The sequence below is a fragment of the Bufo gargarizans genome, chromosome 1 (genome assembly GCF_014858855.1).
Source record: "Bufo gargarizans isolate SCDJY-AF-19 chromosome 1, ASM1485885v1, whole genome shotgun sequence".
Classification (NCBI taxonomy): domain Eukaryota; kingdom Metazoa; phylum Chordata; class Amphibia; order Anura; family Bufonidae; genus Bufo; species Bufo gargarizans.
In genome coordinates this window covers 590,802,252-591,058,634 of record NC_058080.1, presented here as the reverse complement: position 1 = coordinate 591,058,634, position 256,383 = coordinate 590,802,252, and the positions used below count along the sequence as shown (strand labels likewise).

Sequence of the window (256,383 nt, the reverse complement as noted above, 5' to 3'; positions counted from 1 at the left end):
GCCTCATGCACACTTCCCCAAAACTCTGATACCGGCCGCGTGCATCCCGTGCTCTCACGTCCTGCCCTATTGTAAAAATTACTATTTTTGCAGCAAAATGGCCAAGAGTAGGACATGTCGGTCCTGCAAAAAACTAAAACATACGGCCGCACGGATGTGGATAGCATATGGATGACATCTGTGTAGTGTCAGCATTTCTTGCGGCCCTGTAGAAATAATGGAAATATGTTCATGTGCATGAGGCCTAACTGTTGATCAGTGTGTGTTTTTTTTTTTTTTTGTTCTAACGCCACTTGTGCCCTCTCCTCACCTGTCTTTTCATATGACTTTATGTTGTCCCTTTCCTCTATTATTCCTGCCAGAAGTTTATGAAATAATGTGTAACTGGGTGTTGGGGTGTGTCCCTGCAGAGCCTGACGGTGATAGCGTTGATTAGACCGTTTTATACTGACCAGGGACACACCCCTAGTTAGTAGCACCCAGTTGCACATCTATTAATACACTCCTAATAGGAATAATAGAGAATCGGCACAACATCAAGTCGTAAGAATAGAGGCTTCAGAGTTGCCATTTCATGTGGAATATGGACATCTTACAAGTGATGACAGGTCCTCTTGAAGCTGTCCTTACATATAAGATTGACAGATACCATCATTTTTGGTTGGATCCACTAATGAGCTAATGTGTATGGGGAAAAATGAAGTAGACATGTTGGATGTTTTGCTAGCCAATTTATTTGTTTCTATCCCTTGATAGCAAAGCTTGCTGTACATACTAGATAAATTGTCCTAGCCAAGGGATGCCCAACCTGTAGCCCCCCAGCTGTTGCAAAACTACAACTCCCAGCATGCCTGGACAGCCTACAGCTATTAGGGCATTCTGGGAGTTGTGGTTTTGCAACAGCTGGAGGGCCGCAGGTTGAGCCTATCTCATGTGTTAGGGATCTCTTCCTGGAGAGTGTGAGGCCAGATAAAAGGAAAGCTAAGCAAAGAAAATCTGTGTATGTGTGTATATCCATAATATCCCAGCACTTTCTCCCTTCATCTCCTTCTTTCCTTTGGTCATATTTTGTCTCATATTTTAGTTTTCATTAAAACTAAGAAATATACAAAGAAATCTCCTAGGAGATCCGTCATTTGTCTCCCTCCCTGTCCTGTGTCTGTCTATAAGACCGCTGACTGCAGCAAGGGCCCCCTCCTCTGTCCAGTCTGCAGTAGGAGAAAAAGATTAAGCCCCACTCCTTTGGCCAAACCACTCTGGGGGAGATTTATTAAAACTGGTGTAAAGGAAAACTGGCTTGGTGCCCATAGCAATCAGATTCCACCTCACTTAGGAAAATGAAAGGATCAGTCTGATTGTTTGCCAGTTTTCCTTTACACCAGTATTAATAAACCTCCCCCTGTGTCCTCTGCGGGATGTCTACATATTTGTTTCATCGTGCAGAATATGCTGAGGGAAGCGATAATTCTCTTTTTTGTTTTTTCATTTTAAGGCGTAGTGTTCCTTTAATACCAGTCAGTGTCTAGCAGCCAGTTCTCGCCTCACACCTTTTTTTGAAATCTATATTGGGATGTCTTATCAAACCTCACGCTATTACTGCACACCTACCGATGCTGTCTATTTGGACATTAAAGACTTGGGAATGAAATAAGTGTAATTAATAAGTATAGTTAAAGGGGTTGTCCGCCTTTTCCTTACTGATGATCTATCCTTTGGATAGGGCAACAGCATTCTCAGTAGCGCCGTGGCCTTCTCACTGTTTCCCGCAGGCCAGTGATGTCATGACTATGTCAAGTGGCCTAGGAGCAGCTCAGCTACAGTACCAAGCACAGCCGCTATACAATGTACGGTGCTGTGTTTGGTGAACTGAGAGAGGGCTGTGGTGCTACTGACCCAGGTGTTGGACCCCCACCAATCCTGAGGATAGATCATCAATCAGAAAAAAGTGGACCACCCCTTTTAATAAAAACTCATCTGAAAAGTGCATCTCCATCGACTATGCTGTATGATTTACTTACTGTCTGTGGTGGTAAAGGAAATCCAAGAATAGCACATTATTAAAGGGTGGCCACAGCCACCGTATGTCGGCTGAACTCTCCAATTTTGGTGGTCACCGAACGACCATCAAATGTAAATTTAATATTCGTCCAACGAGGGGGGAGGGGGGGATGGATTAGGCATGTTGAATTTTGATATACTTGATCTTTTCTGATCAAGAGATGTGCCTGGCAGTGTCCTATTTCCCTCTCCTTACTGAGGACATGTTAGACATTGAGGGGATCGGGAGCAATAGCTAAAATGATTGAAAGAAATTATCTTTTCCTTTAGAGTTAATTGAATGTTCACACCCTTCTACATTCAGTAAATTGCACATTGTGTACTGGCCTCTGTTTCTTATGAGTAAATTGGTTCTCTACTCACTCGGCAACCATTTTTTATGGCAGAACCCACTGAAAGTGACTTTGTACCAGATTCTGTACTTGCCTTTTTTTCCAGGTAGGTGGAGATTTTGGAAATAGTAACCAATCCTTTTTAATCTTGAGATGCGGGTAATTTACTGCATCTACTTATCAACTTGCAGGATAACAGGCTGAACTTGATGGACAAATGTCTTTTCAGCCTTATAAACTGTTACTATATTACTTAGAAGGTGACTACTGGGTCTGGTGACAAATGTACTTCAGTGATGTTACTGGTTCCTCAGAGCAATGTCCTTTATAGACTCCGTATAGGGTCAATACACAATCTTAGTCTTGAACTTGAAACAGATTTCTTGCCTACTGATAAGATTATTCACTTTGAATGGAAATTCTCCTCGAAAGGATTGATTCCTAACCAGGTGTCCCCTATACTAAAGCTATTATATAATCAGTGAATATTTTTGACTTGCAGTTAGCAGTTGGTATTCATATAGCTCTAGGGTCAAAGTAGAGGCAGAAAATGACATGTTCACTCATTCATTGTTAATACTACTGTAGGAAAAGAGACCTTTCTGGTCGTTGTTCTCAATTCAAGCAGCTCTGTAATATCATAAGCTCAATCTAACACCTGGGACAATTTGGGGTTACTTCAAGCTCAATACTGGACGGAGTACTTGTTTGCTCTTATGTGTGTTGAACCGCAGTACTAAATAGTTTGTCATTGATAATTTGTACAAATCTCAGTTATTCAGCTACCACAATATAACCTTTTCTGTTCAATCCCAGGATAATATCTGTGCATCTGGAGAGCAGCATAGCCTTACTGGTCTGGTCTGCACTGACATTGAAAATGCTGCTAACAATCCAAGGCTGTTTGGTGTAGGACAATGCACAAGATATTGGGTTTTTAGTGTTGCATATCTCTCCATATTCATCAGCTGTAGTTTTGATCTTTGTGGGTCATGTAATTATGAGCTACATAGATCAACTAATGGTTTCGGGTGTTTTTTAGGACCACATTCTCCCAGTAAACATATAAGATATAGACATTGGCCATGGATTATTTATTTATTTTTGGCCAAGAAAAGTTGTTTGCTTAACATTCGAAAGAGCTGTTGGCCGCAATTGCGTTTGGCTAGATCATGGTAAATCTGCAATTTCCAGCATGACATGCTGAGAGTTGTACATCAACATGACTACAGCTGCTGGGGGTGTTTAATGTGCAGCAATCTTTCAACGCACTAATAAACCATCAGGGGTTTGAGAAGTCATGCAGCAAAGATCTGGTGGGCATTTCCATCAGGAAGATCCTTGCAGGTGATCAGGAGATGTTTCTCCTGGTTCAAGGATCCTTCTTTTGCCAACTGTACAACCCATGGCAGAATGGTGTGAGGGGTAAACGGTTGTCGTCTTATGTGGTATATGGTTTTACATATAGTTTTAGCCGTTTCATCAACTTCCCCTTTCTTCAAACTGATACCTTCCTGCCTACCACAAGTGCCTAGTGTATAATATTGGGATATACTGATAAGCTCAGTCTATTGCCATTCAAACCACTATCTAGTAAGTGACAGATGGGGGGGCCTCATGTATAAAAGTGGGGCAGATGATCACAGCAGCCATTGAACAACTACTTTTCACTTTACCTATCCTACTTTGTAAAAAAATAAAATAAAAAAAGAAGTTGTATTATGATTGGTTGTTCTGGACAACTGGTACTGTTTGTCTACACTAGTTTTTCACGCAGGACTCTTGGTATATAAGTTGTATAGTCATTAAATCTTCATTGGTTATTAAATGCATCATTTTGCAGGACCATAATAATACAATTTGTTATAATAGAACCACATTAACCAGAATAATTTTACTCAAATTTTGTAAAAAAGAAAAAAATCTTTATTTTTAAAGGGAGCAAAAGTTCATTATTTTTTTCTCTTTACTCAAATACTGACTTTTTTTTATTTGTATGTCCTTTGTCTCACCTTTTTGGTACTGCAGCTTTAACAGATATTGTGTAGCACTTAAAAGAACATTATGAGAAAACAACATATTTTGGGATATATCTTTTCCAATGAAATCTTCTACCAGTAATAATTTTTTTTTCTATTTTTAAAACTATTTGTAAAAAGCTGAAAACATCAAGAAGCATGTATATGTTCTATGTATTTGTGTGCCCTTTTTCATTTATGGAAATGTTCTCAGAATATTTATTTACTAATATATTTATCTTAAGACAAGTCTTACATTGAGTGTTATGGGGGTAATCAATGCATATATCTAACACACAAAAAAACTTGTTTTTGTATCTGTCCAGAAAATGCACATGGATGTAAAGTTTCTGACCAAATTATGATTAAGATAAAGAAATAATTTTAGTACTATACAGTTTTGTAACAAAGTGTACAAATGTCAAAAATACAGATTTACCAAGAAAGTTTGTAATTGTCTAGTCTTTTATTTTATAACCTGACACATTCCTGTCACTTGACACATGACCTGTTCACTTCTATGGCAGTTCCAAGACCGTCAGAGCAAGTACGCATGCTGGGAGTTGTAGTTCCACAACAGCTGGAGTGCCTACCCCCTGTGCTACAGTGAAGAGTGATTTACTAGAGAACACCTTTCTAGAGCCACTTCCAGAGTCCATTGCTCGTGCTCTACAGCCACAACTTCATCCATGGAAAAATAAAAAATAAAGTTGTGTGGCTCAGAACATGGCAACAAAAAGCTATACTTTTTTATTATTATTATTTTTAAAAGCAACGCATAGCAAGCATGATACGGACCTGTTGAATAAAGTAACAACATTTTTGCTTTACAGTGATAAGCAAATCCCCCAAAACGCCTGAATTGTTATTTTTTTTCCCCCATTCCACCCAAGTCCTCATATGGCTATGTCGATGAAAAAAAACAAAAATGTTGCCAGCAAAGCTGACCTGGTTCATAAAAGGTTAAACTCCAAATTTGTTTTTACCAACATATTTCTCCCACAAGCACCAGACAGAGCTACAGTATGGTCCAAAAATATGTAGATGTTAGGGCTATATGGCTTGCGTATCATGTTATGTGCTCTGAGAGTATAGCTATTTTTTTTTATTGTCTGGCCTAAAAAGGCTCTTTTACGCGAACGGATCCCGTGCGGGTAATCCGCTATGTGAAAGAGAGCCAAGCCCCTTTCCGGACAGCAGAGACACGGAGCATTAACATGACTGATAATGCTCCGTGCCTCTCTGTGACCTTTTTACTACAAAATCACAGTGAGATAAAGTTGTCACTTGATTTTGTAGTAAAAAGATCACAGAGAGGCACTGAGCATTATCAGTCATGTTAATGCTCCGTGTGTCTGCTGTCCGGAACGGGGCTTGGCTCTCTTTCACACAGCGGATCATCCGCACGGCATCCGCTTGTGTGAAAGAGCCCTAAGATTCTTTATCTACTTGGCCACAGATAGCCAACCTGCGGCTCTCCAGCTGTTGTAAATCTACAACTACCACCATGCCCTGCTGTAGGCTGATAGCTGTGGGCCAGGCATGCTCAACCTGCGACCCTCCAGATGTTGCAAAACCACAACTCCCATCATTCTCGGACAGCCTACAGCTATCTGCCTACAGGATGGCATGGTGGGAGTTGTAGTATTACAACAGCTGGAGGGCCGCAGGTGGAGCATACCTGCTGTAGGCAGTCTAGGCATGCTGGGAGTTGTAGTTTTGCAACAGCTGGAGAGCCTCAGGTTGGCCATCCCTGTACTAGGCACTCTCCATAAGGATAAATAAGACCCCACCGTTCCCTGGCAGAGGCATCTCAGTTAAGGCTACTTTCACACTTGCGTTCGGGGCTCCGCTTGTGAGTTCCGTTTGAAGGCTCTCACAAGCGGCCCCGAACGGATCCGTACAGCCCCAATGCATTCTGAGTGGATGCGGATCCGCTCAGAATGCATCAGTCTGGCACCGTTTGTCCTCCGCTCAGCAGGCAGACACCTGACCGCTGCTTGCAGAGTTCGGATGCCCGCCTGGCCGCGCGGAGGCAAACTGATCCGTCCAGACTTACAATGTAAGTCAATGGGGACGGATCCGTTTGAAATTGACACTATATGGCTCAATTTTCAAACGGATCCGTCCCCCATTGACTTTCAATAATATATATATATTTTTTTGTTCATGGTAATGCAAACGGATCCGTTCTGAACGGATCTAAGCGTTTGCATTATAGGAGCGGATCCATCTGTGCAGATACCAGACGGATCCGCTCCGAACGCAAGTGTGAAAGTAGCCTAAGCCAATTCTCTCTGCTCTGCAATGATGAGGGGCAATTGCCCAGAAACAGTTGTATGCAAATTAGGTGCTTGCAGTTTTGCTTTAAAGCCTGTTTAAAAGGTAGAACATTGACTTATAGCAGTGATGACTAACCTGCAGCACTCCAGCTGTGGTGAAACTACGACTCCCAGCATGCTCCATTCTATTTCTATGGAGTTCTCAGCCAAGCAAGGAGGCATCTTGGGAGTTGTAGTTTTAGCCATCACAGACTTATAGGATAGCTACCTTACATCTGGTGACATTAGAGGCTCTGTTATCTTTTCATTTATGAAATAAAGCTAATTTGCATATCCTGGGAAGCATTGTCTGCCTATAAGACCCCTTACGCCTTCTAGGTGTACTCCATAAGGAGAAATGGTACCCCCACCAAATTATATGTGTGGCAGGCACAGCACTATGAAGTGCCTTTTGAGCTGTGGCATTAGAAGAATTTTGATATCGCTGACTTTTAGTCTAACCAGACCGTCTATTACTCTGTAATTCCTCTAGCGCCGTTCTATGGAAACAGTAGGTTTAAAGAGCACACCAAATGCTTAAAATAACTTCTTGATGAACTTCAACTTTTCTACATATATAACACTGCCGCCTCCGCAGCAGATAGTCCATGTACATGACACGTGTTGAAAAGATATCACAAAATGGCGGTATGCATAAGATGGTGGTTCAACTGTTCAATCTTGTCATTCAACATAAAATGGTGGATATATTTCTCTCAAGTATCTGTACTCTCACTTTAAGTTATTTAAAGGGGTTGTCCAGGTTCAGAGCTGAACCTGGACAGCCCTCCATTTTCACCCCAGCAGCCCCCCTGACATGAGCATCGGAGCAGTTCATGCTCCGATGCTCTCCTTTGCCCTGCGCTAAATCGTGCAGGGCAAAGGCATTTTTCAGAGTTCCGGTGACGTACCGGGCTGACAGGAACCCCAGTGACATCACCGGCACTGATGGGTGGGATTTAGCGCTGCCCTAGCCAGTAAAACGGCTAGGGCAGAGCTAAAGCCCGCCCCTCAGAGCCGGTGAGGTCACCGAACACACTGCTGGGCGGAAGTTACCGCCCGGCAGTGTGTTATTGAAAACACAAGAGCCTGTGCCCTGCGCGATCTAGCGCAGGGCACTGGAGCGCATCGGAGCATGAGATGCTCCGATGCTAGGCTCAGGGGGGCTGCCGGGGTGAAAATAACGGTATGTCCGGGTTCAGCTCTGAACCCGGACAACCCCTTTAAGCGCTTTATGATCTCTCTGAGAGGTATATCTGAGGTCTAACGATTAGTTCACTTGCTGAATTTGGTTGCAATTTGCAGTATGCTGTTAGCAGTAACTATTTGCAGATTGGTTGATCTGGTATGGTTGTATGCAATTTGGATTGCAATATGGAATTTGGATTGTGAACTTTGTAGTTTGCAATTGGTGGAACTGTAAGTAAACACATATATAACTAGTTCAGTATACAGTTCTAATCACTATATTAACAGTTGGAACATTATTTCACTGTTTTAAATACCTATTTTGGCGTCTCTGCTTCCATAAAACACAGCTCTTAGTGGAGTGAATGTCTGTTCAGCGTCTCTCCTCTGGTGTAATGATTCTAGCAGCCCCTGCTAGGGGAATTTCCCACACAGACTGTGAGGTTGGCCTATGATTGGTCAAAACTCCTGCCCAGCAACAACAGTTTAACTCTATGCTTTCTGTTGTTTCTGCTGTGTCATTGAGCTTACCTTACATTATATAATGAATCTTAAAGGTATATTATCTTTTCTGATTCTGTGAACACAATATATATAACAGTTATATGACATCCAAACATGAAGTCACTGTAAATAACTCTGCTTTTGTCTTTAACACACAAACATAGGAACTGTTTTTAGGTTATTGGCAGCTGTAGCTGTATAAACATATAAGCTATATTAGCAACCTAGGACAGGTCTGAGCTGGCCAGCTACAATATGAACACAATAACCCCTTCAGGACCAGCAATGCTTTAGATTTTATCCTCCTCTCCATTCAAGAGCCATCACTCTTTTTCGTTTTCCATTGACAAAGCCAATTTAGGGCTTGATCTGTACGGGACGAGTTGGACTTTCAATGGCAATTCTGGTAAATTTTTGTAAGGCATACATTTTAGGAGCTTGTACATTTTCAGAGACAATACAAATGATTTAGTTTTTATTATTTTTATTTTGGGAGGTTTTTTTTGTTGGTATTTGCAATTTTTATTATTGATTTTTTTTTTTCTAATTTGTACTTTATTTTACTCCCCTTAAGGGTCTTGAACATTTGATTGCCAAATCACTAGTACTTGTATAATGTATGATCATGCTATGGCAACCACTCAGAACCCCACAATCACATTCTGGAGAAGAGACCATTGGGGGACAAAAGGAGCCTCTCACCCCTCTGTCTAGCTGCTCAGATGCCACAGTCATCTCTGATCCCTGCGGCTGTTAGCTGTGTAACACAACTGGCACCCACTGTGTATGGAGCTGACTGAGAAGCTTACACATATACAGTCGTGGCCAAAAGTTTTGAGACTTACACAAATATAAACTGCTTTTAGATCTTTGTTTCAGTTGTTTCTGTGATGTAGTGAAATATAATTACATGCACTTCATACGTTTCAAAGGCTTTTATCGAAAATTACATGACATTTATGCAAAGAGTCAGTATTTGCACTGTTGCCCCTTCTTTTTCAGGAATTCTGCAATTCGACTGGGTATGCTCTCAATCAACTTCTGGGACAATTCCTGACTGATAGCAACCCATTCTTTCATAATCACTTCTTGGAGTTTGTCAGAATTAGTGGTTTTTTGCTTGTCCACCCACCTCTTGAGGATTGACCACAAGTTCTCAATGGGATTAAGATCTGGGGAGTTTCCAGGCCACGGACCCAAAATGTCAATGTTTTGGTCCTCGAGCGACTTAGTTATCACTTTTGCCTTATGGCACGGTGCTCCATCGTGCTGGAAAATTGTTCTTCACCAAACTGTTGTTGGATTGTTGGAAGAAGTTGCTGTTGGAGGGTGTTTTGGTACCATTCTTTATTCATGGCTGTGTTTTTGGGCAAAATTGTGAGTGAGCCCACTCCCTTGGATGAGAAGCAACCCCACACATGAATGGTCTCAGGATGCTTTACTGTTGGCATGACACAGGACTGATGGTAGCGCTCACCTTTTCTTCTCTGGACAAGCCTTTTTCCTGATGCCCCAAACAATCGGAAAGAGGCTTCATCTGAGAATATGACTTTGCCCCAGTCCTCAGCAGTCCATTCACCATATTTTCTGCAGAAGATCAATCTGTCCCTGATGGTTTTTTTTGGAGAGAAGTGGCTTCTTTGCTGCCCTTTTTGACACCAGGCCATCTTCCAAAAGTCTTCGCCTCACTGTGCGTGCAGATGCGCTCACACCTGCCTGCTGCATTCCTGAGCAAGATCTGCACTGGTGGCACTCCGATCCCGCAACTGAGTCCTTTTTAGGAGACGATCCTGGTGCTTGCTGGACTTTCTTGGATGCCCTGAAGCCTTCTTAACAAAAATTGAACCTCTTTCCTTGAAGTTCTTGATGATCTTATAAATTGTTGATTGAGGTGCAATCTTAGTAGCCACAATATCCTTGCCTGTGAAGCCATTTTTATGCAACGCAATGATGGCTGCACGCGTTTCTTTGCAGGTCACAATGGTTAACAATGGAAGAACAATGATTTCAAGCATCACCCTCCTTTTAACAGGTCAAGTCTGCCATTTTAACCCAATCAGCCTGACATAATGATCTCCAGCCTTGTGCTCGTCAACATTCTCACCTGAGTTAACAAGACGATTACTGAAATGCAGGTCCTTTAATGACAGCAATGAAATGCAGTGGAAAGTTTTTTTGGGGATTAAGTTAATTTTCATGGCAAAGAAGGACTATGCAATTCATCTGATCACTCTTCATAACATATGTCCCTCACATATAATATATGGCAGACTTGGAAACTCTTGGACTCAACTAAGGGGCTTATTTCTGAGATTTACGTTATTCTTTCTTTTCCAGCCCCCTCCACAATATCTAGACATCCATACATGTCCAAGTGGGAGACATGTTTAGGGAGAGAAGTTTTTTCGGAAGAATGGAAGATAATATGGAAAAGGACAACGCTGATTTCTACTTGTGCCACACACAAGGAGAACTCCTATAAAATTCTAATGTTATGGTACCACACTGCTCAACTGCTAAGACATTTAAATCCTACCTTAAGAGACAGATGTTGGAGGTGTGGGTCGGGGTTGGGATCTCTCTTTCTTATTTTTTTTTGGGAGTGCCCCCTCATATTGCCATTTTGGACAGAAACGCAGGGACTTCTCTTACAGCTAACTGATATTAACTTTCCCTTAGATCCTTGCCTGTATTTGTTGAATATGCCTCCTGTAACCTTAAAAAAAGCATACCCTATTACTCATACCTGGTTCCTGGAGTACCCCATTAATTACATTTACATTTTTCCAGACAATTTTTTCACAACCAATAACAGCACAGTGTAACAGGTTTTTAACCACACCCACTTCATGTGCCACTGACCCACAGGCAGTTTCCACGGTTATCACCGCGGTGGGATAGTCTTTTGTGTCACCATGGACACATACCACCCCTAACCGGTGGGACTGGAGCCTCTCAGAGTCGACAAGACTGGTGTGTACTAGGGTCACCAGGCTCCCAGAGTACAGCAATGCCATTACAGGGTGTCCCTCGATTTTGACTTGACACACTTGCCTGTCGGTTCTACTGTCCACGTAAGCTGTACAGGCCGGTTTAGCGAAATAAGACATATGCCTTCCTAAGTCACATTCCATAGACTCACGAGCTAGTGGGCAGTTAGCTACAACATGGCCCAACCCTTGGCACCGCCAACAGACTATAGGGCCCCAGGATCTTGGTCCAGTGTGCCTTTTTGGACTTGGGGCCCTTACACCTTGGCCCTCTGCATGTGTACCACCCTCTTCCTTAGGCTACAGTCTCACCCCTTTAGAAAATGGAGCAATCTTACCCACAGACGGACCTCTCTTGCTCCTAGGCGCCACCACGGTAGGATATTGATCCTGGAGGTATTCCTCTGTAGCCGTGAATTGCTCCACCACGGACACAAGTTCATCCACACTTTTTGGGTCAGTGTATCCAATGCAGCATTGTATCTTCAGAGGCAGGGCCCTTATAAAACAGTCACAAATGACTTGCTCCACAATTTGAGCAAAAGTAAGTTCCTCTGGCTGCAACCATTTATTGGTGAGATGAAAGAGATCATACATTTGAGATCTAGCTGGCTTTTCATGATCATATACCCAGGCGTAGACCCTCTGTGCCCGGACCGCTAGGGTAACCCCCAGACAGGCTAGGATTTCAGCCTTCAATTTGGCATACACCTTAGCATCTTGTACCCTCAGGTAAAAGTAAGCTTTTTGGGGTTCGCTTGTTAGGAGGGGGGCCAGCACATCTGCCCACTTGTCGCCCGGAAGCCTTTCTCTCTCTGCAATCCTTTTAAAGGTGCCCAGGAAGGCTTCTATATCATCCTCCTTTGCCATCTTTCTCAGGGCATTCTGCACCAACTGCCGTGGTGCAGGCTGGGTTCCTTGCAATACTTCAGGTCTCTCCAACAAGGCTTGGATCTGCTGCTGTAGAGATTGGTTAACCTGCTGTTGTTCTTTGACCGAGGCTTGGTGCGCTTGAGCCAACAGACGATTAGTTTCACTTTGGGCTCACTATGGCCTCCTCATGCATCTCTCGATGAAGAGCATTGGCTTGTTCCTGAGTGGCCTGGTTCTACTGAAGGCTGACATTAGCCTGAACCAGCTGCTTAATTTGTTCCTCCGTGTATACCAGGAACCGATTACGCCAGGTGCGCTGTCTCTTTAAGAGTACTGTGGAAGAAAACCCAGCAATCGTCGTGCCTTGAATCGTCGTGCCTTGATAGCCAGCACTCACCCAATGCACGCTGCACGGGATAGGAGCAGTCTCCACTGGTAATGTAGAAGAAATCCCAGCATTCGTCGTGTCTTGATAGTATGTTGTTTTTTATTGCATCAAATCAATATGTCCTACACCCAGGACGCTTTTCGGCTAGCATGCCTTCATCAACAGGTGAAAAATAATCAGACAATACAGGTATATAAAGGAAATAATGTACCGCCTCTCATGACGTCTTGCCCATAAGGGCGGAACCAATTAATTATACAAATCCTGTGATTAACTCAGCAGTATATGGAAGCACAAGAAAAACAAATGAACCAAAATAAGTTAGACAAATATATCCAAATACCATATTATCAGGTGTGGGATCCCTCAATGGACCGTTGATGTCTGAAAAACATTCAAATACAATCATAAATCACATCTCAAATATGCATGATCGCATAGTCCCTATTCAGGCCCCTTGGATGCAAAGTGTCCAATGTATAGATCCAATAAGCTTCTCGATGTCGCAATAGCCTCTTAATGTCTCCACCTCTCCTTGGTCTTTTAATCTGTTCCAATATCTGAAATCTGAGTTGTGCTATGGTATGTTTGCACTGATCAAAATGAAACGGGGTGGGCAGCATAAGATTTTTTGTTCTAATTGTTGATTTATGTTTCCCAATGCGATCCCTTATTTTTTGTGTCGTCTCCCCTATAATCAGAGGTTCGATAATATTATACGTAAACATTGGCACTTGTTGGGGAAAGCATACCCCTCGATTGAGGAATTTAAAAATCCACCTCTGATATGTAACAAAAGATAGACTTGTGCATGCTGATTTAGGGAGTACGTTTAAACAACAGGTACTGACAACACAGTGCAAGGGCACGTTTCCATGTTTGCACTGCCTTCAGTGCTCCCATATTATTAAGGGCCCTACCAGTGGCGTAACTACCGGGAAAGCAGCTGCTTCGGGGCCCCGTCAGCGTGTGTGACAGTTTATTTTCAAGTTAGTTAAATATCTAGTGTGATCTAATTTTACTGTCTGCTAAAGTCTCCTGGTCTGGGATTTGAACCCACAACCTCCAATCTAGCAGTGTATCAGTGGCAAAGCATTTACCCTCACAGCCATAAAGGCTGCATTAAAAAAATATGAGACTTCTACTGTTATAGCTGACTAATTGTACATCTATACACATGACAGCTGCCCAAACACACCTAGCACTGCTATATCTCTATATGACAGCTGTCCCTGCACACTCAGCTCTGCTATATCTCTATATATGACAGCTGCCCCAGCAAACCCAGCTCTACTACATCTATACACATGACAGCTGCCGAAACACAGTCAGCTCTAATACATCTATACACATGACAGCTGCCCCCAACACACTCAGCCCTGCTATATCTCTATATATGACAGCTGCCCCAGCAAACCCAGCTCTACTACATCTATACACATGACAGCTGCCGAAACACAGTCAGCTCTTCTACATCTATACACATGACAGCTGCCCCCAACACACCCAGCACTGCTATATCTCTATATGACAGCTGTCCCAGCACACTCAGCTCTGCTATAGCTCTATATATGACAGCTGCCCCAGCAAACCCAGCTCTACTACATCTATACACATGACAGCTGCCGAAACACAGCCAGCTCTGCTACATCTATACACATGACAGCTGCCCCCAACACACCCAGCACTGCTATATCTCTATATGACAGCAGTCCCAGCACAATCAGCTCTGCTATATCTCTATATATGACCGCTGCCCCAGCAAACCCAGCTCTACTACATCTATACACATGACAGATGCCCAAACACACCCAGCTCTGCTACATCTATACACATGACAGCTGCACCAGCACACTCAGCTCTACTATATCTCTATATATGAGCAAACCCAGCTCTACTACATCTATACACATGACAGCTGCCGAAACACAGCCAGCTCTGCTACATCTATACACATGACAGCTGCCCCAGCACACTCAGCTCTGCTATATCTCTATAAATCTATCTACTGTATAGCAATACTTAGAGATATATAGATGAAGCAGAGCTGGGTGTGCTGGAGCAGCTATCATATATAGAGATATAGCAGAGCTGAGTGTGCTGGGGCAGCTGTCATATAGAGATATAGCAGTGCTGGGTGTGTTTGGGCAGCTGTCATGTGTATAGATGTAGCAGAGCTGGGTTTGCTGGGGCAGCTGTCATATATAGAGATATAGCAGAGCTGAGTGTGCTGGGACAGCTGTCATATAGAGATATAGCAGTGCTGGGTGTGTTTGGGCAGCTGTCATATGCATAGATGTAGCAGAGCTGGGTTTGCTGGGGCAGCTATCATATATAGAGATATAGCAGAGCTGAGTGTGCTGGAACAGCTGTCATATAGAGATATATCTGAGATACTGCTATATCTGTATATGACAGCTGTCTCAGCACATTCAGCTCTGCTATATCTCTATATATGAGCAGCTGTCATGTGTATAGATGTACACTTAGCCAATTATAACAGTAGAAGTCTCATATTTTTTCAGTCAGCAGCAAGGCAGCTGGTATGGTCTAGTGGTTAGCTGCTTTGCCTCTGAAGCAGAAGGTCGTGGGTTTGAATCCAAGCAGAATCTTTTCTGAAATACAAGCACTGACTCTATATATGGACATACAGGGCGGGACACAGGAAGAGGCTGCATCGCTGACATGGAGGTAAGTAGAAGTGTTTATTTTATTTTTTTTAATACCCGACTGTTACTGCCATGGGGGAGCGGGAGGCACCTGATACTGGCAGTGGCACCTGATACTGGCAGTGGCACCTGATACTGGCACATGGGGGGAGGGGGGGTTGGCACCTGATACTGGCACCTGGGGGGAGGGGGGTTGGCACCTGATACTGGCACATGGGGGGGAAGAGGCACCTGATACTGGCACATGGGGGGGAGAGGGGTTGGCACCTGATACTGGCATATGGGGGGGGAGGGAGAGTGGCACCTGATACTGGCACCTGGGGGGGGAGGGGGGGGGGTTGGCACCTGATACTGGCACATGGGGGGGAGAGAGGTTGGCACCTGATACTGGCATATGGGGGGGGGGAGGGAGAGAGGCACTTGATACTAGCACTTTTTTGTGGGGGGGGGAGATGGCACTATGATACTGGGACATGGGGGGGGAGAGGCACCTGATACTGGCACATGGGGGGGGAGGGGTTGGCACCTGATACTGGCATATGGGGGGGGAGGGAGAGAGGCACTTGATACTAGCACTTTTTTTGTGGGGGGGGGGAGATGGCACTATGATACTGGGACATGGGGGGGGGGAGAGGCACCTGATACTGGCACCTGGAGGGGAGAGGGGGGGTTGGCACTTGTTACTGGCACATGGGGGGGGGGGGGAAAGAGAGGAACCTGATACTGGCACATGGGGAGGGGGAGGGAGAGAGGCACTTGATATTGGCACTTTTTTGTGGGGGGGGGAGATGGCACTATGATACTGGGACATGGGGGGGAGGAGAGAGGCACTTGATACTGGCATGTGGGGGGGGGGGGGTTGGCACTATGATACTGGCACATGGGGGGGAGAGGCACTTAATACTGGCACTTTTTTGGGGGGGAGATGGCACTATGATAATGGGACATGGGGGGGAAGAGAGAGGCACTTGATACTGGCACATGGGGGGTTTGGCACTATGATACTGGCACATGGGGGGTGGGAAGGAGAGAGGCACTTGATACTGGCACATGGGGGGAGATGGCACTATGATACTGGGACATGTGGGGGGGCACTTGATACTGGCACATGATGGGGGGGCATCTATGGGGACACTTACTGGCACATTATTGGGGGGCATTATGGGGGACACTAGGCCGGCAGCCTATCAGAGGTCGGACACTGAGGGGCATCTACTGGGGCACTATATATGGGGCATTTTATACTGGTACATTATGGGGGGCACTAGCAGGAAGGGGGGAGAGGAGCACTATGGGGGAATTTACTGGGGGCACTATATAGGGGTATACATTATGGGGGCACTATGGGGACATTAGCTCAACTGGGGGCAATACAAGGGGGTATTTTTGCACTGTCACATTATAAGGAGAATTATTACTACTGGGTGGGCATAATGGTGGGCTTTATTACTCCCCCATGGTATGACCCCCTAGTAGCAGCACCAGCCTCTCCCTGCTCTGCTATCCCTCTGCCCCTTCTCCAAATACTTATTATGAAATCTTTCTCATTAGGATAAAACACAACATCAGCTCCGCCGAGTCCCCGGCCAAAGTGTGGAAGTGGCGTCCGAGATCCCCAAGAGTCAAGCCAAGTAACTGTAAGTGTTCATATGAAATATGTTTATGTTATACACATATAGCCTACACTGTGCCCCACAATTTACAGTATACCGCTACACTGTGCCCCACAATGTACAGTATACTGCTACAATGTGCCACACAATATACCATATACCGCCACACTGTGCCACACAATTTACAGTATACCGCTACACTGTGCCCCACAATATACAGTATACCTCTATATTGTGCCCCACAATGTACAGTATACTGCTACACTGTGCCCCACAATATACAGTATACCTCTACACTGTGCCACACAATATACAGTATACCTCTACACTGTGCCCCACAATATACAGTATACCGCTACACTGTGCCACACAATATACAGTATACCTCTACACTGTGCCCCACAATATACAGTATACCGCTACACTGTGCCACACAATATACAGTATACCTCTACACTGTGCCTCACAATATACCTCTACACTGTGCCACACAATATACAGTATACCTCTACACTGTGCCTCACAATATACAGTATACCTCTACACTGTGCCACACAATATACAGTATACCTCTACACTGTGCCACACAATATACAGTATACCTCTACACTGTGCCCCACAATATACAGTATACCTCTACACTGTGCCCCACAATATACAGTATACCACTACACTGTGCCCCACAATATACAGTATACCTCTACACTGTGCCCCACAATATACAGTATACCGCTACACTGTGCCACACAATATACAGTATACCTCTACACTGTGCCACACAATATACAGTATACCGCTACACTGTGCCACACAATATACAGTATACCTCTACACTGTGCCCCACAATATACAGTATACCGCTACACTGTGCCACACAATATACAGTATACCTCTACACTGTGCCACACAATATACAGTATACCTCTACACTGTGCCACACAATATACAGTATACTGCTACACTGTGCCCCACAATATACAGTATACCTCTACACTGTGCCCCACAATATACAGTATACCGCTACACTGTGCCACACAATATACAGTATACCTCTACACTGTGCCTCACAATATACCTCTACACTGTGCCACACAATATACAGTATACCTCTACACTGTGCCTCACAATATACAGTATACCTCTACACTGTGCCCCACAATATACAGTATACCTCTACACTGTGCCCCACAATATACAGTATACCTCTACACTGTGCCCCACAATATACAGTATACCTCTACACTGTGCCCCACAATATACAGTATACCGCTACACTGTGCCCCACAATATACAGTATACCGCTACACTGTGCCACACAATATACAGTATACCTCTACACTGTGCCACACAATATACAGTATACCGCTACACTGTGCCACACAATATACAGTATACCTCTACACTGTGCCCCACAATATACAGTATACCGCTACACTGTGCCACACAATATACAGTATACCTCTACACTGTGCCACACAATATACAGTATACCTCTACACTGTGCCACACAATATACAGTATACTGCTACACTGTGCCCCACAATATACAGTATACCTCTACACTGTGCCCCACAATGTACAGTATACCGCTACACTGTGCCACACAATATACAGTATACCGCTACACTGTGCCACACAATATACAGTATACCGCTACACTGTGCCCCAAAATATACAGTATACCTCTACACTGTGCCCCACAATATACAGTATACCGCTACACTGTGCCACACAATATACAGTATACCTCTACACTGTGCCACACAATATACAGTATACCTCTACACTGTGCCACACAATATACAGTATACTGCTACACTGTGCCCCACAATATACAGTATACCGCTACACTGTGCCCCACAATGTACAGTATACCGCTACACTGTGCCACACAATATACAGTATACCGCTACACTGTGCCACACAATATACAGTATACCGCTACACTGTGCCCCAAAATATACAGTATACCTCTACACTGTGCCACACAATATACAGTATACCGCTACACTGTGCCAAAGGAGTGGGGTTTACACAGGAGGAGGGAGATGCGAAGCGCGCTGAGGGGGGCCCTTACAAATATTTGCTGTGGGGCCCAGTCACTTCTAGTTACGCCCCTGGGCCCTACATTTTATCACCCTCATAATGGACGACCATGTCCCATAGAGGGTTTTTTCACTTGTGAATCTACTAATGTTGTTTATTTGATAAAATGTCCTTGTGGCCTACTATACATAGGGGGGACGACACAAACAATAAGGGATCTCATTGGAAAACATAAATCAACAATTAGAACAAAAAATCTTATGTTGCCCACCCCGTTTCATTTTGATCAGTGCAAACATACCATAGCACAACTCAGATTTCAGATACTGGAACAGATTAAAAGACCAAGGAGAGGTGGAGACATTAAGAGGCTATTGCGACATCGAGAAGCTTATTGGATCCATACATTGGACACTTTGCATCCAAGGGGCCTGAATAGGGACTATGAGATAATGCATATTTGAGATCTGATTTATTCACAAGATTTATGATTGTATTTGAATGTTTTTCAGACATCAACGGTCCATTGAGGGATCCCACACCTGATAATATGGTATTTGGATATATTTGTCTAACTTATTTTGGTTCATTTGTTTTTCTTGTGCTTCCATATACTGCTGAGTTATTCACAGGATTTGTATAATTAATTGGTTCCGCCCTTATGGGCAAGACTTCATGAGAGGCGGTACATTATTTCCTTTATATACCTGTATTGTCTGATTATTTTTCACCTGTTGATGAAGGCATGCTAGCCGAAACGCGTCCTGGGTGTAGGACATATCGATTTGATGCAATAAAAAACAACATACTATCAAGACACGACGAATACTGGGATTTCTTCTACATTACCAGTGGAGACTGCTCCTATCCCGTGCAGCGTGCATTGGGTGAGTGCTGGCTGATTCGATTTGTGGTTCTTTAAGAGTACTGTCTCTTTAAGGATATGCACGCATCCTCCACCATATGAGGACTTTTCTAGTTAGCTCACTGGTCCGAGCAAGTCCAATGCTATACAGACCCAGACAAACTTTAAGGTTTCAAAGCGCAGTCCTTTCCAGCATTTATTGTCAGCGTAAACAGGCAGCACATGTACAGGATGCACGGTTCAAAAAGAAAACATAACATACAGAAACTCCTGCTCGTCCAAGCACTAACTAGACAGTAACGTACCTGACTGTCCCAAATAACACAGAGTAACAGAAACCTGTACCTTCTGCTCACACAGAGCAACCACCCTGTTTCTCTCTCTCTCTCTCTCTCTCTCTCTCTCACATAATGCAGCCTGGCTCTTTTAAAGGGAACCTGTCACCCAAAAATCGCCTATTAAGCTGTTTACAGTACCTTATAGTGCTGTATACTCGGTTCTTGATGCACTTTTTGTTCGTTTTCCCGCATGTCTGCTCATTCAGAAATCGTAGTTATATTCAGCTGCTGCCCCGTGCTGCAAGTCAGGCTTGAAGTCACGGGGGCAGCGGCCTCGGCGTCTTACATGGCCCTCTCCCCGCCCCCTGCCTCTGTTACTGACAGCCGAACTCCGAATCCGGGACCGCGCTCAACGGCCGCATGCGCAGTAAAGGGCGGCAGGAGCGCGGTCCCGGCTGCCGCGCGTACTACGCGCCGTCTTACTTTCGCCGCACTGCGCATGCGCCCGACATCCTGTATCAAACGCGCCCGCGCCCGGCATCTGGGCGCGGGCGCGTTTGATACAGGATGTCGGGCGCATGCGCAGTGCGGCGAAAGTAAGACGGCACGTAGTACGCGCGGCAGCCGGGACCGCGCTCCTGCCGCCCTTTACTGCGCATGCGGCCGTTGAGCGCGGTCCCGGATTCGGAGTTCGGCTGTCAGTAACAGAGGCAGGGGGCGGGGAGAGGGCCATGTAAGACGCCGAGGCCGCTGCCCCCGTGACTTCAAGCCTGACTTGCAGCACGGGGCAGCAGCTGAATATAACTACGATTTCTGAATGAGCAGACATGCGGGAAAACGAACAAAAAGTGCATCAAGAACCGAGTATACAGCACTATAAGGTACTGTAAACAGCTTAATAGGCGATTTTTGGGTGACAGGTTCCCTTTAAGTAGGCCTCAGCCAAGCTGCATTAATCAAGTGGCTGCAGAGTAAGTTGTTCCAGGGCTAGGAACAGAGCCCCTCACAATGTATAGGTGAGAAATCTAGGTGGAATATATACGCCATTTAACACTTTACCTGCTGCTCCCTTACACCGTATATATACCACTTTGGAGATCATCTGTGTTTAGGTGATCTACTGTTTCCTCTCATAGTACATATGTCTAATATTCTGGATCCTGTACAGAAACGATATTACTCTTGTATGTTCAGTTTTTTTGACAAATACTTTAATAAACAGACAATTATATAAAAATATAAACTAACACCCTATCTAATGTACAAACTGAGGATCTTGGCAAATATATTTTGATCAAAAAATATCTGAGCCCATCCACCAACAGCCAGGTGACCTCAATACGGATGGGAACCTACCTGTAAACCTATCTCTATGCCTTTCATAGATTGCACATGGATAGATGGGGTGTTAGTTTATATATAGATTATATAATATATGTTTATAGAATGATGCTATACCTGACTTTCCCTTCATATAAGGCACAAGAAATATGAGTATTCAAACTGCAGACATTACAGTGATTCTCAGAGGTAGCATAATATAGCAGACAGGGCCATGCAAAACTTGCAGTGATCTGTTTCTCCACTAGATGGCAGTAATCGCTCAGTGGGTGGAAATAATCTAATATATTCTTAAAAGCAGTATTCCCTTCATTTGTTAATGATGCAATTTTTACAGAGTTAAATCTGTTTCTCAAGTTGTGAGTTATAGGCGGGTTAGGCTTAATTTTTTAATAGACAAAAAGCAAATATTTCAACGTTGTTTTAATTTAAAACTGACTCATGTTCCTTCTTTACTGTGATGTGCGTGAAGTCCCTATCATTCCCAGTTCAGCAAAAACCTAAAAGCCAGCATCATGCTATTCTATACTGGACACCAGTCCTTTGCACATGGCTCCTGTGGAAATGAAAACTCTGTCACTAACAGAAGTGAGTCTCTCTATGCAAGTCTATGGGAGCATCAGTACGTACTGCAGTGGAGACCTAAATGTTCATGGCAGGTTCCTTTTTAACAGTATCTAAAAAGTGTGTTTCTTTCTTTTTTTGGGAGGCAGGTATACCTTACATAAGTAAAGTGATATCAATATATGTTATACTCAGATCATGTATGACCAGTACTACCATATGGAAGCACGCCTTCTCATTTCATGAAATATTTTTTAATCTCTCTGCTCTTAGCTCCATAAACAATTGCACTTATGGCTGTAAGCCAGTCTTAGGGGTCTCGGTAAAATCCAAACCCCTGTGCTGGTCTAGACTATCCAATGTGCCATTGTCATTGGGCTTTCTCCCCCGTGTGTCATCTAACACTAGGTCCCAGCTCCTCTCAGGTTAAGTGCGTCTCTTTTCTGAGGTATAAACTCTCTTTTCACAACTGAGAAATGCGATCTTTTCTCTCTTGTTTAGGTACAAAACATGGGCCGGGGCAGAGAAGTCCCACAGTTCTCAGTATTACATGCATTTAACTCTTAATATTTGATTTAGTGGAATTTTAGAATGGTAACACAATGACATTGGATTTACTAGACTATGTCTCATTACTTTTATCACATGCTGTTCCCAGAGAATTACATACAGCAAGAAATGCTCATCTGAAAGTTTGCGGAATATAAGCAAAATAAAAAATACATGCTTTTTATATCCAGGCGGTGAGGACATTGTAATTAAAAAGTAAGTAAGGCAAGCTGAAAAGAGCTTTCAGAGATTAATGATGCAATCCACATATCCCCCATAACAGTGTCATCCACATATCCCCCATAACAGTGTCATCCACATATCCACCATAACAGTGCATATCCACAGATCCCCCCTAACAGTGTCAGCCACAGACACCCCCCATAACAGTGTCAGACACAGATACCCCCATAACAGTGTCAGACACAGATCCCCATAACAGTGTCAGACACAGATCCCCATAACAGTGTCAGACACAGATCCCCATAACAGTGTCAGCCACAGACACCCCCATAACAGTGTCAGACACAGATCCCCATAACAGTGTCAGACACAGATCCCCCCATAACAGTGTCAGACACAGATACCCCCCATAACAGTGCCATCCACATATCCACCATAACAGTGTCAGCCGCAGATACCCCCCATAACAGTGTCAGACACAGATACCCCCATAACAGTGTCAGACACAGATACCCCCATAACAGTGTCAGACACAGATACCCCCATAACAGTGTCAGACACAGATACCCCCATAACAGTGCCATCCACAGATGCCCCCATAACAGTGCCATCCACAGATGCCCCCATAACAGTGCCATCCACAGATCCCCCATAACAGTGTCATCCACAGATCCCCATAACAGTGCGTATCCACAGATCCCCCATAATAGTGTCTTCCACAGACCACCATTAGTTAAAAATCCACCAAAAGCACACCTTTTGTTTTTCTTATTTTCCTTCTCAAAAACCTAGGTGCATCTTATAGTGCGAGAAATACGGTAACTGCATGCTGAGCTTTGTAGCAATCTAAAATATCTTTTTAGGTGCATTTTTTTGTCAGTACATTCTGCCTGTACAGTTATATTTACCTGAGTTTTGCTTCAAGTCTTATTGAAAATACATAGGGGGAGATTTATCAAACTGGTGTAAAGTAGAACTGGCTTAGTTGCAGATAGCAACCAATCAGATTCCACCTTTCATTTTCCAAAGGAGCTGTGAAAAATGGAATCTGATTGGTTGCTATGGACACCTAGGCCCTTTCTTTGGAGCCCGTATTTTAGACAAATCTTGGACAAATCTTTAAAAAATAAAATGTATGATTGCAAATAACAGATCTGATTCATCCCTGATTATGGTGATCAAGAGATCTACAATAGCTCAGATTGTATCTTTCTTATTATAAATTTACAGGTGGCACCTAATGTAAGGAGGTAGAAGAGTGAGGACTGGATATTGTGCACAGTAATTGAACAGGTAGATAGAAAAATGTAATTTTCGCCTATATTTGACAGGTCCTATCTTTTCTACAATATACTTTTCAACCATTGCATACCTTCACATGTTGCATGCTCCAGTCTAAAATATATACAGTAGGGGGCTTCAACTATACAATACAGAATTGAAAATGGTTTTCCAGCACATCAAGATTTGGTGGAATGATTCAGAATGACTAAAAAACATACAACGATCCCCGGCGCTGATGCTCTGACCTGGACACAAATGAAATGCCTGCTCTGCCAATCACTGACTGACTGACTAAGGCCTCTTGCACACGACCGTGATTTGATTCCTAATCCGAGCCGCATTTTCTGCGGCTCAGGTGAGCACCCATTCACTTCAATGGGGCCGCAAAAGATGCGGACAGCACTCCGTGTGCTGTCCGCATCCGTTGCTCCGTTCTGTGGCCCTGCAAAAATGATAGATCATGTCCTATTCCATTCTGCGGACAAGAATAGGCATTTCTATAATGGACCTTCTGTTCCGTTCCGCAAATTGCGGAAGGCACAAGGGCGGCATCTGTGTTTTTCGGATCCGCAATTTGCCGACCGCAAAACACTGCACGTTCGTGTACAAGAGGCCTAAGGCATGTCACCACTGTGACCAGTGATTGGCTGAGAGGGTATTTCCAGGCATTTTCTGTGTGTTGAGTTGAAAGCAGGAAGTAACAGGAGCCCAAGCAGCGGCGAGAGGTGAAGGTTAAACTCCTTTAAGAATTGTCTGTGAGGGATGCTGGTTAGCATGTAAGGGAATTATATTTTGTAAAATGTCACATGGTTCTTGATAAAGGTTTCTAAATCTGTGAAATAGACCCAAACTCTTCACGAGGCTTGACTTGATAGATATAGCGTACATTGGTGATTGAACAACTACTGTCCATTTTAGAAAATCTTTTCATTGTCGCCTTCCAAGAGCTACAAGTTTTTTTTTAGTTTTTTTTTTGTGGGACAAGTTGTAGGTTTTAATGGTACTATTTTGAGGTACACATAACTTACTGGTTAGCTTAATTATTAACTATTATCTCTTTCTGAAGACGAGTTTTTATGTTCTAAATTTTGCAGTGTTCATTTTTCAACATAAATAACATGATAACTTTACTCTCTGTGTACAGTACGATTACAGCAATATCAAATATATATATATTTTTTTTATTTTTTACTACTTTTGCACAAAAAACTTAAAAAAAAAAATGTTTTTGTAATCTCCGCATCCCAAGACCCATAACTTTTAAATTTTTTCTTTCTATTGAACTGTGTGAGGGCTTGATTTTTTTGCGCGAGTACATAACACTTTCCATTATTTATTTTTTTGTTGGCAAATAAGCAAAAAACAGCAGTTTTGGCACCGCTTTTTTTTTTTTTTTTTTTTACAGCATTTACCATGCAGGATAAATTGTGTGATAATTGCTAGTTGCAAGTTGTTACGGACGCAATGACAGTATGGTTCAATTTGTGTTTATTGAAACCCATAATATGCAATAGATGCAATGAACAGTATAATCAAAAAACAAATAAGAGATCTATACCAGTCTGAAGTTGATGCAGCAGATTTATTATAATTCATGGCGAAACGACATGTGATATTTCAGTCCAGTAGTGACCTTTTTCAAACATTAAAGGGAACCTGTCACCTGAATTTTGGGTATAGAGCTGAGGACATGGATTGCTAGATGGCCGCTAGCACATCCTACAATACCCAGTCCCCATAGCTCTGTGTGCTTTTATTGTAGTAAAAATAAAAAGATTTGATACATATGCAAATTACCCTGAGATGAGTCAGAGCTTGAAAATATGACTCTTCTCCGGTCACACAAGTAAGATATGACTCTTTTATGTTAATTTGCATAAAAGGCGGGAAGTACAAAAAGGCATAATACTTATTGAATTTGTCTGCAAATGAAATTAAAAGTGTAATTTATATGTTTAAGGTAACACAATGAACATTTAGAAATGCTCAGTGAGGGTAGCATAGTAGAGGTGACAGGTTCCCTTTAAAGAGAACAGTGAAAAAAAGGTACATATAAGTGTGTAATACAAATGTAGAGTGAGAATTAATGGGTTAAACGGCCAAAATCAGTGCTTCTGTTGATCTGGGCCTTAAGAGCAGGAGCCTGGCTGTCATATGAGAGCCAAGCCCCTGCTCTCCACTGCATGAGAGACCTGTGCCTTGCTTATTGTAGGCCGCCATAAAAAAGTGGCTTCGAATAAAGCTCATTTATGACCGTCATACAAGCCCAAGCTCCTTTCCTTTCTGTGGCCAGCCTCTCCCTCACTGCTTTGATTGACAGGGCTAGGCAAAGCAGCAAGGGAGGGGCAGGCTCCAGAAATGATTGGAGCTTGCCTGCAACAAGAGCAATGGTGATGCTCTCGTTGCACCAAAGGCCTAATGTGAATATTAAGAAAAGTATCATACCTTGGGAAAGGAGCCTCATATTGACAAAAGAAAAACAGCATTTTAATCAGGTGAACTACAGCTATGTGTCTATGCAAACAGCTGGAAAGAGAGGTCGCTAGTGGCAACTGTGTATGGAGACCTAGTGGGAATGCTCCATGGGAAAATAATATGCCAGCTTTTGGAACTGGCTTCCTATGAGTCAAAGTCCAACCTCTGAACAGGCTTTGGGGCATTTTACCTTGTTAAGTCGCAAGGGTTGCTAAATTTGGGCTTTTGACACTTCCAAAGGGTTTCACTAGTGGGACAGTTCTTTCTCTCTGAAGATACCTCTTTGCAGAATTCCTTAATAGAGTACATATATACAAATGGGGTTTCTAAACTATAAATATTATATACTGGAAGTTCCCCAGTAATGTTTTTTCAATATCTTATTTCTGGCGACTGTATCCTGATAGTAAATGGGTTAATCCTCCACCTGACAATAGAGTTTAAATAAAGACATTCCTTCCTTCTATTTCCCCACCCACCCCTCTTAACAAAAGCTGGAAGGAGACAGTGGCCGAGCATTCCTTCTTTAATCATAGATACATTTCAAACACAAGTTCCATGTCTGAATGGCACCGGTAAGACAGCTGCAGAGCCGCAAATCCTCGTACCCAGCAGCACAGTGGACACAGCACCGCCAGCTTTGATGCTATTTCCAGTAACGTGTACATCCACTCCCTCGGAGACGGCTGGTAATAGGAGAGCACACCCAGCAAAGAAAGGAAATCATTCTAAAGTCTTCTCCGCCAAAAGATAAAAACAAGACAAGAAGCAGCTTGCCGAGTCATCTTTACATCGTGTCTCTATAGGATCTGTCAATCATAAATGTGAGGGGAGACAATTCTCAGCTGTGAATTTGCTTGACACTTGTAACCTGGGGCCCAAGGGCTCAGCCCTAGGATTCCACTGCTAACCAGACTTATACACAATATACTTTTATAAATCGTGTGCCTACATGTTATGGACAGCTTGTATATATTACACTGAAAATCATTGTATACTTGCTGTTAGAATTAAAACACACTTACTAACTCTTCCAGAATGCCCAGGAGGCTCCCAGTAAAAGGAAGTTCTGGCAAATCTCCTGGGTTCCTCTACTTCCTTAAGCTCCGGTGGTATCTGGCATCAAGATGTATGCAAATGCTGCTGCAAAGTTGAAACTGAAAAGCTCAGGGGCAGTATTGTTGTTTTTTTCTATTGCCCCAGAAAGAGTTAAAAGTTAATCAGTAAGTTATGTGTACCCCAAAATGATGCCGTTAAAAACGACATCTTGTCCCACAAAAAACATTGGCTACATCTGGCTCTTGGAAAGCAACAATGAAAAAAAAGAAAAAAAAATGCTCAGGTCTCTAAGGTCTCAATGCATATGGGGAAGGGGTTAAATTAGAGTTGCCTATCCTCCAACATCCTATAAGTCATAACAGGACACAACACGAACCCCTTTTCTCCTCCTTATATTTTATTACAGTTTTCCAAGGTAAATTGGAGGGCCAATACTAGAACGATAGAACCCCAAATAATCCTCATTTAAAATGTTCAAACAATAAAAGAAAGTCCCAGTCCTGTTGTGTGTGGCCATATAGTAGTCTTATCTGAAGCAAGCGGTACCATATAGCTTAGACGTATGAGTTAAGCAAATTGCTGGAGGGTATGGAGTTATGTGACCAGTAGTGTTGATCGAGCACCAAAGTGCTCGGGTGCTTGAGTAGAACATCTCGGGATGCTTGGGTGCTCTACCGAGCACCCGAGCACAATGGAAGTCAATGGGAGAACCCGAGCATTAAACCAGACACCCCCTGTTCTGAAGAGGGCAGGGTGTCTGGTTCACAGGAAAAGGTCAGAAATTGATGGAAACACCACTGGTTCGGGAACAGCATGGGGTGGATGTCTGGATGCATCTTGGACTCCCGGGTCGCTGCTGGGAACGATGTTGTCCGAGTAGTACGCCACTTTTACAGACTGACAATAATACGCACAAAACCGAAGATAAAATAGATTTTAGAGGAAAAATTGTTAGGAAACATTCTATCCTGTATATTTACTTGTATATAAAGTGCAAGTGCTGCCTAAAACATAAGGGGGCAAGGGCCTGCTGCTGAGCTGACCATCTAAAACATGATGGGTAAGGGTCTGCTGCTGATCTCACCATCTAAAACATTAGGGGTGAGGGTCTGCTGCTCATCTGACCAGCTAAAAAATTAGGGGTGAGGGTTTGCTGCTGATCTGACCATCTAAAACATTAGGGGTGAGAGTCTGCTGCTGATCTGACCATCTAAAACATTAAGGGTGAGGGTATGCTGCTCAGCTGACTATCTAAAACAATAGGGCTGAGGGCCTGCTGCTGATCTGACCATCTAAAACATTAGGGGTGAGGGTCTGCTGTTGAGCTGACTCTCTAAAACATTAGGGGCAAGGGCCTTCTGCTGGTCTGACCATATAAAACATTATGGGTGAGGGTCTGCTACTGAACTGACCCTCTAAAACATTAAGGGCGAGGACCTGCTGCTGATCTGACCATCTAAAACATTAGGGGCTAGGGCCTGCTGCTGAGCTGACCCTCTAAAAAATTAGGGGCGAGAGCCTGCTGCTGAGCTGGCCATCTAAAACATTATGGCTAAGTGCCTGCTGGTGACCCTCTACAACATTAGGGGCGAGTGCCTGCTGCTGATCTGACCATCTAAAACATTAGGGGCAAGTGCCTGCAGCTGATTTGACCATCTAAAACATTAGGGGCGAGGACCTGCTGGTGACCCTCTAAAACATTAGGGGTGAGGGTCTGCTGCTGAGTTGACCCTCTAAAACATTAGGGGCGAGGGGCTGCTGCTGAGCTGACCCTTTAAAACATTATGGCCGAGGGGCTACTGCTGATCTGGCATCTAAAACATTAGGGGCAAGGGCCTTCTGCTGATCTGACCATCTAAATCATTATGGGCGAGGGCCTGCTGGTGACCCTCTAAAACATTAGGGGTGAGGGTCTGCTGCTGAGCTGACCCTCTAAAACATTAGGGGTGAGGGCCTGCTGTTGATCTGACCATCTAAAACATTAGGGGCGAGGGCCTGCTGCTGATCTGACCATCTAAAACATTATGGGCGAGGGCCTGCTGTTGACCCTCTAAAACATTAGGGGTGAGGGTCTGCTGCTGAGCTGACCATCTGAAACATCAGGGGCGAGGGCCTGCTGCTTATCTGACCATCTAAAACATTAGGTGTGAGGGTCTGCTGCTGAGCTGACCCTCTAAAACATTATGGGCGAGGGCCTGCTGCTGATCTGACCATTTAAAACATTAGGGGCAAGGGCCTGCTGCTCACCTGACCATCTAAAACATTAAGGGTCAGGGCCTGCTGCTGATCTGACCATCTAAAACATTATGGGTGAGGGCTTGCTGGTGACCCTCTAAAATAATTGGGGTGAGGGTCTGCTGCTGATCTGACCCTCTAAAACATTAGGGGCGAGGACCTGCGGCTGATCTGACCATCTAAAACAGTTGGGGGGAGGGCCTGCTGCTGAGCTGACCATCTAAAACATTATAAGTGAGGGCCTGCTGGTGACCCCCATAAAACATTAGGGGTGAGATTCTGCTGCTGAGCTGACCCTCTAAAACATTAGGGGTAAGGGTCTGCTGCTGAGCTGACCCTCTAAAACATTGGGGGGAAAGGGTCTGCTGCTGAGCTGACCCTCTAAAACATTAGGGGCGAGGGCCTGCTGCTGAGATGACCATCTAAAACCATCTAAAACATTATGGGCAAGGGCCTGCTGCTGATTTAACCATCTAAAACATTATGGGCGAGGGCCTGCTGGTGACCTTCAAAAACATTAGGGATGAGGGTCTGCTGCTGAGCTGACCCTCTAAAACATTAGTGGTGAGGGCCTGCTGTTTATCTGTCCATCTAAAACATAAGGGGCGAGGGCCTGCTGCTGATCTGACCATTTAAAACATTATTGGCGAGGGCCTGCTGTTGACCCTCTAAAACAGACAGCCTCAAACTGCGGCCCTCCAGCTGTTGTAAAACTACAACTCCCTCAATGCCTTGCTGTAGGCTGATACCTGTAGGCTGGTCGGGCATGCTGGGAATTGTAGTTTTGCAACAGCTGGAGGGCCGCAGTTTGAGGATGCCTGCTCTAAAACATTAGGGGTGAGGGTCTGCTGCTGAGCTGACCCTCTAATACATTAGGGGCAAGGGCTTGCTGCTGATCTGACCATCCAAAACATTAGGGGCGAGGGTCTGCTGCTGAGCTGACCCTCTAATACATTAGGGGCGAGGGCCTGCTGCTGATCTGACCATCTAAAACATTAGGGGCGAGGGTCTGCTGCTGAGCTGACCCTCTAAAGCATTAGGGGCGAGTACCTGCTGCTGATCTGACTATCTAAAATATTAGGGGCGAGGGCCTGCTGCTGAGCTTACCATCTAAAATATTATGGACGAGGGCCTGCTGGTGACCCTTCAAAATATTAGGGGTGAACGTCTGATGCTGAGCTGACCCTCTAAATCATGAGGGGCGAGGGCCTGCTGCTGAGCTAACCATCCAAAACATTATGGGCGAGGGCCTGCTGGTGACCCTCTAAAACATTAGGGGTTAGGATCTGCTGCTGAGCTGACCCTCTAAAAATTAGGGGCAAGTGCCTGCAGCTGATTTGACCATCTAAAACATTAGGGGCGACGACCTGCTGGTGACCATCTAAAACATTAGGGGTGAGGGTCTGCTGCTGAGTTGACCCTCTAAAACATTAGGGGCGAGGGGCTGCTGCTGAGCTGACCCTTTAAAACATTATGGCCGTGGGGCTACTGCTGATCTGACCATCTAAAACATTAGGGGCGAGGGCCTGCTGCTGATCTGACCATCTAAATCATTATGAGCGTGGGCCTGCTGGTGACCCTCTAAAACATTAGGGGTGAGGACCTGCGGCTGATCTGACCATCTAAAACAGTAGGGGGGAGGGCCTGCTGCTGAGCTGACCATCTAAAACATTATAAGTGAGGGCCTGCTGGTGACCCCATAAAACATTAGGGGTGAGATTCTGCTGCTGAGCTGACCATCTAAAACATTAGGGGTAAGGGTCTGCTGCTGAGCTGACCCTCTAAAACATTAGGGGTAAGGGTCTGCTGCTGAGCTGACCATCTAAAACATTATGGGCAAGGGCCTGCTGCTGATTTAACCATCTAAAACATTATGGGCGAGGGCCTGCTGGTGACCTTCAAAAACATTAGGGATGAGGGTCTGCTGCTGAGCTGACCCTCTAAAACATTAGTGGTGAGGGCCTGCTGTTTATCTGTCCATCTAAAACATAAGGGGCGAGGGCCTGCTGCTGATCTGACCATTTAAAACATTTTGGGGCGAGGGCCTGCTGTTGACCCTCTAAAACAGACAGCCTCAAACTGCGGTCCTCCAGCTGTTGTAAAACTACAACTCCCTCAATGCCTTGCTGTAGGCTGATACCTGTAGGCTGGTCGGGCATGCTGGGAATTGTAGTTTTGCAACAGCTGGAGGGCCGCAGTTTGAGGATGCCTGCTCTAAAACATTAGGGGTGAGGGTCTGCTGCTGAGCTGACCCTCTAATACATTAGGGGCAAGGGCCTGCTGCTGATCTGACCATCCAAAACATTAGGGGCGAGGGTCTGCTGCTGAGTTGACCCTCTATTACATTAGGGGCGAGGGCCTGCTGCTGATCTGACCAGCTAAAACATTAGGGGCGAGGGTCTGCTGCTGAGTTGACCCTCTAAAACATTAGGAGTGGGGGCAGCCTAATAAGCATGTTGATATGATGGAGGAGGAGGACGAGAAAAGGAAGACTGAACCATATACCTTTTTTTGTGGTGGAAAGGGTGCATGGTAATACAGTGTATTCAATACAACATAAAGGCCACATTTAAAGTGCCTTTATGTTTAGCCGCTAAAGTGCCTTTTATGAGTCAACCTGTCAGCATTTCAGTTGACAGGCAGATGCGTTTATCAGTTATTATGCCCCAGCAGCACTAAATACCCACTCTGACAAAACGCTGGCGGCAGGGAAGGCCAGGACCTCCAAGGCGTAGAGTGCCAGTTCGTGCTACGTGTCCAGTTTGGACACCTAATAGTTGTAAGGCATAGATGGATCACTGAGAACGCTCACAGGGTCTGCTACGTACTCCTTCACCATCTTCCAAAACCTTTCCCTCCTTGTGACACTAGGCCGTGCATCAGGTTGAAGGTGCTGGCAGGGTGTCATGAAACTGTCCCAGGCCTTGGAGAGTGTTGCCCTGCCTCTGTTGGAACTGCTGTGTGTTCCCCTTGTTTCCCCTCCTTGGTTGCCCAAGGAACTACGTACTCTGCCGTCAGCGTAGTCAGCTGGAAATTTTAGGAGCAATTTTTCCACAAAGAGCGTCTGGTATCGCACCCTTTGCTAGCCCTCTCCACCACAGGGATGAGAGATGAGAAGTTCTCTTTGTAGCGGGGGTCGAGAAGGGTGAACATTGAACAACCAGTAATCGGTGTTGGCCAAAATGTGTATAACGCAAGGGTCACGGGAAAGGCAGCATAACATAAAGTCAGCCATGTGTGCCAGAGTCCCAACAGACAAGACTTTGATGTCCTCATCAGGAGGATAACTCTCAATATCCTCATCCTCTTCCCCCTCTTTGGCCCATTCACGCTGAACAGATGGAACAAACCTGCTATGGGTACTACCCTCTGTAGTGGAGGCAACCATCTCCTGCTCCTTCTCCTCATTATCCAATTCGCGCTGAGAAGACGAACTGAGGGTGGTCTGGCTATCACCCTGTGTACTGTCTTCCCCCATTTCTACCTCTTCCAGATGCAAAGCGTCTGCCTTCATTGTGAGCAGCGAGCATTTCAATAGACACAGAAGTGGGATGGTTACGCTGATAATAGCAGCATCGCCACTCACAATCTTTGTTGATTCCTCAAAGTTGCTTAAAACCTCATAGAGGTCAGACATCCATGCCCACTCATCGCTTGTGAAAAGTGAAAGCTTACTGGAAAGGCGACGACCATGTTGCAGCTGGTATCCCACTACTGCCCTCTGCTGCTCACAAAGCCTGGCCAACATGTGGATCGTGGAGTTCCAGCTCAACACAACTGTGAGCTGGCAATTGCAAGCGCTGCTGCAGCAATGCTAGACCGGCGGCAGCTGTAGATTAGGGTGCTTTGATGCTATGTGGCGAATCATGCTGGTGGTGGTGAGGTTTCTAGTGTTCACGCCCCTGCTCATTTTGGTACGGCACAGGTTTCAAATGACAATTCTTTTATCATCCGCACTTTCCTCCCTTGCGGAACACCTACCCCTTGGCAAGGGAGATTGCCGCAAGGGGGTGCTCCGGGGAACAGTTGCGGGCCTGTTTGGTGTGGCCTGCCTTCTCCCCTTTGCCACCTTACTGCCTCTTCCAGCCTGTTGCGGTGCTGCGGATCCCTCCCCCTCTGTACTGCTGTCCGCGCTTGGCTTGCCACTTTCCCAGGTTGGGTCAGTGATTTCATCGTCCCCCACATCCTCTTCCACTTCCTCACTTTGGTCATCCACCTGACTTGCTGACCTAACAAGAACCTCACTTATTGATAACTGTGTCTCATCATGAACATCTTGAGACTAATTGTGGTTGACTTATTGGCAACTGTGTCTCATCATCATCATCCACCTCGTGAAACACTAATTACCGTTCCCCACCGTCATCTTTTTCTGACTGTGGATTATTATTATTATTATTTATTATTTAAGCGCCATTCATTCCATAGCGCTGTACATATGATAAGCGGTGCACATACATAATACAGACAATTGCACTAATCATAAACAAAAGTGGATGCTCAACAGTTTGGGAATCAGTGCACGAGATCACCTCATGTCCCTCTTCAAGCGGGCTTGGCGAGAGGGCCAAATCATGGAACGGTGATGAAAAGAGCTCCTCGGGATATCCAAGTGTGGGATCACTTGTTTGCCAAAACTTCATGGTGGGAGGAAGGAGAATCAGGGTGAGGATTCTGTTGACCAGATTCTTAGCTACTGAGACTGGACTTTGTGGAAGACAGGGTGGTGCTTAACCGTCTGGAAGCATTATCTGCTGCAATCCAACCGACCACCTGGTCACACTGGTGTGACTTCGAGAGTGGTGTCCTGCACCTCCCTGCAAACTGGGACATGAAGCTAGGTATTGTGGATGAGTGTGTTTCTTGTGCTCTGGCAGCAGGCACAGTTTCACCACACCCAGGGGCATGGCCTCTGCGTGCACCATCAGCAGCACAGCCACTTACTGCTCACCTTGAGCATATTAAATGGTATATATGCTTGCAAGTATGTCACATGTACAGTAGCGCAGGTTTTGTTAGTGTATGCGCAAATAAATTAAACTGAATGTCACAGATATTTAGCATGCGCAAACGTTATACAGGAGTTGTAGTGCAGGTAATGTCGCTGTCACCAGCGGCAAAAAAATTGAACTAAATGTCACTGATATTTAGGATGTACAAACATTATACAGGAGATGTAGCGCAGGTAATGTCGCTGCCACCAGCGGCGAAAATATTAAATTGAATGTCACTGATATTTAGGATGTGCAAACGTTATACAGGAGATGTACCGCAAGTAATGTCGCTGTCAAAAGCGGCAAAAATATTAAACTGAATGTCACTGATATTTAGGATGTGCAAACGTTATACAGGAGATGTAGCGCAGGTAATGTCGCTGTCACTAGCGGTGAAAAAATGTAACTGAATGTTACTGATATTTAGGATGTGCAAACGTTATACAGGAGATGTAGCGCAGGTAATGTCGCTGTCACCAGTGGCAAAAAAATTTAACTGAATGTCACTGATATTTAGGATGCGCAAACGTTTTACGGGAGATGTAGCACAGGTAATGTCGTTGTCAGCAGCGGCCAAACAATTGCGCTGAATGTCACAGATATTTAGGATGCGCAAATGTAACATAACAGATGTAGCAGAGGTTGTGTCATTGTCAGCAGCGGCCAAACAATTGCACCCATCTTAGCGCTAATAATATTGCAGCCAGATAAAACAATAGTCCTTTAGACCTTTCAAGACTAAACCCTGCCTAAAAAAAAAATCCTTTCCCTACCCTATCTGTCCCTTTTGCTGCAGCTCTCCCCGACTAAGACTGAGCCAAAATACGTGTCATCGGGTGCTATATAGCACCTAATGACGCTTTCCGACCAGCCACTTACTATAATGCCAGTAACCAACATGGCTACGGCATTACAGTGAGGGCCAGTACTTCCCCGCAAGTTTATTGGCTGCATAGCAGCCAACAAACGTGCGGGGAGGAGACTCGGGCATCGTGCTCGAGCACACGCTGTGTTCGGCCGAACACCGCGGTGTGCCGAGCATCGCAATGCTCGAGTGAAAATGGTGTTCGGCCGAGCATGCTCGCCCAACACTAGCGACCAGGTAAGCTATAACATTCTACATTTGAGCTCATACGCAACAAAATACCCACAAAACTGAAACTCAATAAAGGGATCATTGGTGATTGCTGTATTTGGAAAGAAAATGCTTTTCATTGTTGGGAACAATTTTTATAACAAAGGTAGCTCCTAGTTTAAAAAAAGAAAACATTTCAATTCTTTCCCGTAATGGATTTCTTTTAGCAAAATTATGATCATAGTGAAAACAACAAGGAAAACATATGTGATCATGTGGTTTATACAGTATTTTCCTGCTCTTGCAGTGGACCAGGGCTGTGTGCTTGCAGCGTTCAATCCAGTCATCACGATCAATACATGTTGGTAGCTAAATTAGCTTCCAATAATATTGGCTTTAGTATCTCTATTGTATGTGAGCTGGGGGATTTATACTGCAAACCCCATTATAACAGATGGGAGGCTAATAACTCTGTGGAATATGCACAGTAAGTGTATGTGAAAAACACTGTAGGATTTTTTTTTTTATACCACCTGTGTTCCCAAAGCTGATCACACTCTTGAGGCTACTATTTGCCAGAAGACCTCTGATTGATTCTTTATCAATTATTCATATAAAGATCCAAACATCAGCATGCAAATAAACTGGCAAATCAGGAAAATTTATATTTTATTTTTAAAGAGAAAAAAAGTGGAAATTGATTGGCTGTATTTGGGCAATTATACCAACTACTTCAGCCAGTGACTGGCCAAAAATATCTATTGCAATTTCCGCATTTCAATATTGTAATTTTGTCAGTCAGGATTCCCAGTGCCCCTGTTACTGTTAATGGGATGTTAGTAGAGATGTGTGAATTTTTCTAATGCGTTTCGTTCTGAATCTAACAAATCAGTCAAAAAATTAAATTCGGGTGTGAAACCATTCTACCCCAATCAAAAGTGCTCCAATTGACCTGAAAATTGGTGTCTGACACTCTAATGTCTCCTAGGACTCTTTTATTTATTTTTATCTCAACCCCCTCTTTCAAGCTCTCTAATTCAAAGACAGCAATATTAAATAATGTCACAGTGACACTAACATACAGTCATGTGAAAAAATTAGGACACCCTTTGAAAGCATGTGGTTTTTTGTAACATTTTTAATAAAAGGTTATTTCATCTCCGTTTCAACAATACAGAGAGATTAAAGTAATCCAACTAAACAAAGAAAACTGAAGAAAAGTCTTTTCAAGATCTTCTGTAAATGTCATTCTACAAAAATGCTTATTCTAACTGAGGAAAAAGATAGGACACCCTTGCCCCTAATAGCGAGTGTTACCTCCTTTGGCTGAAATAACTGCAGTGAGACGGTTCTTGTAGCCATCTACCAGTCTTCGACATCGGTCTGAGGAAATTTTACCCCACTCCTCAATGCAGAACTTTTTCAGCTGTGAGATGTTTGAGGGGTTTCTTGCACGTACAGCCCTTTTCAAGTCACCCCACAGCATCTCAATGGGATTCAAATCTGGACTTTGACTTGGCCATTCCAGGACTCTCCATTTCTTCTTTTTCAGCCAATCTTTGGTTGATTTACTAGTATGTTTTGGGTCATTGTCATGTTGCATGGTCCAGTTCCGCTTCAGCTTTAATTTTCTAACTGATGGTCTCACATGTTCTTCAAGCACCTTCTGATACACAGTAGAATTCATTGTGGATTCTATGATGGTGAGCTGACCAGGTCCTGCTGCAGCAAAGCAGCCCCAAACCATGACACTTCCACCTCCATGCTTCACAGTTGGTATGAGGTTCTTTTCTTGGAATGCTGTGTTTGGTTTACGCCAAACATGTCCTCTGCTGTTGTGTCCAAATAATTCAATTTTGGACTCATCTGTCCAAAGAACATTATTCCAGAAGTCCTGGTCTTTGTCAACTTTATCTCTGGCAAATGTCAGTCTGGCCTCGATGTTTCTCTTGGAAAGCAAAGGTTTCCTCCTTGCACACCTCCCATGCAAGTTAAACTTGTACAGTCTCTTTCTGATTGTAGAGGCATGTACTTCTACATCAACAGTAGCCAGAGCCTGCTGTAGTTCTCGAGATGACACTTTAGGGTTTTTGGAGACCTCTTTTAGCATCTTGCGGTCTGCTCTTGGGGTGAACTTGCTGGGGCGACCAGTCCTGGGCATGTTGGCAGTTGTTTTGAAAGCCCTCCACTTGTAGACTATCTTCCGGACAGTGGAATGGCTGATTTCAAAATCTTTTGAGATCTTTTTAAATCCCTTCCCAGACTCATAGGCTGCTACAATCTTTTTTCTGAAGTCCTCTGACAGCTCTTTTGCTCTCACCATGGTGCTCACTCTCACTTCAACAGTCAGGAGCACACCAAACTAAATGTCTGAGGTTTAAATAGGGCAAGCCTCATTCAACATGCAGAGTAACAATCTACTAATTATGTGCACCTGGTGTGATATACCTGTGTGAGATCTGAGCCAATTTAAGAGGGAATACATGTGAGGGTGTCCTATCTTTTTCCTCAGTTAGAATAGGCATTTTTGTAGAATGACATTTACAGAAGATCTTGAAAAGACTTTTCTTCAGTTTTCTTTGTTTAGTTGGATTACTTTAATCTCTCTGTATTGTTGAAACGGAGATGAAATAACCTTTTATTAAAAATGTTACAAAAAACCACATGCTTTCAAAGGGTGTCCTAATTTTTTCACATGACTGTATGTAGCTAGGGGTAGACATATGATTTACGGTTCACCACCCCAAGGCAAAAACACACAGCAATATAATGTATAAAATAAATATTTTATTGTTCAAATATACAAAAAATGTTTAAAATTCAGTACTAGCTTCTTACATACCCAAGAAAAAAAGGACCACATATCCAGTGTTATTTGTCAATACATGAGACCCGTAGATGATTTTTCATTCTCTTTAGGCCTCATGCACACGACCGTTTTTTTTTGCGGTCCGCAAAAACGGGTTCCGTAGTTCTGTGATCTGTGTCCATTTTTTCCTTCCGTGGGTCTTCCTTGATTTTTGGAGGATCCACGGACATTAAAAAAAAGTCGTTTTGGTGTCCGCCTGGCCGTGCGGAGCCAAACGGATCCATTCTGACTTACAATGCAAGTCAATGGGGACAGATCCGTTTGACTTTGACACAATATGGTGCAATTGCAAACGGATCCGTCCCCCATGGACTTTCAATGTAAAGTCAGGAGTCCCTATTAACCGCCTCCGGACCACCTAATGCAGGATCCCGTTCCGGAGGCAGCAGTCCCAGGCACAGTCACGCATATATGCGTCATCTCGCGAGACGCGAGATGACGCGCTTAGCCGGCCCGCGCATGCGCATTGTGGGCCGGCAAAAGTTAGAGGGGGGTCACGTCATCAGCTTGCCAGCCAATGATCGTGGCTGGCAAGCTAATGATTTAAAAAAAAACGAATCAGAAGCCAGTTAACACATTATATTAGTAAATATGATGTGTTAAATGGCTTCTCTGCTCCTCTGCTGGTCCTTTTCGTCGGTTGGTCTCAGCAGAGGAGCAGGCATCACAGTGAGTAGCACCAAACACTACACCTTAACCCCAGATCACCCCCTATCACCCCAATTAACCCCTTGATCACCCCTTGATCGCCCCTGTCAATCACCTAGTGAAAGGACAAAAGTGATCGGTGTAAATTGTCACTTTTTTTTTTACTGGTATTGACTGATAGGTTTTAGAATAGTTTAGGCCCCTTGGTTAGGTAGTTTAGCGATTGTTTGGCGCCCAGCCCACCGCACCGCAGTCACTGATTCGCTGATTAGCGTATCGCTAATCAGCATTTGTACTTTTATAGTATATGTAAGTGATCAAAGCTGATCACAGTCATATCTATAATAGTATTAGTGTCACCTTAGCTCGCCCTCCACCCAAAACGCAGTGCTTGCCCGATCAGGCCTGATCGGTCGTCCATGCATGCTTTCACCCACGCCCGCCTCACTGCACAATCAGTTTCCAAGCGCTGCGGCGATAATGATATTTGATATTGATAATTGATATTTTTTATCAATCGCAGCGGCCTCAGGTACTTCGCTAGCCTCCTATTTGTAAGACAGGCTTGCTTTTTTTCTTGGGTAGTCTCAGGGAATACCCCTAAATTTAGTAGTCCAAATGTCAAACAGGGGGTATTCTTCTGAAGAGGCCTACAGGCTTCTGACCCAGTCGGATGAGGAATTGGAACCCTCATCTGATGAATCTAACGGGTCAGAATATGAACCTGTAGAAAGCAGTGGCAGTCTGACACAAAGTTCGGACGAGGAGGTTGAGGTCCCTGATACCACCAGGCGTACCCGGCCCTGTGTTGCTAGACCACAGGTTGCGCATGATCCGCTTCAAGGGCAGCAGAGTGGGGCTGGTGCTGTCGGATTACGTGGTGAGGCATACACCAGCAGCGCAGCCCTCCCTGGACCTAGTACCAGCATTGCCGTACAACATGGTGAAGTGGCGAGCACCAGAAGGGCAGTTGAAGCTGGTACGGTGGCACGTCCAATAGTTACCCCGTCGCAGCCACCACACAGACAGGCCCGTAGACCCCCTAGAGTCCCTGAGGTGCTGGCAAATCCTGATTGGCAGTCCCCAACTTCAGCCGCACCATTAGTTCCCCCTTTCACCGCCCAGTCTGGAGTTCGGGTTGAGACAGCTCAGATCGGTTCGGCCCTGGGATTTTTTGAGCTGTTCTTGACTGCGGAGCTCTTGGACTTAGTTGTGGCAGAAACAAATCGGTATGCCACTCAATTTATATCCGCCAACCTGGGAAGCTTTTATGCCCAGCCTTTCCGGTGGAAACCAGTCCAAGTTTCCGAATTAAAAAAATTTATGGGCCTTCTTCTCAATATGGGTCTAACCAAAAAGCATGAATTGCGGTCATATTGGTCCACAAACCCAATTAATCACATGCCCATGTTCTCTGCTGCCATGTCCAGGGCACGATTTGAGGCCATCCTGCGTTTCCTGCACTTTAGTGACAATAGCACCTTTCGTCCCAGAGGCCACCCAGCTTTTGACCGACTCCACAAAATTCGGCCCCTCATAGACCACTTCAACCAGAAATTTGCAGATTTGTATACCCCTGAGCAAAACATCTGCTTAGACGAGTCCCTAATGCATTTTACCGGGCGCCTTGGCTTCAAACAATACATCCCAAGCAAGCGTGCCCGGTATGGGGTCAAATTGTATAAGCTCTGTGAAAGGGCCACAGGCTATACCCACAAATTTCGGATCTATGAGGGTAAAGATCAGACCCTGGAGCCGGTCGGTTGCCCTGACTACCTGGGGAGCAGTGGGAAGACAGTCTGGGACTTGGTGTCACCCATATTTGGCAAGGGGTACCATCTTTATGTGGACAATTTCTACACAAGTGTGGCCCTCTTCAGGCATTTGTTCCTAGAACAGATTGGCTGCTGTGGCACCGCGCGAACTAGTCGCGCGGGCTTCCCCCAACGGCTCGTTACCACCCGTCTTGCAAGGGGGGAGAGGGCTGCCTTGTGTAACGAAGAACTGCTTGCGGTGAAATGGAGAGACAAGCGTGACGTTTACATGCTCTCCTCCATTCACGCAGACACGACAATCCAAATTGAGCAAGCAACCAGTGTCATTGAAAAGCCCCTCTGTGTCCAGGACTATAATTTGCTCATGGGAGGGGTGGACTTCAATGACCAGATGTTGTCTCCGTATTTAGTTTCCCAACGCACCAGACGCTGGTATAAGAAGGTGTCTGTATAGTTAATTCAATTGGCTGCATATAATAGTTTTGTTCTCTACAGTAAGGCTGGGAGAACAGGATCCTTCCTCAAATTTCAGGAAGAGATCATCAAGAACCTCCTGTATCCAGGAGGTTCCGTGGCCCCATCCACCAGTGTAGTTAGCCGTCTACACGAGTGACATTTCCCCAGTGTCGTTGCCGGTACCTCAACCCAACAGTCACCCCGAAAAAGATGTGTATGTAGCAGGAGCTATTTCTGTCCTGACTGCCCTGACCACCCTGCCCTATGCTTTGGAGAGTGTTTCCGGAAATACCACACACAGGTACACTTAGCATAGGGATTGCATCTCAGAGGACAGGCACACAGGGCTATTAGGGCCCAATCACACAGAGCTGCTGCAAACCTCTCCTTTCACCTGGGACAAAGTGCATAATGTACTTCGCCACATCTTTTGGCGATTTGCACTTTGCACATTGTCCCATGGGGAAGGAGAGGTTTGTCCTATAAAGGTAAAAAACAAAAAAAAATCACCAGTAAGCAAAAAATTTTACGTTCAGTTCAAAAAGTTAAATAAAGTTTACCGTATTTTTCGCCGTATAAGACGCACTTTTTTCCCCCCAAAAGTGGGTGGGAAATAGCAGTGCGTCTTATACGGCGAATGTAGCCGATTTTGCTTAGTTTTCAATGATACACCCGCCGCAATGCCGTGCGGCGGGTGTATCAGCTGTGAGGGAGGAGGGGCTGGGGGCGGCATCTGCATTTATAATGACAGCGGGGCCCGTGCAGTGACTGTATTCTACGTCACGCGCCTGCGCCGCCTGCTTCATTCATGAAGCAGGCGGCGTGGGCGCATGACGGATGACTCACACTGCCAGCGCCCGTCCTCCCGGCCTGCCTCCTGCCTCCTCTCTGCTCCGAACGGCGAGCGCTTCTAATTGTAAGTAATAGACGGCGCTCATCATCGCACATTATGCTTTTACATGCAGTGAACACAACAATTAACTACGGTATTAGGGATATGATTATACAGTGAGCGGGGCCCGTGTAGTAGAATACAGTCACTGCACGGGCCCCGCTGTCATTATAAATGCAGATGCGACCCCCACCCCCATTATAAAAGCAAATGCGACCCCCACACTTATGGAGGGGATCTGTGGATGACACATATCATAAGATGCTATATATGTGTAATCCACAGATACCCCCCATAACTGTCATACACAGATCCTCATAACAGTGCCATCCAGAGAGGATCCCCTATAAGTGTCACCCACAGATCCCCCATAACAGTGCATCACCCACAGACCACAATTAATTCAAAATATTTTTTTTCTTATTTTCCTCCCCAAAAACCTAGGTGCGTCTTATACGCCGGTGCGTCTTATACGGCGAAAAATACGGTATATGTTTTGTTCAAATGTTATTAGAAAGTTAATAAAATTTATTGCGTTGCGGCCTGTTTTTTTCTTTTTTTGTTTTGTTTGTTTTACCTTCCAGGTGGACCAACCGATCGACTAGCTGCAGCACTGATGTGCATTCTGACAGAAGCATTGCGCTGCTGTCAGATTACACAAAAGTCGGTGTATGCGGCGCTGCAAGACGAGATTTCTCCTCTGCAGTAAAAGATACGTTTGCCGAGGCATATGAGCTGAGGAGGCGGCGGTGTTCATATGCTTTGGCAAACACTTTGTATATATAAAAAAAAATTAAAAATCCCGGCAATGATTTATTCATCCACATCGATTGATGTGAATGGAGAAATCGGGTTTGCCAGGACATACGAGCTAAGTGGGTATGGATGTTGGGCGGAGCTCCTATGTCCTGGCAGACGCCTTTCCCCTCCTTTTTTTTTTCGCAGAGATTTTTTCATCCACATTGATCCTGGCTATGAGCTGTTTGCTGCGATTGGCCAGCAGTGCAGCAAGGGACACGCTTCCTACAAGAAATCAGTCAGAGGGAGCGCAGACATCGGAGCCTATACCGGGCGAACGGAGCGGCGCCCAGACTTACTAGTAAGTGCAGGGGGACCCCTGGGCGCCGCTCTGCCCACAGGTATAGTTAGTTTTTAGTTTGTAGAGTAGTGAAAGGTCCTCTTTTAAGTCCGTTACAATAATGGGCGCTAGAACAGTATGGGGGGTACCTGTGGATGACACTGTTATGGGGGGGTACCCGTGGATGACACTGTTATGGAGGGGTACCTGTGGACGACACTGTTATGGGGGGTACCTGTGGATGACACTGTTATGGGGGGTACCTGTGTATGACACTGTTATGGAGGTATCTGTGGATGACAATGTTATGGGGGGTACCTGTGGATGACACTGTTATGGGGGTATCTGTGGATGACACTGTTATGGGGCTGGTCTGTGGCTGACACTGTTATGGGGCTGGTCTGTGGCTGACACTGTTATGGGGCTGGTCTGTGGCTGACACTGTTATGGGGGTATCTGTGGATGACACATAGCATCTTATGCTATGTGTCATCCACAGATCCCCCCATAACAGTGTCGCTGTTTAGTGTGAATGTAATGGCAGCGGGGCCCGGTGCAGTCACTGTATTGCACCGGCCCCGCTCAGAGTAGTAATACTTTGAATAACTGTAATAATAATAACGATCTTCACTTCTTCACTTACTACATGGTGAGGCAGGAGGCCGGGCGGGCGGCCAGGCACTGGCAGCGTAACTCACTACATCAAGCGCCAGCGCCGCCTGCTTCATTCATGCAGAGGGCGGAGCAAGGGCGTCACTTAGTGAGTTACGCTACCAGTGCCTGGCCGCCCGCCCGGCCTCCTGCCTTACCATGTTGTAAGTGAGCGGGGCCGGTGCAATACAGTGACTGCCCCCCGCTGCCATTACAATAGGATGCTGCACATGTAGTGTCCGTGGAGTGTGTGCCGATGGAGTGGCGTCTGGCCGCACTGCGCGTGTGGGGAAGTGGCGCATGCGCAGTGCGGCATAATGAGTAAGATAGCCGGCTCTCAGTGTGGACGGCTCCCCGGGATCTTTGACGGCTGCGCTGTCCCGTGTGCTCCGGGCAGAGTAACTATGTAAGCCGCTGTGCCTGGCTCCCGGCGTCCTCCTCCCTGAGCGCTGCTGTCCCGCCGATGTGCCCCCGAGCCCGGCTCTGCGACCTGGATTGGCCTGTGTGTGTGTCCGTCCGCTGCGCATGCGCACTTCTATAATCGGCACACACGCACGGACACCAGCCCTGAGCACATACACAGGGCTTTTATTAGTATAGATGTTTCAACAGTGTTCCCTTATAATATATTCTTGCAACAGTGTAGCCAACCTGATAGGCATTATATGTGATAAGGGGTATGGTGTATTAGCTACATATGGGACAATTGGGTTTGGATTACAACGTGTAATATGTAATTGATATTAGGATTTACCATTACCTATTGTCTCTTGGTGATGCCATTTTTGGACTGGGAGTATCTTGGGGATACACCTTGTGGATCAGTATCTCCAACATTGCTGCTCATTTTTATATTTATTATTTTCTTTGATATGTAATTTATTTGTAATAATAAAGATATGTTAATTTACTAGTCATGTGTGTCCTGTTTTTGGTGATTGTTGATGTTGTGTAGCACACATTCAAACTTGGTAGGTTGTCTACTTCTTTTTGGTAGTGCAACACAATGTAGCTGCCCTGACTTTCTACCTAGTAATTTAATCTATCTAACTAAACATATCTTCTTCACAATCCCTACACTTTCCCTGAAAGACCCTAAGGCCCCTTGCAGATGAGCGATACGGATTAGGTCTGGATGCGTTCCGGATACGTTCAGTTAAAAATTTTGCCAGCAAGTTCATTTAGTTTTGCCTGCGATTGCGTTCAGTTGTTCAGTTTTCACGCGCATGATAAAAAAATGAAGGTTTAAAAACAACATCTCTTAGCAACCACTTCTATGGGGCCAGCGTTGCGTGAAAAATGCAGAATATAGAACATGCTGAGATTTTCACACAACGCACAAGTCATGCGTGAAAATCAACGCTCATGTACACAGACCCATTGAAATGAATGGGTCTGGATTCAGTGCGGATGCAATGCGTTCGCATCACACATTGCACCTGCGCGGAAAACGTGCTCATCTGAAAGGGGTCTAAAATGTCTGGCTTGCGAGTCTAGTTGTCTTTTAGAGACAGGTAGACACATCCTGGCTGAGCTAACAATGGTATCAGTGCCCCATAGCCTGCATAGAGCCTACTAGACCAGCCAATATTTCCTCTCTGATTGGCTGTGAGGTTGACCTGACTGCAAAGCATTTTGAGCAAGCCCAAGGGGGCCCTTCCCAGGTTTATGTGATCCTCTGTTTTCATCTTCCCTTCCCTGTTTCTCTCTCTAGTGCACTGAATTTTAAAAGCAAAACAGATGGAGCTGTTTTGAGCAATTCATCCAAAGAGAATTGCCCAAACTTTGGATATGTTTGGAAGAAGATTTTTTGTGAAATTTGTGATGAATCCTATTCTTTTAGAATTGATTTGCACATCTCTAATTGGTAGGTAAGTGGCAGTCTTGGAGCCCTACTATAAAAGCTAGGTCAACCCTATAAAGAGAAAGGTAAAGTTCTCATGTGGCACAAACCAAAAGGCTTTATTAAATGCCACCCAGTCTCTGCTTAATAATAAAGAACATCATGTCATATCAATACCAGGTCAAATGAGCATGAATTTTAGTTTTTTACTTATAAGTAAGGTAAGGAATGGAATGACCTATCAACTTCTCTCATCCCATGTAAAATATTTCTGCAGATTAAAAAGGGTATAAGTGTGTCAGGACAAGACCCTGTAAATAAGTACGGCATCATTTCTTGATGCACCACTCTTGAACTATATAAAGGCATTTTCTAGATGCCTGTAACTCGAAAGCACTGATGCTGTGAAGTGATCGTTGACATTCTGCGCTAGTGAAGGCTTACATTCTGTCAAAGGGTCTTAAGGTTCTCTTGGCAGAGTCTTAGGTCATTGACTGAAGTGCCCACTTCACAGACAACTTCTTGGGCCACCCTTTCTCACACTTGTGTACTTCTAACAATAACTTTGCAATGGAGGAATGAGTCACCTTAAGGTCTACTCCTGGAGTTGATATCACAATAATGGTAATATTTCCTTAGAAACACAACTTGATTGGACCAATTAGTAAAATATGGTCTTGAGCATTTTTGTGTATATTTTAAATTTGGTGGGTGGAATTTTTAGCCCAATGCCATAAATCTGCGTTATGTAGCTAAATGTTATGCAATGTATGCATATGTTACAATGCTGTTTGAAGCCAGAATCCATAGACTCTGGGCCATAGAGTCTAAGGAACTATGAGTTTTTCACCTTATGCCCCCTCCTCATAAGAAGTGATAAACTTTACCACAGGGAATCCCCAGGTTATGCTCAACCAGAGTAGTCTCAGATTGACAGCAGTGAGAGGCTAAAAAGTAGTCCAGAGTCAGGCATAGGTTGGCAACAGGTAGACAACAGGATAATCAGGGGCATAGAGAGAAGTCTAGAACGAGCCAAGAACCATAAAACAACAAGATCCAGGAACATGGAGAAGTATGTAACTGTATACAAGCTTCTGTCCCTAGAAAGGCCAAATGTCTAGCTACACAATCTCAGGCACACACAGATTAGGGTCATTTTCTTCCAAAGGCAATTCTTTTAGGGTTTAGAAACCACGGTGTCCATGGAAAGCAATGCAAATAGAGGACCTAGTACCTAGTGCTACTAGTGCATGCCTACACAAGGCCTTTTTATTTTACCCATACAGAAAGATGATTTCCCAATTAACTACATTTGCTCAGGAACCTTAAACTGCTCCATGTATGGTTTGGTTGAAAAGGCTTTAGAGAAGATACTTATGGTCTGTCAGCTAGGGACAAAGGGTTTAGAGTTTCTGAAACATATATGTTTAGAATTAAAGGGGGTTTCCAGGCTTCTGGTCTTGATGACAGACCCCTGCACCCCCAATGATCAGCTGTTCCCTGCAGCCCCCGCTGCTGGAACTAGCACTTTGAATGGAAAAAGAAGCACAGCTCCATTCAAAGTGTATTGTTTGTGCAGGGTTACTGCACAGCCATTAGGGTCACTTGAATGGGAGATGAGCTGCAGTAACCCTGCATGGCCACTACACTTTGAATGCAGCTGCACTTCTTGCTCCATTCAAGAGCTAGTAAAGATGCCGTAGGCAGCAGAGAACAGCTCATTGGTGGGATTCGGGGTTTTGGACCCTCACCTATCAGCTATTAATGAGATCCTCATCAGTATCAGGAGCCTAGATAACACTTATAAAATTTGATGATGGCCATATCTATTGTTCTGTACCTCGGTTTTACGCAATGCCAATTCTTGCAGTTTGGGCGTTTTACACATTGCCTAAAACAAACAGAATTGTGCATAGATTACATAAAAATGTATGCTCGGAGGAGAATATGCACGTGTGATAAAATGCAAAGAATAAATCTAAAGCTGTTTATGTAGAATGCAATTACATCCTACATATAGATAAGCTTTTAACACATGGGCAGGGTATAAGATATTCTTGATCCAAATCACTTGTTGTTCATCGGTTGCTCTTTTATTTACTTCTTATAAAAAGTGTTCATTTCAAGTCAAAGGACATATTACACCCAGCTGTCTATGTCCTCCCACGAGGCCTGCCTCCAGGAATGCACAGATGGGAGTGTTTACTATGGTCAGAGATGTAGACCCATACTAACACCACATTCTAGCTCTTGAAGAATTAATGAGGATGGAATAAGCAATTATAAATGAACAGATGAGCTGATGGGAGTCATAGAAGTGTTTATATGCTGGTAGAATTAGAGAGATGAAGAAGGTAGATATCAGATATGTAAGCTGTTGCCATTTATCTTCTACTTGGAGAATGATGTGTCCCATGTCATGCATGTCAACATCAAAGAGATAGATGGGAAGGTTAAAACAAGTGAAGAAAGATGAATGACCTCATGAGAATAACGAGGATACCTGCAAATGAATCTTCTAATCAAATAACATGCAACAGACCAGTTATTTCAAAATATAGTCAAGTTAATAGTAAATATGTATTAATTAGATACTTGTATTCAAAGTGTCAAAAGACAAAGTCCCCAGCACATACATTCTTCAAGCTTGCTACTTTGGCTCAGTTCACTTTAGTTTGCAGATCTGAGATTACTGATGGGAAATTTCAGAAAATATATGTACCACAAACATATCAACTAGTAGTAAACTGCTTTTATAACTTTCTGAAAGAGAGTCTATTAGTGGAGGAGAGATAACGTCCTTCATCTACTACATCAGCCATAACCAGCAAAGTTTAGCATTTTGCAAAATAGTTTTTGGGATTTACATGTGACAGGTTTTTTTTTCTTTGTGTTTACCTGTTCAGAACCTTATAGATAAAGATAACAGTTTTTGCTAGTAAGTAAACTGCTATACTTCGATGGCAACCCAATGAAAGCTATCAATGAACAGCATTTATAGCAAACAGGAGTTCCTTCACGTGCATTATTTGTGCTGTTATTTGGCTAAAGAAATGGCTCATGTAATCAGGGTTTTCTGTGCACTTTTTGTAGCACAGTATTTGTACTGTCATTTTCCTCAAAAATGGCTCATGTTATCAGGGTTTTCTGTGCACTTTTTGTGGCATTTTTGAGGAATTTTTGCCCATATGGTATGTTTTTTTGTACTTGAGTTTTAGAGAAAAGTATACCCCCTGTAATGTAGTGTGGTGAAAAAAACACCACACAAAAACCAAAATGTTCATACACATTGCATATGAGTTTTTTTTTTTACTCGCTTATATAGCTCTGGCATATTCCCCAGTGCTTTACAGACATTATAGTTGCCAGTATGTAAATACTTATACAGGTATTCAAGTATGTGAAAAATTTCAATTGGAAGATTTGAAAACTGTAGTGTAGAAATGCAAACACTTAGTAGTTTGTCAATTAAACCCATTTAGACTTTGGTGCCCCATCTTTATAAGATATTACTACACATACAATTTTATCACAGTATCAAGGACTCACTACATGTACACGCGTCTTGATTTTTTCAAGACCAGCAGCAAACAGTTGTGTGAGGAATAAATCGGTAAATTGTATGCATTATTGAAGCATGTGAAGGAACCATTGGACAAAAGCAAGTCCTTATTAGTATCTAGCAGATGATTGTTTGCACATTTTATATGATACTATTATCTTTGCCATATTTTACAGTTTCAGTAGAACCATGCAGCAGACCTTGTGATTTCAGGGAAGAGTCACATTGTGAGTTCTTTTTCATGGTAAGGTTAAAAGACTCTGTTTACTTCTTTTTAGCTACTGTACATTTCAATGCATATTATTGTTAGAAAGTACTTTAATAGCAAATCTATCTGTCATCATTTGTCATGTACTGTAATTCTAAAAGTTCCAAAATCACAAGAAGTATTGTTGGAACATGTCTCTTTGGTTTATAATAGTGGACTGGAACACCTTTACAGATACAGTGATACACCACAATCTTCATTAGAAAAAACTTTATGAAAGTATGAAAAACCTTTAGAGTCCTCTTAGTAGGCAATAATTTCATTGAGGTAGATTTATTAAACCTTTTTCATCACTTCTGTGGCATAAAAAAGTCACAATTATGGCAAAAGAGGGTTGGGGCTTATTTGGAAGGACAATAGCTCCTGTGGCTTGCTGGATTCAATATAATTTACACTAGAAACTGATGTAAATTATAGCTCAAATTTACGCTTTTTTATAAATTAGGTGCATTTCACTCCATTGCACAGAGGGTCAAGACACAGGTGTCTTGACAAATCTTTTGATAAACCTCTTCCATTATTTTCTATATAATAACTGTACAGCCTTAAAGAAACCTTAAAATGACAGATTATCCAATATACTAGTGTCACGGGTGAAGTTGCAGATAGCTGGAACTTATAAATAAAAGACAAACTGGCTTGATCCCAAACTAAGGAGCATATAGGTGAGCCCTATAAAACCCTAAGAGCTCTCCCTGACTGCTATGCACATGCAAGGGTCTCAATGGTAGACAATTGCATGCCCACGTACCTAAGACTGTGTGACACCTGAAAACCCTATAATAGTGAGGGGACACGACCACCGTCTCCCTGCACTTAATACGGATGGAGTCAGGGGCACCTAGAATCAAGCCAGCAAGGAAACACAATAAAGGAAAAGACTTATCTGAGAAAAAAGCAACAGCCTCCAGCAGTGAACACTTCATCCAGGAAGTAGTATAAACCGCAAAGTGAGGCAGTGTGGGAGGGAATATAAAGGAAGACAATTAGTCTAAATAAATGACACCTGGCAGAAGGAAAGGAGATGACAAAGTGAAACCAAAACAAATACCGTCATACAAGAGGTAGAGAAGAACGTCTGTCAGACCTTCTCACAGAACTGACGGTGACAACTAGATTATTGGAGAATAATATATGCAATTTACTAACATGGTAAAATATATTCTGAGATCATTCAAATCATCCTAAAATCTCAGATCCTGTGATTTTTAACTACTGAAGAAGGAACCCGTGCGGTTTTCAATCGCATTTGGTAACTGGAAACACAGCAGCATATACGCAGTGTGAATCTCTGCATCCAGATACAAACTTCGCAACCAAAGAGCAAAGCCAGCGTTACAAAGCGATCAACTCGCATGCGCCAGAAAACAGTGCCGGCACTAGCGTACATTCAAACAAGGTAACAAGCGCTCTGCAAGATAAATGAAACCTGAATACAGCCACGTATGTACCAACCACCATTGAACACAGCGACAGGTCCGGTAAGCAGCTAACAACATATTCTGCTTAATCATTTCGCATAACAACTGTGCCATTTGCTGAATGTGTCAGGCAGTGATGGCGAAATCACCTGACTGTCAATGCGCATTCTACATGAAGCAGTCAGCAGTTAACACCATATTCTAATATTTAAATAAAAGGACTGGGCACACCTAGGATATGGGATCAATCACTTTAATTAGTAAAATAATGTGTTAATTATTTGATATATAATAAAACAAAGTAATAAAAATCGTAAAATACCAATGCAATAAAAACTATAATATGACCTTAAATAAATAACTTTGTGTTAAACAAGGGCATTATAACATGAATAATCACAGCTACATGAAGTGAAGGCAGCGGCTAAAAGAGTCCAAGTAGCAGCAGAATTCATAAATTGGAAGGACAAAGTGCATTAGGTACAGTGGTGGCAATACTGGTATATCCACCTGTAGAGAATAATGGAATGTAATACTTTATAGCATGCACAGTACTAGTATATCCACCTGAAGAGAATAATACAATGTAATACTTTGTAGCATGCACAGTACTGGTGTATCCACCTGTGGAGAATAATATGTAATAGTTTGTAGCATGCACAGTCCTGAATTAGCCCCCGAATGTTCCGTAAGAAAGGGGTAATTTCAAGTGTTTTTTTGTGCGGGTGGTTTCTGCTGTCCAGTAGAGGCTTGCTCAGGTTCCTCCTTTCAGTTTGGAAGGTATCGTGTTTGTAGCGCTAAATGTTTGCTCCACGTGGATTAACTTGTGTGAGCGTGGGCGCTGTCTTACTCTCACCTTTCGAGCTGAAGCTTCTCACTTAGTTTCCGCGATGTTCTTTACTCAATCCAATGATGTGGTGCACTCACATATGTTCGGGGGTCTGACCAGACGCGTTTCGGGGTTGGAGTATCCCCTTCCCCCTTTTTTGGAGGATCAACACCTCTGTGCATCTTCTCCACTACTTGTATTTAACACCATATTCTGCTAAATTATTGTGCACAACAACGGTGCCATTTTCTGAATATATCAAACAGTGACGATAAAACCACCTGATTGTCGCTGTATATTTTGTATGGTACTATTTCAATGAGTGGTAACTATAAGACTCTATAATTGCTACATCCGGATACATCTAATGGCTATATTAGCCTCAGGTCAAACTAATTAAGAACACTATAGCAAGAAAGTTTGTATCAATAAGATACTTTACCAACTTCTCCTAATACTGCTGTGGAACGTATTTATTCCTGAATAGTGCGAGAGCTCCGCACTATATGTTCATAAGGGGATCGTGACTGTACACTATTTTATGCTTATTTTATATTTATGTTAATATTTTATTGTGTCTATATACAGATTATGGTATTTTATGTATATTTTATATAAATTTAGTAGGTAGTAATAAATGTGGATATATGATTGCGAAAGAACCGTCCATTTATTATTAATTTTACTGAGTAGCTAGGTGGTATAGCAGGCCAAGTCATATTCCAGTGAGCTCCCTTTCTTGATATTGTTAATTTTACAGCTAGAATTTAAACTGTGTTGAACCCCAGAATCCTGCACTAATTTATAGTAAAGGAGTTGTCTGGCCAAATAAAATAAAATAAAAAAAGGTTCAGAACAGTGTAAATGAATAAAATAAATCACAAATCAAAATTGCCAACAAATTATATCAGTAGCAATAAGTCAAAGCAACTAGTATTTTTTTCTTGAAGATGTTTTGCTAGGCATCTAATATGCTTTTTCAATTGCAATAACTCATACAAAGAATCACCAGCATTAAATGCTGGTGGCTAATGCTGGAGATTCTTTGCACAAGTTCAGTTAGTTTGACATTGCTACTCATATACCATGAGAACCTATACTGCCCAAAAAGTAGGCATCAGTCAATGAAGTGTCCAGAAAAAAGATCTTTTGATCTGGAGAAGATTTCACACAAACGTTCCCAGATCAGGCTTTAAAAGCAGATCAGACCCACAGCAAAACACAGGATGCAAAAAAAAAAGAAATTTTTTAAAGAATCCCACAGTTTCATTATGGACCTCCATTTGGATCCTGCCATTACTACACTGAAGTGTATAAGTCTACAAAACTACATGATTGCTTAAGACAATAACAAAGCATTTGAAAAACAGGTTTGAGGCCCTGGAAAATCAATAAAATTTATTCTGCAAAAATAATTTAAATAGTTTACAAACATTTGCCTAACGATTTCACAACAGAACCATGAGAACTCCCTTTATGAAAGCCTGGGGAAAAGATTCGTAGAATAACTTTACAAACCCAAGCTCACTTCTAGAAATGTAAAGCTCCATGAAGTCTTGATGGTCTCCAAAAGAGAAACAATATAAAATATTGTAATTTAATATCTTTTAATGATGTTATAAGGCGAGTTTTTGAAGACTCTGAGGTCCCTTCTTCAGACCAGGAATTAAAAAATCTCTAAAGAAACATGGATATACACAGGAAAGAACAGAGAGGTGGACGGTACCACATTCCAGAAAAGTATGTCTCATTGACACAGTGTATCCTGACACATGCTGTAGTTGCCAAAAAGACCAGAGCTCTTACCTTCATATGTGGTGGCCTTGCTCCCTAGTTGCCCATTTTTGGAGGAATATCAGGATTTTTACATAGACCCTCTGTTTTTCGTATCTGTTTTTATGGATATAGACAGAAATGGGTTATACAAGAAGTCTTCATATTGGATCGATCCACTACAGGGCAGCATGGTGACTCAGTGGCTACCATTTGCATGGAGTTTGTATATATATATTGTAACAATGTGAACATTGAAGTGTTTTCCCCAGGTTCCAGTCTGGGACTTAGGGCATGCTCATGTCCAGGGATCCTATTTAATCCTGCTACTGGATCTTGGGTGTGTCTCACTCTGGAGAGTGTGCAGACAGAGGCCTGGTGAGGCTCTGTCAGTGTGGTCTCAGATAAGCCAGGCTGAGGGGCCACGAGGCTATGCAATAGCCTGGACTTTGGGGGACTTGCACACAGAAGGCTGGAGTGGCTCTGTGTGGTCTGAGCCGGGAGGGCTGAGAGACCCCTATCCCCCAAGAGACACTGGTGTGAGAGCAGCCTGGAGGCTGCTGGAGGTTGGGCTGGGAAAGTCGCATCTCATCACGGGTGTGAACTGTGCTACGCTTTAGGTGAGTCAGGGAAACCTATGTGTTTAGTTAGGGCCCAGACGGGCAAGGTATTTTATTTTGGCTTTGTGTGTTTTTGCTTTATGCCGTGTGCCACAATAAAGCACATTTTGGCCCCTAAATCCTGGTTTCTGTGAAGAAGTGTGTGTTTGCAACCCCTGGAAAAGAGCTAATCCCCTACAATATATATATACTTTCCATGTTTGCGTGGGTACTCTGGTTTCCTCCCACAGTGCAAAGACATACTGACAGGGAATCTACATTGTGAGTTATGTTTAATCTCAAGTGATGATAATGTCTTTTAGGGGCTACAAAATATGTCAGTGCTATATAAGTGGGTAAAATAAAAATAAATACAAGAATTAAAAGAACTCAGTGGTCCACTTAAAGGACTTTGATTCCAGCCAGCTTCTCTACTCAACCTCAAAAGTCTAGGTCTATTATATGGATGGAGTTTTGTTATTCCATTTATTGAAAATAACGATATAGAGATTGAAAAAGACATACACTGACTAGACAAATTAGATTTGCTTGAGAAAGGTGCTAGGGGAACATCAAATTAGGATTATGTTTACTTGTCACAGATTTATTGCAGACATTTCTGTAACTGTCCCAATCACCTGAATGGGGTTTTACAAATCTGTGAACTTGCCACTCAAGCAACTCATTCATTTAAATTAAACTTAAAACTTAGAATTTGCCAATGAACACTCAGAGAAATTTCAGTATGTCTGACAGACAAGGCAAATATAGAGTTATCTGATCAGAAGACGTTTGGTAATAACTAAAGACAAAATGTCATTAGAAGAAAGTAGTACCAATTGTACTAGGATAATGTGAGACTTTTAGAAGACTTGCAACATGACAATGACCTTAAACATACCAGTAAATTCATAAAAGAATGACTAAAATAAATAAATAAATGCTTCCTAAATAGGCACATCAAATCCCAGAACAAAATTTTACTGAGATATTATTAAACATATAAAATGGGCTGTGCATGCAAGAAACACTTCAAACATTGTACAACTGAAAACATTTTCCATGGAGGAAAAAATGTCTCCTAATTAATGTCAGAGGCTAGTAGATAGACATGCCGGACATTGAATCTGTCAAAGGGAGTAACAGTATTTGAGCCAAGTACTTACTATTTCCACAAAATCCAATGGCAAATCTATGATTTTTGTATTTTTTTTATTTATAAAAATCACATATTTGGAAAATCTTATGAACTCAACTTTATATATTGTATGAATGAAGTTCAAATATTGTTTTTACCTTTTCACATTACTGTTTCTCAACCTCAGTCCTCAAGTTTCCCCAAACGGTCATGTTGTCAGGATTTCCTTATTATTACATACAGTAGGTGAACTGCCATATGTATTTCCCCTATAGGATATCCTAAATTCTTGACCTGTTGGGTATAATTGAGGAATGGAGTTGAGAAACAGTATTGTACTCCCCTGTGAAACTGTGACAACCCCTCTGTGGCCCTCAGAAAGGGCAGTATACCATTGCTGACAAATCAGCTTTAAAGGGGTTTTCCAGGAGAATATTGATGACCTAACCTCTTATCCAGGAGTCCAACGCCCAGCTCTGCTACTGATGTGCAGCCTCCTAATAGCATAACAAGCACAGTGCCATACATTGTATAGTGGCTGTGCTTGGTATTGCAGCCTAGGCACATAAGTTATTTGACCTATGAATGTGATGTCCCTGGCCTAGGAAGAGACTGCAGCACTCACCAGAGCACCTTAGCCTCTTCAAACAGCTGCTTAGTGGGGGTGCTAGTTGTCAGTCCCCTGCTGATCAGATATTGATGACCTATCCTTGCTTGGTATTGCAGCCTATGCACATTCACTTGAATAGAACAGAGATGCACATAGGCCATGTGACTGATGAAGGTGACGTCATTGGCCTAGGAAGAGGCTACAGCACTTAACGGGCAATGCTGCCTATTTTAACAGCTGATTGGTGGGGGTGCTGGGAATAGGTCATCAATATTTTACTCCCAGAAAATATCTTTAAAGTCGGAATTAGGACTATTCTCACTAAACCCATATTTCTTATACACTGGGCCTCTAGGCTCACCCCATGTTGCGATTTCTATGCGTCATTACCTTCTCTCTTTCACCTTCTTTTCTGAATATAAAAACATTTTTTGCTGTTTGAGATTCACACTCAGAATTGTAATGAATGGATCTGCAGCTGCTTGTCACAGCCTTCAGATTAATGTAGGCTTGATGAGGCTGGGCGTGCCATTCCACCCACTCTTGTTCTGTTCTAATGATGTTTTTTTCCATTACTTACTTTGCCAACAACACCTTAGACACAATGTCATATGTAACATGAGTATTCTGACAGTAGTTAGCGCTGCCAGGTCAGCTTTTGCAGGGTATTTCACAAGCATCTACAATGATCTTTTTATTGCTTTATCTTGAATGGTCCAACGACAGGAAATTATCACAAAAACCAATCAAAACTAAAAGATCCACAAAATTTTGCATTTCTCTACCTTTCATTGCACACCACAGGTCAAAAGTTTTAGAACACCCTAATCTTTCCAGTTTCTATTGAAGTTGAAAACTTTTGAAATTAAAGCAAAGAACAAATATACATTATAAAAATAAATAATGGAAACATTTTGTTTGACAAAATTGAATATCGATTTTTGTCTCATCAAAGTAGCTACCTGTTGCAGAAATAACAGCTGAACACAATTGAGGCATTCTTTCTACAATGGAATTCAGATATTGTTCAGAAAGTTCTTCCCAACATTGTTATAAAAGTTCCTACAAATGTGCTGCACTTGAAGGTTACTTTGCTTTCACCCTTCTGCCCAGGTCTCAATCAGGTTTAAGCCTAGAAACTGTGCAGGCCATTCCATTCTTTGAAACCTACCACCTTGTTCTTGTCTTCTAAGGTAGTTCTGACATAACCTAGAAATATGGTTTTAGTCATTGTTTTGTTGTTATATAAACCTCTGACCATCTAGGCATAGACCAAAGGGTCATGAAGCTTCAAAATGCTGTGGTAGCCCTTTTAGTCCAGTGTTGCGGTATTGAAGTTGCCGCACGGCCAATATCAATGAAGACTAACTGTATAGAGCCGCTACAAGTTAATTGGCTGCAGGGTTCTTGTCCGCAGCATGGTCGCATCCTGACCGGATCACAACCGCGCTGTGTGGTTGTATCCTTATTGTTTTTGTTATTATGCGTTTGTTTATTGTTCATTTATTCAACAACATGTTGAATAAACATTTTTTTGCTTGTTTCAGTAGAGCCTTGGATCCTACTGCTGCACTGGCTGGACAGCTGAAGGGACTGTCTTTGGAGGTAGCTGACCTCCGCACGATCATCTCGCAGATCAAGAGACCACAGGCTGCCACCAGGCCTGTCTCGAACCTAAAGTTGCCCTCCCGGACAGATTCTCTGGGGGAAGTGATAATTTCATTTTGTTTAGGGAGGTGTGCAAATTATATTTTAGGCTTTGTCCACACTCATCTGGGGATGAGATTCAGAGAGTTGGCGTGGTTATTTCATTGCTTAAAGGGGACACTCAGTCATGGGATTTTTCTCTGCCGACCGGATCGCAGTCTCTCCGGTCGGTGGATGAATTTTTCAAAGCTCTGGGTCTCATCTATGATGACCCGGATCAGACCTCCCTGGCCGAGACCAAGCTACGCGGCCTTCATCAGGGAGACCGTTCTGCTGAGAGCTATTGCTCTGAGTTTAGGAGGTGGGCTTTAGTCAGTTCTGTCAGGGATTATCAGAGAGGCTGAAGGACGCTTTGGCCTTTCATGAGAATCCTGAGTCTCTGGAAGCCGCTCTGTCTCTTGCAGTATGCATTGATAGACGCTTGAGAGATCTAGGGCCCCCCACTCTCAGGATGTACTATCACATAATGTATAGTCTCCCTCTGACACTTTGGGTGAAGATACTCCTGGTTTTATGTTTGGGGACGAACCCATGCAACTAGGGGGAGCTACTCCTGGATCTGCTTTTAAGCGAATTAGTCGTAGGAAGGGAGTGTGCTTTTTTCTGCGGACAAAAGGGAAATTTTATTGATGTATGTCCATGCATTCCCATCTGACTCTTGGAGGGGTGGGAATGGAGTCAGAGAACGTGCATTTGTCTTTGACTGGTAGTACCCGATTTCTCCTGACTGAGGAGGTGGCGCTAGAGTCCAAGACTGTGGGGATTGAAGTGTTTATTGACAGTGGGGCAGGTGTGAACCTGATTGGTGCTCAGTTCGTCCGTATGTACGGGTTGTCTCAAAGTGCATTAGAGAACAACATTTCCATTTTTGCTATTGATTCTGCACCTCTAACTCAGAAATGTTTATCTCAGATGGTGCATGACATCCGATTAGGAGTGGGTGACTTTCATCAGGAATTAATTTTGTGTTTTGTGTTGGAGGGTCTCCCAGCCCAGTTGGTTCTGGGTTTACTGTGGTTAAGCAAGCACAATGCAACCATCGATTGGTAAGCTAGAGAGATTCTGAATTGGGGTGATTATTGCGTTGACAATTGTCTAAATACATATTTTTCTGCTTTAACCACCAAAACATTGCCCTCTTTTATATCTGATTTTGCTGATGTATTTTCTGAAAGCGGATGCCAGGATTTACCTCTGCATTGGTAATATGATTGACCTATCAACCTTATGCCCAAATCTAGGTTGTATAACCTTTCTGGACCCGAAAGAACAGCCATGAGAGAGTATATTACTGAGAGTTTGACTAAAGGACACATAAGACCTTCCAAATCTCCAGTGGGAGCAGGGTTTTGATTTGTTAAAAAAAGGACGGAACTCTTATACCATGTCTGGATTTCCGTGAGCTCAATCGGATTACGGTCCGTAATCCTTACCCCCTTCCTTTGATTCCTGATTTGTTTAATCATATTGTTGATGCCAGGGTGTTCTCCAAGTTGGACTTAAGGGGGGCATATAATGTGGTCAGGATCAAGGAAGGGGAAGAATGGAAGATAGCTTTTAATATCCCAGAGGGATACTTTAAGAACCTGGTCATGCCTTTTGGGTTGACCAATGCTCTCGCGGTTTTCCAGCATTTTGTGAGTGACATTTTTCATCACCAGGTGGAGAGGTTTGTTGTTGTGTATTTGGATGACATACTAATTTATTCTCCAGACGTGGAGACTCATCAGGATCACGTTAGACAGGTAATACAGATTCTAAGAGATAATAAATTGTACGCAAAAATAGAGAAGTGTTTTGCTGTACATGAGGTGCAATTCTTGGGCTACCTGCTGTCATCTTTAGGTTTTCGAATGGATCCAGAGAAAGTCTGTGCTGTATTGGACTCGGATCGACCCGAAAATCTGAAGGCTCTTATGCGGTTTTTGGGTTCACCAACTATTACTGAAAATGTATTCAGAAGTTAGAACTATTCAACAGTGGGGAAACCCTTAACTGACATATCTAAGAAAGTGACGGGTGTTTAAGTGTGGTCTAATTTGGCGTTGCAAGCCTTTTCTGCAGTTAAGGAGTGCTTCGCTTCTGCTCCTATATTAGTGCAGCCGGATGTATCACAACCTTTCATTGTGGAAGTTGACGCGTCCAAAGTGGGGGTAGGAGCAGTCTTATCGCAGGGTCCGTCACCTGGTAAATGGCACCCATGTACCTTTTTCTCTAAAAAAACTCTCTGCCGCAGAGAGAAATTACGATGTAGGTAACAGAGTTGCTGGCCATTAAGTTGGCTTTTGAGGAGTGGTGTCATTGGTTGGAAGGGGAGATTTATCCATTCACAGTGTTCACAGATCACAAAAATCTGGCTTACCTGGAGTCGAATAAACAACTGAACTCGAGGCAGGCCAGATGGTCTTTGTTTTTCACCAGATTCAATTTCATTGTCACTTACTGTCCTTGGGTTAAGAAAGTCAAGGCAGATGCCTTGTCACATAGTTTTCCTGGAGGTGGTGATTTTGAAAATCCGAGTCCGATATTGTCAGAGGGGGTGGTAATATCCTCTCTATACCCTGACCTAGAGGTGAAAGTGTTAGAGGCTCAGGGAGACGCACCAGAGTCTTGCCCCTCTGGAAAATTGTTTGTTCCATCAGAATTGCATCATAATTCATAAGGTGTTTGAAGAACACTGTATGGTTCTTACGGGACACCCTGGGAGTAGATCCACTGCCGACCTCATCTCTCAAAGATTCTGTTGGCCGGAGTTGCATAAGTGTGTTGAGAGCTGTGTGTCAGCCTGTAGTATCTGTACACGCGCGAAGGTTACACATACTCGACCTTCTCGATCTCTACTTCCGTTGCCCATACCATCCAGACCATGGACTCACTTGTCTATGTATTTTATTACTGATCTGCCTAATTTGTCTGGAAAGACAGTTATTCTGGTGGTAGTTGATCATTTTAGAAAAATTGTGCACTTTATAGCATTACCTGGCTTACCTAATGGCTTACACCTGCTCAAGTGTTTGTGGACAACATTGTAAAACTTCATGGCATTCCCTCTGAAGTGGTCTTGGATCGTGGGACTCAGTTTGTTTCCAGATTCTAGAAGGCGTTCTATACTTGGCTGGGGGTACAACTGTTTTTTTCTTCTGCTTTTCATCCTCAGGCAAATGGACAGACGTAGCACACTAATCAGAGTCTGGAGAGTTACTTAAGATGTTTTGTCTCTGAGAACCAAGAGGAATGGACCTCATTTTTGACTTTGGCAGAGTTTGCCATAAACAATCGTAGATAGGAGTCCACTGGTAAGTCACCATTTTTTAGGGCATATAGGGTTTCACCCGCAATTTGGCACATTCTCTGATTCGAATACTTCCGGTATGCTTCAGGAGGAACGTTTTTCGTCATCATTTTCTTCTATAAGGCGGAAAATTTTAAATAACTTGATGAATATTGGCAACAAGTATAAACGTGTGGCTGACAGGAAACGTATGAATGGTTCGAACCTAAGTGTGGGTGATTTTGTGTGGCTGTCCACAAGAAATATTAAGTTGAAAGTTCCTTCTTGGAAGTTGGGTCCAGGGTTTATTGGTCCAAATAAGATCACTGCCATTATTAATCCTGTAGCTTTTCGTTTTGAACTTCCTCAGGCTCTAAAAATTCATAATGTGTTTCACAAATCTTTGTGGAAGAGGTATGTTGAACCTTTGGAGTCGTCCCCCTTGCCACCCGCTCCTGTCATGGTGGACAGCAGTTTGGAATTCCAGATCACCAAGATTATTGACTCTCAAGTTCTCTGCAGATATCTTAAGTATCTTGTTCACTGGAAGGGTTATGGACCAGAGGAGAATATGTGGGTACTGGCATCTGACTAAATGCCAGTCGTTTGGTGAAAGCCTTTCTCAGGTCTCATCCAAATAAGGTTGGTCCTGGGTGACCGGAGGTGACCTGTAGAAGGGGGGGTACTGTCACGGACGTTCCTGCGACAGGTGGCAGAAGATTGTCGGGACTGGCAACACGTGGTTTGATCTGACATGTTTTCTGTTTGGATCAAATGGCTTCTGTGTTGTTTCTGGTGCTTGTCACACCTTCTTTCCCCAGGTGTGGCTATTATGGTCATTTAACCTTCTCTATTTTTTGTTGTTTTTCCCACTATACTATGTGGTTATAGCTTTAGTTTGTGGATAGCTGGTGTGTGGATCTCGGCTGAGTTCCTGGTGCTGCCATAGCTGCTTGAAGTTAAGTGTTTTCTTTCCCTTTTGTATTTTGTTTGGGTTATTTTGTGTGCTGTATTTCCCTGTCTTTTGTATTAAGACCTGAGGGAGACACCTGTTCTTCCTTTCTTTTGGAGAAACAGGTTGTCTTAGTCCTGACATTAGAACCAGGGTCCTATAGGGTGAGTTAAGACATTAGGTATTCCTGTGTATGAACTCACCTACCTCTGTGGTCTGTTCATACTGGTAGTTAGTTACGGCTTTGATTAGGGTTTACTAGGATATGTCCATCTCCTTTCCCTAGTTTCCAGGTCTTATTCCCTCACCCCTTTCCCTCCTATGTTCGGTGTGGTGTTTCCCTCCTATGTTCGGTGTGGTATTTCCCTCCCTCGAACGTGACAAAAACATTCTTTGTGAGGTGAAATTAGGAAAATAAAAAATTTGCAATTGCACTAAGGTTTTTTGGGGCTTAGTTATTACAGAATTCACTGTGTGCTAAAAACAACATTACAACAACTTTATTCTGCAGGTTAGTACAATTATACAAGTGAAACCAAATTTATATAGTTTTTATTATGTTTTACTACTTTAAAAAAAATATGTTTTTTTTTTGTATTTCCTTATATTGACACTCTTTTTTGGGATACATATGTCTTTTTAACCCCATAAGGACCCATGACATACATGTACGTCATATCTGGCCATGACTTAAGGACCAGTGATGTACATGTACGTCATGCTGATTGAGCGAGTGCAGGAGCTGCACCCGCCTGATCAGCTGCAGGGGTCCGGCAGTCACTGATAGCCACACCCTTGTTGTATGCGCCAGCATCGGTGAAAACACAGATGCCGGCGCATTAACCCTCACACTTCCACGGTGTGGGGTGGCCATCGGGTCCCCGCGTTGCTGTGATGGGGACCTGATGGCAGCGAAGGCAGCCTGATGCTTTCCTTAGGCATCATGGCAGCCTTCCGTGACAACCTGTGAGATCCAGCCCCCTGGATCTTACAGGCAGGAAGCTGTAAGTGTATTACACTGTGACAGCCAATGCATTACAACACCGAAGTATTGTAATGCATTGTAAAGGGAATTAGACCCCCAAAAGTTGAAGTCCCAGAGTGGGACAAAAAATAAAGTGAAAAAAGAAGTTTCAAGTAAAAAAAAAAAAGCGTTCTTTTCCCAAAATAAAGCAAAAAAACTATTTTTTTAAAATAGGGAAAAAAAATATTGACACTTACGTATCACCGCATCCGTATTGACCGACTCTATAAAAATATCACATGACCTAACCCCTTAGGTGAACACCGTACAAAAAATTAAATAAAAACTGTGCTAAAAAAACTTTTTTCGTCATCTTACATCACGAAAAGTGCAACACATAGCGATTAAAAAGGCGTGTGCCCCCCAAAATAGTGCCAATCTAACCGTCACCTCATCCCGCAAAAAATGAGCCCCTAATTAAGACAATCGCTCCAAATATAAAAAAAACTAGGGCTCTCGGACTATTAAGACACTAAAACATGTTTTTTTTCTAAAATGCTTTTATTGTGTTAATTTTAAAAATAAATTAAAAAAGTCGACATATTAGGTATTGCCACATCCGTAACGACCTGCTCTATAAAATATCACATGACCTAACCCCTAAGTTGAACAACCCAAAAAAAGTGTGTCAAAATTTTTTTTGTCACCTTACATCAAAAAAAGTGTCATACCAAGCGATCAAAAAGTCATATGCACCCTAAAATTTTACCAATTAAAACGTCATCTCATACAAAAAAATTAGCCCCTACATAAGACAGTCGCCCAAAAAAACAAAAACATTTTTTTTCAAAAATGCTTTATTATGTAAAACTGAAATAAACAACCAAAAAAAGTAGTCATATTTGGAGACGGGTCTCCATACAGCATTAAAACGAAGTTTTGACTGAATCGAATTCGGATCTTGGATCCGAAGCTCAATCCGCTCAACACTAGAAAAGAGACACAAGCCCATCAAGTCCAACCTATAATCCTACCAGGTTGAAACCTATAAACCTACTGCGTTGATCCAGAGTCCACAGTCATGCTCATGACTGTGTTTTGGGTCTGCATCCGATGTGGGCATCCATTTTTTTGCAGGTCGGATGTGGACCCATTCACCCCTGCAAAAAATTTTTTAAATGTCCTATTCTTGTCTGTTTTACAGACAAGGATAGGACAGTTCTATAGTCTCCATCCTCTTAGGATATGCATGCAGTTTTTGAAGCCATAACCAGGAGTGAGTTCAAAAAAACAAGTAGTACCTGCCCTGTATACATTTTCTCCTTTTATGATCCAATCCTGATTTTAGCTTCCAAAGCTGCATGCAGAATCCTGGCCATGTGGCTGTACCTTCACAATAAAGAAACTGTCTGTGACAATGATGAAACCTTCTTCCAACCTTCTTGTCATAATTACATGACTAGGAGTAAAGAGATCATTCGAAAGATCTCTGTATTGGCCATTTAAATATTTGTATGTTGTAATTAGATTGACCCTATGTGGTCTTTTTTTTCAGACTGAATGACCCCAAGTATGTTAACCTGTCTTGGTTCAGCAATCCATCCTCCTAATTGCCTTAGTTGCCCTTCTCTTCGCCCACTTAAGTCCAGCTATGTTATTGTTAAACACAGGTGCACAGCATTCTACACACTATGCCATGTTTGGTCGGACATGACATATGTGCCTCTTTCGATGCATCCCATGATTTTATTTGCCTTGGTAGCAGCTGCCTGGCACAGGTCGCTAAAGTTAGGATTCCTGTCCATCAATATCCCCAAATCTTATTCAAGTGCGTATACAGCTCTTCAAAAAATGAAGGTGCCCACTATTAGTAACATTGAGCAACAAATGCAGTTTTCATAAATTTACCCAACTGTTTTCAGTCTAAAGTGTTAATACAATGTTTGTCAGTGCCATTCCTATCCAAATTACAGACCATTGTGAATAGCTATCCTCCACACAGAGATTCTCCTGCAGCCAGTATTTCATTTCATTTTTTTAATGACAAGGCTCAAATCTTACATATAGTATCTTAAATCAAATTTTTTTCAGGACTGAGGGTGTTTTAGATGAAAACTTTTGTTAGGCACTTATGCAGAAAAACGGACCAGACCTTCTTGCAGGAGACTGTTAATCACCATCGCGTTTAAGTAGATAACCAATGGCAAGGCACAACATAAAGGATCAGAAGCTTTATCTGAGCAGGTTTTATAAATTATGCTGCCAAACATTTCCAAGACAGACATTGATATAGAATGCAGATTTGAATTTTAAACTGAAAAAATGGGTACAAATATGCACTTTCTGATAATAAGTTAGCTAGTGGCCCCATAGACATTGACACTCTTTTCATGCAGCATTATAAAGAAAAAAAAAAGAACAAAAAGAAAAAAAAATCCAGAAAACAAAACACCCATGCATGATGTAGGGTAACAGATCTTCCTGACTTTTCAGTCCCATGTACAGCTCCATTCATTCTGTGCAAGAAACTATGTAAACTCTAGAATGAGGGAAACTGCATGGCTCATAATGTCATGGTTCCAGCTTTGATTTATGTTGTTCAGAAGTTATGGAAAAATATACACAATACAAAAATCCATCATTACTATGGTTGTCCATGATGCAGTAGGAAATCCAGACAGTATCAGGTGCTCCATATTTAAGTCCAAAGTTCATAAATATACTTAAAAAAAGAATGAATGTACATCAGAAGGAGTATCCCTTTGAAATATGGAGTGCCCTGCTGTGCAGAGTGAAGCGTGATTGTATGCAACGCCTGCAGCATTAAGTTGGTGTTCCTGCCATCCCACCCCAGTCACATGTTCTCTTTGACCTGTGATGAGACATAAGAGCTACGGTAGACCTTGGAACATCTGGCATATTTTCTATTGCTCTTTTAGCTGGAAAATGTATGTGTTCATCCTGGTCCTAAATGCTTCTGGACTAGACTGACATTGACATCTCCTCCTCCTTGTCTTTCAAGCCCACAAAGAGATTGTCAGACGGTCATAAATATATATATATTTAATAAACCAATTTCTAAGAACAGAGATGGTGTAGTCTTCTAATGTAGCTCTGCAGATTTGACCATTTTTGACCAAAGTGCAAATTATTCTCCAACTAATGGGTTGCGGTCATCATGAGGACTCTTAATCTTCTTTGGGAAAATAGAGATTGACGTGGAAGGTTTGTAGAATATGCTCCATATTTCTCCTGCAGATCCTCGGTGACAACTGTCTATACTGGTCACTGAGGGCAACCTTTGAGACCTTAAAGAGAGAGAAAATATATATCATGTTTTAGGGGTGAAATGGGTACAAATAATAAGATATAATATTCATTTTGTATATACAGCATCCTATGCTTTTACAGTCTAAATTGTCACGGGCAAAAATATTTACAGGGAATTATCGATTACTATAAGGAATTAACAATATGTCCACAAAGGTAAACACCTATTATATATCCCTTGTCATATTGACAGTGAATTATTACAAAAGAATATCCCAGATTATAGCGTAATAATAACATTTATATTAATTAATACTATTTAAGAGGTTTCCTGGGATTTTCAATTCATGGCCTGGTTGTAAGATAGTGTATAACTTATGGGTCCAGGCACCAATACCCCCACCTGTCACCAGAATGAAGCAGCCACAGCCCCTTTCTTGGTTATCCAGATACAGCAACATACACATAACGGTAGCTGTGCTTGGTACTGCAGGTCAGTCCAGTTCACTAGAATGGACCAAGCTGTGGTACCAGGCACAGTCAAAGCAGACAGCTTCTTTCTGCTGATTGGTGGGGATTGTGGGAATCAGGACTCCACTATTATACATTGATGGCCTATTCTCAGAGAAATCCAAAATCAATAATTAATCAATAAACATTTCATTTATTAAATGAAATTTAGTTATAAGATGCTACATTAATATATTTTAGATGGAAAACTAAAATTATGAACCTTATGGATGAATTTTACATATTGTGAGTGCGTAACTTGGTGACTTCACTGTGACCCAACAAAGTAATTTCCAAGTCAAAATATGTGCATAAAATTAAGGCTAATGTATTAACAACTCATTGTAATTCACAGCATGGGTGATTTTCAATTAATGCATCACAGAAATGTACACTATATTATAAAATAGGTGAATTGACTATACAGAGATCTTGATGATGATCTTTTAATGCCTAAGCAAGAGAACATGCTCTGTGCCTAGAGGAATGAAGGTTTCACCATAGTCAGAGATCGGGATTCCTTACTTTAAGGGCAGTGAGATGATGGAACTCTCTGCCAGAGGAGATTGTGATGGCTGATTTATTGCACAAGTTCAAGAAGTGACTGGATGACTTTCTTGAATGTAAGCATTTTGCAGATTAGGAGTACTAGAGTTCTGGAGATGGGTAGGGATGAGCGAACTTCTGTTTTCAAGTTCGGCGTCCAAGGTTCGGGTTATCTTCTGTGGTAGCGGAATCCATAATGGAATTCTTAGATATCTCGAACCGGAACCTTGTCCGCCGAACCTTAAAACAAGTTTGCTCAACACTGCTCAACACCACAGTTTTATTGCCATATTGGAGTCAGGAAGGAATTTTTTCCCCCTCAAATGGGGCAATTGGCATCTGCCTCATAAGGTTTCTTTGTCTTCCTCTGGATCAACACTGTAGAATTATAGATTGGACATGATGGACCTATGTATTTTTCCAACTTTACCAGTTACTGTGTGTAACTATGGAAGCATGTACCCTATGGCTATTGGGATGTAGTATACTGTATTAATATGACATTAAACAGTTGTTTTGAAATAATAAATTAATGTGTGCACGTCTAACAATCAACAATTTATAGTCAATATACTGTTTATGTGTTAGATGTATCTTCTTGAAGGCAATGGTTAATACTGCTTTTCAATACAGTAATTTAAATCACTAAATGGGCTTGTGAGAGACATTGGAAAGAACTTACTTTCAATAAACAGTCACTCAGGAAAGCAGTTCAAGCGCAGCATTTGGACTGAACTCAATAAATCTGTGTCGCACTAGATATCTACATGGATTACTCTGTCCATTTAGATTCCAGCAAGTGCTTAAAATAAACCACTCTCCAATTCTTCATCTGTAACTTACTGGAAAACACCTGAGACGATACTGTAGGGGACCATTGGCACTCTGTCTCTACTACTCGTGTGGCAACACTTTTAGGCAACACACATTTAAAAATAAAAATTCCCACTGAAGAAAAAAGTATTAGGCAACCATATATCTGTGTGGAGTAGGAATATAAGGTTTCGAGCCTAAACAACGATTTCATATTTCAACATTTTCAATTACATTTTGATTCTGGATCTCCAAATATACTGCACTAATGCCAAACCATCACACCTTGATGTACCGCTATCCAATCTCAATTGACCTAAAAGTGAGTATAGTTAGATCATTCCAGCCAATTAAAGATTAAGAACTCTTAACATGAAATACTGTAGGATAGGCATGATAGGGAAGAACCTAGATGTAGAGACTCTATACAAGTCTACATTTTAATATAGACTTACGTTAGGAGTAATTGGGTAATACAGAAAACATACATGTGAATTTGGGGAATATGCTTGCTGTTAACATTCAAAAACAGCAATTATCTTCAAATATTGCTTAGGTTCTGTTCACACCATATCTAGAGCTATGTTCAGGGAACCATATACACCACAGTAGCCTTATGCATTCAGTGACCTGACATACAGTACAGACCAAAAGTTTGGACACACCTTCTCATTCAAAGAGTTTTCTTTATTTTCATGACTATGAAAATTGTAGATTCACACTGAAGGCATCAAAACTATGAATTAACACATGTAGAATTATATACTTATCAAAAAAGTATGAAACAACTGAAAATATGTCATATTCTAGGTTCTTCAAAGTAGCCACCTTTTGCTTTGATTACTGCTTTGCACACTCTTGGCATTCTCTTGATGAGTGTCATGGTCTTACCTCCTTGCTGTTCCCTTCGTTTGACATGTGCTGGCGGCCATCTTGGTTTCTGGGTTTTCTTGTAGCCTCCCACCCTGCGGCTCCTCCTTCCCACTGGGAGGAGCTGGATGCCTAGCTCATATATATAGGAGGTCTGTGGCTTCAGTTCCTTGCTTGGTCCTCCTGTGTTCACATGCTCCCAAGACTGCTGCTGCTTCTGGTTCCTGATCCTGGCCTCGTCTGACTACCCCGTTGGTTCCTGATTCCGGCTTCGTCTGACTACCCCGTTGGTTCCTGATTCCGGCTTCGTCTGACTACCCCGTTGGTTCCTGTTCCTGGCTTCGTCTGACTACCCTTCTGGTTCCTGACCTCTGTCTCCGCAAGACCCTGCTTCGGTTTAGCCATCCGTTCGGACTTTGCTACGGCTTGCTCTTCAATAAAACCTTCTTATTTTCCACTTATCTCTTGTTGTACGTCTGGTTCATGGTTCCATGACATTAGGACCAAGCCATGAATTCTGACGGTACAGGGCCACCCTCGCTACCTACGCTGGTTGCCAGACTTGATCAGCAGGATCACCTGTTGGGTCGGTTCGCTGTGGCGTTGCAAACCCTGCTTGAACGCACGGCTCATTTAGCTTCCGTTGCCGATGGGTCGGTTGTCGCCCCTGGGCCCGCTCCTACTGCCGCTCCGGTTGTTGCGCCAGAGTCTACCCTGACACCTGTTGCTGCGCCTGTGGTGTTTCAGGGTATGACCGGTTCTGCCCCCCTTCCACAGCGCTTTGGGGGAGAGCCAACTCAGTGCCGAGGTTTCCTTAACCAGGTGGGCATTTACTTCGAGTTGCTGCCACATGCCTTTCCTACTGAGAGATCAAGGGTGGGCTTCTTGATCTCGCTGCTCTCGGACAAGGCCTTGGCCTGGGCCAGCCCTTTATGGGAGAACAACAATCCGGTGGTTGCCGAGTTTTCCGGTTTTGTTGCTTCTCTTCGGAAGGTATTCGATGTGCCGGCTCGTGCTGCCTCTGCTGCGAAGCTCCTTATGTCCATCAGACAGGGTTCACGATCCGTAGCTGAATACGCCATTGAGTTTCGTACCCTGGCAGCAGAGGTGGGCTGGAATAATGAGGCTCTGGTCGCTGCTTTCTCTCATGGTCTCTCGGATGCCTTGAAGGATGAGGTTGCAGCCAAGGACCTACCAGTGGAGCTCGAGTCTCTTATTTCTTTCCTGATTTTGATTGACACCAGACTCAGGGAGAGACCTTCCTTTAAGGAGAGCCTGCGGAGGTCTCCTAACAGATTGGCGCCTACGTTTGCTGTCCCACCCGTGCCTCCCTCTCCTCCCACGCCTCCTGGGGATGACTTGTCTGGGGGTGAACCCATGCAGCGGGGGTTTGCTCGCCTGTCTGAGGGGGAGAGGGTACTCCGGAGACGCGAGGGCCGATGCATGTACTGTGGTCTCGGTGGGCATTTTCGGTTGGCATGTCCGAACCGTCCGGGAGAACGCTCGCACCTGAGGTCCTGTCGGGGGCAGATCTTGGGTGGAGTCTCCTCGTCCCCGGTTTCCCGTGTTGACAAACCACTGATCACGGTTGTCCTCTCCTGGGTCGGGGGCTCGGTGACGACCCAGGCGTTGGTGGACTCTGGTGCTGGTGGTTTGTTCATTGATAGAGTGTTCGTTGCCGCCAATTCCATTCCTCTGCAGCCTCGAGGTTCCCCACTGGCTCTTGAGGCGATAGACGGCAGACCCCTTCTGCCGCCACACGTGACTCATGAGACCCTTCCAGTGGGGATGGCCATTGGTGCCGTTCACAGAGAGTCGGTCTGTCTCCAGGTTATTTCGTCTCCACACTACTCGGTGGTCTTGGGGTACCCCTGGCTCCAGAAGCATAATCCGACTTTCGATTGGAGATCGGTCGAGATCCTCTCGTGGTCACCGCAGTGTGGGGCTAGTTGCATCCATGGGCCTGTCAAGTTGCTGTGTACTTCCTCGGACTCTCTGTTGCCTCCTGAATACGAAGAGTACCGGGATGTATTCGATAAGGTGCGCGCGGTTGCCCTACCTCCGCACCGCCCATACGATTGTGCCATAGAGTTACAATCCGGTGCCGTTCCTCCTCGTGGCAAAGTCTATCCACTGTCGGTAGCGGAGAATGAGGCCATGGAGGAGTACGTGAGGGAGGCGCTTTCACGCGGACACATTCGCAAATCCTCGTCCCCGGCAGGGGCTGGATTTTTCTTTGTGAAAAAGAAGGGCGGCGAGTTGAGGCCTTGCATCGATTACAGGGGTCTCAATCGCATCACGATCAAGAACGCTTACCCGATACCCTTGATTTCCGAGCTGTTCGATCGCCTCAAAGGGGCCACGGTCTTTACCAAACTCGACCTGAGGGCGGCATATAACCTGGTAAGGATCAAGGCGGGCGATGAGTGGAAGACCGCGTTTAACACCAGGACCGGTCATTATGAATCCTTGGTTATGCCCTTTGGGTTGTGCAATGCGCCCGCAGTCTTCCAGGAATTCATCAACGATGTTTTCCGTGACCTGTTGCAGCAGTGTGTGGTGGTCTATTTGGATGACATCTTGGTATATTCTGCATCCATGGAGGCCCACATTCTGGATGTCAGACGAGTGTTGCAACGCTTACGAGAGAACAAGCTGTTCGGTAAGCTTGAGAAATGCGAATTTCACCGATCCCAGGTAACCTTCTTAGGTTACATCATTTCCGCTGAGGGGTTCTCCATGGATCCTGAGAAGGTTTCGGCTGTCTTACAGTGGCCCCAGCCCAGTGGGCTTCGTGCCCTGCAGCGCTTTTTGGGCTTCGCCAATTATTATCGGAAGTTCATCAGGGACTTTTCCATGCTAGCCAAGCCTCTCACGGATCTGACCAGGAAGGGCAGTAATCCTCAGGTCTGGCCGCTCGAGGCCATCCGAGCTTTTGAGGCTCTAAAGTCCGCCTTTGTGTCGGCTCCGATTCTGTCGCATCCCAACCCTGGGTTGCCTTTTGTCCTCGAGGTGGACGCGTCTGAGACGGGAGTAGGCGCCCTCCTGTCTCAGCGTAGAACACCAGAGGGTCCTCTGCTTCCTTGTGGGTTTTACTCCCGGAAACTGTCTTCCGCGGAGTGCAACTATCAGATTGGTGACAGGGAGTTATTGGCCATCGTGCAGGCCCTTAAAGAATGGAGGCACTTGCTCGAGGGCTCGGTGGTTCCGGTTCTCATCCTGACGGACCACAAGAATCTGACCTACCTCTCTGAGGCCAAGAGATTGACACCACGTCAGGCCAGATGGGCTCTGTTCTTGTCACGTTTTAATTACGTGGTCTCCTACCTACCCGGCTCCAAGAACATCAGAGCGGATGCCTTATCACGGCAGTACTCCGAGCTGTCCGGGGAGGAGTCGATTCCGACTACGGTCATACCCCCGAATCAGATCCTGGCCGCTATTCGCACCAGCCTGACTTCTCCTCTGGGTGAGCAGATTTTGGCGGCTCAATCTGGTGCTCCCTCTGGGAGACCCAACGGCAGATGTTTTGTGCCTGAGGAGTTGCGCACTCGGTTGTTGCGAACCTACCATAACTCCAAGGCCGCGGGACACCCTGGAAAGAATCAGCTGTCCTGGGCGGTTTCACGTCTGTTCTGGTGGCCTTCTCTACGTTCCGACATCGCCGCATATGTAGCGGCATGCTCCGTTTGTGCCCAGAGTAAGTCCCCTCGGCACCTTCCGTTGGGCCTTTTGCAACCCATAGCCACCGGGGAGCGTCCATGGTCACACCTGGGGATGGATTTCATTGTGGACCTCCCTGCATCCCGAGGCCATACGGTCATTCTCATGATTGTGGATCGGTTTTCCAAAATGTGCCACTGTGTTCCTCTCAAGAAGTTACCCTCTGCACAAGAGTTGGCCTCGATTTTTGCCAGGGAGATCTTCCGGTTGCACGGTTTGCCCAAGGAGATTGTGTCGGATCGGGGGAGTCAGTTTGTGTCCAGGTTCTGGCGCGCCTTTTGCTCCCAGTTGGGGATTCATCTCTCTTTCTCCTCGGCCTACCACCCTCAGTCCAATGGGGCCGCAGAACGATCCAATCAGGCCTTGGAGCAATTCCTTCGTTGCTATGTCTCCGATCACCAAGACAATTGGGTTGACCTCCTGCCTTGGGCTGAGTTTGCCAGGAACACGGCGGTGAACTCTTCCTCTGGGACGTCTCCCTTCATGGCCAATTATGGGTTCCAACCTGCCGTGTTACCGGAGGTATTCTCTCCCCAGGATATTCCGGCTGTGGAGGATCACCTTTCCGTCCTACGTGCTTCTTGGGTACAGATCCAGAGGTCCCTTGAGGTCTCTGCGCAGCGCCAGAAACTCCAGGCTGATCGCAGACGAGCGCCCGCTCCTTCCTACCAGGTCGGAGACCGCGTATGGTTGTCCACCCGCAACCTCAACCTTCGAGTGCCCACTCCCAAGCTGGCGCCTCGCTTTGTTGGTCCCTTCCGAGTGCTTCGCAGGGTAAACCCGGTAGCCTATGCCCTTGCGCTTCCTCCTGGCATGCGGATCTCCAACGTGTTTCATGTCTCCCTGTTGAAGCCACTGGTGTGTAATCGTTTCACTTCCTCGATTCCTCGGCCTCGTCCGGTCCAAGTGGGCAATCGTGAGGAGTATGAGGTGAGCAATATCCTGGACTCACGCCTGGTCCGCGGCCGGGTGCAGTTTTTGGTCCATTGGCGTGGTTATGGTCCAGAGGAGCGTTCCTGGGTTCCCTCCGCAGATGTCCATGCTCCTGTCTTGCTCCGAGCCTTCCACGCACGCTTCCCTCAGAAACCGTTCCTTACTCCGCGGAGGAGGGGCCCTTGAGGGGGAGGTACTGTCATGGTCTTACCTCCTTGCTGTTCCCTTCGTTTGACATGTGCTGGCGGCCATCTTGGTTTCTGGGTTTTCTTGTAGCCTCCCACCCTGCGGCTCCTCCTTCCCACTGGGAGGAGCTGGATGCCTAGCTCATATATATAGGAGGTCTGTGGCTTCAGTTCCTTGCTTGGTCCTCCTGTGTTCACATGCTCCCAAGACTGCTGCTGCTTCTGGTTCCTGATCCTGGCCTCGTCTGACTACCCCGTTGGTTCCTGATTCCGGCTTCGTCTGACTACCCCGTTGGTTCCTGATTCCGGCTTCGTCTGACTACCCCGTTGGTTCCTGTTCCTGGCTTCGTCTGACTACCCTTCTGGTTCCTGACCTCTGTCTCCGCAAGACCCTGCTTCGGTTTAGCCATCCGTTCGGACTTTGCTACGGCTTGCTCTTCAATAAAACCTTCTTATTTTCCACTTATCTCTTGTTGTACGTCTGGTTCATGGTTCCATGACAATGAGCTTCAAAAGGTAGTCACCTGAAATGGTCTTCCAACAGTCTTGAAGGAGTTCCCAGAGATGCTTAGTACTTGTTGGCCCTTTTGCCTTCACTCTGCGGTCCAGCTCACCCTAAACCATCTCGATTGGGTTCAGGTCCGGTGACTGTGGAGGCCAGGTCATCTGGCGCAGCACCCCATGACTCTCCTTCATGGTCAAATAGCCCTCACACAGCCTGGAGGTGTGTTTGGGGTCATTGTCCTGTTGAAAAATAAATGATGGTCCAACTAAACGCAAACCGGATGGAATAGCATGCCGCTGCAAGATGCTGTGGTAGCCATGCTGGTTCAGTATGCCTTCAATTTTGAATAAATCCCCAACAGTGTCACCAGCAAAGCACCCCCACACCATCACACCTCCTCCTCCATGCTTCACGGTGGGAACCAGGCATGTAGAGTCCATCCGTTCACCTTTTCTGCGTCGCACAAAGACACGGTGGTTGGAACCAAAGATCTTAAATATTGACTCATCAGACCAAAGCACAGATTTCCACTGGTCTAATGTCCATTCCTTATGTTCTTTAGCCCAAACAAGTCTCTTCTGCTTGTTGTCTGTCCTTAGCAGTGGTATCCTAGCAGATATTCTACCATGAAGGCCTGATTCACACAGTCTCCTCTTAACAGTTGTTCTAGAGATGTGTCTGCTGCTAGAACTCTGTGTGGCATTGACCTGGTCTCTAATCTGAGCTGCTGTTAACCTGCCATTTCTGAGGCTGGTGACTCGGATGAACTTATCCTCCGCAGCAGAGGTGACTCTTGGTCTTCCTTTCCTGGGGCGGTCCGCATGTGAGCCAGTTTCTTTGTAGCGCTTGATGGTTTTTGTGACTGCACTTGGGGACACTTTCAACGTTTTCCCAATTTTTCGGACTGACTGACCTTCATTTCTTAAAGTAATGATGGCCACTCGTTTTTCTTTACTTAGCTGCTTTTTTCTTGCCATAATACAAATTCTAAGTCTATTCAGTAGGACTATCAGCTGTGTATCCACCTGACTTCTCCACAACACAACTGATGGTCCCAACCCCATTTATAAGGCAAGAAATCCCACTTATTAAACCTGACAGGGCCCACCTGTGAAGTGAAAACCAATTCAGGTGACTACCTCTTGAAGCTCATCAAGAGAATGCCAAGAGTGTGCAAGGCAGTAATCAAAGCAAAAGGTGGCTACTTTGAAGAACCTAGAATATGATATATTTTCAGTTGTTTCACACTTTTTTGTTATGTATATAATTCCATATGTGTTAATTCATAGTTTTGATGCCTTCAGTGTGAATCTACAATTTTCATAGTCATAAAAAATAAATAAAACTCTTTGAATGAGAAGGTGTGTCCAAACTTTTGGTCTGTACTGTATGCCAGGAGTGTCCTTTAGGCATACTGTGTGTATGTGGGGTATGTGCTGGTATACAATTGTCAGCTATGCTTTTCAGTACAGAAACATTTTGCACAGTAAAATTGCATAGGGTTTATGTTTGTTTCAAATGCTGGAAGATTTCCTCCGAATATACACTGAATGTAGTCGTCAGGCATGATGGACTGCATAACCCTAAGATAAATGACTACATAGTTGCTCAATGCAGTTTTTCTAGGACCATGGTATTTCTAAAAATGCCATATACAGTCATGTATGCTCCATGCAAGCATACATAACTGTATACTCACCTGGCATCCTCCACAGCCATGGGCCGCAAGATGGAAGCGCTGCTTCCTCTGGCTGTCTCTGGGTACTAGGTGTTTACTCCACTAATATCGGAGCAGCTGGGGGCCCTTATTTGGACAGCTGGGGTGCATTTGGTTAGCTTTCCTTGGAAGTCTAATAGTCCACCTCCACGTAGACTGCAGCAGGCAAACAGGGCAACATTCCCATTATAGACACAGTTCCCAGAGGTAGGACATGCATCTATAAAAAAATGTCTCTATTAAAATTACTCACTTATATAGTGCCAACATATTCTATAGTGCTTTATAGACATCGGGTCATTTATTAAGACCGGCATTTTAGACGCCAGTCTTAATAAAACCCCTCTGCTGGATCGCCTAAGATATGAAGAGGTGCCAGCCTTTACACATCCAGCGGCGCTTCTAAATGTTAGACTGCTTCCTAGCTTGTTTACATTAAGACCATTTTCTACCCCTAAACCAGGTGTTTAGGGGTAGAAAATGAATGAGATGGGCCCTTCTCCGCCTATGCCACACTCACTTTTATAACCTGGCGTGAGCGGGCAAAAGTCACAGATGGCAGCACAACTAACCATTGTGCCGCAATTTAGGCATATTTCAGGTTAATAAATGACCCCCCATTTTCACTACGTTCTATCCCCAGTGGAGCTCACAATCTAAATTCCCTTTGAGTATTTCTTTGAAGTGTGTGATGAAACCTATGCAGAGAACAAGGGAAAAGCATGCAAACATCCATGCAGATGTTATCGTTGGTCAGAATCAAACTTAGGACTCCAGCACTGCAAGGCACCAGCACTAACTGCGGAGCCACCATGCTGCCCTGGTATCCTGTGGATATGCCATAAAAGCCAGAGATGTGGCAATACCAGTAAAGCTGGGAAAGCTTTCCATTCTTCTGATCCGTCAGAAGAACAGAAAAAAAATCTGTTATTTTGAGCATCGGTTATGATCAGTTTGCATCTTTTTGTGTCACTTCCGTCAGAGATCCATTATTTTAATGGGAAGTACTGAAAGAAGTCCAAACTGATCATAACTGATTCATAAAATAACAGATCCTTTTTTTTTTTTCTTCTGATGGATCAGAAGAATGGCAAGCTAAGCTGTGATGTGAACCCATCCTTATAGGAAAAGAAAGAACATAAGGGGAGAAGGATGCGCCTAATTTATGAAGAGGCGCATGTCTCATCATAAGTTAGGCACATCCTCCTCCAGTCCATGCGCCTAACCAGAAATCTACAGCAGCTCAGACCTCGCAGTTACAAAGTCACAAACACACAGTTTGCAACTTTTTAACACCACTTTTCAGGCACAAAGGAAATGATAGATCCCCCTCCATAGTGTCTGCACTTTTACTTTGTTCTTACACACACAGATGTTATCAGCTGGGTGTAGGATCGTAATTCATGAAAGCCAGAGAACAGAGGACAGCTAAGACAGCTCTTGTGTTCCCTGCTTTGAACTTAACCTTTACAGCTTTAACTTAGAGGACGGGTTTTGTATGTGTAAATAGGGCAGTGTCCATTTTAGTTCCCCTGATGATTTCTCACTACAAAAACGAGCCATTATAAATAAGAAATGCTATATGGGAATGTGTAATTTTATTAATTCCTGCAGAAACCCTTTACAAGGGAATTGCAGAATGACTGCACAGTTCCAGGACAATAAAGTCCAAATGTAGATTGAAATGCTACAGTATAAGAAGGGGATTGAGCACCATATTACTATGTCTGCACAATGAAATAAGGACAGTACGGATTAAAGATTCTCAGCCAACATTGTTACCTATCTTGTCCTTGAGACTAAAAGGAAATGCCATTTCCGCCTGATTTATGTTTGTTTTGCTTCGGTCATTATAATAAGGCAGTGGCTCAAATTGACTACTACATTCTGAGACTGTAAATCCCTAGCAAGTGAAGATTTACGCTGGTCTTGTAGCTCAGTTAATTTGGTTGCCAGTTAAAATATTAGCTGATGCCAACATTATTTAAGGCACAATGCCTCTTGCATGGAGTGACCTCTTCCTACAGAATGATGCAGATTATTTTCCGAACAAGAAGTAATGTGATCAAAATATTATTACAGCATGCTAATAGCTTAGCCAAAGTAATTCAATTCAATTTTTGTTTATGGGATTTAGAATTGTTCCCACAGACCCATGGAGGCACAATTTGAAGAAGAGATTAGGGCAAATATTTCTGTGTACCATGAAGACTATGATAATAGGAATGCAGAGAAAATGTTTTCTTGTATTCATTAGCATGCGCCAGAAGCTAGAAGGAATTGTGCATATGTATTATGACTTACAAAGGATTGTTCAATTTGGATAAGCCCTTATCCCGATGCACTGCTGATGAGACAGTGTTGATGCTTGTTCCCCGACAGTTCATTTCATAGTGTCTCTGCTCAGCCAATCACTGGCTGAGACACGTCACTACTGTGGCCATTGATTGGCTGAGTGGTCATTTCCTGTGGACCATGAAGTAGAGAGCAGGGGGCGTGGAACCGGGAAGTGTCTTAACGATAGAGGAGGGGGATTGGTAAGGGAAGTATTGCTTATTTTTTTATTTTTTTTATTTTACATTGATCTGAACCTTTTTTTTTCTTTAAAAAAATGTCATCAGCTGGACAATGCCTTTAGTATAAACACATATTGCTAAATGGAATTGCATCATATCATATGATAATGTGCCTCATGTAAGGAAACATTCGAGCCTAAGTAGCCTGCATGAGAGTGAACACAACTTTGTAAAAAACTGTACCACTCCCATTCCTAATGCTAGAAGAGGAGACGTAATCAGGCTTGTTTCACCCTGCTGTAGGCTGCTCTGGCATAGGATGTCTGGAATCAGCCAGACAAAAACTGTTGCACACAGCTGTATTTGTCCGGCTCATTCTCAACATATTTGCCGGGTTTCGGCTGGATCGCCACTGGACCCCAATATAGTTAATTGGGCTGGACGGCATTCCAGCAGTGTCTGGCAATGCTGGATCCGACAGGCTGTTCTCAGTCGGAATAACCTGCCGGATCTGTAAACACAAACATGAAACAAGCTTTAGCCTCAATAGTTTCACAATGATGAGGAATATATATGCCAAATAGGAAAATAAACTACTTACTTTATATTAAGGTGAAGAAGTGCTTTCACCAAAATGGCAATGAGGGTTAAAATAAGCAGAGCTGTAAGTGCGTAGATAGTCCAACCTATAGGAAAAGAGAGGATATGATGTGTACATATGGGCCAAAAACTTATAGACACTTCTACCTGGAAACTAGAGTTCAGTGTCCCATTGAGGAGGCAGGCTTTCTCCATGCAACACTGACAGGACAATTACATGGATATCAATAGGTACAGGATTTGACTCAAGGTGTGGTAGAAATACAGGTCCTTATAAAAAAATAAGCATATTGTGATAAAGTTCATTATTTTCTGTAATGTACTGATAAACATTAGACTTTCATATATTTTAGATTCATTACACACCAACTGAAGTAGTTCAAGCCTTTTATTGTTTTAATATTGATGATTTTGGCATACAGCTCATGAAAACCCAAAATTCCTATCTCAAAAAATTAGCATATCATGAAAAGGTTCTCTAAACGAGCTATTAACCTAATCATCTGAATCAACTAATTAACTCTAAACACCTGCAAAAGATTCCTGAGGCTTTTAAAAACTCCCAGCCTGGTTCATTACTCAAAACCGCAATCATGGGTAAGACTGCCGACCTGACTGCTGTCCAGAAGGCCATCATTGACACCCTCAAGCAAGAGGGTAAGACACAGAAAGAAATTTCTGAACGAATAGGCTGTTCCCAGAGTGCTGTATCAAGGCACCTCAGTGGGAAGTCTGTGGGAAGGAAAAAGTGTGGCAGAAAACGCTGCACAACGAGAAGAGGTGACCGGACCCTGAGGAAGATTGTGGAGAAGGACCGATTCCAGACCTTGGGGGACCTGCGGAAGCAGTGGACTGAGTCTGGAGTAGAAACATCCAGAGCCACCGTGTACAGGCGTGTGCAGGAAATGGGCTACAGGTGCCGCATTCCCCAGGTCAAGCCACTTTTGAACCAGAAACAGCGGCAGAAGCGCCTGACCTGGGCTACAGAGAAGCAGCACTGGACTGTTGCTCAGTGGTCCAAAGTACTTTTTTCGGATGAAAGCAAATTTTGCATGTCATTCGGAAATCAAGGTGCCAGAGTCTGGAGGAAGACCGGGGAGAGGGAAATGCCAAAATGCCTGAAGTCCAGTGTCAAGTACCCACAGTAAGTGATGGTCTGGGGTGCCATGTCAGCTGCTGGTGTTGGTCCACTGTGTTTTATCAAGGGCAGGGTCAATGCAGCTAGGTATTAGGAGATTTTGGAGCACTTAATGCTTCCATCTGCTGAAAAGCTTCATGGAGATGAAGATTTCATTTTTCAGCACAACCTGGCACCTGCTCACAGTGCCAAAACCACTGGTAAATGGTTTACTGACCATGGTATTACTGTGCTCAATTGGCCTTCCAACTCTCCTGACCTGAACCCCATAGAGAATCTGTGGGATATTGGGAAGAGAAAGTTGAGAGACGCAAGACCCAACACTCTGGATGAGCTTAAGGCCGCTATCGAAGCATCCTGGGCCTCCATAACACCTCAGCAGTGCCACAGGCTGATTGCCTCCATGCCACGCCGCATTGAAGCAGTCATTTCTGCAAAAGGATTCCTGACCAAGTATTGAGTGCATAACTGAACATAATTATTTGAAGGTTGACTTTTTTTGTATTAAAAACACTTTTCTTTTATTGGTCGGATGAAATATGCTAATTTTTTTAGATAGGAAATTTGGGTTTTCATGAGCTGTATGCCAAAATCATCAATATTAAAACAATAAAAGGCTTGAACTACTTCAGTTGTGTGTAATTAATCTAAAATATATGAAAGTCTAATGTTTATCAGTACATTACAGAAAATAATGAACTTTATCACAATATGCTAATTTTTTTAGAAGGACCTGTATATGTTTGCATACCTACTGACCCCCATGAAGATGTGTATAGCTAATACATCTTGTACTGATCAGAATAAATGAATCACCATAAACTGAACATTTTTGCAGCTGATATATATTTTGTAACATAACACAAGTAATAAGATAAATCAGATGGATAGATAGGTCTTACCTGGCACTTGCCCAGTTGGCCGGCTAGGACTAGTTGTTATGACATAAAGGATCTTTGAAGACCGCGCTGCATTGACGCTCAGGTTGGCTGTTTGAGTTATCAGTTCTGTCTGTGTCTGGTTGGATAATTGAGGCTTTTCCATGGTTCTTTCCTTGAATGCTGTCAAAAGAAAATGAAAGGTGATCAGACAGGATACAGTGCATTCACTAGCTCCTTAAAAGGCATCTATCAGTAGATTTGTCCCTATGACACTGTCTGACCTGTTACATGTGCACACTTGGCAGCGGAAGGCATCTGTGTTGGTCCCATGTTCATATGTGCCCGCATTGCTGCTTTAATATATGCAAATGAGCCCCTAGGAGCAGCGGTGGCGTTGCCGTTACACAGAGAGATTCTTCTCTTTCTGCAACTGCCGTGTCCACTTAGATTGACAGGGACAGGTGTGATGATATTTCCACCGGCTGTCAATCAAAATGCAAAGGGTGCGGCAGTTGCAGAGAAAATGGATTTCTAACATCTTGCCAATGAACCTATAATTTTATTTTGGGCCACAAAAAATTCAACCACGCAGTTATCTTTGCTATATCAGAACCAGTTTGATATAAGTGCACTGGTAACTTGCATTGCTGCTAAGGCAGACTGCAGAGTGGCAAATCCTGCATTTGGAGGGTTTGCTATACCCCACACAAAAGCACCATCAATATTGCCAGATAAGATCACAGCACAGAAAGATGATATGTGTTATTACTTTGCCATTATTATTACTTTACCCTGTATGGAATAGTTAAGTAATACTTGGGACACAATTAATAATTAAAATTGTATATACACTATGCTTAAAGTGGATTTCTAGAAGTAAAATATTGATGACTCCTGGCACCCCACTGATCAGCCATTTGAAGAGGCTGCAGCCTGTTCCTAGACCAGAGACATCACATTCATTGACCACATAGCCTATGTGCAGCTTAGTCCCATTCAATTCACCAAGCACAGCCACTATCCAATGTATGCTGGTGTGCTTGGTATGCTGTGAGGAGGCCACATTTCTCATCCGAGCCCTGTAGCCCTTTCAAACAGCTGATTGGCGGGGGTATCGTGCCAGTAGTCGGACCCCTACTGATCTGATTTTGATGACCTGTCCTGAGGATAGATGTCCAATTTTGTACTCCCGGGAAAGCCCTTTAAGGATATACAGCTACTCCACAACTGAGAATCGGATTACAGGAAAGTACAGACCGAAGCCATCACATTCACTTCCACACTGATGTCACAGACTTGGATAAAGCAATTTTACGAAACACTCAGACAAAACTGTTTAAACATTCCATCAGTATTTGTGTATATATGATTGTGCCTGTGAATAGTAAAAAGCTCTATACTAGTTAACCCATTATTGTTGGTACAGTGCTAGTATAATCTGTAGTTCAGCTGCTTTCACTGGTGATGACATATTAACTGACAAGATAATGCAAAAGCTTTGCAAGACTTCACCATAAGTATGAGTTATTAAGAGGTCAGCCTCATGGGTAGATCCACTACATCCCCCATGTAACTGTAGTTATCCTCTCACAATAAAAGAACAGAATGCTGTTTATATCTTGGGGTGATACAGCCTCCTCTACCTAGCAAGGCATAGTATCTCCCTATAACACATGGTAAAATGTGCATTGCTTTACAAAAGTATTCACTCCTTGATATTTCTCCTTTTTTGTTGCATTGCAAACTGTAATTAAAATGGATTTTTAGGGGGTTGGGACATTTGATTTACACAACATGCCTACTACTTTGAAAGTGCAAAATATATTTTAGTGAGACACTAACAATATTTAAGACAAAAAACTAAGAACTTAAATGTGTATAACTATTCAACCCCTGAAAGTCAATACTTTGTGGGGTCACTTTTTGCTGCAATTACAGATTTAAGTCACTTGTGCAGTGTCTCTGTTAGCTTAGCACATCTACAGTAGATACTGAGTTTTTTCTCATTCTTCCAGGCAAAACTGGTCCAATTCTAACGTTAGTAGGGTTGTATTGGTGTACAGCAGTCTTCAAGTCATACCACAGATTCTCAGTTGAATTGAGGTGTGGGCTGTAACTAAGCCTTAGGTTTTGTAGAATTCTTAGGGTCATTGTCCTGGTGGCATGTGACTGAAGCGTGATTTTCCTCAAGAACTGCTCTGCATTTCCTTCAATCTTGACCAGTTTTTCAATTCTTCACCATAGCATGATGCTGTCACCATGGGAATGGTGTTTTGGGGGTGATGGGTAGTGTTTGGTTTGCACCACATATAGAAGTTCCCAATATGGCCTAAAAGTTCCGTTTTAGTTTAATCTGACCAGAGAACGTTCTTTCATGTGTTTGGGGAGTCTTCCACGTGCTGTTTGGTAAATGGCCTTTTTTATGGTCACTCTTCCACTCTGTGGAGTGTACCACTTATAGTGGTCCTATGGACAGATATTGTTCACCCCCCTCCCCCCAAATGGGGCTACATTTGGAGGCACTGCTGAGATTAAGAAGTGGTAATAGTCATTGATATGGAGAAGCGATATGGCTCAGAGGGGCACCTCTCATTAGCTGCTACATAGGATTACTCACCTCCTGTTCCCCCACTGGTTCAGGTAAAGGAAGTACCCCGGTCAGCCATTTACCCCCCCCCCCCCCCTAGTATGGCTAGGGCTGGCAGCTCACCAATTGACAGTGAAATTAGCATTTTAGCCAATCTGACTGAAATGTTAGCTATGGGTCTGCAGGCCACTCACTACAAGAAACTAAAGGTATTCTCTGGTAATAACAGGTCAGCGCCAGAGTCTGTTGTTGGAGGGATATTACTCACCCCCCCCCAAATAGGGCTTCATAAGATAAAACAAAAGCTTGAAGGAGACAAATAACCCTATGGTAAGTAAAGTTCAAATCTTCTGCCAGAAATGCTCCATTGTACTTGAAACAGAGGTTTAAAAGGAGATCAGATCTGCTTGTATATAAAACCGCCATCACAGCCATGTGAAGAGCTTTCTACATAGACTCAAAACACGTCAGAATACATTTTCTTCTGATGGAAGGGCAACTCCCTGGTAACCAACCTGTGTTAAGGACACCAGGTGGGACTTAAAAGAGAGATATTCATACTTGGCTGGTTACCTGGAATGCTGACGCTCTATTCAATCTGGGATCATTCAGCAGTCTTCTTACAATAACACCCTTAGATACCAGACTATAATGTCCTATACAGCTGCCTGCTCATTCATTTTTATAGGTGGGGAGGGGCCCATTGGAGGATAATTGACCTTACAATTGAAGAACTCACTCAAAGTGAAAAGAAACTTTACACCTTGGAAGCTATTGAAAATGTCCAACAACAGAAGACCTTAAAAGTCACATACACATTCATCTAGAAGAAAAAAGACAGGACTTGTTTCACTCCTGTGCAGTTTGAGCAGCTGTTAAAACATACATGACTAACTGTCTAGTACTTAAAATAATGGCTACAGATGCACATCTGTTCACATCCGATACGGTATAGTTTATGCTTTAACATGCTTATTACTATCCAAAGCTGTATGCCTATTTGCATCACATATTAAATATACAATTCTTTCTCTTAAGTAAAAAGAGCGTGCAAGATAACACCTGTCAAATGTAAAACCATCTCTCTTAGTTTACAAGTTCTGTTTTGACTGTGCCATACACAAAATTAAGAAAAGTTTATATATATATATAAAACGTTGTACTGTTCTTATTTTGGAAACTTTCAAACCATAGCACATTGTCCTCTTAATCCCTTAAGAAACGGACCACTGTTTGGTACTAGCGATGAGCGAAATGAGCTTCGGTTGCTACATCCAAAGTCGCTTTGTTCAAAACTTCGGAATAATACTGTACGGAGATCCGTCTCCTTAAAGTATTCGAATGTATGGGCTCCGATGAGCTGAAGTTAGTTTTTTGTGACGTCGTGCTGTACTTTGTTGAATAACTTCAGTAATTGATTTTCAAAGTGGAAAACCACTTTAAAACTTGAAACCAACTGGTACCTCGGAACGGAAGCCGAGTTCAGTTTCAAGTCACGTGTGACTTCACGAATAACTGACTTTGGCTGATCGGAGCCCATACATTTTAATACTGTACGGAGACAGATCTCTGTACAGTATTAATCTGAAGTTTTGAACGAAGTGACTTTGGATTTAGCAATCGAAGCTCGCTTCACTCATCACTATTGACGGGCTTGTCATGCATGAATCAGAACTCTTACCTTGGTATACAAGTGCAAATCCTTGGGCCTGATTGATGCGATCCGAGAAAAAATACAAGATGACAAAATCTAATGAGATGTTAAAACTCTGTGATGGGTGGTTTCTGCCATCAAATCGTACCAAGACCTGCTTTGTATAGCCATCCAAAAGCTCTACCATATCCTGTGAGTCTCTGATGTCAAAGAAGGTAAAGTTAAAACGGATTAAAATGGCTCCTGGAACTTGAATTGTCCAATAACATGCTTTTCCTGATCCATACGAGTCCGGAAAATCTGGGGAGTAGATAACAGCTGCCTCCTTGGTATAATTTCCACCACATGCCCCAATAAGTGCTGCAAAGAGAGGAAAGTATTCACATTATACACAAGTATATAGCCAGTTCTGAAGTTAGGTGGAAGAACTAAATGCCCTATTAATGAGCTATGTTTTTTAATTTGTAAGTTTGAAGTTCACAATTTTCCATTTTGGGCTCTCTACACTAACCTGTACTTGAATACATATTTAGAAAACCACAGTTTAAGGAACAAATATCTACTGCCAGGGTCTTCATGCGGCTCTTCAGCTGTGGAAAAAAGCCCCAACCAAGCTATAAAGTGCACACTGGGCAAATAAATGTACTTCAATTATTGTGGATTGTAAGGTTTAAAGAGGACCTTTCACCATAAAATTTAGCGAAATCTGCAGGCAACATGTTATAGGACAGGAGGAGCTGAGCAGATTGATATACAGTTTTGTGGGAAAAGATTGAGTAAAACTTGGAATTTACATAAATATTAGTTTTTCTGACTTCAGTTGTACACAGGGGTGGTGTTATGAGTGATTGATAGCATTACCTATGTAAGTGTGTATGCAGAGATAGCGGTAAGTCACTGATAACTATATGGGGTGTTAAGTTTGAAAAAGCAGAGTTACAAATGTATAAATACATTTTATAGAATCTTTTCCCATAAAAATATATATTATCTGCTCAGCTTCTCCTGCTCTATAGCATGCTGCCTTCAGATTGCACTGCATTTTGTGGTGAATGCAGACAAAATACTAATGCTATAAAAAATGTTGTGCAAACTTTTTTTTTTTTTACTCTATGTGAAATGGAGGTCTAGAGGTGCCTGCTTGGCTAGATACCATCTTGCCAACTTAATAGACCAAATCAAAGAATAAAGGCTCACCACATGGTCCACAAAAATAGCTTTTGACTGTAGAGACCTTTGGGAAGAGCTGTTCACATTAAGACCTTGTTAGTAGCCCAGTCTGTAAGCAGGTTTTCATACAAGCTACCATTATCTATTATGCAGTTGGCTAATATACATCTGCATACACATTGCGGGGGGAATTTATCATGAGGGTAATATTTGAAGTCAGTTTTCCTGTTTTGGCATTCTTTGCTCCAAATTTGGCACACGTTGTTTTGTAAATTTGCCACATCATTAAACTTAACACTTTTGTCTAGAAATGGTACACCAGTTTTTTAGACCACTCTCCAATCCATGCCAGTGTGTTTTAAACTTTTTGTCATTTCAAATAGGTCCCAGCGATAAATTTGGGGTTAAGATAGCTAACCATGCCCAATTTCCCACCTACTTTTCAAAACTGGAGTGAGTGGTGTAAAAATTTAAAAGGTCTCCAAAATTTTGTGCAAGTAACCTCAAAAAGCCTACTTCTGGAGTGCAGGGCTTGATAAATTCCACCTTATGTCATCTTCTCTCCTTTTACTCACTTTTATAATGCTGACATATTCTACAGTTCTTTACAGACATTATCATCACTCACTGTCCCCTATGAAGCTCACAATCTAAGTTCCTTATCAGCATGTGCTGTTGGTCAGATTCAAACCCAGGACCCCAGAGCTGCAAGGCACCAGGCACTAACACTGAGCCACCATGCTGCCCATGCTGAGTATCATATACCCAGTTTGTCACATTGTCATTTCGTGATATTCATTAAAGAGCCTCTGTCAGCATGATGAGGCGTGAGTCCACCAGAAAGTGGAGGTGCCGTACATGTTTTGATCAGGTTTTCTGATACCTATCTCCACCCTTACAATCCACACTGCTTTTAGCTTCCAAACTGCATCCAAAAATGTGATCAAAACCTGGATGTGTATAGGCAGCCTATGAGGAAAGTTTCTCCTGAGATAATTCTCAATATAATGGTCGTTTAAACGCTCTCATTGCACCAAACACAAAAAAAAAAACTAAATTCAGGTGGTTTTAACCCCACATAGGAGAGCTTACACCTCTGGCAAGGTACCAGGCAACATGGTGGTGGAACTGCTGGCAAATGGGAATTGCAGTACATCTCATATATGGTGTTTCTGTCTTTCGGTTTTAGTACTATGGAAAACCACTTCCAATTTCTATCTTGGGTAGATGGCATGAGCATTTCCTCCTCTCCTAGTCCAGCACTATGCTTACAAACAGCTGATATTCTATATATTAGATGGGTCTATCATAACTACAGGAGGAGTTGGGAACTGGCTGTAAAATCCCAAATATTAGAGGTCAAAAATTTACTAAACCAATATTTCCAACATGAGCTCATTTATACTCCCAATCTAGGATAAATGAACGTATTTAGTAGAGGTCTAGAGTGAATAGAATTACTAATAAATAAACTCAGTGGTCTCCAGACTATAACTAATAAACTGTGTGTGCCTTGTTATTGAAAGTTAAAATATAACTTTTATTTAATTCTGATAAAATTAATTGAGACACTAAATAAAGTATGTGACTGCACTGTCTAGAGAGGGAGCACAGGGAAACTGACACATGTATGGCCCTTGTCAGTTCATTAACTGGAGGGGGAATGACCTAACAATTGAATGATGAGGGGGGTTCTCTCAACCTACGAGCTTTACCTATACCAACTAGTGTATAGGCAGGGAATCCCTCAATGGCTATAGTCGGAGCACCCGCCCTGATAAGGGTGACCCCCAGCCGCTGGAACCTCGGACCTGTGCTAAAATTCCCTTATAGCTTCCCTCCCTAGCAAATCTATTCCATCATCCGACGCGTTTCGCTAAATAAGAATTCGCTCTTCAGGGACATGGATTTATTAGTATCGCAGAGCACTATAAGCAGTGGCAGCGCTTTTGCTTACATATCAAGGCAGTGGCACATGCTCACCCAGTATTCTAATTTAACATAAGCCTAGTTTTAGCAGTTATATCAGTCAGCCTTTTTGTTATCTACATCTGCTTGTAAATGTCGGCTTTGGTAACTTTTTCTGTGAACGTGTTCCTGACACCCTAACAGTATATGCAATTCTTCTGGAAGGTAGTTAAAATTGTGGGTGAAAGCAAATCAAAAAGGGATTAAGCAAACAGAAGACTATCCAGTATTGCTCTGTATCGTGTACAGGGCATCGACCTGCAGGGAATGTGTGGGGAGGGTGGAGAGAATAGGAGTGGTCGTGTGGCAATGAATGTGGTCGTAGTCCTCACAGTGAGTATTCCCTGCGTCACTCTCCCAGGCCAGGCATGCAGTGTGTGGAAGGGCGCAACCCTTCTTCCCTTTGGGTCACTCTCTGGATTTTGAGATCTCCTGCCTGGTGCTGACTGGGGTACCCTTGATGCAAGACCAGATTGGATATGGAGACCAATGACCAGGCCAGCTTGATTATAGCAAAATAAAGTCTCTTTTTCACAGAATAAATGATTGGCGTCAAAGTGCAAACACGAGAAATAGGCACTGTTCTCAAGTATAATTACAGAGTAGACTTTTCCTAATGGCTGTGTGTAGGGATGGCTATGATCGTGGTCCACCCTGAGTCCACTACCACGTAGCTAACACTAAGAACTGCCATTTTCTACCCATATACAAATCCTTTTAAAATGTATAGTGCATAGCATCACATTAAATATTTTAACAGCTTCAACAGTAAATCATAGCATTAACCCTTTACAAGTGAACCAGTGGTTCACTGCACATGTTCACTTAGATTTTAGGGTTCAAATCTCTATCTGTATGCCAATTAATATATACATGTCCACTTGATTTAATAAGATGAATACAATATATAATCTATGGGTTTACAGCTTAGCTTTATAGTGGATACCTACAGTACAAACATTTTGTAGTACACTATTGTATTTAATAATATAATTACATGTTGAATTTTGGCTTAACCCACAAAGTAACATGAAGCAAAGGTATATAATTGCTGTGACACTGCCCTAGGATATATGTACCATAGAGGCCAATGCAATTACTATGGAGTTAATAGGTGGAAGGGCTCAGATCTGGCTAGTCCTACACTTTTATATAAGGCTCCCTCTCCCAAAAATCAAAGCTATATAAAAAAGGAAAGGAATCTCAAGAGGGTAATTCTAATACAATAAATCAGCAAGGGGTGATTTCCCTGCCCCAAGGTGTAATGACATAGACCAACACCAACTGGGTGCCCTGTTTTGACCTCTAATATGGAGCTTCTCTGCTTAATGTACATCACTGACACTACCTGTATGGATATGCCACTAGACTGATATATTTTTCATGCAATATACCCAGAAATATTTTATAAAATGTCCTATAAATCCCTGAGACTACTTTTAGCACAACAAATGTCTGGACTCCCATTGCTCTTTTTGGTTGGAAAATGTTTATACAAAAGTTTTATAAAATAACTTGATGTTGAAATGTGTAGAAGAACCTTGAATCAACAACTGCATATCTTAAATAGTTGAATTTATGTGTTTAATACTAAGGCACACATTTAAACCATTATACTGCTTGTGCCAAAGAATATGGATGCAAACACAAAAAGCTTATTGTGTCCAGGCAAACTTTTTAAAAATGCCAAGAATGCAAAACATGAAGAAACTAAGGGTTCTAAATATACTATCTTTGCAGACTTTGAGGTTAAAATTATTTTTTTTTCTTCCTGGAAAAATTAGAAAGTTACAAGGAAATGAAAGTTTGCAAAATGATATTTTATAATATATAGTCGATTACTGATAAAGAAGGACCTCACACCATATAACTAATGATTAGCGTTTTAAAAAAATTGATTTGACACTTCGAGGTTACTGTGACAGGCAGTTCTCATATGGTATATGGACATCATCATGCAGGCCACCAACAGTCATAACCAATCACTAGCTAAACCAAAAGAAAAGCATACAGCAGCCTTCAGTAAAGGGAAAAAAAACACTGTACACTCTGCAGGAGCTGTGTCCAAGGGACTTTAGTGGAACAAAAGAAGGAAATGGAGGCAGTGCCAATAACGTAGTGGAGAAAATGCTCTTTTAAGCCATGTTGTGGCAGTGCAAACACACATGCTTTTGAATCACTTTTGTTAGTTGTATAATTACTGTGCGTCACTATTATCAGTTCACACTTCACTTATTTGGTCAGTTACGGGTCAAAAACACAGAACAGGTGCAGATCTTTTCATGATACCTTATCTGAGAGTGGGATTCGCTCCTGATTTTGTCTTACCATACAGTAACTGCTGGAATTAACTGAGCAAATAACTGAAGTGTGAATTCAGCCTTACAGGTCAATGTTAGTGTCAGGTATAATTTACTTAACTGTGCAGTCGCCCGAGATTCTAATATAGTGGGAAGGAGCTGTCTCATTTTGCACCGTCTGCTGCATCCACATTGATTGATAGATAACCTATTCTGTTAGCCACTGATTCCAATATGATGTGAAGAGCTGTCTCATTTCACTGTTTGTGGGGTGTCCACATTGATAAATAACGTATTCTGTTAGCCACTGATTCAAGTAGTGGCCCAATGACAGAATGAGGAGGGTGTCAGCAGTAAGGTTGTGTTGACATCACCATTTATTGTTCCCTTCTTCTGGTCCATCAGAAGAACAGCCCCCAAAAGACGGATCCTATTTTGAGCATCCCTCTTCACACGGTCAGTATTTGGTCAGTAATTGATCAGTATTTGTAAAGCAAAATCAGGAGTGGGTCCAAAACAGAGATGAAATGTCATAGAAATATTTGCATGCTTTCTATGTTTGGACTCACTCTTGCTTTTGGCTTCCAAATCATGATCAATTCTCAATGCAAAATACTGACTGTGTGATTGAGGCCTTATGCATGCTCCAAAGACAGGATCTGTTGTGTTTTTTATTTTTCGGTTCTTCTGATGGATCAGAAGAAGGGTAAAATAAACTGTGACGTCAACAAGGTCAAACAGGGACACTGATGGCCCTAGAGAAGACTGGTGAGGGTGGCAACAGCATGAACAATGAATATTGTGGCTCAGTCACATAGTGGAGAGGGTGGTAACAGCATGAGGAGTCAACATATTGGCCCAGTCAAACAGTGTGGGGGGGGGGGGGGGGCAACAGCAGTGGCAGTAAGAGCACCAGATGGTGGCAGTAGGAGAATATGGCAGCAGAGGCAGCAAGCATGTGGCATCAGGAGGATGGCAGCATCTGAATAGTGGCAACAGCACGTGGGCAGAAGTATCAGGCTATTTTTCACAATTTCCTGGTGTGGCAGCACACAGCAGTCAGATCATTACTGGCAAAATGATCAAGTCTGATGCATCAGGCACCAGTGTGTGAAAATCATGGCTGATCCACGCCATCCATATTTAGAAAGGTTAATCTCTCAACATTTTGTGTTGAAAGACGAGTTTTCTTTTGGGTAACAATGCCCCCAGCCGTACTAAACACTCACTCTGATGTCACACTACTGGCTTGGGCAGGAAAGCTTGTCCAGGTGAAACTGGGCCAGTTGCAGCCAGTAGACCAGTGGATTTTGGATCTGGAGTGACAGGGTGCAGTCCAAGTATGCCACCATCTGCTGGTTCAGGTTCTGCTCCATGTGCTGCTGCTGCTGACCGGTTTCTTCAGTAGGCGTGTGAAGAAACACGCTACTGAATAGAGACTTGAGACTCAAGTTTCTGCTGATGGAGCTGGTGTTGCTCCTCCACCACCTCCAACAGTCATGGCAGTGGAGCATGAGCTCAGGGCCCCCAGGTCAGACCCTTGTGAGGATGGGTCATCATGGGACACGTAGGGCAGCGACCAACCGACTACATTGGATGTCTCGATAGTAGTTGAGTTTTTCATCCCTCTCAGAAGGTGCAAAAAAGGCCCCCATTTTGGCCCAGTTGTGAGGGTCTAACATAGTAGAGACACAGTAGTCATCCCACCCGCCAAATGGTGATAATGCGGCTGTCACTACGCAAGCAACTCAGCAGCATACATCTGTCAATTTGCGCAAGGGAATTCGAGGAACTCCTTGCCTTTATCTCCACTACATGCCAAGCCGGCATTGCCATCACCTGGCCAATTTGCTGGTGTGCCTGGGCAGGAACCACAATTGCCCATTGGGACGTAAAAGATATATATTTACCTTGACCATAGTTAAAGCTTGACACATCAGCGCTGGCATGAACTATAGCAGACACCAAAAGGCTCAAGAACTGGCCCACCTTCTGCTGTACGTACGTATGCAGGACTGGTACAGCTTTTTTAGAGAAGTAATGACGGTTTAGGACTCTCCACCTTGGCTCAGCACAAGCCATCAGTTCTATGAAATGTGCAGAGTCAACCACATGGGAAAAAGAGAGACTGTAGTACCACCAACTTGGCCAGGAGCACATTTAGTTTCTGCGCCGTTGGCACGCATACTGTTGTTTCTTTGCGATCTCCTCTGTGATCAATTGCTGGCAAACGCGTGATGAGAAGTAGAAGGAGGAGAAGGCGTGTCAGAACCAATAGATGAATGGACATTTGGGATGCGGGCCGCTGGGAGTTGCTGCATCAGGTTGTACCACTACATTAGCACCATGGTTTTACCAGGCCACTTTATGGTAATGCTCCATGTGTTGATGCAGGACATTGGTGCCAACATTAGCACCCTGGCTGTGCTTCATCTTCTGCCCACAGATCCTGCATACCGTTACACTGACGTCATCCAGCGATTGATAAAAAAAATGATGATGACTGCCTGCCGCTGCCTCTATAAAGCCGTGCACTGCTAGTTGTATCCTGACAGGTAGGCTCCTGAGTAGCATATGGTCTACCCCAGGCATGTTTGGCTCTAGATTACCAACTGCTGTCACCCTGCTGCCTCACGGCCAAGCTCGCACCCTGCAGGCTCACCGAGACACTGCCACTCTGCCGATATTTCATGGTCAAACTCAGGGCAGTCTTTAATGCAGGGCAAAAGGGGCATCTGTCCCGGGCCCAGTTGCTCCTGGGGGGCCCAAGGCAGCTGCCTCTTGAGCCCCACTGGCCACTGCCCACAAATTCAATGATTACATCATCGTAAATCAGGGGACCAGGAAGCGGTGAAGGATTTGTACTCACTGCTTCCTGGTCCTCGGCTGTCGGCTGTGCAGGGCTATGCACAGTGTGAGGCGCTCTGTGATGTCACACTGTGCGCAGCCTTCACAGCACAGCCGACAGCAAGGAGGATGCAGATCTTGCTGGAAGAGAGCAGCGGGGGCGTCCAGGAGCAGGAGAGGTAAGTGTTTTATTTTATTTTATATTTATGAGGCTGATGGACACTTCCGGGGCTGGTGAGAGGCACTGGGGGCTGATGGAGAGGCTGCTGGGGGCTGATGAGAAGCTACTGGGAGCTGATGAGAGGCTACTGGGGGCTGATGAGAAGCTACTGGGGGATGCTATGAGGCTACTGGGGGCTGCTATCAGGCTACTGGGGGCTGCTATGAGGCTAATGGGGGCTGCTATGAGGCTAATAGGGGCTGCTATAAGGCTACTGGGGGCTGCTATAAGGCTAATGGGGGCAGTTATGAGGCTACTGGGGGCTGCTATAAGGCTACTGGGGGCTGCTATGAGGCTAATGGGGGCTGCTATGAGGCTAATGAGGGCTGCTATGAGGCTAATGGGGGCTGATATGAGGCTAATGGGGGCTGATGAGAGGCATGGTGCTCTTATCTAAAGTCCGATTGGGGGTCATTCATATTGGGGTATGATCTGAGGTCTTATTGGGGTCTTATTAACATTGGGGGATATTATTGGGGCTGTTAGCTGAGGTCTGATTAACATTGGGGGTTTGATTGGTGGTCTGACCTGAGGTATAATGAAAAATATTTTTTTCTTATTGTCCCCGCTGTTCAACCTGTGTTTTATGGGGCGAAAAATACGGTACTTGCTTGCTCCTCCTCCCGACGTCACCTGGAGGCACTGCAATGCTGGGGTGAGCCGAGCCCCGGTCTCATTCCTGAAATGCAGACCCACTTCTAGCCCTGAGTCCATCTGCCCAGAGCACTGATCCTAAGCCTGCTGGAGTCTTCAGAACTGTAAGCATTTACAGTAATTCACTGTAAGCTATAATATATATTTATATATATTACTTGTTTTATGCGAGTAAGGGTGCTGGGTAGTTGGAGAAATGAGAGATGGAGGGGTTAGTAGTACAGTACTATCTGCACATTGTAAAAAAAAAAAAAAAGTAATCTGCAAAATACTATGTATTTGTGTCAGAAGTTGTGCTTTTTTAATTTTTAGAATAATGATACAACCATTTTATTTGATACTTTTGTGCTGATTCTTTCCCCCCCTCTATATTAAGGGACACTATAGTCACCAGAACCACAACAGCTAAACGTAGTAGTTCTGGTGTCTATAGCATGTCTCTGCAAGCTTTTTAATGTAAACACTGCCTTTTCAGAAAAACAGGCAGTATTTACATTACCGCCACGGAACACCTCTAGTGGTCACTCATCAGACAGCCACTAGAGGTGCTTCCTAGTCCAGTGTTGCCTAAGTAAATTCTTGCCCAGGGACAATCAATATTAAAGATGGCCCTGGTCAAGCTGCCACCCTGACCCACTGATGATGATGAAGCCCCCTCTTCACCTGGCTCCCACGTGCGATCAGCTACATCATCATCCACTAGTGTCTGCTCATCACTTATGTCAAGTCTACTAGTCTCATGACCACGTCCCTGACCGCTCGCAACTGTTGCTCCCACTTGACATTGTCCTCACTGACATGCAGAGCAGATCTGGCGGGATACATTACTTGCCTGGCAGAAGGAGTAACAAAGGAAAGAGGCTGGTTCAGGACAGGTGTGGGCACACAGCTTGTTCCTGGGCCATGCCAACTAAGTGTGGTGTCAGGGGAACCCACCGACTCTTGGTTGTGTGTGTCTGATGTAAGGTGAGATGATGATGGAATACTGAATCAATCTATTCCAGGACAGGATTGGTCATCAAAATACGACTGCTGGATGACAGTGGCGGCTCTAGCCTGTTTCTGTTACAGCAGCTACGATCCCGCCTTCTTCTGCTACTACTTGTGCCAGGTACAGCAATATTTTTGCCATTGCCCGTTCCTTCGGAGGGCCCTGGCAACTGTCTGTTGGACATGCTGTACAGTAACACTAACTGTATATGTAAAATAAGTTATTCAATGTCTATGTGGACACCCCAATAACAGTAAAACAAGACAGGTTATTCACCCCAATTTGACAATCAAGGCCTAATAGAATTGTTTATCTATAGAAGGTGGACACCCCAATAACAGTTGAATGATTTGGGAATCAGGGACCAATAGAAATAGTTTTTCTATTAATCACTGTGGACACCATTCAATTAGATAGCTCTGTACCGTACACTGCAATTGATTCAAACTGTGCTGTCTCCTAGATATCCCTTCAGCTTACAGTCCCTGCACTTTCCCTGCACTGTCCCTTTGACACTGATAATTCAGTATTCTCTTTTTCTACAGAACATCAGTACTACTATCGTTAGCGCAACATCGCTTCCACGTCTCTCCCTATGCTCAGCTCACAGTGAAATGGCGGAGACTGTGCGGGATGAGGCTTTTAAAGGGCTGTAACATCACAGGGGATGGCTATCTGTGGATTGGCTAGCCTTCTTAGTTTCACTTTGTAACATGTGTAGCTACCATTTTAAAAGAAAAAAGGTTTGTTACCACGATGTGCGGATTTGCTGACTGCATGGCATTATGGGTGATCTCGCATTCCCAGGCTTCTTTCTTTCACTCTGTAACATGTGTAGGCGCCATGTTAGGAGAAAAACGGTTTGTTACCATGAATCGCGAGGAAATTCAAAATTGTTCCTAAGCTTCAGATCGAATTCCACTCCGGATGCTTCGATTCATTTTACACTACATACTATATAACTTTTGCCCATTTTTAATCGGCTATCATCTATCATCTGAGTAGGAACCGGGCAACAAATGTTCAGTTATCCTGCAGCACCACCACAGGGGAAATGAGTCATTACATTGTCTGTGTAAAGCATGGATGTGCTAAATCGCCGGGACACAGAGGCACTTTATGTAGCCACTCTCCACTCTCATTATTAAGGTTCCAATTGATGGTCTCTGTTTACTCAAGAGGTCCTAATATTATATTTGATTATGGGTTTTTCAAAACGGACAACCCTTTTAAGCAATGTAAGCGGGAGTATACTGCCATTCGTTAAGGTAATGTTAGTGCAGGTTTGGCTAACATTTATCTAATCAGTTTTAGCCTTTTAGATATTTGCTAACTACTTTGCATTCCGAAATATCCTAAACATCTTCGTTGTGTTTGGTTTTACACATTCTTAAGTTGAGATATTCACTGGTGACTTTAACCCCTTCCGGACCTCTGCTAATCGTGTACAGTGGAAGTCTGGTCTTTAAAGATGGCACCCATTCGAGAATGCAGCGGGTGCCATAACCAAGTCTCTGAGGTCTTAGGCTAATGTCTATGATTGGCGGTAATGGTGATCGCAGCCATTTAACCTCTCAGGTGCTGTGGTCAAATGTGATCACAGCATCTGAGATTGCTAAAACCAGGAGCTGTGCGCTTCCCGGATCATATTCTCCTGGCTTTGATCGGGCAAGGTGGCTCTTACTAGTAATAGGCCTGAGCCTGTACAAGGCTCCCAGACCTAATAGTATATTCCAATACTGGTCTGCAGATGACAGCACAGCATTAGAATATACTGAATCCTGTATTCTGTAATGCATAGATATGCATTACAGAATACAGGTTGCAATCTAATGATTGCATGTTATAGTCATCTATGGTGTCTGTAAAAAAATAAAATAAAAAATATAACAATTCAAATCACTCCCCTTTCCCTAGAATAAAAAAAAATGGCAGATTCGCCCAAAAAAATAAATAAATTTAAATTGATCAAAGTCATACACACTCCAAAATGGTTTCAATAAAACTACAGATCGTCCTCATATAGCTCCATAGACATAGCTATAAAAAAAGTTTGTGGGGCACAGAATATGGCGATGAAAACAAAAAAAAAAAATTTTTCAATTTTTTTTTTCAGTATTAAAACACAAGAAAAACTATATAAATGTGGTATCATTGTTGCACTCATACTGATACAGAGAATGAAGGGCACAGGTCAGTTTTAGTGCATAGTGAACGCTTTAAAAAAAGCCCATAAAACTATGGCGAAATTGCCTTTTTTTTTTTTTTTTTCATTTTCACCCAATTGAGAATTTTTTCCAGCTTTCCACTACATTGTATGCAATAGTGGCATTAGAAAGTACAACTTGTCCTGCAAAATACAAGCCCTTATACGGCTATGTGAAAGAAAAAGTAAAGTTATGGCTTCGGGAAGGCAGGGAGTAAAAACTAAAATGCAAAATCAGAAAAATCACAGGAACTCAAAGGGTTAAAGTGGTTTTCAGGGAATCTTTTATTGATGGCCTATCCTCGGGATAGGTCATCAATACCTGATCAGTGGAGGTTGTAGTCCCGGCACCCCCACCCATCAGCTGTGTGAAGAGGCTGTGGTGCTTCAGTGAGTGCTGCGGACCCCTCACAGCTAACCAAGTACAGCTCCAAACATTGTATAGTGGCTTTGCTCGGTAGTGCAGCTCAGTTCATTTCACTTGAATGGGATTGATCAGCATAAAGGCCATGTGACCAACAGACGCAATGTCACTGCCTTAAAACAGTTAATTGGCAGCGGCACTGGGAGTCGGACTGCTGCTGATCAGATATTGATGATCTATCCTGAGGATAAGTCATTGATATTCTACTCCCAGAAAACTCCTTTCATATATTCTCCTATGATTATAAAGTTAACACTTTCTTCTCAACATTAGGACAAATGTCTTTGCTCTGCTTATTGTGAAGCTGAAACAATCCACTACACTAGGAATGCCAAGTCAGGGGAAAATTATATTTGGCAAAATTACCAAAATCACTGAGTGAAGAAAATGATTGAAATCCAGTGTACGCCACCCCGCCTACCTCTACTAAACATCAGACAACAATCTTCTGTTCTGGTTCTATGCCCTGGCCTTCAAGGCTGTGAACCAAGGTCTAAATTCAGAGCCACATACTTGACTTCCCGCAAATCGAAGGCGTGTGTGACCACAGCTGTGTCCTTCTACTGAAATGTTCCTTCTCAGTCTGACCTCTAAGTACACAATAATCTGCGTACTCTCTCTGACAAGACTGCACCGCATTGTTCTCACAGGCAGGCCTTTCACAGGCTGGAAGCAAGAAGCAGTAAATGTTTACTAGAAATGAGGGTATATCTGAACCACAATCTGATGTGACTTTTGGACACTAAGAAGTTCCAGAGGATTTATGACTAATCCAGTTTAGATCCAGGATTCTTTCTATTGTCCGGGTGAAGGGTTACACATAATATTTAAAGAGAGGGAATAACTTTCTTTAGTAAAAGTCGAAGAAAATGGGTGGCCATCTATCTACAATGCTTTTGGAAAGTCTTTAGACCTTTTCACTTTTTTCACATTTTGTTACTGTATGTTGCAGCCTTGTGCTAAAATAAAAAAAATCTAGTTTTCCACCATCATTCTGAACTCAATACCTCATAATGAAAAAGCGAAAACAGAATTTTAGAAATGTTTGCAAATTTATCAAAAAGGAAATACTAATATTTTGCATGAACGTTCAGACCCTTTGTTATGACACATAAAATTTAGCTCTGGGGGCCTCATCTTTGAGATGTTTTCTCACCTTAACTTAGCAAAAACCAAGCCATGAGGAGGAAAGAACTGTCTGTAGAGCTCAGATACAAGATTATGTGGAGGCACAGATCTGGAAAAGGGTAAAAAAAAGATTTCTGTTGCACTGTAAGCTCCCAAGAGCATAGTGTCCTCCATGTGTCCTAAATGAAAGAAGTTCGGAACAACCAGAAATCTTCCTAAAGATGGCCATCCTACCAAACTCCAAGTAATCGGGGAGAAGGGTATTGGTAAGAGCGGTGACCAAGAACCCGATGGTCACTGTGGCTGAGCTCTAACAATCCCATGCACAGATGGGAAAAACTTCCAAAGGTCAACCATTGCTTCAGAATTCCCTCCAATCTGGCCTTTATTCTAAACTTAATATCTGGAGGAAACCAGGCATGTCATCACCTGCCCAATGCCATCCCTACAGTGAAACATGATGGTGGCAGCACCATGCTGTGTGGATGTTTTTCAGCGGCTGGAGCAGGGAGTCTGGTCAGAGTTGAAGGAAAGCTGAATGGAGCAAAGTACAGAGATATTCTTAATAACATCCTGATCAAGAGTGCCCCAGACCTCAGGCTGGGCTGAAGGTTCACCTTCCAACAAGACAATGGGGGACATTTATCAATTTTTTTCCGCCACAATTGTGATGTAAAAAAGCCAAACATTATGGCGCACGGCATCTGTGCACCATAATTTGCAACCTTTTGAGCGTATTGGCACTGTTCTGAAGTGCTGAGAAAAGATGCCTGGCTTAGCGGAAGGGGGCATGGCTTTACGCCACTGCCTCATTTCCTATAACTTTTGCCACAAAGAATAGATCAGCCAGTCTTGATATATCTCCTTGATATATGACCCAAAGTGCAAGAGTTAGACTTGGGCCCCCCTTCCCTCAGTGCTTTGTGTGTCTTCTTATGCAGCACAAGGGTCTTTGGGCCCCCTCAGGCTCCTGGGCCCGGTAGCGACTGCTACCTCTGCACCCCCTATAGCTACGCCCCTGGTGATAACTCTGTGAATGTTCTTGAGTGGCTCATCCAGAGCCCTGACTTGAGCCCTAGCAAACATCTCTAGAGAGACCTGAAAATGGCTGTCCGCCGATGGTCCCCATCCAACCTGCCAAAGCTTCAGAGGATCTGCAGGGAAGAATGGCAGAAAATCACCAATTCCAGGTGTGCAAACCTTGTGGCATCATACCCAAGATGAGTGGAGGCTGTAATCACTGTCAAAGGTGCTTAAACTAAATACTTAGTTAGGCTACTTTCACACTAGCGTTCGTCGGTCCGCTCGTGAGCTCCGTTTGAAGGGGCTCACGAGCGGACCCGAACGCAGCCGTCCAGCCCTGATGCAGTCTGAATGGAGCGGATCCGCTCAGACTGCATCAGTCTGGCGGCGTTCAGCCTCCGCTCCGCTCGCCTCCGCACGGACAGGCGGACAGCTGAACGCTGCTTGCAGCGTTCGGGTGTCCGCCTGGCCGTGCGGAGGCGTGCGGATCCGTCCAGACTTACAATGTAAGTCAATGGGGACGGATCCGTTTGAAGATGCCACAATATGGCTCAATCTTCAGGCGGATCCGTCCCCCATTGACTTTACATTGAAAGTCTGGACGGATCCGTACGAGGCTATTTTCACACTTAGCTGTTATATGCTAAAATAATGCAGACGGATCCGTTCTGAACGGAGCCTCCGTCTGCATTATTATGATCGTATCCGTTCAGAACGGATCCGATCGAACGCTAGTGTGAAAGTAGCCTAAAGGGTATGAATACTTATGTCAAGTTTTTCCTTTTCCATAAGTTAGCAAAGATTTCAAACATTCTGTTTTCACTTCGTCATTGTGGGATACTGAGTGCAGAATCATGGAAAAAATCTTTTTAAATTTTAGCACAAGGCTGCAACATACCAAAATGTTAAAAAACGTGAAAGGGTCCGAAGACTATCTACAGACATTAGTATACAAAGTATATGAACTGACATACATATTGACAAATAAAACAAAAATTCTCATTTTTGTAGGCGTTTTATTGTATTTATCAACTCTCAAGAAGCAACAGTCCCTCTGATCATTTTAGTTTGGTACATGTGGTATTTAGCCAGGTTTGTAGCAATTAGATAAAAGGATCCCTAACCTCAGTATTAATTCAAGAGGTTGTCCAGCTTGCAAGGTATTTAAGTTACAGCCTATCCTCAGGATAGGCCACCAGTAGCTGATCGGCAGTTGTCTGACACCTCGCACCTCCGACAATCAGCTGTTTTGGTGTAGCTCTGCTACCAAAAATCGGTGCCGGAAAATACACAGCACCGTCAACCTTGTATTTGAGGAAGCTCGTTACTATTGCAATGCTCCCTTTGAAGTCAATAAAGTCAATAGGAGCAGTGCTGCAGTGATGATCTCTGTCCATTACATAGTTGACAGTACTGTGCGGCTCTGGTGTTGACTTTTGGCAACGGAGCTACAACTGAACAGCTGATGTGTGGGAGTACGGTGTGTCAGACCCTCGCCAATCAGCTAGTGATGGCCTATCCTGACAATAGGTCATCACTTTGGAAAAGCTGCACAACCCATTGAAATGAAAGGATTATCTACAAGGATTGAAAATGGAAATTACAATAAGTTTTATTTGTTTATTTAGCTATAAGAATTTATGTGTAGACAATATTTATACTGTGTGTACTGTATGTATATCGACACCTAGGCTTTTCTCATGTAAAAAGGTACAACCTGTTCCCTATTACCCCTCTGCAGTTGTCACTTGGCCCATAACATGTTGTTCACAGCTATTATGTCTTTTGGGAGGCAGAGGTATGAAATGACGAAGGCTCTGAAATGCTTGAGACCTGCTGCCGGCAGCTGTTGGTCTGGATGCCAGGCTGGTGAGATATCTATTGTTAGATCCGCTACCAGAGGTTGTGGCCTTTTCAATTTTGCATGCAGGACCCACATTGTGATGTTGATCCTATGATCTCCTTTTGATACATTAGAATTTATGCCATGTACTGTATAAGTATGACTGTAGAAATGTTAATCCCAAAGACAGACGGAGAATGAAGTCGCTCGGTTGCAAAGGGACAATTGCTTTAATAATGATTCTCAGAATTGTTTCAATTGCCCCTTTAGGTTTTTATATCACAGACATTTCTTTCAATGTAACATGTTTAAAGATAAATTAGCAGAAAATGCAATTCTTCCAGTACTGTAATATTTAATTGCGTGCTAGTCTCTTAATAGTACTTTCTGCTTTTTGAATACTGAAAATATTAGGCTGTATTTGCCTAGGTGCCGATTGCAGTTTTGACCTGGTTTACACAAAGATGCTGTTCTGCAAATAACAGAAAACTGCAATAAAACGGTAACAAAACAGCATTATACAAACACTGACAAAAAGATTTTCTGATTTTAATTTAAAGTTTAGGCTACTTTCACATCAGCGTTTTTGCTGGATCTGTCATGATAATACAACCGTCTGCATCCGTTATAAACGGATCCCAGGATGTATTATCTCTAAAATAGCCATGACAGATCCGGCACTTAAACCATTGTAGGTCAATGGGTGCCGGATCCGTTTTCTTTTGTGTCTGAGGAAAACGGATCCGGCATCGACTTACATTGCATTTCATGCCGCATCCCATGCTGGACAGAAAAATTCTGCGTTATTGTGTCAGCGATGGGAGAGCTTCCAAACGGAATGCATTTTGGTGCACTCCATTCCGTTCAGTTTTCTCCCCATTGACAATGAATAGGGACAAAACTGAAGAGTTTCCTCTGCTATTGAGATCCTATGATTGATCTCAATAGCGGAAAGGAAAACGCTGATGTGAAAGTAGCCTTAAAGAGATTGTCCATATTTGTTAGGTAACCCACTGGTACTCCCAATGATCTGCTGTAATAAGTAGGGGTAGGTTTCAGAACTTTCATTGAACTGTGTTCCAAGTGTTGTTTTTTTTCTGATGACCTCCTCGGCAGGTCATCAGTGTCTGATCAGTGGGGGTCCATCTCCCGGCCCCCCCCCCCCCGCCAATCAGCTGCTAGAAGAGGCCGTGGCACTCCTCGCAGCTTACCCTAGGACAGTGATGTCACGCTTATCAGTCACATGGCCTAGGCACAGCTCAGTCCTATTCAAGTGAATGGGTCTGAGCTGCGATACCAAGCACAGCCACTAACCAATAGAGCACCGTGGCCATCTTGAAACACTGATGGTTGTGGTTGCCATAAGTCAGACCCCCACCATTCAGATATTGATGACCTATCCTGAGGATAAGTCATCAGTATCATAACACTTGGAAAACCCTTTATACGTTATTTACATAAAATAAACATGTAAAACTATTTTCCCTATTAAAGTCAATAAGTGAAATAATCAAATTTGGATAACCAATCACCAAAAGTGGCTAACCAAGATGCTGGGTATTCCAACCAAAGACCCTGAGTTTTCTTTTTAAAAGAATGCATATTAGATTTTCTGAAGATGACGAAGCTTGATGGGTACAGCAACTATAGGTGATGGATGGATCACCTGTATCACAACCTTTTGAACACTTTTTGGCTGCACCATAAAAGTTTTTCTTTACGCTTAATAGCTTATGCTTAGCAGGCTGGTACTTTCTGCCATTGACTCTTGTGTTTGCATGGCAAATTATTAAGCTTGTCTAATTTTTTTGCAGATGCAAATGATTATCATTTTCCACAACGTGACTACACCTCTTCTATATTTTATCCTCCTTAGTGTTGTCAAACACACTTATAAGCTGCATACAAACACCCTGTGTGGCACTGTAGGAGACCATCTGCATGTGTGTGTGGAGAAATTCAAAGTTAGCCCATCCTTGACCGAGGGTGCTGCCACACATCGTGGCGATGCTGTGTTTTGGATGCAGTAGAAAATGCATAAAAGGAACAGCAACCACATATCCATATTTATGCTACGTTTCCTATCAGCAAAGTAAAATAAAAAGCAAATCATGCAATTGAATTACATTACTTACAAAATTGAGTTGCATTAATGTAATTCAAGTTTGCTGTGTGCTTTCCCATTGCTGGAAGAAAACGCAGCATAAACACAGGTGTTACAAAAAGTGAACACTTTTTTTTCATTAGCAAAAGAAATCTGTAGTACGGTCTAATGCCTTTCAGCCTATAGTGACTCACTGTCCAGGATCCTAGACTAGTCTATGACAATGTCCCCTGCTGCCCTCTCCTAATGAAATTCTGATACTGCCTGTCCTGCCGCTGTCTCCTAAGAAGGTCTACACTTCCATCACGCTCCCAGACCAGACAAAAGGCAGGGTGTGGAGTAAGTGCGCTGCTATCATTGCAATTAGAGATGAGCGAACCGACTTCGGATGCTACATCCAAAGTCACTTTGGTAAAAAAAAATTGTTATAATACTGTACGGAGATTCATCTCTGTACAGTATTAGAATGTATGGGCTCCGATTAGCCGAAGTAAGTTATTCACAAAGTTGCGCAAGACTTCATTGAATAACTTCGGTAATTGATTATTACAGTGAAAAATCTTGGAACCAAACTCAGCTTCCGTTCCAAGGTACCACTCGGAACCAAAGCTGAGCTTGGTTCCAAATTTTGAAGTGGTTTATCACTGTAATAATCAATTACCAAACTTACTCAGCGAGACTTCGTGAATAACTTACTTCGGCTCATCGGAGCCCATACATTCTAATACTGTACGGAGACGCATCTCCGTACAGTATTATTACGAATATTTTAGCGAGGTGGCTTCGGATATAGCATCTGAAGCTCGCTTTGCTCATCTCTAATTACAATGCTTGCTCATCGCTCCACTCTCTTTATCTCCACAATGTTATTTCTCCCAATTTCTGACTTATGTTTTTTTATTGAACTCTTTACTTTCTTCAACACTACTTGTATGCTCTAAGATCCCCTTCTTATCACCTTTACTATTCTATCCCTGAGAGAGAGAGAGAGAGAGAGAGAGAGAGAGAACCTACTGCCTATACACAGAGAAATATACATGCTATTAACTTACACCCTAATGCATCCACTTTCTAGCATAATTAAGTTTATTTTATTCTGGCAAACATCTTTATCTTATCTTGGCAGTACCATGTTCGTCTATAGCACCACCATTCATCCTAGACTTCAATGGCTTCAATATTTTGGAGTCAAATTTTAAGGGATTGGCCACCTTTTGTGAAGGAATGGGGGTTGGCAAACCACTTCTTGGGCAGTTCTGCAAAAGGGAACCATTTTAAGTGCTCCCCACTAGGTCCTGGCTCCTCTGTTCTCAGTCCTTGGCTACCTTATCTGGATCCCCGGCTATTACCATAAGCTTTGACAGAGGCAACCTGCCCTCCTTGTATTAAGTCACCAATCAATAGCTGTAGCAGGGTCAAAGTGGATGTTGACAGCGGGGGACCTGAGTAAGTCAGCCGAGGACGAGGAGTGAAGGAGCCAGGACCCTGAGGTGAGGAGCGGGTGAGTATGCTTCCCTTTTGCAGGTCTGGCCAGGAGGTGGGTTTGCCAAAAGCTCCCTAAAGATGGCAAAAGCCTTTATACCTGATCTGTCTTTTTCTTCCTCGCATTTTTATTTTTTTGTAAATGTTGTTGCCTTCATCTATATGCCTATATCTTATATCCTCAAACTTACCTAACCACTGAAATGGCTAAAATATCAATATAAGCCTTGAACTTTTCCACATTTTTTCACATTACACCCACAAACTTAAATTTATTTTATTCGGACTTTATGTGATAGACCAACACAAAGTAGCAAGTATGTGTTAAGTGAAAAGAAAATGATACAAGGTTTTCAATTTTTTTTTTATAAATAACAATCTGGAAAGTGTGTCATGCATTTGTATTCAGCCCTCCTGAGTCAATAGACTTGGAGCAATTACTGCTGCCAGTCTTTTGGGTATGTCTCTACCATTTTTGCACATCTAGAGGCTGAAATGTTTACCCATTCTTCTTTGCAAGATAGCTCAAGTTCATATTGGATGGAGAGCGTCTGTGAACAACAGGTTTCAAGTCTTGCCACAGATTCTAAATAGGATTTAGGTCTGGATTTTTACTACCACCACCATGTTTCATTGTGGGGATGGTGTGTTCACGGTGATGTGTAGTGTTAGTTTACTTCCACACATAGCATTTTGCATTGAGGCCAAAAAGTTCAACTTTGGTCTTATTTGACCAGAGCACATGTTTGCTATGTCCCCTATATGGCCTGTGGCAAACTGCAAATAGGACGTCTTATGTATTGCTTTCAAAAATGCCATTCTTCTTGCCACTCTTCCATAAAGGCCAGATTTGTGGAGTACACAACTAATAGTCTTTCTGCAAACAGATTCTCCCACCAGAGCTGTGGATCTCTGCAGCTCCTCCTGAGTGACCATGGGCATCTTGGCTGCTTCTCTGATTAGTGCTCGTTTTGCTTAAACTGTCAGTTTAGGTTGACGGCCATGTTTTGGTAGGTCTGCAGTTGTGCCATACTCCTTCAATTTTTGGATGATGGATTGAACAGTACTCCTTGAGATGTTGGGGTATGGTCCCTGACCTGTCTGATGTGTTCCTTGGTTTTCATGATCCTGTTTGATCAGTTATGTTCACTAACAAACCTCTGAGGCCTTCATAGAACAGCTGTACTTATACTAAGAATAAATTACACATAGGTGAACTCTAATTATTAATTAGGTGACTTCTGAAGACAATTGGTCACTCTGGATTTTATTTAGGGGTGTCAGAGTACAGGGGGCTGAACACAAATGCACACCACCCTTTTTTTAAAAAATTTTAATTTGAAAACCATGTATCATTTTCTTTTCACTTCACACATATTTTCTACTTTGTGTTGGTCTATCACATAAAATCCTAATAAAATACATTAAGGTTTGTGGGTGTAATTTGGAAAAGTTCAAGGGGTCTGAATACTTTTTCAAGGCACTGTAGATCACTACTAATAGATATTCCACTAAACAAACACCTCTGCTCTGTGTCGCTCATTACCATGGCTACTTGTCCCTATGCTCCTGAAAATAGAGCTTAATCTACATCAATTCTTTATGGAGAAATGCACATGCAATCTGGACACTTACAGTCAAACAGGATCATTCGTCCATCCCCTCCGCATGGCTGCGTATGATCCCCAAAACAAACACTGTTGCAGTCTGTGCTTGGCGTCTCTCCATGTTTTCTGTAATCTGCATTATTACCACAGAAGCAAGCAAACCCAGACTCCAGTCCAGCATACTGGGAATGAAAGATAAGGATTATCAGTATATTATCAAGAAATTCATTTTACATAATATCAAAAGAAATATTCCATCTGATATATGTAGGATATGCCATAACACTACCATTAATGGATGTTTGATGAAGGTCTTGTTGGCCTGTCTACTGCACAGAGGCATACCTGGCCCCATTCAAGTGGGTGAAGCTGTATTTGGCAGCATGTGGCCATTGCTTTATGGGGAAATATTGTGGAGGAGCCACATCATTGGTGACGTGGCTTCTTCATGCTAAAGGACATTGGGGTCTTTTGCTTGAAGTTAGTGATAATATTGTGTAGCGATATGTCATCACTTAGTATGGTTATAAAGCCCCAGCAAACTTCAATATTTATTGCGTGTAGGTATAGACAACAGAAGGAACCCCCTACATAAAACGGTTATCCTCATATTCATCAGAGGGTCTTTGGTGGTGGCCCAGGAGAGCAGGTAAGTGAGGGAGAGAGAGACTTTTCCAGGCAATCAAAGTACTTTCAATTCGGGTAGACTTAACTCATACCAGAATTTAATTGAACTTTAAGAAATCTCTACCTGTCACCTCTCCTGACATGTCTGTTTAAGTAATTCCTTGCATGCCCCATGTAATAACAAGTCTGGAGAATCTATTTTTATGATTTTATGTTGTGTCATTCCTCTGTTATTCCTTCTAGAAGTTTATGAATGAATTGCTAGCAGTTTGCAATAAAGGGTCATCTGCGTGTTACAATTTGGGGGCGTGTTGCTACACAGTCTGCATCCATCCAATCAGTTCTGCCGGTGTCAGACTGTGCAGGGAGACACCCCGAGCTGATAGCACCCAGATGGATCTTCACTGCAACCTGCTAGCAATTCATTCATAAACTTCTAGTAGGAATAATAAAGGAATGGCACAACACAGAGTCATAAGAGTAGATGCTCCAGAATTGTTATTACATTAGGAATGCAAGTAAATTCTAAATTAGACATGTCAGGAGAGGTGACAGGTCCTCCTTTTTAGTTTTTAACAGCATACATAACTTTCCAATGATAATATTAGAGACATCAATTCAATATTTGTTGAAATGGCTTTGCACACAATTTGAATTTATGTTGAAAAATATTTTCTTTTTAATAATGGCAAGACTTAATATGAACATGCAAAAAACTGTTGCACCCTTAAAATTTGCAACTCATCAATCACTGCTGGAATGTCCAATTCTGGTAGAACGTTCCCTGCAGCCCAGTCATCTGAAATATGGGCTGTTTCAACATTGTGACTGTAAATGTTATATCAAGGAGGTCGCTATAAACACGGTGCAGTGATTTACAACTGTACAATTAAAAAGTCCATCATCTTTACGCCTGTCTTTAGTTTAGCTTCAGGTAAAACACAGCTTGTATATAATGACAGTTATCACTGACTCCTACGTATAGGGAAATAGCTCTTTATAACCAGGTGTAGCTCCTACTGCTACATCCCCTTAACTGCCTGTATGTCATATGGGTCATATGGGTGTTTCTTGCATTAAAGTGGTTGTCTGAAAAGTGGTTGACTAAGGGCTCATGCACACGACCGTATGCCCTCTGAGACATACGGTCCGTGAGCGGGCCATATGTCCCGGAGCAGCATACATTGTGCGCACGGGAGCACACAGCATCATAGCTTACTATGATACTGTGCACATTGGGCCGCCCGCTGGACTATTGTCCTGCACTCATATGAACATTCTGTTTAGGGCTCATGCACACGACCATATATATTTTGCGGTCTGCAAAAAATACGGATGACGTCTGTGTGCATTCTGCATTTTGCGGAACAGAACAGCGGCCTCCTAATAGAACAGTCGCATTCTTGTCCGTAATGCAGACAATAATAGGACATGTTCTATTTTTGTTGGGAACGGACATATGGACATGTAGAAATGGAATGCCCAAGGAGTAACTTCTGTTTTTTTTTCTTTTGCAGACCCATTGAAATGAATTGTTCCGCATACGGTCCACAAAAAAACCCATAAAACGGAGCAGACACGAAAAGAAAATACATTCGTGTGCATGAGCCCTTAAAAACAGAGTGCACTTTTGGATTTTGATCACAGTGCACTTTTGGAATGCTTTTTAAAGTTAAAACAGTTAAAAAATGATCCCTTTTTGGTGGAAGTTGCTTTCTTCTTGGTCTACTGAACTGTAAAATTTGCACTGGACAATTTGTTGGAAATCAAAGTTTTTGGTAAAATTGTAACACATTGTGTTAGTTTAGATCAGATTTGATCTATTCTTTGTACATATATTTCCGAGTGACGTTTCAAAGAACTCCTATCCCATACTAATCAGACTTTATACATTTTTACCAACTAGACTTTAAAGACAAGACTAAAACAAATATAGTGAGACCTCTTTGGGATGACCATTGAAAAATGGTTATCTAGGGGGTGGTTCTCTTAAAGAACATTGCCAATACACTTAGTTTATGATGAAAAAAAAAAATCTGGTCTAGATAAAGGTGTGGTCTTCACAAAGAGGTGGTCTTCTACAGAGGTTTCACTGTATTCCAAAACACTGAACATAGATGCTAGTAACTCAACCTTGTAGCGTTGTCGCCGACACATAGTGATGCAAGTCTGAATTGTTTGCTTATTGGATGTCTCTGTGATACCGGTCAGAGGGGGTGGGTTTCCATGGTCTTTGAAGCATCCCAGGTTCCCAGGCACTAGAAAATAATTTAAAACGTTCAGTTTACAATGGAAAGCTTTAAACATATAAAATATATCCGCTATCAGACAGACTCTTTCAATATGTGGCCTTTACAAGATGCCCTAAAGCAGAGAAAATTGTGGGTGCAACTGAAACTTTTATTATTTGGCCTTTAATTCTCCTATCAGGACGGCAGAAAGCATGGACTTGTTCTACACTAATATCTGTCAGAACCACCAAGCAGTTTGGTATTTTCCAGCTATGAAGAGTGCCACAGCCTGGCCACTTACTTCCACAACCCACTAGAATCATTGTTCAGTAGCGCACCCTCTAGTTTTATTATCTTATAATGACAGGCAATATTTTTGATAACTATTATCAAAGGTACAATTAGAAGATTACAGATATACAAATGATGTATTTTTTAAAGAACAGAAAATTCATTGTCCTCATGTATCATTGTATTCTACACTTTAGCTCAGATGTACAAAACATCTTTCATTCATCACGTTCTGCCAGAATGAGGCGCTTAAAGTTTTTTTTTATTTTCAAATTTTAACTAGTGACATCATCTGATCATCAGTATGCCATTGGTGGGGGTCCAACAGCCAGCGCCCACACTGATCAGCTGCTCGAGAAGGCCCTGATGCTCGCAATAGCGCCATGACCTTCTCTCAGCTCACCATGCACAGGGCCGTACATTGTATAATGGCTGTGCTTGGTATCACAGCTCAGCGCCATTTACTTCAGTGGGGGTGAGCTGTGCCTAGGCCACGTGACCGATGAACATGACATCACATGGCCATGGAAGCTAAGAGAAGGCCATGGCACTACTGTGAGCACTGGTGCCTTCTCAAACAGCTGATTAGCATGAGTCCTGGGTGTCGGGCCCCACCAATAACCTATATAGAGGATAGGTCATCAGTTAAAATATCTGGGAAAACCCCTTCAAAGGGGCACAATGCCTTGTAGGGCTAGCTCGGTTGAATGTAATGATACCTCTCACTTAGTGATTAATTTGTTAATTCTGGAGAAAAAGCACTTTATCCATATGCAAATGTGAAGTTAAGTGCACATTTGCATATGCATACAATGCTTTTTCTCCAGAATGAACTCTGTCCACCCTTGCTCCTCCTGCTTCCTCTGCTGGTTCCTCCCGCTCCTTATTGATTGACAGGGCCAAGTTCCTGCATAGTCATTTTGCCTGGCACTGTCAATCAAGGAGGAAAAGAAGGAACTGGCAGAGAAGGAGGAGGAAAAGGGGAGCACAGAGTGGCTTGGACCCATCCTCAGTGCACTTAACTGCTCATTTGCATATGGATTAAAAGTACCTTTTCTAAAGCAACGGGTATTACACTTGCTGAGCTAAGCCTACAAGGCATTGTGTCGAGTTTAACAGTGACAGACTCCCTCTAAATACTTTGCCTTTAGACAAGTACAGAGGCAAACTATTTGGACGTATTTGCTACATTTCCAGACCTACCACAATATTAATGATAGATACTGATCCAGAAAAGGATTACAGAACGTCACACATCGACAGCCATTAGGTTCTAACTATATCCATGCATTTCATGCACCTATTATAATGTGACTTGGCTGATGATTTCAGACAGCATATCTTTGCTTTGCTAACCTTATCATATGACATTCGCATTTGATATTTTCTCAGGACACTGGTAGCGCAAAGGGACCAATTAATTGTAATAGAACTTCACTATTAGCCCAAAGGTTACATGGTACAATATTCTGCCTTGGGACTTAGCAAAAGATAACAAATATCTAGAATAAGCTAGACAGCAGTAAACTCAGGGAAGGGACATCAACATGTCATAGTGAAGAAAAACTAATTCATTTAATTAAAAAGATTACTATTAAAAGATTGTAAAATGAAATACAGTCAATAGATGTAAAACATTCCTCAGGGTGGATATAGTAAATATGAAACATAAAACTTGTGCAGTTGCAATGGATTCTGTGGAAACGAGGTCCACAGTTCATGTTACCTTATATATTGCTCTTCCTCATGGGCACTGTTAAGGGGAGGTACAGGTTCTCATAGAAGACAACATAAGTTATACACCCTTCTGATCTCGTCAATGAGAACCAGTACTCTCCCTGAGATGCATCTAAGCATCTCATCCAGCCAACCAGCATTCTGGAGGAAGGAAGAACCTTGAGACAGAGGTATACAGATGGGTCACTTTTACTTTTGGAGAACTCTTTGGTTTGGCTGACATGAGTCCGCCTGCATCATGGATACTTTGAAACTGGATAGGGTTTTAGTTCTCCTTGCCACACTTAAAAAATATGAGTGTAGATAACCAGCCACACATTTGAAGCCCAGTTTTTCTTTACTTTAAGTCAAAAGCTTTAGCTTAGGGCTATACAGTGACAATAGGTTGCACAACAAAAAGGGAACAACTACACTGTGACATTCATGTCCCACCAATGTTGCACAAAATTTTTGGTCATGACAGTCAATGGTGGTGCACCGCGACATGCTGCCAGGTAACAGTGCCACAAAAACCCAACTTGGATGGATTTTTTGCAAGTGTCGTGTTGCAGTCGCAATATACCTAAAGGCTTATAAGTAGTCTCTTTTACAGCCATTTCTAGTTGTGCTACAAACAACTGCATAAAAATGCCACTACACCGACCCCTCGGGGAGTACTGTAAGAAGGAAAGGAGTGGAAGTGATGGCACAGATAGGAGTAGTAGTGCTTTACAGAAGCTGTCCTCATGCCGCTCCCTGGGTCCATGCAGTGAATGGATTGCACACTTTTTCTTTCCTTGGGGCACACCCTGAGCCTTTTGGGTACTTCCGACTGGTGATAGTTGGGGTGCTCTTAATGGTGAATGGTTGGCAGGTTGCAAGGCATGTGAGCAGGTGCAGGGCCAGATAGTGACAGTGGTGCAATGGTGGTGGAAGGCAATAATCAGGCCAGTGTAGGGGTAACAAATCCAGTGTTCTTTACTGAAGTAGTTTAGGCGATTCATAAACAAAGACAATGGTAGCATTTAGTTCAGTCTCCCCAGAGAACATACACAATCTTTCCAAGGCAAAATTTGGAACAGTAAACTGCAAGATGGCTGGCTCTGAGTCCCTCTCTTAACTCCAAACAACTTTCCAAATTGATCATGGGGATGCACAATCATTCATGATATGCACTGCAGTTCCCACAGTGGGGTGAAGATCCTCCAAAGGGTAGCTAGTCCATTGTAAATGTGTGGTGGGTGCCAAAGCAATATACCCTTTCAACTAGCAGAAAGGCCTGTTGCCATAAATGAGCATTTGCCCTTACTGTCTGTCCTTTGCACAAGTGCTTTAAATTGGTTCTTAACAATCTGCATATTCGGTTCTTATTTCTTTCTAAGAGGATGGTAACTTTTTCTCAGTTTGGAAGGGGGAGGCTCTGCACAGGCAACATGCAGCTCCTCACTCAGCATGGCCTATGCTCAGAACCCCCACCAGTCAGCAGAATTAAGAGTCTGCAGAGCAATGATTCCTATTGCTTAGGCAAAGTGGTGCAGGCCCCTTTTGGAAGTGCTGCTGTGCCTGCAAAAATAATGTGGGGGTCACAGCACTCATAGGAACACCTCTCCCCCTTAATTTAATGTACATCTATACAGTTTGATTGAATCAATGTTAGAATAGATGATGTCATAGTTATATGAATGATTACTTTCTAATATTCAGTATGCTTCCAGTTTCTTCTGTTGGCATACATGTTGAACATCATGATGTTGTCATGCAGCTATAGAGACCAAATGGATTCTTGGGCAGATGATTGTGCGTGACTATGACACGGTTGCCTCATTGGAAATGCATGGTCTGTATTGCGGTATCCTAAACACATTTGACAATACAGAAATCTCTGAGCTACTGTCCAGCTGGACACAGCTGCATTTCCAATCTGCTCTCCGATTTCAGTTTCCCTTGCTTATATTGATTTGGCTATTAGCTGCCCGCAATGTAAACTATGGACACAGAAGAGCTAGAATATTGCTAAAATGTTGTTGGAGAGAGATTTGATTATCATACTTTACTTTGGAGTCCTTTATTCTAGGAAACGCTTTGTGGAATGCTGTTTTCTGCCACTATAGTTCACAAGATGCTATCTTCAGGCTGGACGGTTGCGTTCTACTACAGGGCTGGTCCCCACCTTTCTGCTGGAGGCTATTAGATAATTCTGCTGCATACCAGAGATTATTATATAAACACATCGATGTTTTGTGACGCAGATGCCTTTACAATGTGTTCATGAGATCATTTTGCTGCTTTTGGTTTATTACGAGGTTTTGACATCCATCAGTAGAGTACAAGGCCATAAGATAAACATGCCTTTGCTGGCTCTATATACATAACTGGATTGAATTTTTACTCAGATACATAACTTTAAGCTACATAGGAGGCTCAAAAGGATTATCACGCGAAAAAAGGAATCATATAACAAAAGTGCATTTCTCTGTGATGGTTGAGCTGAGATTAGTCTGAACCTGTCAGCGCTCATGATCACTCAACCAAATCCTCCTCGAGCATGATATGAGAACTTTCTCCAATCTGCTGGGATCCTCACATAGCTTTAGGAATCCTGAAGCTCTTCTCAGATGTTGGTTACAGCTATGACCTCGGATTCTAATCAGAGAAAAAGTCTAAGCTATTTGCTCTACTGTAGTGGATGAAGTCTGGCAAGATCTACTGATATAAAGCAGCATATGTCTGTTTTAAGGTGGTATTCCTGGATTTTTACTAATTATCCTTATCTTCAGGATAGCCCATCAATATCTGATCGGTGGGAGTCCAACACCCCACACCCAGCTGATCAGCTGTTCCTAAGTAGCTCTGCTTCTGAAACTACACAGCTCCTAATTACTTTAATAGAAACGGTGCTGCAGTATTGTTTCACCAGAGCTACTGCAGAACAGCTAATCGTGGGGTGCGTGGCGTCAATCCCCCGCTGATCAGATATTGATGGCCTATCCTGAGGATAGACCTGTAGTAGTGAAAATAATTGCACACACATAACAGATGTAAAAATTATATATAGACTGGGATGGCCAACCTGAGGCTCCCCAGCTGTTGCAAAACTACAACTCCCAGCATGCCCAGACTTGCCTTCAGCTATCAGCCTACAGCAGGGCATGGTGGGAGTCAGGCCTGCCATCAGAAATTTTGGGGCCCCTTACACAGCTCAAGGTCTGGGCCGCCCCTCCTACCCTGCCGATTTAGAATCTGTCCTGACTCCACCTCCCCTCCACCCCCAAGGACCTACCCCCAATTTCATTATTTTTTTTACAACTACAAAGACAGTAAAAAGTGATAATCAGCGATTTCAGTAAGGAATTAATTTTTGACCAAATAATATGACGCCTGCTACCATGACAAGGTAGACTCTTTTAAGCAGGACCCTACACTAACACTAACTACACTACCTGTTCTAATCTGCCCTAGCAATCTTCCCCTGGCACATTTAAGAAAAAAACACCTTAAAAGCACAAGTTTACTGTTACAGTGTTATGGGGGGATCTGTGGATGACTTACTGTTATGGGGGGAATCTGTGGAGGACTTACTGTTATGGGAGGAATCTGTGGAGGACTTACTGTTATGGGGGGAATCTGTGGATGACACTGTTATGGGGGATCTGTGGATGACACACTGTTATGGGGGGAATCTGTGGATGACACTGTTATGAGGAATCTGTGGATGACGCACTGTTATGGGGGATCTGTGGATAACACACTGTTATGGGGGGAATCTGTGGATGACGAACACTGTTATGGGGATCTGTGGATGACACACTGTTGTGGGGGATCTGTGGATGACAGACTGTTATGGGGTACTGTGGATGACACACTGTTATGGGGTACTGTGGATGACACACTGTTATGGGGATCTGTGGATGACACACTGTTATGGGGATCTGTGGATGATGCACTGTTATGGGGATCTGTGGATGACACACTGTTATGGGGATCTGTGGATGACACACTGTTATGGGGGATCTGTGGATGACACACTGTTATGGGGGATCTGTGGATGACACACTGTTATGGGGATCTGTGGATGACACACTGTTATGGGGGATCTGTGGATGACACACTGTTATGGGGGATCTGTGGATGACACACTGTTATGGGGGATCTGTGGATGACACACTTTTATGTGGGATCTGTGGATGACACACTGTTATGGGGAATCTGTGGATGACACTTATGGGGGATCTGTGGATAACAAACACTGTTATGGGGGATCTGTGGATGACACACTGTTATGGGGGATCTGTGGATGACACTTTTATGGGGGATCTGTGGATGACACTTTTATGGGGGATCTGTGGATGACACTCAACCACTCTCAAACCCAACTGGTCAAACTTGTTAAATGAATCCCAAACACAATATGCACAATAACACCCCCACCCCCTCCAACACTTAATTAACCCCTTCATGGCCTAAACATTTTTTTCAAAGCAGAACCCAAAGCTAAATAGGGCTGGGTGGGCTGGCAAGGGAGGGGTTAATAACAATAAGTGATGGAGGAGCCTGGCCCTGTGGGATAATCCAGAAAACAGCTTTGCATTTTACCCCCGAGCACAGACCACACAACATAGAGCTGCCGAGCCAAGTAGACAACATAAGGATCAATATGAAAATAAATAACTTGGAGCCTTTGAAATAGCTCAGCTCAGTATGCGGCATAGGCTACTTTCACACTGCCGTTTCTGGGTCCACCTGTGAGATCTGTTTCAGGGATCTCACAAGCGGCCCAAAACGGATCAGTTCAGATCCAATGCATTCAGAATGGATAAGGATCCGTTTAGAATGCATCCGTTTGGCTCCGTTCCGCCTCCATTCCGCTCTGGAGGCGGACACCAAAACGCTGCTTGCAGTCGGATCTTTAGATTCTTTTAACCTGTGACTCATTCGATTCTTAGACTCCCTATATTTGTGTCAGTGACTCAGACTCAGAGCTGCTAGTGCTTGCCTTGCCTCAGCTCTGATTGGTTGGTGGGCGGGGAGGGGAGGGGCTGGCAGCAGCAGCTTCCACTCTAGGATCAGATGACACTCCTCCCGAGCCCCTACCCTCCCTGCTGCCAGCGGCTCTGCTATTGTGTGCTAGGTCAGACTGAGCTGTTTCACTCGGATCAGTTCAGTCAGGTGAATCGACTCCTCCGGTTCAGTGAACTGAATCAGTTCAAATGAACGATTCGTTCATGAACCGGACTTTACTAGCAAGGAATAATCAATTGCCCCCCTCTAGCGATGCAATAAAGTTCAACTCAAGTCACTGACAAATGGGAGGGGGGGGGGGGAAATTATATATTTTTTTAAATTGGAACTGGCCGGGCCCCCCCCCCAGGGTCTGGGCCCCTTACTGGGGTATTGGCTGTACCCCCCTGATGGCGGCCCTGGTGGGAGTTGTAGTTTAACAACAGCTGGAGAACCGCAGGTTGGCCATCCCTGGACTAAACCTTCCTTTTGATATGATAAAATTGGAGACTCTCCGACAATATATTTTAATCAAAACACATCAGTGCCCGCCAACCATGCCAAGGTGATCTTAGTCTGAAAGAAACCTACTCTATTTACTACCTGTCTCTATGCCAGTGGGCATCTATAGTCAGGAGAGCAAACCCTGCACACAAAGGTTCCTGTGTGACTGAGATCACCTTGTTATTGAAATATCTCTTTTGGACAAATCGCTGCTGAAGCCAGTCATTGGCTGCAGCAGAGCAGGTGTCCATGTCCATGAGCAGGAAGAAGTAAACAAGCTGCTGACCAAAAGATGGGCATGCAAGAGCCAACGTTTAGGACCAGAGTGGCGGGAAGCAGGTATGATTCTTTCCATAACGGAGGCAGGCTGCAGGCATCAGTTAAAGTTTTCCCATACAACTCCTTTAGCTCCCATAAGGAAGCAAAAAAGAACAATAAAAAAAACATGAAAAAAACAAAATGATTAGAATTCAAATACCCCCTTCCCAAGTTTTCATATGAAAAAAATAAAAAAAACTATTGATATTGCAGCATCTGAAAAGTCCAACTTTTAAAATATTGTTTTACATAGTGAAGGCAGTACCGAAAGAAAAAATGTCTCAAATATAATTTTTTTAGTCACCTTGCCCCATTAAAAAATATTTAAAAAGTGATCAGAAATACATATTTATCCCTTGTTCCACAAAAAAACAAGCCCTCATAAAATGGCTATGTGAGTTGAAAAAAAAAATAAAGTTATGGATCTTGGAAGGCGATGAAGAAGCAACAAAAATGAAAAATAAAATATGTTTATGACAGAAAGGGGTTAATGTATAGAAAGGATATGTTGGATGGAGCAGAAGAATATTAAAACAATGGGCATTGGTTGGAAATGAGAATGATCTAATATTTGTGTTGATGGAATAAGGTCACAATGGTATTCAGTGCTCTCCAAAAATTCAGATCAACCCCATGCTGATTGGCCAGAAAGATGTCAGCAGTGGCGACTGTCCTTGATATGATATTCCTTGTAGCTGCTTACAATCTACTCAGTATTTATGAATGCCAAGCTCAACTCATCTGCTGGCAGGGGGGATAAAACCACTTAGTGGAAGTCTCTCACACAGAGAGGTCCTGCAGGGACAAAGCCATATGCATATACACTCATTCTAGCCTCCATTCAGCACAGTTACCAGATTATATCACCGTTACGCATTTTCAACTAACAGGAAATGACAGGTTACAGCGATGATCGGCTTTGTCTGCTTATCATAAAATGTAATTATGGGTTTATATAAACAAATTCAGAATATCATACTTGAATTACACCATGGTTTTAAACAAAATGTGTTCACCACAGTATTATTCACCTAGACAGGCTTCTTCAAGCTGGTTGCAAAGGTACTTTCAGGACACCAAAAATGTTGTCTTCCTTTATAATTCGACTGTTTATTTAGTGTTGTGCAACCTATTAGAAACGCATGCCATCCCTATCTAAATAACCTGCAGAGACGGAACAATGCTGCATTTTATAAATAAGTTTGCTGTTACAAAAATGTTATTGCAAATTAGGCAAACCCCAAAAAACATGTTCAAACTCTCCACCTTGACAAATAGAATTATTCTAGTGTAATTGGAAGGTACATATTCCATGGAAAACATTGGCTGTGCTTGCTGTACATTCGAGAATATAGTCTCCCACCTTTGAAGTGCTCAGTACAGATATACGTGAAATGCCTAATTGTAAAAGAGTGAAATTTAGTTATGAGATTCCTTCAAATACCAATAAAACACTGGACCTACAGGACTTTCCAACTTTCCTGCAGTCTACAATGGCTAGTCTGCCAATGTTGTGATATAGCTTGCACCTGTGAGTAAGAAAGCTGATGCTCTAGTTGAATCTATATAGGATAGAAAAGATACATCTACTAGTACTACTGTTTTAATGTAAAGGCTATGGATACCTTTCATATGGAAACAAAAAATAACATGTTTTGAGGTTACCTTGAGTTAAAAAGTTGCAAAAAAGTTTCAAGCTGCTTTTCCCCTTCTGCACACTCTGAGTTGCTGTGTACAACCACTTCTAATACTGAGAGAAGGAAAGGGAAAGCAGAGAGCTGACACTATCTATGTCAGAAGCAGCAGGATGGCCAGCTATGCAAAAGATTTAGTTTAACTTGTATTTTATTAATCTAAATCTCTACTTATTCTGAGTTAAGGAGTCATAAGGGCGGACCATACAGTGACACAGGAAGACTGCCTCTGGGTAGTACTATTGAAAGGAAATTATCCTCAGTATCGACTTCAGTATTAGCTGCTGCTTCGGCTTGTTTTCTCTTTTGTAATATTGTTAGCTGAGCATTATAAAAAATGTTGGTGGGTACAATATTGTAATGGTCATTATTTGTTCATGGTAACAATACAATGAAGGTTGATGGCATCAATAAATGTGCAGCTTTCCGCCCAATATGGTACTGTTAATAATTTTGACACATTTTAAAACTCCTCTTAGCCATCTACTTTTATCTATAAACTATTGATGGAGATGTAAAAAGTATCTAAACACTTAAGAAATTTGCCAACAGCATGTACTTTTTTGGTGCAATTTCTGCTAGAATACTGGCACATTTTGTTTAATAAATCTCCGGAATACACCAATCATGTTTCAATCTCTTCTTTAAAGTTAACCTGTCGTGATGCAAATGAAGTCCAATCCAAAGGCAGCATTGTATAGATCAGGAGTAGATTGGTTTAAAGTTTTATAGAAAAAGATTTAGTTAAATTTCTGCTCATTCTAAGGAGTCATGTAAGTGAGGCTAACGAGTGACACACAGAAAGGCTGCTACAGGGTAGGACCGCCCATATGACTCCTTGGCTTAGAATGAGGAATGATTTAGATGAATAAATTACAAGTTTTATTAAATCCTTTTCCACAAAACTATATATCAATCTCAGCTTCTTCTGCTTCATAACATGCTGCTTGCATGTTGCACTGCATTTTCATGATGACAGGTTCTCCCCTAACCCCTTAAGGATCGGGCTCATTTTCACCTTAAGGACCAGGCCATTTTTTGCCAATCTGACCAGTGTCACTTTATGTGTGGATAACTTTAAAACGCTTTAACTTATCCAGGCCATTCTGAGATAGTTTTTTTTTCGTCACATGTTGTACTTCATGACACTGGTAAAATGGAGTAAAAAAAAATATCATTTTTATTTATAAAAAAATGCCAAATTTACCAAACATTCAGAAAAATTACCAAATTTCCAAGTTTCAATTTCTCTACTTCTACAATACATAGTAATACCTCAAAAAATTGTTATTAACTTATATTCCCCATATGTCTACTTCATGTTTGGATCATTTTGGGAATGCCATTTTATTTTATGGGGACGTTACAAGGCTTAGAAGTTTAGAAGCAAATCTTGAAATTTTTCAGAAATTTTCCAAAACCCACTTTTTAAGGACCAGTTCAGGTCTGAAGTCACTTTGCTTACATAATAGAAAACACCCAAAAATGACCCCATTTTTGAAACTACACCCTCAAGGTATTTCAAACTGATTTTACAAACTTTGCTAACCCTCTAGGTGTTCCACAAGAGTTATTGGCAAATGGAGATAAAATGTCAGAATTTTAAATTTTGGGCAAATTTTCCATTTTCAACCATTTTTGCCAGTAACAAAGCAAGGGATAACAGCCAAACAAAACTCAATATTTATTGCCCTGATTCTGTAATTTATAGAAACACCCTATATGTCTTGTAAACTACTGTACGGGCACACGGCAAGGCGCAGAAGGAAAGGAACACTATATGGTTTTTAGAAGGCAGATTTTGCTGGACTGGTTTATTTACACCATGTCCCATTTGAAGCCCACCTGATGCACCCCTAAAGTAGAAACTCCAAAAAAGTGACCCCATTTTGGAAACTACGGGATAAGGTGGCAGTTTGGTTGGGACTATTTTCAGGGTACATATGATTTTTGGTTGCTCTATATTACATTTTTGTGAGGCAAGGTTACAAAAAATGTAAATTCTGAAATTTCATCTCCAGTTGCCAATAACTCTTGTGGAATACCTAAAGGGTTAAAAGTTTTGAATACCTTGAGGGGTGTAGTTTCTTAGATGGGGTCACTTTTATAGAGTTTCTACTCTAGGGGTGCATCATGGGGGCTTCAAATGGGACATGGTGTCAAGAAAACCAGTCCAGCAAAATCTGCGCTCCAAAAACCATATGGCGCTCCTTTACTTCTGTGCCCTGCCGTTTGGCCATACAGCATTTTATGACGACATATGGGGTGTTTCTGAAAACTACAGAATCAGGGCAATAAATATTGAGTTTTGTTTGACTGTTAACCCTTGCTTTGTTAATGGAAAAAATGGATTAAAATTGAAAATTTGGCAAAAAATAGCTGTTTTGGTATTCATTTGAGGGGTTAGGTCATGTGTTATTTTTATAGAGCAGATTCGTACGGATGCGGCAATACCTAATATGTCTACTTTAGGTTTTACACTATAATATCCTTTTTTAAACATATGATTTTTTGATTGCTTGCTATTCCACTTTTACATCCCAAAAAGTGTAATAGGAAGCGATCAAAAAGTCATATGTACCCCAAAATAGTGCCAATAAAATGGTCCTCTCATTCTGCAAAAAATGAGCCCCTACTTAAAGGGATTCTGTCACCTCGTTTTAGCTTATAGAGCTGCGGTCATGAGAGCCATAGTTTTTATTTTTATTTTTGCTGGCCGATTCTGTGGCCAAATAGAATTAAAATTGGGGAAGGGGATTATAAATGTAGTACTCCATGAAAGTGTGGTACTCCCTGAGGCAACCGTCAATGCAGAGGCCCAGATGATCGGGGCACATGTCACACTGAGTGGTGTTGTCCTTCCGTATCCCCCTCCTGTGACACACTCTGCACTCTTTTTTGGGACCGTCCCTTCTTTCCAGTATGGGGGACCACACCTGGAAAGTGTTGGCCAGGGATGATCGGGGCGCCTCCAGTTCCCGAGGTACTCCGGCCTGCTCTTTCCCGGTCAGAAAAGATCAGGGCCTTGTGGACCGCTTCATAGAACTGCAGAAATTTCCCTGTGTTGCCAGCGCTCCGGGACAGCACAAAAGAGTTGTAAAGGCAACCTGTACCAAGTCGACCGCAACTTTTTTTGTACCATGCCCGGGGTTTTGCGCATGGTGTTATATGGCTTGAGGACTTGATCAGAGAGATCAACTCCTCCCATATACCGATTGTAGTCGACGATACAATCGGGCTTGAGTACCTCGCATAGGGGCAGGGGTGATGCCATTACCGTGAATTGTGGACAGTACAAGGACATCCCTCTTGTCCTTATATCTGAGCAGCAACAGGTTTTCACTGGTAAGGGCACGGGTCTCACCCCTGGGGATAGGTACCTGGAGGGGGTGGGTAGGGAGGCTGAGGTGATTTTTCCGCATGGTCCCACAAGCGGAAGTGGATCTGGCGGCGAGGGACTGGAACATGTACAGGTGGTAACCCTTATCTAGCAGTGGGTGCATAAGGTCCCACACAAGTTTCCCGCTAACACCCAGAGTGGGGGGACATTCTGGGGGTTCAATACAGAAATCTCACCCCTCGTACACACGAAACTTGTAAGTGTACCCTGAGGTACTCTTGCAAAGTTTGTACAGATTCACGCCATACCTCGCCCGCTTAGAGGGAAGATACTGGCGGAAAATGAGTCTCCCCTTGAAAGCAATGGGAGACTCATCAACAGCGACCTCCCTTCCAGATACATAGACCTCCAAAAATTTGGCCCTGAAGTGATCGATGACCGGCCTGATTTTGTACAGGCGGTCATAGGCAGGATCACCTCGGGGGTGACATGCTGCATTATCTACATAATGCAGGCATTTCCGGATGGCCTTAAAACGGGAACATGTCATGGCCATACAGTAGAATGGGGTCTGGTAGAGGATGTCCCCACTCCAGTTCTGCCTGACACTGGGTTTTTTGACTAGGCCCATGTGCAGCACCAGGCCCCAAAACGTCCTCATCTCGGCTGCACTGACCGGAGTGCAGCCACCGGACCTAGCCAAAAAGGAGCCCGGGTGTTGAGCAATGAACTGTTGGGCGAACAAGTTCGTTTGCTCCACCATCAGATTCACAAAGTGGTCACTGAAAAAAAACAAATAGTCATATTCAGTGAAGCCCACTGTGGGAATCTGGATTCCTGATTGGCCAACAAAATCAGGAATCACGGGCTCAAAATCCTATGGGGTACACCATGCAAGTTCACCAGTAGGGGGCTCAGGTGGACTTATCTGGTGGGCCGGAAAACTAGTGTGAACCCCAGAGCAGCTCGTACTAGTGTGGGCCACAGGGTCCCTGGCATGGGACGTTCCGTTGCTCCGCCTGGCAGCGTCTCCGCCACCTTGGGGGCTCATCATCATTACTAAATGATGAGGAGAACGCGGATGACAAGAGGAAAGTGGGGTCATCCTCTTCCTTACTGGGGCTCTCGGAGTCGGAGGCAAGCAGGGCGTATGCCTCCTCGGCCAAGAACGTCTGTCAGGCCATAGGGGAGTGTGTGTGTGTGTGTGTGTGTGTAAAACTTTATTTAGTGTGCGTGTGTGTGGGGGGACGGGTGTTCACGTACTTACCCTAAACCTAACAGAAAAAGAAAAAAAGAAAAGCTGATCAGCGGTCAGAAGCTGATCAGCGGTGGGGTGGGCGATGCGCTAACAGTGGCCGGACGCTAAGAGTGCTAGCCACAGTCAACGCATGCACAAAAAAAAAGTGCTTGCACCCCAAAAAATGTGTGTGGAGGGGGCAAGCTGCAGCACCCCTGGGAGGGTCTAGGGTCACACAGCTGAGTGTGCTGTGGACCCCAGACACCCGATTAGGGTGATACAAAAATAAAACTTTTTTTCCCCCTAAACTTTCCCCGAGTATCCCTGCCTTTTTAGTGCCAAATGGCACTATGGTGGGTCGGTGGGGGTGCTGGAGGTGCTGGGCTCAGGAGCTGGAGGGGCTGCTCTCTCTCACTCCAATAGGAAGCGATCCTGAGAGGTCATGTCACCATCACCTCTCAGGATCTAAGGATGGGGATTGGTGTTGTATTATCACACCACCGATCACCATCCTATTCCGGGTTATCGGGTCACCAGAGACCCGAATAACCCAGAAACGCAGCAAACCGCAGGTCTGAATTGACCTGCAGTTTGCTGCGATCGCTGATACGGGGGGTCACAGGACCCCCCTCTGCATTGTCACAGAGTGCCTGCTGAATAATTTCATCAGGCACTCTGTTCCGATTACCGCCCGCCGTGCGTGTACCTGTATGCCCTGTGTCCTAAGCACCGGGACATCAGGGCGTACAGGTACACCCTGTGTCCCCAAGAGGTTAAGACATTGATGGGTAACATGTTTGCTAAGATCATACAGGCAAAGGTTATAGGAGCGCTACAGTCCTGAAACTCAATCATGAAAGAACAGACGCTGATTAAACTGTGGATAATAAAAAATACTGATATATTTCTGTTAGAAGTCTTGCAGGAAAGAAAACCTCATTCACGAAGGTTATTGAAGCAAAGTACAACATCCTCTGAATATTTAAAACATCATGTATTTCAGAAGATTTTGATCCTCTCCTGGTTGTTCAACTTGTTGGGTAGGAGCTAGTTTTCAGGGTCAAAGAAAGGACTAACTTCATTCTAGTCACTTCCAGGCCAGTAAGTATTAAACAGGCGGCAACATGAGTTTCACATTAAGAATGGGAGGGAATTTTTCACTGACTCTCATACCCATTCTATCCCTGGAGATATAGTTTCAGGGAAATAATTAAAGCAGCTGCTACTTGTCAAGGAATTGCTTTGTGTATTAGCCTTTTGCATTATCCAGGAGAATATAAAAAATATCCCCACATAACCTCCAGGTTATCAAGTCTAATTAGCGGCTTTCTGTGCACTCATTAAGTGTATAGCAACAGTTGGACAAATAGTGGGATGCGATAATTGTTTCTAATATGATGAAGGGAATATTGTATAACTCCCTGATATATTAGGATTGTAAAAATAAGTGAACTGCAGTACCCCAGTGGACCACTGCAAAGGGTTAACTAGTGTAGCTCAATGTTTGCCAAGTTAAATATTGTGATTTATTATTGTAATAATACTAGTCTTTCTATGCACTTTGCTCATTCATAGCAAGGTAAGTAGAACATAGGGTTAACACTGGTAGAACGTGTGCGAGTCTAGCAGAGTAAAGCCTTATTCACACATCAGTGTTTTGGTCAGTGATTTCCATCAGTGATTGTGAGCCAAAACCTGGATTGGAGACTTCACAGACATAAGGTATAAGGGAAAGATCTGCACCTGTTCGGTGTTTCTGACCTGTAACAGTTTTTTGCTCAAAATCACTAATTGAACACTGACTATGAATGAGGCATGAGGGAGAAGACCTGCACGTGCAAGTATCTGAGAGCTAGGTCCAAGTCCAGAGAAGAACCTCTGTCTAGGAGACTACTGCTGCCAGAGAAGTTGCTTTTTTACCAGAAGACCCATTCTGAGAAAGAGAGACCAGTCAGTTTAGAAGGTCCAGAACCATCCAAGCCGTGCAAGCTTCAGGCAGCAAGGTATTCACATGTCTATGGCAGGAAGGCTTTACTGCTGTGGAAAGGATTATTGCTCCCTACACATATCACACTTTGAGACAGACTGGCCATCTGTATCTAAAGTTTCTACACCCCTCAGAAGGGCTTAATAATGACAGTATAGCATGTGGTTATCGTCAGAAGATAGCAAAGTGTTTGGCGAAAATCCCAGAGAGTACTACAACTACCATCACTGTTTTTGCCTCTACACTGCTATTGAGAGAGGACTGCACTTTATTATACTTTGGAAATGTGTCTTTTGCTGCTATATGTACTCCTACCATTAACTCAGTAAAGAGATTATCATCTGTTACAATCAACTGGCCTAAATATTGACTCCATCATCCTCTGGTCCTGTATCTAGACTCCTGCCTTGCACCCCGCTAAACAGACACCTAACATCAAGGGCACCTTACCCAACACCAGGCAGGAGCCCCAACTCCAGGGGGTGTCCCAATGGAAGAGAGGGTGGGGTACGTCCTCCAGTTACTGCTTGGCCCCATGGTGTGCCAGGGGAGGAGGTTGCCACTGTGAACTGTGAGTGCTACTACTACCAGCATATCTACTACTACTCCCACCTCACAGCACTTCCCCTGCGAGTTGCTGCAGAAATAAATGAGGGGGTCAAAGTGAGACATAAGGACATAGCCTGAGATCTAGAAAAAATTATTAGAATTGTATTGTAAACCCTATTGAGAAATGCGGCTCAACTGCTGATTTTTGGTGTCGTTCACGCCAACTTCTCTGCAAGGAAAACTAGAACAAAGTGTTTGTTAATTAGACAAACCCACCTGACGTTTCGCTTTAGCATGTACTGTACACCACTAATTTCAGTGCAATTATTCCAGAAATAGCCTTTATGAATGTGCCGCCCTGTATTTGTATAATAAGACGTTGTCTAGGCATGTATTCACACAAGACATTTCATTCCACTGATGGACTTTAAGGTGAGCCTGTCAGAATTTTTAGATCGTTCTCTGCATATCGGCAGGGGTGTAGCTACAGGGGCTGATAAAGTTCTGTCCGTCACAGAAGACACCAGTCATATAGGGCACTTGTGAGCTTAGGTGCTCTGTATATATAGGGCATTACGTTATTATATAAAGGAAGGGAAAGAAGACTTCATTGGGGCTGCCATGTTCTCGGAAGAGGACAGCTTGTGCTCAGCATATTGCTCTCTCCAGAGACATGCAGGAAAACATCTGCATATACCCAAGCACACCTAGACAGTCAACTAAAGCCTGTGTATTGTCAAAGATGGGCTCACGTAACATTAACGCCTATTAATTGTCTTCAGTCCCAGGAAGATAATTCTCCATGTGACTACACATTGCGTTATATCAGGATCCAGCTGGAATACAAGCCAGAAACTACAATTTGGGTGCTGCTGTTCAAACATTGGTATCTGTGGCTTTGATGTGGTACATGCTTCCCATTCATAGTAATCCCGTAAAGTAGATTTCTCAGCTTAATATGCTGCCCTACCCCTAAGTAAGGATTTTGGCTATTAGAAGCGCTGAAAGAATACACCAGATACATAGGTGGGAATTTACCAAGACCAGTGTTTTTTATACTGGTCTCAGTCCATGGTGAACTGGAACAAGTATCAACAAATTTATTAAGAGGTGCAAGGTCTCTTGATAAATTCTCACTTTTTTTTAAAAACTATTCATAAATCACGTGACTGCTGCAGCCAGTCAATGTCTGTAACTGCCACGTGACCAGCGACAAACTGGATGTGCATGTTGGGAGACCTGAGCTCTGCAGGTGTGGTGGGGCAGGGATGAAGCCGGAATCCAGTGGCGAGTATCATGAACGTATTCTCTTTACAGGCCCGGCCATGCTTCGACTTGAGGGTGAATAACCCCATTAACCCCTTCAGCCTTGGCCGATTTTCCATTTTTTATTTTTCACTCCCTTCCATCCCAAAGCCATAACTCCATCCCAAAGCCATAAATAAGGAGTTGCCGCTGCCTTCTCAAACAGCTGCCCAGGTGATGGACCCCCACCGATCAGTAGTAAAATATCTGAAAACCCCTTAAAGTACATAAACTGGCCCTGGTAGGCTGACTGTTACTCGTATAATTTAGCACTAATTTTTGCATAGTCTAACATTATAAACTACATACTGTATAGTCATATAGCTTGCCAGAAATTGCGACCATTCTTCTCTGATACTGGCCTGTCCCAAGGTCATCTACTCATGTGTGATCTGTGGCCTGATGCTCTTGTGTAGCTTTTGCAGTTTGTAATTAGGGAGAGCCAAGCTTTCTGGTGATACATCATAATTCTTCAGTCACTACTTCCCTTTTCATTTTCTCTTTCCTACTAATGAGGATTACTTTATTTTGGAGAGAAAAAATTAGAGGACATTTTGTTCCCAGAGACACTATTTATGTACCTATGAAGAGTGACTGCATTACTTTATGAATCATCCCCTACTGATAAAATCCTTTTTCTAATTATACTGGGAAACATACATCTTACTATTGTAACTGGCTGCTATAGTATATCATGTAGCTTAAAAAAAGGAGGTCATTTCTGAAAAAGAAGTTTGAAAAGTATCTTTGAAAATTCACTTTACAACATTTCTCAGTTTAAGGCTCCATTCACACGTCCGCAATTTAGTTCCGCATTTTGCGGAACGGAATTGCGGACCCATTCATTCCTATGGGGCAGCACGATGTGCTGCCCGGACACGGAACTGCGGATCCGCACTTCCGTTCCGCAAAATAATAGAATATGTCCTATTCTTGTCCGCAATTGCGGACAAGAACAGGCATATTCTATTAGTGCCGACAATGTGCGGTCCGCAAAATGCGGAACGCACATTGCCTCTTTCCGTGTTTTGCAGATCCGCGGCTCCCCAAAACACGTTGCGGACGTGTGAATGGAGCCTAAGGCCTAGTTCGCACGATCGAGTGTGCGGGCTGTTTTTTTGTGTTCCGTATACGGTCCGTATACGGAACTATTCATTTCAATGGTTCCACAAAAAAAAAACGGAATGTACTCCGTATGCATTCCGTTTCCGTATTTCCGTTTTTCCGTTCAAAGATAGAACATGTCCTATTATTGCCCGCAAATCACGTTCCGTGGCTCCATTCAAGTCAATGCGTCCGCAAAAACAACGGAACACATACGGAATGTACTCCGTATACGTTCCGTTTTTGCGGAACCATCTATTGAAAATTTTATGCCCAGCCCATTTTTTTCTATGTAATTACTGTATACTGTATATGCCATACGGAAAAACGGAACGGAAAAACGGAAGAGAAACGGAAACACAACGGAAACAAAAAAAGGAACAACAGATCCGTGAAAAACAGACTGCAAAAAACTATAAAAGCCATACGTTCGTGTGAACTAGGCCTAAGGCCTCTTTCACACAACCGTTATTTTTTTTTTCTATTTATGGGCCGTTTTTTGTGTTCCGTATACGGTCCGTATAAGGAACCAATTATTTCAATGGTTCTGCAAAAAAAACGGAATGTACTCCGTATGCATTCCGTTTCCATATTTCCGTTTAAATATAGTATATGTCTTGTTATTGCCCGCAAATCACGTTCCGTGGCTCCATTCAAGTCAAATACGGAAATGCATCCGTATGTCTTCCATATCCATTCTGTTTTTGTGGAATCATCTATTGAAAATGATATGTCGAGCCCAATTTTTTCTAAGTAATTACTGTATACTGTATATGCTATATGGAAAAACGGAATGGATATGGAAACATAACGGAAAACAAAAAACGGAGCAACGGATCTGTGAAAAACGGATGGCAAAACACTGAAAAAGCCATACGGTCGTATGAAAGCGGTCAAAGGCCTCTTGCATACAAACATTTTTTTCCCATTTCTGTTCCGTTTTTGCGATCAGTATATGGAACCATTCATTTCAATGGATCCACAAAAAAACTGAAGGTACGCCCTATGCCTTCCGTTTCCGTATTTCCGTTTTTCCGTTCCGTTCAAAGATAGAACTTGTCCTATTATCGTCCGCATAACAGACAAGGATAGTACTGTTCTATCAGGGGCCAGCTGTTCCGTAAAAAACAGAATTCACACGAACGTCATCCGTATTTTTTGCGGATGCGTTTTTTGCAGACTGCAAAATACTGAAAAAGCCATACGGTCGTGTACAAGAGGCCTAACTGTCATTTTAGGTAATTTTTTCCAAATAAGCTGCCATGTGAGTGCACATGAGGAATAACACTATATCTGACTATTATATGACCCGTATCTGGCATTTTTAGCTTCTTTTCCCCTTTCAATCTATATTTTCAGACTTAGGCCTCTTTCACATGGACAGTATTTTGCATCAGTATTCGATCAGTATTTGTAAGCCAAAACCAGGAATGGAACCTAAAGAGACAAAAACATATAATGGAAATATTTGCATTTCTTCTGCGTTTTGGACCCACATTACTGATGCAATATATTGACCAAATACTGACCGTGTGAAAGAGGCCTTAGTGGCATTTGAGAGGTTGAATGTCTACGATCAGAGTTATAGCCGATCGCAGACATTGACTCTAAGTATCTTCTGTTTAAAACAGCAGGACTGTGGCAGCTATGGCACCCACTCCGCTGAAAAGCGGGTGCCATCTATAAAGACCCTACTACTGACACACATAGCCGTATGGAGATAGGGAAGTGGTTAATAACAAACTGCACTGTAGTTTTTTTTTAATGTTTTTTGTTTTTCAATCATGGTCCATAAAATTTTTCAGTTGTTTGTGGCAAATGCTTGCCGGTGAGTCTACACATACTACTTCGGGTCATGAGTTCCTCCTTCATCTTTCCTGATGTCTGATCTAAAAAAATGCCTGATGCCATTTTGAGAAATTTGACAATATTTTCTGGACAATTTTGAGCAAATTCGATTTGTCCGGAATCGATTTACTAATCTCTACTTGCCATTTGATTCTATATCTAAATTCACATATAACCTACTTGATGGTGTTTACGATATGACCTGTGCTTATGACAAAATTATAACTGGGCGTGCACATGTTGTATATGGATAATAGGTGGGCCCTCGGAATAATGTGCTTGTGTCCCAACGAGCTCTAATCCTTAATATACCTACATTTTAATTGAAAATGATTCCTGAAGAATTCCAGATAAAAGTGTTTTATGGAGAAATAATTCATACATTGGCACATCTAACACTTGATGTATCTGTGTTATTAAGGTTTTACGTTTCCCATAGGCTGAATAAATGCAAAAATGGTCCAAAATGAGATCTAATTATTGTAATCATAATTTCAAAATGATTTTAGTATTATTACTATAGAAGGACTGAAGATGCGGGAATAATTGAACCATTTGATTGACACAAATGCAACAGACATGTGATCAAAGCTTTTCTGGGGGGTGAATTGTACAGGACACCTGCTGCATGTTTGGTAAGCGATCTGTCCTGTGTAGAATATAAAATCTGCACTGTAGGCTCATAATGAATACAAAGTAGGCAGAGTTGTACAAAATGCTGCAGGCTACAATTTGGCAGATGTACACTGTTTCAGAATAAAGAGGTAATCATACCTAGCCAGCCATAAATATAATAGCATTCAATAGAAGATGAGTGTTAACCATTGTAAAACCAGAAAACCAGAGGCATAAATCCTTCTGTTCCAGTAGAAATTCATTTCAAATGACATTTCCCCTTCTTCCCTGAGACAGGGAGTGTTTTATTATCCCTTATCCCACCCTATCACCATCACAGAGCAAATAAGGTTGACAGAGGTCATGGATTTGGCTCCAAAAACTCTTACAGAATCTGCAGTGAGAGGCAAATGGCTGAATGTTAAGGCTTCAAATCCATCAATTTCAGAAGCCAAGTTGAAATCATTTTAAAGTAAGCCTAAAAAGTCAGGTTTTGTTATTGTGCTGATGTGCCATTGGTGTTGCTAACCTCGATTAAGCCGGTCTCAAGAGAAGCAAGGGTAGTAGCGCAAGTTTTTTTCTGTTTAGCTGACTTAAACAGAATACATATTTTCTGGTGCGGTTCTAAAAACACCAATAAAATAGGCTAAAAAAAATATGTTCCATTCCTAAATATTTGATATCCATGCTTACCCGAGAACGCAACACCTTGGGACACTGCACAATAACGCTTAAAGGAGTTTTCTCATCTGGAACATTGCTAGCGATAGGATAGGATATGCAATCAATGTCAGATAGGTGTGGGTCACGGAGTTGGGACCTACACCTATCTCTAGAACAGTGGCAAAACAGCAAATTTTTGAATAGGGCCCCCACCAGCAACAACTTTGCAACCTTCACTCCTGTGACTAGTCAGACGAGGCCCAGCAGCCGCTCTGTTCGTTTTCTACAGTGTCACTATATATAATATCATTGTATAATACTGTTGAGGGGGCCATGACAATAAAATCGTTTAGTCCTCCTCCTGGATGGGCCCCTTCTGAGTTGGGGCCCCGAAGCAGCCACTTCCCCTATAGCTACGCCATTGCTCTAGAATGAAGATCCCAAAGAAAAAGCTGGAGTGCACCACGTGAGCACAGCCACTGCTCCATTCACCTCTATGGAACTATGGCGCTCCCATAGGAATGAATGGAGGGAGGCTGCCATATGCTGCGTGCTCTCAATCTTTGGGAGCTTCATTCTAGAGACAGGTGCAGGCCCAGGTCCCATAGGTGGAACCCGCACCAATCTGACATTGGTGGCATTTCCTAGAGAGATATGCCGCCAATGTTCCTGGTGAGACAACCCCTTTAACAATAATCCTCTCTGACTATGACTAATCAAAGCTTCCAAACGAGCAGCGGAGGGAGGGAAAATTTTAGCATAAGGGCTCTTTCACATGAGCGGATCTCGTGCGTGGGACCCACTGTGTGAAAGAGAGCCAAGCCCCGTTCGAGACAGCAAAGACGGAGCATTAACATGATTGATAATGCTCTGTGCCTATCTGTGATCTTTTTACTACAAAATCACAGTGAGATAAAGTTGTCACCGTGATTTTGTAGTAAAAAGATCACAGAGAGACACGGAACATTATCAATCATGTTATTGCTCCGTGTCTCTGCTATCTGAAACGGGGCATGGCTCTCTTTCACGCAGCAGATTACCTTCACGGCATCCGCTTGTGTGAAAGAGCCCTAAGAGGCAAACTAAACATACATATCCTATTGTACTAATGATATGATATTATGGGGCGCAATTTAGGTGGTGTCCTAAAGAAGTAGATAGGTATTTAGCATTTCAGATGGACCTTAGAGGATATCATTGGGCTCTATTTTATTGTCTATTGCTGACACTACACATAAATACCTCATAGGAGCTGTAAACAGTTTCATGGGGCAAAATGAACATTTCTGTAACATATAGTTTATCCATAAGCAGAACAAAGGAATACCGTATATGCTCTCTGCACTTGCACGCATTGTAAAACAAAGCTTTAAAGGGACTCTGTCACCAACTTTTCACGTTCTACAGTGCCTATATTGCCTTCTTGCACACACACGACCATAATTAATAATGTTTTAATGGTATGCAAATAAGGGCTGGCAAGTATCCAGGGGCCGCTTTCTGGCTGTACGTGCCCAGGCCCCTCAGCATTTTGCTCTCCTAACTCCTCCTCGAGATCCTGTGTGTGCACAGTTCACCGGCAGGTCCAGGCATGTGCATTGCAATAACCACAGGCATCGGCTTTCTGTGCATGCACATTGCTTCAAATGAAACCGATGAGTGGTTATCGGTGTTCTATTAGTTGGTCCTGCTCCAGATGATCACACATTGCAGTTAGTAGCAGACCTTTTATTAGGTGTACATCTTAGCTGCCATTACACATAAGGCTGCTTCCTAAACTACAACCAAAGAGGTAGAATAACACAGTTGTACAAATATCTAAGTAGTGAGACCCCTAGAGGTCATACACAGCATCTAACATATTGCTACATCCTTTTCCTTTTATATGAAAGAACAATGAAATATAACTAACACTAAATGGTGAACATGAACAAGTAGAACATAACTATAAGTTAGATATAATCCTTGAGGTGAGCTGGCTTTCTGATTGTTCTGCCAGCTCGCGTAACATATGAGGTTTCTTCACACAAATACAGGGCCCATATACTGTTCCAAGGGCCCTGTATCATCTATTTCTTTTGTTTTTCTCAGATGTCTCCAATTTCTCCGCAATCTTCTTCCTTCCTCTGTTATAATTTCATAGGACTGTGGTCCTAATTTCTGGATGACCTTTGCCTTTTGCCCTCGTTTGTCATATTTGCCTATTGGCTGAATCTGTACATTTTCATTGCTCTGGAAAACAGGCAGATCTTTTGCAGATTTATTGTAATAGAAAGCTTGCCTATCTTGATGTTTCTTCAGTTTGATTTTAACACTGCCCACAAGCTTTGGCCTTAGTAGTTGACCTGCAGTTGGTTAAGAGAGTCCTTGTACATCTACTCATAAGCCGCTGTGCTGGACTGGTGTCTAGGCCTTGTGTGGGCGTATTTCTGTGGTCTGTGGAGATGATGTCTGGTGCTTTAATTCCCACCTCAGCCTAAAATTTTTCAACTCCTTAGATGTAAATTGAGCAGAGTTGTCAGAGAATACAATATCAGGAATGCCATACCTGGCAAAATGGGCTTTGAGTTTTTTAATTACTGTTTTTGCCCTTGTGTCCTATAAGTAGTCTATCTCCCAGAAGTTGGAAAAATAGTTCACAGTTACCAGATACTCTTTGTCATTCCACGTAAACAGATCTGTTCCTACTTTTCACCATGGTCTGTTTGGAATTGTATGTGGTCTATTTCGGTTGCTTATTGCTCGATGCACATATTTCACACTGTGCTATAAAGTTTTCTATGTGGTCATTCATTCCAGGCCAATAAATATATTCTCGTGCCCGACATAGACATCCTTCTACACCTAAGTGAGTAGAGTGTAATATTTCTATTATGTCTCTTCTGAGGGATTCCGGTATAACAGCCCTTTTCCTTTAAAGGGTTTCTACCACTTAGGCGTCACATATTTGGCTGTCAGACACTAGCGATCCGCTAGTGTCTGCTCTGGCCAACCATCCTAATATAATTGCTTTTGGGACGGTGGTTTGGCTAAAAAAACTACTTTTATTAATATGCTAATGAGCCTCTAGGTGCTATGGGGGCGTCATTAGCACCTAGAGGCTCCGTCTACCTTCAGAAACTGCCGCCCCCAGCGCGTCCCTCCAGCCCGCCCATCTCCTCCTGAATGCGATCCTCGTATGTATTCTGCGCATGCGCAGTAAATGTCTGACAGCTCCCCTGCTCAGACATCTCCACTGCGCCTGTTCCTCGGAGCACTATGGCGTCATCGCGCAGGCGCAGTGGAGATGTCTGAGCAAGGAAGCGGTCAGACATTCACTGCGCATGCGCAGAATACATACGAGGATCGCATTCAGGAGGAGATGGGCGGGCTGGAGGGACGCGCTCGGCGGCGGCAGTTTCGGAAGGTAGACGGAGCCTCTAGGTGCTAATGACGCCCCCATAGCACCTAGAGGCTCATTAGCATATTAAAAAAAGTAGTTTTTTTAGCCAAACCACCGTCCCAAAAGCAATTATATTAGGATGGTTGGGCAGAGCAGACACTAGCGGATCGCTAGTGTCTGACAGCCAAATATGTGACGCCTAAGTGGTAGAAACCCTTTAAAGATGATTCCACGCAGCACAGAGAGTTCATCTCTTATGTGAAAAAATTTGAAAAATTTCCATTTGGGGCACGTTGCTTGTATTTTGACCATCCCTTCAAGATGACACTCTTTAAGGTCTGTAGAGTTTTATCTTCCGCTGTGCAGGTCTGTATTTGTTTCAGTCTGTCTTTTGAGACAGACAGATATTCACACATATTGATGCCTTCAATGTCTTTTTTTTCTTCTTCATTTGTGATGGGTAAGTAAGCTCTGCTTAGGGCATCTGCAATCAGCAAATCCTAACCTGGACAGTAACAAATGTTACAATCATATTTCTGAAGCCTTAAAAGCATACGCTGTAGTTTTTTGGGTGCATTCAGTAGTGGCTTCTTTGTAATACTTTCTAAAGGCTTGTGATCCGAATGCACCACTACTTAGGTGTAGGTGTACTGGTGGAATTTCTCCAACCCAAATACTACAGCTATTAGTTCCTTCTCGATTTGAACATATCCTTGCTCTGTTAGAGTTAAAGCTCTGCTTGCATTTGTGATTGGCTGTTTATCCTGCATTAGTGTAGCTCCAAGGCCTGTTTCTGAGGCATCACATTGTACTACCACTGCGTGATCTGGATCAAAATATTTTTGAGTTGCTGTGTCTGCAATAGCACTCTTTTCCTTGTTAGCTGGAGGGTGAGCCATCCCAACCCATTATACATACAATAGCATTTTTCACTGACTGAAAAGCAGTTTCATGGCTATCTGTCCATTCCCAGAGTATGTCTTTGTGAGTTAGCTGTCTCAGTAGCTCACACGCCTGATAAATGCTTGCAAAATTTAGAAAGATAATTCACCATGCCCAGGAATCGTTGTACTCCACGTAAATCTGTAGGTGTAGGCATGTCCTGTTTTGCCCTCACCTTCTCTGGATCCACTTTAACACCATTTGAGGTTAATAGATGTCCAATATATGGTACTTCTGTCATTTTTAGTTTTAATTTTTCCAGGTTCAGTTTGATTTATTTTTTTCTATATCTGTCCAAGAATTGTATCATCTTTTTATCGTGATCCTTTGTTGCAGATTCTAGATCATCACCTTCTCCAACTATTAGTATATCGTCTGCTATTATTTTTACTCCAGTCAGTCCTTCCAAAGCTTGCATCAATTTTTGTTGGAACACAGTTCTAGTGTCACACAATCTGTATTTGTAGACAGCAGACTTGCTATTCAGAGGTCCTGTGCCCAGCTGCCACCATGTTCAATTACTTGGTCCTGCTCCAGATGATCACACACTGTAGTTAGTAGCAGATATTTTATTAGGTGTACATTTTAGCTGCCATTACACATGAGGCTGCTTCATGAACTACAACCAACGAGTTGCAATAACACAGTTGTACAAATCTCTAAGTAGTGAGACCCCTAGAGGCTATACACAGCATATAACATATTGCTATGCTGCGCATGCTCGGGCCTGACGGTGAACTGTGCACGTTCAGGATCTCGGGAGGGAGAGAGGAGGACATAAGATGATTGACAGGCTGGCGAGACGAGGCCTGGGGAGGAGTTAGATGTGCAAAATGCTGAGGGGCCTGGGCACGTACAGCCAAACCATTTTGCAGCTTTAGAAAAGCAGACTTAGGCTGCTTTCACACTAGCGTTCGGGTTTCCGTTCGTGAGCTCCGTTTGAAGGAGCTCACGAGCGGACCCGAACGCAGCCGTCCAGCCCTGATGCAGTCTGAATGGAGGCGGATCCGCTCAGACTGCATCAGTCTGGCGGCGTTCAGCCTCCGCTCCGCTCGCCTCCGCACGGACAGGCGGACAGCTGAACGCTGCTTGCAGCGTTCGGGTGTCCGCCTGGCCGTGCGGAGGCGTGCGGATCCGTCCAGACTTACAATGTAAGTCAATGGGGACGGATCCGTTTGAAGATGCCACAATGTGGCTCAATCTTCAAGCGGATCCGTCCCCCATTGACTTTACATTGAAAGTCTGGACGGATCCGTCCCAGGCTATTTTCACACTTAGCTTTTTTTAGCTAATATAATGCAGACGGATCCGTTCTGAACGGAGCCTCCGTCTGCATTATTATGGGCGGATCCGTTCAGAACGGATCCGCCCGAACGCTAGTGTGAAAGTAGCCTAAAACAACCGTTATGGGCATGTTTGTGTGTGCAAGAAGTCAATATAAGCAGTGTAAAACGTGAAAAGTTGGAGACAGACTCCCTTTAACTTATTAAAGCGAACCTCCGGTTCAGGGGAGAAAAAAAAAATCCCATGAGCAGTATGGCCAATCCAAGAGCAGAGCTAGACAAGCAGCAAGTGTCTTGGGCTATTAGTGCGCAGTTTGCACCAGGTAGTCTGAGGAGTGGTGTGACCATCTTGTATAACAGAAGAGGGGCTCGGGAGTTAGTGGATCTGCAGCTGAAAAGATGAAAAGGAGTTAAACATCTAAGGCCCCTTTCACACGGATGAAAATTCTGCGCAGGTGCAATGCGTGAGGCGAAAGCATTGCACCCGCACTGAATCCGGACCCATTCACTGCAATGGGTCTGGGTGCATGAGCAGTGATTTTCACGCATCACTTGTGCATTGCGTGAAAATCACAGCAAGCTCTATATTGTGCGTTTTTCGCGCAACGCAGGCCCCATAGAAGTGAATGGGGCTGTGCGAAAATCACAAGCATCCGCAAGCAAGTGTGGATGCGGTGCAATTTTCACGCATGGTTGCTAGGAGAGGATCGAGATGGGGACCCGATCTTCATTATTTTCCCTTATAACATGGTTATGAGGGAAAATAATAGCATTCTTAATACAGAATGCTAAGTAAATTAGGGATGGAGAGGTTAAAAAAAAAAATGTAACTCACCTCAGCCACTTGGTTCGCGCTGCCCGGCTTATCTTCTTTCTTCTTTGATGACCTGGGAGGAAAAGGACCTTTGGTGAAGTCACTGCGTTCATCACATGGTCCATCACATGGTTCATCACCATGGTGATGGGCAATGTGATAAGCACGGTGACGTCACCAAAGGTCCTTTTCCTCCCAGGTCATCAAAGAAGAAGAAAGAAGACGAGCCGAGCAGCGCAAACAAGTGGATGAGTTTAATTTAAAAATTATTATTTTTTAACCCCTCCATCCCTAATTTACTTAGCATTCTGTATTAAGAATGCTATTATTTTTCCTTATAACCATGTTATAAGGGAAAATATTAAAAAACGACAGAATACCTAACCCAAACCCGAACTTCAGTGAAGAAGTCCGGTTTAGGTCTGGGTACCACATTCAGTTTTTTCTCACGTGCGTGCAAAATGCATTGCACTCGTGCGGAAAAAACTGAAGAAAGCAACGCAATTGCATACAAAACTCACCCCACTCACAGGCAATCGCACGATTTTACCGCGACGCACCCGCATCCTATCCGGCCCTCACACGCGACGCCCGTGTGAAAGAGGCCTAAGTGTTCTGTTCATTCCCAGTTAATGTGAATTGGAAATGAACTGGAGGGTCCCTTTAATTTAATAGCATACTACATCTGCCCTGACATAACGATATTTTTACTACAAACTTAGTCTAAACTTTTTTTTTACTTTTTATGATGTCCTAATACTGAATGTCTTAGTAATGTTCTATGTGTGATAGGTGTTTAGGATAACACTTGTACTGCACATAAAACGAATGACCAAACAGAATTCCAAAATCTGACAACAACAAAAAATAGGATTAAGATGAAGATCCCTCCAGTCTTACTTCTACAGGTTGGAATGTCACAATACTTCCAGTACACGCCATCTTCATGTTCTGCTATGTAACACCAGGGACTGACGTCACCATCTGGGTTCCTGGCAAAAGTAGAAAGCAGAGTTAACAGAATCCGCGTGGTTGAAGGAAGACAGCAAGAATACAATACACTATGCTAAACTGAAGACATACATCAGCTTTTTACGAGGCTTCCTAAGGTAACAGCTGTATTTTTATTATCATATGCAAGCAAAAGGCCAAATGTGTCAGTTCACATTACATTTTTAAGTGGATACCTAACCTGAATATTCCAGTTCTGTATAATAGTCAAAGAATAAAGTAAGGTCCACCGCACTATTAGCTATTAGACCGAACAGCACAAAAAATATTGCACCAATTAGCTAATTCAGCCCTATGTATTCATGAGGGGACCCCCTCCCCTTAAATACTGAATAACGACTGTCCTATGTCTGTATGTTTACAGCAAACTGGTGAGAGGGACAGGAGTAGGCAAGTGGTAAGGAGTACTACCTTTACAAATAGAGCACAATTCATAGGGGGCAATTTACAAAAAAACAATGTTTCCTATGCTAGTCTCAGCCCACAGAGGCACAGGTGTCTTAACAAATTTGTTGCCAGCTAAATTTGAGTGAATTTGTCAAACTGTGGAAGGCCATGTCCTCTCTGGCTAAGCCATACTCACTTTTTGAAAAAATGGCAAGAAAGGCAGAAGATAGCTAAAACTCACAGATTTTTGTGCAAATTTTGTGCCAAAATTTATGACTATTGTATGCCAGTTTTGATGTCAGGTCACAGCATAGTGCGGCAGGAAGAGTGCTGGATCTCAGGAATGGAGGTGGCTTCCAGAACAGGAGAGGTGAGTCAATTATTATTTTTTTGTCTGAGTCCAATTAACATTGGAGGTCTGATGTGAGGTCTTATTGGGATTCTGAGCTGGGGTCTAATTGACATTGGTGGTCTGATCTGAGGTCTGATTGATGGTCTGAGATGCATTATAGTTAACATTGGAGTTCTGATCTGAGGTCTGATTGGGGTTCTGAGCTGGGGTCTAATCAACATTGGGGGTCTGATCTGAGGTCTGATTGATGGTCTGAGCTGGGGTCTAATTAACACCGGCAGTCTGGTCTGAGGTCTGATTGGGAGTCTGATTAACATTGGAATCTAAGTGGAGGTCTGAATAACACAGGGGGTCTGATGAAAAAATGTTCCCCTCTGAAACCTGCGTCTTATGGGCAGGCGTGCCTTATGGGACGAAACATACGGTAAGTTTCAACTTCAGGTTAGTAAAACCATGTGAAATCCAAATGTTCCAGATGCATTACAGATGTTTTTTAGGCAACCCTTTTATTGCTGTCTAAAACCAACCATGGACCAGATTCACATATACAGTTGTTGATGAAGTTTTTGATAGTTTTTTTTTTTTAACAAAGTAGTGGAATGCATACAAACCATAAATCTTCATTTATAGAGTTACTTCCTTTTATTATAGTCTTAGTATCTACTATAGTCTGAGAAAAAAACTATGCATCAAAATTCATTTGCGTTTGTGAATCCTGCCCAAAGATGTTATGTGTAGATTGTAGACTAATGTTAGTAATGGTTATGAAAAGTTTTTATTATAAACATGCCTATTGTAATTATAGAGACAATATTTTAACTTTTTCAATAATCCTATGACTGAAATTTTAGACTCTTAAGAGTACAATGAGCATATTCAATTTTTACTCAGGACATTGGGTATCTAAAAACTAATTAAAGGGAGTCTTTCACCTAAAATCATTATAGAAAACTAACATCAGAATCTCTATTACATTACCCATATTAGAATTCTACCTTCCATATTGCTGTCCATCGCAGATTTTCTCAGAAAAACACTTTTATTCAATATGTTAATTAGCTTCTGAAGGTGCCCAGGGGCGGCGTTCATGCGCCAGCGCCGTTCAACATATTTGTTGCGCCTGCGCACTTCATTCCCCATTATGGGCAGAGGCACAAGGCCGGCTAGATAGGGTAGCCTATAAAGCGCTCTTGTTCCTCTGCCCATAATGGGGAATGAAGTGCGCAGGCATGGCGAATCTGTTGAACGGTGCTGGCGCTGGATTTCTCACTAAGAGGAGGACGTAATCAGAAGGACCTAGGGGGGGCCAGAGGGGTGAAAGGGGAGGGGTTTTATATGAAAAGCGACGAGGGGCCTGGGCAACGGCCGCATGAACGCCGCCCCTGGGCGCCTTCAGAAGCTAATTAACATATTGAATAAAAGTGTTTTTCTGAGAAAATCGGCGATAGACAGCAATATGGAAGGTAGCACCCGGGAACCCCGCCGATCATCTGTTTGAGAAGGCGCTCCAGCAGCGCTGTGGCCTTCTCAATATTTACCGCTGGCCCAGTGACGTCATGACTTGTATCACTTGAATGGAGCTTAGCCCCGCCCAGGCAAGTTGATACTAGTTGTGACGTCACTGGGCCAGCGGTAAACAGTGAGAAGGCCGCAGCGCTGCTGGAGCGCCACTGCCTTTTTAAACTGCTGATCCTGGGTGTCAATTAGAAGCTGATGATCTATCCAGAGGATAGATGATCAGTTTAAACAAAGTGCAGAACCCCTTTTAAAGGTTGCTCCAAGACATCTCTGGTTGGCGAGACATCTCTGTGCTCTTCATCCTCTGTGCTGATGGCAAAGATCAGATTCTTCTCTTTTCTGATTAGAATGGTTTAGCAGCAGAATTTTCAAGATGCAACCTTGACTTAAAACACTTTTACACGGTCAGTTTATGGTTAGCATATTGCTTCAGTATTTTTAAGCAAAGACTAGGATTGGAACCTACAGAGATAAGTATAATGGAAATATTTGTACCTTATCTATGTTTTGGACCATCCCTGATTTTAGCTTACAAATACTGATGCAAAATACTGACCAAGCACTCACCTTGTGAAATTGGCCTTAAAGGGTAACTGTCATTTTTTCATAAAAAAAAATCAATTTAAGCATATGTTACTGCTGCAGCAGCATTATGCATAAAGCAATCTTTAGTTTCTTCACATACCGCTGTTTTCTTTGAGTTTTTCCCTTAGTTACGGCTGTTTAAACATTTACAATATGAGGGCCTTCTCAAGATGGTTCCTCTGCCAGTTCTCTGAGGCCAAAACTGCTTTCCCATACACACTTGCTGTAGCCAGCAGCTCCCTTCCAGCCAATCAGATTGGATTACTGAGAGACACGCCTACTCACTCTGAAGGCATGCAGTGTGGAGGGACCTCCCCTCTGTCTTCTGTTTATACTAAAAGGAAGACAGACAAGCTATAGCAACGGTCTTTTAAGGGAGCAGTGGAAAGGGACACAGGACATTAATGAAAGCTGTTATTATAAGGTAATTACAGATCTTTTGACAATTATTGACAGACTAACTCAGGTATACATGCCTAGCTCTAATAAACTAGCAAATAAAAAAAATATATGACAGTTACCCTTTAAACTGAATCTTGAATAGTTGACTGTGCTACTCTATTACATTAGATTTCAGAAAATGTATATATTTCTTTTATATTGTTGTTTAAGGTAGATACTTCAGGAACTTTTAAAAAAATGAAGTACTTTTAAATGCGCATAATATGTTATACTTAGCATCTCATCTCAAGAAAAGAATATGGTTTGCGGATATATTATAAGAAAAGCGAGGAATGAAGCCAAGTTACTTGGTATTCGGTATTTAGCAGTAATAACATGTGGTCAGAAAATTTATATTTTCCGTAATGTTAAGCTTAACTCAAGATACATACTGCTGGCACCCATTTAAAAGAACATTCATTAATCAGGCATATAATAGAAATAGAAGGCAATAGCCCATACAAAAAAAAAAAAAAAAAAATCTCATTTTTGCCTTTTGTATGCCATTTGAAATAAACTGCCTACATGGCATTAAAAAGGTTGTCTATACTGTATATTGCTAAAAGGTGTGTTACTAAATTGACCTAGTGCAAATTGCAGACAGAAATTACATTGATTGACCTGAATCTATGGTTGACAGTAGGGCTGAAACGATTACTCGAATTAATCGATTTAGGCTACTTTCACATTAGCGTTTTTTTGCGGATCCGTCATGGATCTGCAAACATGCTTCCGTTACAATAATACAACTGCATGCATCCGTCATGAATGAATCTGGTTGTATTATGTCTTCTATAGCCACGACGGATCCGTCTTGAACACCAGTGAAAGTCAATGGGGGGCGGATCAGTTTTCTATTGTGTCAGAGAAAACAGATCCGTCCCCATTGACTTGCATTGTGTGTCAGGACGGATCTGTCTTGCTCCGCACCACATCGCAGACAGAAAAACGCTGCTTGCAAATCCTTTGACGGATCTCAATAGCGTAATTAAAAACACTAATGTGAAAGTAGCCTAACTCGACACAAAATAATCCTCCATGCAAATTTTCTGCATCGATGATTCGTTTGTGCCATGTGACCATGGAATGTGAGTGAAGAGCTTGCTATTACTCACACTCTGTGGTCACCCGCCTGCCCGCACAACGCTGCACTGGATCCTGATGTACACATAAAGTCAGGACACAGTGCACGTAAGCGCGCACTATGACCTGATGCTGTGTGATGTCAGTCCCAGTGCAGCGCGTGAAGAAGAGGATGGAAGATCTCTGGAGTGTCGGCAGCAGCCCTACAGGAAAGGTAAGTACTTAAGTTCACTGGTGCTGCAGCTGGGCACTGATGGCTAGGAGGGGGAGTGGGGGAGCTGGTGGTACTGGGGGAGCTGATGGCACTGGTGGCGAGCTGATGGCGAGCTGATGGCATGGGGGGAGCAGGTGGCACGGCTGGAGGAACAAATTGCATTGGAGGGGGAACTGATGGCATTGGAGGGGGATCTGGGGGGGAGCAACTGATGGCACTGAGGTGAAGCTGATGGCACTGGGTGGGAGGAGAATGATGGCAGGGGGGCTGATGATTTTTTTTGAGAAAACATTCTTTTAATTAGTTTTTTCTTATTAGAGTACTCGATTGATTGTTGGATTAATCGGTAGAATACTTGATTACTAAAATAATCGATAGCTGCAGCCATAGATGACAGCCATAGTTCTATGGTTGATGGTTATGCATCTGTGGTTGATTTCCATGGTTCTATGGTTGATGGCCATGGTTCTATGGTCGATTGATTTGCATCTGTGTTTGGTGTACATGGTTCTATGGTTGATGGCCATGGTTCTATGGTTGACTAATATGCATCTATGGTTGATGGCCATGTTTCTGTGCTTGATTGATATGCATCTATGATTGACAGCCATGCAGCTATGGTTGACTGTAATAGCTTTACTGTCATAGCTTTACGTTCTTCAGCAAGTGTACACATACTGTACAATTTTGAGTAAAATGTAAGAACCTGAATTTATTTTTGTTAAATGCACATTTGTATAAGTGTGTTATGTATTTACTAATGCTATAGATCACAGCCCATATCCTGGAAATATGGCTCGGCGATATAATGTTTGGTAGTTCTTAAATGGTGTATTCATATCCAAAATTTCACATGCACCTTTCTCAAACAACAGCACAAATGCAAAAACTGAAGCTTCAAGTTTAGGCTTCTTTCACACTGGCGTTTGGTTTCCGTTTGTGAGATCCGTTCAGGGCTCTCACAAGCGGTCCAAAACTGATCAGTTTTACCCTTAATGCATTCTGAATGGATACGGATCCGCTCAGAAAGCATCAGTTTGGCTTTGTTTGGCTCCTTTCCGCTTTGGAGACAGATACCAAAACGCTGTTTGCAGCGTTGGTGTCCATCTGACGAAACTGAGCCAAATCCGTCCTGACACACAATGTAAGTCAATGGGGATGGATCCGTTTTCACTGACACAATCTGGCACAATAGAAAATGGATCCGTCCCCCATTGACTTTCAATGGTGTTCAAGACGGATGCATTTTGGCTATGTTACAGATAATACAAACGGATCTGTTCTGATGCATGCAGTTGTATTATCTGAACGGATGAGTTTGTGCAGATCCATGCGAGTGTGAAAGTAGCCTTAAAAGGTAAATTGTCATCAGTAAATTACCTATTGATTAAATCACGTTTTTATGGTAAACATATTTTTGTAGAAATTTTATATTTTTATTGAATTTTTCATGGTACTACCTATATTTAAAACATGTAAATAAGGCTACATTCACACGAACCTATTTTGTTTCTGTGTATGTTCCATTTTTATTGCAGCTAGCATGCGGACCCATTCATTTCAATGGATCCGCAAAAAATACGGACAGCACACCGGTGCTATCCACATCTGTTTGTCCGTTCCGTAGCCCAACAAAAAATAGAACATGTGTTATTCTTGTCTGTTTTGTGGACAAGGATAGGCATTGTTACAATGGATCCACAAAAATAACGGAGGCAATACGGATGCCAAAAGGAGGTCATCCGTATTTTTTGCCGATCAGTGTTTTGCAGACCGCAAAACACATACGGTCGTGTGAATGTAGCCTAAGTCTGGAATTTTCACACGGCCCACTAGGCCTAATAATAGGTCATGATTTTCTGTTCAGGTAACTTTTCAGAAGCTGCTATCATTATCACCACAACCAGAATTACAATGACAAGTAACACTTCTGTATAGTTTATATCATTCAGCATCCACCATTCACAAAAGATGATATCACAGCTTATCAGCTCCCTGCTGGATTATGCACAGGTCACACAACATGCCTAGAAATCTCTCCAATCGAAGTCAACGGGGTCCCTACCTGTCCATTGTGTCTAGGGCCCGTGTAACTGCTTTCAAAAGAGAGAAAGTCTTTCCATATTTTAGGCCTAGTGGTCAGTTTGAAAATTGCAGGATTATATATATATATATATATATATATATATATATACACAGGTCCTTCTAAAAAAATTAGCATATTGTGATAAAGTTCATTATTTTCTGTAATGTACTGATAAACATTAGACTTTCATATATTTTAGATTCATTACACACCAACTGAAGTAGTTCAAGCCTTTTATTGTTTTAATATTGATGATTTTGGCATACAGCTCATGAAAACCCAAATTTCATATCTCAAAAAATTAGCATATTTCATCCGACCAATAAAAGAAAAGTGTTTTTAATACAAAAAAAGCCAACCTTCAAATAATTATGTTCAGTTATGCACTCAATACTTGGTCGGGAATCCTTTTGCAGAAATGACTGCTTCAATGCGGCGTGGCATGGAGGCAATCAGCCTGTGGCACTGCTGAGGTGTTATGGTGGCCCAGGATGCTTCGATAGCGGCCTTAAGCTCATCCAGAGTGTTGGGTCTTGCGTCTCTCAACTTTCTCTTCCCAATATCCCACAGATTCTCTATGGGGTTCAGATCTGGAGAGTTGGCAGGCCAATTGAGCACAGTAATACCATGGTCAGTAAACCATTTACCAGTGGTTTTGGCACTGTGAGCAGGTGCCAGGTCGTGCTTAAAAATTAAATCTTCATCTCCATTAAGCTTTTCAGCAGATGGAAGCATGAAGTGCTCCAAAATCTCCTGATAGCTAGCTGCATTGACCCTGCCCTTGATAAAACACAGTGGACCAACACCAGCAGCTGACATGGCACCCCAGACCATCACTGACTGTGGGTACTTGACACTGGACTTCAGGCATTTTGGCATTTCCCTCTCCCCAATCTTCCTCCAGACTCTGGCACCTTGATTTCCGAATGACATGCAAAATTTGCTTTCATCCGAAAAAAGCACTTTGGACCACTGAGCAACAGTCCAGTGCTGCTTCTCTGTAGCCCAGGTCAGGCACTTCTGCCGCTGTTTCTGGTTCAAAAGTGGCTTGACCTGGGGAATGCGGCACCTGTAGCCCATTTCCTGCACACGCCTGTACACGGTGGCTCTGGATGTTTCTACTCCAGACTCAGTCCACTGCTTCCACAGGTCCCCCAAGGTCTGGAATCGGTCCTTCTCCACAATCTTCCTCAGGGTCCGGTCACATCTTCTCGTTGTGCAGAGTTTTCTGCCACACTTTTTCCTTCCCACAGACTTCCCACTGAGGTGCCTTGATACAGCACTCTGGGAACAGCCTATTCGTTCAGAAAGTTCTTTCTGTGTCTTACCCTCTTGCTTGAGGGTGTCAATGATGGCCTTCTGGACAGCAGTCAGGTCGGCAGTCTTACCCATGATTGCGGTTTTGAGTAATGAACCAGGCTGGGAGTTTATAAAAGCCTCAGGAATCTTTTGCAGGTGTTTAGAGTTAATTAGTTGATTCAGATGATTAGGTTAAAAGCTCGTTTAGAGAACCTTTTCATGATATGCTAATTTTTTTAGATAGGAATTTGGGTTTTCATGAGCTGTATGCCAAAATCATCAATATTAAAACAATAAAAGGCTTAAACTACTTCAGTTGGTGTGTAATGAATCTAAAATATATGAAAGTCTAATGTTTATCAGTACATTACAGAAAATAATGAACTTTATCACAATATGCTAATTTTTTTAGAAGGACCTGTATATATATATATATATATATATATATATAATTTTTTTTCTAATATAGACATGGAGAAACAAAAACATAAAAGCGTGATTTAAGCAATAGGTCATTTTGTGATCGCACATTCCCTTTAAGAGAATCACACTTATCATGGTCCCACAATTCCAGCTATAAAAAAATGATCCCCATAAATGTTTGAACTAATGCTATATTTCTTAACTAAGGCGTTATGTATAAGGATATCCTGGACAGAGATGTTCTATACGCTTTCATGATATAGTATTATAAGTTATAGGGGTTAGCCAAGTTCTATAATACCCCCCGACTGCTCCCCCAATGAAAAACACACTACAGTGTTTGGGGTTTGAGCAGTTCCCCCATATTTGCCACTATATTTCTGTGATCAAGTTCTGAAATACCCCCCGATATGCCGGTGCCCCTCACAAAGATTGTACTTACCTCGCTCCCCGGCACCAGCGTCACTTCTAATACGGCACGGTCGCAGCTGCATCTCCCTGTCGTGCGGATGAAAAGATCCGTTGATGGGGGAGCCAATAGCAGGCGGTGACGGGAACAAGCCTCCCTAGCGTCACCTGCAATGCTAGAGAGGCTCGTCGCGGCCTGCTATTGGTTGTCCCATGCAGGATGTTTTCATTCGTGCAATGGGGAGATGAAGCAGCGGCCGTGCCGGTATGAGAATCAACGCGAGTGACGGGGAGCGGCACCGCCTACTATTGGCTCCCCCCCCCATCAACTGATCTTTTTAACCGCACAACAGGGAAACATAGAAACATATCAGATCTCTACAAAGCTGATATATACATTATGAATACATTGTTTCAGGTAAGCTCTTCATTTTTACATCCCGGCATACAGTAATATAGGAATCTATAGGTTACAGCTTGTATACAGCAATGGGTTTTAACAGAAGGGACGTCAGGAGGTTTCCCCATGCAGATAATTCCACACAGCTGCCTGGTAGGCAGCGAAGGACGGATAGTTTTAATAGGATGCCATAACTCATTTATACAGCAATCTATGCTTGAGTGTCTGGGCTAATCACAGACAGATGGGCACGAGATTACTATCATCATCACTCGCATTAATAAAACCAACTGCTTGGATGCAAATGGTTAATGGAACCCAAGGTCAGTTTCATGTCCTTATCGCAGTATATGTGTAAATACAAACCATTCATGGGCAAATCCGAGCAGCATCATAATGAAGGTGGTTATGGCGTCTATTATTAATCAGCAACCTGCAGAGTTTCTGCTTCTAATATGCTCCAGCTTTTATTTTTGCAGCGGAGATGATAAATGTTTGTGATACTGTATGTGACCCAACATTTTAAGCTGCCGCTGTAGATAACTGAATTGCCTCCTCAAGACTTTGACAATTTAGCTTGGGTCTCTGTTCCTTCTAATTGGTGAGCTGCCTCTTGTGGCACTGTATTAAACAAAGTATTATACCTCCATACCACAAACTCTCCTGCTTTATTTGTACCACCATGCCCCTAAGTAAATGATTCCCAACCATATTATCATGGAGAGATTAAGTAATTAGTTTAATAATTAAATAGTGCCACCTCCATGGAAGCCCTGCTTCCATTCTCACCTCAAAGAAACTTGGGCCCTTATTTATCACGTTTACTCCAGAATTCTGTCTTAAATTAAAAAAAGAAAAGAAAAGAAGGGATTTTGCAACTTTTTTTACACCACTCTTTTAAAATATGGGTGGGAAAGAGGGCATGGTTAGCTAGGTGATGAGATGAGTTTCACTTCAGATTTATCACTGAGACAAAAGTTGTAATCTCACTCCAGTAGGAGAGTAGAGTAGGAAAACTTGAGTAGTGTATTTAAGCTAAAGTATTACATTTGTCTCATCCTTAAACCTATAAAATATGTGACATTAGATAAATTTTAAATTGTATTTAAAGGGAACCTGTCATGTGGATATTTGATTATAATCTAACTAATTATATACAATCATTAACTACTAAAAAGTACCTTAGATGTATTCACTTACTGGTGTGACAGATGGTTACCTCATATTATACACACAAAGATGCCTCATGCTAATGAGCTGATTTGAGTCCAGCGTGATGTCATTGAGTCCAGCGTTTATTTAATTAACAGCTATAGCCCCTGCCCACCTGCTGCTGATTCATATGGAAAATAACTGTCAATCAGCAGCAGGTAGGCGGGGAGAGTCAGGAGCTCATAAATATTCATGACTCATCATTATCAGCTGGAGCTTTTCAATACAAGATGTTGGCGGATTGACTGGGTCAATAAAAGAAAGTGATCCAGAATTTTGCTATCCTTAGTTAGGACACCATAAAACTGGTGACAGGCTCCCTTTAAGTATTTATTATATCCATCCAAAAGTGTTATAATGACATGACCAACGTTTCAGTCCCATCCGGACCTTGTTCTCGGCCCAAGTGTCTTGTGGTAAGGTGAGAAGAGCACCGAGATATACAAACCGGATTCCCAAAAAGTTGGGACACTATACAAATCGTGAATAAAAACTGAATGCAATGATGTGGAGATGCCAACTTCTAATATTTTATTCAGAATAGAACATAAATCACGGAACAAATGTTTAAACTGAGAAAATGTACCATTTTAAGGGAAAAATATGTTGAATCAGAATTTCATGGTGTCAACAAATCCCCAAAAAGTTGGGACAAGGCCATTTTCACCACTGTGTGGCATCTCCCCTTCTTCTTACAACACTCAACAGACGTCTGGGGACCGAGGAGACCAGTTTCTCAAGTTTAGAAATAGGAATGCTCTCCCATTCTTGTCTAATACAGGCCTCTAACTGTTCAATCGTCTTGGGCCTTCTTTGTTGCACCTTCCTCTTTATGATGCGCCAAATGTTCTCTATAGGTGAAAGATCTGGACTGCAGACTGGCCATTTCAGTACCAGGATCCTTCTCCTACGCAGCCATGATGTTGTGATTGATGCAGAATTTGGTCAGGCATTATCTTGTTGAAAAATGCAGGGTCTTCCCTGAAAGAGATGACGTCTGGATGGGAGCATATGTTGTTCTAGAACCTGAATATATTTTTCTGCATTGATGGTGCCTTTCCAGACATGCAAGCTGCCCATGCCACACGCACTCATGCAACCCCATACCATCAGAGATGCAGGCTTCTGAACTGAGCGTTGATAACAACTTGGGTTGTCCTAGTCCTCTTTAGTCCGGATGACATGGCGTTCCAGATTTCCAAAAAGAACTTCGAATCGTAACTCGTCTGACCACAGAACAGTCTTCCATTTTGCCACACTCCATTTTAAATGATCCCTGGCCCAGTGAAAACGCCTGAGCTTGTGGATCTTGCTTAGAAATGGCTTCTTCTTTGCACTGTAGAGTTTCAGCTGGCAACGTCGGATGGCACGGTGGATTGTGTTCACTGACAATGGTTTCTGGAAGTATTCCTGAGCCCATTCTGTGATTTCCTTTACAGTAGCATTCCTGTTTGTGGTGCAGTGTCGTTTAAAGGGCTTCTGTCACCCCACTAAAGTCATATAGTTTTTTTGGGCTAGTTACATTCCTTATAGTGCGATACGTCTTCTCTTTCGGTGATGTCATCGGCGCAGGCGCACTGAGGGAGTTCTGAGGAGACGAGCCTCCTCATCTCAGAGCGCCTGTGCCGAATGAACAGAGGCGCGCGATTTTTAAAATGCTGATAGGGCCGGCCGGAGGAGGAGATCGCGGCTGGCCCTGTCAATCAACATGACGAGGGGGCGGTTTTTTGCGGCGGCTACCAGCAAGTAGACACCCTACTTGCTGGTAGAGACCTGATTTACATATTATAAAACTTTGTTTTTATAAGAAACGGCTGAATGAAAGTAAGTGACACCATTATATTTTCATATATCGCACTATAAGGAATGTAACTAGCCCAAAAAAAAAAAATGACTTTAGTGGGGTGACAGAAGCCCTTTAAGGGCCCGGAGATCACGGGCATCCAGTATGGTTTTACGGCCTTGACCCTTACGCACAAAGATTGTTCCAGATTCTCTAAATCTTCGGATGATGTTATGCACAGTTGATGATGATAGATGCAAAGTCTTTGCAATTTTTCGCTGGGTAACACCTTTCTGATATTGCTCCACTATCTTTCTGCTCAACATTGTGGGAATTGGTGATCCTCTACCCATCTTGGCTTCTGAGAGACACTGCCACTCTGAGAAGCTCTTTTTATACCCAATCATGTTGCCAATTGACCTAATTAGTGTTAATTGGTCTTCCAGCTCTTTGTTATGCTCAAATTTACTTTTTCCAGCCTCTTATTGCTACTTGCCCAACTTTTTGAGGATTTGTTGACAACGTGAAAATTTGAATAAACGTATTTTTCCTTTAAAATGATACATTTACTCGGATTAAACGTTTGATCTGTCATCTACGTTCTATTACAAATAAAATATTGACATTTGCCATCTCCACATCATTGCATTCAGTTTTTATTCACAATTTGTTTAGTGTCCCAACTTTTTTTGGAATCCGGTTTGTAATTAGTAGTGGAGTTTCAACCATTTTATTTTGCTTGGTACATTTGATAAATGTGGCATATAAACCCATGCAAAACAGATTTCAAAAATTCTCCTCATGATAAATTCCCCCCTTGGTGTTGAAGGGTAAAGCAAGCCATAATCTATACTTGTTTGCCATGCCAAACATCTATGAGCAGGATTGAGAAGGCCTGGCAAGATGACTATGCAGAATCATGGTTCTGTCAATCAAAAAGGAGAGGAAGGAGCTGGCAGAGGAAGCAGGAGGTGCAATTGTGCACATAGTAGCTTGGACCCTCCTCCTGCGCACTTAACTGCTCATTTGCATAGGGATTTAAAATACCTTTTCTCCATAATGAAGCAACAGATCGCTATGTGAAAAGTATCATTACATTCAGCTGAGCTAGCCCTACAATTTATGCTGTGCAATGCAGAGGGCTCGGCAAATTCACAGCCAAATCTGTGGCTGAATCCACATGTGCCTCAAGTACAGTATATTGCAGACACCAGTCATAAGGGAGAGTCAGAGAAAAGTACTTATGTTATAATGTCAAATATGCAATTTTTTTAAAAAATGTACTAATCATTGATTGACTAATTAATTGATTTCTAAAGACAATTTCTAAGGCACAAACGGGCACTGCCTAAATGTGCTACTCTGCACCAAATAATGTGCCAAAAATGTATTGGATTTTTGGAGTAAAAGTAGGCCAACAAGTAGGTGAAGTTAAGTTGGACTAGACTGTTTATAGGTTCCCCAGATTTATCATCCAGCATCAGTCACTGTGATAAATCTGGCTCAAGTTAAGACTGTCTTAGTTTTTTAGTTACTTAATGTTTAACTTTTAGACAGTGTTAGTAAATCTATCCCACTGTGAAGGATTTTATAAATAAGGGTACAGCCACACAGTCAGATGCCATTTTAGAAGCCAAAATCAGGGGTGGATCTTAAAAACGAGAGAATGTATAAAGGACGGATACGACTTCTCTTTTTTTAATTCACTCCTGGTTTTGACTTCCAAAACTGCATCAGGAAACCTGACCATGTGGCTGTACCCTAAGGCCTCTTTCACACGGGCGTCATGTTTTTTGCCGGGATAAGAGGCGGGTGCGTTGCGGGAAAATGCGCGATTTTTTCGCGCGAGTGCAAAACATTGTCATGCGTTTTGCACTCGTGTGAGAAAAATCGCGCATGTTTGGTACCCAAACCCGAACTTCTTCACAGAAGTTCGGGCTTGGGATTGATGTTCTGAAGATTGTATTATTTTCCCTTATAACATAGTTATAAGGGAAAATAATAGCATTCTGAATACAGAATGCTTAGTATAATAGTGCTGGAAGGGTTAAAAATAATAAAAAAGTTAACTCACCTTCTCCTCTTGTTCGCGTAGATGCCGGTCTGTTCTTTAGCTGTGGGCTGAATGACCTGAGGTGATGTCAGATCACATGCTCCAATCACATGGTCCATCACCATGGTGATGGAGCATGTGATCTGACATCACCACAGGTCCTTCAGCCCACAGCTAAAGAACAGACCGGCATCTACGCGAACAAGAGGAGAAGGTGAGTTAACTTTTTTATTATTTTTAACCCTTCCAGCACTATTATACTAAGCATTCTGTATTCAGAATGCTATTATTTTCCCTTATAACCATGTTATAAGGGAAAATAATACAGTGAACAGACTGTCACCTAGAACCCATGCGTGAAAATCGCACCGCTTCCGCACTTGCTTGCGGATGCATGCGATTTTCACGCAACCCCATTCATTTCTATAGGGCCTGCGTTACGTGAAGAACGCACAAAGAGGAGCATGCTGCGATTTTCACGCAACGCACAAGTGATGCGTGAAAATCACCGCTCGTGTGCACAGTCTCATAGAAATTAATGGGTCAGGATTCAGTGCGGGTGCAGTGCGTTCACCGCACGCATCGCACCCGCACGGAAAACTCGCCCGTGTGAAAGGGGCCTAACAATAAAGACTATTTCCAAACGTACACCGGAACCTAATCATTTACCCGGAGGTTTCTGCAGTTTGGGAACCTTTTCTATGGGACAATGTAGTTTCAAACACAAAATTGGAACATCTCTATCCTTCCAAACATAAACAGTATCAAACATTCTTCACAGCAGGGCTTCTGCTGATTTTTAGCTTCCTGTTGAGATGTGAGACTAGAACTGATGTGAGGAGATTTTAGGGCCATGTTTCCATGTCATTTCATAGTTTTGTGATAGAAGAAATACAGTGTATAGGGGATTATTGAGAATCAGAATAAATCAGCTGCAAAACACACCAACAAATATATGTATGATAGAAAACATCACCAACAAAACCACAGACCTGTATTATAATTTATATTTAGGGAAATTAAGCTGTATCTAGAGCAGTCAGGATGAAAGTCAATAACCACATTTTTGCAGCAGAATACCACTTTCATGTCACTTGATGCATAAAAATAATTAAAAACAGACCACCGCAGATCTGGTAAGTATCATAATGGCAGCAGTGGGAAATTGTCAGCAATGCTCAGACTTTTTAAGCCATTCTGCACCTTTTCAAAAAAAAATATTATCTAGCTGGACAAACCTTTTAAAGTGTACATCAGTATGCTGTCTGATGTGAAAAAATGTGATTCGAATTATGAAATCTTTCATACATTTTTTAATGGGGATATTTTCATATGTTACCAGTACCGGACAATCATAAGTTGGCAAAGATTGAATGAAACCACTATTTAACACTATATCTAGCCTTTAAGAATCTTTCATTGAGTCTAGAAATTGAGACTGGGTACTGGCATTCATTGAAAACACGTAGCTCCCGTACTTAGCTGTGTCTAAGGCGTCTCATCCAGCCAACCAGCACCCTCTCTGCACTGATGTGCGGCAAAAACCGTGAAACAGTAGTGTACAAATGGGGCTCTCTTTCTTTTGGAGTCTTTGGCTAACATAAGCTAAATTGCATACCATGAGTCTAGAATAAAGTGGTCACTAAATTGACATGTAGATTTGATTTACTGATAGAAATATTTCTTGGAGCTAGGTTTTCAAATTATACCCTCAAACTGTTTAAAGTGAGCTCATCCTATATTACTCTCCACACAAATATATTTGACAAAACAATGAATACTTACAAATCCTATCAGAGATGACACCTACATGTTAAATGGGTTTTCCAGGATTACTATGGTTCTAAACAGATATACATATGTAGTTGCTTACCTTATCTACATATTCACCATCTGTTTTTTTATTTTATTTGGACTCTCCTGACCCGTTTTCACTATGTAAACCAATTACTCTACCTATTGCTCTATCCAACCAAACCCATGATGCACTTCTCCTTTTTCTGTTACACCTCCAGCCCCGCCCCTAACAATGCCAAACTAGTTTATAGCTCCTCCCACCCAGTTACATAGACACCTCCTATCATCCCCCGTAACACCACCCAGCTAGTTTAAACTCCTCCCACTAGCTAGTTACATAGACACTCCCCTATTACCACCCCTAAAAACTCCCAGCTATTTTATAGCTCCTCCCACCAGCTAGTTACATAGACACTCCCCTATCACTGCCCCTAACAACACCCAGCTAGTTTATAGCTCCTCCCACCAGCTAGTTACATAGACACCCCCTATCACTGCCCCTAACAACACCCAGCTAGTCTATAGCTCCTCCCACCAGCTAGTTGCATAACATCACAGAAAATAAGAAAGCGCTGCATGGACATGGTCATGTGACCACAGCCCAGAACGGAAGATAGGAGCAATAAAAGTAAAACCAATGCATCACAAAATTACAGCTGACTTCCTAAGTTACTATTTTGAAGGATGTTAATGCAAAGTGGAAATCCCCTTTAAACTTGTATCACATCAATTTCTCAAGCCAATCAATAACCAGAGATAAAAAAAAGTTCAGACAGCCCATTTTATTAAATGTGATGACTACAATAGCCAGATTACAAGGTTGGAGGTTGGAGTGTTTAGACAGATACTCTGGGCCACATACCAAGCGGCAGACAGACAGCTAGCCAAACACTGCAGTAGAACATACTATTGAAATAACTTTATTTCTTTGTCTCTACAACTTCACGCTGTCTTGCACTGCTATAATCAGTGTTTCATGCCAAGGCATGGTCTAAAAATATCACTGTGTGCCTTCTGCACATTTGGCAACTCTCTGTTTGCCAATCACAGATGCCAGCACTTCAGGGCACATACACAACGGTTACAGTAAATAACTCTGGCAATGTCTAGGAAAAGAACTAGACCCAGTAATAAAACAGTAGCAACATTCGTCTTTTTATGATACATTTGACTGGCAGAAGCAGTTTCTGCCATGGACCCAGCTGCCTCAGTAGAGTCCACGGCGGATTAATTTTGCAGGTGTTTCTCATTTGGTTGATGGAAATCCATCAGACTGTCTGCCTTCTGCTAGAAGAAGGACAAGACAGACGTATTTGTTGTGCTGTGGAAGAAGAAAACGCTGCAATCTATCACTGGAGCGGGGGCATCTACTATAGTGCAAATCTGCTTATGAATCAATATGTAAATGTCCAATGTTTCACTTTTTACTACTAATATGAAATAATTTGCATTCATACCTGCAGTAGTTGTGATCTCCCAAACCTCCCTCACCATTGGGGTATTTCAAAGTATTGTATGGATGCTGAAAGGTCTCATTCCAGAAGAGGCAAGGCTTCCCACAGTCCAAAGTCGTCTGGTTTTGGCTTCCTCTGTAATCAGCCCCGTTGACTGTGTAACATTCTAGCAAATACAATTGAAAAAAAAATCTGTTTAAGCTATAATTTCATTTTCCTTGTTACGTGATCATTTTCACAGGAAAAACTCAATGACAAAAAAAAATATATATATATCCCAAAAGCTCAAAAAGAGTATAAAATATTTGTTGTGTCTTTCCCATAGGCTTCTGCATAGGACGTGTAAAATGCCATACATTTAAAACTTTCAATGAACTGAAAAAATACCAAGAAGCTGCATCATAGGAAATTTGATGTTTTGCTGGGGATCTCTGACTCGACCCCTTTAATTATAATATATTTATAGAGTATACAAACAAAAAACGCTGTATAAAACAGATTCTTTTCTTGTGATGTCTTTAAACTGTTACATGTAATTCTCTTTCTACTGAACTTTCTCACAAACACTGAGGCAGAAAAGATGGCATACGTGTAATCAACTGATTTCAGGCAAGCCAGTATTACATTGCAATCAGGAACTATAAAGCTTAAGTCAGATACCTTGGAATTTACATCCATTAGTGTTTTTAAATATACAATAAGAACTAAAGAATCCGAATTGTCCGTGATGACAGCCTAGCAGTTAGACTTCAGAGTATCCAAATGTTTATAGCATAAAAAGTTTACTCAATCATGTCTTCAGCTAATTAGGACATTCCAAATCCATGGGCCATATTGACCTTCTCTTCCCTTGGCTTATACACGGGGGCACATTAAGGTGCATACAGAATCTTAAAAAAAAAAAAAAAAAGTGGCATGTTTTATTGCATGCCATACTATTGCTTCTAGGTGAAAGTATAGCGGTATATGAAGGCACCATACAGCAGGTAGAGTGCCTGTGAATCTGTAATATGGAACCATAGGGATTTTGTACGCCGTCATGCAGTTCCTGTGTATAGAGCTTTGCTGTGTGCCTGAAGCATTACTACTAGAGCGCATAGTTTTGTAAAAAAAAAAATCTTGCACAACCCCTTTAAAGAAACTTACTGCCAAAATGAGAAAAAAATATATATATTACAGCATTGGCTATTATTGAAGGATAATGTAGTGAACATTATGTAGGCCTTGTATTTGCCTGTTTTGGTTAATGTGCCATTTTATTAATTAGTTGACTGCCATCTTGATTTTATATATATATATATATATATATATATATACAGTCCTGATCAAAAGTTTAAGACCACTTGAAAAATGGCAAAAAATTAAATTTAGCATGGCTGGATCTTAACAAGGTTCCAAGTAGAGCTTCAACATGCAACAAGAAGAAATGGGAGGTGTGGTCCTAAACGTTTGATCAGCTGAAAAACAGCCTGTTTTAGTTTAACCATTATTTTCAATTAATTGAATGCTCAAAAAATGTTTTGTCTCACTCTCATTTCTTCTTGTTGCATGTTGAAGCTCTACTTGGAACCTTGTTAAGATCCAACAATGTAAAATATGTTTTTTTGCCATTTTTCAAGTGGTCTTAAACTTTTGATCAGGACTGTACTGTATATATATATATATATATATATATATATATATATATATATATATATCATCCTATATTTCCCTTCATGCCCCTGGTATTGCAGAGACTACAGGGTTGGAGTCTCCCCAATCTGCCAAGATGGTCTCTGTAAAGAGGTGCCCTAATAAAATGGAACTAGACAGAACAATTGCCCCCAATGGTCTTGGGAGCTGAACAATAATTTGGCACATATCTCATCATGGGTAGGCTCCTCTGTCATACTGAACACTCATAGTGGTCTCTAAATGCAGCTTCTCTCTCATTTGCCTCTTTCCACCTTGCCTCTTCATAGATATTTAGACAGCAGCTGTAACCTGAACCTTCAGTGAGCTCCGTCTTTGTCTCTTTCTCACTGAAGACAGATTTTACTAGAGAATTGAAAGTGTGTGATCAATGCATGTGGCAGGTGGAAGGAGGAAAGGATAAGTGGAGAAAGAGGCATTTTCTGCAATAAAATACATTACAAAATGTTTGCTTATTATCATTTGTACTAGATGAAAAGAAAAGATGATGGTTGCATATTAAACCTTCTTCCTGCACCACTATATAAGGCTTAGCTTAGGGCTATGTGTGGAATACCAATTGACACACGTTTGTTTTCTCTGTGAGAGAATAGATTTTCTAAGCTTAGTTGCTACATTAAAGCGCAAAGACAATAAATGCAGGAGAACATTTTATAGTGACAATATCCTTGGTCTGTTCACTTTCGAACTGTTCAGTTCTCTACATTAGTGTCATGTTGTCACTTCTGTCTGAAGTACTAACAGGGCACAAATAAGAACAAGGTGTTCTCCTTTAAAAGAGCCAGGCTTGTAAAAAACATAAATTCAGTACTCATGACTAGGGATGAGCGAACTCGAACTGTATAGTTCGGGTTCGTACCGAATTTTGGGGTGTCCGTGACACGGACCCGAACCCGGACATTTTCGTAAAAGTCCGGGTTCGGGTTCGGTGTTCGTCGCTTTCTTCGCGCTTTTGTGACGCTTTCTTGGCGCTTTTTGAAAGGCTGCAAAGCAGCCAATCAACAAGCGTCATACTACTTGCCCCAAGAGGCCATCACAGCCATGCCTACTATTGGCATGGCTGTGATTGGCCAGAGCACCATGTGACCCAGCCTCTATTTAAGCTGGAGTCACATAGCGCCGCCCGTCACTCTGCTCTGATTAGCGTAGGGAGAGGTTGCGGCTGCGACAGTAGGGCGAGATTAGGCAGATTAACTCCTCCAAAGGACTTGATTAACTGATCGATCTGCAGCTGTGGATCATTGAGCTGCTGATCCTCAATTGCTCACTGTTTTTAGGCTGCACAGACCGTTTGTCAGTCTCATTTTTCTGGGGTGATCGGCGGCCATTTTGTGTCTTGTGGTGCGCCAGCACAAGCTGCGACCAAGTGCATTTAACCCTCAATGGTGTGGTTGTTTTTTGGCTAAAGCCTACATCAGGGTGAAGCTGTCACACCAAGTGCATTTAACCAGCAATAGTCTGTTCATTTTTTGGCCATATACAAAATCAGGGGCAAGCTGCGCCTGTCACCAAGTGCATTTAACCCTCAATGGTGTGGTTGTTTTTTGGCTAAAGCCTACATCAGGGTGAAGCTGTCACACCAAGTGCATTTAACCAGCAATAGTCTGTTCATTTTTTGGCCATATACAAAATCAGGGGCAAGCTGCGCCTGTCACCAAGTGCATTTAACCCTCAATGGTGTGGTTGTTTTTTGGCTAAAGCCTACATCAGGGTGAAGCTGTCACACCAAGTGCATTTAACCAGCAATAGTCTGTTCATTTTTTGGCCATATACAAAATCAGGGGCAAGCTGCGCCTGTCACCAAGTGCATTTAACCCTCAATGGTGTGGTTGTTTTTTGGCTAAAGCCTACATCAGGGTGAAGCTGTCACACCAAGTGCATTTAACCAGCAATAGTCTGTTCATTTTTTGGCCATATCCCAGTCTAATTCTGTCACTAAATCCATACCGGTCACCCAGCGCCTAAATACTAGGCCTCAAATTTATATCCAGCTAAATCTGTCCCTAGTGCTGTAGCTGGGCGAGTTATTTAGTGTCCGTTCAAGCACATTTCTTGTTCTGGGTTGAAATACAATTCCCAATTTAGCAATTTCATAATTTAGTGGTTCCTGCTATATCAGAGCTATTTGAAATCTATCCCAAAAAGGGTATATAATATTGAAGGTGCACATTGGGTCATTCAGAATAACTTCACACACACCCGCTACTGTGTATTTCCAAGTCTAATTCTGTCACTAAACCCATACCTGTCACCCAGCGCCTAAATACTAGGCCTCAAATTTAAATCCCTCTAAATCTCTCGTTACCCACCGCTGTACTGTTGTTGCTGGGCAAGATATTTAGTGTCCGTCAAAGCACATTTTTTGTTCTGGGTTGAAGTACAATTCCCAATTTAGCAATTTCATAATTTAGTGGTTTCTGCTATATCAGAGCTATTTGAAATCTATCCCTAAAAGGGTATATAATATTGAAGGTGCACATAGGGTCATTCAGAATAACTTCACACACACGCTTCTGTGCATTTCCAAGTCTAATTCTGTCACTAAATCCATACCGGTGACCCAGCGCCTAAATACTAGGCCTCAAATTTAAATCCCTCTAAATCTCTCGTTACCCACCACTGTACTGTTGTTGCTGGGCAAGATATTTAGTGTCCGTCAAAGCACATTTTTTGTTCTGGGTTGAAGTACAATTCCCAATTTAGCAATTTCATAATTTAGTGGTTTCTGCTATATCAGAGCTATTTGAAATCTATCCCTAAAAGGGTATATAATATTGAAGGTGCACATAGGGTCATTCAGAATAACTTCACACACACGCTTCTGTGCATTTCCAAGTCTAATTCTGTCACTAAATCCATACCGGTGACCCAGCGCCTAAATACTAGGCCTCAAATTTAAATCCCTCTAAATCTCTCGTTACCCACCGCTGTACTGTTGTTGCTGGGCAAGATATTTAGTGTCCGTCAAAGCACATTTTTTGTTCTGGGTTGAAGTACAATTCCCAATTTAGCAATTTCATAATTTAGTGGTTCCTGCTATATCAGAGCTATTTGAAATCTATCCCAAAAAGGGTATATAATATTGAAGGTGCACATTGGGTCATTCAGAATAACTTCACACACACCCGCTACTGTGTATTTCCAAGTCTAATTCTGTCACTAAACCCATACCTGTCACCCAGCGCCTAAATACTAGGCCTCAAATTTAAATCCCTCTAAATCTCTCGTTACCCACCGCTGTACTGTTGTTGCTGGGCAAGATATTTAGTGTCCGTCAAAGCACATTTTTTGTTCTGGGTTGAAGTACAATTCCCAATTTAGCAATTTCATAATTTAGTGGTTTCTGCTATATCAGAGCTATTTGAAATCTATCCCTAAAAGGGTATATAATATTGAAGGTGCACATAGGGTCATTCAGAATAACTTCACACACACGCTTCTGTGCATTTCCAAGTCTAATTCTGTCACTAAATCCATACCGGTGACCCAGCGCCTAAATACTAGGCCTCAAATTTAAATCCCTCTAAATCTCTCGTTACCCACCGCTGTACTGTTGTTGCTGGGCAAGATATTTAGTGTCCGTCAAAGCACATTTTTTGTTCTGGGTTGAAGTACAATTCCCAATTTAGCAATTTCATAATTTAGTGGTTCCTGCTATATCAGAGCTATTTGAAATCTATCCCAAAAAGGGTATATAATATTGAAGGTGCACATTGGGTCATTCAGAATAACTTCACACACACCCGCTACTGTGTATTTCCAAGTCTAATTCTGTCACTAAACCCATACCTGTCACCCAGCGCCTAAATACTAGGCCTCAAATTTAAATCCCTCTAAATCTCTCGTTACCGCTGTACTGTTGTAGCTGGGAAAGTTATTTAGTGCCCGTCAAAGCACATTTTTTGTTCTGGGTTGAAGTACAATTCCCAATTTAGCAATTTCATAATTTAGTGGTTCCTGCTATATCAGAGCTATTTGAAATCTATCCCAAAAAGGGTATATAATATTCAAGGTGCACATTGGGTCATTCAGAATAACTTCACACACACGCTTCTGTGCATTTCCAAGTCTAATTCTGTCACTAAATCCATACCGGTCACCCAGCGCCTAAATACTAGGCCTCAAATTTATATCCCGCTGAATTTGAATACAATACATTGGGCCAAATAATATATTTGTTGTTGTGGTGAACCATAACAATGAGAAAAACATCTAGTAAGGGACGCGGACGTGGACATGGTCGTGGTGGTGTTAGTGGACCCTCTGGTGCTGGGAGAGGACGTGGCCGTTCTGCCACATCCACACGTCCTAGTGTACCAACTACCTCAGGTCCCAGTAGCCGCCAGAATTTACAGCGATATATGGTGGGGCCCAATGCCGTTCTAAGGATGGTAAGGCCTGAGCAGGTACAGGCATTAGTCAATTGGGTGGCCGACAGTGGATCCAGCACGTTCACATTATCTCCCACCCAGTCTTCTGCAGAAAGCGCACAGATGGCGCCTGAAAACCAACCCCATCAGTCTGTCACATCACCCCCATGCATACCAGGGAAACTGTCTCAGCCTCAAGTTATGCAGCAGTCTCTTATGCTGTTTGAAGACTCCGCTGGCAGGGTTTCCCAAGGGCATCCACCTAGCCCTTCCCCAGCGGTGAAAGACATAGAATGCACTGACGCACAACCACTTATGTTTCCTGATGATGAGGACATGGGAATACCACCTCAGCATGTCTCTGATGATGACGAAACACAGGTGCCAACTGCTGCGTCTTTCTGCAGTGTGCAGACTGAACAGGAGGTCAGGGATCAAGACTGGGTGGAAGACGATGCAGGGGACGATGAGGTCCTAGACCCCACATGGAATGAAGGTCGTGCCACTGACTTTCACAGTTCGGAGGAAGAGGCAGTGGTGAGACCGAGCCAACAGCGTAGCAAAAGAGGGAGCAGTGGGCAAAAGCAGAACACCCGCCGCCAAGAGACTCCGCCTGCTACTGACCGCCGCCATCTGGGACCGAGCACCCCAAAGGCAGCTTCAAGGAGTTCCCTGGCATGGCACTTCTTCAAACAATGTGCTGACGACAAGACCCGAGTGGTTTGCACGCTGTGCCATCAGAGCCTGAAGCGAGGCATTAACGTTCTGAACCTGAGCACAACCTGCATGACCAGGCACCTGCATGCAAAGCATGAACTGCAGTGGAGTAAACACCTTAAAACCAAGGAAGTCACTCAGGCTCCCCCTGCTACCTCTTCTGCTGCTGCCGCCTCGGCCTATTCTGCTGCTGCCGCCTCGGCCTCTTCCTCCGCCTCTGGAGGAACGTTGGCACCTGCCGCCCAGCAAACAGGGGATGTACCACCAACACCACCACCACCACCTCCGTCACCAAGCGTCTCAACCATGTCACACGCCAGCGTTCAGCTCTCCATCTCACAAACATTTGATAGAAAGCGTAAATTCCCACCTAGCCACCCTCGATCCCTGGCCCTGAATGCCAGCATTTCTAAACTACTGGCCTATGAAATGCTGTCATTTAGGCTGGTGGACACAGACAGCTTCAAACAGCTCATGTCGCTTGCTGTCCCACAGTATGTTGTTCCCAGCCGGCACTACTTCTCCAAGAGAGCCGTGCCTTCCCTGCACAACCAAGTATCCGATAAAATCAAGTGTGCACTGCGCAACGCCATCTGTAGCAAGGTCCACCTAACCACAGATACGTGGACCAGTAAGCACGGCCAGGGACGCTATATCTCCCTAACTGCACACTGGGTAAATGTAGTGGCAGCTGGGCCCCAGGCGGAGAGCTGTTTGGCGCACGTCCTGCCGCCGCCAAGGATCGCAGGGCAACATTCTTTGCCTCCTGTTGCCACCTCCTCCTTCTCGGCTTCCTCCTCCTCTTCTTCCACCTGCTCATCCAGTCAGCCACACACCTTCACCACCAACTTCAGCACAGCCCGGGGTAAACGTCAGCAGGCCATTCTGAAACTCATATGTTTGGGGGACAGGCCCCACACCGCACAGGAGTTGTGGCGGGGTATTGAACAACAGACCGACGAGTGGTTGCTGCCGGTGAGCCTCAAGCCCGGCCTGGTGGTGTGTGATAATGGGCGAAATCTCGTTGCAGCTCTGGGACTAGCCAATTTGACGCACATCCCTTGCTTGGCGCATGTGCTGAATTTGGTGGTGCAGAAGTTCATTCACAACTACCCCGACATGTCAGAGCTGCTGCATAAAGTGCGGGCCGTCTGTTCGCGCTTCCGGCGTTCACATCCTGCCGCTGCTCGCCTGTCTGCGCTACAGCGTAACTTCGGCCTTCCCGCTCACCGCCTCATATGCGACGTGCCCACCAGGTGGAACTCCACCTTGCACATGCTGGACAGACTGTGCGAGCAGCAGCAGGCCATAGTGGAGTTTCAGCTGCAGCACGCACGGGTCAGTCGCACTACAGAACAGCACCACTTCACCACCAATGACTGGGCCTCCATGCGAGACCTGTGTGCCCTGTTGCGCTGTTTCGAGTACTCCACCAACATGGCCAGTGGCGATGACACCGTTATCAGCGTTACAATACCACTTCTATGTCTCCTTGAGAAAACACTTAGGGCGATGATGGAAGAGGAGGTGGCCCAGGAGGAGGAGGAGGAGGAGGAGGAGGAAGAGGGGTCATTTTTAGCACTTTCAGGCCAGTCTCTTCGAAGTGACTCAGAGGGAGGTTTTTGGCAACAGCAGAGGCCAGGTACAAATGTGGCCAGCCAGGGCCCACTACTGGAGGACGAGGAGGACGAGGATGAGGAGGAGGTGGAGGAGGATGAGGATGAAGCATGGTCACAGCGGGGTGGCACCCAACGCAGCTCGGGTCCATCACTGGTGCGTGGCTGGGGGGAAAGGCAGGACGATGACGATACGCCTCCCACAGAGGACAGCTTGTCCTTACCCCTGGGCAGCCTGGCACACATGAGCGACTACATGCTGCAGTGCCTGCGCAACGACAGCAGAGTTGCCCACATTTTAACCTGTGCGGACTACTGGGTTGCCACCCTGCTGGATCCACGCTACAAAGACAATGTGCCCACCTTACTTCCTGCACTGGAGCGTGATAGGAAGATGCGCGAGTACAAGCGCACGTTGGTAGACGCGCTACTGAGAGCATTCCCAAATGTCACAGGGGAACAAGTGGAAGCCCAAGGCCAAGGCAGAGGAGGAGCAAGAGGTCGCCAAGGCAGCTGTGTCACGGCCAGCTCCTCTGAGGGCAGGGTTAGCATGGCAGAGATGTGGAAAACTTTTGTCAACACGCCACAGCTAACTGCACCACCACCTGATACGCAACGTGTTAGCAGGAGGCAACATTTCACTAACATGGTGGAACAGTACGTGTGCACACCCCTCCACGTACTGACTGATGGTTCGGCCCCATTCAACTTCTGGGTCTCTAAATTGTCCACGTGGCCAGAGCTAGCCTTTTATGCCTTGGAGGTGCTGGCCTGCCCGGCAGCCAGCGTTTTGTCTGAACGTGTATTCAGCACGGCAGGGGGCGTCATTACAGACAAACGCAGCCGCCTGTCTACAGCCAATGTGGACAAGCTGACGTTCATAAAAATGAACCAGGCATGGATCCCACAGGACCTGTCCGTCCCTTGTCCAGATTAGACATTAACTACCTCCCCATAACCATATATTATTGGACTCCAGGGCACTTCCTCATTCAATCCTATTTTTATTTTCATTTTACCATTATATTGCGATGCTACCCAAAGTTGAATGAACCTCTCCTCTGCCTGTGTGCTAGGCCTAAATATATGCCAATGGACTGTTGCAGTGGTGGCTGACATGAAGCCTGATTCTCTGCTATGACATGCAGACTAATTCTCTGCTGACATGAAGCCAGATTGTCTGTTACGGGACCTCTCTCCTCTGCCTGGGTGCTGGGCCTAAATTTATGACAATGGACTGTTGCAGTGGTGGCTGACGTGAAGCCTGATTCTCTGCTATGACATGCAGACTGATTCTCTGCTGACATGAAGCCAGATCGTCTGTTACGGGACCTCTCTGCTCTGCCTGTGTGCTAGGCCTAAATATATGCCAATGGACTGTTGCAGTGGTGGGTGACGTGAAGCCTCATTCTCTGCTATGACATGCAGACTGATTCTCTGCTGACATGAAGCCAGATTGTCTGTTACGGGACCTCTCTGCTCTGCCTGTGTGCTAGGCCTAAATATATGCCAATGGACTGTTGCAGTGGTGGGTGACGTGAAGCCTCATTCTCTGCTATGACATGCAGACTGATTCTCTGCTGTCATGAAGCCAGATTGTCTGTTACGGGACCTCTCTGCTCTGCCTGTGTGCTAGGCCTAAATATATGCCAATGGACTGTTGCAGTGGTGGGTGACGTGAAGCCTCATTCTCTGCTATGACATGCAGACTGATTCTCTGCTGACATGAAGCCAGATTGTCTGTTACGGGACCTCTCTGCTCTGCCTGTGTGCTAGGCCTAAATATATGCCAATGGACTGTTGCAGTGGTGGGTGACGTGAAGCCTCATTCTCTGCTATGACATGCAGACTGATTCTCTGCTGTCATGAAGCCAGATTGTCTGTTACGGGACCTCTCTGCTCTGCCTGTGTGCTAGGCCTAAATATATGCCAATGGACTGTTGCAGTGGTGGGTGACGTGAAGCCTCATTCTCTGCTATGACATGCAGACTAATTCTCTGCTGACATGAAGACAGATTCTCTGTTACGGGACCTCTCTCCTCTGCCTGTGTGTGTGCTGGGCCTAAATATATGCCAATGGACTGTTGCAGTGGTGGCTGACGTGAAGCCTCATTCTCTGCTATGACATGCAGACTGATTCTCTGCTGACATGAAGCCAGATTCTCTGTTACGGGACCTCTCTCCTCTGCCTGTGTGTGTGCTGGGCCTAAATATATGCCAATGGACTGTTGCAGTGGTGGCTGACGTGAAGCCTCATTCTCTGCTATGACATGCAGACTGATTCTCTGCTGACATGAAGCCAGATTCTCTGTTACGGGACCTCTCTCCTCTGCCTGTGTGTGTGCTGGGCCTAAATATATGCCAATGGACTGTTGCAGTGGTGGCTGACGTGAAGCCTCATTCTCTGCTATGACATGCAGACTGATTCTCTGCTGACATGAAGCCAGATTCTCTGTTACGGGACCTCTCTCCTCTGCCTGTGTGTGTGCTGGGCCTAAATATATGCCAATGGACTGTTGCAGTGGTGGCTGACGTGAAGCCTCATTCTCTGCTATGACATGCAGACTGATTCTCTGCTGACATGAAGCCAGATTCTCTGTTACGGGACCTCTCTCCTCTGCCTGTGTGCTAGGCCTAAATATATGCCAATGGACTGTTGCAGTGGTGGCTGACGTGAAGCCTCATTCTCTGCTATGACATGCAGACTAATTCTCTGCTGACATGAAGACAGATTCTCTGTTACGGGACCTCTCTCCTCTGCCTGGGTGCCGGGGCCTAAATATCTGAGAATGGACTGTTCCAGTGGTGGGTGACGGGAAGCCAGATTCTCTGCTATGGAACCTCTCTCCAATTGATTTTGGTTAATTTTTATTTATTTAATTTTTATTTTAAATAATTTCCCTATCCACATTTGTTTGCAGGGGATTTACCTACATGTTGCTGCCTTTTGCAGCCCTCTAGCCCTTTCCTGGGCTGTTTTACAGCCGTTTTAGTGCCGAAAAGTTCGGGTCCCCATTGACTTCAATGGGGTTCGGGTTCGGGACGAAGTTCGGATCGGGTTCGGATCCCGAACCCGAACATTTCCGGGATGTTCGGCCGAACTTCTCGAACCCGAACATCCAGGTGTTCGCTCAACTCTACTCATGACTACATGAATCTGCTCGGTTAAACCTGATCCTGTAATTAAATTTATTTTTAATGTTTTCCTTCTGATCTCTTGTTCTCCCGCCCAGAGAGTCTTAGGATAATGGATTCCATGTCCTCTTCTCACACATCTGTACTCCATCTATTCAGCAGGTTGTGTGACTTTTACCTGTGAGGTCCAGACTTGTAGCTTTTACAACAACCTACTCCATGTGTGGATGTTTCTATTGGAGGGGTTCGAGCCCTTTTGTTCCCTCAATGGATGCGCAGGCCCAAGAGAGATTCACTCCGGAAGCCTTTAACGGCTTGTTTGTGGCATTTTTGGGAACTGAAAATTGCTGCTGAGAAAACTGCTGCCACTGGGCAAGTGATTAAAAGGAACAAGTGCTGTGGTTTTAGGGGATTCTAAGAAACAGCTTAAAAAAAGCCCTGCAACTTTTATTCACCTACTCAACTATACATCAATTCACTTTTGGAGATTAAAAAACAAATTCAGAAAGGAGGATATTTTTTAAAACAATTATCTATTTTATGGGAAGTACATGGTTTTGGTGAAATTTCAGACCCAGTGGGTGTGGGCTCCAAGGCTTGTGATGCATCTTCTTATGAGCAGATCTCGGTGCTTCATCTTGTGATGACTAGGAGTTATCCTCATATACATGTGCCTTCTATCACCCAAAAACAATATACAACTGTTCTTCACATGTAACATTTTTATGGAAGTTTCTCTCTTAGGGTGGGTTCGCACTAGCATTAGGGATTCTGTTATGGCTTTCCGTTATAACAGACGGATCTGTTTTGAATCCCATAGACTTCTATTAGGACGGAAAACAAACAGAATGCCTTTTAACGGCTTCCGTTTTGCATTCCATCATAATACAAGTCTATAGGCAGGAGAACGGATCCGTCCTTCCGTCTTATGGATTCCGTTATTTTCCGTTATAACGGAAAGCCATAACGGAATCCCTAACGCTAGTGTGAACCCACCCTTATTAATCTCAGGACTAACTAATCTTCTTTGGTCAATTCCAATTTTGTTGAATTATTTGTCTTTCACATTCAACTTCAATCTTATCATTTCCACCTCCAGAATCAAATGTTACATGTGAGGCAGTAATGTAGTGTGCATCATTACTGTATACCAGTTTGCATCCTTTATTCAAGCTATAGACATTAGATTTCTCTAAGATCTGTTAACAACGTATATCAGAGTTTGTCAGACAACCATGGAAGTACCTTCTCATTAGAAAAAAAACTGATTGCCAAACTGTACAGGTATATGATGACAGAGTTATGGGGATATGTGACGTTGTTTTGACTTATTCTACAATTTGCATCATACTGCAGGCAGTGGTGGTCTTTACCACCACACAAATCAGGCAAATGCTTGAGGGACCAAGTGCCCCCCCCCCCCCCCGCTGGCCACAAGCAGAAAAACAACAAGGGGTGAACATAATAACTGCAGCGGGTACAGCTGCACAGGGGCCCAGGGGGTCCTTTTAGACCAGGGTTAAGCAACCTATGGCACTTCAGCTGTTCTGGAACTACAATTTCCAGAATCCTCCTTTCACTTTAGGAGTTACAAGAACAGCCAAGAAAGTGTACATGCTGGGAGCTGTAGTTTCACAGCAGTTGGATTGCCAAAGGTTGCTGACCCCTGTTTTGGACTGTAGAACAATAGCAGAAGTCCCCAGGCTGCACTGCTGAGCTGAGAGTGGGGTTTGGCGGATTGACAGGGGAGAAGCATAGCTTCCAGATTACAGCTTTGTGGTGCGATAAGGCAAGGCATACCTTAGCAGTGCAACAAAGGTGGTGCTTGGCAATGCAATTGAATGGAGTTTAGCAGTGTTATAACCCCCCCCCCGCATTGGACTCCAGAAATGCCAAATTTGCCCGTGACTGCAGGTCACGATGACAATAGTCATTCTTTCCCATAGAAATACATAGAGAATACTTATCAACTATAACAAACCTACCAATCACCCATATAACCCATAAAGCCCTGGCATACGAAGTACTGCTATAGTTTATCCTGACCACTTACTTTAGAAACTTTAATGCCAACTTGACTAGTGCAGAATCTCCATGTCAGTTACTAGAGTTCATCTGTGCAAAAATCTAGCTCTCACCTTCCACCCCTCCTGTAATCACCTACATTAACTCCTTTCCATCCATCCTTGGGAATGTCTTACCTGTCAAGCTGTCACTCAATGCTCTAAGGGTTCTCTGAATCCATGTGTCTATAAGGATGCATACCATATTTCCTAACTTCTGTTTTTAGCTGTCTTTAGAGAGTTGATGGAAATCCACTATGAATCAGCTTCAGTTTGTTATGTACATAGACATCAAATGCTGAAAAGCTTTCTGTTTATTGTTCTACTCTCTACTGAACAAGAGATCATTTTGAAGACATCTTTGCAAATCCAGGAACCAGTTCATGCAAGTCCAAGTTTCAAAAGACCCAACATTAAAGGATTTTTCTTGGACTTAAATATTAATAACCTATGGCTCATCAATATCACATCCATGACTCCCACTGTGGTGCTCTGAAACTAGCAAAGCTCTTCAAACTGTGCAGTGGCCTGGGTAATGTACTTCAAGCTTAATCCCATTCATTTAGGTGTTGGGGGTCAGATCTCTACTGATCTGATGATGATGTTTCCTTAGGTCGGGTCATCGATTCTTTAAGTTCTGGAAAACCCCTTTAGGCTAAATATGAACCCACAGATTTAGAAAATGATTAAAAATGATCACCATGATATTCTCATGTACATAGGCTAGGTGGTAACGGATTCATGCATTAGTTACAAATATATACTTCAAAATATACTAAGAATCATTTTATGCATCTACACACAGTTGTGGGTCAAAACTCATAAGCCTATGGTCCACCTTAATGCCAGAAAGGGATGAAAGAAGAAACTAATGTCTGAGAAAGTAAAATGAGTGACATTGATCTGGTCTCTGCTAGCCTCATTTTTTGGAACATTTACTAAAAAAAACTTATTTCTTGTAGTAGTGACCCACAATACACTGTAGACGGGTTAACAGCTGTGTGCCCATAATGAAAGATAGTGAGAACAGTTAAGAGCTGGAAAAAATGTGTCATTACTTATAAAACAGTAGATATTTAGGCTGGTTTTGAGACAAGGCCAGCCGTCTTGAAAGTAAAAACACCCCATTTTTAGAAAGGTCCCTACACTCAGCCACAGGATGAGGTAAAACATTTAATTATGGGGTCTGCTGCCTGAAACCTATAATCAGTAGAGAATATGTTTCCGGCTGAATTTTCATCTGCAAATATTTTCTTTTGTGGGACATTTCAATAGGGTACCATGCATAATCTGTGATTACAAAGTGAGAAAGACAATTTTCCACCTCGATAACTGCATTACTGCTGTCCCTGGGACACCCAGTCTGGGAGGTAAAAAAATTCTGAGTCATTTTCATCCTGTTATTTTTATATAAACCATATGGCTCTGTGCAAGCTCCAATTTACACCGAAGTTCTTCTTTTCAGTCTTTGTTGTCAATGTAATAGAAATCACTGGAGAATAAAATGTTATTGAAAGCCTGATCACTTAATGTCAAGATGGCACTATTGACTGAGGTTTATTGGTTCACATTTTCTCGCTTTTATAGAGAAACTTTCAGATAAAGGATTGAAATGCACTTCTTTGGAAATAGAATCAGGCCTTTGTGTCATGTAGGGCAGTGTGACATCAAGTTACAGTTAGAACGAGAGAATGTGGGACTCTACTGCCAATGACTCAAAGTACATGTTCTCTTTCTCTAAACCTTTTATATATTTGGTGCCAATCTAATGATAAATTAGAAAATTCAAGTCTTAATTCATTGTGAAAAGGACAGACACAAGCGGCCAGTCTATCTGTACTGCCGCTTCACATGGTACTCGCCACACGCGCCCCATGCTGGTAATCGTATCTGGGCTGATTTGGACTATATCAGTCCAATCAGGTCTGCGCAGCCCACAGGGTTTCCCCTGCTTATCCCTCCTTCCAACCTAGATAATTATCATATTGGGCTGGGAGCGCTGCCTCTTATGCCTTATGCCACACGCGCTGCATGATCTTAACTGTATTCGGGCTGGTTTGGACCACACCGGTCTAGTCAGGTCTGCTTAACCAACAGGCCATCCCCTTTTTTCTGATCTAGATATATTATCGCACGTTGGCAGGAGCAGAGATATTACCCTCCACTGTTGATCCCTGTCCCCTGAAGAGTTAGGGGGTCTCTTTTAGTAAAGTGGAGGCATTCCTCACATTGTGAATATATTCCCGAAATAACGAAACGCGTAGGGACTTCCATACACATATATCCTTTATACCCATTTCCTCTACCCCACCCCGATAGCCCTTATCATCATCAGGACCATCCCGTTGTCCCCTTAGGGCTATTTAGGGCGACTTAATAGGGCTAGGTTCCGGACGTGGCCTCCCCTTGCGGGGACAGGACCTCGTGTTAGGAGGGTACCTTAGGGACTCACAGGCCAAGTAGGGCATTAACAGGGATAGGTTTTCCCTGTAGCCTCTTGGAACCCAGGTACCACTGACAAGAGGACGTTTTTCAGAACACGAGAAGCTCCTCCACCTCCTGTGCATTGGACCATACCTGTCCTGACTGGCATTCCTGGTAAGATCTACCCTTTATTCTGCCTCATGGCATAATCCCAGGTCTACGGCACCCGCCAAAGACCCAATTTGTGTGTTTAACTGGTGGTCAGCTCTGTCAGAGTGACCTACCTTGTGGGGACTCACCCACGTGGGCCCCATACTGTTGTTTGTTTTGTTTGTCTGGTAGGGGCTTGTCTTTCCCATTTGGGATCTTAATTAATTCTAATAAACCTTTGTTTTTTATAATACGTTACTGCCCCTTATTCCTTTTCACAATCTCTGTTACAGAGCAGTACATCCCGGGAGAGTGCCTTTGCACTATCTCCCCCTAGGGACCACCTTCATTTATTCTTGAAAATATTCATTCACTACCCCAACATCAATTGTTGGGGAGAGCTGAGAGATCCTCATACACATTAGGGTGTTGGTGAACCTGCTGTTCTCAGCGGGTTCAGCCGTCAATAAATTAATGTGTGTGGGAGCCTTAAATCAAAAACTGATCGGCACTAATCCTACAAGCTGACCAAGTTATAAAACACCCGCTGTCCAGGGCCATGAGGGGATGTTAATAAATTCAGAGCAGCCACACAATACTCATGTTGTCACATGTGAATTGTTTAAAGCATTTAAACATTCCATAAATATTTTAGTAGAAAAACTATTAAAATGCACATGTTTTATCCACTATTAGTTACAATACATGTCAAGGATCTAGATGGTTGCTGATTATGCCATATAGCCTTCACATTATTTAATGTAACTACATGAAGAACATATGGTGTTCTTCAAAGCTTAACAGTTTGATGCTGATTGTTGTTAAAGCTGCAAATATTTGAAATAAGATACTATTCAAATAAAATGTACAAGTAGTTCCTTACACACATACTACTTAATATAGCATTTGAATATCACCCAAATGAATATGCAAATGCTGATAGGGCAATAAAGGTCTTTATAAATCCATCCTGAGAATCTAAAATAGTTATTTATGCATTATTGGCTGGAGGATGCAAATATTAACTTGTTCCTTTCTAGAGTTCTATTGGTTTTGGTAGCTGTATGATACATTTTTATTGGCTAACCAAGGAAACTCTAGATGGATTGTGTGGGTGACCCCATGCCTAGAGAAGAGACCCTAGTTGTCTCAAAAGCTTGAATCTGCAATCTACTAAATTAGCCAATAAAATAAGCATCATATAGCTATAACACTCTACTACATTGGTTATTAGTATTTTTTATCTGGAGGTTTTCAGGAGGAGCATCCTTAAAAGTCAAGTTCAAAAGAGACATCATCATACTTTTTCCACAGCCATTGCTTAATTTCTTGATGCACAAAAAAAAGTTGGACTACTTGGGACTCAAAGGCCGTGGGTAACCATTGTGGTCCTGGTGACACTCTTCTCAGCTAAAAAATGTTTTAACCCCAATAGAGTTTTTATAGGTCTTTAGGTGGCTTTCTTCACAAGTAACCTCCTAGCCAGGTCATTACATTTTAGAGGATGGTGTGTTCTATGGAGATTTATAACTGTGACAAGTTCAAAGACTAGAGTGGATATATTCCACAAATCTACTGGGGCATATAAGGTTAATGGTAAATGTTTATGTCGGTTCCCTTTGATCCCTAATTCTATTCTCTGCAGAGATTGGATTGGTTTTACAATACCAGAAGTTTTACATTTTTTTAGATCTTGTATTCCAATGGACTGCATGCCTTTATTGGATTTGATAAAATAACCAGATGTGTTTATGTTAAAATGCCCAAGACTAAGGAATAAAAAAACTCCCTCAAATTCCACTTTAATTTACACCAGTCTTTGCAAGTGAAACATGGATTTTGCATTTTCATGGATTTGTGTGTGGGCTGTTGCATTTACATTTATGCTAAACTGATCTTGTTTTCTGTATATCGTATAAATGTACAATAAATGACATTTATTGCCAATAGTTGAAAGTGCACATTTCTTCTTGACTTCTGTCCTATACATTTTAGGCAGAGTTTCTACTTTCCAAATCTCCTGACATACCAGAAAATAACATTGGTAGGAGTCCATTGATTCCTGTGTTCTATACATCGTTAGACCTCAATGACCAGCTCTTTTAATAACTTGGGAATCCCAATTGCTGAAATCATTGTTCTCACTCAACAAATCCCATGTACTCACAATCATAGCTGGCAATGGAGAACATGGAAAACTGAATACATTAGGTGTTGGGAGCTCTAGGGCCACTTTCTCCTAGTGAAGTTTTTGGGTGTACTAGTCTAATTTAGCCTTTGGGAAATGCAAACGCAAAAATTCCCTTTTTGACATGTATACTAGGGCTATATTGAAGGTAAGTAAATTCACTGAAGGCTAACGTCCAGTGGGTGCAAGAGAAAATACAAAGTTTTAAAATATGTAATTATTTCAGCTTTCTGAAAGTTGAAGCATCTCAGAGCACCGGGGAATTAAGACTGAAGGATTTAAAAAAAATAAAAAAATAAAACAAGAAAGAAAACACTCCACACTAAAATAAAAAATGACAGATCACTCCTTGAGTAAAATTGGTGTGATAGCTGACATGAATCACAGGATGACAGTAATGACGTAAGAAGAAGGAACAAAGTTATCAGCCATTCCTGTAGTTTACAAGCCGGGAGCAAGACTTTCAGTAGGAGAGAGAATTATTATTTTATTTCAAATGTTTCAATTCCTGGATTAGATAGGAAAGAAGCAATCATTTTAAACAAAGAGTGAAACCATGACCTGCATTCTACTTTATGTGACCAATGTTTAAAAGTGGTACGAGCTTTCCGGTTTGAAAAAGATCTTTCCAAATGTTGGGTTTCTAAGGGGGTAAACTCTTTGGAGGAGTGCTTCTGTCTTTGGCATCCTTGGGAGAACTGTTTTGTAAGTGCTCGTAGACCTGAATGGGATTTCATCGCAATCGATTTTTGTAGTCTTCAACACCCGATCAGACTATGAGCTTCATGGGGGATGTTGGAGCATGAGCCAAATCTAAAAAGAGGGTATTTTTGCTACTGGATGTTATCACCTCTACATATCACTCATCAAATTACTAAATAGGTTTGGAATAATTGATAAAGAAAAAGTGGAATGTCTAAACCTTGCAATAATTGGATATTTGCCTTCAATTTAAAGATAGACATGCATGCAGTTCTTGGCTGTTTTATATAGGGCATTTCTATACCACCAATCTTTGATGTGGGTTTCATGTGTTTTTTATTACAAGCTACAAAGCAATCCCCATCTGTCACTTTCTAGTTCTGCATTCCGGGGGATAAATGATTGAGCAAAATGTTAAAGAACATGGAATATAACTAATGTATACTGAACAAAACGAGCGTCCATTAAATTGGTCAATTATAAATAATCTAAATCTATCTATCCATCCATCTATCCTGTGTATAATTTGCTGTAATGTTTAAGGTGACTACAAAGTGATGTAGAAAAATAAAACATTATTCACCTGTTGATAGTAAAGTTTCAATATGTACTGTAGCTAGTTTATAGATCCACCTTATCAAAAGTGATAATAGTAAGGTAATGTGCTTAAAGGGAACCTGTCAGATTGAACATGATGTCTGAGCTGCAGACGGCGGGTTATAGAGTAGGAGGAGCTGAGCAGATGTATGGCTTTATGAGAAAAAATTCTGTGTAAAATGTAATTTAATATTTTCACTGCCTGACACTGTCAAAGTGCAGAGGGCGTGGTAGTTGCAGAGAGAGCTGAGCCTCTAGGTGTAATGGCAACGCCCCCATTTCTCCTAGAGGCTCATTTGCATATATTAAGGACATCGTTTTTCTCAGCAATGCAGGCACATATGAACATGAGAACAACATAGATGCCTTCAGCTGCCAAGAGCACACATAAGAGGTCAGCCAGTTTCATAGGTGCAAATCTGCTGACAGATGCCCTTTAAATTCCTACTCCTTCTGGGCTTTGAAGTCAAGGAGGAGGTCCTATTGGTGATATAGAGGGAAGGCTGTCAGACTGTGTATACAGAGATAGCTGTCACTGATTTTACCTGTTTCCTTGATGTCAAAAGCCAGAATGAGCAGCAATCTAAATGAATAAATTACAAGTTTTACTGAATCTTTTCCCATAAAACTACAATCAGGTCCATAAATATTGGGACATAGACACAATTCTAACATGTCTGGCTCTATACACCATCATAATGGATTTGAAAAGAAACAAACAAGATGTGCTTTAATTGCAGACTGTCAGCTTTAATTTGAGGGTATTTACATCCAAATCAGGTGAACGGTGTAGGAATTACAACAGTTTGCATATGTGCCTCCCACTTGTTAAGGGCCCAAAAATAATGGGACAATTGGATTCTCAGCTGTTCCATGGCCAGGTGTGTGTTATTCCCTCATTATCCCAGATACAATGAGCAGATAAAAGGTCCAGAGTTCATTTCAAGTGTGCTATTTGCATTTGGAATCCTGTTGCTGTCAACGCTCAAGATGAGATCCAAAGAGCTGCCACTATCAGTAAAGCAAGCCATCATTAGGCTGAAAAAACAAAACAAACCCATCAGAGAGATAGCAAAAACATTAGGCGTGGCCAAAAGTACTGTTTGGAACATTCTTAAAAAGAAGGAACGCACCGGTAAGCTCAGCAACACCAAAAGACCCGGAAGACCACGGAAAACAATTGTGGTGGATGACCGAAGATTTCTTTCCCTGGTGAAGAAAGCACCCTTCACAACAGTTGGCCAGATCAAGAACACTCTCCAGGAGGGAGGTGTATGTATGTCAAAGTCAACAAGCAAGAGAATACTTCACCAGAGTGAATACAGAGGGTTCACCACAAGATGTAAACCGTTGGTGAGCCTCTAAAACAGGAAGGCCAGAATAGAGTTTGCCAAACGACATCTAAAAAAGCCTTCACAGTTCTGGAACAACATCCTATGAACAGATGAGACCAAGATCAACTTGTACCTTGCACATCAGTGAAGCATGGTGGTGGTAGTGTCATGGCATGGGCATGTATGGCTGCCAATGGAACTAGTTCTCTTGTATTTATTGATGATGTGACTGCTGACAAAAGCAGCAGGATGAATTCTGATATGTTTCAGGCAATATTATCTGCTCATATTCAGCTAAATGCTTCAGAACTCATTGGACGGCGCTTTACAGTGCAGATGGACAATGACCCAAAGCATACTGCAAAAGCAACCAAAGAGTTTTTTAAGGGAAAGAAGTGGAATGTTATGCAATGGACAAGTCAATCACCTGACCTGAATCTCATTGAGCATGCATTTCACTTGCTGAAGATAAAACTGAAGGGAAAATGCCCCAAGAACAAGCAGGAACTGAAGACAGTTGTAGTAGAGGCCTGGCAGAGCATCACCAGGGATGAAACCCAGCATCTGGTGATGTCTATGTGCTCCAGACTTCAGGCTGTAATTGACTGCAAAGGGTTTGCAACCAAGTATTAAAAAGTGAAAGTTTGATTTATGATTATTATTCTGTCCCATTACTTTTGGTCCGTTAACAAGTGGGAGGCACATATGCAAACTGTTGCAATTCCTACACCGTTCACCTGATTTGGATGTACATACCCTCAAATTAAAGGGTATATATTGCATAGCAACCAATTAGATTCCACCTTTCATTTTTCAAAGCTCCTTTGGAAAATGCAAAGTGGAATCCGATTGGTTGGTAGGGGCAAATAAACCAGTTTTACTTTACACTAGTTTTGATAATCTTACCTCAATGCTTTGCACAGCTAGCTTAGGTGACTGTAATGATACATTTCACTTAGCAATCTGTTGCTTTATTTGGGGAAAAAAAGTATTTTAGTCTATATGAAAACAAGCAGTTAAGTGCACTGAGGGCGGGTCTGACCCTCTATGTGCATCCTTGCTCCTCCTGCTTCCCCTTACCTCCTTTTCTGGATTAACAGAAACAGTTTCCTGTATGACGAAGCTGAGGCGCGTTGGGATTTTTAGCCTGTCCTGTGCCTGCTGTTCCTGCCCCCCATCATGTCTCATGGTATGTCATAATTTTTCACCAGGTGCCCACGGGCGAGCTTTGTTTATAGCCTGTATTAGATGGCTTGCTGTATGGGGACTTATTTACTTGAGTACTTCAGATAGATATTACTTTACTCTTGCTGCCATTTGTGTATCATTAAGGGTCCAACATCTATATACTCGTCTAGTGGCTATGCATTGAAGTGATGATCACAGGTATTATTTAAGTGGTTAGTACCATATACCATATCACCCCACTGCATACTATACATACACCTGACATGTGTTCCACCTTTTTGGCGGGCTACAGAGACACCGGCTGGGGGACTATGGCATCCAGGTCTTTTGCTGACTTTTTCTAAACTTTTTGTGGTATCTTTTATATCTGTATAATCATGATTTATTAATGATAAAATAAAGTATATATTTTTGAATACATTGGGCATTCTCTGGTTGTTTGTTTAGCAACATTTTTAGGTTTATACAGTTGTCTTTCCGTTTGCCCTATCTTACGGCATTATAGTGAGGCTTTCTTTTTTGGTTCTATCCAGTATGATCATCTTTCCTAACTCTATCAAGCAGTGGGAGGGGCTCGCAGAGTAAGTAGAGGAGCAAGGGTGCAAAGAATGACTTGGCTCAGGGCACATAACTACTCATTTGCATATGGATTAAGACGCAAAGGATCACTAAGTGAAAGGTATCATTACATTCAGATAAGCTTCCCATACAAGGCATCCTGCCTAGTTTAAAAGTTACTTTTCTGATAAAGGCTCCCTTTAACATAAAATCCTGGAAAATCACAGTAAAATTGTGATAAGACCCGATTACCTATACATAAATAAAGTTGAAAATCATCTTGCCGTTATACTGTAACAAATCTGGCAATTTCAGCACAGTTTTACCTCAATTTATCTGAGTTCTATATCTCTGTGTAACTCCAGCCTTCTATTTGTATTATCTTAAGAAGCTATAACACAATAGTGAAGTTCCACCAGGTAATTCTGCATAAAGCAGTTTATTCTACTTACAAAATAGACATAAAAATTCAGCCTTCTAAAATCAATGTATTCTCATCACACAAAGTCCACCCGACCCGGGTTTCGCCAGTCCAGCTTCATCAGGGAACTTCACTATTGTGTTATAACTTCTCTCTAGGGTGCAGGTGTACGTGAGAGCACCAGCCTCTGGAAACTGATTGTTTGGCTACAAGGTGAAACAACTGCGCATATGGGCTAAGAATCTGGGATTGGAATACTACACTCATAGGCAGCGCGATCAACATTTATTGAAACTTTGACTGTGAAGCGAACTTTACCCACGTCGCTTGGTGGATCTGCAGCGCCGATAAGTAACCACAAAGATCAGAGACTGTTTGAATTTTAGAAAATAATTTGTGATTATGTGGCTGGAGGTACATTAGGCGGTCACTGGCTAAAAAAATTACTGTAGTCCATTACAGGCCCTGAAAATTAGGCATTCACCTGACAGAAAAGAACTTGTGATGATGTGGCTGGAGGTACATTAGGCGGTCACCGGATAAAAATTTAACTGTAGGCCACTGCAGTACAGGTCCCAAAAATTAGGCATTCACCTGACAGAAAAGAACTTGTGATTATGTGGCTGGAGGCAGGGCCGGCGTCAGCCCCCGACAAACCCGGCAAATGCCGGGGCCCACTGCTCCTGAGGAGGCCCACTTAGCTGCTATAAGCACTTCTATCAATACAGACATCAATACTCATTGCTGTGATTTCACTTACGCAGTACCCCTCTAGTGAACCCTCTGAGTCACATGAGGCCGGCTGCTGCAGAGCTTCAGACACGCCCCCTCTTCACTCCATTCAGCAGAGCAGCAGGTTACCTTACCAGCCTCAGACAGGCAGGGTTTGTCAGTGAGTCTGCACTGTGACTGTCTCTTCTCTTTGGTACAGGAGTTGTTTTACTGCTTCATTAAACAGTTTGCCTCCATGACACCTGCCTCCCCCCATATCCTGTCCTATCTCATCCTCATCAAGCCCCTGCTGTCTCCTTTTCTCCCTCATGTATCCAGAGCTCCTGTTCTACACTCCTATCTCCTGTTACTGCCCTGCACAGACCTCCTGCCCCTACTTCTTGTATGAATCCCCCTTAGAGCCCCTTCCACCTACTTGCTGTGTTCACCCCTCCTGTCCATCCAGGGCCCCGGGCCCCTGTCTCACTTCTCTGCCTCTCATTTTGGTGGCATCTGAACAGCATTCATCATAAGGACCTTTTAACATCACAGGGTCATGTGACTGTGCTCCCCACCTTGTAGTGTACCACGCACCCTGTACTGTGCCCCCTTATACCCTGCATTGTGCCCTCTCACCAAACCCTGTACAGTGACCCTAGTCATTCCCTGTATCCGGTCACTGTATGGCGGTGTTATCCAAAAACTGTATGGCCATAACTGTATCCCTTTCCCTGCCCACACCACCTTTTTTTAGACCTGGCATGAGCGGGAAAAAGATGCAGATTGCGGCGCTAAGAACCTTTGCGCCACAATCTGTCTGAAATACTCCTAATATAGACTTATTTTTATTTAATAAATGATCCCCTAATTGTATTATTATTCGGGGGTAAGGCTAACATCTTTATAGTAAATAGATTCTAGTGTATTATACTGTGCCCTGTATTTCCCAGTAGATAAATGATCCTTGGGAAACACAGTCCTCACCCCTGACCACCAGGACCAGGTAGCGCTCTGTCAGTACATGGCGGCCTCCCCTCTCCGCCACGCTGCTCCGCTGTGTACTGGTGCTTATTCTGACACTAAGGCTGGGTTCACATCCCATTTTTGCCATCCATTTAATGCATACCAAAAAAGTATACGTTAACAGATGCACCAGACTGATGCCGTACAGTGACGTCCATTCACTATACAGTTCCCCTCTAAAAAAAACAAAAAACATATACGTTAACTAATGCATTTGTTTTACTGGACTCTGCAGGATACAAAAACATGGAGTGCTGCACATTTGTATACATCAAACCGATAGGAAAAACGTAATGTCAACCCTCTGGGGATGGGGGGCGTACTAAATTTTTCTGTGGGGTCCAGTCAGTTCTAGCTACATGACTGCACAGCTCCTTCTCTCCTCCAGGTCCGGCCCAGCAGTGACATCATGACGTGTGTCTGCCTGCTGCAGCGGGCCTAAGGAGAGAAGGAGCACAGGGAGCTGCGGTTAGTGAATGACAGGACCGCCGGCTCCCCTGCGCTCCAGCAATGATAGGTATGTGAGGGGGCCACTGGGGGGGGGGGGGGGGGTCATTACACTGTGAGGGCCCCTTACATAGTATAATGACCCCCAGTGCCCCCCATTTAGTATAATGATCCCCAATGACCCTCTATTCAGTATGAAGACCACCAAAGCCCCCATTCAGTATAATGACCCCCAGTGACCACCATACAGTGTAATGACCACTAGTGCCCCCACCATACAGTTTAACCCCCGGTGTGGGCACCACTGGGTGTCATTATTCTGAATGGGGGGCGATTGGGGGTTATTATTCTGAATGGAGGGCCACTGTGGGTTCATTATGCTGTGTGAAAGGCCACTTGTGGTCATTATACCATGTGGGAGCCACAGAGGGACATGTAAATGTACAAAAATGCCTCAAGGGGGCCCACTGGGATTTATCGCCCAAGGGCCCACATGAACCTGGAGCTGGCCCTGGCTAGAGGTACATTAGGCGGTCACTGGCTAAAAATGTTACTGTAGGCCAGTACAGGCCCCAAAAATTAGGCATTCACCTGACAGAAAAGAACTTGTGATGATGTGGCTAGGGGAAGATTAGGCGGTCACTGGATAAAAATGTTACTGTAGGCCACTGGAATACAGGCCCCAAAAATTAGGCAATCACCTGACGGAAAAGAACTTGTGATGATGTGGCTGGAGGTACATTAGGTGGTCACTAGATAAAATTTTTACTGTAGGCCACTGGAGTACAGGACCCAAAAATAAGGCATTCACCTGACAGAAAAGAACTAGTGATTATGTGGCTGGAGGTACATTAGGTGGTCACTGGATAAAATTTTTATTGTATGCCAGTATAGGCCCCAAAAATTAGGCATTCACCTGACAGAATAGAACTAGAGATGATTTGGCTGGAGGTACATTAGGCGGTCACTGGATAATTTTTTTTACTGTAGGCCAGTACAGGCCCCAAAAATTAGGCATTCACCTGACAGAATAGAACTAGAGATCATGTGGCTGGAGGTACATTAGGCGGTCACTGGATAATTTTTTTTACTGTAGGCCAGTACAGGCCCCAAAAATTAGGCATTTATCTGACAGTAAAGAACTTGTGATTATGTGGCTGGAGGTACATTAGGTGGTCACTGGCTAAAAATTATACTGTAGGCCAGTACAGGCCCCAAAAATTAGTCATTAACCTGACAGAGAAGAACTTGTGATAATGTGGCTGGAGGTACATTAGGCGGTCACTGGATAAAAATTTTACTGTAGGCCAGTACGGGCCCAGAAAATTAGGCATTCACCTGACAGAAAAGGCCTTTTATGCCGCTGTATATAAATAAGACAAGGACCATTCTTTGTACTGTGTGGTGGCGGATATGTGTGGGCTGGCATGAGGAAATTCAATTACACTTGGTCATCACAGGTCTTGAATTCCTCCGAGATCCATGCCTTATTCATTTTTAGAAATGTGAGGTAGTCCACACTGCTTATCGGTCACGATGCCCCCTGCTGCACTGAACGTCCTTTGGACAGGACACTCGACGAAGGGCAAGCCAAGAGTTCCATGGCAAATTGTGCCAGCTCTGGCTACAGGTCAAGCCTGTACACCCAGTAGTCCAGGGGTTCCTCGCTTCTCAGAGCGTCCACATTGGCCGTTAACCCAATGTAGTCGGACACCTTGCGGTCTAGGCATTCACTGAGGCTGGATCCGGAGGGCAGCTGTTGATGGGTTGGCTGCAAAAATGATCTCATATCCGAAGTGATCTTCAAACCGCCGTCTTCTTGCAGGCACGGTAGGATTGGTACCCGCACCTGTTTCGCTGTGAGTAGAAATTCCTCTGCCAGCACCCGCAACAGCAGAATGCAGCATCTCTCGCAGCAAGGCCTGGAAATGCTGCATTTTACCAGCCCTCTGTGATGCTGGTAACATGTCCACCATTTTGTGTTTGTACCGGGGGTCTTAGTACGTTGCCACCCAGTACTGGTCCTTGCCCTTTATGCTTTTTATACGGGGGTCCCTCTTCAAACACTGGAGCATGAAGGCACAAATTTGCACTGAATTGGAAGCAGTGGAGCGCCATGGCTTCTGCTCATCACCCAGGAGAATGTCGTCCTCGGTCTCCTCCCCCCAGCCATGAACACCAGGGATCCCCGAAAAGTTTCAAGTCCTCAAAGCCTGCTCTTCTTGCTCCTCCTCCCCCCAGCCACCATCCTCCGATTCCTCTGACTCCTCTTCAGACTCCTGCTGACTTGTCTTAGATGGAGTAGCCACCCCTGGGAATTCATTCAACATTGCGACTTCCTCATCTTCCAGCTCCTGCTCCTCGACGGCTTGATTAATGACACAAAACAATGCATGCTCCAGAAAGAAGGCATAAGGTACGATGCCACTGATGGCACCCTGGCTGCAACTGACCAGTTTGGTGATCTCAAATGGCAGCAAAAGTCTGCATGTGTCGCGCACGAGCAGCCACTGGCGCTGTGAAAAGAAACCAAGCTCCCCAGAACCTGTCCTGCTGAAGATTTTGTACCGGTAGTCGTTAACAGCACGTTGCTGCTGGAGCAGCCTATCAAGCATATACAAGGTGGAGTTCCAGCGCGTCGGGCTGTCACAAATCACATCTGACGGGCAAGTGGTGTCGCCGCTGAAGTTCAGTAAAGCGAGCCATGGCTGTGTAAGATCTTCTAAAATGGCCAGAGATTTTCCTGGCCTGCCGCAAGACGTCCTGGACCCCTGGACTAAGTTCAGGACATGTGCCATGCATGGCACATGTGTCATTTTGCCCTGTTTCAGCTCACTCAGCAGATTGGCACCTTTGTCGCACACCACTTTACCAACTGTCAAATTGAGCGGGGTTAGCCACTGATCGGCCTGTGACCGCAGAGCTGAAAGCAGTGCAGGACCGGTATGGATCTTGGCTTCCAGGCACAACAGCCGCAGCACAGCATGGCAACGTCTTACCTGGGACGTCAAATAGGTTCTGGGGAGCTTGGGGGGCGCAGCTGAAGAGGTGGTAGCAGTGAAAAAGGAGGAGTCAGCCGAGGAGGAGACGGAGGATGCAGTAGGAGGAGGAGAAGAAGAGGCATGCCTGCATGCAATCCTTGCCGGTAACACCAAATCCACATGGGAGCTACGGGTTACATGCTTGACAGCAGTCAGAAGGTTTATCCAGTGGGCAGTAAAGGTTATGTACCTTCCCTGTCCGTGTTTGCTAGACCACGTGTCTGTGCTCAGATGTATCTTGGCACCGACACTGTGTGCCAGAAATATATTCACTTGCCGCTGAATGTGGCCATATAGTTCTGGAATGCCCTTCTGGGACCTTCCATTGCGGTGTGCCAATGGCCACTCATTTTCTAAAGGCCTCCGAGTCCACCAGTTTATATGGCAGTAGTAGGCGGGCTAGCAGTTCCAACAAGGCAGCGGTCAGTCGTTGGGCAAGATGGTCATCCGGCGTCATCAACTTTTTTACGCTCGAACATTTGGGGCACTGAAGCTTCTGCCTTCTGCCAGATGAATGCGCCGACGGCATGGTGGAAGGTGGAGTGGAGAACAAATGGAAGAAGAGAGGAGGAGGAGGAGAAGAGGCAGGACGTGGAGCACCGGGAGTGTGGCCTTAAGGGTTCTGACGGCATTGCTCCCACTGGGCTCAGTGATGGGAGGACAGGTGACTTATTAAGGCGGTCATCCCTAGGTGAGTGTTGGGCTTACCGCGACTTATGCGTTGACAGCACAGGCTGCAGATGACAACACTTTTGTCAGCAGCTGACACGTTAAAAAAAGCCCACACTGCGGAGCCATGTGCCGGTGTCCTAGAAGCGCAAGATCTGACCGTGCATGGTGGATGGCTCGCTCCAGATACATTTGCAGTCTGCTTTTTGCCTCCTGTGCCCTGCAAGCTCTGCCTGCTTCTCCTCCTTCTCCTCCCTCTCTGCTGCTCCGTCTCTCCCTATGAACTCCCCTCCTCTTCCTCTCTTGTGGGCACCCACGTGATGTCCATCGACACATCATCATCGTCACCTTTACCAGCACTGACATTTGAGATCTCGGAGTAGGCAGAAACAGCAGGGACCTCCCTCCTTGGGCTGATCTGGGTACTGTCGTCAGATCGCTGGGTGGCTACCTCCTCTTCCTCATCCGATGTCAAGAATTTCTGCGCATCGGTAAGGTCTGGAAATGGATGGGAAAATAATTCCTCTGACTCGAGTGGAGGGGCTATGGTGGTGGTGGTGGTGTATTTGGGGGTGCACACAGCAGAGAGTGAGGAGGGTGCAGATACAGAGGATGAGGAGGGTGCTGAAGCGGAAGGCTGAGTGAGCCACTCAACCAACTCTTTGAAGTAATCGCATGCGTCTTCTCCAACTTCCCACATAGGCTCTGGCCTGGTGTAACTGTCTGGCCCCTGTGGAACGGCCTGCCTCTTCCTCTGCCTGTCATTTTCCTAATGATCTTGTGCTTAAGTCCCTAGAGAAGAACAGCATTTGTGGAAGCAGGTATCTCGCAGGCCTCAATCAATATTTGGTGGAAACAGGTATATCGAACACCTTAATCAGTATTTTGTGGAAGCAGGTATATCGCAACCCTCAATCAGTATTTTGTGGAAGCAGGTATATCAAACTCCTTAATCAGTATTTTGTGGAAGCAGGTATATCAAACCCCTTAATCAGTATTTTGTGGAAGCAGGTATATCACACCCCTCAATAATTTTTTTGTGCCACCACAATGATATCACACCACCCTGTTTATTTGGGGCAACAGCTATATCGCAGCCCTCAATCAGTATTTTGTTGAAGAAGGTATATCACACCCCTCAATCAGTTTTTTTGGGGGCAACAGGCATATCACACCCATTGCAAATAGTTGTTCCAATAACGCTTGTCCCTCTTTATTGCTGTGGTATCGCAGCAGAACCACACACAACTGCTGCACAATACAAATGCACTATAATATACTTTCTATGTTAGAAAGTAAATTATAAGTATATCACACCCCTAAGTATATCACACCTTTCGATAGCACACCTATACCAGTCCTTAAAAGGACTTTTGTGGCCCTATTAGCTAGCGTTTGGTTTCCCTAACAGTCTGTCCCTGCTCCACAAAGCAATTTTTCCCTACACTGGCAAAACACAGAATGTAAAATGGCTGCCAGATCTGTTTTTTTATAGGGTGGGGGTGTGTCCATGTGCTGAAACGTCTCAATTGGCTGTCCTGTCCCACCTGATGGATGTGTCATGGATCAAAGTTCTGCGCAATGCAAAAGAATATGGTGCTGGCCGACATCGCTATATGTTCGCATGTTCGGCGAAAAACGACCACCAGGCAAACCGCAAGGCCATTTCTAGTTAAGACTGGCTGCCAGCAACTCTTGGATTTCATCTGGGGAACATTTTGCTCATTGCAGTTTACTACACGCTTCATAATATCTTATTGAATAATGCTGTGCCATCTGTGAATGATCTTTTATAAATAGCATGTAAATTTAGTCATTCGTCTTCCATGCCCATTTCCTAGAAACTGTGGAAGCTACAATGGCAGTTCACCTCACACTACCAGGAGGCTTAGCTTCGAACCTTGTAATAATCATACCAATAATGAAGATAATAAAATAGCTGCTTTCCTAGCAAAGCCTACAAGGAACGGCCAGTTTACTACAGTACTGTAGTAAATAGCAGTTTACTGGAAATGGTGCTAGTGGTACCAATAACAGAAAATAATTAGTGCTGTATACCAAGGAAATCTAAAGGACCCCATACACATTAGTATATTGGTGTCTGAAGCTGCCAAGTCCAATGTGTGTCGAGAGCTCCTGACTTTCCCCCTGACAGATGATGTCAGGAAGAGAAGGAAGGATCGAGTGAACCAAATTTTTTCACCCGATTCATCCTTTGTTCCCCTAGAATATATCATACTCCACCACCAGAATTGTCCGGCAGCAGTTTTCTCCTCTTTACCCATTGAATACTCATACATGCTTGGCCAAACTGAACGTGTATGTAGGAATTTGGGAGAGATAGCCACTAGCCAAACATCATTCAACCAACAGCTATTAACTATGTATGTCCACCTTAGGACTTAAGTTATATCCATCAAGAAGATGTAGAAAGTACAATTGATTGCCACGTAAATCTAAATCACATGTGAATGACAAGTTGCCTTCAGATCTGTTTGCATTTAGTCTTCTCCAAGACATTTCACTTGGTTGAGGGGTCAAGTCGTATATCCTATGAGAGGATCCCCCAAGGTCTAAGAGAGTTGCATGTGAAACTTTTACCCAAATTTAATGTGAACCTTTAGTGTTGAATCATTATAACTAGTTTGTAACAGTCAATATGTTAATGTATTTGGTAATGTATTTATCTTACTGTTTTTTGCCTCAAGAACAAGTAGTTGTTGTTATAATTAAATGATTAACTTCTTTAATATAGTAATTGCACAGTGGACTACCAGTGCAGTCATGTAGTGGTTTCACATACCTTCATGAACAGGCATTTATCAACAGCATTAGCAATGCAATCACAATTTGATAGCATTTTATGCAAAAGAGACCATCTGTCATTTTCTCTCATGCTTTTCAACATTGTTAATATGCCACCCTTAAACAGGGTTGGACTGGTCCACCAGAATTCCAGTGGATCCCCGGAGATTGACACAATTTCAGGCCCCAAACATCAAAAAGAAGACAACTTTATTTGGAGCTGAAGCCACTCTCTTGCTACTAAGGTCTATTTCTTATGTTTGGATTCACAAATAACCTACTGGACCTTACTAATGGAATGTCCTCTGCAATAGCAACTACAAACATGAAAAACATAGAAGAGTATGCTCACAGTCATGTTCTGGATAGATGGAGGATAGGTTCTTGCTGTGTGATCAGCCTAAGGAACCCCAATCTGATACTTTCCCGACACCATGAAAACTTCTATATAAGCAGCATTGTGTGTCCACAGTGGTTTTTGCCCCTTACTAACGGTTCCTAATAGACAAGCACTGCTTGGCAGCTGTTCAGCAGTGGAATACGTGAAATAAATGTTAATAGTTTTAAAAATGAATGCAGATCTGTGGAATGATGCTAATAAGACCAAGTGTGATATAGTGCTAGCTCAAGAAACTCATTTGCTGACCAAAGATGTTGGTAAGTGTTCAAATAGGCACTACCCACATCTTTACTGTGCTTCGGCAGAAGTTAAAAAAGCTGGGGTTCTTATAGGAGTTAGGCGTTCGGTCCAATTTAAAGCACATCAAACTATTATTGACCAAGCGGGACGATATATTATCCTCCTTTGCTCTATCAACCATGCTGAATACACCATAGCTAATGTCTATGTACCTAACTCTCACCAAGTGTCTTTCCTTACAAGGTTTTTTAAGAAGTTGTTGAATTCTGCCAGGGGTTCCATCATTCTAGGAGGAGATTTTAACCTGCCCATTGATCCTTTGATGGATTGCTCCAAGAAAACGGGGAGTCATCGGCCTGCGTTGGGTAAGCTTCTCAAAACTACTCCCCTACATGATATATGGAGGTACCAGCACGCGACAGAAAGGGATTATACCTTTATGTCTCAGGTTCATATCTCCCAATCTAGAATTGACTACTTCCTTATTTCCAAAGACCTTCTGCATAAAACTACTCACACAGCCATAGGCAATATAACATGGTCTGATCATGCTCCAATCTACCTACACATCTCGGATAATTATCCTAATCCTAACCCACCGCTTTGGCGCCTTAACTCGTTTTTGCTGAGGGATGAAAACCGGCACCAAACATTCTCTAAAGCTTTGGACGAATTTTTTGTTCTTAATGACGCGCCAGATATCAGCGCCTCCACATTATGGTGCGCCCATAAAAGCTTCATGAGAGGCGTTTTCATTCAGACTGCGTCTAAACTTAAAAAGCAAAGGGATAAAAGGATGCAGGATATCTTAGCACAAATAGGAGAGGTAGAAACGCGTTTTAGGGAGACCCCTACAGAAACATTATCAGCTCAACTCACAGATTTGCGCTTTCAATTACGCTCTCTTTTGCTCTGCAAGTTTGAAAAGGCTCTAACCAGATTAAAGGCAAAATGGTATCACTTAGGAGATAGAGCCGGGGCTCTGCTAGCTCGCAGACTGAAAAAAAGGGAGATAGCCTCCCGTATAGAATCAATGAAGCAAAATAATGGAAAGATAACTACGCACCCGATAGATATTGCGGATGCGTTTGCAGATTACTATAGTTCTCTTTATAATTTGAAGACTGACGGCGTCATCCCGCAACCTACCTCACATACTATACAGAACTTTTTAAAATCAGTATCTCTCCCAAGTATTGCCTCCCAAGATTTAGAATTGCTCAATGCCCCCTTTTCTGAACGGGAGGTAGGTATAGCTATTAAATCATTAAAATTGCATAAAGCTCCAGGCCCGGATGGCTTTTCGGGGGACTATTATAAATCCTTTCAAGTAAGCTTACTACCATACCTCACGCGGCTTTTTAATACATTCCTTCTCCCGGGTACTATACCCAAAGAGATGCTATGTGCTATTATCACAACAATCCCTAAACCAGGTAAACCTCATGATAATCCAGCAAACTTCCGGCCCATATCTTTATTGAATAATGACCTGAAATTATTCTCTAAACTGCTGGCCCTGAGGTTACAGCCCCTCCTTCCTAAATTGGTGTCCACGGACCAGGTCGGTTTCATCCCTGGCCGTCAATGCAGAGATGGTACTCGTAGAGTGATTGATCTGCTCCAGCTGGCGGATGCCTCCGGTGCACCCACAATCTTTATATCACTCGATGCTGAAAAAGCTTTTGATAGGGTGCACTGGGGGTTTCTGACGGAGGTGTTAGATCATTTTGGGTTCAGGGGACCTATCTTGTCAGCTATCTTAAATCTATACTCCCTTCCATCAGCCTGAGTATTAGCATCTGGCTTTTATTCCAAAAGCTTTGATATAACGAACGGTACCAGACAAGGCTGCCCTTTGTCGCCGTTGTTTTTTGCGCTGGTGATGGAACCCCTGGCAGAAAGGATTCGGTTGGATCCAGGTATTTTGGGCATACAGGTGGGTAAGGCATCGCATAAAATAGGATTGTACGCGGATGACGTCCTGTTATCACTTACGAATCCAGAGGTATCTCTCCCCAGCGTCATGGAGGTTTTAAAAGAATATGCACAAGCCTCTTTCTACAAACTTAATGTCACAAAATCGCATATCCTCCCATTTGCGATCCAAGAACCTCTCAAAAGGGAGCTCCTGGCGAAAGCTCCATTTCAGTGGGCAGAGGAAGGCATAACTTACCTGGGCATATTATTAACGCCTAGTATACTAAATCTGGTGAGAAGTAATTTTGACTCCCTGAGGAAAGAATTACTAACAGATTATGCTGAGTATTCTAAGCTGTTTTTATCATGGCTGGCCAGAATTAATGCGGTCAAAATGATGATTCTGCCTAAGATCCTCTATAAACTTAGATGTATCCCTCTTATCATTCCACAAAAAATATTAAAATTGTTGCAATCAGACCTTATAAAATTTATATGGGGTAACAAAACACCTAGAGTGGACCGTCGAGCCCTGTACCCAAAGCTGAGAGAAGGGGGCCTCGGGGTCCCGGACCTCAGTCGTTACTACAGGGCGAACCTCATTGAGCAGACTAAAGAGTGGTGGGCGCCTTCCTCACTACAGAGATGGCATGAATTAGAATCTACCTACGCAAAACGGGGTTCTCTCACAGGCTTTCTTGCCGCCCTTTCCCTGGAAGCACCTAAATCTTCACCCCCTCTCTTGACTATGAAAGCGGCAGTTTGGACCTGGTGCCATTGTATAGAGAAAGGGTTGCTTTTCTCACCTAAGAGGTCTGAGATCCCACTAGTGGCGCTTACGTATGGGATCCCCGACCTCTCCTTAGAGGAGTGGGAGAAAGCAGGTATCTTGCGCTTAGATCAGTTGTATGAAGGTGACACTATGAAAACATTCGAGACCTTACATCAAAACTATGGTATACCTAACACTTATTTCTATCAATATCTACAAGTTAGGCATATGCTACACAGAACGAGACCTCCTATTACTTCATTGAATAAAACTGCCCTCTTTGGTAAATATTTTACTGATACGACTGGTCAGGGGAAGGGCCTGGCTACTGCATATCATGCTCTAGACCCTAATCTAGAAACAAAGCTAAACTTTATGGTGAAATGGGAAGAAGAATTTGAAAGCTCTTGGTCGGTCGAGGAGTGGAGGGATGCCTTCCACTGGACGATAGCTACTGCCAAATGCGTTAACCACATTGAACAAAATAGGAAAATACAACTTAGATGGTACTTGACTCCAGCTCGTATAGCACATATGGACCCTGAATATAGTTCAAGCTGCTGGAGGAACTGTGGGGAAAAGGGAAGCTTATCACATATGTGGTGGTCGTGCCCTATTATTCTCCCTTTCTGGAGGAAGATTTTTGACCTTATCTCGACAGTGGCGGGCTTCCAGATCCCCCTCGACCCTCCATTAGCTGTATTGTCCATCGGAATAGGAGGTTTACCTCACTCCCACAGATCGGTTGTGATGGGCGTTCTTTCAGCTGCAAGGAAGCTTATTGCGACCTCCTGGAAGATGCCCATTACTCCTCAGGTATCTGATGTGATTTCACTAGTTAACCAGTATATGCAACATGAATATATATATGCAGATTCTCACTCTGAACGCTTAAGGGCTCATAAAAGATGGGAATTATGGAACTCTTCCCCGTTTGCAGTACAGATTCACTCTTTGGCTCTGTAGTAACTGAGGTTGTGGTATACATACATGGCGGGAGAGAGCGGTGGATGGAAGACGGTGGATGGATAAAGGTGTAAGGTAAAACACACATAGGGGCACACTGAAGTGTAGAATAAAGTATCTCTTAGGAGTGGATCGCGAGTTCTGGACTCAGTCTATTAGTTCTGTTCTTGGACTGAATTTGTTACAATCTGCTGTATATGTCATAAATATGCTTTGCAGATATTTGAGATAAGTGCTGGATTATACAAGTGTCATTTAGTATCTGGCATTCTTATGTTGGTTTAGCTATGTAATATTACAATACGAATGTCAAAGTTGTACTTTGAAACTTTTAGCATTGATCTGGCTTACGCAAGTGACATATTTATTGTCTGATTTCCTTATGCTGAAAAATCAATAAAACATGAAAGTTTAAAAAAAAAAAAATGAATGCAGATTTAACACAAATGTATGCAGTTACTGAAATTATAATTTTATGCAAAACTATCATGTCATTACAAAATATATATTTACTTTACAAGGCTTTTCCTCACAAAAGACTTCTATGGCACATTGGCCCCCAATTATGCCCCAAAAAAGGTATCAAATACAATTAAAACATTCTTAAAGAGTCGGCGGGGGTCTGACCACTAGGAGTCATGAGATGGGGATCCTGTATTTCCTGGTATGAATTGAGTGGTGGATGAGCAGGCGCACTGCCCCATTCAACTCGGTGGTACTGCCGAACAGAAGCTGAGTACAACGTTTAGCTAACTTCTTCAGTCCTATTGAGATTACTAGAGTGGCAGTGTGTATGTTCCATTTATAGGGAGCAACACGACTCTTGTTCTCATGATCAGTGGGGGTCGTAGGACCAGCATTGATCAGGTTCTTATACCCCATCCTGTGGATAGAGGATACCTTTAAATCTTGCCATAAATACACAATTGGCTGCACAGTAAACAGAGTAATTCATATTATTTTCTATTAACCAAACTACGTGTTAATGTCCAATAATAGGAGCATACAGATATTTTGATCTCGTTCTTTGACACCAGGCCGGGGTATTCTAGCTATCCAGATTTCATGCTAGGGTGTTTTAGATTTTCAGCGTTTTTTACATAAGCTATGACAGGTTATGAATGCTCTGATGTTATATTAAGACAAAGCTGTAGATAATCTGAATATAACATATGTGCTGCTAAGAAGTTTCTATTCTGCATTTTCTGTAGGAGCCGTTTGACAGCGACATATCACCGACTGACAGCAACAATAGTAGAATTTCCATAAGTAGCAGTGCTTATATTAGAAATTTTTGCCATGATGATAAATCTGCATCCTATTTCTGTCCATTTACATGTTGAGCCTTGGCAATCTACAGGACAGCTATAAGGACATTTTATTTGCAAATAACATCAATTAATATAATAATTTCTAAATAAAAACACAATATTCTAAGAATTTTATAACATTCATCTATGATAAATACATGTTGTATACTAAACATTTTCAGCATTCATCAGCAAAATTATTTATTCACTCCACTTACACAGGGCTGTCTTTAATGCGGAGCAAAAGGGGCAGCTGCCCTTGGCCCAGTTGCTCCTGGGGGGCCCAAGGTAGCTGCCTATTGAGCCCCGCTGGCCACTGCCCACAAATTCAATGATGACATTGTCATAAATTGGAGGACCAGGAAGCGATGAAGGCTTTGTACGCACCGCTTCCTGGTCCTCAGCTATCAGCTGTGCAGGGCTGCGCACAGTGTGAGGCACTCTGTGATGTCACGCTGTGCGCAGCCTTCACAGCACAGCCGACAGCAGGAGGATGCAGATTGCGCTGCAGGAGAGGAGCGACTGCGTCCAGGAGTAGGAGAGGTAAGTGTTTTTTTTTACTTTATATTTATGAGGCTGATGGACACTTCTGGGGCTGGTGAGAGGCATTGGAGACTAATGGAGAGGCTACTGGGGGCTGATGAGAAGCTACTGGGGGCTGCTATGAGGCTAATGGGGGCTGATGAGAGGCATGGGGCTCTTATCTGAGGTCTGTTTGGGGGTCATTCATATTGAGGTCTAAGCTGAGGTCTGATTGGGGTCTTATCTGAGGTCTTATTAACATTGGGGATCTTTCTTGGGGTTGTTAGCTGAGGTCTGATTAACATTAGGGGTCTAATTGGTGGTCTGACCTGAGGTATAATGAAAAATGTTTTTTTCCTATTGTCCCACTCTAACCTAGGTGCATCTTATGGGCCGGTGCGTCTTATAGGGCGAAAAATACGGTACTTGCTTGCTCCTCCTCCCGACCTCCCCTGCCCTTTGCGTAGTCCATGCTCCGTGAAGTCATGCGGAGGCACTGCAACGCTAGGGTGAGCCGAGCCCCGGTCTCCTTCCTGAACTGCAGAGTGGTGCCCACTTCCGGCCCTGAGCCCAGCTGCACAGAGCACTGATCCTGAGTCTGCTGGAGTCTTCAGAACTGTAAGTATTTACAGTAATTCACTGTAAGCTATATTATATACAGTACAGACCAAAAGTTTGGACACACCTTCTCATTCAAAGAGCTTTCTTTCTTTTCATGACATGGAAATTGTAGATTCACACTGAAGGCATCAAAACTATGAATTAACACATGTGGAAATATATACATAACAGAAAAGTGTGAAACAACTGAAAATATGTCATATTCTAGGTTCTTCAAAGTAGCCACCTTTTGCTTTGATTACTGCTTTGCACACTCTTGGCATTCTCTTGATGAGCTTCAAGAGGTGTTCATCTGAAATGGTTTTCACTTCACAGGTGTGCCCTGTCAGGTTTAATAAGTGGGATTACTTGCCTTATAAATGGGGTTGGGACCATCAGTTGCGTTGTGGAGAAGTCAGGTGGATACACAGCTGATAGTCCTACTGAATAGACTGTTAGAATTTGTATTATGGCAAGAAAAAAGCAGCTAAGTAAAGAAAAACGAGTGGCCATCATTACTTTAAGAAATGAAGGTCAGCCAGTCCGAAAAATTGGGAAAACTTTGAAAGTGTCCCCAAGTGCAGTCACAAAAACCATCAAGCGCTACAAAGAAACTGGCTCACATGCGGACCGCCCCAGGAAAGGAAGACCAAGAGTCACCTCTGCTGCGGAGGATAAGTTCATCCGAGTCACCAGCCTCAGAAATCGCAGGTTAACAGCAGCTCAGATTAGAGACCAGGTCAATGCCACACAAAGTTCTAGCAGCAGACACATCTCTAGAACAACTGTTAAGAGGAGACTGTGTGAATCAGGCCTTCATGGTAGAATATCTGCTAGGAAACCACTGCTAAGGACAGGCAACAAGCAGAAGAGACTTGTTTGGGCTAAAGAACACAAGGAATGGGCATTAGATCAGTGGAAATCTGTGCTCTGGTCTGATGAGTTCAAATTTGAGATCTTTGGTTCCAACCACTGTGTCTTTGTGCAACACAGAAAAGGTGAACGGATGGACTCTACATGCCTGGTTCCCACCTTGAAGCATGGAGAAGGAGGTGTGATGGTGTGGGGTGCTTTGCTGGTGACACTGTTGGGGATTTATTCAAAATTGAAGGCATACTGAACCAACATGGCTACCACAGCATCTTGCAGCGGCATCCTATTCCATCCGGTTTGCGTTTAGTTGGACCATAATTTATTTTTCAACAGGACAATGACCCCAAACACACCTCCAGGCTGTGTAAGGGCTATTTGACCATGAAGAAGAGTGATGGGGTGCTGCGCCAGATGACCTGGCCTCCACAGTCACTGGACCTGAACCCAATCGAGATGGTTTGGGGTGAGCTGGACCGCAGAGTGAAGGCAAAAGGGCCAACAAGTGCTAAGCATCTCTGGGAACTCCTTCAAGACTGTTGGAAGACCATTTCAGGTGACTACCTCTTGAAGCTCATTAAGAAAATGCCAAGAGTGTGCAAAGCAGTAATCAAAGCAAAAGGTGGCTACTTTGAAGAACCTAGAATATGACATATTTTCAGTTGTTTCACACTTTTATGTTATGTATATAATTCCACATGTGTTAATTCATAGTTTTGATGCCTTCAGTGTGAATCTACAATTTTCATAGTCATGAAAATAAAGAAAACTCTTTGAATGAGAAGGTATGTCCAAACTTTTGGTCTGTACTGTATATGTTTAAATTTGGTCAAAGAGTCGCTCTACTTTCACATAATTTATTTTAATTTAATAGAGAATGGTGTAAATATCATATTTCTAAATCACTCTATTAAAAAAAAAAATATGCCTGCATCCACCTGAACAAAGCTAATAAATTATGACCACTGGGGATCTCACTTCCACCTAATTTGCAGTCCACTAGAAATGCGACGTGTCAGAGCTAGCTGAGATCCTAAGTCTTATAAAAGAACTGCATATACACTACTTCTGAACATGACAGGAACTTCCTGCCTTTTTGTGAGTGTGAACTCTCTCTCCTTATTATGTTCTGTGAGCTCTGGAGCTGAAAAACTGTGGGAAGTTAGGGAAAGAATGTCACAGCAGTACAGTGCTGTACCGTTTCTGAGAGAAATGCATCTAGCTGTGCAACTGAAGAGGGGAATATTAAGGCTTAAAAAGACATTAGGAAAGCCCAAAAAAGACCTATTCCTTCACAGTTATGATTGCACAAAGAAGCATTGCCATTATGCAAAGTTTTTTGACAACTCAGGCATGCTTTAAGGACTCTAATTTCTCACAAATCTATTGTAATTCTAAGCCAAACCACAAAATGATCTTTTTTTTTTCCTAAGTGGTTTCGCTTACACCACACATCTCTGGATATGTTGAGCCTTGAGCAAAGGTAAAGGGCACATTTGTATGGCAGTCATTAGGCGGACAGCTGGACAGTAGATCTCTAAGCATACTATACATATACATCCACACATGATGTGAACAGAGCCTTATATTATTATTGGATTATTGATGTTCCTTAACTCTGGAGCAAAGTGACCAAAACTGGGCTTTACCATTCTCCTTTTTTAGTTGGGTGTGTCCCTATACAGTGTGGCCTTGATGCCATTGACAATGTAGTGACATTTCTCCTGTATAATGGTATTGGCAGCACCCAGTTGCCACTTTATTCATACATTTCCAGTAGGAATAACAGAGGAATGGAACAACCTAACTTGCTTCAGATTTGTTGTTTTATTGGGAATACAAAAACAAACATGATATGTCTGCCCTTTAAAAAAAAAAAAAAAAAAAGTAACATACAGACTCCAACCTTTAAAATGGGACCTATCCCAGCCTTTATTCATACAATTACGATATATGGACAATATGTTCTCCAGAAGTTAAAAATTGCATGGCACCAGAACACCTTTAAATTTATAGCATCTATTAGCTATAGAAAAACGGAGGTAAACATCTTAGCATGCGCTATGTCAAACGTGGTTCAGTGGCCGCGACTCCTGTTTGGGGCGCCTATTCTATGGATGTGCTATACAATTACAGAGCTTGCTAATGGGCTGCAAGAAAAAAATACTAATAAATCACACTTATGTATGAAATATGACCCATAAAATAATTTGGATTTAGGCTGGTGATACATACAGAAGATTACTGATAGAAATGATGTATGATGCAAAAAAGTGTTCAGATCTGCTGGGTAATTTTGATCACTCAGAACTGAAGACAATTGTATTGATGGATGTCTGGAATGACTGAGCAAGCTTAATTAAAGTATCTGTTTTCTGAGCATGTTCCAGTCTTCAGATATATTAGTTACAGCTTGTACTTCTTTGATTAGACATACACTGCCTGCACAGTGCAACTTTCTTCAAATACTTTACTCTTAAAGGGGTATTCTGGTTACAACAAGGAAACCCTTATTTGCTAGAAAGGAGATTGGACCCATTTATGCCAAGAATGGAAAATTAAATCAAAGATTTCAAATACAAGCAACATTCTTGAAGATTGCATCAAGCTTTACACATATCCCCTATCTACAGGTAAAGTAATTAGATGTCTTTCCAAAAAAAGAAAAGAAAGGTCTGCCTCTGGTGCTACCAGTTGTAAGGTATTCATCCTTTTAAACAGCCCTTGCTACCTAATTTTGGTTTGTAGCTAAGTCAGTATCTCATTTGCAGACAGCTGTTTTAGGGCGATTGCCTCTCATCAGTGCAAACATTTGCATTAGACCAGGGGTGCACAACCCAGAGCCATGGTTTGCAGCCCCCATCCTGATAGGCAGAAACACGGCTGATCGTGCGATCCAAAAACTGTTCATCTACTATTTCTCCACGATTCCACTGTGTAGTACCTACCGTTCCTAAATGCTTAATACAGTAAATCTGTGTAAGTAGAGACATACCACAGTGTACAGTATGTTCTATTGGTGTGCACTACAGGGCTCATGAACACAACCGTATGTATTTTGTGGTCGGCAAAAAAACGGATCCGCAAAAAATACGGATGACATCCGTGTGCATTCCATATTTTGCGGAACACAACAGCTAGCCCTTCATAGAACTGTACTATCCTTGTCCATAATGCGGACAATAATAAGACATGTTCTATTTTTTGCGGAACGGAAATACGGACATATAGAAACGGAATGCACACGGAGTAACTTCCATTTTTTTTGCGGACCCATAAAAAAAAAAAACGGAACGGACTCGGAAAGAAAATACGTTCGTGTGCATGAGCCGTGATGTTCCATCATGTGGGCACCATATTCCACCTGACGTGATGCTTTTCAAGTGGAGAATACCTCTGTAACGCAGCCTGTGTTGGAGGACAGACAATCTTATTCCTCACAGGCTTCGCAAAAGAAAAACTCTGCAAAATAAGAGATATAGTGTGGGAGCATAAATTTGTATGCATCCAAAGATAGTAATAATGTGCAACGTTTCGATCTCTCACAAACTTTTTCATGATGTATCTGGATGTAGACCTGGATATTCTGAGTCTTGATCCGTCACGACCGATTCGGCCTCCTATATCCGGGCCTCCTGATTGACAAAGTCCAGATGGACCGAAACGTTGTATAAATTAGGAAATCCCTTGAAAACAAGGCTGCAGCTGTTCTTCTCCACAACTTTGTTCTTAAACCAATACTTGGCTTAGGCTACTTTCACACTGGCGTTTTGGCTTTCCGTTTGTGAGATCCGTTCAGGGCTCTCACAAGCGGTCCAAAACAGATAATTTTTGCCTTCTGAATGGAAAAGGATCCGCTCAGAATGCATCAGCTTGTCTCCGTTCAGTCTCCATTCCGCTCTGGAGGCGGACACCAAAACGCTGCCTGCAGCAATTTTCTGTCCGCAATGTGGTGTGGAGCGGTTCCGTCCCCCATTGACTTTCAATGGTGTTCAAGACGGATCCGTCATGGCTATAGAATACATAATACAACCGAATCCAGTCATGACGGATGCATGCGGTTTTATTATGGTAACGGAAGTGTTTTTGCAGATCCATGATGGATCTGCAAAAAAAAAAAATGCTAATGTAAAATTAGCCTTAGTGCTGTCAATAACAGTGAGATTTAAGTAATAAGGTTCAATTATATGAAAACCCTCGGGGCAAATGTGTATAAGTGAGTGATAAACAGTCATGTTCCAAACATACTCATCAAGTCCCTTAAAGCTCCTAGCAGGCTATTTGTTCACTAGACCTACGGAGCAGAGAAGCTAATCTACAATCTGCTGATCACATGACATAACATACAAGTCAACTAATAAAGTTCTGTTTTGTAGAGGGGATAGTTCCAGTGGACCCCAGTACTACAAGACACCAGTGCTAACCATGGATCTTACATGGAGCTCCTTAAGCCTCATGCACACGACCGTTGTGTGCATCCGTGGCCGTTGTGCCGTTTTCCGTTTTTTTTCACGGACCCATTGACTTTCAATGGGTCCGTGGAAAAATCGGAAAATGCACCGTTTGGCAGCCGCATCCGTGAGCCGTGTTTCCTGGCCGTGAAAAAAATATGACCTGTCCTATTTTTTTCACGGCCAACGGTTCACGGGCCCATTCAAGTCAATGGGTCCGTGAAAGAACACGGATGCACACAAGATTGGCATCCGTGTCCGTGATCCGTGGCCGTAGGTTTTAGTTTCATACAGACGGATCCGAAGATCCGTCTGCATAAAAGCTTTTTCAGAGCTGAGTTTTCACTTTGTGAAAACTCAGATCCGACAGTATATTCTAACACAGAGGCGTTCCCATGGTGATGGGACGCTTCTAGTTAGAATACACTACAAACTGTGTACAAGACTGCCCCCTGCTGCCTGGCAGCACCCGATCTCTTACAGGGGGATATGATAGTACAATTAACCCCATCAGGTGCGGCACCTGAAGGGGTTAATTGTACTATCATATCCCCCTGTAAGAGATCAGGGCTGCCAGGCAGCAGGGGGCAGACCCCCCCCCTCCCCAGTTTGAATATCATTGTGCGGCCCCCCCCTCCCCTGTTGTTAACTCGTTGGTGGCCAGTGTGCGCACCCCCCTCCCTCCCTCCCTCTATTGTTTTAATACATTGGGGCCAGTGTGCGCGCGCCCCCCCAACCCCCCTCCCTCCCTCTATTGTTTTAATACATTGGGGCCAGTGTGCGCACCCCCCCAACCCCCCCCCCCTCCCTCCCTCTATTGTAATAATAGCATTGGGGCCAGTGTGCGCACACCCCCCCCCCCCCCCGATCATCGGTGGCAGCGGAGTAGAAGATTTTCATACTTACCTGGCTGCTGGCTGCTGCGATGTCTGCGTCCGGCCGGGAGCTCCTCCTACTGGTAAGTGACAGCAATGCGCCGCACAGACCTGTCACTTACCAGTAGGAGGAGCTCCCGGCCGGACACAGAGATCGCAGCAGCCAGCAGCCAGGTAAGTATGAATCTTCTACTCCGCTGGCACCGATGATCGGGGGGGGGGGGGGCACACTGGCCCCAATGCTATTATTACAATAGAGGGAGGGAGGGGGGGGGGGTTGGGGGGGCGCGCACACTGGCCCCAATGCTATTATTACAATAGAGGGAGGGAGGGGGGGGGGTTGGGGGGGCGCGCACACTGGCCCCAATGCTATTATTACAATAGAGGGAGGGAGGGAGGGGGGTGCGCACACTGGCCACCAACGAGTTAACAACAGGGGAGGGGGGGCCCACTGGCCACCAATGAGTTAAAAACAGGGGGGGGGGGGTCTGCCCCCTGCTGCCTGGCAGCACCTGCCAGGCAGCAGGGGACAGTCATGTACACAGTTTTTTTGTATATTCTAACCTGAAGCGTCTCCATCACCATGGGAACGCCTCTGTGTTAGAATATACTGTCGGAAATGAGTTTCACGATGTAGCTCATATCCGACAGTATATTCTAACATAGAGGCGTTCCCATGGTGATGGGGACGCTACAAGTTAAAATATACCATCGGATTGGAGAAAACTCCAATCCGATGGTATAACAGAACTCCAGACTTTACATTGAAAGTCAATGGGGACGGATCCGTTTGAAATGGCACCATATTGTGTCAACATCAAACGGATCCGTCCCCATTGACTTGCATTGTAATTCAGGACGGATCCGTTTGGCTCCGCACGGCCAGGCGGACACCAAAATGACTTTTTTTTCATGTCCGTGGATCCTCCAAAAATCAAGGAAGACCCACGGACGGAAAAACGGTCACGGATCACGGACCCACGGACCCCGTTTTTGCGGGCCGTGAAAAAAAACTGTCGTGTGCATGAGGCCTTAGTCTGAATCTGGCCATATGAGCTGTAGGTTGAATGATTGTTTGGATGACATCTGTTTCTACTCGTTCCACCATAAACGGGTACATATTGCTTGGCCAAGTATGCAGGCTTATTTAATGGGGAACGGCTTATCTGCTGCAGGAAACTGCCCTCGGGGGACTGTTGGAAAGCTCCAGACACATGGGAATTTCAGCTAATCACATCAATATTGGTGGCTTCATCCAACTTTTCTCTCATGTGTGGCCATCTTTAGACTGGGTTTTCTGAGATTCCTGTTGTTTTTAACAGATATATTCATGTAGTTGTTTACCTCATGTAGATCTTCCCCATGCTTTTTTTTTCTCAATTTTGAGTCTCCTGACTAGTGTTGAGCGAACTTGTGTTTTAAGTTCGGCATCTAATGTTCGGGTTATCGAAGAATCGCGTTATGGATTCTAAATTCCGTTATGGTCCATGGTAGCGGAATCCATAACGCAATTCTTCAATAACCCGAACTTTAGATGCCGAACTTAAAACACAAGTTCGCTCAACACTACTTCTGACCCATTTCACAATGTAAACTGTGGTTTGTTTCCATCCTGTATGTAGCACTTCCTCAGTACCTTAGTATGGGGGGGGGGGGGATCTGTAATAGTTTGTAATGTTACATAATGCTACAATGTTATGTTATTCAATGTTATGTACACCAAGCATTGCCTGGTATGGTTGTCAGGAATAGGGTTAATCACTGTGTTCCACCCTTTTCAGAAAGGGCTGGAGTAGGCTGCTCCTACATCCTGACTAGAGAGAAGAGACTAGTGCAGGGATCAGCAACCTACAGTGAAACTACAACTCCCAGCAAGCAGATTTACTCGGCTGTTCTTGTAGCTCCCATGGAAGTGAAAGGAGGATTCTGAGATATGTAGTTTATGAACAGCTGGAGTGCCAAAGGTTGCTGATACCTGGACTAGTGTGTAAAGAGGGAGGAAGCAAGTCCATATGCTCCTTCTCCTTAGGCCAGAGGCTAACTGATCTCTGTGAAAGTTACTGCTTCTCCTAGAGCATGACAAAGAGAAAGAAAGGATCTGCATGGTCAAGCATATGAGTCAGCAAGGTAATCTGTGACTACAGCTAACCAGACTTTGCTGCTTGTGAGGGGTTACAGTTATGACACCTGCCACACAACCACGTCCTGGCCAGACGCGCCTCTAAAAGCTATATCCGCAGTAGACACTACAGCCATAATTCCCAAATTACAGTCACCAACCAGAGATTGTAGTGAGAGAGACTTTAGCAAAGCAGCATACCAAGAGTGCCCATATCTGCCACTTTGTCAGCTTCCATACCTCACTATCTGTGAAAAGAATTTGCACTGTGTCCAGATTGGATGTAACTTGCATTGTAAATTGAGTCCATAACTCTATGGAAAACTAGTAATTGGCTCCGAAGCCTCTGCACTGAATTACACAGGAGAGGACTCATATGCACATGCAGATCAGTCCTGACAATATATTTCAATGCAGCTCTGAGTGCAGCGGAGAATGGGGAGGTAGGAAAAAAAATTGTGATCTGGACTCCATATCTGTAGAAAAATGGGGGTGACAGATTCCCTTTAAAGAAAAATAAGCAGATAACTAAGACAGATAAAGCAAGTCCTTACCTATAATAACAAAAAAATAAAAAAAATTGTTTATGTAGTGTTTGCTTGAGGGAGTGGCACCTTCAAGTGTGAATGCGCACCTAGTATCTTGGGAGTAGCATTCCTCTGCACTTTTGCCCCCCTCCCCTATCCAATGAGGTGGTACATATGGCTGTGCTTGCTCCTCCTCCCATTGGTTGCTTGATGCACATGGAGGTTACTAGGAGCAGCACACCATATGTGAGGCGTCTGCGCTCCTGAACATAGAAGCCCAACGGCTTAGGTAGGTTTAGCGTAGGACCCGCTTGACCTGAGACCACCTTGACGTTCGGTAGGCGGGCTTAGATGTGTTTTGATCAAAATATATTGACTGTCTCAGACATTATCATATCAGAGTGATGACTTAGTCCATATATAGTGCTTGCATCTGCTTTAATAAGTGCATTATTATCTTATTTCTGTGGTTTTCTTCCTTACCTATAATAGCCCGCTATAGATGCTGGAATCTGTAAATCAGTTTCTGTGATGAAGACAGGACCTGGTGTCCAAAGGAGCTGCTCATCCTGGCACAGACAGAGGGCAGTATAGGACATGTAGTACTGCATTGTACTATTTTCAGGAGCTACTAGAAAATACAGGGGTTTTAGCCAGAGAAACGCTACGTTGATTGGTTGGATTTGAGTCTGAGGCATTGTATGAACTAATGATGGCCCAGGAATAGCCATTGTAAGGTGAAAATATTGTATCCTGAGGCCATTTTTTTGTAGGGATCACTGTATATTTGTGTCTGTGAAGGTTCTCATTTATCCAGGTCATGGTATATCTGTAAAGAATAAATCATGGCAACTGGACGTACTGTAGATTTCTTGTAAACATTTCACTCGTTCTTCCAACGAGCTTGGAAGACATCTATTGTCTGCCACATACAATGCTGTCTTGACACCTTTTTCTGGGAAGTCTTTATCACCTACTGACTCCAATTAGGATAATGGTATCAACACCTTTGACCCCATGCTGGGTATAATGACCTCTGACCCCATGCTGGGTATAATTACCAGATGTTGATTCAGTTACATATTTATTCCCAGAGAATTCTTGTACAGTCACTCAGAATTGAGAAAGCTCGTTGGAAGTGAGTGAAACATTTTCAAGAAATCTACAGTAAGTCCAGTTGCCTGGACTTACAGATATACTGTATATTTGTGTGTCACAGTGAATGTTTGTTACATTTCTATATGTTTGTGAATTCATGTGTAATTTACATCTGTGTCACTGTATGTGTGTATACAAATGTGTGCACTGTGCAAATGTGTACAAACATGAACTTCTTCCCTTACAAACTCTCGACATGGCCACTGTAATATCAAGGAACATTTTATATGTCTCTACTGGATATCTACCTTCAATATTTAAATAATAATTATTGCCTGTTTTGCATAACATTTATGGTAACTGATGACTAACCTAAGCCTTCTGTTTTATGAAGGTCTTGCAGTAATTGTGAGGATATACCGTATTTATAAAATTAAATAGTCTCTATAGAAAATTTGTTTTCCCTTCTGAATGATTGCTACAGCAGTGGCCAATGCTGCTCTACACACCAGTTCTGTATCATGGTGGCATGGACCTGCCTCTTGCTCTTTCCATCCCAGCGGGCCCTTATGCCAGATTGCCGGCACGGTCCCACCACCTCTGCTCCCTCAGCTCTTAGAGGGTCAGCGAACACACACCCTAATCTGCTCCAGCCCATGGCTGGCTACCTTGGGATACTTAAAGAGGACCTTTCATGGGTCCAGACATTATGAGATAACTAGCAGGTTATGTAGGGCATAGTGCACTGATGCAATATTGCTTACTAGTTTGTCCGGGTACCGTTCCATTCGCCCGCTGTGCCCCGCTGCAGTTTTCCCGGCTGGTATGCTAATGCTATCATTGGTACAGGGAGGAGGAGACTGCACTGTTTCTCAATGGGCGTCTCCTTCTCCCTGGCTGTAGCACGGTCCAATTGCAGTGGAGAGTGTCACAGCCAAGGAGAAGGTGAGTTTTTTTTTCTCCCTGGCTGTAATGCTCTCCTCCTCCCTGTACCGATGATATTCATTAGCATACCAGGCGGGAAAAGTGAACGGGGGAACAGCGGGCGTACGGAGCGGCGCCCAGAAAATATAGTAAGCAATATTACATCAGTGCACTATGCCCTACATAACCTGGTAGTTATTTCATAATGTCTGGACCCATGAAATGTCCTCTTTAAGGCACCCACCCTCATGGAAGGGAGCCCTAGCAACAAGTTCCTAGCCTGCTAGTATCCTGCAAAGATGTCCTGTATTAGTTGTCTGATGGTGTACCAATATACTGCTCATTTCCTGGATTGTGACCCTCCTCTGCCTGACCTGACCTGTGTCTGATCTCCATATTGACCCTTTTCTGCCCAGTCTGACCTCGGACCATTTACTGTATTGTACGTACTCTGCCTGGCTTGACCTTGGCTTGTCCCTGACTATGATTCTGCTTGAACCCTTAGTGCCCTGCACTGGTGTCCATGAACCCTGTGGGTCAGCTGCTAGCTACACAAAGACTACTCCAAGAGGTAATGGCCTGTCGGTTTCCCTGCAGTGAAGTCCAGAAACCTGGTATAGGGGTTAAAGAGGGAATACCAGAAAACAGACAGGGTAACACCTTGGCCAAAAGACAAATATGTTGGTTGACACAGTGGTTCCAAACCCACTGCCTTAACAGTGATGATCATAGCTGCAATAGCATTTACCAAAAAAGAAGAGATGATGATGTTATCTGACTTTTAGCCAGCAATAAGTCCAAGTACCAGCGATATATAAAATCTACATGGGCCCAACAAAATCGCTCCCATAGCTGTTCATCCATGATCCTTTTGGAATAGCAGGTATAATTTTGAGAACAGAATAGCCTTCCAAGTCTTTGTCTACCATATGGAATTTCACAGATGTGTGTACATTTTAATAGGAATCATAGGGTTATTTTGACATATTTCAGGACAATCCAACTGACAAAACATTGTACTATGTACCAACGTGCCTTTTATTTCGGTAATGAATGATAATACATATTTATTCTTCCAAGTAATTTCTTGCTAATAGCATTTCATACATCATTTAGTGTAATGTTTGAACTGTTGATTGATCTTCCTTCAAGACGTAATAGATTATGCTTAATATGATTTTTCTTATTAATCAAGGGAGTTAACTGAAACGTAGAATAAATACATCAGCACCGTGACCTTATTTTAGCTTGATTACTGCATATAACAGAATGGTTTTGGGTGTCACGGAACGGCATGAATATTTATGTAACTCATTATATTGTGTACTTTAAGGTCTTTAAACTATAGGACATCATCCTTACGTCTGCAGATACATTTCAAGATTTGCATGTAAAATGTGAGACGAAGCTACAAATGGGTTAAAAAGATAAAAGAGTAAGTAAAACCACCTTAATTATGGCACCAGTTATTTATGGGGGAGTGTGGAATCCTGTTTAAGTGAACAGGACTTCTTTCCAAACCACTGCAGATGGGAACGGTTACACAGACACTGTAGCCAGATGCACAGTCTCTAAATAATTTAGACCAAAGCATATAATTATCAAGCAGAAAGGCTGTAATGAAAGAACGAAATGCAGAGGGGAAGGAACAACCATGACCCATCACTGTCAACAGAACCAGGCGCTCACCCTGTCCTACAAAGCAAGTCTATAACGTGCTCCTAGATGTTCTAACCGTCCTGCTGGATTTGTCAATAGAGAACTCCGTCCTAATGGATCTAATAGTGATTTGTGTAATAGGTAAAATTAGATGATTACTTAAAGTAGCAGACAGCGAGTCTTGCTTTATAATTTGAAGTTGGCAGATTTTTAATAACCATAAATTAAATAGCTTCTGTGGTATGATTCATAATTGCAGCACCGCTTCAGGTACAGGGGCCATTTATCAAACCCCTTCTGTATGTAAATTAGGTAAAATATTTCCAAAAAATGTCAATGACATGTATATACAGACCCTTCACCTTTGAGCTAAATCTAAAACAGCACATTCTTTATAATCTTACCTAGACAGACAAATATGGAACCACACCAATGTGTCAAGGTGTATTATGTAATGTACTGTACGGGGCACATTTAGTAAGACCGCCAGTCTTAATAAAGGCCCCATAGCTGGCGGATTATCCGCTGACTTGGCCTCTCCATAACTTCAGCGCATCCAGTGCCACTTTTAAATGTAAGACCGCTTCTGAGCTGTCTTACATTTAGACTATTTTCTATGCCTAAAACAGGGTAGAAAATGGTGAATGAAAAGGGCCTATCGGCCCAATTCCTTTCCTGACCACGCCATGCCCACAATTTTAGAGCTGGCGTGAGCGGGTGAAGTTGCAGATAGCAGATTAGGCGTAATTCAGTATAATAAATTATCCTCATATATATATATATATATATATATATATATATATATATACAGTGGAGGAAATAATTATTTGACCCCTCACTGATTTTGTAAGTTTGTCCAATGACAAAGAAATGAAAAGTCTCAGAACAGTATCATTTCAATGGTAGGTTTATTGTAACAGTGGCAGATAGCACATCAAAAGGAAAATCGAAAAAATAACTTTAAATAAAAGATAGCAACTGATTTGCATTTCATTGAGTGAAATAAGTATTTGAACCCTCTAACAAAAAAAGACTTAATACTTGGTGGAAAAACCCTTGTTTGCAAGCACAGAGGTCAAACGTTTCTTGTAATTGATGACCAAGTTTGCGCACATTTTAGGAGGAATGTTGGTCCACTCCTCTTTGCAGATCATCTCTAAATCCCTAAGGTTTCGAGGCTGTCTCTGTGCAACTCTGAGCTTGAGCTCCCTCCATAGGTTTTCGATTGGATTAAGGTCCGGAGACTGACTAGGCCACTCCATGACCTTAATGTGCTTCTTCTTGAGCCACTCCTTTGTTGCCTTTGCTGTATGTTTTGGGTCATTGTCGTGCTGGAACACCCATCCACGACCCATTTTCAGTTTCCTGGCAGAGGGAAGGAGGTTGTCGCTCAGGATTTCACGATACATGGCTCCGTCCATTTTCCCGTTTATGCGAATAAGTTGTCCTGTGCCCTTAGCAGAAAAACACCCCCAAAGCAAAATGTTTCCACCCCCATGCTTGACGGTGGGGACGGTGTTTTGGGGGTCATAGGCAGCATTTTTCTTCCTCCAAACACAGCGAGTTGAGTTAATGCCAAAGAGCTCTATTTTGGTCTCATCAGACCACAGCACCTTCTCCCAGTCACTCTCTGAATCATTCAGGTGTTCATTGGCAAACTTCAGACGGGCCTGCACATGTGCCTTCCTGAGCAGGGGGACCTTGCGAGCCCTGCAGGATTTTAATCCATTGCGGTGTAATGTGTTTCCAATGGTTTTCTTGGTGACTGTGGTCCCTGCTAATTTGAGGTCATTAACTAACTCCTCCCGTGTAGTTCTAGGATGCTTTTTCACCTTTCTCAGAACCATTGACACCCCACGAGGTGAGATCTTGCGTGGAGCCCCAGAGCGAGGTCGATTGATGGTCATTTTGTGCTCCTTCCATTTTCGAACAATCGCACCAACAGTTGTCACCTTCTCTCCCAGCTTCTTGCTAATGGTTTTGTAGCCCATTCCAGCCTTGTGCAGGTCTACAATTTTGTCTCTGACATCCTTGGACAGCTCTTTGGTCTTTCCCATGTTGGAGAGTTTGGAGTCTGCTTGATTGATTGATTCTGTGGACAGGTGTCTTTTATACAGGTGACTAGTTAAGACAGGTGTCCTTAATGAGGGTGACTAATTGAGTAGAAGTGTCTAACCACTCTGTGGGAGCCAGAACTCTTAATGGTTGGTAGGGGTTCAAATACTTATTTCACTCAATGAAATGCAAATCAGTTGCTATCTTTTATTTAAAGTTATTTTTTCGATTTTCCTTTTGATGTGCTATCTGCCACTGTTACAATAAACCTACCATTGAAATGATACTGTTCTGAGACTTTTCATTTCTTTGTCATTGGACAAACTTACAAAATCAGTGAGGGGTCAAATAATTATTTCCTCCACTGTATATATACTGTTCTCCGGCAAAGACATCTGCAACTGAGTATGGGTAGGTTCACATTTGTGGCTGGTGAGTCTGGGCATGTGATCCGGCAGAGAAACATATAGCGTATAGCCGGACATCGCTGCACACTGCTGGATCCCCATTGGGATTCAACTAGTTTCTGGTATGAATGTGAGTATTTATGCCTGAAAACCGCCAGATCCCCATTGAATGCCATTATAGTGAATAGGGATCTGGTAGTCTGGCTTTGCGGAATCTAGCAACTCTGTTAGTCTGCTCCTCTGCCGGATCAGACTACCAGAGTCACCTACCACAGATGAGAACCTACCCTAAATGAGTAGAAGTAAAACTTTGCCTACATAGGCAAAGAAGCTAAAATCCAAGGCTAAGGAAGACCTATCATGCTCTCTTGACACGCCTGCTTTAGTAAAAACTTGTATTCTGCAAGAAATTACAATTCTGGAGAACCTTTTCTTAGAACTCTGCATTGTGCCGATCCTCTGTTATTCCTCCTGGAAATGCATGAATAAATTGGATATTACCATTCCTCTTGTCAGTGAGAAATGTCACAACAATGTTTAACACTAGCCGATCAATGCGGACAGTTTCAGGTTGTGTAAGGGCAGGAAAAAGTAAAGAAAAGTTTTTTTAGCCTCTCTGAATTTTCTAGTTAGTAATCCCGTTCAAGACTGCTACAGTGAGCATCTCCACAGCCTGACATAGCTGTCACAAGAGATAGCATGCAGCTCCAAACTGCATGATGATAGTGTAAACTTAAAGGGGTATTCTCATCTCAGACATTTACGTCATATTTCTTGGATATGCCATCAATGTTGGATAGGAGCAGGGCTCAGAGTTTGGACTCACACATATTTCCAAAACGGGGCCCCTGAAGTGAACGGAGAGCATGCATGCATGCACGACCACCATCCATTCACCTCCAGTAGTCCTATAGTAGTAAAATGGACAGCTGGCCATACTTCAGTGGTGTGCTCTCCACTTCCAAAAACAGCCAAGCATCCTCACTCGGCTAATTTCCTAACACCCATAGCAGTAAATTGTCTCTGTTTATTTTGGAGGCTCAATTCTGTAAACTGGAGCAGGTACCAGATCGGATCCACACCTATCTGACATTGATGGCATATTACAGTGATATGCAAACAATGTTTGAGATAGGGCAACCCCTTTAAGGCCTTTTTTTTGCATGTCGATGATTGGGGCAAGTATTGGGAATGAGCATTCATATCAATGGTTGCTCCCAATAATTCCCCAGTGTAAATGTGCCACAAATTATTCAAAAAATTAGCAAATACTCACTCATCTATGATCGCATCTTTTATGTGGCACATACATTTGCCGGTGGCACATTGCCCTGTGTAAACTGCTGGCAAACAATGCTACTGTATGAGGACCAACGATCGCAACAGTAACAGTTCATCCCCATGCAGAATAGATGATTGCTGCATTTCAAAGCACTTCTATCTTGGATCAAAGATCAGGCAATTATCGGGATCTAAGAATACATCCCCTATAATTGCCTCTGTTAATGGGCCCTTTAAGAAAAGAGCAAAGTGTACAAGAAAGCCAAACCGCTAAAATAAAATATACACTGAATACGTTAAAATTGTAATATGTTTTCTCAGTGATTTGATAAAGCATGTGGCTGTCTGAATAGTTAGCAGATGCCTCGTACTGAATAAGTAGGATGATAGATATACAATTTCCACATACTATGAAGTAACTGAAACCTAACTATAATTACAATGCGTGACAATCCTTCAGATGGAAGAAGCTGGTATGACTGCCAATACTGAGTGGTTACTATTAAAGTGTGAATGTACATAGAAGTGTATCGAATGTTAAGGCCATATGCAATGTTACCGTGCGCCTTCATTCCTGTATAAGTGTCATTTCCTTTGCAGATTCATTTATTGGAATGCACATTAATCTGGCTGCACTGCAGTGTAGTGATGTACTAGGATGTTCTTGGTTAAATAATGCTTTGAAATTATTACTAGTCTTAGGAGATGGCAACTGGAAATTACTGTCTATGGTCCATTTGGCACGGAGACAGTTAAAGGAGCCACCCCGCATACTCTGCAGTTTCTCCCCCCACAATTGCAGAGTATGAAAATGCATCACAGCCCCAGGAGCAGTACACGGGCCTACCTATAGTCCAGTGAAAAAGCTAATGGGACCTCAATTTCTTTATTTTCAGAAACCGTTGGGTTCCCAGAGGTTGGACCCCCACCCATGCCCTCCCACCTTTTTGGGATGTCCAAAACATGATTGTGGGATAATGGTTTGAAAACTATCTTTCCATCTGCCAATCTCACATACATTACGAACATATAGTTTAGTTCGGGGATGCCCAACCTGCGGCCCTCCAGCTGTTGCAAAACTACAACTCCCAGCATGCCTGGTCAGACATACTTCAGCTATTAGGCCATGCTGGGAGTTGTACTTTTGCAACAGCTGAAGGGCTGCAGGTTGAGCATCCCTGGCTTAGTTGAAGGTGATCTCATGGATGTGACAATCACATAAATGACTTACACGTGGCACATATACAGTGAACCTGTTATGTGGATTTTGTACGTGTAGGTGAAGCGATGGAAAAATAGCAAATAGGTAATTTCTGTTATGCCAATCACCCTATGGGACAAATATTTTTATACTTTAATATTATGGGTTTTCAGACACGGCAATGCCTATGATTTTTTTTTATTGTTTATGTGGGTGGTGATTTACATTTTTTTATATATATATTTTTTAAATATTGTAACTTTTTTTTTTTTTTAGCCCCATGTAGGAGGCTACAATATTCACTACTTAGATTTCTTTTTGCTTATACTGTAGTTCCATAAAACTACAGTCTAAGCTCAATTTGCTTTTATCCTATGTTGGCCTGCCACCTGCAGGCCTCCATGGAAACTGTAGCTGTAATACACTGAGTCTCTTCAGATAGACTCCACCCATTAGAACGAACGACCGGTTTCCCCAATCGCCACATGGGGGAGACGGTCCTACTGGCACGTTTGGGTTGTTCGCTATTTAGATTACCATGGCATCTAAAGGGTTAAATTCCTGCAATCGGCATTATTACCAGTCACAGACACTAGCCGTGAGACAGCAGAGACCTTCTGAGTCTTATACTAAGGGTCTTTAAATAAGGCGCCCACTCACGAGCGCAGCAGGCGCCTTATTTAAAGACCCTTAGCATACGAGTTAAAGAAAATGTGTCATCAGAAAATAACTTATTGTTTAAATCACGTTTTTATGATTAATATATTTCGAAAGAATTTTTGGTGACATTATTTTAATTTTCCAGGTCAATATCTATATTTAAACAAAAAACATAAAATTCTGCAGTTTTCGCACTGGCCAATAAGCCTAATAATAGGCGCCACTTCTTGGTCTGTTACTTCTTGGTCTGTAGTTACCTGCTTATCTATCATTCTAGGCCTGCCTGTAATAATATCACCTCTGTGAACGGATAAGACCGGATCACTATTCACAATCTATTCTTTCATTGTACAATGACCTCTCTGCAAAGGTCACAGAGCATGTCTAGAAGAGTCTCCCATAGAGCTCAATAGGGTCCCCTCCTGTCCATTGTGTCTATGGACCATAGGACTGTCATAAACCAATTCGTACTTCTTTCTAAATGCTGTTTAGAACAGCTCAGGCAAAAAGGCCGTCCCCATAATCATGTTCAGGAAATAGAATACAAAAAAATCTTCAAAACAGATTAGGAAAAAAAGAATATGTGTTACTATCTGGGAGAACAAAATGTTGGTGACACATTTCCTTTAAGCTCCGTTCTCTGGAGCCATGACTGTAGGTGTTGTTTTACTGGAATGCATACATTCGTACTTGGAGTATGTACACATTTTGTAAAGAATCAGTGATTACATTGTGACTAACTATTTAGTGCCCTCACTCTCAGGCTACTATCTTTTGATTTCTAATAATAGATTTTTATGATTTTTATGTTTTCTATGTTTTACATACACTGGACTCTGCACAACATATGACCATTATGTACTCTTCTGAGTTTTTATGTGTGCAATGTTGCAAATCTGTGTTCGATATAAGAGAGGTCCTGTAAACAGTATTTCATGAATCTACATAATCTCATATTCCTTACAATATGGCCACCTACTGTAGTATCAATGATCACAGTGCATAATGCTACAGAACTGAACACACATATCTCCACTTGTGTCAACTTCCCATCAAAACAATGTCACCAATTATCTCCATTTTCACTTATATTTTTATCTCTTCTGAAACAAATGCACATGGAGCCTCTCAAATGAATTCAATATCTGGGCACGGAACAAAGGAATGTTTGCATTTCCTAGGGTTGCACAGCTGAAACAAAGACATCCATTGTTTTTTGTGTGGGTGTGACCATAGACTTGATGTTTAATTTATAGCCATGCATGAATTTCATATCTTACATTAGATACCACTGGCAAACCTGCAGAGTGTCTACAGAAATAAATCTTACATAATTCACTTGGCACAAGGACATGGTGTGCAGCAGATGTTCATGCCAGTCATGGCACGACTAGGTGGTATTACTTAATGTTTAGTCTCACTGTTACCTCTGCCTCCTGTAAAAGTTTTCGAGCACACGTATTACAATTAATTTGCAAGAAAGACAAAGGAGAAACATGACTGACATGACAAGACATACACGGTGAGGGTAGGGTGGAAATTTGTCCTCAAGAACACACAACTGGCCCTAAGATGTGGATAAACAGTAGTCAACAGTAGTCAAGTAAAAACAGATAACTAAGCATTACAAGAACATTGAGTATTCAAAACCTATTTTCTCCAAAATTATTTCCTAATGGATCATTACGTTTTTTGTTAATACCGTTGGTTATTGCTCATTAGAGTTGCCAAAGATTAAAGCTCTACGCAGATGACAATCCATCGAGGCCTGCTCTTGGGAAAAAATGAAAACAAAAATGTCTTTCCTGCTCAACCCATTTTTCCCTTAGCATAAGTGGTACCCGAGATATCTGGAAGCTGCTAATCTTCTCAGATTACCTCTGTTTAAAGGGGGTGACACATCAGATTGACCCTTGGGCATACAGATGTCATGGAGGGGGCAGAGGTCACCTGCTTGGGACTTTCTTCTTGGAGCCAGCAGAGCCACATCAGTGACTTTTCTATTGTTTATTACATATTTTTGGTTTTGTTTTACTCTATCTTGTGACATCACCTACAAGTATCATGTTTTAGCACTTTCATGTTGCAATGTTATAAACCACAGTCCTTCCTTTTCAGCATATCACACACTCATTTAGGCTGATTTCCATTGTGTTTGGGAATTACAGTCATTGTAACCATTTCAAAAGTGTATGCAGCTGCATTCCCGTTCAATTGCATATTTGTGCTGTTCACACCCAGTATAAAGAAAAAGTCACCTAGGCTTGAAATTTATCAGGAAAGTCAAAAGATCATGCAAGTAAGCAGCCATAGAAGAAAGAAGTATACTTGGTTTACATGTCTTTACTTTATGAAATGTTTTGTTTTTCTAGAGAATTGCAGCCAAAATTTCAGGCAGCTTTCCATTGAACTATATCATTAGAGTCATCTCTTTATGACTAATGCACATACTTGGAGCCTATAATTTGGCCCTTGGTGTCTCCTTCACATATTGTATATGATATAAAATTACCAGTGCTCAGCCATGTCATAGTTAAACTCTATTCTCCAGTTTCAGGTGACCTACAACAGGATGTTCCTTTTTTTCTTTTACACTCCTACAGCTAAGGACAAGATAAAGGAAAGAGATGCCTGGCTCTGAGCTTATACATCAAGGACTCTCTCCATTATGGTTTAGAAGCACTACTTGTAAGGCTGGCAAATGTTCAAATGAAAGTAAGGCTGTGCTCACTACAAATCCTTTACCCCTACAGAGAGGTCTAAAAACAGGTCAAGTACGTAGAAGTGTCTCTACATAAGAAACCAGACATTCTCCCAAAAGAAGCATTATGGTGAGATGGAGAGAAGGATGATGACTGCTTATTGATAATCTTCAAGTTTCTCGACCAAGTATCTAGGCCAACCAGATATGGATATCTACCAGCATGTAAAAATGACAAACACAGTTCTTCAATTTTTCTCTTTCGTTTAGAAATATATATATCTTATATATATATATATATGTGTATATATATATATATATATATATATATATGTATATATATATATATACACACACACATATATCTTAACGACATACTCATCCATCACTATCATGTTTATATTGGGGGCAAACACCTCATGCGCTACCAATTAACCCCTAACACTGTCATTTGGCCTGGTCAGTCAAACATCTGAATTCTAAAAACATTAGTCTTTAAATTATATAACTGCAAAGATATTTTGGAAGGTGCTTATTTAAGAGTAGGGATGAGCGAACTCGAACTGTATAGTTCGGGTTCGTACCGAATTTTGGGGTGTCCGTGACACGGACCCGAACCCGGACATTTTCGTAAAAGTCCGGGTTCGGGTTCGGTGTTCGTCGCTTTCTTCGCGCTTTTGTGACGCTTTCTTGGCGCTTTTTGAAAGGCTGCAAAGCAGCCAATCAACAAGCGTCATACTACTTGCCCCAAGAGGCCATCACAGCCATGCCTACTATTGGCATGGCTGTGATTGGCCAGAGCACCATGTGACCCAGCCTCTATTTAAGCTGGAGTCACATAGCGCCGCCCGTCACTCTGCTCTGATTAGCGTAGGGAGAGGTTGCGGCTGCGACAGTAGGGCGAGATTAGGCAGATTAACTCCTCCAAAGGACTTGATTAACTGATCGATCTGCAGCTGTGGATCATTGAGCTGCTGATCCTCAATTGCTCACTGTTTTTAGGCTGCCCAGACCGTTTGTCAGTCACATTTTTCTGGGGTGATCGGCGGCCATTTTGTGTCTTGTGGTGCGCCAGCACAAGCTGCGACCAAGTGCATTTAACCCTCAATGGTGTGGTTGTTTTTTGGCTAAAGCCTACATCAGGGTGAAGCTGTCACACCAAGTGCATTTAACCAGCAATAGTCTGTTTATTTTTTGGCCATATCCCAGTCTAATTCTGTCACTAAATCCATACCGGTCACCCAGCGCCTAAATACTAGGCCTCAAATTTATATCCCGCTAAATCTGTCCTTAGTGCTGTAGCTGGGCGAGTTATTTAGTGTCCGTTCAAGCACATTTCTTGTTCTGGGTTGAAATACAATTCCCAATTTAGCAATTTCATAATTTAGTGGTTTCTGCTATATCAGAGCTATTTGAAATCTATCCCTAAAAGGGTATATAATATTCAAGGTGCACATTGGGTCATTCAGAATAACTTCACACACACCCGCTACTGTGTATTTCCAAGTCTAATTCTGGCACTAAACCCATACCTGTCACCCAGCGCCTAAATACTAGGCCTCAAATTTATATCCCGCTAAATCTGTCCTTAGTGCTGTAGCTGGGCGAGTTATTTAGTGTCCGTTCAAGCACATTTCTTGTTCTGGGTTGAAATACAATTCCCAATTTAGCAATTTCATAATTTAGTGGTTTCTGCTATATCAGAGCTATTTGAAATCTATCCCTAAAAGGGTATATAATATTCAAGGTGCACATTGGGTCATTCAGAATAACTTCACACACACCCGCTACTGTGTATTTCCAAGTCTAATTCTGGCACTAAACCCATACCTGTCACCCAGCGCCTAAATACTAGGCCTCAAATTTATATCCCGCTAAATCTGTCCTTAGTGCTGTAGCTGGGCGAGTTATTTAGTGTCCGTTCAAGCACATTTCTTGTTCTGGGTTGAAATACAATTCCCAATTTAGCAATTTCATAATTTAGTGGTTTCTGCTATATCAGAGCTATTTGAAATCTATCCCTAAAAGGGTATATAATATTCAAGGTGCACATTGGGTCATTCAGAATAACTTCACACACACCCGCTACTGTGTATTTCCAAGTCTAATTCTGTCACTAAACCCATACCTGTCACCCAGCGCCTAAATACTAGGCCTCAAATTTATATCCCGCTAAATCTGTCCCTAGTGCTGTAGCTGGGCGAGTTATTTAGTGTCCGTTCAAGCACATTTCTTGTTCTGGGTTGAAATACAATTCCCAATTTAGCAATTTCATAATTTAGTGGTTTCTGCTATATCAGAGCTATTTGAAATCTATCCCTAAAAGGGTATATAATATTCAAGGTGCACATTGGGTCATTCAGAATAACTTCACACACACCCGCTACTGTGTATTTCCAAGTCTAATTCTGGCACTAAACCCATACCTGTCACCCAGCGCCTAAATACTAGGCCTCAAATTTATATCCCGCTAAATCTGTCCCTAGTGCTGTAGCTGGGCGAGTTATTTAGTGTCCGTTCAAGCACATTTCTTGTTCTGGGTTGAAATACAATTCCCAATTTAGCAATTTCATAATTTAGTGGTTTCTGCTATATCAGAGCTATTTGAAATCTATCCCTAAAAGGGTATATAATATTCAAGGTGCACATTGGGTCATTCAGAATAACTTCACACACACCCGCTACTGTGTATTTCCAAGTCTAATTCTGGCACTAAATCCATACCTGTCACCCAGCGCCTAAATACTAGGCCTCAAATTTATATCCCGCTAAATCTGTCCTTAGTGCTGTAGCTGGGCGAGTTATTTAGTGTCCGTTCAAGCACATTTCTTGTTCTGGGTTGAAATACAATTCCCAATTTAGCAATTTCATAATTTAGTGGTTTCTGCTATATCAGAGCTATTTGAAATCTATCCCTAAAAGGGTATATAATATTCAAGGTGCACATTGGGTCATTCAGAATAACTTCACACACACCCGCTACTGTGTATTTCCAAGTCTAATTCTGTCACTAAACCCATACCTGTCACCCAGCGCCTAAATACTAGGCCTCAAATTTATATCCCGCTAAATCTGTCCCTAGTGCTGTAGCTGGGCGAGTTATTTAGTGTCCGTTCAAGCACATTTCTTGTTCTGGGTTGAAATACAATTCCCAATTTAGCAATTTCATAATTTAGTGGTTTCTGCTATATCAGAGCTATTTGAAATCTATCCCTAAAAGGGTATATAATATTCAAGGTGCACATTGGGTCATTCAGAATAACTTCACACACACCCGCTACTGTGTATTTCCAAGTCTAATTCTGTCACTAAACCCATACCTGTCACCCAGCGCCTAAATACTAGGCCTCAAATTTATATCCCGCTAAATCTGTCCCTAGTGCTGTAGCTGGGCGAGTTATTTAGTGTCCGTTCAAGCACATTTCTTGTTCTGGGTTGAAATACAATTCCCAATTTAGCAATTTCATAATTTAGTGGTTTCTGCTATATCAGAGCTATTTGAAATCTATCCCTAAAAGGGTATATAATATTCAAGGTGCACATTGGGTCATTCAGAATAACTTCACACACACCCGCTACTGTGTATTTCCAAGTCTAATTCTGGCACTAAACCCATACCTGTCACCCAGCGCCTAAATACTAGGCCTCAAATTTATATCCCGCTAAATCTGTCCTTAGTGCTGTAGCTGGGCGAGTTATTTAGTGTCCGTTCAAGCACATTTCTTGTTCTGGGTTGAAATACAATTCCCAATTTAGCAATTTCATAATTTAGTGGTTTCTGCTATATCAGAGCTATTTGAAATCTATCCCTAAAAGGGTATATAATATTCAAGGTGCACATTGGGTCATTCAGAATAACTTCACACACACCCGCTACTGTGTATTTCCAAGTCTAATTCTGTCACTAAACCCATACCTGTCACCCAGCGCCTAAATACTAGGCCTCAAATTTATATCCCGCTAAATCTGTCCCTAGTGCTGTAGCTGGGCGAGTTATTTAGTGTCCGTTCAAGCACATTTCTTGTTCTGGGTTGAAATACAATTCCCAATTTAGCAATTTCATAATTTAGTGGTTTCTGCTATATCAGAGCTATTTGAAATCTATCCCTAAAAGGGTATATAATATTCAAGGTGCACATTGGGTCATTCAGAATAACTTCACACACACCCGCTACTGTGTATTTCCAAGTCTAATTCTGTCACTAAACCCATACCTGTCACCCAGCGCCTAAATACTAGGCCTCAAATTTATATCCCGCTAAATCTGTCCCTAGTGCTGTAGCTGGGCGAGTTATTTAGTGTCCGTTCAAGCACATTTCTTGTTCTGGGTTGAAATACAATTCCCAATTTAGCAATTTCATAATTTAGTGGTTTCTGCTATATCAGAGCTATTTGAAATCTATCCCTAAAAGGGTATATAATATTCAAGGTGCACATAGGGTCATTCAGAATAACTTCACACACCCGCTACTGTGCATTTCCAAATCTAATTCTGTCACTAAACCCATACCTGTCACCCAGCGCCTAAATACTAGGCCTCAAATTTATATCCCGCTAAATCTCTCGTTACCGCTGTCCTGTTGTGGCTGGGAAAGTTATTTAGTGTCCGTCAAAGCACATTTTTTGTTCTGGGTTGAAATACAATTCCCAATTTAGCAATTTCATAATTTAGTCGTTTCTGCTATATCAGAGCTATTTGAAATCTATCCCTAAAAGGGTAGATCATATTGAAGGTGCACATAGGGTCATTCAGAATAACTTCACACACACGCTTCTGTGCATTTCCAAGTCTAATTCTGTCACTAAATCCATACCGGTCACCCAGCGCCTAAATACTAGGCCTCAAATTTATATCCCGCTGAATTTGAATACAATACATTGGGCCAAATAATATATTTGTTGTTGTGGTGAACCATAACAATGAGAAAAACATCTAGTAAGGGACGCGGACGTGGACATGGTCGTGGTGGTGTTAGTGGACCCTCTGGTGCTGGGAGAGGACGTGGCCGTTCTGCCACATCCACACGTCCTAGTGTACCAACTACCTCAGGTCCCAGTAGCCGCCAGAATTTACAGCGATATATGGTGGGGCCCAATGCCGTTCTAAGGATGGTAAGGCCTGAGCAGGTACAGGCATTAGTCAATTGGGTGGCCGACAGTGGATCCAGCACGTTCACATTATCTCCCACCCAGTCTTCTGCAGAAAGCGCACAGATGGCGCCTGAAAACCAACCCCATCAGTCTGTCACATCACCCCCATGCATACCAGGGAAACTGTCTCAGCCTCAAGTTATGCAGCAGTCTCTTATGCTGTTTGAAGACTCCGCTGGCAGGGTTTCCCAAGGGCATCCACCTAGCCCTTCCCCAGCGGTGAAAGACATAGAATGCACTGACGCACAACCACTTATGTTTCCTGATGATGAGGACATGGGAATACCACCTCAGCATGTCTCTGATGATGACGAAACACAGGTGCCAACTGCTGCGTCTTTCTGCAGTGTGCAGACTGAACAGGAGGTCAGGGATCAAGACTGGGTGGAAGACGATGCAGGGGACGATGAGGTCCTAGACCCCACATGGAATGAAGGTCGTGCCACTGACTTTCACAGTTCGGAGGAAGAGGCAGTGGTGAGACCGAGCCAACAGCGTAGCAAAAGAGGGAGCAGTGGGCAAAAGCAGAACACCCGCCGCCAAGAGACTCCGCCTGCTACTGACCGCCGCCATCTGGGACCGAGCACCCCAAAGGCAGCTTCAAGGAGTTCCCTGGCATGGCACTTCTTCAAACAATGTGCTGACGACAAGACCCGAGTGGTTTGCACGCTGTGCCATCAGAGCCTGAAGCGAGGCATTAACGTTCTGAACCTGAGCACAACCTGCATGACCAGGCACCTGCATGCAAAGCATGAACTGCAGTGGAGTAAACACCTTAAAACCAAGGAAGTCACTCAGGCTCCCCCTGCTACCTCTTCTGCTGCTGCCGCCTCGGCCTATTCTGCTGCTGCCGCCTCGGCCTCTTCCTCCGCCTCTGGAGGAACGTTGGCACCTGCCGCCCAGCAAACAGGGGATGTACCACCAACACCACCACCACCACCTCCGTCACCAAGCGTCTCAACCATGTCACACGCCAGCGTTCAGCTCTCCATCTCACAAACATTTGATAGAAAGCGTAAATTCCCACCTAGCCACCCTCGATCCCTGGCCCTGAATGCCAGCATTTCTAAACTACTGGCCTATGAAATGCTGTCATTTAGGCTGGTGGACACAGACAGCTTCAAACAGCTCATGTCGCTTGCTGTCCCACAGTATGTTGTTCCCAGCCGGCACTACTTCTCCAAGAGAGCCGTGCCTTCCCTGCACAACCAAGTATCCGATAAAATCAAGTGTGCACTGCGCAACGCCATCTGTGGCAAGGTCCACCTAACCACAGATACGTGGACCAGTAAGCACGGCCAGGGACGCTATATCTCCCTAACTGCACACTGGGTAAATGTAGTGGCAGCTGGGCCCCAGGCGGAGAGCTGTTTGGCGCACGTCCTTCCGCCGCCAAGGATCGCAGGGCAACATTCTTTGCCTCCTGTTGCCACCTCCTCCTTCTCGGCTTCCTCCTCCTCTTCTTCCACCTGCTCATCCAGTCAGCCACACACCTTCACCACCAACTTCAGCACAGCCCGGGGTAAACGTCAGCAGGCCATTCTGAAACTCATATGTTTGGGGGACAGGCCCCACACCGCACAGGAGTTGTGGCGGGGTATAGAACAACAGACCGACGAGTGGTTGCTGCCGGTGAGCCTCAAGCCCGGCCTGGTGGTGTGTGATAATGGGCGAAATCTCGTTGCAGCTCTGGGACTAGCCAATTTGACGCACATCCCTTGCTTGGCGCATGTGCTGAATTTGGTGGTGCAGAAGTTCATTCACAACTACCCCGACATGTCAGAGCTGCTGCATAAAGTGCGGGCCGTCTGTTCGCGCTTCCGGCGTTCACATCCTGCTGCTGCTCGCCTGTCTGCGCTACAGCGTAACTTCGGCCTTCCCGCTCACCGCCTCATATGCGACGTGCCCACCAGGTGGAACTCCACCTTGCACATGCTGGACAGACTGTGCGAGCAGCAGCAGGCCATAGTGGAGTTTCAGCTGCAGCACGCACGGGTCAGTCGCACTACAGAACAGCACCACTTCACCACCAATGACTGGGCCTCCATGCGAGACCTGTGTGCCCTGTTGCGCTGTTTCGAGTACTCCACCAACATGGCCAGTGGCGATGACACCGTTATCAGCGTTACAATACCACTTCTATGTCTCCTTGAGAAAACACTTAGGGCGATGATGGAAGAGGAGGTGGCCCAGGAGGAGGAGGAGGAGGAGGAGGAGGAAGAGGGGTCATTTTTAGCACTTTCAGGCCAGTCTCTTCGAAGTGACTCAGAGGGAGGTTTTTGGCAACAGCAGAGGCCAGGTACAAATGTGGCCAGCCAGGGCCCACTACTGGAGGACGAGGAGGACGAGGATGAGGAGGAGGTGGAGGAGGATGAGGATGAAGCATGGTCACAGCGGGGTGGCACCCAACGCAGCTCGGGTCCATCACTGGTGCGTGGCTGGGGGGAAAGGCAGGACGATGACGATACGCCTCCCACAGAGGACAGCTTGTCCTTACCCCTGGGCAGCCTGGCACACATGAGCGACTACATGCTGCAGTGCCTGCGCAACGACAGCAGAGTTGCCCACATTTTAACCTGTGCGGACTACTGGGTTGCCACCCTGCTGGATCCACGCTACAAAGACAATGTGCCCACCTTACTTCCTGCACTGGAGCGTGATAGGAAGATGCGCGAGTACAAGCGCACGTTGGTAGACGCGCTACTGAGAGCATTCCCAAATGTCACAGGGGAACAAGTGGAAGCCCAAGGCCAAGGCAGAGGAGGAGCAAGAGGTCGCCAAGGCAGCTGTGTCACGGCCAGCTCCTCTGAGGGCAGGGTTAGCATGGCAGAGATGTGGAAAACTTTTGTCAACACGCCACAGCTAACTGCACCACCACCTGATACGCAACGTGTTAGCAGGAGGCAACATTTCACTAACATGGTGGAACAGTACGTGTGCACACCCCTCCACGTACTGACTGATGGTTCGGCCCCATTCAACTTCTGGGTCTCTAAATTGTCCACGTGGCCAGAGCTAGCCTTTTATGCCTTGGAGGTGCTGGCCTGCCCGGCAGCCAGCGTTTTGTCTGAACGTGTATTCAGCACGGCAGGGGGCGTCATTACAGACAAACGCAGCCGCCTGTCTACAGCCAATGTGGACAAGCTGACGTTCATAAAAATGAACCAGGCATGGATCCCACAGGACCTGTCCGTCCCTTGTCCAGATTAGACATTAACTACCTCCCCATAACCATATATTATTGGACTCCAGGGCACTTCCTCATTCAATCCTATTTTTATTTTCATTTTACCATTATATTGCGAGGCTACCCAAAGTTGAATGAACCTCTCCTCTGCCTGTGTGCTAGGCCTAAATATATGCCAATGGACTGTTGCAGTGGTGGCTGACGTGAAGCCTCATTCTCTGCTATGACATGCAGACTGATTCTCTGCTGACATGAAGACAGATTCTCTGTTACGGGACCTCTCTGCTCTGCCTGTGTGCTAGGCCTAAATATATGCCAATGGACTGTTGCAGTGGTGGCTGACGTGAAGCCTCATTCTCTGCTATGACATGCAGACTGATTCTCTGCTGACATGAAGCCAGATTGTCTGTTACGGGACCTCTCTGCTCTGCCTGTGTGCTAGGCCTAAATATATGCCAATGGACTGTTGCAGTGGTGGCTGACGTGAAGCCTGATTCTCTGCTATGACATGCAGACTGATTCTCTGCTGACATGAAGCCAGATTGTCTGTTACGGGACCTCTCTGCTCTGCCTGTGTGCTAGGCCTAAATATATGCCAATGGACTGTTGCAGTGGTGGGTGACGTGAAGCCTCATTCTCTGCTATGACATGCAGACTGATTCTCTGCTGACATGAAGACAGATTCTCTGTTACGGGACCTCCCTCCTCTGCCTGGGTGCTGGGCCTAAATATATGCCAATGGACTGTTGCAGTGGTGGCTGACATGAAGCCTGATTCTCTGCTATGACATGCAGACTAATTCTCTGCTGACATGAAGCCAGATTGTCTGTTACGGGACCTCTCTCCTCTGCCTGGGTGCTGGGCCTAAATTTATGACAATGGACTGTTGCAGTGGTGGCTGACGTGAAGCCTGATTCTCTGCTATGACATGCAGACTGATTCTCTGCTGACATGAAGCCAGATTGTCTGTTACGGGACCTCTCTGCTCTGCCTGTGTGCTAGGCCTAAATATATGCCAATGGACTGTTGCAGTGGTGGCTGACGTGAAGCCTCATTCTCTGCTATGACATGCAGACTGATTCTCTGCTGACATGAAGCCAGATTGTCTGTTACGGGACCTCTCTGCTCTGCCTGTGTGCTAGGCCTAAATATATGCCAATGGACTGTTGCAGTGGTGGGTGACGTGAAGCCTCATTCTCTGCTATGACATGCAGACTGATTCTCTGCTGACATGAAGCCAGATTCTCTGTTACGGGACCTCTCTCCTCTGCCTGTGTGTGTGCTGGGCCTAAATATATGCCAATGGACTGTTGCAGTGGTGGCTGACGTGAAGCCTGATTCTCTGCTATGACATGCAGACTGATTCTCTGCTGACATGAAGCCAGATTGTCTGTTACGGGACCTCTCTCCTCTTCCTGTGTGTGTGCTGGGCCTAAATATATGCCAATGGACTGTTGCAGTGGTGGCTGACGTGAAGCCTCATTCTCTGCTATGACATGCAGACTAATTCTCTGCTGACATGAAGACAGATTCTCTGTTACGGGACCTCTCTGCTCTGCCTGTGTGCTAGGCCTAAATATATGCCAATGGACTGTTGCAGTGGTGGGTGACGTGAAGCCTCATTCTCTGCTATGACATGCAGACTGATTCTCTGCTGACATGAAGCCAGATTCTCTGTTACGGGACCTCTCTCCTCTGCCTGTGTGTGTGCTGGGCCTAAATATATGCCAATGGACTGTTGCAGTGGTGGCTGACGTGAAGCCTCATTCTCTGCTATGACATGCAGACTAATTCTCTGCTGACATGAAGACAGATTCTCTGTTACGGGACCTCCCTCCTCTGCCTGGGTGCTGGGCCTAAATATATGCCAATGGACTGTTGCAGTGGTGGCTGACGTGAAGCCTCATTCTCTGCTATGACATGCAGACTAATTCTCTGCTGACATGAAGACAGATTCTCTGTTACGGGACCTCTCTCCTCTGCCTGGGTGCCGGGGCCTAAATATCTGAGAATGGACTGTTCCAGTGGTGGGTGACGGGAAGCCAGATTCTCTGCTATGGAACCTCTCTCCAATTGATTTTGGTTAATTTTTATTTATTTAATTTTTATTTTAATTCATTTCCCTATCCACATTTGTTTGCAGGGGATTTACCTACATGTTGCTGCCTTTTGCAGCCCTCTAGCTCTTTCCTGGGCTGTTTTACAGCCTTTTTAGTGCCGAAAAGTTCGGGTCCCCATTGACTTCAATGGGGTTCGGGTTCGGGACGAAGTTCGGATCGGGTTCGGATCCCGAACCCGAACATTTCCGGGATGTTCGGCCGAACTTCTCGAACCCGAACATCCAGGTGTTCGCTCAACTCTATTTAAGAGCTATGCTTACAGTTAGTGAATTGAATTGCGATGCCTCAGAGTCCTGCATCAGTATCAGGAGCACATAGTTAGAACAGCCACTGGATGCAAACAAGAATTTTCCCATTTACTACCATCAAGGAGGTTAGATCTTGAAACTGGTATGGTACTGGAACACAAATATATTAGAAAGTTGCAGAAATGTCATTAGTTATTTATCATTATTAAGCTCTAGTCACATAAAGGGGCAATCCAGACTTTTAAAATGGTCTATGGGACAAAACTGCAGTACCTAGAAAAGTATGGCCCTCTGAGTATGAACAGTGACCTGAACCAATGTACCATGGCCCCTTTAAACATCTGACCAGCAGGGGTGCTGTAAGTCATCCACCCATTGATATTGGTGGGCTAGTCAAGTTGAACAGAGTGTCTGAGTGAGCTGAAGGCAACATGGTTTAGAGCAGAAGAAGCTGAGCCGATTGATATACAGTTTTATGGGAAAAGATTCAATATAACTTGTAATTTACTAATTAAAATATCTGTGCTCATTCTGAATTTGGAACTGAGTCACGGAGGCGGTCCTATCAGTAGTTAACAGCCTTTCCCCTATGACTGTGTATACAGAGATCAATCACTGATAGGGCCGTCTACTTGACTTCAAAGTCCAGAATGAGCAGGAATTTAAATCAATGAAATGCAATTTTACTGAATCTTTTCCCATAAGACTATATATCCATCTGCTCAGCTCCTCCTCCTCTACAACATGCTGCTTGCAGATTAATTAGCATGTTCGTGGTAACATGTTCCTTTTAAAAGGCTTAGGACTGGGATACCCTTACTATTATTACATTTACTTCTAGTGCTTTAGGTGACTTGCATGTGTTCTAAATTCCTGGCTCCCCAGTACTTTTAAGAGAGAAATGAACCACCCACGTCTAAATGCTTGTATACATCAATAGGTCAAAAAGAGGAAATTCAGTGCTTAGTTTATCTGTTAGCAGGCTATGTTCTAAAACTATGGATATAGCAAACATTGACTTGGACACTGAAGGGACTTCTTCACACAGCAGTAACTCACAGAGAGCATGCATACTGATTTAAATGTGTTTGTTCACACATCAATGGAAAAACAATGCAGGCATGCCCTACTTTGGTCCATGTTGCAGACCAAACATGCCTGTTGCCTTTTGAAGTCTAGAAGTCCTGTCAGAGGTTTTCATGGACCATTGATAGCAGATACCCTGGAAATCCCTTTTCCCACCTATAAGTACAGGTGGAATATAGATGACACATGAATGACAGAAAATAGATCAACAATTTATCTTCCACAGACATCTTCACAGATAAAATACTGACTTTCTTCTCATGGACTGTCATCACAGACATGAACATGTGAATAAGGACTAATTTAATACACTGTTGCAGTGAACCGTAAGTTAAGTCTTAACACGACCAACGCCATTAAATGTGTCAAGTCAAGGTTTGTTGCAGCTGTCAATGTAATGTGTTAAATATCAAGGTAATGATTGCTACATCTGAGATATGTATAATGTTGCACCGAAGATGATTTCATGAGTCACAACCATTGTCTGCCCATCAAAGAACGTATTCTGAAATACACTGCCTGTCCCAAAAAAAAAAGTCGCCACCAAAAAAGAAAAAAAGATTCTCAATGGGGTTAAGGTCTGGACTCTGTGGTGGCCAATCCATGTGTGAAAATGATGTCTCATGCTCTCTGAACCACTCTTTCACAATTTGAGCCTGATGAATCCTGGCATTGTCATCTTGGAATATGCCCGTGCCATCAGGGAAGAACAAATCCATTGATGGAATAACCTGGTCATTCAGTATCTTCAGGTAGTCAGCTGGCCTCATTCTTGGAGCACATACTGTTGCTGAACCTAGACCTGACCAACTGCAGCAACCCCAGATCATAGCACTGCCCCCACAGGCTTGTACAGTAGGCACTAGGTATGATGGGTGCATCACTTCATCTGCCTCTCTTTTTACCCTGATGCGCCCATAACTCTGGAACAGGGTAAATCTGGACTCATCAGACCACATGACCTTCTTCCATTGCTCCAGAGTCCAATCTTTATGCTCCCTAGCAAATTGAAGCCTTTTTTTCTGGTTTACCTCACTGATTAGTGGTTTTCTTACGGCTACACAGCTGTTCAGTCCCAATCCCTTGAATTCCCTTCGCATTGTGCGTGTGGAAATGCTCTTAGTTTCACTATTAAACATAGCCCTGAGTTCTACTGTTGTTTTTCTTCGATTTGATTTCACCAAACGTTTAAGTGATCACCGATCACGATCATTCAGGATTTTTTTCCCGCCACATTTCTTCCTCGAATATGATGGGTCCCCACTATCCTTTCAGTTTTTAATAATGCGTTGGACAGTTCTTAACCCAATTTTAGACGTTTCTGCAATGTCCTTAGATGTTTTCTCTGCTGGATGCATGCCAATGATTTGACCCTTCTCAAACAGACTAACATCTTTTCCATGACCACGAGATGTGTCTTTCGACATGGTTGTTTAAGAAATGAGAAGCAACTCATTGCACCAGTTGGTGTTAAATAACTTGTTGCCAGCTGAAAGATAATTGCCAATGCAGTAATTATCCAATAGGAGGCTCATAACTATTTGCTTAGTTAAATCCAGGTGGCGACTTTTTTTTGTCCAGGCAGTGTATAAACCCCAGAGACAACATTTACAGTTGCAATCATTAGTAATGTCCTCTAGATGTTGGAAAAGTAAGAATTTACTCTTCATCACTTCACAACCTAGAACTGTTTGAGATCACGACTCATATTTCTTGTCTAAGTGTATTCTCCAGTGGGCCATATTCAAGAAACTCAAATGACAAAGGTACCTGTGTAGTCCTTCCTTAAAGCTGGCATAAAATAACAGAAATGACTATTATTAAATAGTACAAGAGGTAAAAAAAAAAAAAAAAAAAAACTTCTGAGAAAATACAGCAGTAATGAACTATTCTTAGATGCATATTTTTAGAAACACCAGTTTCCCAGAAAATAATGAGGCCAGGAAACACTCATTAAAATGTGATATCTGAATAAACTTAGAACCTTGCATAGAAATGGGCTATGTAAAGATTGTGATCTAACTATCATGATATTAAAGTTGGACAGAATTACAGAGGCATCAAATTAATCCGAGAGTGTGTGATCAAGGCATCCTGACACTGGATGGAATATTTTACAGGAACAAATGCCTAAATATAATTAACCAATAAGGGATTCAGTCAAAATAGAAAATATCCAGGCAGGAACCCTATCTACACATGTGGTGGTCTGCAGCCTTTTTGTCTGGACAAGCTAGGCTCAGGCACATGCTCTGCACAGTGGCACATACTGTATATCCCTATGGCCCTGTACTATCAGCACTATATGTGTAGCTCTATGAAGATTCCACATGACATTATGTTACAGAGATATTTTCTCTTGAAAGAATGCTTATAGAGGCAAGGGTGAATTGGGTGCAACTGCCCCCTCAAATTTCCCCCTCTCTCCCATACACAACTGCACCAACATTTACTAGGCACCAACTACTGGATTTATCTGATAGATAATAGTCAGTAATAATTACTTTCTTGCTCCAAGGCTTAAAAGTGTTGTCCCATGAAAAATATTCTACAGGTTTCAAACCAGCAGATAGATATAATACTTATGTAATTGCATATAATTAAAAAATTTGTATAGCAAGTAAGTTATATAATAAAATGTATCTATATTGCACCACCTGCTTTGTTCTTTATTTGTCCTGCTCACTGAGGTGGACGCACATGCTCAGTGTCATCCATCAACTACCTGCTGAGCTGTGATAGGGAGAGCTGAGACACGCCCCCTTAGCTGCTGCAGAATAGACACTCCTCTTGTGCTGTCAGCTTGATATAAATCTAGCAGAGCAATGAATAATGGGATTCTCTGGATCCATGTGAGGTACAAGGCGGGTTCTAGCTCTGTTAGAAAGAGATTGTCATGTACTATATGATGTCCTGATTATTTTTTTTTTACATTAGTCTTGGATTAACCTCTTTAAGCTCAGTGGGATACTGCACGGGGTCCTGACACAGTCTAGCATCCAGGGCCGGTTTTAGACAATATGTGGCCCTGGGCAAAATCAAAAGTGGGGCCCCCAAATCTTGTAATAATGTACCAACAACACGGATGTGGAGAACACACCGTGTGATGTCCCCATCCGTAGTTCCGTTCCGCGTCCCTGCAAAAAAGATAGAGCATGTCCTATTCTTGTCCGTGATTGCAGACAAATATAGGCATTTTCTATCGTAGTGCTGACCATGAGCAGTCTGCAAAATGCAGAACACACATGGCTGGTATCCGTGTTTTGCAAACCGCAAAACACTACAGCCGTCTGAATGAGCCCTAATAGTAAGAGACTCATCTGTATTCTGTAACTCACATTAACTCCATGTTGCACAATATTATAGGAGATACTTGGAGGTCAATTAATATTAGGTCTTTTGCACACGGCCATTCTGTGCATTGGGGGCCACAATATACAGCCTCACATTAAGGCCTCACGCACGCGGCCATTAAAAATAAGTGACCCCCATCATGTTTTGTCAGTGGCAAGATTGGGGTTAATGAGTCACATTAACCCCAATGTTGCTGGCCCATCTGGTACTTATGTTTTTGCCTGCCTTTCTTTTTCGTCAGGCTAATCATTTAGTGTACAGTATGGACAGTCTGGTATACCTGAGTCCTTCTGCTACACCCTGTGGGGTCAGGGGCCTGGGCTGCTAATGGTTGTGGACTGGGACTGTAGTGGTTGTGGTCTTGTGGAGATGCTGCTGCTTCACTAGGCACTCTCTGGCTGGCTTGCCTCACCTCAGAAACAGCCAGCAGAGGACCTTGGTTCCTTTGTATTCCCTCCTCCTCCTCTTTTAATTATAATTGTTTTTCATTAGTGCTTCAGCTTCAGAGGCCCCTCCTCTTGTGAGATCATTGGTGGCAGTGGTGGCCGCATTACAGTGGGAGAGGGAGGGACGCTCTCTCCTTCCTCCATCACTCTGCGGGCCGACAAGTACAAGGAGCACGGCTGGCAGCTGAGCAGACTAGCTGACCGCGTCTCTGCACTGAGCGCTCTTCTGCTGAATGCCCAATGGCTTCCACAGACGTTCAGCTGAAGAGCCTGAAGCAGGGGACCCCCTTCCACATTGGGGGCCCTGGGCAATTGCCCAGTTTGCCCCCCCTAATGCCGGCCCTGCTAGTATCATGACATGTTGCACAACGATGCACCTAGAGCTAGAGTTGCCTGGAGTAGGGGATGGTTAGTAAAAGAGGGGACACCTGTACTCCAATTAAGATTGTCTTTAATTACAATTGCGCTTATCTAATAGTTTGGATGTTTTGGAGAGGATTCCAGTAGTAAGTGCTCACTCATTACATTCTAGGCCATTTTCATCATTACTTTGAACCAATGGACCCAAATGGGCTCAACTAGATATATAAACTAAAGCAAAGAACACTGGTGTAGGAGAAGTTTTAGGCGCTCCCTGAAAACACATCTTTTTAGGGTTGCATATCACATCTGCTTATCCAACTCTTCTTCATTCACCCCCCCTCCCCTTTCAACATCATTCTTTTGAACATGATCCATCATCAAACACTATCCACCACACCCCATGCACTCAGAAGCACTACAGCTATTGGCTGGTGATTGGCTCATACAGCTTTGTATCTATTCCCCTATTTTGTTATGGTGGCCAGACCATTGTACAAACCAAGCATTTTTTTTATTGTTTGTCTCACCCCTATCTCCTGATAGATTGTAATCTCTTGGAACAGGGCCCTCATTCCTCATGTTCTAATTGGTGACTTGTTTATTGCTATAGAATATATGATTCTGTTTGTACATGAACCCTCTGATTGTAATGCACTGTGGAATATGTTGGTGACATAGAATCATTATTATTATAATTATCAAGGTATTATCTCAGATCTGAGTTTTGAGGTCTGAATTAAATTTAGGATATAAAAGGTACTATAACAGTGCACAGATATTTTTTGGGGGGAAAACGTGTTGTTGTTCTATTCATAAGATGTACCCACGCAATGCTTTGGCTCACCACAGAGCCTTTCTCAAGCCTTGAGGCTATTATTCCATATATTTCAGAAAAATGCATTTGTAAGAAATCTGTTTCATAGTATGGCTCAATATAATGTTATTATACACCCATGTACATGAGGCCTAAACCATGTCTAACATTGTTACTTGTTTAGGCAAGCCATATACCTTAAAGGGAACCTGTCAGCAACTTTATGCTGCCCAAACTAACAACATCATCAAGTAGAGACAGGTGAGTTGATTTCAGCCATCAGTCATTTAAAAGTTAAAAGTAAGTGGTTGCCGAGAACCAACATCACAATCATTGCAGATTGGGCCTGGAAAAGAGTCACGGCCACCTCAGAAGAGTCCTGGTTATTCCTGCTCTCCTGCCCATCTGCTGATGACTGACTGTCTACTACCTAGTTTTCTCCCTTTCTCTCTAGGAGAGAACTGCCAATCATCAGCAGATGGGAGGGAGAGCAGGAGATTATAATAACCATGACTCTTCTCAGGTAGATTTGACTCTTTTCAAGGCCTGGGCTGCAATGATTATGCTGCTGGTTCTCAGCAAATGAGTGACACACCGCTGAAATCAGCATTTCTGTCACTATTTTATGCTGTCCTCAGTGAGGTCAGCATAAAGTTGATGACTGGTTCCCTTTAATTATCTTAATTATTTAACTACTAGTGCTGTTGCATAGACATACTCAGAATTTCAGCTGTCAATTTCCTAGATTTTATGGCTGTCCTTATCTATAGAGCTTTTGTTCAAAACATATTGTATTTAAACTGTCCCTATATTCTTTGTACAATATAGCTTCCTTAATTGTAGGAAAGTGTAGGAAAGTGTATATCAACTGGGCTTATATCCAAAGTATATTTCCGACTACTCAAAGGATATCTAAAGGTTTTTCCGATAGTAACAAAATTAAAGTGGCCTAGCGGGATGTAGGGCCGATCTCAGATATAGATTGGAGGGAGATTCTCAGTTATATTCCACTTCTATCTTTAAGTCCTAGGCATAGACTTTCAATTTACTCCTATACAAGACTCCTTTGCCATTGTATAAACCTGGTATAAGGACAGATTCACTATGCCATCGATGTCACCTACCGCAGGCAGATAATCTACATAAGATGTGGTCCTGTGTTAGGATAAAGAAGTATTGGCATGAGGTGTTAGTAATAATTAAGGTTGTGTATAATTTATCTCTTCCAGAGAGTCCTGTGCTATGTGTCTTAGGACTACCTTCTAAGATTTCTGCATCATCACCTGTTAGATTAGCTATTTTAAGGCTTTTGTATCAAGCAAGGAAACTTATAGCACAATAGTGGATAAATGAGAATCCACCCACTCAGAAACAGTTTATTCAATAAAACTATATATCTGGAAAAGGCGATATATGTAAAAAGGGGTCAATATTAGATATTTGAGTCAATGTGGGCTCCATGGCTCAACTACCCAGGCCTAACGAGGATATAGTTGCTATGTAAACTTTATCCAGTGGTCTGAGCTCTGAATAGGATAACTTATTAGTTAGAGTGTGAAGGGGTATTGGTAGGTGATCAAATGTTATAGATGATGGGGGGTATGAGACCCACTGCGCAATAGCTGGAGAACAAAGGGTGGGAACAATTGGGGAGAAACTTTAAATAAAAATAAATTAATACATTTTTTGTACAAATCAATGCTGGGTTGTACTCTGTGTCCTGGTACCGTAAGTGAGGTGCAAAGTGGAACAGACTGTGTCCAAATCTTATATGCAATAATACCACTGCACTCTCCAAGATATGATGCAATAAAAAGTAACATTTTTATTGGAAAGTACATTCCAAATTCAATCCACAAGGTAGCAATTGGAAACAATAGTTATGTGAGTAGATGTTGATGTTTCAATTCTCTTGTGAGGAAAGGAGAGAAGGAGGTAGAATTTGCAGTGCCTCCGTGGAACATTGGAAAGGCGCTGCAGGGAGATGGCGTGTTTAGCGCTGCAGTGTACAGTAATTATTTGTAGTCAGAGGGAATACATTCTTCCCTGTTTAAGGACCCTTCCTGCTTCCGCACACCCAAAGCAACTTCTAAATAATTCTTCTCCATATGTTTCAGGAGATCAGCTATCCCATCCCCTCCTCCTTCCCACATGTACCTGACTGTAGGCCAACGGGTTGCAACAGGAACCTCCCCCACTGCTATGTCTATGGGGATGACAGTGGTTGACAAAAAATGGTTAGCCGCAGCCTCTCGACATCCACCCATTGGCAATCTGTCAGTCAAAAATGTTAACATCAGAGGACATTACCCCTGGGTTCTCTGCAGGATTTCTACAAGAATGTTTCAGAAACATTAGGAAAATCCTTCAGAGTGACAAACAATGAGGACAGGTTGATCTCCTGTTTACTTTCATCAATCATTTCTGAGTTTAGTGCTTTTTTTTTAAAAGAAAATGTATATATTAATGGCAGACTACATGTAACTTCATGTTGTGGTACCTCTGGAAGGTTTGATGATGCTAATTTTGATGGTTGCTTACATTTACCTCAACATGGAAGTACTCAAACAAAACCACTTGTAATTGCAGATCTAGATATGCTAAGAACTTTGATTATAAGATCCACTAATTGCGGTGTGTTTTGGCAAGAATACACCAATGTACACTACATCTGTCTGCCATGCGATTACAATTTACATTTCATTGAGATTTACATGTCAGTCCATGTTGTTCCGTTTTTTAAGACCTGTGGAGAATAGTCACATTAAATTGGCAAATCACATACATAATTGAAGCATGTAAAGATACCCTTTAATTTACTGATCTCTGAGATTATTGTAAGAAAAGAGAACACATTGGGATTTGGGAACCATCTAAACTGTGTTCTGCCGTCTTGTGCGTTTGGACACCAACCAAAGTTGTAAAACTGAAAGTGCTAAAATATATCCACATACAACTTCACGAATCTGAGAGCCACTTGTGTGCTCAACCAAGCAAACTGTAATCAATGTCCTTCCCAGCACATTATAACCACACTTACTCCTATGACATATGTGCCTGAAAATACAAGTTCTAAAACATGCCTTATTGTCCTAATAAATCTATTTCATGATAATGTTCAAAGGGCATATTGGCCTTCTTTCTTAACATAAATTAGTAAGGGGAACACCTTTTTTTACTCTTTGTCAAATGGGTATCTGCATCTTAGATCTTTTTTCATCTGAGATTGACAAAAAAATTGGTCCAATTAGAAGTGAACTTATCATTGAAGGATCCCTTGGAGATCATGTGGCTACCCCAACACTCGTCCTGCACCTATGGTGTTTTTACTTAGATAACTTTTGGGATTTGCTACAATTATCTCTAATACCAGGTCTACTCATACTACTGTATGAAAACCTACTGTACATTTTAATGCTGGTTTGGGAAAACTTAATATCCTGTGCTTTCCTCTCTAGGTCTGACCCCTTCTAGCTAATTTTCTATTATCCTCTGTATTGAAACCATTGTCTACCCTTTACCAGGAATGGTGATTTCCATTATTAGAGTACAGTACTTCTTCTATTACCAGTTGGAGTACAATTATAGGTCTGGTCTTGACATTAATAAACAGGTTAAACCATCTGAGTGTTTATTTCTCCAGAAGGTTCCTCCATCACATCTCTCCTTTATAGTCTATTTAGGCAATGGCAGACTCATGACCAGGATCATCTGCAGATGGGAAGATCTTACTAGGTCTCTTTTCTTGGAGAATCACTCTAAGTTTTTGCTTCTTACACAAAAATCCTCTACTCACTGTTTAATAATATTCTCTCTAGGTATTATAGGTGTCTGACCAAACATAATACTATGCTCATCTATTTCATCCTCTTCTAGCATATACTGGTATTTATACTAGCATCTGTAGAGTTGCCCAGAGGTATAGCCCTAATTCCCTTGATGGTGACTGCTCTGCTCGCGATCACGTTTGCAGAAAGTTCATTGCCTCAATAAACCCTATCTCACCAGCTTCAGAGTTTGTAGCTGAGGTCAACCAAATATTTTGTAATATATGGAAATACTTGTCACTCAGACTCTGGAGAAGTCAGAAGTCATTTTCACCGAGTGCTGCCTTGGCTCTTGTTCAGAGAAAGTGATGCTCTCTATACGTGGCTCTCTTACTATTAGCTTAAAGAGGTCTTGTCATCTCTCCTGACATCTCTGTTTCAGCAACTACTTGGATTTCTTTTCCTGTGTAATAGATTCTAACACTCCTATGACTGTATGTTGTGCTATGCATCTAATATTAACACTAGAAATTTATGACTATATTGCAAGTGCATACCCCAGTGCAGGGGTATCTGCAAACGGTTTGTTCTTTAATGTTTAATGTAATGATATGTCATGTATTGTTAATGCTTTGTATACTCTACAGCACAGTTTGTAGTGATGGGGTTAAAGGGGTTATCCAATCCCTATAATCACCCCCAGAATGCCCGGGCCCCTGTTCTAGAGCATACTTACCTGCTCCCTGGCACCCACATCCCTCTGGATCGCTGCATGGCCTCCCCTACATCTCCCCGTTGCGTGGATCAAAACATCCAGCAACGGGGAGGGTACATCTGATAACAGGCTGCAATGGTGACCAGCTTTCCTAGCATCGCGGGGTGATGGCTGGTTACTGTCGTGGCCTAGTATTGGCTACTCCCCCCCGACGTCGGATGTTTTGATCCGTGAGACGGGGAGATGCAGCGGCAGTTGTGCAGGGATCTGGAGGGAGGAAGGTGCCGGGGAGCAGGTAAGTATGCTCTAAAGGAGGGGCCCAGGCATTCTGGGGGTCATTATAGGGATAGGGATTATAGGGGTTAACGCCCAGATGGAGTGTTCCAGGCTGCTGGCTATTCATTCATAAACCTCTAGTAGGAATAATAGAGGAATAAAATAACAAAGTTATATAAAAATGCTCCATGAATTATTATAACATGGGGAATGCAAGTAGTTACTAAAACTCCTCTCTGCCTTCTTTTTCTTTCCACCCTTCCTCTTACTTGTCTTTTTTGCGATTATTAGGCAGATACATGACTCTTACCAGGATTTCCTTTATCAGATTCTTCGCTGTTTGTGAAACATGTAAGTTGGTTTCTGTGATTTCAATTTAAAAAAACTTTGATTTACCCTAAAATGTAAAGAGCCATAACCGGTCTAGTTTGTAAAATGTAAAAGACTAATATACATTATTATTCATATTTTTGCATGAACCCTCTAGTGCATCTCCATGTACCTCCAGAAAAATATCTTTAGGTCAGAGAACACATTATCAGGCCAGGTAAACATTAGTGTACATGGATAAGATTTCCGTTCAACTGATTGCCTCATTTCACACAACTAGTTATATAAATATTGATCTGACTTGTGGCCAAATCATATGTCTGTAAACCTATTATTAAAGCATAATTCCGCTTGAAAACACTTTGCAGTAGATTTATCTGTGAAGGAAGCTGGCAAACCTGATGGCATGATTAAGAAATAATAATATACGCTAAGGTCCCATTGTCCACTTGCATTGTAGCAATACCTAATGAAAGAATTTAGACATTGATGGTCTATCCTTGGGATAGGTCATCATTTCAGATTAATGGGGGTTCAACACATGTCACCCCCTATCAATTAGTTGTTTTGGGTCCCTTCTGGCTCCATCCTCTGTGCAGTGGCCATGCCAGGGTTCTGCAGATCAGTTCCCATTCAAGGGATTGGGAGTTTAGCACAGTGGACAGAGCCTTCGACTTCCAGCTCGATCCACTGTACAGATTCTGGTGCCAAGGGCTGGACTGAAATTGCTGCTTGTCACGGTGCAGTTCACCGTGACATGGTTTGCCATGCAGGCTGGCTGCACGCCTTTTGCGTAGTGGCTGCGGGTGATTCTGTGAAGGCTGGTTGCTTTTGCCGGCGTGCCGGCTGCAGTATCTAGTGTGAACCTGCCCATGTGTGTGTGTACCCCCTTTGACTGTATCGTCTCCCTGTGGGTATGTCAGGTTGGTTTCGCTCTTGCGTACTGTTCTGTGGTGTCAGTGTATGGCGGTTGCCAGGGACAAAGCTGGGTTCTGTACCTGTGTATCCTGTTGTTATGAGCTCCGGTTCTGATGGGGTTAACTCCCCCTGACTGTTGTGCCCGGGTGTGGCATTCCAGGTGCCTCGTTACCCAGCTATATAGACCTATGAGCTGTGGTTCAGTTCTGGTCAGTGTTTGTCAGTATGTCCTGAGTCCTGTCTGTGGCTACTAGGTGTTGCACCTCGCTTCTGTTCCTGGGGTTTTTCCATCTAAGATTCTTCGTGGTGTAGCCTGGTTTTGCATCATATGTCATGTTCTGATCTGTACCTGCCCTGTCTGATATATCATGTTATGATCTGTTATCCTGGTCTGTTCCATGTATCGCCTAGCAGTGAGTAACTGCATCTGAGAGCCTGGCCCATGTCTGTCCTGTAGTGCCTTTGGCTTCTGTCCCTGTTCTGTTTATGTTTGCCTGTTGTTCTGACCTGCCTTCGGAAGAGGGTTCCTGTGGTCCCTGGAGGAGGAATGTCCATTCTTTGTCTTTGTGCAGCTCTGCCTGGGGCCACTTAGCTTCTATTGCTTGTGGCGCAGGCAAACTGCTTCTGTCGCAATCCGTGTATTCCGTTGCTCCTGGTTACATCTCTGTCTGTGTCCGGCTCCCTGCCGGTACCTAAATCAGGTACCTCCTGGTCTGTCTGGACCAGCTGCCACTGATTCGGTTTACGCTCTGGAGTAGTAGCCCCTGGCAACTACCTTCGGCCCAAGCCTATCCTCACCATTTGAGACTCTAGTGAATACCAGGTGTTGCTTAGTCACGCCCCTCCAGAGTATTGCCAGTCAGTGGTGCAGTGGGCCCACACCCGCTGTTCCGGGTAGTGCGCCTGTGCGTACATCTGTATCCTTGATCTGTTTTCCTGTATCCTGGTTTCCTGACGTCCCAGAGGTCTGCCTTGGACCCCGACACATGACCGTATGCAAAACCTGTCTGTTCCTGGGTGTGTCCTTTCAGGTGCACTCGTTAGGCTGCTATTTCTGCCTTTGAGCGTGGGGTGTTGTTGTCAGTCTTGGGCAGTCTGTTCTGTCTTGTGGGGTTTCACCCTTCTGCTCTGTGTAGTCTGTCTGTTTACATTTGTCTTCCCAGGTTTTGCACTTTGCTGCTGAACCAAGGGGTCCTACCATCTACACCTCCGTGTGTTCCACCTGGTTCTGTATACTATCACGTGCCGGATGTCCCAAGGGGGATCTCCGAGACATCAGGCAAGCAGGATACAAGGAAAACAGGCCAAGGACCACGGAACACATAACTATTACAAAGGAACCAAGACACGTGACAATGACTATAACAAGAAGACCTCAATGTACTGAAACGCCACTGACTAGCAATACTCTGGAGGGGCGTAACTAAACAGCTACCTGGTCTTCACTAGAGCCTCAGATGGTGAGGATAGGCTTGGGCCGTTAGGGCAGTTGCCAGGGGTGACTCCAGAGCCTAAACCGAGTCAGTGGCAGCAGGATCAGGCTGCAAGGAGATACCAGAAATGGTACCAGCTTCTGCCTCTGTTCCGTTCTTCCTGCCTGTCTGTGGACTCTATGGACTGTCGGTAGCTGCTTAGTTATGCCCCTCCAGAGTATTGCTAGTCAGTGGCGCAGTGGATCAACACCTACTGTTCCATTTCAGTACATTGAGGTCTTCTGTTATAGTCATTGTCACGTGACTTGGTTCCTTTGTAATAGTTATGTGTTCCATGGTCCTTGGCCTGTTTTCCTTGTATCCTGCTCACCTGATGTCTCTGAGGTCCCCCTTGGGACATCCGGCATGTGACACTGGTCATTAGGGGTACTGGTCAGACCCCCAATGAGCTAATATGGTTGATCTATCCTGAGGATAGTTCATTAATATCTATGCTCCAGAAAACCTCCTAAACCACCATTTTCTGTGTTTTCAATCAATATAGTTCTGCTCATATTAATAAATTGCATAGTTTGTAATGGCCACATCGGTAAACCATCCATGATAAAGAATACTAATTAGACATTAGGTCATAAAAGGTTATATACTAGCCTTGTGTAGCTTTAGGCTGCTACCCGCCTTTGAAGGAAGAACTACATTACAAAGGTAAGACATAATTCTGTGTAAATGGAAGAGAAGGTGTTTGCGCTTGACTGCCTTTTGATCTAATCTAAGTTGCTCATTTTTCATGCCCCTTTGACCTATAGCCTGAAGGATGTCTATAACAGGATCAATCATTTCGGTCAGCTAGTCACAGACATGACATGCCATATACATCTCCTTCAATGTGCCCAGGGGGAAAGTATTTTAACAATACTTCGCTGTACTGTGTTGGCTTGAAACGCCTCCCTCCAACTCATCTATACCCCATCTAACCAGACAAACTGGTTTATCGTTTCACAATTCACTAAACATTGATAACTAATTAGGGTAAAATGGTTTCAGAGTTCGGAAAGAAAAACACTAAAATGTAATGAATCTGAAAGCAATGAGGGAAATTCATCATTCCACTCACTTTCCAGTCTTTCTTGCCTAAAGTTGCATAACCCCCATTTTGTAACTCAGTGCCATCGCAACTTTTTTGTTTGTTGCAACTGCCATTTTACACCGCCCTCGCTAAGTGATGTGTGGCCACATTCATCATTATTTACACCAGAAACAATAAATGACAGAAATCTATGAACTGACGTAGATTTCATTCTGGTGCACCGACTGCCGGAGGAGGCATGTCATTTATGACAAGGCCTGTGCTCTGCTAGTGCTGTAGTAGTGAGCTCCCACCGCTAAAATGTTGACGGTGCAGTGTAGTTACAGCGCTGACTTCCATCAACAGAGCTTCGCAGACCAGCTGATCATAAGGGATGTGGGGCGTCAAAGGTGTGGGGAGCTACACAGCAACAGTATAACGGTAGAAGATCACTATTACAGCACTGCTTCCATTAAAGTCAATGGGAGCAGTGCTATAGTAGTAAGCTCTGCCACTACTCGGTGCTGTGTACCTCTGGCACTGACTTTCATTGACAAAGCTACACAGACCAGCTGATCGGCCTCCTGGGATAGACAACCACTTCAAGCAGAAATTACAAACATCCATGGTAACCTTTGCCCACACAAACAAATTACATTTATTGAAAAATGTCAGGAAATGGCCCATAAAGCGGTTGTCTCAGATAATCTGAGAAAATTCCTTGTAGAATGTGGCTCCTGGTGGTCAACTACTGAATGGCATCCCAGGCATACCACTTGTTTATGCAGTGATACATAGCATCACATGGAAACCATTCAGATGAATGACCCCTATGTAATACACAGCTCAAGTCAGCCAGAATTTGTAGAGATTTTGGCTCATAAACTTAGGTTCTGAGTGGGGGATGTCACATCTATAATGTTTATATTCCCTGTTAGGGAATCCAAATGTGAACTAAAGTTGAGCAAATCACTCAAAATTTTATTCCGGTTCAATTCAGGTCTGATGGGATTCTATCCGAATCAAAAGAGCTTCAAACGCCCTGAAAATGTATCTATGACACCAAGGTCTCCTAGGACTAGGATTGTTTTCTCTTTAGTCTCTCACTTTGTTCTTTATATTTTTATTAATATTTTTTCATTCTCTCCTGAATCACCAAAAATTCAGATTCAGATGCAACTCTTTTTTTAATACAAAACTCGAATGCGATTAGTTTGGAATCAATTCCCTCATCTCTAATGACAATCCCTTTGAGCCTAAAATGTAAAAGAAATTATGATAAAGTAGGTCAACTGAAATATAAAGAAGGAGATAAAAATTCTAAACTCATCAGGATTCACCTCAACTGATTTCAATCCAATATTTTTGGCATGAACTTGTTTTTATTTTATTTAAAGCAATATTTACTATATAAATACATTAAAGCCTTAAACTCATAGTAATGTTCTTGGCGATTTTACAATTTTACATTCGCAATGGCCACCCCTCCTTGACGACACAACATCAATTTGTTTTCAGTTAGGAAGTGACCTGACCTAGCAACGTGATAATAGAACTGTTAAAAAGAACATACAAAACTAGGTATAAAGTATAATATAACGTGGCACATGTCAAATATTGTTCTAATACAGCGCTGGCTCAGCCCCCTTAGCAGAGAGGTTTGTCGTTTGCACTAATAACACTGAACCACAAGAACGTATTTGCTTTGTTGACTGTAAGCTCTACTGGCCATGGCTTGTCCCCATAAAACAATGACCCTGTTCCCCCATAGCAGCTATTGTAACTCGCAGCGAAGTAATATGATATTATCGAACTTCTCAATGGGTGCAACATCGTCTGACAAACTGATAAATCCGCAATGCTAATAATACATACCGTAAACACAATCTACAGGCCATTTTTTAGTTCATTATTAAACACATTGAGCGAAATAAGATTCCACCTTTCATTTTTCAAAGGAGCTGTGAAAAATGAAAGGTGGAATCTGATTGGTTGCTATGGGCAGTTTAGCCTGTCCTACTTTACACTAGTTTGATAAATCTCCCCCATTGTGGCTATTTTTGACATAAATCATTTTATGAGGCAATTAGCCTACCTAGTAGAAGGCAGAAATTACATAGTTAACCACTTCCAGACCGGGCCTAATTTTGCAAATCTAACATGTGTCACTTTATGTGGTAATAATTTTGGAACGTTTTTACTTATCCAAGCCATTCAGAGATTGTTTTCTCGTAACACATTGTACTTCATGTTAATGGTAATTTGAGTCAATATGTTTTACCTTTTATTTCTAAAAAAAATTCTAAAGTTAACGAAAATTTGAAAAAATTCACAGTTTTCTAAATTTGAATCTCTCTGCTTTTAAGCCTTTTAAGACAGATAGTGATACCTCAAACAATATTTATTAATTAACATTACTCATATGTGTACTTTATGTTGGCATAATTTTGGTAATGTAATTATTTTTTTTTAGGACGTTAGAAGGTTTAGAATTTTAGAAGTGATATTTGAAATGTTTAAGAAAATTTCAAAAGTCAGATTTTTTAAGGACCAGTTCAGTACTGAAGTCACTTTGTGGGGCTGACATAATAGAACCAACCCATAAATGACCCCATTTTAGAAACAACAACCCTCAAACTATTCAAAACTGGTTTTAGAAATGTTGTTAACAAAGGGTTAACAGGAGGTATTCCATAGGAATTAAAGCAAAATAGATGGGAAATTTCAAAATTTCACTTGTTTTGCAGATTTTCCATTTTAATCAATTTTTTCCTGGAACACATCAAGAGTTAACAACAAAACAAACCTCAATATTTAGTACTCTGATTCTGCAGTTTACAGAAACACCCCATATGTGGTTGTATACCGCTGTATGGGCACACGGCGGGGCACAGAAGGCAACGAGCGCCATATTGTTTTTGGAGGGCAGATTTTGCTGGAATGGTCTTTGGGCACCATGTTGCATTTGAAGAGACCCTGAGGTATAACCACAGTGAAAACCCCCAAGCAGTGATCACATTTGTAAACTACACCACACAAGGAGCACTTCACTCAACAGGCATTTCACTGAATTTTTAATACTTGCGTGTGAAAATGAAAAATTAAATTAGTGCTTTAGGGCCAAAATGGTGCTTTAGGGCCAAACTTTAGGGCCAAAATGGTGCTTTAGGGCCAAACTTTCTTTTTCACAAAAGATAACAGGAGAATATCTACCCACAATTTGCTACCTATTTTCTCCTGAATACAGTAAGAACCCAATTGTGGTTGTAAACTGTTATTTGGGGATACACCAGAGCTCAGAAAGGAAGGAGCGGCATCTGGATTTTCTAACATGGAATTTTGTCATGGATTTTAAAAGCGATAACTTTTTTTATTTTTTGTTGAATGAGCTGCGTGAGTGCTTATTTTGTGCGGGACAAGATGTAGTTTTTATTGGCACCATTTTGGGGGTACATTTGGCTTTCTAGTTGCTTTGTATCTAATTTTATGGGAGGTGAAGTCACAAAAAAAGCAGTTTGGTGTCATTTTTTTATTTTTTTTTACACCGTTCATTAGATGAGGTAGATCATGTGATATTTTTATAGATCCGGTCTTTACGAATCCAATGATACCAAATATGTATTTTTTTTTACATTTTACACAATAAAAACATTCTTAGAAAAAAATCATGTTTTTGTGTTGCCATTTTCTTAGAGCCATATTTTTTTCATTTTTATGGCTATAGTCTTGTCTGAGGACTTGTTTTTTGCAGGACGAGGTGAGCTTTTATTGCTACCATTTTGGGGTACATACGACTTGTTGATTAATTGATATGTTTTTAGTGTGCTGAGGTGACAAAAAAGAAGTTTTGGCATAATATATTTTTTTTTACGCCATTCGCTTGATGGGGTAGATCATGTGATATTTTTGTAGAGCCAATCTTTATGGACGTGGCGATACCAAATATGTCTATTTTTTATAATTTTTTAACACTTTACACAATAAGAGCATTTTTTGAAAAAAAAATCATGTTTTTGTGTTGCAAGTTTCATAGAGCCATATTTTTTAAAGATTTCTGGCTATGGTCTTGTGTGGGGGCTCATTTTTTGTGGGATGAAGTGATGTTTTTTTTGCTACCATTTTGGGGTACATGCAACTTTTTTATTGATTAACATTAAGTTTTTTGGGTGGTGAGCTCACAAAAAAAATCTGTTTTGGCGCAATGTTTATTTCTTTATGGCTTTAACATAATGGGGGGGATTATGTGATATTATTTGAGCTGGTAGTTGCGGACGCGGTGATACCAAATATGTCTCTCATTTTTTTTCTTCTATTTTTTACATTTTTTAAATAACGGATGGGGAGTGGGGTTATGTGAAACTTTTTTCATTAGTTTTTTTTAAAACACTTTATTAATTTTTTTACACTTTGTGTCCCCCCATAAGGTTATAAAAGACCTGTGGGGGACATTTAACTTCTTTTAACTATTGATTTCTCCTGTAACTGGGGCTGACATAGTAGCCCAGTTACAGGGGAAATACACCCCCCATAGAGGCTGCACAGCAATACACTGCGCTGTACAGCCTTAGTGCAGAGCTGATCATGGTCTATGGAAGATACGACAGCTCCTGCACTCCCCCGGCCCCGGCCGTCATAGGATCACTGGGCTGGGACAGGAAGCGGCATAGCGCTTCCTGACCTGTATACACAGCGCTTCTTGAGCACTGTGTATACAGCGATCTAGAAGGCAGGGACACCTGGGAACTGTCCCTGACTTCTCTCAGAGGTGCCCTGCTGTCACTGACAGAAGGCCCCCTTGCTCGGCAGCTGCACGATCTGCTACCTTGTTGGCGTGAGAGCAGGTGGTTTTCTGCTATGTCCAAGGACTTCTGCATTGCTGCATGGTGTGAACAAACACCAGACTCAAGGTGACTGTTTTCCTTGAAACTGACCTTTTGTTTTGCTTATCCTTATGTGTGAATAAACACCGAACTGTTTAAGTTAAAGACGTTGTCGTTGCCTGTATACTGTGTCCGCAAGCCTGTCTACCAGAGCAAATCCCCACTATATATATATATATATTTTCAATGTGATGACTAAAATACAGGTAAATGGGATTGACATTACTTTATATCACAGTATTGCCTTTGCTGTAAAATGCAGATAAGCAGGAATAGATTAAAGTGAGTCTGTCACACTAGTATAACTACCACCAATGGCCGTCAGAATGCTGCTAAACATGCCTTTATGTAATTTGTCTGTTTAATGAATGTCCAGGAAAAGCACTTTTGGTCCTCTGAAAAGGCTCCCAAGTGCCCAGGTGGGCAGCCTTGGGTTTTTAAAGTGTCCTGCCTCCCTTATCCACCATGTGCTCCTCTTCTAAGCTCCAAAGGTTTCCTCCCCTGATGTTACGATGATGCAGCACTTCCCCGCTGTGTGACAACATCAGGGAAGAGGGGTAGGAAGCCTTGGAAGCTGAGGGGAGGGCACACAGTGGGGAAGAGCTGCATCATCACGAGGTCAGGGAGAGGGAAGGAAACCTGGGGAGCTTATGGGAGGAGCACACAGCAGGGAAGGGAGGCGGCCATGGGCGCTTTGACAACCCAAGGCCACCGAGTTGGGCACTTGGGAGCCATTTTTCATAGGATTAAAAGTGCATTTCCTGGATATTTGCTAAAAAGTCAATTAATATAACAGCATGTTTGGCATGCTTGTACAATGTTCTGATGGCCATTGCTGGTAGATATACTAGTGAAACCTACATGACAGATTTCCCTTAAACATATGTTTAGACATGAAATACACTATGTATTGTCTATGAACGTCATTTACTGTTTCTTGGAAAAGAAAAAAGCTTAAACCGCTGTGCCTAAGAGACATCTTCCCCCACTGCTCCATCTGCAATGAAGACCAAGCAGAACATCAAGGTGAAGGGGTTCCTGGTTCTCTAGCAAATTTCTAGCAAGAACTTGCATGTGGTAGCTTTTTCTTTGTTTCCACAATTCCTGCTTAGTGTCCCTTTAAGACTTTTTAAACCAAGGCCTCATGCACACGACCATAGTTTTCGTCCGCATCCGAGCCACAGTTTTGGCGGCTTGGGTGCAGACTCATTCACTTCAATGGGGCCGCAAAAAGATGTGGACAGCACTCCGTGTGCTGTCCACATCCGTTGCTCCGTTCCGTGGCCCCGCAAAAAAATATAACATGTCCTATTCTTGTCCGCGCTTTGCAGACAAGAATAGGCAGTTATATGTAAAGGCTGTCCGTGCCGTTCCGCAAATTGCAGAAAACGCACGGATGCCATCTGTATTTTGCGGATCCGCGACCGCAAAACACACCACGGTCGTGTGCATGCAGCCTAAGGCTGTAGTGCAGGGATGGCCAACCTGTGGCTCTCCAGCTGTTGCAAAACTACAACTCCCAGCATGGCCAGACTGCCTACAGCTATCAGCCTACAGCAGGGCATGGTGGGAATTGTAGTTTTACAACAGCTGGAGAACCGCAAGTTAGCCATCCCTGCTGTAGTGGATGCAAAAGAGAGAGTAGAAGTAGCACTTTTTTCTTCATACTTTCCCTCCTTCTGGATTCACTGATGGCTTTTGCCTCAAGAAACTGCACCACAGAGGACATGTGCTTCTAGCAAAAACGTACATCTTTCTTCAGATATGAGGGGACAGTCAGGCTAATGTATATTGCCAGTATAAAGGGGTGATACAACACGTCGGCTTTCTTCTAGACACAGTGCCCCACCTCTCCATGTGTTGTGTCCGGTACTGCAGCTCAGCTTTATAGAAGCGAGTGAGGCTGAGCTGCCTACCGTACATAGCATGTGGAAAGTTGAGGTATTATTTTTTTGGGGGGAAAGAAGCCACGTTTTTGTGTTTGTTTTAGTTCACTTTTTACATTACGATCATTATTGTTATCATTTCAGTCCAGATCAAGATATCTGCTAAACCTCACCCTCCCGTGTTGGGAAGACGGTAAAAATGAAAGCAGCAAACAACGTATAGAAGCCTCCGTGGTTACAAGGTATGCAGCAAGAATGTCCTGCCCTACTGGCATATTTCATAATGTTACAATGTGTACTGTTCCCCCAAAAATGTGAAGCAGGCCTGGCAACATTGTAAGAATGTGCAGAATACATACATCACATGGCTACACTTGCTGAAACGAAATGAAAACATTTGGCCGCCGAAGTCTTTGTAGCCTGACTCACATGTTCTCCATGGTGAGGATAATGATTTCTTTATGCTACCCAAGTGTTCTGCTGTCAAATGTCAAGGAGTGACAGAGTAGGAGTAGAGTGGTCAGACACAATGCGAGTGCATGAGAATGTGTCCCAGACGGGCGCATTACATCACATTACTGCAAAACGACTACAGCGAACGTCATCTCATGACTCACAGGCTGAAGGGCAAAACCAAGTCACGATGACTGTAGATTTCTCAAGATCCAGTCAGCCGGTCAGTGGAGAAAGAGGTCAATCGTTAATTATAGTATTTCTTACAGACTTTTAAATCAATTATTTACCAGTGTTAGGCCCCTTGCAGACGAGCCGGTGTCCGGATTAGGTCCGGATGCGTTGTGAATGCGTTTAGTGAAAACTGCGCAATTTCGCAAGCAAGTCCATTCAGTTTTGTCTGCGATTGCATTCGGTTGTTCAGTTTTTATTGCGTGGGTGCAATGTGATTTAATGCGCTTTGCATGCGCATGATAAAAAACTGAATGTTTACAAACAACATCTCTTAGCAACCATCCGTGAAAAACGCATTGCATCCGTACTTGCTTGGGGATGCAATGCAATTTTCACAAAGCCCCATTCACTTCTATGGGGCCAGCGTTGCGTGAAAAAGGTCTGAAAAAAGACTAGCATTTCAGTCCATACAGACCTTTTTCAATGGAGGTGGGAGCAAATAGAATTCCAACCTGGAAGTTGGAACGTTGACAGATTTACCATTGAAAAGGTCCGCGGAAACAAAGGTCTGTAAAATTTGCTTATTCTAAGACCATATCAGCCTGGCCTGTGTCTGGATACCAAACATATGTTAATAAACTTCAACACAGATAAACTTGTCATATGGTTGTTGATTTTCTACTGTCTTCTATGACTATAAAGTCCTCATCTGGCACCACTGGTGTGCAAGTTGCATTTCTTAAATTAGAGGGGCAAAGGTTTAAAAGTAATATAAGGAATTATTACTTTACTGAGAGAGTAGTGGATGCATGGAATAGCCTTCCTGCAGAAGTGGTAGCTGCAAATACAGTGATGGAGTTTAAGCATGCATGGGATAGGCATAAGGCCATCCCTCATATAAGATAGGGCCAGGGACTATCCATAGTACTTAGTATATTGGGCAGACTAGATGGGCCAAATGGTTCTTATCTGCCGACAGATTCTATGTTTCTTATATGAAATTATACATTTCCATATACTGAGTTTTTAACCAGGCTGTTTTTCTCAAACCTCAGCAGTTTAAGTGGTTTTATACATTTATTACCCGTTGTCCTGAGTGATCATATTTCTGGTATGATAGTGGTGCACATAAGAACCCACACATTATTACCCAGTGTGAATGAGACCTAATGATTAGTGATTAATTTCTTTCCATATTTCACACCACAGGATATTTTTTAATTGGACTAATAAAAAACATCCATATAGCGTAGACCTTTATGTTCCTAATCTAAGACTTAACAGGTGTTTAATCCCATAGGGAAATGTCTGGTCTTGAAGAAGTTAATATCAGTATGCCCTGTGCCTAAAACAGCCCCCATCTATTATCCTTTCAGGATACAAATCTGTTTCTATTTGTGACATAAGTTCCCCTGCTGACTAACCTGAACAGCAGGGCATCTCCTCCACATGTGCAGATGATATCTGACTACGACCCTGAATGACATTATGCATGCAGATAGTCTAAGGACAACAGAGGAAGGACCGATCATCTGAAGAGATGAGCTAATTGATTGGAAATTAAACAAATTGTCAAAATTCGAGACTCATCTAAATTTTTGGTTACTCTATTCTGGTGAGTTTTGAAGGGGAGGGGGGAGAGAAATAATTTAAAAAATTGTAAAAAAAAAAAAGAAGAAGCAAAATCTGAGTCTTAAGAGACCTTCAAAGACTCACACATCAATTTTAAGACCAATTGAAGCAGATTTGATTTGAGTAGAGTCAATTCAGACCTGGTCAATCAATTCGGCCAAATCGAACCCGAATCGCTCATCTCTAATCAAGATGAAAATCGAATAAGTCTAACACAGAGGATCAGGGAAACGTGGACTTCATTGGGGGTGTTTTAGCGTAAATACGATGGGGTTTGAATGAATACACCTGGGGCAAGTTTTTATCTCTGCACCCACTGGCACCCAGCACCCTTGTCATATGTATTACACGGAGTGCTGCCACTTGTCCATCAGAGCTTTTGTTAAAGTTGTGGCCTTCTTTGATGGCACATAAACATGCTATGAAACGGTCACTCATATCAGATGCGACTACATCAGGCCTGTATGAGAAAACATAGCCTCACAAAAAATAAAAATGTTGCTGCTTGCCGTTAGGTGTTCCAGAAAAACGGCATATATTATTCATAATTATGGTACATGTTACAAGCTGCAAGGTTTCCCAGCATAGTTAAGGAGTATGACATGTTCATACATGTGTTCCGATGTACTAAGAAAACATGCACTTGATCATACAGAGCTTTCGTCTGTTCACTGCATTGTACACCTCCTGTCACACACAGTAAACTGGGTCATTATTCTTGCTTTGCACTGTTCTACAGAAGCAAACAATGTACTGATATTTCTGTAGGCAACTACTGAGCCCCACACGTCCAATGCAAGACAAGTCTACTCAACAGACATTGACCCTATAGCCGGACAAAAGCCTGACACAGTCACACTTACCAGTCCTTACATGACCCTGTTTAGAAATCACAACATATCATATAATCAGACATTTTGACAGTATAGGTAGTAGTGTTGAGTGAATCGAACTGTCCGAAGTGGACTTTGATCCGAATTTCAGGAAAAATTAAATTAGTCGCAAAGCCAAATTTTCTCGTGTTTTGTGGTATAAAAATTAATTTTCCCTGAAATGGGGTAAAAAAAATAAAAAATCATACTCACCTCATCTATTTGAGTGCAAAGAGCCCGCCACGACATCTTGATTAAAGATCTCACATAAAATCTTGCACGCGGTGATGTATGACGTCACCACACCAGCCGACATGATGACGTCATTACGTGCCGCGCAAGTTTTTGCACTGGATCTTCAATCAAAATGGCGGAGGTGGGCTCTTTGTGATCAAACGGATGGGATAAGTATGACTTTATTTATTTTTATTATAGACCTTAATAATAATGTCAGATGCCGCGATCGGCGATGAACGTGGCATCTGAAGGGTACAATGACGGGGAGTGGCGCAATCGCTGTTCCCTGTCATTGCACTCACTACTTACAAAGAAATGCACTTTGTGACAAAGTAATTTGTCACAAAGCCAATTTTTTGTAAAATTCTGTGAATTTTCAAAAACTTTGCTCATCTCTAAGGGTCCATTCACACGTCCGTGTGTGTTTTGCGGATCCACAAAACGCGGACATTGGAGATGTGCGTTCAGCATTTTGCGGACCGCACATTGCCGGCACTTAATAGAAAATGCCTATAGGCATTCATAGAAAATGCCTATTTTTTTCGGGAACGTAATTGCGGGCCCGGAAGTGCGGGTCCGAAATTCCGGATCCAGGCAGCACATCGTGCTGCCCCATAGAAATGGATGGGTCTGCGATTCTGTTCTGCAAAATGCGGAACGAAATTGCGGACGTGTGAATGGACCCTAACAGGTACATCTTGCCACTAAGGGATTCTAAAAATTCTCCCGTTCTAAGCAAAAGTGCGAACTTATTAATTCATTTGTCTATAATAAGGGCTCATGCACATGATCGTATGTATTTTGCGGTCTGAAAAACACAGATCCCCCAAAAAAAAGGGATGACATCCGTGTCAAGTCTGTGTTGCATTTGTTTTTTGGAAGGATCCATTGTGATAATGCCTGTTCTTGTCCGCAAAACAGACAAAAATAGGACACGTTCTAATTTTTTTCAGAACGGACTTGAGGATATATGGAAACGGAATACACACAGAGTCATTTTCCCTTTTTTTTGCGGACCTATTAAAGTCAATGGTTCCGCATACGGGCTGAAAAAAACGGAACGGACACGGAAAGAAAATACGGTCCTTGTGCATGAGCCCTAACCCCTAGATATAGAGAACACGTCTGTAACACCAGCAGTCGGCGACCTGTGGCTCTCCAGCTGCTGTGGAACAGACACCTTGCCTGTGGCTGACAGGACATGATGAGTCTTGTAGTTCTTTAACACGTATCTTCATTGCGGTCAAGTCCATGCAAACAAATTGTCTTGTTAAATACATTCAGCAGTCACATATGGATTTAGAAACAGGTATTTGTCATTTTACCTTTAAAGATTCAGAATTAACCCTACCCTAAAATTCATGTCACGACCGGTCATAATCAAGATGAGCGGAGATAAGTGAAATTGTACAAATTCTTTTTCTGGATCGATTCTCCAGAAGGTAAACCGGTCTGATTGACTGCAAATCTCAAACCTGGCAAATCAATTCTCCCAAATTCCCTTCTCCATTAATTATTCCAAGATTTGGATCGACCCAGTTCACTGTAAAAAATCTACTGGATACCGTTCAGGTAACTGACATAAGAGGAGGTCTCATGAGACAACAATATCTACCTGGAACAGCAGTCTAAGTGCGGTATGAGACCACAATGACCTCAATATCACCGAAAACTACCCCAGCTCCCAAGGCAGACTGCTGCCTCCCTCCTTTCTCCCCCAAATCCTGCTGCACCAATGACAGAAGTGGAGGCTGCCGGTCAGCTATGTCCCCTCCACCCTCCTGCACTCACCAGAATGAAAGAGATCAGAGCAGAGCACCAGCACTGAAGGCAATAGCAGGATCCTCAATGAAAGTCTCAACAAATCCATTCCCCTTGCTGAGTTGAGCCGAATATGTGAGGAGAGTGACAGGCAGCCAAGGATTCCCCTAGACGTGTAGCAGGTTGTTCATTTGCTCAGATCCTGAGAGGGACTGGCTCAGCTTTGGGGGATGCCTTTTATTTTCGGTTGTTGTTACAGACTGGAGAGAGAAAGAGAGAGATATTGTAGGATAAGGCAAAGGGGAACCCTACAGACGCTTCACAGCAACTGCAGTCAGACCCAAACCGAAGTGGTGATTCTAGGGACTGACTGAGGGATCCTATTACCGCCATCATGTGACAGGATACATACTGCCGAGAGACAAATGATTTTTTATTTTTTTTTTCCCCTTCTCTTTTTAACCAGTTGACAATACGACTTTTATTGCAATGTCTAAAGCTTTCAGCCCCTCCTAAGTCTCTTTCAGGTGTAACTTCAAAGGCTGGGATTATAAATCAGCGCCTTTGTCAAAAGGTGAAGTAAACGACAGTGCGAGGAGGGCAGCGTTTAACTCCTTAGTGACAAGGCACGGTTTCGGAACTTTTATCATCACTGTGTTCATCTTTACATCTTTTTCGTTTTATTATGAAAAAAATAAATCACCGGGGTCATTTTATTAAGGCTTGTCTCTGCGTAGCGGATTAGTCTGTCAGTATTTTGCGTGGTAGTTATAAAGAGTCGCAGAACAGCAGGTAAAGAATTAGGCAAGGCGTCTTTGTATTCATTAGGGCTCAGGTGGACCGTGTCCGATTAGACTACTCGTTGGTCGGCTTACAAATTAGGCTAGGGCTACACGACGACACGGGCTGCGCAACACATAGGGCACAACTACACTGCAACATGTGTCGCGCGACAATTTTTATAATGATAGTCTATGGTGTCGCACTGCGACATGCTGCGACTTGGATGGATTTTTTGCTACTGTCGTGTCGCAGTGTGACACCATAGACTATCATTATAAAAATTGTCGCGCGACACATGTTGCAGTGCAATTGTGCCCTATGTGTCGCGCAACACATGTCGTCCTGTAGTCCTAGCCTTAGGCCTCATGTACACAGCCGTTGGGCGGCCGTGGCCATATTGCGGCCCGCAAACAGCAGGTCGGCAATCCACGGCCGCTGGCTGTGTGCACAACGCATCACGGATGCGGACCCATTTAATTGAATGGATCCGCATTTCCGGAGATGCGGAACAGAGTCACGGAACAGTTACACCGGAAGCACTACGGAGTGCATCTACTGGGGGCACTATATAGCAGTATTTTATACTGGCATACATTGTAGGGGCACTATGGGGACATTAGCTCTACTGGGTCCACTAAGATGGGGTATTTTATGTACTGGAACACAGTAGGGAGATTGGTACACGTTATGGGGCTGCTATGGGGACATTGGTTCTACAGGGAGCACAGAGGAGGTATTTTTTGTACTAGCACACATTATGGCCTCATGCACACGACCGTTGTTGTGTCCCGTGTCCGTTGTTCCGTTTTCTGTGATTTTCTGCGGACCCATTGACTTTTTTAATGGGTCTGTGGAAAACTTGGATAATGCACCGTTTGTCATCCGCGTCCGTGTTTCCAGTCCGTGAAAAAAATAGGACCTGTCCTATTTTTTTCACGGACAACGGTTCACGGACCCATTCAAGTTAATGAGTCCGTGAAAAAACACGGATGCACACAAGATTGTCATCCGCGTCCGTTTTTTTCCTATCATTTGCATGGCAAACTAAACTTAGATTTTTTTTTTACTTTCCTTCATGTTTGGAGATCCTCCAAAAATAAAGGAAGACACACGGAAACAAAAACGGACACGGATCACGGAACAACGGAACCCCTTTTCGCGGACCGCAAAAAAATACTGTCGTGTGCATGAGGCCTATGGAGCATTTTTTTGTACTGGTATGCAACGGAGCCATTTTTTTGTACTGGCACACATTATGAGGACATTATTTTGTACTCGCACACATTATGAGGACATTATTTTGTACTCGCACACATTATTAGGACATTATTTTGTACTCGCACACATTATAAGGGGCATTTATATGCTGTTTCTTTTTCTGCAGTATGGTATTGGGGAGCACAGTACTGGGGGTGGCAAGATGGGGTGTTCAGAAGGTGGGAGGA

At 43.1% G+C, this 256,383-nt stretch overlaps 1 protein-coding gene across 1 annotated transcript; it reads right to left on the bottom strand.

Moving 5' to 3' along the window:
* Positions 1-64,106: 64,106 nt before the first annotated feature.
* On the bottom strand, positions 64,107-254,458 carry KREMEN1 (kringle containing transmembrane protein 1). Its single transcript, XM_044290905.1, has 9 exons — positions 254,186-254,458; positions 157,581-157,743; positions 139,972-140,063; positions 110,384-110,508; positions 107,652-107,805; positions 85,684-86,016; positions 81,437-81,595; positions 79,398-79,482; positions 64,107-66,516 (listed from the first exon to the last, which is right to left on the bottom strand). The coding sequence occupies exons 1-9, from the start codon at positions 254,262-254,264 to the stop codon at positions 66,357-66,359; spliced, it is 1,350 nt and encodes a 449-aa protein (XP_044146840.1). The 5' UTR covers positions 254,265-254,458; the 3' UTR covers positions 64,107-66,356.
* Positions 254,459-256,383: the final 1,925 nt, after the last annotated feature.

Excerpts from the sequence above, each read along its gene's own strand:
- KREMEN1 (XM_044290905.1), bottom strand. The coding sequence starts at position 254,264 with ATGGATTTGTTGAGACTTTCATTGAGGATCCTGCTATTGCCTTCAGTG. Across the intron at positions 140,064-157,580 it reads GGAGATCACAACTACTGCAG|GAACCCAGATGGTGACGTCA; the intron begins GTATGAATGCAA and ends TACTTTTGCCAG. Across the intron at positions 107,806-110,383 it reads GTCGGCGACAACGCTACAAG|TATGCTGGACTGGAGTCTGG; the intron begins GTTGAGTTACTA and ends TTTCATTCCCAG.